Genomic DNA, 284,476 nt, shown 5'->3' on the forward strand with positions numbered 1-284,476 from the left:
CCAAAGCCAGACACTGGGAACTCCAAATCCCATCCCCACCAAAGGGAAGGTGGCTGGGACCTGAGGGTGGGGTTCAGCAGCCAGATTGATATAAAGCCAGACATGTGGACTTGGGGGGGCTTTGGCTCTCCGCCAGCTCGCAGCCTCCGGCCAGCTCTGAGAGTGACTTTGGGTTTCCAGGTCGGCGGATCAGGTAGGACGCATGAAAGACTTTATTTCCCTATTTTCTCCCTGAGTTGTACATTTCCCTTATTTCCTTTTCCCTTGTAAATAAACCTTTTATTCACCTTTTGTGTGTGTCGGTAGTGGAGTATTCATAAGTCCCTTTCAAGCGCGCGGGTGAGGACCCACAGCCAGGAACCCGTTCAATATCGGGGCTGTCCTATAACAAATCCTCTCCCCACACCTCTGGCCTGTACCCCAGTTCTTGTATGCATAAATAAATAAATAAATCTTTTTTAAAAAAAGAATTAGAAAATAAAACAAACTTAAGGAGTTTATTTTTCCTTTCCCTATTTCTTCTTTAGAAAATCTCCCCATTTACTGCCGTTAGAATTATTTATGAGCAACCACATCACTCCTCCCAGACACCCTTGCCTGCTTGCTGTAGCCTTTCATTGTCATTGGCTTCTTCCTCACTCGGCTCCTTACTTAGACACAACGTCTCCGGCTTCTCTCTTCCCTGGACGGCTTTTCCCGGCGGCTTCCGGACGGTCATTCTGCCAGAACTTTCTCTCAATGTGTGCTCAATATAGGGTCCTGTTTCTATGTGGATTTTTTTTACCACCTTAATTTTGTTAGGGCAAGTGCCACGTTCCCCACCCAGCTGACGATGGGCAGAGCTGAGCAGCCAGGTACAGCTGAGTAACCCCGCAGGCAGGTGGGAGAAGAAGCATGTGCTTGCTGCTCAGCTCTGGATTTACAACAGAACTTGGGGAGCTCGGAGGAGACATGTGGATGGGAGACCATTGGGGTGGCTGACAGTGGTGACGACTATCTTGGTTTGTACTTTGATTTTGCTCCTTTCACCCCAGACTCTCTTGGCCCCTGTCACCCCTGTCCTCTGATTGCCTGCCGGAAGGTGCCTTAGACTTGTGGCAAGTCTTCGGACCTCAGTGGCCCCATTTCGGGCCAACCCTGTTTGGCGGGGCATGGACCCACAAGGGATGAGTAATTTTGAGTGTTTTAGTCTCTTCGCTCTCTGTACATACTCTCCTACTGAAGTTCTTTTGCAAAGAGAATGCTTTGTCCTTGTGTGCATGCATGACCAGACAGTTTGGGGATCCCAGGGTACCCCTTAGTTGCATGCTAACAGTTTCAAGACAATCTCTTTTGCTGTGTTATTAAACATAAGATCTTGGTAAGAAATAAAGACATGTTAAAACATAAGAGACAATGAATTGGCTTTTTCCATGTCAGGAAAGAAGGGCGGCCTGTCACTTCTCCAGAGGCCCCTCTCCAGATGGGCGCTATTTGGCTTTTGTTTGTTTGTTTTATTTTATTTTATTTCTATTTTATTGCTGGTTTGGGGCTAGGCCTTGGTAGTTATGCCTTAAATATCTTTATATACAAATAGCACCCTAAAAATATTTAAGGCATTACTGCCAAAGCCTACCCCTAAACCCTAAATATCCCTAAAACTTAAATACCCTTAAACCTTAAATATCTTTAGGGCACTATTAGTATTAGTATGTAAAGATATTTAAGGTATTGCTACCAAAGCCTACTTCTATTGACTGCTTTGCCTGCTTGGGGCAATATGACTCAGTATGCTTTACATGTGAGAATATGCAGACCTTACCAAGCATGTGGGCAGCTATTAAAACTATATGTAATCTGGGCCTCCCCGGTGGCGCAGCGGTTGAGCGCTGGGTTGCGAAGCTGCCCGCAGCTTCTGCAGCACCAGTCGATCCCCAGTCGATCCCCGGCTGCCCCCGGCCACCGGAGGAGGGTCCCACATGGCGCGCAGACCTCTCCTGCCGCCCGCTGCTCCCCTCAGCAGTGTACTTCGGTCCTTCTGCCTGCTCTGCTCCCTGCTCTGGCTCTGGCTCTGGTGAATTCTCTCACCCTCCTGCGCTTCTGACTGTGCCCAGTGCTGGTATAAATAAATAAATAAATAAATAAATAAATAAATAAATAAATAAATAGATAGATGGATAGATAAATAAATAAATAAATAAAATTTAAAAAAAAAAGTGATGATGAACATTTAAAAAAAAAAACTATATGTAATCTACCAGATTTCTCACAAATTCCCACAAGAAATTCCCCTACCTTTGTCCAAACCGTGTCTTCCTTTGTACAGAATTAGATTAAAGGTCGCATATAGGTGGTTAGTGTACCAACACGCTCAATTATATTTTATACATTTTTTGTAGTTTTGCATTTATAAAACAAAATCATTAATTACACTGTGTATGATTTCATGAAAGTATTTAAACAAACATAGACATTTCAATTTTTTCTGAAGAACTTCACCCAAGGCCTCTTTTTAAGAACTTTTCTTTGAGCCAAAATGACTATTTTCCAAATGTGGACTAATACAGGCGTGTGTGGACAAGTGCTGGACACACACACACACACACACACACACACACACACACACAGGCTTAGTGTTAGAGGCAGCAAACTTTTTCACCAAAGATCTATTTTTATTTGAGCTCTGCACCAAACTATATGGTTTCATTTTTTTTTTTTTTTAGGTTAAGGCAATATTTCATTTTAAAAAAGTGTATTTTTAAAATAGGTCAAGGCTGCTTGGGAATAATCCAACTGTTTTTGCTGAGCCTCCTCAGTGGCCCCACCTCACCTCCAAATTTACAGAAGTACAAAGAGTAGATTCAATTTGTTACATAAAGGATGTCCTTTGAGAAGACTGAAGTTGCTTCTAGTTAGCAAGCTCATGCCACTCAGGTAACAATTTATCACAATTTGACAAGATACACTTTTCACACTTGGCTTAAGAAGGCCCTTAGAAATAGCTCTGGGCAGGAAGGAAAGGCTGGCATGGAAGCACATGTAATGTGTTGTGATGTGATACTTCATTCCACACCCGTGTTACAAATAAACCCAGCTGGAGTGCTTGTGTGAAATCCTGCAAACACGAAAGCGTGTTTAAACCGAAAGCGTGTGTGCTTTCTGAAGAGCAGCGAGCCGTGTGCGTGTCTGCATGTGTGGGGACTGGCCCGTTTTTTCACGATAAAATCTTTGTTTTCCTTTCTCCTCTCAAAAGAAGAAAGGGCATCACAAGCTGCTTCCTAGAGGTAGTCAAGTTCACGATTGAACTTCAGATCACGTGGTTATCGAAGTGCCTACAGCGTTAACGGATGACCACGGTCCTCTACCTGTCAATCGTTTACTTGTCAGTCCTCTACCTGTCGGTCCTCTACCTGTCGGTCCTCTACCTGTCGGTCCTCTACCTGTCGGTTGTCTTGCCCACTCTGATGGTCAGCCATAGCTCCGGCCGGCCTCGCCTTCCTATCCGAGCACCTCCTGAGGCTGCTCTCCTTCCAAAGACCCCTTGACTTTCCCACAGTATTTCCAAAACAGTAACTACTCTTGAAGACAGGCAGCCTTCGAGGAGGGCTTTGAAGGTCCACGCAAGTCACTTCGGGCTGTGCTTTCCCGGGGCTGACATCGGCAGGCGGTGTGTCTCTGCCCCCGCCCCACACCCGCAAGTGTGCACCTCAAACTGGTCTAGAAGCAAGTTGGACTGTGCCTCAGGATGGGAGCTATTCTGCCCGATGGCATTTAAATAAAGCCCCAGCGGACGCGACGCGCTGACTTTCCGTTGCCCGTGTGGCGAAACCGCAGAAGTCACTGCATTTTGAAAATACAGACAAGCGCAGGTAGCAGCATGATCCTCTGTCTAGCCAAAATTGGTAACTTTCAGGAAATTGCACTTGACTACTCCTTTTAGAAAGTCCACTTTGGGGAAACCCATACCCCGTTATTTTACTCCCACGTAGAATAGTATCACTTTCGATTGTTGGGCTGAGAATGACTTGCGGGAACTGTCTGCACGGCCTCTCGCTGAACAAATGCGCGCTGGCGTTCTGTCACACATCAGGGCGGTGGGGGGTGCTAGGCAAGCAGAGATGAGAGAGGCCATCCTTGTCCTCCCAGAAGTCAAAAGTTGAGGAGGGAAACAGGCACAGATGAGGGGCTGTAATGCAGTGTGCAGTGTGCGCCCTGGGTGCCAGGTGCACCCAAAGGAGACGTCCTAGCTCACTGGCCCTGGAGGCGCAGCCGGGAAGGGGTCCTTCCTGAGAGCAGATACGTGAATCCAGTCAGAAAGGATGAAGTCTTTGGAGCTCAGCCTGTGCTGAAGGAGTGGGAGGGGGTGTGGTGACAGTAGAGACAGGTCCACACGACCCCCAAGATGCAAGCGGGCTGGCCTGGTCGGCACAGAAAGGCAGCAGAGGGAGAGGCAATGGAGGAAGCTGAAAAGTAGGTAGAGTTGACTCGGGGAGACCTGGGGGCCGTGGCACCCGACTTGGACTTTATCCTCAGCCAGTGGAGAGCCAGGGAACGTTGTCAGCAGGGGGTCATCGCACCACAGTCGCGTTTTCCTAGCACAGAACTGAAGAGCCAGCCTGGGAGGGGAGGGTTGAGGATTTGCAGAAAGACAGAGGAGAGAGGGACTGGGCGCTGGTAAGAAAGGAGAAGGGAGGCGGCCTCTAAAATTATAAGTGCTGGGTCAACAGAATGTGATGATGGATTAGAATGAGGGGTGCAGGAGCAAGAGGAGTAGTGGGGGGCCCTGAGCCCAGCTCGGAATGGATGACCAGGAGAGAGAAGAACGCAGGGCAGGTGAGGGCGAGGCTTTCCCTACACCTGCAACCCCAACACACGTGCTCACACTTGCACACCCACGTGTGTACACATGTGCATGTTATTAAAATCTCCCTCTTGCTTCCATCACGCACCATGCTCCCCTCCAGGGCCATGACTGGGCTTCATTTTAATTACTTCTTTAATTGTCTTCCTCACTAGATGGTCCTTGGGGACAAAGATTGTGTTTGCTTCTCCTGCCTCCCTCCACAGTTGACAGGCAGCCTGGCGCTGCGCAGGTGCCAAGCAGTATGTACAGGAAGAATGTGTTCTGTGTCCAGGTCATCAAGCATCAGCCATTCAATGCAGTTCGTTTTCCGAGGTAGTTTTTTCTTAAAAACGACAGCCCCACGGACATTATTTAATAAAGGGTCAGGAGCTGAACCCCCTATCCGAGTGAGCTGGGTTCCATCCCCGTCCTGCCCCTTGTACACCTGTGATACTGGGTAAGCGACCTGGCCGCTCCCAGGCGTCCTGTCTGCAGGACTGTGGTTTGGACTATGGACAGGTATGATGCCCAGGGCCTGCCAACTGTCCTGTGACAAGGAAGGGGAGGCGTTTCATAGGACCGGCCCAGTAGGAGTAAAATGCTAAATACTTTTTAAAGCAGGAAAATCTCTGGAAAACAAAAATCCCAAACTCTGAGCATACTCGCCATGGGGCTCTCCCAAGAATTGTCATGTTTCTGATGCACATGCGCTGACGGCGGGAAGCGTCTGAGCGCGCTGTTCGCCCCGGCCATCGGTGTTGTCTGGGGAGTGATGGGTCGGGATCAAGATGGGTGAAAGGAGGCTCCAAGGCGAGCTCAGCGTGAGTCTGGCTTCCCCTAACACTGCTTGAGCGGGCTTTTGTTGCCTGTGTCCCACGGAAGCTTCACGATGCTGCTTCCAGTTGGTTTCCCTTTTTGCAAAGTGTCATTGTGCCCCACAGAAAGAATGTGAGCTCAGAAGCGTCTTTGTCTGAGGGCACTTTGAAGGCAAATTCCTAACTTTTGACACCCTCAGCAGACAGTGCTCCCTGCCCCTAGAAGCCTGTTTCACTCCACAGGAAACCTCTGACTTTTCTGTGGTCCTGTCTAGCGTGACTTCCTAGGTCACTTCACTGTTGAAAACTGAACTGGACAAGAAAGGAGGCATTATTCTCCCCAGCTTTAAGCAAGCTTCAGAAGCCCGTTTATTTACCCTGTTTAGCAATAACCTTCTAGGGACAGCTGTGGCATTCCCTGCCCACTGGCGTGGCGTGCACACCCTGAGACTTTGTGAACGGAAACATGCCAGGCAAGATGGTTCGAGAACAGGATTGGTCGTGCTCCTTTTTTAAGGCATAAAGTCTACTTTGTAGGGCAGTCTCCTACCTCGCTTGCATGCTGATCCCACACTCAGGACTCTCGGGGCCTGCCACTAGACCACCGGGTAGAGAGAGCATCGCCATAAAGTGAGTCACGTGGATTTCATTACCAGCAGATGTAAGGTTCTGTGCACACAATACTGAAGTCTCTGAGGCATGTGAGAGCATCATGTTAATAGATGTGACCCCTTTATGGAGCCTGACAAGGGGGTGCCGGCTGTTGAGGAAACAGCGCTGATGGACTTGCTGGTGCCGGACTGCCACAAGCCTCAATAAACACACACTCGGAGCCGCAGGCCTCCCCAGCTCCAGGAAAGGAGGCAGCCCTGCATGTCATAAGGTCAGAAGAGCTGCCCCTCCTGCCCCCAGCCCCAACAGCAGGCATTGATGTTTCTCCAAGTCAACTGTTGTTCTGCTCCCCTAGCCAGACCCTTGTTCCAAAACAGCAGCCCGCGGGAGCCTTTGAATGGCAACCTACTTGAAAACGTAACTTGCTGTTCCAAACAAACACCCCAGCAGCTCCCCATTTCTCCCAGAGCAGTGGCAACAGCCCCTGCAGTGGTGCCCACCACACGCACATGGGCTTGTCCCGCTCTGAGAGGCGGACAGGACCTCTCCATTTAAAACAGAACGCTTTGTTGCCAGCCTCACACCTCTTCCTCCTTCCCTGTTCTGTTTTGGGCAGACAGTGTATTTATTTGTTATGTTTATTGCCCTCATCCATGAACATCAACTAAATGGAGACAGAATTTTCTCCATTTTGTTATATGCTGTATCTATGCTGTATATTATATGCATTTGGATATATGCTGTATCTCCAGTCCCCAGCGAGGTGCCAGCACACTTAGGGGCTCGAAATGTTTGTTGAATGAATGAATAAAATATTTGTTGAGTGAGTACTCAGCAATCAAATGTTTTTCATGTGAAATCTAAATGCAATCTGATTTTTAGTTTCTATCTAGTTTAAGGGTGTAGTTTATCGATGCGTGTTTTTTTTTAATGTTTGTAAACAGCAACCAAAGACATTTGTTACGACAGGCAGAGCAGCGAGGCTCACGACCAGGCCCAGGGAGCCTGGAAGAAAGAGCAAGGGGTGGTGGAAAGGATTTAGCCAGTGCTGGGCCAATGTCGGGTTTTGCCCCAGGAAACTGCATAATAACAGCTGCCTCGGGTGGAAGGATTAGCAATTGTGCCCACAAAGCCCTGGGCCACTGATGGTGACTACAGAACTAGGATAATTATAAGCTTTATGTTGTTCTTGGAGAGGTCCTGGAGATTGTCTCAGCTGAGCCCAGGGCTGAAGAAGGAAACAAAAGAGGTGATTTGCCTTGTGGGCTATAGCCCCCAGGCCCCTCTGGGACGTCCTTGGGGGTGGGGCAGTGGCCAGCACCCTAGGGTTATGCAGCCGTGCTGTGCTTTTTTTTTTTTTTTAATTTTATTTATTTATGTATACAAGAACTGGGGTGTAGGCCAGAGGTGGGGGTTGAGAGAAATCACCGGAGACAGAGTGGGGAGCAGAACAGACAGATCTACTGAAATCCACTGCTGAGGGGAGCAGTGGGGAGACAGGAGAGGTCTGCTGCACCATGTGGGTCAGCCTGGGATTGAACTCATGCTCTAGTGGCAGGCAGTCGCTTGATAGTGCTGTATCTTTAACCCCTGCACTACCAGGGAGGCCCCTGTACTGCTCTTGAGGACAGAAAACAGATAATATGGACAGATTTGCGCCCCAGGACAGGGTGAACACCTCTCTCCCTCAACTTTGCACTATTGGCATTTTTGTGCTGCACAGCGCCTTCAGGGTTCTAGTCACTCACACATATCATTGGCTCCCAGCAGCCCCATGAGTTAGACGGGGCCCCTACAGCTCCCACTGACTCACCTGTGATTACAGGGTGTCCTAAACTAAGGTAAGATTCTTTTTGTCATGTGTAGCCTTTCTATGTCATGCAATGAATACTGGATCATTTATTGCAAGCATATTAGACTCCAGGCCCTGCTCGGGCACAGAATAGAGCAACGTCTCTGTCCTATGGGCATACACTGCAGGGAAAGGAAAGGAGACAATAATCAAATGGCAAATAAATATGTGACAGGCCAGACAGAGAATCCCGCTGTGCAGAAAGATGAAGCAGCCTGAAGGGCATGGGGGGCTGGAGGGGCTGCTCTTTGGCCTCAGGAAACCAGGTGAGGCCTCGTTGAGGAGGTGACATTTGGGTAGAGACTGATCAATTCTTACAGACACCTAGGAGTGTTGCAAGGAGGGAGTAGTGAGTGCGAAGGCCCTGGGGCAGGACCGTGTTTGGATACTGGAAGCATGACAAGGAGGCCAGGGTGGCTAGAGCTCAGTGAGCAGGTGAAGAGTGTGGGAGAGGTGGTTGGAGAGAGGGCAGAGGCTCAGGCCCTGGTGGTCTTTCTAGGCCATTGGGGACTATCCTTTTACCCCGACTGATACAGGAAATATTGAGGGTTTTGAGGAGACACTGGCCATTCTGCATGGAGAAGGCTGAAGGGGACAGGGCAGTGGGGAGAGTAGAGCCATCTGGGAGGTGTTGGCCGCTGAGACCGAGCTGTCACCATGGAGGTGTGGAGAAGGGGCTGGCTGCTGGACACATCCTGCAGGTAGAACTGGGAGATTTTGCTGAATGCTTGGACATGGGGTTTGATAAAATAGATATGTTCACAATCAACTCCAAGCACTTGGCTGGAGTCACTAGATACAGCAGGGGCTGCTGTATCTCCAAAAGGGAGAAATTGCAGGTCGAGCTGGTTTAGGTTGGTTTTATTGGAGGATGGTTTCTCTGGAGGATGCAGCACCTCAGTTCTAGGCACATGTCATGCACTGGCTGGGCCAAGGGAGGGGATGAGTGGACACGTTGGCAGACGTGCATCTGTACACACCCAGGGCCCTATCTTGGGGAAAAACACACATCTGGATGCTTTAGTGCACAGACCCTGTTTAAACCCATGAAACAGACAGAATCATCTGGAAAGTGGTGTCAACAGACAGCAGCCAAGTTCAGAGCCCTCTAGCAGTCCAGCCAGTTAGGGGACAGCAAGGAGCCAGCTAAGGGGGCTGAGAAAGCGTGATCTGTGGAGGAGGGTGGAGCCTGCAGGTGTTGAGAAGCCCCCCACAGAGAGTGGAGGCCGAGCCACCTCTGTCAGACGGTGCTCATGGACCACGTGTCCTGCCATCTGGGGTCAGTTTGTGCGCCGTGGAGGTACCTGGGTGGGCTGACTGTCTCTTCCTGCTCTTGCCAGGATAACAAGTAATGTTAAAAACAGTCATAACAGTGGGAGCTTGGAATTTTTATTTTTGCATTATCACTTTTTAAGAAAATAGTTTCCTTTACATAGAAATATATGTTCAATGTGGAAACTTTGGAGTTTGATAAACAAAGACAAAACAGAAAAAGAAAAGTCTATGAGGCCACCATCCATGGATAGTCTGTTTCTATGCATTTTCCCTTAAATGCTGGAGATGGCGTTGCGTGTATATATTTGTGGGTGCATGTAACCGTCTTGGATTAGTTTACTGTTATGTCATGCGTTCCCAGGTCATTGAAAGTGCCGGCTGGACATGAGTTTTAGTGACTGACTGTACAATGTCTTGTTCTGTAATCGATCACACTTTACTTAAACATCGCTTTACTATTGGCATTTCAGTTTCCAAATGTTTGTTAATGTAATTTGCATTGACGAGAACTTCTTAGCTCCCATGGGAGGTTCATTCTTAGTACAGTTACCCAGCAGTGGGAGAAGTCAGCGACACAAACTGTTCAGAACACCTGTAGCCAAGTTGCTTTTGAGTAAGTTTGGAGGAATATACACATCCTCCCAGAAGGAAGGAAAGGCGCTTTCCTGCCAGGCCTATTCCTTGTATGACAGTGTTGTTTCTGATTATTAAAGAAATATTTTATTGAAGAAAATATGAAAAACCCAAAGCAAATAATTTTAAAACAATCACCACCAACACTTTCAACACTTTTTTTTTTTAAAGATTTATTTATCTATTTATACAAGCACTGGGTACAGTCAAAAGTGTGTGAGGGTGAGAGAATTCACCAGAACGGGGAACAGAACAGGCAGACTGACAAAATACACTGCTGAGGGGAGCAGCAGGCACGGCAGGAGAGGTCTGCGCGCCATGTGGGACCCTCGCCGGTGGCCGGGGATCGAACTGGTGCTGCAGAGGCCATGGGCAGCTTCACAGCCCAGCACTCAACCGCTGCACTACCAGGGGAGGCCCCCACTTTCAATACTTTTGCTGATTTATTTTTCATAAATTGTAACTTTGCCAAAGGGATATATAAACATCCACATATATGAATGTTGTATGTATGTGTGCATACATGTACAGGTGTGTATGCATGTGCCTTCATACCTTGACAGATGAGGTATTATCCATGTCATTAAATGTAATTCTCAAATGTGGCTTTTTAAGTGGATGAGCCATAATTTACTTGCTACTCTCCAATGATTGGATGTTCATGTCAGCGTTTTAATATCATAAATACTGCTTATACATAAATCATCATGTGCATCTTTTGATTCTTCAGTATAAACTCCTAGAAGTAGAATTACAAGGTCAGAAGAGAATATGGGGCACAAACGTCCCCCCAGAAGGCCCCTTACCCAGTATAGCTCCCACCGACACTGTAAAGGAGGGATGCTGATTGACTGTGACGTCACCCACACTGTGTATCAGCCATTTTTCAATTTTTTTGACAACAGAGTAAAAATTATTTATTAGTGATGTTTGCACTTTCTTCCACTCATTTTCGTGGCTTTGTGCACCTTCTGCTCGCGTTTTGTCGTTTCAACTCGCCTGCTTGGCATTTTCCTCGGTTACTCGATCAAGCCACTCACGCAGCAAGGACACTGATGTTTTGTTTTGTTTGGGATAGGTAGTTCCCCCAGATGTGAGGATTTGGTTTTTTTTTTGTTGTTGTTTTTTATTGTTTTTTTAAAGATTTATTTATTTATGCATACAAGAGCTGGAGGGCAGGCGGGAGGTGTGGGGTGCTGAGAGGATTCACCAGAGATGGAGTAGGGAGCAGAACAGGAAGATCTGCTGAAATCCACTGCTGAGGGAAGCAGTGGGGAGACAGAAGAGGTCTGCTGCGCCATGCGGGTCACCTCCCTGGCTGGCAGGGAATTGAACTTGCGCTGCAGAGGCTGCAGATAGCTTCACAATGCTGAGACTTGGAAAAGCAGTGGACGATAATAGGGTCATGAAGGTGGATGACTGTTTCATGACATAATTTGCTCAAGTCATGCCATCACGCCCAGCTTCTGTGCCGCAGTGTCTCAGCGAGCTGCTGCCACGAGTCTCCCCCGGGGTCCAGACGTACCACTGAGTGTGAGACAGAAGCTGGCCCAGGAGCACCCACAGACCAGGGGTGGGGGCAGAAATCTGCTGACCCAGTACTGGGGAAGGGAGGGCTTCCATGGCCGTGCCCTTAACACCGCAGATAATTTTGCCTTCATTGGTCTGTATTCATTGAACAAAAGCATGTCCCTTCTTTGCCACCGCCCCCCCACGGGGTCCCCTTATTCGGGTGACAGTGAGCACAACGGGTCTGTCGGGGCAAGACTTCTTCACACCACTTCTGCCAAAAAATTAGCTGTGGTGCCATTGGAGAAGATTTATAGACCACGTAACCCTGGCTTCTGTGTCACCATTATCTGTGCCTTGCTTGCATTCAAAAGCTCTTTTAAAAGTGTCACATAAGCCTTACGTGCTGTGTTGAGAAGCTAGTGAAACACGTGACAGCTACTCTTGCGTGTGACAGGTAGTTAGTGCATATGAAAGCTAGTCACACCTGTGATCACTAGCCATGGCATGTGATGGGTGGTCATGCATGTGACAGGCGGTCATACATGTGGAGGGTGGTTGTGTGTGTGATCGCTAGTCATTTGCATGGTAGGCAGGCTGCATAGGTGCCATTGCATACAGCTTGTTAAGCACAGTAACATTGATGACATGTGCTAGCTTGTCACGCAAGGGATTGCTAATCACTCATGTTTATTCAACCCTTGTCTGGATCAGAGATGTGGTTTGTTCTAATATGCAGACTCCAACTTTTATTGTAACACACAGGTATAGTAAAGCTTATGCTTAGAGGCACCCTGTAACCTACTAGCAGTTTCCAAATACACATTCAGCTGCCACCGCCTCCTGACTGCCTTCATTATCTTGATTGAAAGCCAGGGGTCTGCTTCTCCAGAGTGAGAATACCATTAAGCCTCTCTGGGAACCAGGAAAATCAGGCTCCCGTCAAACCGCCACTCATCAAATGCAGGGAGCGCCCCAGCACCCGGCCGTTCTGTGTGCTCCCTGAAGGTATTTTCTGACATTATTTCCAAAACACATTTTTGTTCCAAGTAATGTGAGTCGACCTCACAATTAACTAATTCCCAGGCAAGTCTGAAATATCAAAGGTTGGTCGCAGGGAGGGCCGTGTGGGAGAGAATGGAAGCTCTTGTTTGAGGACCCGGCAGGGTTGACCTTGCAATTTCAGGGCTGGCAGATGGCCAAATGACTGCATTAACCTTCTTTTCAATCTTTCCGACAAATTCCCTCATTTCTACATTGCTAATTACACTCCCAGATTTCATGCTTCCTATGCTCTTGGCAGGGTGGGGGTAGGGTAAGCGCGTTGGGCAGGGCCGAGTGATTGAATCAATGAAAGTCCAGTTTTTTTGCCCTAGTATGGATCTCCGGTCACCTGGCATCACAGTCAAGTTGAGGATCACTGGGGCTCGAGTAAAACCCAGACAGGAGGATGAAGCTGCAGCACACCTCCTCTGCTTGGGGTACAGCCCCTGATGGAGCCCTCCTAGAACTTGGCTGTTAGCCAGTTTCTCTGGACTGAAATGTTAGTTCCCATCACTTGGCCCTGAGAGTTATGGATTAGACTCCAAGTGGCCCCAGCTTTGCTTCTCCAGGGCCTTCCGAGCTCCAGACCCTTCTTTCCTCAGGTCTCAGGACTCTGTCCCTCTTTGTTCCTCCCAACTCTGAGGATGAGCTCAGGTCCTGCTCCCCATGTTTAAAACATCCCTCCCATCAGAAACATCACTGAGAAAATTTGTGTTTACGGTGTGTTTTCACCCAATTTCGGCATATTTCAAGTAAAGGCCCATAGTTTCAAGTACAAAAACTGAAATGTATTAGAGATGGAGATCAGCACACTCCTGCAAGTGAACTCTCGGGCGATCTTTTCTTTTTTTCCTTTTTATTTTATTTATTTATTTGTTTATTTATTTATTTATTTTGTGGGACCCTCGCTGGCGGCCGGGGAACAAACCGGTGCGCAGCCTCACAGCCCAGCACTCAACCGCTGCGCCACCAGGGGAGGCCCTCTTTTTTTTCTTTTTAAAGATTTATTTATGCATACAAGAGCCGAGGTATAGGCCAGAGGTGTGGGGGGTGAGAGGATTCACCAGAGACAGAGCAGGGAACAGAACAGGCAGACTGACTGAAATCCACTGCTGAGGGGAGCAGCAGGTGAGTCAGGAGAGGTCTGCTGCGCCATGTGGGTAGCTCCCTGGCAGGGGATAGAACTTGTGCTGCAGTGGCTGCAGACAGCTTCATAGGTTGCATATTAACCCCTTGCACCACCAGGGAGGCCCTCAGGTGCTCCTAATAGCATGTATGTCCAAAGGCTGGCTCTGGGCACTGGGCTACCACCAAGATTATCTCCACTCTTTGTCTTTAAGGATTGGATCTGAGTCTTAACAATATTTTATTTCTTGCAGCATTTACCACCGTGTTTTACTGATACTATAGATTAAGCTGATGTTTGCGTTCTAAGGAAATAAAGATATAAACTTTGAGATAAGGTGCTATTGGGTCAATATCTTTATTTCCTGAAGCTCAGTTTGGACGCCATAGGGGAAAGGAATCACAACAGCAGATGGCCTAGCAAGTTACCAGATTGAATTTTGTGGATATTGACAAGAATTGTTTCTATGATAGGTTAAAAGGAAGTATTTTGAGGACTTGGTCCTTTGCCGAGTTATAGCTATCCACATGGCTCTAAGCCAGTGTTTTTTCATTGATTTTATAGTACTGTCAATCACCCGAGTTATTACTCATTCATATTCATGTGGGTAAGGTCCAGCCATAAGCAGAGGTCTGCAAGGAAATGACCATTGTTTATAATTTTTTAGCAGGTAGGCGACTGGTGTTAATAGTTAACTCTTTATCTGTGTGTTTTATAATAGAATTCTGGAGTCAAATAGATGTGTTCAATGGCTCCACCATTAGCTGACTGTGACCTTGAGTCACAAAGGGACCTAGGAAATGTCCCCAAGCCTCAGTTTCTGTGGATGAAAACAGGTTAATGGCCCTTATTTTCAGGATTAGAAGAAACACTGCATAGGAGATGCCTACACAGCAGCAAAGTATCTAATAATGTTCATTTCATTTACTGATCCAGCTGGATTTTATTTACTTATTTTCTTCCTCCATCTTCTCTCTCTCCAGTGATACCCAAATTCTAAATATTTCCCAGTGGATTAGCATAATAAGTGATTTGCTTATCTGTACTGGGCTAAGCAGCCCTTTGGATGCTGTGCACGACCACATTTCAAAGGGGAACTGCCCACTCAGGGTCCCGCTGGCCGACAGACACCCGTCCATGCCGTCCCCTCCCACCCAGGCCCTGAAGCCATGACCGATTAGACCAGCACTGGGCGTCACCCCGTGGTAAGCAGACCCACGGCCACAGCGCATGGGGTTGCAAGTCAGCTTGGGCCGCCACGATGGTAGCTACTGGAAGTGCGAACTGGCAAAGGCAGGACAGCAGCTTAAAAGATGTGGTGAGTGAACACCAGGGCTGAGCAATCTGAGACCACAGGAGAGAAAAGATCGTGCTTAGCAGGGGAAACAGGTCAGGCAGGGCAGTGAAGGCAGAGTGAGCGGGGCAAGCAAAGCCGGTGGGAAACCATGTGCGGGTCCCCGACCTGCCTTTTATGTCCCATTCCAGTTCACATTAGGATGAGCCCCACTTTTCCTGGGCTAATTAGAGCATCCTTCTATTCCTCGCAGCAAGACAACCTGCCATGGAGACCCCTTCTGCCCTGCACCACACACACGAAACCCCCAGTGAGATCACTCATGTCAAAATCTCAGAGACCATGGAAGAGACCAGACTTTGGAGGGACCACTAAGGGCACCATATCCTGAAAACTGAGAGGTCGTGCAAAGGACAGGCTCCCCCGTGACAAGTTATGGAACTGGGCAGAATCTCTGAACAGAGAGCAAGGAGTTGGAGCACTGACCACAGCTGACTCTGGTCTTCCAGACACAGGTTCTCTGGCTGCTTGCCTGTGGGGTCACAGGAGAGAGCAGAGAACCGGGGTGAGGCAGTGCTTCTGGGGTGAAGCATGGAGATCGTACATGGCAATGAGTCTCCCGGGTCAGCTTGCCACCCACACTTGTGTCCAGCCCAGATGATGGGAGAAAGCAAAGTGACAGCACCAACAAGGCGGGTGGACTCTTCACATGTGTGTCGCTAATGGCCATGTGCGTCCGACCTGGCGACAGCCCCTCCCTGGCCCTGCAGAGCAGTGCAGAGCAGTGCAGAGGTTTCACCTTGTGAGTTCACCTTGTGGGTCCATGGGCGACCAGGCACTGAGGTGACAGCGCAAGTCTCTGTTGTGCGAGGCTGACAGTGGGTGTCCCCTCTCATGCGTCTTCTGGACAGCTCACAGGGACACAGGAGACTACGGAGGACAGACAGGGCATCTCGGGAGAACAGGGCAGTGCCTGTCAGCGCTGACACAGCCTTAAGTGCTTTGAACAAATTTTTATGACTTGTCTTGTTTTGGAGTTGACTTGATGACTTTTTCTCCCTTAGTCTTAGCTGGCTCTACACATCTGCCAGTATTGGCTCAGCACCAGCAATGCAAAATTCAGAAATTTCCAGTTACAATTTGTGACATTTTTCCTTGCTGAGCTTTTCTTCCTTTAAAACCTCCAGGCAAAAACTTTGAATTTTCCACTCGTGAGTCCCCCCGCCTTGGGGTGCAGGTGGAGGAGGAGACAGTGCATCTCCATAGGTAGTTCTCAAACTAACAGCTTGGTGAGGTGTTGATCCCCAGCAGTGATGGGGCCCTTTATGGTTGGTTTCACCCCACTGATGCCCAGAGCACTTAGAAAGTGGGTAGAACTGGGTTCTGTGCCGGCGCAGCATTTTTTAGTCCTTCCTCCCCTTGGGAGCATGAACCCCACGCTCATCCCGCCCTGCAGCAGGGTCCGGGCACCTCCCGGTGGGTTTCTTCTGAGGCCTGAAAGTGGGTGGAGGGAGGCTCCCGGCACCCAGCGCTGTCCCGGCAAGCCCTAGGTCGTCTGCGTTCCACAGCCGTGAGTGGCCTGAGCGTCAGCCCCTGGCTGTCGTCTGGGGTCTCTCGTTGTCTTGCCAGGGGACGCCAGGGGACCAGATGACACTCGGCCTGACACCCAGTGAGGGACAGCGTTCACTGTTACTATTATTGACAACAACAGGCAGCAGGCACCGTGGCTGCTACCGACATTAATTCTGTAAAAGGATGTCAACAGCAAAGACAATTCCATGTAGAAGGAAGAGAAATACATTTTAGGCAACTCGAGATGAGAAAATGTCTATAACCGAACACCAGATACAGCCTGTGTTTCCTGGCAACCAGGGCTATAGAAAGAAACAGACAGTTTATATCATTATTATTATCAGTTACAGCTCGTCAGCCGGAGCTGTGCGTCCAGTGTGGTGGCCGGCAGCCACGTGTGGCTGTTGCTGCTTCTCTGAGTGCAGCTGCTCTGAGTTGAGATGATCGGAGCAGCAACCGGAGGGGAGGAGAGTGACGGGGGTGCTGAGGGGTGACGAGACATTTCGTGGTAGGTTTGGGTGATACACCCAGTTGCTGGGGTGAGAATCTGTTGCCTGAAAATCCCGACACCAGAGTTGTAAAGTTTAGTTGTAAAGTGAAATTATCTCAATTAAAAAAAAAAGTAATATACAGTGCATTTGAAAACTTAGTATGAGAAAGTAAAATAGCTCATGAAATAAAATTTTATGTTGCTTACATGTTGAAAGTATCGTATTTTTGTTATTTGGGTAAAGTAAAATATATTATTAAAATTATTTCTACCTGTTTCTTTTTATTGTAATGTAGCCAAGAGAAAATTTAAAGTTGTACATATGGCTCATGTTTGTGACACGTTATATCGCTATTGAAAACACTGAATTTATTTTTATTCCAACCATTCCAAATGGTTCTGTGTATCATTCTATAGTAATATAAAATATAATTATATAACATGTCATTATGTGAGCAAAATATGGTATATGAAAAAACATAATGTGATTTAATAAAGTATAATAAGCCATAAATATAAATTATATTCATAAATATATTTATATATGTATATTTATAAACATTTATAAATATATACATATTATATAAATATTATATGAATTATATAAATAAACATAAGTATTATATTAGTACAATATAAATATAATTATTAATATAAGTCCTAGAACATGAAATTATATGTTATATGCTAACATGTTATTATGTTCTTTTTATTATTCATAAAAGAGGCTTTTGATACCCAAATGGGTAATAGCTTCGCAAACCGTGCAAGTGTCTTGATGAGGGAGAGATGTGATGATAACTGTAATGGCTCCCACTTATTGAAAGTTTGCTTACGTGCTAGACACAGTCCTAATTTCTTTTTTTAAAGATTTCTTTATTTCTATACAAGAACTGGGGTACAGGCCAGAGGTGTGGAGGGTGAGAGGATTCACCAGAGACAGAGCAGGGAACAGAACAGGCAGACGACAGAAATACACTGCTGAGGGGAGCAGGAGAGGTGGGAAGAGGTCTGCCACGCCAGGTGGTGTCTCCCTGGCCAGCTGTGATCGAACCCACGCTGCAGAGGCTGCGGACAGCTTCACAGTGCGGCGCCACCAGGGAGGCCCATAATTTCTTTCCATATATTAATCATCTGCATCTCCCGCAGCGGCATGGTCACCCTTACATTAAACCAGAAGCCCTTGGACCTGATGCAACAGGTGCAGGGAGCTGCCTTCTGCCGTGTTGGGATCACTGGGTGTGCACCGGGAGCAGGCGATAAACGCGTTCCCACCTCCACCCTCTCCCCCAACACACACTCGGCTCACCCAGGAGAGGTGCTCATTTTGGGTCTCAGTGATGGTCAGTGACTCCGGGGAATAACACTCAGCCGCACCCGAGCCGCTGCTGGACCCCCTGCTCCTGCCCAGCCAGACTGTGTCAGGTAAACCGAGTTGGGATAACGTGAGCACCAGCTGTTTCCCAGGGGGACTGGCACCTCCACCTTTCTTGAAATGCTCGTATACCTTCAAGACACTTCTATCGCTAATTAGAATCTGAGCACATTAAAAAAAAAAGATATTTCAAACAAGAAACAGCTTTCCAAGCGATTACAGGGTAAATCAGAGGAAACGAATCTGATCTCTTGCCCCCAACCCTCCACTCCCTGCCGCGAGCGGGAGAAACAGTGGGAGAGGGAAGGCGGATATGGCTTTTGAATGTTCTTTTCTCCGTCTTTAAAAAATTGAGGCATAATTGACATACACCCCCCATACATGTTTAGTTACGAAGCGATAACTTCTGACATGAAACCACCACAATTAAGATCATCAACAACCTTCGCCTCAAGAGTCCCCTCCAGTGCCCAGCCCCTGTGCCACCGCCTCTCACTGTCACCTCAGCCGAAGGACAAGCAGCCAGAGCGGCTGCCACTCTAGGTAAGTTTTCTGTTTTCTAGAATTTCATATAAAAGGAATCTGTATTTAGGAAGATAAGTTAATATTTAACTACAAGCCAAAAGCCTAAAGACATGCCTGTCTTTATTTTTTATTTATTTATTTATTTTTAAAAAAGATTTATTTATTTATTCATACAAGCACTGGGAACAGTCAGAAGCGCCGGAGGATGAGAGAATTCACCAGAGCCAGAGCGGGGAGCAGAACAGGCAGACTGAAGAAGAAATACACTGCTGAGGGGAGCAGCAGGCGGCAGGAGAGGTCTGTCGCGCCGTGTGGGACCCTCGCCAGAGGCCAGGGATTGAACAGGTGCTGCAGAGGCTGCGGGCAGCTTTGCAGCCCAGCGCTCCCACCAGGGGAAGCCCATATGCCTGTCTTTAAATGTGAATCTTAAGGACCAAAAAAAACACACCTCTCTCTCAGGTCTTGCAACCTACTGAGAAAGGGAAAGCTCAGAAATCACTGGAAAGAGAGGTCCAGGGCTGAGACAGACTTGGAAGACAGAGGAGCAGAGAATAGAGGAGTCGGCATTATTTTTCCTGAGGAGAGAGAAGAGGTTAGCAGTGAAGGAGAATACCGGGGCTCTCCGGGGCACTGGCCCCGGTGGGGTGCCCTCTGGACTGGACAGGACAGAACGAATGGTTTGAGATGGTGCCCCGGGGGCTTCCAGGTAAAAGCTGCAAGAGTGTCTTCCCAGTCTGAGCTTTAAGCCAAGGGTCAGGCCAACAAGGGGAAGGTCAGAATCTTTCTGGAAATCTTTCTAGAGGTGCTGTCGTGACCGCTGATCATCATTTGGGGGCACGTGGGTTTGTGTTTGTGGAATAGTGTATTGAGCACAGCCGCCATGCCTGGAAGTCGTGATCCACACCAGACATCGAGACAACAGCTCTTGTACCAGAACCCTTCACCCATCTTCACGGGACCACGTGGGTGAGCTGCTGTGTTATTTTTATAGGATTTGAGCTTTGGAGGTCCAGAGATGGACCCAGGGTCACAAAGAAAGCCCCTCACATCAAATCCAGGTCTCCTCCTGAAGCCAGGAGGCAGTTGGCAGCTGTTCCTTTTGAATGCCAAGCTTTCTGAATTGCTGCATTGACATTTTAATTCAGAACTCCTTGTTCTTCGCTAGCACAAAAGTACCTGTGACGGAGGCTGTGCTTCAGATGTCCTTGAGGCCACTTCTCAGCCGTGGCTGGAGGCACCAGAATGCACTGTATTGGGTCGTCCTGAGTTCTCTGACCCAGCGGCTCACAGCCTCACACAAACCAGAGGGAATTCTTCCGATCACAGTGGTACATCCTGCGTCTTCTAAGCCATGGTCGATTCATCCCAGCAAGCTTCCATCTTTTATTCTTTGATTATATCTCAGTAAAACCACTGTGACTTGGAAATTTAAAACTACAAGGAATTGAAGCCTTTAGCAGTCAGACACTGGAGGTTTAACTTGGTGGAATTTTGAAATCCATCTCCAGAGGACACAGACTACTCCTCCTAACACCCTCATGGCGAAGTGGCTGTTAAGCACTTTAGATTGAGATAATTGTTGATTGAAAAAAAAAAAAAAAAACCACACGGGCCTCCATGGTGGCGCAAGGGGTTAAGCACAGCGCTGTGAAGCCATCTGTAGCCTCTGCAGCATGAGTTTGATCCCCGGCCGGCCAGGGAGCTGCCCACATGGTGCAGCAGACCTCTCCTGTCTCCCCGCTGCTCCCCTCAGCAGTGGATTTCAGTTAGTCTGCTTGTTCTGCTCCCCACTCTGTCTCTGGTGAATCCTCTCACCCCCCACATCTCTAGCCTGTACCCCAGCTCTCGTATGCATAAATAAATAAAATCTTAAAAAAAACAGTGGGCCTCCCTGGTGGCACAAGGGGTTAAGTCTCAGCACTGTGAAGCTATCAGCAGCCACTGCAGCACAAGTTTGATCCCCGGCCAGGGAGCTACCCACATGGCCCAGCAGACCTCTCCTGTCTCCCCGCTGCTCCCCTCAGCAGTGGATTTCAGCGGATCTGCCTGTTCTGCTCCCCACTATGTCTCTGGTGAGTCCCCTCACTGCCTTCCTGCCGCCACTCCGCACCTCTGGCCTACACCCCAGCTCTTGTATGCATCAATAAATAAAATAAATCTTTTTTAAAAATAACATGCTGAGTTAAGGAAGGAATATTATAAAAATCAGAGGAGAAAACCAACACAACTGAAGATGAATGCTAGAGACCTGAGGCTGCTGTGACAATAGCCATGGAGATATTTCGAGGAGGATGATAAAGCGTGTAATAAGACCCCTGCTCTCCCTGCATGTTTCCCTGGATAGTCTGGGGACCCTGGGATTAGGCATTGGGGTGCTTTTTGTTGATTTTGTCTGTTTGTCAGAAATTAGCTCAGACCACAGACTAGGCTGGTTAGGACTGGTCTTGAAATGACAACAGACAACTTGCCGACCCTTGCCTTCAGGACTCCAGCTCAGGGCTAACCACAGCCTCTCTTCTTGTCCATTCATGCCCTGAAGTGGCAGGGAGCAACCAACCGTGGCCTGGGGTCCTCAGGAAGCCGTTGGCTGGGCCCTGCACTTGCTTCTTCCACGACGGACGTGGTCTCTTCTGTGCGCTGGTTACTGAGGATCGTGCAAAGGAAAGTACATTCCCACCCCCCCCCCCCCCCCCGTCAGTGATCAGCATGGAGCTGGGGGACAAATGCAGCACCCAGGACACCCCATCGGCCCTGAGGGCCAGGCAGCAGGAGGGCGCAGGGAAAGGGCCTACCTGGACGAGCCCAGGACTTTGTCATGCTGGAGGTGGGACTTTGGCTACTTCCAGAAGGATGGGCAGAGGCAGAGCAGACACTTCCCCTGTCCCTGACGTAGCTACTGTGCGTTACCCACACTTGTCTTATTTCCCAACCAGAGCGCAGGCTCCCAGGCGAGCCTGACCTTTCCCTCGGTAACCTGCCCAGACGCAGGCACCGGGAGTGAATCACCATCTCCCCTGGAATGAGGGTGTCGAGAAAGTGCTCGAAAATAACAGGCGGCTCATCTGCATTTATTGCAATTGTCGATGATAATCAGACATCTTTCCAAACACTCTTTATAATCTCGGTTATTTTCCTCTAAATATTTTCATGACAAAGCCAAAGATCGCGAAGGTTGAATTCAATTGTTATTTCTCCTATACGCTGATGTAAATGATAGTCTTTCTTAAACTCAACCTGAATATTTTTTTAAAACCAATTTTCCTTTCTCTCTAAGGTGCAAAAGAGGCACTTTTCCGGGGGCGGGGTGGGGGGAGTGGCTATTTGCCAGGCACGTCCCGGAGGAGCTGGCTGGCGGGGCTTGTTAAACTTTTTAATAATGAGGAGATGAGATCACAAATCTGGAAGCCGGACAGCTGTGGGCAGCTGCCTCTGGACACCAGACGGAAGGAGTGTCCCTTGGGTGGGGCTGAGACGTGGGTAGGGTCCACGGAGGCGGGGATTTGGCGGGCGAGGGGGCTCCCTGGTCACTACTAGGGGGCCACCAGGAAGGGAGGAGGGACCCAGTAGGGCACAGTAGCCCCAGGGGCCTGGACCCAGAGGACCAGGCCACTGTCCTGCCCGTGCATTCGCTGTTCCCACCTTTCCACGGTCGCCAGCGGCTCCCATGCCATATTGATAACCACCTTTGTTTTTGCATTTTCCAAAGGGAAAATAGGGGCAAACCCAACACCCAGATAAAGTGTCCAGAACTCTCCCACACACCTGCCCTTACGTGGCCACTTCATAAACACGCTAGTGATGACCCAATAATAACAGCGCTTCATAACCTGGCAGGCCGCAGGGGACACGCAGAGTCTGGCCTGAATTACTCTGCCGTGTCCCAGCGGCCAGCTCAGGCTGGCCTTTCACGCGAGGTCCGGGCTCCTGGGAAGGCCTGGGAGGACTCTGCTGGGGGGTGGATGAATGAATCACACCAGAGGCTGCTGAGCTAGTAAGAGCTGTGCAGTCTGCCCCTGTCCCGAGATATTCATAGGGGGACACGGGCCACCCCTCTCCCCGGGGCTGGCCTTGGTGCCAGGGCCCTTACACACGGTGTCTGCGCTGCTGGGGAACGGCAGGCGCTCCTAAATGCACTCCATCCACCTCTCCTTGTGCCAGTGCAGGTCCTGAGAGTCCCCGATGAAGACTGCACTGAGAAGAAAGGCCTCAGCCTGCCAGTGGCCATGAAATAAGGGCATCGTGCTCCATCCCCAGACACCATCTGCCCTTGTCCTCAAATCTTCTGAGCTGTGTCTGTCCCCCTGGCCTTGGGGCACCTATGTTCTGCCCTGCCCTCTCCCTGGGCACCGGTGTCTCCAGGCCTGCTCCTGGGCCTCCGCAGTAATAGTGCTGACACTGAACCCCCAGGCCACCAGGGAGGCTCAGAACCTGCAATTTAAAAAGGTCCCAGGCGAGCCACAGGCACTTCACTGAGAAGCAGTGGTCCAACCAACCAGGATCTTGGTGGCTGTGAATATGTAATGTCCTTTGTTTAAATAGGAAAATTAACCAATCAACATTCTTTCCTCAAATGTCCTCCAATTATATTTTCAAAATGTATTTGAACTTAAAATATTGTGAAGTTAGCGTTTCAGCTCCTGGTTAGTTTGATCATAACCTAGTCAAATCCGAATTTGTAAACCAGTCTAAGGAAAATCTTCCGATGGAATTATCTCCAGCCTCTCCTACCCAAGTCTGCAGGGAGAGGGGAGGAGAGGACCATTAACCTGGGAAAAAAATTTAATAGATATTTTTGGTTGTCATTTTGGGGAGAATCACAAAACAGCCATTCTCAAATGTCAAACAGCTCTACATTAGCCTAGTCCTAGGTGGATCATGGATAGATGGTAAATAAGGCGGCAGGTCTGGAGTTACTACAATTTCCTAAGAATATGAATGGCCAAAATGTGGAACAGCCTGCCTTAGGAAACTAGAAAATTCAAGTTTTGGGGCCTTAGGGGTTGACAAAGAAAAGAATCTTTGGCTCTGAGAAGACAGGTTAGGTGGCTTCATGCACTCAGGGGACACGCTGCTCTGAAGACGCCTTTGAAGTTTTGGCCTTGGGTTATGAATCCGTTGGCACAAAATGTTTCCGATGTGCGCAAACCATATCTCAACAAACATCAACAAACATCGGAGCTTTGCTCTCCCTCTCAGCGTGTGTCCGTAACAACCTTATCTCCCTAGAACAGGAAGAGCTTCTGTGTGATGGTAAGTGCATGGACACCGGAGGCCGCTAGGCTGCTCCTCTGTCAGGTTAAGACTCCGGGTTATTTCTGTTCTTTCTATTGTTTTTTATGTGACAAAAAGCTTTGCATATTATGTAAACCCTGCTTTGTCCCTCATATCAAGTGTCTGTTTTTACATAGCTTTCCTTCCTCCCTGTGTCCACTTGGCTTCAGTTGTCTCTGAGTCTTGAGAACCTGTGTTGGACTCAACAGCAAACTCTCTGCCTTATGATGCTTCTTAGAGGTCACTTGTACCATAGTCATTTTTATCTTAGACTTAGTTCCCAAGGTCGATCCTTTCACCCACCCACCACCCTCCATATATTCTTACAAGTACGAAATTCATTTTTTCCTGCAAATATTCTATTGCGCATAGACAGAGATGTTATTGCAGGTGTGGAAGTTACAGTAATAGCAAGAAATATGGCCTGCTCTGAGACCACAGAGGAAAGAAATACACAGTAATCAAACCAATGCTTAGATGCAGATAGGAAGGGAGTGGTAAAGGAAGGACTTGCCCAAGACATGGTGGGAACACTAAGAGAAGCACCTGTCTGGCTGGGGGGGCAGGTGGTGGGGCACAGAGCAGTCTCCCAGCAAGGGCGTGGGTGGGGCCCTGGAGGCCAGCCCAGGGCACCTCGCTGGTGTCAGTGGGTCTCCAGCCAGGTTCCGGGCTGTGCAGAGGGGATCTGAAAATAAAGTAGGAACTGCAGCCGACTATTTCACAGTTCTTTAAACTCGCACCTGGTCATCTCAAAGAGAAACGAAAGGGTGAGTCAGGCAAGGGCTGAGGCCTCTCGGCCGGGGAGACGGTGGCATTTCCCAGCGGGTGTGAAGAGCAGCTCCTTGGGGACTTCATTTCTTCTCAGGCTCTCTGCCCCTCATACTGGCAGAGGACAGAGAGTCAGAAGAGCCAGAGACACAATAAAGAAATGTGGGCTCTGCTGCCCTTCCAGAGGACCTGCAACAGACGGGTGCTCTTCACTTTGTGGGTTTCCCCACCTCTACATTCTAGTGTTCAGATCTAGAGGCCCCTTCCCTCCCATAGTTTCATTCCTTTCATTCCCCTTTAGTAGTTTTGCTCAGATTGTTCTAGCCTTTAAAAGAAAGAATCAAAAAAAAAAAAAGAGAGAGAAAATTGTTTTCCTTTGCGTAATGATTGGGGATACATTTAGACCCTTTGTACAAGAAAGAATGTCTGAAATAAGGGGGTGTTTTGTGTTCTGGTGGAGAAATAGCAAAAAGAAGCACGTCACCTCTCTCTCAAAAAAAAAAAAAAAAAAGCAGAGATTTTTATGTGATTTTCCACTTTCACCAGAGGAGGGTGAAACAGCATTGTTACAAGGACTATTTTTTAAGTGCAGTAACTTATCTTTTGAATGTATCCTATAGGTACAGACAGATGTCACCGTGTCATTGTGTGTGGGGCACTCCATGTGTGTGAGGCTGAGTTTAGGGTCTTCATACTAGGACTGAGGTTCTCTTTTTTCTGTTTTAGATTTATTTACTTATGCATAGAAGAGCTGGGGTGTAGGCCAGAGGTGCAGGAGGGTGAGAGGCGTCACCAGAGACAGAGCGGGGAGTAGAACAGGTGGATCCACTGAAATAAACTGCTGAGGGTTTTCACAAGATGCGTCTCACAATCAGTTGAATGTAAATTTGTTTGGTTACTGCTAAAATAGAACCTCAAATGGAAGTTAAAACAATGAACTACACATTGCCTAAGTGCAAATCACACGGTTTTACCAGCTTGGAGACCCATGGGCAAGTCTTAGGTTTTAACTGTCCTTGTCCCCAGGAATATTTTTGTGAACGGTGACTTATCCATATCCAACACAGTGAAATACTTGAAGATGAGTTAGTGAGGATACAATTTAAGGATTTGATCATGCAACTGTTTTAAAAGAAAAAATGAAATTCTGTAAGTATTATCGTTATCTTTTGAAAGAGTCGTGAGACTGAATCTCATAACTTTATCCTGACTCATCTCTGTAAAATAACTTTCCTCTCTCCAACCCCTTTCCTTGCTGGCTTTTCTCCCTCGCAGTCACCACCAGCTGACATACTATATGTTTACTTGTTTTTGTTTTTCTCTCTCTTCCCCTTACTTGGCTAGGATGCTGGCTCTACAGGGAAAAGACTTGGCGTGTCTGGCTCACTGCTGTATCCGCAACACCTAGTACGGGTCCTAGCGCAGAGATGCATTTAATAGGTATTTATTGAAAGAATGTAGTTAAATAAAGTGAAGGACGCTAGCAGGATAAAGACACCATTCAGATTCGTGATGAACAGTTCTTAAACCACAGAGAAATTTCTAGAGGCGCACCTGGCGTGCAATGTAGCTGGTTTCCTGACTACAAAACACATGAACACGCTGCATGCAAAAATTTAATGTACTTTTGAGCACATCTGGCCCCTAAACATAATTGTACTTAAGTTTTTCCCATCTGGGCTAATTTTCTTACCAGCATTGATTCGAAACGTGTATTTTACTCAGGCTCAACCGGATGAGGCTTGAGAAGCCAGCACTTCCGACGAAGTAGAAAGAGACTCATTTGGAACGAGGCTATTTGGGAGCTCCCTCCAGGCTTCACCCGTGGGAAATTCTGTCAAGACCTGCAACCGAGACACGCTCCCCCTCCCGGCCGAGCCCTGGGGCCGGGGCCGCCCGCGAGACCGGGTTGTGCGCCTCAGCAGGAGCACCCCCGCCCCCGATCTCCAGGGCGGCGGCCCCCCGATCTCCAGGGAGGCGAACCCCCCCCCTCCCCGCCCCGCTTCGGAAGCGCTCAGGTCCTGCTCTGCTCGCCCCGCCCTGGGGGCGTGTCCCCGCGCCGCCCCGCCCCATGGGCGTGCCCTTCGCAGTCCGCCCCGCCCCGGAGGCGTGCCCTTCGCCGCCCGCCCCGCCCTCGAGGGCGTGTCCTTCGCCGCCCGCCCCGTCCCGGAGGCGTGCCCTTCGCCGCCCGCCCCGCCCTCGAGGGCGTGTCCTTCGCCGCACGCCCCGCCCCCGGAGGCGTGTCCCTCGCCGCCCGCCCGCCCGCGCGCGCCCGAGGAGGCGTGTCCCTCGCCGCCCGCCGTAGCCGGCGCGGGCCGGGCGCCGTCCCCAAGATGGCCGCGGCGCGAGCGGGCCCCGCGGCGGGCTAGAGGCGGAGCCGCGTCCCTCCCGCACCTCGGGGCTCCGGTCCCGCGCCAGGCAGCCGCCGAGGCCCGCCGCGGCCATGCGGGGCCCCGTGCCCGGATGAGAGAAGCCGCCGCCGCCGCCGCCGCGCTGGTCCCCGCGCCCGCCGCCGCCGCCATGGAGGAGCCGCCGCCGCCGCCGGAACCCGAGCCCGAGCCCGAGCGCGGCCGGGCGGCCAGGTGAGCGGGGCGCGGGCGGGACCGCGGGGCGGAGGGCGGGGTGCAGCCCCGGGGCCCGGCGCGGCGCCGCTCCCGCGCGGGACCCCTCGCCGCCGCCGCCCCCCGCGCCGGGCCGCCCGCTGCAGCCTCGCCGGGCGCGGGGGGACGCGGGGGGCAGCCCGGACCCCCCTCGCAGCAGCTAGAGGCGGACGCCGCCTCCCCCGACCCCCTGTAGGGGAGAAGGAGGCTCGGGGAGCAGATGCACGGGCGCCTGCCCTCGGGGCCCCTCCTGCCCGCCCGCTCCCCCGGGGCGCGCTCGCCGGCCCCCCGCTGCAGCCCGCGGCGCCCCCCACCCCCGAGCCCGCGGCCCCCCGACCCTCGCGGGCGCCGGAGCCCTGGCTGCCCGCACCTGGGCCTCCGCGGGGCTCCGGGGGGCGCTTCGGTGCCCGCGGCGAGGGTCGCGCTCTGCTCCGGGACGCGCGCGGGACCCGACGGCGCCTTCCCCGACGGGAGCGCGAACTCCCGTGAGCGGCTGAGAACCCCTCGCCCCTGCCTGCCCGCGTCTCCCCCGGCCTCTCCCCCGCTGCACCCCGGCCGCGGCTGGCAGACGGCCCCCCTCCCCGCGCGGCGCCCCCGGCCCGGCCGCGAGGGTCCCCTCTGCTGCCTGCGCCGAGAACTTTTAGGTAAATTCTGTAGCGGCGCTTGGACCCGAACCCGGGCACCGCCTCCTGGCCTGGAAGCGCCCGGTCAGCCCCAGAAGGCTGGTTCTTCCCTTTCCTTAACGCAGAGACTTCTGTGAACTCTCAGGGAACAGTGTGTCTGCTAGTGGCACACGGTGTGATGAGAATTGTTTTGCTCCGTCTGGGGACTCAACATTTTTTAGAAGTTTTGTCAGAAAGCTCATTAAATGAATTTCTCAGTAGATTGGATCTGTGAGCATTTTGACGCCTTTAAGTTTCTCTTTAGAGGTAGAAATGACAAGTTAGTACTGCTATTTTTTTTTTTTTTTGCTTCTGTTAACTCATGTAATTCTTACGTGAACCTTGTGAGGTTGTTCCTCTTATTTCTCCTTTATAGATGAGGAAAATGAGGCACAAAGGTTAAGCATCTTGTTCAGGGTTTCCCAGCTAATAGTGACCCCGGGTCTTGCTGTCCGCTCCTTGCCCTTAACCACCGGGAGGAAGAGCTGTCATTCCATTATCCAGATGGGCAGATGAGAAGTTAAGATTCTTTATGAGCCTGTCTTGGGGAAAAAATAGGTCTGCACATTGTTGGGTAAAAGTAAAAAGGTCTGTGAGCAGTGGAAATGTGTGGCAAAAAGGATTGTTTCTCCGGTGACAAAAAGAAACCTTGGTTTTTGAGCCAGGTTTCTGTGTGTCTTTGTTATGATAAAAATAGGTCAGGATAATGGGCTTCATCCAACTTGAAGTGAGCAGCAGTGTACAGAACAGGGAGATCTTAGAATACTTTTCTTAGCAACATTGCAGTTCATTTTACAGTGGCAAATCTGTGAAACAGATTACTCGACAAAGCTGTTATTTTCTTTTTTATGCCCTTCTCGTCAGCGCCGCCTCTTCAGTACACAGAGCTGACCTCTGACAAACGTACTGTAGATCGTTGGTAAGATCCTCCAGGGGTGCTGCAATTGTTTACTTGGATTTCTTTTATTTGTGTTTTTAAACATCTAGAAACTCAACATGCACATTCATGTTTTAACATCACGGGGACCCATATTGTGAACTGGTTTCAGGCCAGGCCAGGATAGAGCTGTCTGCCATGTTTGTTGGTGCGTTTTCTGTCAGTGGGTCACTGACTGGGAAGGCTGTGCGAATGCACAGGTCTCTGGGAGAACGCAGGCCTGCACATGTTGGCCAGTGCACCGCCGCGGCAGGTGCCAGCCCAGCACATCTGCTCCCTGCGTGCTGACGTGAGAGTTACGCAACAGCGGGGAACACAAAGCAGGTTGAGAGGTGATAGTGCTGTTGCAGTTTTACTGCTTATTGTTGGTCATGGAGTCTTCTTGTCCTGATTTTTGATAAAGAATTCCTGATAAGGATGGCAGGTGTTATTGTTAGGTGATTAAATTTCAAAGCAAACATTCCTACGGGTGCTTTTCTAGGCTTCCGGGTCAGTTGTCAGAGGATCCTGAGGTAACCGGAGACCTTTTCCGACGGATTTGGAACCATTTACTTTTGTGATTTCTTGAATCTGCGCTTAGACACAGAGCTTGGATATTAAGGATCTTGGATCTTAAGAAGACCGCGCCTATCTGTAACCTCTCTTTTGAACTATTTATGTTAAATACAGTCTCACTGTTCTCACTCGCTGACTCGTAAGGCATACATGTTACATGAACTTAAAAACTGCTTTTTTAACCAGTGACTATGTGTTATTTACTTTACATTATATGGTTCTTGTAAGGTCTCTTGAAAATGGGTTCTATACCAAGAGAGTTCTTGACTGCTCTGCCGCCTCTGGGTGATTTGACCTGGCTCTCTCCTTTGAACCTGGTCTTTAGGTCTTGACATCGGATGTCACCTATTCCCCCAGCGAGCTCCACGGTGTGGTGTAGCTGTGGATTCCCCAGCAGATTTAGCGATGGGTGTGGTTTGAGACATTACAACAGAGGATGCCATGGTGGGGGCTGGGGTGGTTCAGGAGAGAAGTGACTGCGCAGCAGTGACGGAGGCCTCCCCTGATCCTTCAGGTTCTGAAATGGGGACACCTCCTCTCTCAAGAAGGACTTTGTGGTTCCCCTTAATTTTGTCACATGTGAGAAGTTCTGCTTCCTTCACACTTGTTCTCTCGGTGTCTTGTAAATCTTGTTCTGAGCTCTGCTGAAAGATAGGGCTATAAGGTCTTGACTGCTTACTGGGCACATATGCCTTAATAACTTCCTGTTACTTAATAATTCCTCATTCCTCCAGGATGATCTTTTTATTCACAGTGTATTGTCTCAGCTTCTCATTTGACCAGGTGGTATGTAGACTTTTTAAAGGCACTTTCCTCTTGCCAGTCGGTAGCCACTGGAAATAGTTTATTTAAAGAGAAGCTGGAAGACATGTCAGAAAAGGACATGGCCAGTGGCCACCGTGGGTCTTTGCCCCTGCAGAAGGGAAGCAGGGCCAGGTGCGGTGCCCGAGCTGGTGCCCCGAGGCTGCAGCAGCGGGTCAGTGCGTTCTCTTGCCTGTGGGGAGTAGGAATATAATTTTGACTGGCAGGAGACCTCAGCAAGGGAGGCCAGTTGGGTGACTTCGGTGACGGATTTACAGGTTACCTTGTGCTTCTGTCAGCTGTGCCCCTGCTCCTACGTGACAGCTGGGGACAGCCCTACTCTTCCGTGTGCACTTCCCAGACGCCTTTCTCCTTGACATCAACTTCCCTCTCTTGGTTGAGTTGTAGTGTGATGTTTTTAATCTTTAGTCTTACTTTAATTAGCTTAATGACAAACCTTGCTTTTCCTGTTTTAATTTGAGGTACTTTGTGTCTTTGTCCCTTGAAGACATTTTTAAAAAAATCCTTAATGGTAGATTTTTATTAATTGTTAAGTCTGAGAGGCTCACCTAGCTGTGTCCACCCTGCCGGTAATCCACTCCCCTGCTACTGCGCACCCCCACCCCTCCCACCCCTCTGGCATCCTTTCTGAAAAAGGTGTGGTGAGCGTGCCAGTGGTTGCTTCTTTCTTAAAGTGCCTTTCACACTTGTATTTTGTTCAGAAAAGGTCATGATGGCGTGTGGTTTTCTGGATTTAAGGGATAAAATTAAATTAAAAAAATTTAGAACCACCTTAGAATTCTGTGCCGCTATTAAAAAATCATGTTTTTAACGAATATTTGGTGACATGGAAGTGCTTATGATGTGAGTCCTGGGTGGAACCTATCTATTTTTTAAAAGATTCTCGAGTGCCTCTGATGTCTACACACCCGCTCCTGTAGTCAGTGAGGAAAGCAGGTGATAGAGCAGTATTTGTGGTGGTCGTCGGCGTTCGAGGTGAGTGCCCAGCTCATCTGTACTCCCCTCCGCTGTGTCTGTCCCCCCTCCATCCTCCCTTGCTTCTGTCCTGGCCCCTTTCTTGACTCTGGGGCTCAGGCAGGAGCTGCCCTCTCGTGTGCATTCCTGGCTGCAGGGATGGGCCCTACAGGGTTCTTTCCTGGGATTTTTCAAAGCAGAGAGGGAGGAGAGAAATATGGGCCCTACAGGGTTCTTTCCTGGGATTTTTCAAAGCAGAGATGGAGGAGAGAAATATGTCCAGTGCGGCCCCGCCCCCAGAATTAGGAGACCTGTTCTTGGGGAGAGGCAGCCGTGGGTTCTAGGACAGTGACCCTAAAGCAGAGGTGCTGAGAGACACCTTTGGCCGCTTTTCTTTTACGCTGGATTCACCCGCATTTTACTCTTGGTTTGATAAATTCCATATTTTGCTAAAATGATAAATAATTTGAGTCGGGCCTCTTAAACCCTAACAGCATGATTCCATTTTTTAAAATAAGTATTTTGAGCGTAAGAAAAGTTGGAAAGAATGCATATTAATTTTTTCCTAAAACTTTTACAAGGTACATGTGTTAGATGTTTTTATTTTACAATAAAAAGCTGAGTCACAGCCCAGATTCTTAACTTATACATTTATAATTTTGTGTCCTCCTTTACAATTGTTAATAAAATTGAAATTGATGAGATTTCATGTTATGTGAAGCGAATACATTGCCAAATTTAAATTAGCTTCTTTTTATTTATAGTGTCTGAATTGTCCGTGATGACCAAGTCAAATTGATTTACTTTAGTTATTTAGGTCACCTTGGGTGATAGAACTTGTCCATTAAAAACGGCAGTAGCAGCAAAACAAAACAAAGTGTTTGCCTTATGATGGTCTCTGATACTCTAGAACTATTAGAATCTATAGCTGTATCCTCAGCTTCAATGTTAAGTTGAAAGGCTTTCCCCTGCTGGGAGAGGCACATCTGGAACTGCAGGATGCTAGCAGGACCTCTGTCCTTTGGAAAGTAGGTGTGGTAGGTACATTCTTCGGTTCCCCGCTGACCTCACATTCATGCAGTAGAGCGTGCGGGTTGCCTGCAGATGTTTTTTCACTAACATCATAGGCAGCATTTGTTTTTGCCCCAGAAGAACATTCTTTTGTTTCATTTTGCAAATGTTAGTCTCATGGATCCTGGAGATGCCAGTGTCTGTAAAGTAGCAGGGGATATACCAGGCATGCTCTCAGAAGTGTTTCGTAAGTGGATTTCACGTCACGTCACTATAAACCTGCCAAGAAATAAACCTGCCAAGAAAAGTTCATTTTGGGAATGCTAAGTTTTAAAACTGATCAGATTTGATGTTTTCAGTGGAAGCTTTGTTTTTTTTTTGCGTGTGAGCAGGCTATTTGAGGATACTGCTGAGCCGAAGAATGGCCTGAATAGGGCTTGTTAGAGGACAGCCAGCTTAGACATGGAGAATGAATTGAAATTGGCAACCTTAATAGTTTTTCATTGGAAATGTTCTGGAGGAAAATTTGATACATGCATTATCTTTATTGTATGATTAAAAATGCTAAAGTCTTTAGGAACATAAAAGTATAGGTGTAACGTGGTTTTCTCACAATTGTTAGTTTTTTTGAACGTGTATTTAGTTCTTATTCAAATTAGGAGTTAAACTCTTCTTATTAATGCAAGTCTTGTGGATGGTAGAACTCTTGATATTCATCTATTCCAACTTGCTTGTAGACCCGAGTTGGAAGCAAATTCCGTGCCCTTTATTTTGAGAACAAACCTGAGCTAGCAGGACTGCAGCTTCCTCAAGGTCACAGCCTATGAGCCTGCGTCCAGGCTCCTGCCTCCTGGCCCTTCCTGTGGCACTGTGCTCCTTGGTAAAGGTGCTCTGTAGCCCCCTGACTGCCTCGGCCAGCATCAGCTCAAGCCCCATGGACCAGGTGCTCGGTGCCTGTGGGAGGCTGTGTTTCCTAGATGAGTCAGCCTTTGCAGGATACAACAGGGATGGAAGATTCGTTTTCAAGGGGGGAGAAAAACCCAACCCATTCTGTATCTTCCCCAACTCATTACACCCAATTTTTTGTCCAGGAAGCTTCATTTCAAGCTCCTGAATAAGGAGCAGCCAATGCTCAAACCTTGTAGATGATGCCTTGTTACTTTGTTCTGTGCTCAGAGTTAGGTCAAGCAGGCAGTACGTTTATGACTTCTCATCTAGGGTAGAGATATTTAAAACTTTGGCTGTGATTGTGACCTGCAATAAGAAATATTATTTTACAACAGCATGTGTACGCTGTATAACTGAAATAAAAATTTATGAAATAATGTTTGACTTTGTAGTATGTGATACATTCCAATAAATTCTTGTTCTCTTCTGCTCTATTAAAAAGTGTTGTTCCTCATGGCCCGTTAAATTGATTTTATTATCCACAAATGGGTTGTGACCCTCACTTTGAAAAACATGACTATTAAAAATGAAAAAGGATGCCATTGTACTTTGTCCCTATCCCTTGAGATTGAGGCAGGAGAACAAGCACAGTGCTTATCCACTAAGTGATCACAAGGAATTGGGAAGAAGCCGGGCGAGGTTAGGATCCAGATATTTCACCCTTGGAAGCACCATTATTTCCAGGAGGCAAGAATGAAAATGTGTCTTATCCTTGTCTCAAGGTTATTCTCCTGGTTGCTTATCTTTAAAATATAAGAATTAGTTTTAATTAGGATTAGAACTAAAATAGCATTAGTTTTAGAGTAAAATTGGAGTTGCAATATGTGTGCTCCTTAGGTAAGTCATCTTTCTTAGGTAATTCATTTTTCTCTATAACATATCTGCTTCTGTTGTTTTTCAAATAAAATTGTCAAGGATAAATAATGGAACCTGTTTTCTGTGTGTGTGTGTGTGTGTGTGTGTGTGTGTGTGTGTGTGTGTAGAGCAGTTTTCATTGCAGTGATATATATTTTCAAGAGAAAATATATGACCTGGAAATGTCCTTTGCCTTTCTCTTCACCCTCTTTTTTTTTTTTTTAAAGATTTATTTATTTATACAAGAACTAGGGTACAGGCCAGATGTGCGGGAGGGTGAGAAGATTCACCAGAGACAGCGGGGAACAGAACAGGCAGACTGACTGAAATACCCTGCAGAGGGGAGCAGCGGGTGAGACAGGAGAGGTCTGCTGCGTGGGGCCCTCGCCGGCCAGCTGGGATCTAACCCGTGCTGCAGAGGCTGCGACAGCTTCACAGCTCTGCGCTCAACCGCTCAACCGCCTGCGCCACCAGGGGAGGCCTCTCTTCACCCTCTTAATTCTTTCTCCTGGTCCAGGTCTGCTTTTAAACTTTGCTTACTTCAGGGTCAGCCTTCCCTTGACCTCACTCCCCTCCCCTTAGTTAACTTAGATCCTTCTTTTAAAAGTCCGTAATAACCCCCTGTAGTTTGCCACCATAGAGGGTGTCCCTGCCTGTAATGATAATTTCTTTGTCTCTTGCGGTCTTCCATAGACACTAACTGCCATGAGACTTTTCTATCCTAGATCCTGGCACAGTGTCTTACAGTAAGTAGGTTTTTGTCCCATAGCTGTTGGATGAAGGAGGCGGTGAATATGTATCTCAGACTCAGTTTCCTCGTTTGAAAAACAGAAATAATAATAGTATCTATTTCCTGGGTATTAGCTACCATTATTACAGGTCCCTTCCATTTTGGTCTTAAATGAAAAAGAGAGAAGTTCATTTTTTTAAGAAGTTACCAAATATGCTTTGAGACAAAATAGTTTTTAAAATAACTGTAGTAATCTGCATTATTCAAGAAGCACTTGTTTGTCTCTGTCTGCAGAAGTCATAGAAGGAAGACAAGGGTTTTGGGACAAGGGTGTTCCATACTCCCTCTTCTTCTTCAGTTGTGACTTACTCTGTAGGGCCTTGGCCGTTGGCAGGTGATCCGTGGTGCTGTGGAAGTCAGGGTGAAACATTGCTTGCTGAGTGAGCTTGGTCAGGCCAATAGGCACACCTCAGCCTTTTGTTTAAAAGTTCTTTTAGTTGTTTTTGTTTAAAAGTTCTTTTAGTTGTTTAAACAGCACATGTGTTTATAACATAGATGAACAGTGTTTTCATTTTCTAAAGTGTCCTATGCTAGATTTAAGAGTTACATTTTATAGATTGCTCTAACTGCTGGCTCAAGTGAATGAAATTTGTTTGCTTTATAATAAAAGCAAACTTAATCAGTTAGGATCCCTTGGATTATAAAAGCAATACAACTGGTGTGGAATAATCTGAAAAGTGTAAAGAAGAAAACAGCTGGTTTGTCACCTAACATCTAGAAGTGACTGGCATTCTGGCATGTTTTCTCTCTCTATATATGTTTTCCCTCCTTCCAGCTCCCATAGAAGTTATCATATCAATAGCATTTTCCCATGTTGTAAATATTTAATGGCAGTGTTCCTTTTTATGTGCATACCATAATTTAATTATTCTTGAATTATATTATAATGTTTCTACTTATTAATGACTTGATAAAGATCTTTATATGACCTTTACAATATTTTAGATTATTTCTTTAAGATAGAGTCCTAGGAATTAAGATACAGCTGTCAGATTTTTGAAGCACGTTGCCACATTTCTTTTTAAAGAGGCATAAACTTGTTTTACTCACACCAGAGTAAAAGAAAATACACTGGGCAGTCATTCACAAAAGCATAGTCTACTAAGTCATAAAAGAGAAAGAGATTCCTTATATATCCAGAAAACAAAACGTTACTGCTGCAGCACTATTCCAAACAAAACCCTCACGCATCCTGGTCGGTTCATTCAGTCCTGCGTAATTCTTGTTCCCCTTGATCGCTCAGCAATCTCGTGAGCCCATCTCCTGGAACAGAGTTGTAGAAGTCCCTACTCAGTCCTCTGATGTCGCTTCAGAGTCGCTTCAACATGCCATCAGAAAGCTGTGCCCAGGTGCCTGGCATCGTCCTTTTCTGTGGGCTTGGAGACAGCCCTCTTTGCTCCGGCCCTTAGCTGCTGCAAAAGCTTTCAGGCAAGCGCAGAGCTAAGCAGAAACCTATGTGAGGATGATGGGACTCTTACAATGGCTCTGGTTAGTTTGTTACAGCACTTTTCAGAAGTGAAAGACCCAGTGAGGAATCATTACGAGATCAAGGCAATTGATAAGGAAATGTGATGGTTTCTGTGACATGCAAGACAGTATAAAAGTCAGTCCAAAAACATTTAGGTAAAATATTTATAAACAAGATTAACTTATTGCCAAGAATGTCTAATTTATGAAAATGGGAAACATAATCTTTATAGACAAATAACGGCCTCCAGATAGAACATGTAATAGTCCTGGTATAATATACCAAGAATATACCCAGCATGTACTTAGAGTAGATCTAGTGTAATTAAGACAAACACTCATGTGAGTCTGGAATAGGTTCTGAACATCTGTGTATATTAACAATACTCTGTAGCTAGGTGGTGTGAATCCCCAGTTGAGAACCACTGGCTTAGAGGGTCCTGGATCCAATTTAAAGAAGCTGCAGCCAAGTGTATATATTCAACCCTAGCAGAATTATACCTGAGAGTGCTGTGCTGTTGTCTGTATCAGGCCCTGATCACAGAAGTGTGTCATGGGCAGTGAGGGCCGTGACAGTTCTCTGGGAACTTGTCAGACTGCAGACCACACCGTTTGTAGCCTCTTACCCTGCAGGTGCAACCAGGGAGTCCCCAGGCATCTCCTCCAACTTGATAACTGAGCAGTAGTAGGACAGCAGTTATTTACAGCACTTCTGCATTTACCAGGGGGAGAAACAAACCCTTTGGGATTTTCCAGGGCCCCTCCTGGAAATCTCAGATAATTAGGTGTTAAAGAAATAGGTGTTAAAGATAGCATCTAAATTTTGATTTTGGGAAGGCATGCTGTCAAACGTTGTCAGGTGATTTGAATAATTAAGATAGGATCATATGTCATCAAGAATACTTGGGTGTGTATTTAACCAGAGTAACAATAAAGACTTTAAATAAAAGATTTCACCTGATTGCAGAGAACCCCTCATAAATGAGGCACTTTTGTTTTCTTAAATAATCAAGACATCATAAAGTCAACATGCACCATAGAAGATTATTCTGGTAGACACAGAATCTTTGCTATCTAGGCAGCTTACACAGAAAGTAAAGACAAAGTTTTACACTCTCCTGTTAAGAGCAAACCAGTAATCTGAGACGCCTTTGCCATTGTAACAGAGAAAACCAGATTCTAGTTGGGCATCTGTGTATTTGATACTGAAGTTCTTTTTGAAAACCGCATAAAAAAAAGTCCATGAAACTGTAGACAGCTTTGACAGTGATGGAGAGCTCCCTTTCCTTACGTTCTCTGTCAGGACTGTGCCCTCCCATGTTGTCAGTCTTTCTCACAACCATATCAAGTTTTGGGTCCAAAGAATTTTCTTAAAAAAAAAAAAATTTTTTTTTCTTCCCATGAGTCTTGTATAACTCCGTGTCCTTTACATTAACAACCCTCTCCTCCCTCCCACCACGCCATGTAAATACTTATGCATATGCAAACACATCTCTTCTCTCTGCCGTATATAAGAATAATAAAGTATGTCACCTGAAATTAATTTTAGTGATCAATGTTTCAGTTAGGGATTATCTAGGTCTCTAATGAATATGCTTTAATTTAGTATCAGTCAAAAGTTACCTTAAGATCTTGGAAATTATCTTAGAATTTGTCAGAATGACAACTCAATTTGGTTAAATGCACATTTACATTTCATTATCTTAAACACCAAATGGAAGCAGTAGTAGTTTATTTAGTCAGTAAAGCTGTAAAACTTTAGGAAGGATACACGCAAGTGGAATAAAAATCTGTGCATATTATGCTTAAATGTAAATCATATATAGTTGTTTTCTGTTAAAGCAACAATATTAGGGCCTCCCTGCTGGTGCAGGTGGTTGAGCGCAGCACTGTGAGGCTGTCCTCAGCCTCTCTAGCACGGGTTCAATTCCTGGCCAGACAGGGAGAGACCCACATGGCGCAGCAGACCTCTCCTGTCTCGCCCACTGCTCCAGTCAGCAGTGTATTTCAGTCAGTCTGCCTGTTCTGCTCCCCCATTCTGTCTCTGGTGAATCCTCTTACCCTCCTGCACCTCTGGCCTGTACCCCCGTTATTGTATAAATGGAAAATAAATCTTAAAAAAAAAATGCAACAATATTAAACTAGACTTAACTTTTGCCAGAGAGTTACCAATATTATGTGCGCTTGAATTCTTAAACTGAGTTTCTCTAAGATGCTTCTTTTTTCTGCTGAAAGTATTAGAGATTCAATTTCATTAATTTCTTAGCATTTTAGGAATATTCATTTTGTGAAAGTACTTATTTTCATGTCAGTAGCAATATAGTTTCTTTAAGAGATTTGATCATCTATTTTGGTAATACTGTCCAAAGGTAGGAAAATAAAACATCCACACAGTGAGAAGTGAAGTCTTTTCTAACTTGCAGACCTATAAAAATGCAGAAACAGAAGGAAAGCTTATAGTTGTTGTTTTTTTAATTTGGCCCTGCATCGAGCATAAACACAGAAATATTAAATTTGCCAGTCCAGAGATATGTTCCCGGTAAGCATGAAATTCTTGATTGAGTTAAGCTCGAAATAGACAATCAGAAAAGACTAACTCACAAAACAGACACTCTGTCCTCTCACCTGGCAGAGACAGGATTCCCTATAACCCATTCGTGTGATGATAATAGAAATCAACAGATGGTGAGACTGAAACCAGTGAAGCCAGAGCAGAAGTAAGGCAAGTCTTCAAAAAGGATCCCATCCGTTCCCTCCGGTGCATCCAGTGGTAAAAATGTGGAAGCCAGGACCAGGAGTTAGACTCATCCTTGGGGCCCCATATTGCAGGCCAGGAGCAGGGTGCCAGGGCTTCAAGAGGCCGCATTCCCTGAGTCGAGCCACGGGGACCTGAAGCTAGGTTTCAGTCTTGTCAGAATCCTGCTCCAGAGCTGTGAAAGACAGTGAAGGAGATAATTTTATTCCAGCTGTTGCGGTTGGGAGAAGACTTGGGGTGTTAGGAAACATAGGTATCTTGGAGAAGAGCAGAGGTGTGTCTTCCCGTCGCATACTGGTTAGGTTAGCCCTTTCTTGGGACGCTAAAGGGTGAGGGGATTTCTTGCCCATTGCTGCCTTCTAGGCACACAGGGCTCAGATCAGACTGAACAGTGGTCACAAGAAGTGTGCCCATGCCCAGCTCACTGTGTCCACTGTAGCATGGAGGATCTTCATTGATATCATGCAGTGTGAAACAGTGTACTTACTTAGATGAATCTGGAAATAACTATTACAGGCTCTGAAAATCTCTGATGAAAGTTTTCTTTTTAAAAAATTACATTAGCGCATGTTTATGTTGGTGGTTTTGCTGTCGAAGAGACTTCTATCTCCCTTCTGTTCATTTAACATTGTGAAATTGACCTTTAAAAGTTACTCTTTCCTCAAATACAAGATGCTGTTGATTGTATGATTGTAAGATGTGCTATAATTCTGTATATCACTAAGGAAAAAATGCTGCAGTTAAACTATGACCAGTGCTTTTCATGTCAGATGTAGGTGGCCTTCCAGTGTCAGATGTTAAAACATGGGGAAACAATGTATCTGTTACATTCAGTAAATTATGGAAAGCCTTGGTTCTTGCTGTTTTTAAACTTAATATAATGATATGTATGATAGTACAGTAATCTATTGTATATATGAACCTTCTGGCTTCTTCCCCATGTTCAGGTAAACTTACATAGTAAAAGGAAAGTGGGGTGGGAGGACAGGGTAGTGGGGTGCAGTAACTTATTCCATAATGCTTGGCGTAGTCTTGGTCCACCTGTAGGGACCTCTTGTATCGCAGCTCTGTGCTTTGAGTGGTTTTGGTGTTTCTGTTCCAGGATACAATCTTAGTTAATTTAATTAGACTTTTGTTGGACTTTTAGGTTGTTTCCATTTTTTCTGCTGCTATAAACAGCAAAATGTGAGCGTTTGTTTTAGCTAAATCTTTATATCCAAGATGTTTCATTAGAATAAAATACTGGAAAGGTAACTGCTATATTGGAGAGTATACACATACACAGTATAATCTTATTTTTAAGGACACAATTTTGCATGTTGAATTCATAATAGGTGACTCTATAGGCTCTTGCCAGAATTTGCTAGCAAGAGAAAGAAATGCAAGAAAAAGAGAGGCCAGTTGACCAATTAAGCAGGACCTAGTAGGGTCCCCGTGGATTTTTTTTTTACAGATTGATTTATTTATGCAAGAGCTAGTGTACAGGCCAGAGGCGCGGGAGGTTGAGAGGATTCCCCAGAGACAGAGTGGGGAGCAGAACAGGCAGATGGACCGAAGACACTGCTGAGGGGAGCAGCGGGCAGCAGGAGAGGACTGCAGCACCATGTGGGTAGCTCCCTGGCCAGCCGGGAATCGAACTGGTGCTGCAGAGGCTGTGAACAGCTTCACAGCGCGGTGCTCAACCCGCTGTGCCACTGGGGAGGCTCCCCGTGGATTTTTTAAATTTAAATTTTTGTGTAATATTTCTTTATATAAAATCTGTAACCTAATAAAACTTTCAAAAGTGAATGTATCCTTATAAAGGTTACCTGTGTGAAGGGATAGGACCTAAGCAGCATCCTAGAATATCCCTTTTTGGGCAAAAACAAGCACGTTAGGAAAGGTGACAAAAAAGAAACCAAAAAGAAAAGTGGTTGGTCAGTGATATAAGAAAGAGGGTGTGATGTGGAAGCACGGCAGTGTCCAGTGTCAGGAATGTTGGGGAACACTAGTCACGAGGACCCAAGTAACCAAGATCGCATCTGACAGCCTCAGGGTTGTGTTTTTGAAGTGAGCCTTGCCGACCTGCAGGATGGAGAAGTTGCATTTAGAAAATTCAAGCTAACTACTGAGAGCGTTCAGGGCGGTAACTGCCTGACTGACTAACTTTCATGGCCTGGCTCACCTGAGGCAAGTTGTGCCCATGGTCTAGACCACATGGCTCAGCACCAGCGGGCCCTCCACATCATGAAGAAGGGGATGGAAGTCACCAGGGAGGTGCAGACATAACTTGTGAGAGTGGTGACTGGATGATTCCAGGCAGCATTGAGGCGTGGGGAAGCTGGCCCATTAGTGTAGCTGCTCCGCGACGCCTGGTGGGAAAGCGAAAATGCTGCAGAAGCCTGAGTCTGAATTGACAAAACTCACGGAGCTTCCTGTTGAAGGCAGTGGTTCTCGAAGAGCTACTGGGGATGAGACGGTGCTGAAGTTAAATGAGCTGATCAGTCCAAGACTTTAAGATTCAGGCTTTTAATGGTGACAGAAAATCTTACTTGTTTAAAAAAAAAGAAAAAGGAAAAATCCCATCTTGTCCCCATCAGGTCACTCCCCTGCTCTCCTCAGGACCCCGACCCTTGGTGATTTTGTCCACCTTTCATGCAGGCATGTGGCCACAAGCTTCGTTCTGTGTTTTGAGTAGTGGTGTTTCCTTCATTCTTGTTGCTGTTGAATGTTCCTTTGAGCGCTAGTATCACAGTGTATTTACTCATTCAGTTTTTCGCCCTATTAACCATTTTTACGTATACAATTCAGTAGTTGAACACATTCGTTCTTAACAATACATTTGTACAAGTCTTCAGAACTCTTTTCATCCCGCAGAACTGAGGCCCTGCACCCACTATATAACAACTCATCACCCCCCAATTCCCCCCGCCCCCACAGCCCTGGTAACCCTGTTCTGTTTTCTGGTCTCAATGAATTTGTCTGTTCTAGTGCCTCTTGTAATGGAACCGCACAGCATTTGTCTCTACGTGCCTGGCTTGCCTCACGCGGCGTGTTGTCCTCAGGTTGCGTCCATGCTGTGGCCCGTGCCAGAACATCCTCTTAGGGGCTGAATAATTCTCTGTCGTGTGTGTGTGCCACGTTTTGTTTACCCCCTCTGTCCATGTGCACTTAGACTGCTTCCAGCTTTCCGAGTGTGTGTCATTTTTCACAATCTCTGATTTACGTTGCTGGGTATTTTTCAGAAAATTTGTGCCAGTTTCACCAGGAATATATGAATTTATTCTTGCTATTTCCATGACAATTTTTAAGTCTGTGGTAGTGTTTTGATGATCTGTGAGGTTGGGTGCTGTCTTAGTTACTTACATTTCTTCTTGCTGTATTTCACAGAGTTTTTATCCCTTTCTTTCAACTACTTGAAGTACTTGAGAATATCATCTTGGAAGTTCGCTTGCCCCGGAAGTGCTTACTACTCTGTCTCACCTGAGACATCTAGGATGTGTTTGGTAAATGAATGAACAAACTTGTGTGTGGATGTATTGGGCACCCCTAAGGCTGGCTATATCCGTATAGCATTTTTTGTTCTTAGAGTAAAATAGTATCAAGTAGTACTTGATAACTAGATTGGAACAGCATTTGTTTATCAATTATCTTTTATTTTACATTTCTTGCATTAAAATAGTATGTTTCCTCCTTCAATTCAGCAGCCTTAAGAATTTAAATAAGTATCACTTTGATCCATTAAATTCCTTTTCCTGCTTATCCTTCAGTGCATGAATGATAATTATGTACTTGCCTGCCCCCCCTGCACCCCTATATTTTTAAAAATTAATTAATTAATTAAATTTTTTTATTTATGCAAGCACTGGGTACAGTCAGAAGCGCGGGAGGGTGAGAGAATTCACCAGAGCCAGAGCGGGGAGCAGAGCAGGCAGAAGGACCGAAGTACACTGCTGAGGGGAGCAGCGGGTGGCAGGAGAGGTCTGCGCGCCATGTGGGACCCTCGCCAGCTGGCCGGGGATCGAACCGGTGCTGCAGAGGCTGTGGGCAGCTTCGCAGCCCAACGCTCAACCTCTGTGCCACCAGGGAGGCCCGACCCCTATATTTTTTTAAGTAGATAAGTTTGATAATACTGTAAGGCTGGGTTTAGGCTCATAGCACTTGTGACTTTGCTGATTTTATTATCATTAACCCTTGCAAATCTCAAGCGTGAACAGTTTTATTTGGAAAGTTTTAAGATCTTACCATACCCGTGTAGGTGCTGGATAGCATTTTCTGCAAATATGAGTTCACAACTCTGGAACTTTTGAGTTACAGATTCATTGAAGGCCGAGATTGTTCTTTTTTTCTCCTTAAATTTTATTGACTTGCCAGTTGTTTACGTAACTGAGATTGCTCTTGGCTGGTGTGTTTTGGTTGTGTTTCCTGTGCCCTTTATTCCCCAGGAAGTTGGGCGTGTGTGATCCTTCCAGTACCCAGAGGCGGCCATCCCGGGGAGACCTCTGACACTTGGGGTCTTTCGCTTTGATGCCTCTTTGGTGTGTGATTCTAGCAGTACTCTAAGGAGAGTGGGTGGAGGGGGCAGCAGTTAGAGACTGCAAAGAAAGAGAAGGCAGGTAGAAGACAGCCTCCCTAACCTCCATTGCCCTGATAAACTCATTAAAGGAAAGTGTTATGAAGAATTTTTAAAGTAAAACGCTTTTAAGGTAAGTTTCAAAATAAAAATTTCATCGTAAATCATACCGACTCCTTTCATGAGAAGGCGCCCCAGGATAGGTTCTGAAGTTACCAGTCAGCAGTAAGTCAACGAAAATGACACTGCAGTGACTTTGCTGTAAAGTTAAGCTTATTTTCCAGGGTTAAATTGTATATTTTTGCAGATGATGGCAGCAATAGATTTTACATATATTTAGTATTTTTATTTGGTAAAGTAAAATAGTCAAACATTTCATTTCGGGTAGCATGTCTTGAACTCATTGTGTCAGAAATAAATTGGAGAAAAATGCTTCTGGAAAAATCAGAAGCATTTGCCATGAAGCTTCAACTCCCAAATTGAACTTTTACTTTGTACCAAATGCCCTTGGAATTTTACCTGACTGAATATTTAGGTGTTACTTAATAGAAAACCAAGGATGTGTGTGCACTGAGGAGTGATGACTAGTGAGTCATTAGCCTCCCTGTGTGAATGAAATTTAAAAATTCAACCTTATCTGTACCAACAAGTAGTCAGGGAGGCCTCACTGCTTCACCCCATCTTCCTGTCAGACCTCCTCGAAGCTCACTTGTTCTCCCACCGGCGCACGCAGATGCTAAGTGCCCACCCTGTGTCAGGCAGTGCTGGGGCTCCCACGAGGGTCAAGGAGACAGGCTCAGCTTAGCACCAGGCTTTGACTGGGCCCGGGCAGCACCTGACTTGGTAGAGATGTCCCTACCCTCAGCTTTACTGGGGATTGTTAGGGAGGCCGTGGCTTTCATCAGAGTCACGTGTGTGAGGCCTTCCCCTGCACTCCCGCGCAGATTTGTCACTCATCGGTGGCCGAGTTCAAGGCTCCCTTCAGCTGGAGGCTCAGGCCATGTAGACGTGCTGCACCCCTTGCTCAGAGTTTGCAGTCTCCTTCCACACCAGCCCCTTCGCAGTTCCTGGACGTGCTGGGTTCTTTTCTCAACTTCTGACCTTTGTGGCGCTTGGCTCCTACACACCAGCTGTCCTTTCCACTCTTCTCCATTGGAGTCACTTCAGACGGCGCTTAGCTCAGGAACAGTCCCATGTGCCCCAAGCTCATAACGCCTTATTATGTGAAGGCGTGGTGTAAAGCAGGCTGCCTGCAAGGAATTTATAATCTCATTAAAGAGAAGAGATAAGGGAATAGAAACATAAATTCATGGTCCGGTGCAGAAATAGTAATGTATTTGCATTTATCGTGTACCGTGTACCTGCGTGCCATCATTCAAGTGGTATAACGTGTTGTTTTAGGTAAAGATCACAGCGAATTGTAAAATAGATGGGTATTTCGCAGACGAGGAAAATGAGGCTTTTAGAGATGTAATAGGTTGGGATACCTGGAGTCAGGATTCAGCCACATTTATTCTGCTGGAGAGTCTCTGGTTCTCTATTTTGTTATCTCCTTAGGCATAAATGAGATTGAACATGGTGAAGGATTAAATGCTAGTTTGTTACAGTAATAAGAAATATCACAAGGATGATTAATGGCCAAGTAATTACACAGGGCTAGAAAGAGGTCCCTTTAGGCTGCGGTGACATGATAAATCATCTGCGCATATTGTGAGCATGTTAGTAGAAACGTTACAAAACCATTTTAAAATGACTCCATCATTTCTAACCAGTTTCTTACTGTTCTGAACAGCGCTGCAGCCAACCTTTGGTACACAGCTGTGTCTGCTCTTCTGGCTGCTTTTGTAAAATCATTTCTTGAACATAAAATTTTAAAGGAAGAATTTTAATAGGTATTGTCTATTTGATATCTTTTGAAGACTTTTGATATCTATTGTTAAACATTTACTTCTGGCAAGATTTTATAAATGTATAGACCACATGTAGCTCTTACCTTGCTGTCTACACTCTAGCTAAGAGGATTATGAAGAGTTTTTACTGATTTAATAGGCCAGATTTAATTTAATACATTTACCTTGTTTGAATTTGAGTGTCTAGTTACTAGCATAGTGAAACCTTTTTCATGTTTTATTGCTTTTTAAATGTATTTTGTGAATTATCATTTTTGCATTCTTTGCTTTTTTTCCTCTTGGTATTTTAGGGCTTTTCTTATCAGTTTTAATGAGATTTTATAAATCGAGGGCACCATTTTTTACTCCAGTTTAATACAGCGTAGTTTTGAGATGTGTGTGATTTAAATGTTAACATAGTTGAGTCTTTTCCTACAAAGTTTCTTCTAGTTTAAAGGTAGAAATTCCAGCACAGGAAATTAAGGAAAATAATTTCAGACTCATTTTGGGGAGAAATACCATTTCCATTTTTTTATGGAAAAATGCTTTTGTCTGTGTTATGGATTTTACATATTCCCGCAGCACGTAGACCTTAGGTAGGGGCCTGCACACAGCGGGCACTGCTAGGTGTCTGCTGCTGGAATGACCGAGAGTGAACCCAGATCCGAGTGTGAGAGCAGAGGCGAGAGATTGAACGTCCAGGTTGCCCTGGGTGTTTGACCCCTTCTCTCCATTCTCCTTCGCGGGAGACCCTGGGAGATTATCTTACGTGCTTGAATTTCCTGCATTAATCCTTGCAAGGCAGATGTAGGTTATCTCAAGATGCAGTTCAGCTTTTGACTGTGTATGTGTGCCGTGAAGAGTGTTTGCAGCTCACTCATTTAAACATGCAAATTAGAAACGCGAATCACTTGAGTGAGGTTCGGAGCGCTCAGTTCAGCACTTTCCCACAGAAAGAGGCTCCAGTTACTTGATCTCTAAGGACACTGAGGTAATGCAGGACAAAAAAAAAAATGCTTTTCCACAGATAAATTCAAACTAGAATAAGGGGATTTGGAAATGCCCCCACTGCAGCGGGGGCAGAGGGAGGTGTCATTCTTTTTTGCTACCTTTAAAGCATTGAGCACTTTCCTGGTTTCTCTCTAAGAGCGTGTTGGGCGCTCTTGGCATCCTGTGGAGTGGTTTGTTTCTCCTCCCACTTCGCAGCGTTTCCTCTTTCAGATGCCCCTGGTTTCGGTGGGTTCTCTTTAGTTAAGCCTGAAACAGCCTTTTGAATGAATTATCACTTTTATGTTGCTTTTCTTTATTTCTTTTTTCATTGCCATTTCACTGTAAAATGCGCCCTCGGAGAGACCGAGGTGGCGCTTGCTTTCACTTCTCCTGCGGAAGGGACGTCCTGCCACCGCCCCCCTGCCTCACTTCCCCGCCAGCCCGGCCGGCCTCTCAGCAGGTTTTGCTTTCCATCTTGATCGTCTCCTGGCTAACGTGGACGCGTCCGGTCCAGCGCTGACCGGGAAAGTGTCAGTTACAGACGCAGGCCAGAGAGGTGCACTCGCCGTCCTCGGAGGTTCTGGACCTGGCAGGAGTGAGAAGGCACACCTGAGAGGTGTTTCATTCTTTGTCGCCTTGGTTTAAGTGCCCAGTTGTGTCCAGCAAAAGAGCCAAAATAATCGTTTTTGGCTTCTCATCCGTAACATGACTCATGCTATGGAAATGCTCAAAGTTTCTCTTTCCCGCCTTCCCTCCCCCATTCTGCCTCTTTTTTATTTTAGTTCTTTCTGGGCGCCCTCCCGTTAACTAGGGGTGACAGGTGGTAATATGACATCTTAAAGCATTTTGTTATATTTGTATGATTTCATGAGTTCACTTTCTGGAAGTTTGTATTTTAAAATATTTTTAAAACAATTTATACTTATTTTTATTTCTAATGATGAGTAAAGTTTATCCAAATGGGATACTTTTTCATTAGAGTATCTATATTAATGTTTGTCTTCTCTCCTTAGATGTTCCTCTTTCTACTTAGTTCAAGTCTGGCGAGAGTATATACTTGGTATAAATCTATGAGTGACATAAAAGACTTCTAGAAGACTGAAGTCAGGTCATGTCCTTTCATCCACCTATTCCTTTCTGAGAAAGAAATGGTCCTCACTCATCTGTTCTTTAACGCATGCCGACTGATGCTCATAGCATCCGTAATTCTTTGGGCTGACAGGCTACTTCCTAGAATGTCTGATTTTCTCTTAGCGCCACTAGAACTATAATCTTATCATGAGTTCTTCGTTCTTAAATCTGCTTAGGTAGGTTGTGTGTGTTAATTGTAACTGTATAATTTTACAAACTACTATGCAAAAATAATAAATGTGGATGCAAAAGAGCATTGTAGTGTGCATGTAAGCCAGTTTGGAATACTTCAGAAAGTCTCGAGATGGGTCACAAAACAAATTAGGTAGAAGAGAACTGTTAAGAGTTCAAGAAGAAAAATTATGAAAATCCAGAAAAAGTGCTTTACAGAAATCTTTGTTAACCCCACCCCACCCCCACCCCGGTCCCTTGCTCCCCTCCCTCTCACTGTGAGCCTCCAGGTGTGTTTTGGGAAGTATTTTCTGTTGTTGTATTTTCTGTTTGAATGGCCAATATTTGTTATTATGGTTCTGACTTGTCTGCATGTAATTCTCAACTTTTCTTCATTTTGTCAAAAACAGCTACTTTCTCTCCTTCCTTATGCCTTATGGCCGTGCACTCCCAGCTGTCTGCGGCACTCGTCCCGCACCTTCCGTGGAAGTCTCCAAATCCTTGTTTGGTTTCAAATAGAGAGGCGAGACGGACGGCACGCGCTGCATTTGGGCGGTGCTGTTGGTGACCATATACATGACCGTTGGGGGCCCACACCAAAAGGCAAGACTGTGGCCCTCATCAAGGCAGTGATGGATTTACACCCAGTGAAAAGTAAATGTTTTAAGTTTTTTGCTGTGCGTTATGCACACCGTTGTGTGCATTATGATGTATGCATTGTAACGCATTACAACTTAGCAAGCCATCTGAAAGCCTAATGGCTTAGAATAAAAACCATTTATTACCTGTTACAGTGTTGAGTGCTGCTTCTGCTTAAGGTGCTGACTTGGCCTCAAGGGCAGCTGGAAGGTCCAGAATAGCCTTACTCACCACTGGCAAGTTGGTACTAGCTGCCAGCTGGGAGCTCAGGGCGACTCTGAGCTTGCCAGGTTTTCTGTCAGGCAGCCTCTCCACCTGGCTGAGCTGGGCTTTGAAGACCAGGGCTGTCTCAGGGTGGCTGCACGTCTCACACGGTGGACGGAGGGGACTTTCTTAAGGCCCTGGCCTGAAATGGACACCGTTGTCGCTTTTGCTACCTTCCATTGGTTTGTGAAGACATTTCACACTGAATCAGTCTAAGTTAGCTGGTGAAAGTTGGATACACTTGAGGTTTGACAACAGTTCACCTGGAGGTTAGCTAATAAATGTTCTCCTCTAGGCTGAATAAAGATCAGCTCACTTAGTAATGGGCTCTTACAGTGGGAACTGGCCAGGCACCCTCAGTGGTGCTTAGTTGTCTTTGATTTATGCTGCAGACCAGGCAAACCGCACAAGTTCGCAAAAAAGAAACCAAAACGATCCACCCCTGCCATCTCTCTCTCCCCCGCTCCATCTCCCCCGGCAGCAGAATCTGCCTTTAACTATTACCAGAACAGATTAATGGGGTCTCGGGGAGAGTCTCACAGGTGAGCTCTCTCCTTATTAGATGAGTAAAACCTTTTCTTTCTAGGGGGTTTTCTTAAGAATTTTTAAATGAAATTAAAATTTCGTTAGGACTTTGTGAAACCACAAGATATTTCTGAACCCATCTTATCCAGGACAATTTCAGGCACCATGTGGGCTACCTACTATGTCACAGCAGAACTATTTAACCCCAAGATACTTGGATTTTTCTCTTGTCTTCTGCACTTTTTTTTTTTTTTAATTTAAAAACTATATCAAACCCCCTTAGTTAAGTTGAAGACATACTTTCTTTCAGGCCAGATTCTTGTGTCAAGTGAACGGTACATTAGCAAAGTTTTATGTTAAAAGAGTAAAACATTGTTTTATATGACTGTCAGGAGTTTAATACCAGAAAGACAGTTTACACTTGCATGTTTTTGAACACAAGTAAGGCAAATGTTTCAGGGCAGCTGGTGTTGACCTTGTACTACTTTCCTCATCCAAAATAATTGGTATCCATGGAAACATTCTGAATCAGTCAGCTGACTGCATTAGCTCATCTCACATGAGCTAATACAAAATGAGGTTTTGGATGCTTTTGGTTAGTTAATTGAAATGAAGCAACTTCTTTTGAACTTACCACTGGTATTTATTTTCTTAGATTTTGTGTATAAATGGTTTTTTAGCATAAAAAGAGAATAAATTTTTGCTTGATCTCCTTTCCCCCCTTCCATTATATATTTCTAAGATTCTAAGGAATCTTCTAAGGTTCCTACACACAGTTGTTTTACTCTGGCTGCTTTTAAGCTTATTCCTCTTCAACACTGGCTGTTCAGCAATTTGGTTATGATTATGATTGCATCATCAAAAACTGGTCATTTTCTTATAGCTCTTCGGTTTGAAATTTATGGAACTTTTTGGATATGTGAGCTTCTGAGGTCCCCCCCACCCTTCAAATTTGGGAGATTTTTTCAAAGCCTTTTCTTCCCCGTCCTTTTCTCATTTCGAACTAGCAACGCTCGAGTTACATTGCTTGACATAATAATCTGCCCCACAGATGCCCAGTGCTCTCTTCCTTTTCTGTTCTTTCCCTGCGCTCTTTCTGATTCATTTTGGGTAGTTTCAGTTTCTGTTGCTGAGTCTCGGTTTCAGTGATCTTTTCTTCTGTTATGTCTAATCTGCTTGGAATTCCATTCAGAGTATTTTTCGTCTCAGGTATGCACAAAGAAAGTAATGTTTCTATTGATTTTTCTCCTGGTTTGGGTCATATTTTCCCGTTTCTTAGCTGAATTTTGATGGGCTGGCAGACACCATGAGTTTTATGTATTGGGTGCTAGACCTTTTGGAAAACAAGTCCTGTAGATAACGTGGATTTTGTTCTAAGATGTAACTAGGTTATTAAGTTACTTGATTGAAGGTAAACCAGTATTTCCAAAAAAGTATGACAACCATCTTGACTGAGTTAAGTAAATCCTAAGAAAGTTTTAAATGCAGAGCCTCACCTTCGTTTAATACCTGTCCTAAAACTCATTTTAATGTCAAATTATAAGTATGCCACCATACTATGGCACTAGTGGCACCACAAGGAATTGTTTCTGCCTTATTTTCTATGAAGAAAATGAATAAGGAGGAATGAAATGCTCTATGTTTTATCTTATTTTAATTCTTTATTTTTTGTTAGAATAATTAAATAATTTAGAAGTACTTTGAAGTGAGTCACTGTTTATTGTGTCCATGGGAAGGTATAAAGACTAAAATGTATGACTTATTTTGTAATATGAATTTGAAAATGGGATCTTCAGCTATTGCGGAAATTTTGCACAGATTTATTCTTCCATTTTTATTTGAAAACTAGTACAGCCAACACAAATACCTTTTTCTGTCCTCCAGTTCTTCATAGATGTCAACCTAATTGTTACATATGCATTCCTTGACTCTATCTGCTAAGCACAGGACATATTTCATGAAATGTAGAGCGACGGGGGTACTTTTTTAAAACAATAATTCTTCTTGGTTTGAGGTCATGTCTGACCTTGGGCAGAGGGTTTGCCATTTGGAAACGTGGGTCACCAGAGTGTTGGTCATGTTCAGTTCTCTTTAAAAAAACCCTCTTTGTATTTCACTGATTCATTTATTCACACAATCATGCTGGATACTGGTACTACATGCATATCATGTTCCGGTGGCATATTTTAGCATTTTCCATGTAATACTTTTTACCATTATTTGTTTTGATTTTTTAAAATTTTCTAAAATATTTTAGTGTGTTCACGTTACAAATTCAAAATTCTTAGTCTTAGAGCACGCGAGTGTGTGCAGTTCCGTGCAGCAGGACTGGAGCTGAGCCTTGGGTCCTTGCCTCCTCACTCACAGCCTGTGTTCTCAGAGGCCTTGTTTGTTCTCGCGTGTCACACTCCGCTTTTCTATTTGACCTGGTAGTCCCTGATACCTGACCCCATGCATTTAACTGCCCTCTGTCCATGCTGTGGTTTTCTCGTGATTACCATTTTAGCAGTGAGATATGTCATTGTCGAAAAACACTGAATGGTTTTGAGCATTATTCTAGAAACTACTAGTGGTACAAAAATAATAACATACAGAGTCCTTCCTTATTGCTGACTGTATCTTAGTGGGAAATTAAGAAAAAAGTTTTAATGTTGAATATGAAAATACTTAGAAGATGTTGAGAAAGTTAACGTGGTTTCTGGTCCTACAGCCGTACTCAGAGGCCGACTTCTGCATTGAGTTCAAGGGTGAGTGAGGAACCCGGACTCTCGGTGGGTGCCGCCTGTGCGCAGCGAGCCCGGTGGGAGGCAGCAGTGACTCAGTGACCCCCACTCTGTTACTCTTGTTAATAAGCATGTTATTGGACTTAATTCTTGTAGGTCTGGAGTCTAAGTATTTATTATCCTTATTCTGAAAATGTACAGTATGGTGGTGTAAAAGAATTTGGCCAGGGCCCCCAAACAGCTAGTAACCAGCACCGCTGGGATTGGAACCCGAGTTCCTCGCACCACGAAGCTTTCGTCATTTTAGGCCCATGACCGTCCGCCATCAGGAGATGAAATTAGTGACCCTGGCATATAGAGCCTTGTTCTGTCATCAACTGAATCAAGCTACTTTGCACTGAGTGTAGAAGAAATGGATGTAGAGGATTTCAAGTTAATCTGATGTTATTTTTGTATGACTCGAGACTTAATAAATGTAGTCAAAGGGAATGTGTGCATTTGAAACTGCCTTTGCTCATGGGTTGATTTGATTTTGTTGGCTTTGAGGCACTGGTGGTCTTCCTGCATGTGCACGTATGTGGGGTGACCTAACTTTGATTTTATATCAGAATATAAATTCCTAGGAAGAAAACTGACTGTATCTTGGATATAGTTTGGGATTATGATTAGAAAATAGGAAGTAAACCTATAGAGAATATTCAGAATGAGGTAGACTGTGGTGATAAGGATTGAAAGAAACTTCAGGATGGATTCCTTCTGGTTTGCTCCTTCTGAATTGCATTCATTCTCAGTTTGCATCATTACATTTTATTTGGGTGCTTTGCAAAATCAGAACTCTAATCAGAATGGTGACATTATTTGTGAAATTGGCTGGGGAGAGAGAATTGGTGGGATGTGTTTCCAGGTCAATGAGGAATTGTGTTTTGAAGTCAAGGGGAACTAATTCCTTTTTCTTCTTGCAGGGCATGCCCCACCCCCGGTTCTGCAAGGCAGTGTGTCCATGGGGGTGACGGCCGGTGGACCTGCCGTGTGTCACCAGCGTACTCCGCCGGGTCCTGTGCTTTGAGTTGTGTCTGTGCATCCTCAGAGTCTGGAGGGCGCTGAGCTCCAGGGCAGGGCGCTGTGTGCCCTTGTGTCAACTACGCTTGCCAGTTGTTGGCACACAAGTTGTGCTTAATTCTGTCCAATTTGTATCTCCTAGTCCTCTGCCCTATCGCCCCATAAGGTTTTCATTTTGAACTTTATTTATGTTGCAAAGAACTCTCTGACCCCAGACACTGAGCCAGTTGTGCCCATGCACTTCACTTTGTCCCATGTCTACCTTCATGGCCTCCCGGTGGAAGCAAGCGCTCCTGTGAGTTTCCGTGCGTGCGGACAGAGGAGGAGGACACTGCAAGGGAGACAGCCCGGGACACAGGCTTAAGGGGCGTTCTTCAGAGAAATGTCGTAGCTCGAATGTGAACCTGCGTCGCACGTCCTTGACTGTTCTCTCTGCTTGTTGTCTTCCGTAGGCACGATTGCACTCCGGGAGATTCAGCTTGCAAGAATTCTGAATCTGACCCTGAGGACTTTTCAGATGAAACCAACACGGAGAACCTTTATAGCAGCTCTCCTCCCAGCACACCCCGACAGATAAAGCGCATGTCAACCAAGCACCAAAGGAACAGCTTAGGGAGGCCTGCCAGTCGGTCCAATTTGAAAGGTGAGTCTGGTGCTTAAAAAGACGCAGTGGGTTGAGCGCAGCGCTGTGAAGATGTCCGCAGCCTTTGCAGCGCGGGTTCGATTCCCGACCGGCCAGGGAGAGTCCCACATGGCATGGCAGACCTCTGCTGTCTCACCTGCTGCTCCCCTCAGCAGAGTACTTCATTCAGTCTGTCTGTTCTGCTCCCCGATCTGTCTCTGGTGAATCCTCTCACCCTCCCGCCTCTGGCCTGTACCCCAGCTCTTAGATAAAAAAAAAATTTGGGAAAAAAAAAAAGATACGCTGAGGGCCTCCCTGGTGGCGCAGGCGATTGAGCACAGCGCTGTGAAGCTGTCCGCAGCCTTTGCAGCACGGGGTCGATCCCTGATGGCCAGGGAGATACCCACATGTCGTGGCAGACCTCTCTTGTCTCGCCCGCTGCTCCCCTCAGCAGTGTATTTCAGTCAGTCTGCCTGTTCTGTTCCCCGCTCTGTCTCTGGTGAATCCTCTTGCCCTCCTGCGCATCTGGCCTGCACCCCAGCTCTTGTATAAATAAATAAATCTTCAAAAAAAAAAAATATGCTGAGCGACCTTCCTCCCTGGTGGTGTAGGTAGGGGTGAGTCTCAGCGCTATCACCTCTACGGCCTGAGTTTGATCCCCAGCCAGGAAGCTACTCACATGGCGCAGCAGACCTCTCCTGTCTCCCTGCTGCTTCCCTCAGCAGTGGATTTCAGTCAGTCTGCCTGTTCTGCTGCCCCCTCTGTCTCTGGTGAATCCTCTCAGCCCCCGCATCTCTGGTCTACACCCCAGTTCTTCTATGCATAAATAAATAAATAATCTTAAAAAAAAAGATATGCTGAGAGGACATAGCACTTTTGGTGCATGTAATTATTGATGGAAATTTTTGAATAATATTATTTAATTTTAAATTTGAATTTAATGTTGCTTTTAAATTTTTGGGTCATAACCTTTTAGAAGTATTGTTAGTAAAAGAGAAAGGATTATCCAAACTCTCCAGGTTTGTACTGAATAATTGTTAAAGTTAGAGCTGTGAGACACTTGTATTCCTGTTAGAATGTGGAACACGCCAGGTGTGGGCGGATCCGAGTGCTCGCTCTGGGCACTGCTGTGTGGGATAGGTGGCCCCAAGAAATGGAGATGGGTTTCAAATTAGCTTCCTTACGGCCAGAAAGCTTGTGATGGTGGCAGGTCTGTCTCTGGATCGCACTCTCCTGCTAGTCAGCTCGGGCTTCTTTTGGCTCAGTTGACAGTGCTGCCTCTAGCGACTCAATCAGAAACCCGGCCCCGGGTAAGCGCCGCCGACCCGGGCTGTGTGGGAGATAGGAGGCGGCGGGAGGGTCGCTTTTGTTCTCAGTTTCTTTCCATTGCTTGTTCATGAAAGGATAGAGGTTTACATCTGGAAGGGGTCTCAGGGACACTGACGCTGGTTTCTGCCGTTGTCTTAGGTAAAGTGTGTGCTGAGAGGCCTTCAGACTCGTAGCTGCCAGGACACCAACGTCCTTAATAACTTACTCTTTTCCTTATTGCAAAAGACTGTTCGTTGTAGGAAATTTGGAAAATAAAGGCAAAATGAAATAAACATACCCGTCCGCCCGTCACAGAGATCGCAGTTTTTGCCATCTTTGTTTGCGTATGCTCGTGGTGTTAGACGGTGTTTGTTATTTCATGGCCGCCTTCTTTCTTCGTCTCATGTTTTATGAGCCTTTTCTGTCACAGAGTGACCTGTGTTGTTGACTGCGATGACAGCTCTGTCCTTGGTAGCAGCTCTGTCCAGCTGTCACAACAGCACTGAGCGTTGGCCGGCGCCGAGCGCGGCTCAGCTTCTCCAGAGCTGTTTTTCTTTATTGCCTCTGCCCGTCATCTGCACGAATGTAGAACTGGGGGTTCCATCGCTGCCGTGTGCACGTGCCCGACTCATCCTCCAACCTCCTCCGGGCCCGCGCCCCGCCCCTTCCTTCCCCTATACCCTTCTCCCTCCCCCTGTGCCTCTGGTAATTAGTGCAGTTTTCAGTAAGTCAGAGTCAACATTTTTCATTTGTTTTTGCTATATTTTTGCCAATCCATGTTTCTTGGTTATTTATATTCCACAGAGAAGCAGAACCATGCAAGAGCTCTCACTTTCTGACTTGCTTCACTCAGCACCATCACCTTGCGGTCTGTCCATTTTGTTCTAGAAGGCCCAGGAGTTGCTTTGAAATCTCATGGCAGCCTGGGGAGGTGCAGGCCCTGGGGATGCTCACTTAACTGCTGAGTTGCTGGCGCAGAGTCAGGCTTGTCGTTTTGAACAGCCTGGTCACGTATCTGCTAGAAAGAGACTTGGAATGTCTGCCGCCTGCCGAGTTGCTGCTTGCTGGTGTCCTTGCTCTTGAACAGGATGGACGGGAGCACCGTGTCGGGCTAGTGGGCCCTTTCACTGTCTCGATGACGGGGTGTTAGGCGCGGGGGGGATCTGCTGCCTCTGACCTGTGCCTGGGTACCGTGGACCGCGTGGCACTCGTGGCCTCTCCGGGCCTGGATTCTGACTGGCCACCGCCTTCTGTGTACGTGCCCCTGGGTGTCGTTTTGGAGAAAACGACACGCCCTTGCTCTTTACAGTAGCCTGCCTGGCAGAGGGAGCCTTCCACGTGCAGAGAGGATTACTGTCCGGGGGATAAGCTTAGTCTCGTTTATTTTTTTTTTTCCCAATTTAACTTTGAAAGCAGAATGAAGGATTCTGCTGTCGGACATGTGTTTATTCATTGGTGGCCCCATTTTCAGCTCACGAGTCTGAGGTCACATAGCTGCCGAGCTGTGGGGTTGGCACTCCCGCCTGTGTGTCCTGCATTTCTTCCTCCCTCCTCTCCCTGTGTAGGTCATTACCCCTTGTCATTTATTCTTCCCGTCCCACCATCCAGCCTTTTCCCCTTCACTTCTCTGTCGCCTCCCTCCCTTCTCTCCTCCCTCCCTTCTCCCTGCTTCTTGCCATTGAATCACAATTGAGTGACCCCATGGCAGGTGGATTTAGGTGAAGGATGAACCTACCCTCTCCCCAGTAGAGAGCATGCCAGGAAGTGGGCCGTGCAGCCTTACGTGGTAGAGCTGGCATGGAGGGTAGTGAGGTGAGGTTCCTGGGGTGCCACGGAGGGGGTTGAGAAGACCTGGGGCTGGATGGACTTCTGGAACAAGTGACATTTGTGCTGTGACCTGCAGGCTGAATCAGGGAGACCAATATTTCAAACTAGTCGTGTGTGATTCATAGTAATCTGTTGGTCGCTCTGTATGTTCAGGAGCTTTCTGGAATTAGATTGGTCAGCTGTATTTTGAAAGTTTTCCAAGGCAACGTGAACTGGTACAATATTCAGTTTCTTTCTCACTGAAAGGTTCTCTGATTTATCCTGTCCACTTCAGAACTGTGGTCAAAGGTGGACTCGTCTTTTTAATTAATGCCACGGATAACACTGGCATTTTTCTGTTATCTCTTGCTAACAAACCACCCCAGACCTGATGGCATCAAAGAGCAACCACGCCCTTGCTCAGCCAGGACGCCCTTCATCTCTGTCCGACAGGGGGGAGCTTCAGCTGGGACAGCTGGTGGAGATGTTGGCAGAGCTCGCCTCTATCCCCAGTTCTTCCCCTGCAGCTGTCTGCGGGGTCGCTGGTGTCCTCTCCGCCATGGGGCCGCCGCCACGGTCTCCTTCCCGTTACCTTTTCCCAGTGGGCTTCTCCACGGCGCACTGGTACCCGGGGCGTGGATGTGTGACATGGCGACTCGCTTCCCTCAGAACCAGTGTCTTAAGAAATCCCGGTGAAAGTTGTCAGCCTTCTTATGCCTTGGCCCAGGATGTCACGCTGCACCACGTCTGCCGCCTTGTCTGTTCTGCGCAGGGTCAGCCACAGTCAGCGTGGGGGCTGCATGTGCAGGGCGTCCGTGTCAGAACAGGAAGCGTAGCTTCTGCACCCTCTTACCTAGGGAGGCTGGCTCAGGCCTGCGCTCAGGGCCAAGCTTTGGGTTGTTCCTGTCTGGTGCGTCGTGTGTTTCTTTTCCTCACAGGCCCTTTTCCTCATACTGGGAGATGGTATCGAGAGCATCCCTGAAGAAATGCCAGGACAGCTGGGGTGTTAGGAGGCTACAAGGAGGGCCATGCACACTGTGTTTAGCAGCAGGAACTATTGTCATGATTTTTGGGTATGGATAGTTCTTCAGATATTTTTGTTATCACGGTAACCCATAACTCACTATTTCATATTATAGATTTATTTTCTTATAGTGGGAAAAATCAGTTGTGGGCCACCTTCTGATCAACAGAAAGGTCCCATGAACCCCTTTCAGCATCCATGATTTGCCAGGAGTCAGGTTTGCTTAGATTTCTCCATTTATCAGAAACAGCCAAATGTAAGAGGGAAGACAGGGCAAGGTATTGAGGGGCTGATGTGGCCTTCCGTGCCCTCTAAGGGTGCCGTCCCCTTGCACCTCATTGTGTTCATCCCATCTCTTGTTCCAGAGTCTTCACAGAGCTTCATCTCTGGGCCCTCCCCCCACCTTTTCTGGAAGGGTGGATTGGGTGGGTGGGGCTCAGGCTATCATCTCCTTAGCATAAATTTTGAATTGATTGAAAGGAGTATCTTACGAATAACAGAGGACTAGCCTATCAGGAAATCCCAAGGGTTTTAAGAGCTCTATGCTTGGAGCCTGAACAAAAACCAAATATATTTCTTCTTATGCCCTACTGGGCAGTATCCAGTACTGGCACAGATAAGAAGAGATAGCAGCTTATCCTACAAGCTGGTGGGAGCTTGACTGTCTCAGCCCCTGTGGGAAAGTAACCTGTTAATATAGTCAAATTGAGATTAGCAGGGACTTGACCTGCTTGTGGGAGGAGACTCTAGAGATGGGGCTGCATGTGGGCCCAAGCAGTTCTGCGGAAAGGCTCATCGTCTTCCCTTGTTGCTGATTTCCCTCCAGAATATACAAGCGTGCCAGACAGAGTGTCCAGAACAGTATCTATCATCATGGTGTCTGAGATAAGAGCAGTCAGAGATAGGACAGGACTGGGGAGACAGGGCAAGGATGAGGTCATCCTGCCTGCAGGGTTGGAGCCCTCGTGTTGGTGGACTGTGGAATGATTGCTAGTGAGATGTGTAGAAAACTGTATTTTATCCAATTTCTGCATTTTTACTGATTTGGTTTCCCAGCAGCCTTAAAGCCATTCTTCTTCTTCTTCTTCTTTTTTAAGATTTATTTATTTATACATGCACTGGGTACAGTCAGAAGCGCGGGAGGGTGAGAGAATTCACCAGAGCCAGAGCGGGGAGCAGAGCAGGCAGAAGGACCAAGGTGCACTGCTGAGGGGAGCAGCGGGCGGCAGGAGAGGTCTGCGCGCCAAGAAGGACCCTCCTCCGGTAGCTGGGGAGCAGCTGGGGATCGAACCGGCACCGCAGATGCTGCGGACAGCTTCGCAACCCAGCGCTCAACCTCTGCGCCACCGGGGAGGCCCAAGCCATTCTTATTTCAGAATATTAACTTCAGCTTTTAAAAGTCATGATGAAGGTGATAGTGCCGTTCTGCTATCAAGGTAGGGCTGTTAGCTCCTTATTCCCGGGACACAGCAGCTGTGTGGCATCCCGAGATGGCAGGCTCCCATGAGTGGTGGCGGGTCACTGCCCAGGTGTGGTTCACACTTGGGCGAGTTAACAGAATTTAGCAGAGGTGTCATTATACTTTCAGATAATGGTAAATAGCTTCTGTTTAAAGTGACTAATGAAGGCAATTTAGTTGATACTAGCAAACAAACTTCAGCACTGCTTGAAGTGAACAATCTCCTTTCAGAGAGTGACAGAAGGGGGGAGGGGCAGGAAGCTTTTACAGGAGGAAGAGTAAAGAACAAGGGCGAGACAAATGGAAGTCATCGGCTTGGCTGGGCCCAGTGCTCTTTTCTTTGGGTGGTTACACTGGTGCACGTCAGATTCCGTCTGCACAGCTAGCGTGCTTGGCCCGGGGCTCAGCTCTCTAGGCCGGACTCAACCTGGCTCCCAAGGTCCTGATTTTTATCGCCCGCCTGCCCAGACGAAGACTCACTGTTCCAGCCAAACTGTTCTTCTCTGCCCGTCTGTCTTCTCATGCTCTTTTCCGGCCTCCCTTCCTGCTCTTATTTACGCTGATGCCCTTTTTCCAGGGTGCCTACCGGGACTTGGTCTGCCTTCAGTCCTTTACAGATTAGTTAGCCCCCTGTGGTCTGCCTCTCCAGGGCACTCGGTTTCTTAGCCTGTCGTCGGTCAGACACTGCTTCCCCGTGAGCACCTCTGATGGGTGGAGGGTCGTCCGGAGGCGCGAGCGTGTGAGACCGTCTGTCTAACCTGTGTTCTGTGGTGACGATGATGACAATCTGTGGAAAGCCCTTACTTTGAAGATGAGGGGATTGGATAAAGCAGTGTTTCCTAAAATCATGCTGTGTTGCCATTTTAGCCAGGTTGATCCAGGGACAGTGAGGCAGGCCCCCGGCCCTGCAGCTCAGCAGGAGCCCACGTGCTGCACCATGTTACCTGAAACTTGAGGATGTTCAGTGAGCAGATCTCCGGCCCTCTCTGGTGTTTGACAGTTTCAGGTCCCCACTCTCAGGGTCACCTCGAGTTGAAGGACAGAGCAGGCATCTGTCTGTACTGCTTCCGCATTTGAGAATTCTAGGAGGTCAGTGTTTGGAATTTGGACAATTTCTGGGTGGAAGAACACGGATGTCCTGTTAGTCTTATGTTATTATGAACTAGTATTTAATGCTGTATTTAGAGCTTGTCATATAAGACATTCTGCAGACTTTTGATTTATACTCTTCCCTCTTTTTCAATTTATTCTCCTTTTCTGAATTTCTGTGTGCATTTGACTTTTTGCTAAATTGAGGGAATTTAGTATTAACAGAAAGCCAAACAGACAAACCTATCCATTAATAATAGGCTTTCGTGTATATTTTAAAAGGTTTCTTAATGTCAGTGCGTAAAAACGGAGTATAAGGTGCTTGGGGATATTCCTGTGTCTTCAGCTTAGAGATTTTTGCCTTTCCAATACCTGAATTCTTTTCAGACTTCCTTTAAAGGACAGTTCCCTTATGAGGCCTGATCACCTATTGTGTTTCCTCTGTCTATCAAATATATATTATTTCAGAAATGTGGAATTGAGACTAGTAGGCAGGGTGGGGAAGAAGGAAGCAAAGCTCCCCAAGGGCCTCTGGGGGAGGTGCCTCGGTGTGGGATGGTGTGGGGACAGGCGTCGGAGGAGCTGCAATCCTGTTCCTGTAAATCACAGTGTGGAAACCAGTGTTACCTCAATACAAAGAAAATAAAGTCACCCATAATATCAACTGTATTTTGTAGGTTAGGTAGACTGAGTTTAAGTCTGTTTTAAGTTTAATTCCATTTAAAACTAAGATGCATCAGTTTCCATTTTGTGTCTATTTGTCAAAGCCAGCTGGATTTCTTATTTTGGAAAAAATAGATTCCTTGTCCCTGTTGTTCCTTTCTCAATTTGCTTTTCTTTACGTGCGCTGTACATCCAAAGAGTGGATCACTGCTTCACTGCTTTATGTAAACACAACATTTCAAAACATTGTGTAATACACTGTTTTGTGCGCTCTCTGGTAGGCTTATCAAGGTTTGTAATAATCTAAACAATTTCTTAGGCTTGCTGAAATTTGATGCTATCTATACAAAAAAATAGGATTATGGCACTTTCCCTTTAAGTTTTTTTAATTGTTGGAATAAAAATCAAGACTGAGACGAGTCATCTCTTAATATTTTCATGCTTTGAGATTTAGCTCCTTGGTTAATAATACAGCATCTGGACACCAGGCCACAGCGCGGCCTCCGGGCTGTTAGTCATCCCGGCTGCTCGCCCTTAACCATTTGTTTTCCCTCTGAACTCACGGTTAGAAGAACATTTATAAGTTACAGGAGCAAATTAATGATTTTTTTTTATTGTTCACTGTGACTTTCAAATTATAAATTATATGCAGATATTGTCTGGCCATAATCAATAATGCTGCATTCCTTTTATAAAGTCCTCTTAGCATCCTAAACTCCAGTCTAGCGAAACTTTGTTACATAATTTTTAAATTTCTTTGATTCAAAGCCATTTATTTAGATGCAGTACTAATTACTACAACACTCTGTCCGAGACCTGCTTTACCTCCCTCCTGCACACTTTTCTTGAATTTTTTTTACCTTTCCCCACTATTCAAAACCCCGGCATGCACTGATGTTTTCTAGAGCGGCACCTCCCGACTTCTGAGCTCAGCTCAGCGCCCGTGTGAGTCACCTGCAGACATTTCCCGGGGCTGTGCCATAGGCCCCTCACGTTCAGTGCCTTAAGAGTGAGACTCTTTCAAACAGCTGAGTGCCCGTCACTGAGTGTGTTTTCTGTGCCTCCTTGGCCTGCGGCCGCGAGCGACTTGCTTGTAGCCCGAGTCCGGGCGGCGGGGCCGTGCTGCAGTGAGCGCCGCGTGCAGCTTCGGGCCAGCGTTTCGTCGTCTTTGGATGGTTCTGGGCAGGGGTTGCTGGTCATATGGTTGTTCTAGTTTTCATTTTTTGAGGACCCGCCATCCTGGCTCCAGGAGGGCTGCCCGATTGGGCAGTGGGAGCGGCCCCTTTCCTCCACACCCCGCAGCACTTGTTGTTTCTGGGCTCTGGGGTTCGCCCGGCTGCCAGGTGGTGTTCGCTGTGGCTGCGAATGGCGTTTCCCTAGTAAGTGACGTCAGCATCTTCCCACTTGTGTGTTGATCATTCGTGTGTCCTCTTCAGAGAAGTGTCTGTTTGGACATTTTTTGACTGGGTTGTTTATATTGTCGTTGAGTTCATTATGTATTTTGCCTTTTGCGACAAGTGAATGGAAGTTGAGGTCTGAGTAAAATGAGGAGATGAGTGCCTGATGGTTTCACTCATGTGGAAGATAAACACGGCAAACAAACTCACAGGCACAAGGAAACAACTCTCAGTCTCTCACAAGTGAATGGCGGTTGCGGGCGCGGAAGAGGAAGAGGGTGGGTGGGAGCAGCTGGCAGAGGAGCGGGGTTTGGTGGTGGCTCATGGGCCTGGAGCTCGGCAGTGGGCGCGGTGTGGCATCTGCGTTTATGAAGTGTGACGCTGTTCTCCTGAAGAGGGGTATTCGCAGCAGTGGGACCTCAGTTTAAAAAAACAAAATGCTCAACTCCTTTTTACCTCCAGTCTTACAGAGTAATGCAGCATTTGTATCATTTTGTAAAGTATAGCATGAATTGATATCTTGAAAAATACAGTATAGTGTAAGCACTTGTTAGTTTTGCTTTCAAAATGCCCTTGCTTCACTAAATAAAAACTAATAGTAAGTGTGTGCTATGTTAATAAAGGTATAAAAAATGCAGAGTTAAAGCAGCCAAGGGCTGACCTGGACAGATTTTCTATGAATGAGGGTTGATAACTATTAAAAGTTTTAAGGGGACTCCCTGGTGGCACACGGGTTAAGTCACAGAGCTGTCAAGCTGTCGCCAGCCACTGCAGCACGGGCTCAAACCGGGCCAGGGAGCTGACCCACACAACGCAGCAGACCTCTCCTGTCTCCCCGCTGCTCCCCTCAGCAGTGTGTTTCAGTAGGTCCGACTTTCCTGCTCCCCCCTCTGTCTCTGGTGAATCCTCTCACCCCCCACCTCTGGCCTGAGCCCCAGTTCTTGTATGTATAATTAAATCTTTAAAAAAAAAGTTTTAAGAACTAGAAAAAGATTCCATCCTTAAAATGTTACTAATTTAAAAAATAAAAGTAATAGTTTTTGTATTTATAGCAGAAATCCCTGTAGACAGATAAAATCTTTCTTGATGAATCATAAAACAGATTACATACAATATAAACATGTACATAAATGTACATGTGCATATAAATCAAGTTGATAGTGTTCTTAGGAAAATTTGTATTAAAGTTGTTATTTTAAAATTTAATTTTAATTGATTTAGGAGATAGATTAGTTTTGAACACCTTTTTTTTGGTAAGTTGATTTTGGGTATGTTACTCTGTAAATATACTCTATTTCCTCAAATCTGCAGGCATACTATATAATATCATGTATTAAGGGAAAAAGTATGATGGAAGATGCAGCAAGACACACAAGTATTTATATACTTAGACTTTTTAGTGTATATTTCTTATGTTTATTGATACTTATTATTTTAAATCTTGATAGATTCAAAAATTGTTTAGTACTCATGCATAAAAACAAGGAAAATGTAAGTGAATCTATCAATAAATTTTTCTAAGACTTTTTCTTGTCACTTTTGATTATAAAACATGTTCTAATTTCAGAGATGTTAAAATATGAAGCATGTATTGTAGATTCAGTAGCACAGGCATTTCCCGAGTGGAGAATGAAGGCCTGGGCATTACCAGCACACGGAGGGAAGGACGTGTTGAAGCACATCACCTGGGAGGGTGGAAGGTGGGAGAGGAGACGAACGAGGAGCTTGGAGAAACAGTCACCTTTATTTATTTATTTTTATACAAGAGCTGAGGTACAGGCCACAGATGCGGGGGGTGAGAGGATCCACCAGAGACAGAGCAGGGAGCAGAACAGGCAGATTACAGAAATACACTGCGGAGGGGAGCAGCGGGCGCGACAGGAGAGGCCTGCCACGCCTTGTGGGATTCTTGCCAGCCGGCTGGGATCGAACCCACGCTGCAGAGGCTGCGGACAGCTTCACAGCGCGGCGCTCAACCCGCTGCCCCACCGGGGACGCCTGAAACAGTCACATTTTATGGAGTGAACCAAGTTCCAGAAGGGCTGATAGTGTCAGTCCTACCCCACCGGAAAGGAAGAGAGTGTATGTGCATACGTGTGCATGCGTGTGTGTGTGTGTGCACTTCAGACTTTGGGAATTAAATTAATAGAACTTTTTGGACTTGGAAGAAAAAGTGACGTTTACTTTTTTTGCATCAATTTTGAATGATTTTTTTTTTTTTTTGTGCCAGTATTATAAGCTAGGCAAATTAGGCTCCGTGTCAGATTAGTCTACATGCCTTTAGTTTTGTTAAATTTAAAACGCTGTTATTGTATGTGGCAAAGAAGTAGTCTTGAAATAGACTAAAATGAACATTTTTATTGCCAGTCTTTTATTTTTCTGTGGGAATCCTCTTAATGTGCCTTAAGGATCTTCCTTCAAAGACTCCATTTTATAAATGAGAAAAGCGGCGCAGAAAACTTCAGTGTTTTTCAAGACACACACATCAGTTCCTGGAAAAGGTTGGAATTGGGTGACTTGCCGCACCGGGTTCTGCCTGACGTGCTGGGCTGAGGCTGAGGGGGGGAGGCTTGTGGAGACCCGACAAGCTGGGCCACCGCGCTTCCTGCTACAGGGACACTCAGTGCAGGGTGGTCGTGGAGAGCAGTCGAGGACATGGCAAGTGTGGGAGCAGGGAAATGGATAAAATACTCTTAAATTTTGGAGAGACGTTATATGTGTGCTTCGTATCTTTAACATGCGGTCTGATTTTTTTTCTCTCTCCAATAACCTGAAAATGTATGAGCCTCTAAATATCAGTTTGATTTGATATATTGAGCATCGCTTCATACTTTAGAGTGACGTTCTGCTTATTTTTTTTTCCATAGAAAAAATGAACACCCCAAGCCAGCCTCCACACAGAGACACTGGGAAAGCCGTGGAGAGCGTGGAAGAGCACAGCTACAAGCAGGAGAAGAAGGTCCGCGCGGCTCTCAGGACAACAGAGCGTGACCATAAAAAAAACGTGCAGTGCTCCTTCATGTTGGACTCAGTCGGTGGGTCTTTGCCCAAAAAGTCAATTCCGGACGTGGATCTCAATAAGCCTTACCTCAGCCTCGGCGGCAGCAACACTAAGCTCCCGGTGTCGGTGCCCCTGCCCATGCCCATCCCCAGGGCCGCGCGCCAGACCTCGCGCACCGACTGCCCGGCGGACCGCCTCAAGTTCTTTGAGACCTTACGACTTCTGCTCAAGCTTACCTCAGTCTCGAAGAAGAAGGACAGGGAGCAGAGAGGACAGGAGAACACGTCTGCCTTCTGGTTGAACCGATCGAACGAGCTCATCTGGCTGGAGCTGCAGGCCTGGCATGCTGGACGCACCATCAACGACCAGGACCTCTTTCTGTACACAGCCCGCCAGGCCATCCCAGACATCATCAACGAGATCCTGACCTTCAAGGTTAACTACGGGAGCTTTGCCTTTGTTAGAAATGGAGCTAGTTTTAATGGTACTTCAGGAGAAGGGCCGGGCAAGGCGCCTCACGGAGCGAGGAGCATGGGTCACGCCACCTATCACGAGCATCTCCATCGCCAGAGGGTGTCGTTCGAGCAGGTGAAACGCATCATGGAGCTGCTGGAGTACATAGAAGCACTTTACCCATCGTTGCAGGCTCTTCAGAAGGACTATGAAAAATACGCTGCGAAAGACTTCCAGGACAGGGTGCAGGCACTCTGTTTGTGGTTGAACATCACAAAAGACTTAAATCAGAAACTAAGGATTATGGGCACTGTTTTGGGCATCAAGAATTTGTCAGACATTGGCTGGCCAGTGTTTGAGATCCCTTCTCCTCGACCATCCAAAGGCCACGATCCCGAAGATGAGTGTGATGACGCAGGAGGAGGGCTGAGAGAGCTGGGGAGCAGTACGGAGGAGAGCGAGGAGGAGCCGGCCTCTGAGCCGCGGGCGCCCGAGGCCAGGCAGCCGGGCGAGGGTAGTTTCAACTTCCAGCTCCAGGACTGCAGGTCTCAGAAGCTGGAGAGGCTTGAGTCTGAGGATGAGTCTGTCGGCTGGGGAGCGCCAGATGGCAGCTCAGAAGCAGGCTTTAGCAGACATTGTCTGACTTCTATTTATAGGCCATTTGTAGACAAAGCACTGAAGCAGATGGGGTTGAGAAAGTTAATTTTAAGACTTCACAAGCTGATGGACGGTTCCTTGCAAAGGGCACGTGTTGCCCTGGTAAAGAGTGACCGTCCCCTGGAGGTAGGTTTCCAGGCGGCGTCGGTTCGGTCTGGTCCTCGGTTCCATCATTTATTGTAAATTACAGTGTGTTGTGTTGGTTATTATGTACTTTCCTAGTCTTTATTTTTAAGGCATAAGTGGTAGTTATTATGAATTGCAGATTCAAACATTTCTATAAAGTGCTGTGATAAATGGGGAAATGAGCCTATGAAAACCGTATGAAACTTGGTGAAATAAGTCAAGGCGGTGTGGGGAGAAGAAAACTAACCATATAAATATAGGCCGGAGGAGCACAGACGAGGTATAAATAACGAGGGCAAGAGCCACAATCATGGGTGACCACAAACTGAGTATAAGTCAGTAAAAAGTCAACATGATGCTGAGATATTTTTAAATGAATATGGTGTCCACAGTCACAGCTATAGTTCACGGGCTGGTCTTTGCAGTAGCTGACTCTCCTTTTGAGTAGCATGTCCAGTTTTGGGTCCTGTAGTTAAAAGAGATGTGAATTGTAGAGAAATACAGGAGAACGGCCGAAGGAAAAAGTAGGTATGTTTGGCAAGATTGACATGTTTAGCTTAGATGAGGAACATTTAAGGGGAGTCTTAACTATTTCCACAGACGTGTCGTGGTGCGTGAATATTCTGTGAGGGGAATATGTCTGCTAAGGGAAGTGATTTGAAGATAGCACATATTTGGTTTTGATAGCTTGATATCTGAAAAGTCTTGATAGCCTGATATCTGGAAAGGCTGGTAAAACCCAAAAGGGATGGATTGTTGAGCCCTGCTTTTGAGACCCCTTACTCTGCCACTCTGCCGACCCTCTGCGGCAGTAAAACCACTGCCACCCTGGCGTGTCGCGCATCTGTTAACCGTTAGAACAAGAGCAAGCTTGAGAGCAGGTGCGTGGTGTTTCCCACTGGAGTCCGTGCCGAGAAGAGGTGAAGGCAGGTAGTCCTTGGATTTGAGTTCCCACCAGGGTTGTGTTCCTTTGGTTTGAGCAATTGATATTTAACTGAAGAGGTTACCCTTGTTGCACACAAAAAGAAACACATACAAATTCAAAATTTATAAAGTGTGTAAATCAAAGACTTAGAATTCTTTATGACTGTTTCTTCTGCAAAAAATGAAGTCTTGAAGCATCGTTTTGGTTTATAAAATGGCTTGTCGGATAGTGAAAAAGTAACAGAGTCAAAGTAGAGATACTTTTCAACTGAAAATCAATGCGGGGTAGCAAAAGGTGAGTCTCTGACATTGTAATTTGCTCAGTAGTAGGAAAGTAAGTATTTTTATTCCCATTTCAGGAGCTTCTGTAAGGTGTGGGGGGTGTGTGTGTGTGTGTGCCTATGTCTGTGAGTGAATACAGTCCACCCCCTTTCCGGGTTTGTTTTTCAGTTTTCTGCTAAGTATGTCTGGGAGAGAGTCACTAACTGGATTCCACTCCTTGCTGTGTGTGGCTCTTCCTCACCACATACCTATGTCAGTGACTTAATCTCTGACCCCAAGTCTTCACATTGGTAAAAGGGGTACAATGACACGTTTCTACCTACCTCACAGGGTTGTTGTGAGGCTTTAAAAAATACTTAATATAAATGGTAAGTTTATATAATTGACACTAGAAGTCATATGTAAACATTTTTTTGGCAGTCTTATTACATATTATTTTCTCCCTTGAGAAGTCAGAATGTAAGTCAGTATGGGCTATACCACCCTGTACTTTTATTTAAAAAATGTTTTACCAGTGCAAAGTAGAAGATATGTATTGTGTTCACTCTGGTTCAGGATGTTTCCTAGCAATTAAGAATCAAGTCTGAAAGGTTATATGCTGCTTAATGTGCTCATCCTTAAAATATGCCATTATTTGGCGCTCTTCACGTCAGCTGTCTCTCCACGGAGCCCACGTTCCCTGGAGAATGGTATTTAGAGATGAACATCTGGATGTTTTTTGCTGTTGGGATATCACTGCTTCTCGGCCAGCCGGCTCAGTGACTGAGTTTGAAATGTAGGTATGTCTTCTAACTGTGCCAAGGCACAGCTCGGGACTCCGACTCTGTCTGTCACCTGTTTAACGTTGGAAACAGACATGAGTCCCTAGTCCTCTCTGGCCCTACCTGGCACCACCGGTTCCACTGGAGCCTTCTGCCCTTGCTTATTTGCAACTTATTTCTCTTGTTAGGAGAAACCTGGCTCCATGAACTATGCTTCATTGTGTCTGTTTCAGAAGTGCTAACCTGTACCCGTGGGGAGTAGCTTTCCCAGCCAGTGTACCGTTCTTCAGGACAGTTCTTGGCTTTAGTCCTAGGATGCATAGTGAAATTGTAGTTTTCCAAGTTCCTTAGTTCAGCACCTTTCCCTTCCAAATGCATTTATCCTGAGATTCCCGTGTCCTAGTAGGTTCCTTAAATTTTGCATTCTGTAAAGTTTAGTCTTTGTGTTGTACAGTTTTGTGAATTTTACATTTAAGTTATTAAATACCCATAGAAATAGATGAACCATAGATTGTGATGTAGCTATTTTATGTTCCTTTCTTTTTGTTTTTCCTGTGAAATTTATATTTTAAGAAGAGAAAGAAAAATTATGTTTTAATCTAATAGACCAAAAAACTGTCTGGTTTTGCAGAAGATTTTTGCTACTTTATTACTTTCCTTTGAATTAGAAATGACCATGTTAATTGTATGTTTACAGGCCAATGATGTTTGTCTTTGGATCTAATAATAACTACAGTAATCATCCGCAGTAAGCACAAGTAACCTGAAGAGGTTGCCTGTTGCGTTCACAGCGGACAAGGCGAGCCGAAGCTAGGATGTGTATAATCGCAGTACCAGTCATTGGGTTCGCCCGGTGCCAGCTCCAAAGCGGTATTATTACAGATAAGGTGTTTTTCACAGATAAGCAGGGTAACTAACTTGCTGGAAGTTTGGAGCTACAGCTCATTAGAGGGACACAAACCCAGGAGTCTGGAATACCTGACTTTAATCTGAGCTAGTGGTTTCCAGGCCTGCCTGAACATCAGCATTTTACCCAAGGAGTTTTTATTTATTTTTTAAAGATTTATTTATTTATGCATACAAGGGCTGGGGTGCAGGCCAGAGGTGCAGGGAGTGAGAGGATTCACCAGAGACAGAGTGGGGAGCAGAACAGGCGGATTTCCTGAAATACACTGCTGAGGGGAGCAGCGGGTGAGCCAGGAGAGGTCTGCTGCGCCATGTGGGTAGCTCCCTGGCCGGCCGGGGATGGAACTCGTGCTGCAGAGGCTGCGGCTGGCTTCATAGTGCGATGCTTAACCTCTTGCGCCACCAGGGAGGCCCCCAAGGAGCTTTTAAAAATACCCTTGCCCTTCGACATTTTTTGACGCAACCTCCTGCTGCGTCATCCTCGCTCCGCGTGTAGCTGGCCAGTGCGTTCACCAGCCCAGCTACTGTAGCTGGTGCTTTGTTTGCTGCAGTCACCACCTGCTCATTTCATTACTTGAGTTACTCAAACTCATACATGCTCATTAGCCTGTAGATTTTCTGTATTTTAAAAGGACCATGCTTAGGTGGAGGAAAATAGGAAGCTGTGTTACATTATTTTTGACTGAAGTGAGCCATCTGAATCACAGTTGACTCACAACTGCTGTTGGTGAAAGAAGACCCAAGTAAGAATTAATATAATTCATCAGCTTGCAGCAGAGAAATGAATCAACAGCAAAAGACTAACAGCATTTGTTGAGTCCTCCCTCAGCGGTCGGGTTTGGTGAAATACCTTGTCACGGTCACACAGGCCCTGAAAGTGACAGCGGGGGCGTGAACCCGCAGCCATGGCTTGGCCTGTGCAGGCTGCTGAGGTTATATTTTGAATTTCAAGTTATATATATTTTTTTCTCACAGGCTGCTTTAAGGCTTTCTGAGAGGCTAGCTGTTAAAAGTCAGAAAATTTCACACGAACATCTGGATTTTTGGCTTTCCTCGAGATATTGGGAGGTCTGTGAGCAGGCGCCCTCGCTCCCGGGTGGTGCGTGGTCACGGTGAAGCTTACCACAGAGCCCTGCTTCTCCTCCTGCTGTGGCCTGCACCAGCTCACCCAGTTAATGGACCTCCCCCGTCAGCCTCTGCCATTTCAGTTTGTGATGTGGCCCCTAGAACAGGATTGCAGAAAGTAATTTTGGAAGAGTAACCTAAAGACTATCTGATTGAATCCTGTATTTTATAAAATAACACCCTTTCTTTTGCTCTACTTACTGAATGAAATCCATAAAGAAACAATGGGTAATCCTCTCCCCTTGCTCAGACGACTGACATTTGGTTTGTGTTGTCTAGAGTTTTGTGCTTATAGAAATGTATCGTTGTAAGTAATGCAGAAAATTTTTGTTCAAAAAAATGTGATCGTTGATTTACTTCTCTGACTGGCGGGTCCCTCCTCCCCTCATCTTGGGCCGTGGAGCTGTCCACGTTGGCGTGTGTGTCCACAGCCCACCTCACTGCAGGGGGTTCTGTTACGTGAATGCCCACGTGCGTGTCTTTTGAATTTTCTTTCATTTTTCTCCATTTTCTGCTGGATCATTACTATTTTTTATCATTGACTTGTTGAAGCTGTTTTCACTTCATGGATATACTTACTTTTCTAATATGACTGTAAATCTTTTCTTCCAAAGTCTTCACATGTTGTGGCGCTCTACACTAGACACAAAGTTAGAATTTTCTGTGTAGTCGTACCTGCTACTATTTCATGATCATCTTAGTTCATGTATGCCACGATTATAAAAAGTATTCTCCCATATTTTTTCCTTTTTTTTTTTTTTTTTACAGAGTTAAGATTTATTACGGCGAATATTAAACATGCAAAGCCACACACTGGAAATCCCTTGACTCTATCTCACACAGAAGTGATCGCTTTGTGGCTGGTATCTCCTGCCACATTCCACCTTCCTCTTTTTTATATTTTATATATTATCCTTAAATACTTTTATGTGTCTGAACAATGCAGGCTTGTTTTAAAAATGTACCACGATAACGTTATCACTCCAGGAATATAGCAGTAACGCCTCAGTGCCATGAAATGACACTTTGATTTTCATTTCTCTCATGTCATAATTTTCACGTTTTATTTTTAAGAAATGTCTTACAATTAAATCAATTTGCAAGTGTTATCATTGTTCGTTATACTTCTGAAGTCTTCCTTTGCCATACATTATTGAAGAGATTGGCTCCTTTATTCTAAAGTCTCTACGATCCTCCTGCGTGTTTCTTTTCCCGCTGTGTTCTCTGTGAATTGATTGCTGTCTAGTGACTTGATCAGATTTAGGGTTTCTTGATTGGTTGGTTGAGGTTTGATCGCGTTAACATTACTTCATCAGGACGTGTAGTGGTTGTCTGAGATACTAGGAGTTGGGCTGATCATTGCCTGCATCCCTTAATTCATTAAGGGTTGTAAAATGATATTTTAATCCTCTCACTTTTTCATTTGTTAGCTTCTGTATTGTTAACTTCATTAGTCAGATATTGCTCTAAACAGAAATTCTCCTCAGATTTACTTGGTACCTGATAAAATAGTTGAATAGAAATGTACTTGATTCTTTCCCTTTTATTTACCATTTTAAAAAAAAAGTTGATTTATTGGTGACCAGTTAGTATTTTTTCCCCAGTATGATATTCATGAATTTAAGTGTTTTGATATGTTTTTATTATAACTCATTGAAGTATTCTAGTAGTTGATGTTCACACTGTCCTGTCTTTGAACACTGGGACGTAGTCAAGTTGTTTTAAGTGCATTTGTCATACCACTGGTGAGTAGTCTTTGCCTAGTTTCCTTGTCATCCGATAGAATGTGATGTTAGGCTTACTTTATACATCTGCTCCATATTGGCAGTCTCCTTCCTATTACTGGGAAATGATATTCCAAGACCATAGTCTGGGCACCGGTGTTGCTACTTGCAACTAAGATGTCAGGCAGGCTCTGTTTTAGCTGTCATCAAGTAGACAGAATACAGACACATAAAAAACACATCACAAGTTGATACCGACACTAACAATTGAAATTTAGAATTTCAGGTTTCTACTGAATCTCATCTGACTGTTTTTTAGCACCGAAATTCTCTCAGTGATACTGGCAATGCTAGTACTGGAATGTCAGATGCTGACTGTATTCCAGAATGCACAGTAATCTCAGAATAACGCCCTTGACAGCATGGCTCCTGAAAATGGCTTAAGATTCCCCCATCCTACGGCACAACCCTCTAGGGATGAACCAGGAAATTACTGTGTTTTAAAGACACTTGAATAATTCTTCCCGTGGTTATGCCACTAACTACATATGTAATTAGATTCTCTTCTTTTTTGGGTTGTACATTTAAAATAACAGCTTTATTGAGGCAGCTTTCACATACCATGAAATACACCATTTTAGTGTTCAATTCAGTGGTTTTTACTATATTCAGAGTTGTGAGGCCATCACCACTATCTAATTTTAGAACATCTCCATCACCTCTGAAAGAAACCCTGTGTCCTGGAGCTGTCACTCCTCAGCGTTCACTCGCGCATTTGTGCCAGGATCTCCCAGGTCCACTACGTCCTCGGACAGAAGCGGCAAGCGTCCCGCTGCTTCCTCGTCAGCACTTTTGGAATTTGTGCCTTTAGGCCCATCAGACACCCCGATATTCCCCTCCATTTCCCCTGTGCAACATTGACACCATGCAGGTGTGGGGTACCACGTGGGGCTGGGAAATCCCCACCTCCAAACCCACCCCTTCTGTTTGGGGTCCCCCTAGGTTTTTTGTGAACGTGACTTGTGGGGTTTTTTTGTATCTTTTGACCTGCTTGGACCCTGGGGAGATAAGGGGAGTGGAATCCAGTCATCTCCATCTTTCTAGACATTGTTTATGATGTCTGTATTCTCTCTGTACTAAGTTGACGATACTGGGTCATTTGTGACTGCCTGAGGTGGCAGTGTTGTGTGGTTTAACTAATGTATAGCTAATGTATGATGTGTGTTTGACTATGTTTTGGTTTTAATGCATTTGGAATCTTTCTAAATATATATTTTTAACACACATTTTTGTAATTTCATAATACATACTTTAATTTCTTCTAACCAGACAAGAATTTCTAAAATAGCCACATAATTTAAAAAAATAACTAATTGTGATAGGTAAAATAGAGGATGAAGTAATAATCATTATTCATTACTTTCTACTTTTTGAACTGCTGCCTACCTTTTTAATATACTAAATTATGATACGATACCTGGATATATTTCTTTGTTCTGTTGATCTGTTTATTACTATGTCAGTACTTTTTTATTTTATTTTATTTAATTTTTTAAAGATTTATTTATACAAGCACTGGGGTACAGGCCAGAGGTGCGGGAGGGTGACAGAATCCACTAGAGACAGAGCGGGGAGCGGAGCAGGCAGAAGGACCGAAATCCACTGCTGAGGGGAGTAGTGGGGAGACAGGAGAGGTCTGCTGTGCCATGTGGGACCCTCGCCGGCCGGCCGGGATTGAACTGGCGCTGCAAAGACTGTGGACAGCTTCACAGTACGGCCCTACTTTTCTATTTTATTTTAAATAAAAAAGTTTATGAGTAAGGTTTATCACGTCGGGCAGTTATTCCCATTCATCCTTTTCAAAAATTTCTGGATTATTTATTTTTGCCCATTATTTTCTTCTTCGTGAACTTTATGTAATGAATTTATTAATCCATACAGATGCCGTTGGGACCAGGATTGTAATTACGTTGCATTTTTATTAATGTTCCTACATTATTGAGTGTTCCTACTTTGGCCACATTGATCAGAAATAGATAAATGACACCACATTTAATCCTACATTTCTCACCAAGTGAAATAACAGAAATGCTGTGGAGTCCTGTGTACCTGTATAGGTGCTACTAGATTCACGACTTCTCCCTTCCTTCGCTCTTTTTCTTTATCTTAAGATTTTTATTTTGACCCAGTTTTCTTTTGGTGGACCGGTACTAACTTTTTCAGGTAGTTTGTAGAAGTAGTGAGTGAATTGTACTTGGAGTTCTTTTCTGCTCAATGATTATTTGTCCTCCTCTTTCACTAGCGATAACTTGATTGTGCAGAAAGTTTTCCATCTTCTTCTTCTGTTTTTTTCTGGCGCTTAGGCTAATTCTTATGTTAGAGCCCTGTGTTTCTTTTTTAACTCGATCCATTCCTTTCCCTTTTGCTGTGCATTATAGTGACAGTTTCTGCAGTTAATTTCTAAATTATTAATTCATGTTTTGATAACATCCTTTCTGTTTTTCACTGTCTTTTTTGATTGGTTTTAAAAATCTTCTTGTTGGTATTTTTTTCCCCAGAGGATTTTAGTGAGGTCTTGCATTGGAGTGTTTTTATAGCTCTGCACTAGATCATTATCAGCTGTCTGATTCTTCTGCCTGGTCTCCTAGTTGAAACGACTGTTTCCTCTTAGGTGCCCAGTAGCTTTTTTAATGTCTGTTCTTTCTGTAGACCCAGGCTGACCCCTGGACACCTCCAACAGGAATTGCTCAGCAACTGTGTAGGTCTGACACAGTGTTGTCTTGTAGTTGTTGGGAAGTTGGGATTGTCTCTTCCTGGTGAGCCTGCAGCAAGTGGGTCATCAGGCTGAAGCTGCTGGAAATGCCTAAAGTCTGTAGAATTTTATCATAGAAAGTTCTGAAAGAACTTTAAATAAACTTTTAATCTTATGTTATTCTTTGTACCAGAAAAGGAAAGCATTTGTATTGCCTAAAGCTTTTAAACGAATATGTCTTAACCCTGACCACGGATATCACCCATGATCATTTTAAAAAAATGCCTGTTAATAGGGAAACTAAAGTATATATTAATTTAAATACAAAAAAAAATGTGTTGGCCATAAAAGAATATGAGTGGGGAAACCAATGAAAAGCTTCCTGAATGAATTCAGGTACAAATGCTATTTGGAGGCAGAACAGCTATGACTAGTGCTGGTTTAAGTTGGGAAAAAGTTGCAATTTTCAAATATTCTTGCCCCCAATTTCTCAATCAGGAAGAAGGCAAAACCTTTGAATATGACTGGTCGGAATGAGGTTATGTGAGGGCTACAAAAGGTGGAGGGGGGACAGTACAGGGGATGTGATGGGAATAGCTGTAAGAGGGGAACACATAGAATTTGAAAAATTATTTCAGGACGCTTTCTCCATTATACTTGATTAAAATGTTGCACTCCAGTTTTAGTTGTTACGGTTTTTTCTGATCCTTTCAGAACTTTTCAAGTCTGTGTTGAAGATGTTGAATTAGTCTAAAGATTATTTTTCCTGTAAAATTATGATTTTGCAGCTTTGTCAGCAAATCGTAGAGAAAGACAGTTATAACTACAATCTTGAAATTATCCCAAGCTTATGTGCACTTACCCCATTGAATTTTTGTTTCAGTTTTCCGAATTCCCGGATCCTATGTGGGGTTCTGATTATGTGCACTTGTCCAGGACACCTCCTTCCTCAGAACAGAAGTGCAGCACTGTGTCCTGGGGAGAGCTGAAGGCCATGGACTTACCCTCATTCGAACCCGCCTTCCTGGTCCTCTGCCGAGTCCTTCTCAACGTCATCCATGAGTGTCTCAAGCTGAGGTTGGAACAGAGGCCTGCGGGAGAACCATCTCTTCTGAGTATTAAGCAGGTTTGTTTCAAAGGTTGTTCAGGAACATTTAGTGATTGTTGTTCTACAGACTTAGAATTTTTATTTTGAAGATTTTTCCCGCATATTTTTGCAGTTAGTGAAAAATGGGTGTGCTAGGGCTTTTAAGATGCTCTTTTTCGGGTAAGGTAACATGCTCTTTACTTGAAGTCCTCAAAGATAAAGTTGTTCTTCCACCTTTCTGCCATCCATTTCCTTGTTCTAAATTCATCTTTGAAGAGTAGACCCTTAGAAGTCTAGAAGTCTTCTTAGAAGACTGTTAGACTAGAATCTTGCAGTTTATTTTTTGTTATTTTTTCAGCTGCATGTAGTTGGGTAAATGTCTTCAGTGCATACAGAAGGGAGATCTTTGGACTTGCTCGCTTTAGGCAGTCATCTGGTTCAGACAGTAGGACAGCTTCACCTTTCTTAGTAGTTAGTCATTTTGAATGGGATTTTCTAGGGAGTTTGGTACCCCAGGGGTAACAGGATGGCTGGAAGCAGTGGCACCAGGCAAAGTGAGTGCCGAATACTGTTTATATTGATGCTTTATGTTGCTGTTATAGGACAGCCCCGATGTTGAACGGGTTCCTGGCTGTGGGTCCTCACCTACGCGCTTAAAAGAGACTTATTAATACTCCACTACAGACACACACAAAAGGTTAATGAAAGGTTTATTTACAAGGGAAAAGGAAATAAGGAAAATGTACAACTCAGGGAGAAAATAGGGAAATAAAGTCTTTAATGCGTCCTACCCGATCCGCCGACCTGGAAACCCAAAGTCACTCTCAGAGCTGGCCGGACGCTGCGAGCTGGCGGAGACCCAGCTTTGGGGACCCCCCCCAAAGCCCACGTGTCTGCCTTTATACCAACCTGGCTGCTTAACCCCACCCTCAGGTCCCAGCCACCTTCCCTTTGGTGGTGATGGGATTTGGAGTTCCCAGTGTCTTTGGCTTTGGCCTGGGGTGGGGGTGGGGTCCACAAAGCCTGCATGGAATTAGCTTTAGGACATCCTTTTCCCCCTAACAATTCCCCCCTTTCACTTTTTACCACCATTTCCATGGTGATGAAGATCAAATATATGGATGTTGAGATGCAGTCTTAGATGAACATTTTTACCAGGTCCCCCTAACATTACCACATTGGCATTCAATAGATAACATAAACATTTTGAATTTTTGAAGGAAACAAGTGTGGTTTGGCAGCCGTGCGTGTCCGTCCTCGGGGATTGGCGGGCCAGCAGCCCCTTGACCCCTAGGGACAGGATGCAGCCCACGGGGCGAGTGCGGTCGAGGCAGGACAGACCGCGCACAGGTACAAGACGGGGCTCGAGTTTGTCTCGTCAGGTGTCCAGTAGGTGACCCGTGGAGCTGGGACTGGGCCTGCACTCCCGGCACTGACCAGGGCTGTGGCCGCGTCCTGGCGGTGTCCTGCTGGCCCCCTGGACCGTGCTTCTCACTCGTCCTCCTCCTGCAGCGGATATTAGGAAGTTGGGGTAAAATATTTCCCTGTCCCACAAAACAGACACTTCAGGAATATAACCTAGTGAAACAAGGTGGCGTTTACTTCTTTTTGCTAACGCAGCTATGGTGAGGATTAAAGTCACTTATGTGAAAATATTTTGGGAAAAAATTATTTAGATTAACTACAGTAAAAAGGAAAGAATTTTTCACTCTAAAGCATCGAAGATTCTGTTAGAAGCACCTAAGTGATAGTCTTTTCAGAAACATCTGTCTGTATAACCTCAACAGAACACTTTCCATTAGATTTGACTCTAGCCATTGCTCATGTTAAAGGGAAAGTTTTTTCTGCATCTCTGGTTGTTTCTTGAGTATAAAACATAAGAGGGAATTAACCATACAGTGTAGGTTCTAGAAAGTTTGTACCAGTTTACTTTCCCGGTAGTGGTACTGGGGTTCCTTTTGCGTCTTGAGACATTTTTTTTTTTAAACTGATGTCTCTGTAGTTGTGTACCCTCATCCTGTGGACTGGAATTGTGGAAGCACAGCAGTGAGGGAAAGGTTTTTGCAGGTCATTCCCTTTTTTGCAGCATAGCTACTGAATCCCCATAATGCAGTTTTGCTCAACTTTTTGTGTTTTTTACTTCATCTAACTTGATCAGACTAATTTTAAATGTGTTTGTTTTTGTGATTTTGAGTTTTTGATGGTAAGAGTCACAAATGACAGTAGGTAAACTATGCAAAATTATTACAAAGACTACTATGCTCTGTGGTATCTAAGTGTGTTTGAAGCTTTATTACTTTTTGGTCAAAAAATGACCTGGTTCATTGGCTTCTTCTCTGCATCCCTTGTCTAGTAATGTCAGCTAATAGGAAGTAGAGCTTTTTCTGCAGAATTTATTTTTCATAGAAAATATTTCTAGAATATACTTTAGCAAGTCAGTTTTTGTGTTCATGTTGGAATGTTCAGTACTTTTATTTTCACCGGTTTGTTCTTAGTCAGCAGGGACTGGTGAGATATTTATGTGAAATGAGCAGAAAAAGAATCTGGAAAGCATGTCAGGCTTTCCAGAGGCCAGGTTTCCTTTTTCAGAGTTTTGGAGGATTTCACTCAGTGTGCGTGAGTGGCCAGATCCTCTGGCCTGGACGCTTGAGGCTCAGCCTTCGCCTTTGTCTTGCAGCTGGTGCGGGAGTGTAAGGAGGTGCTGAAGGGCGGCCTGCTGATGAAGCAGTATTACCAGTTCATGCTGCACGAGGGCCCGCGGGACCTGGAGGAGGCCGACTGCAACATCGACGCCTTCCAGGAGGACCTGCACAAGATGTTGATGGTGAGGGGCTGCTCCGCTGTCTCTCCGTCTGAGAGTGTGGTCATTCCCATCTTGTAGTAGATTACATTTGTTGCTCCTAAGTCCACATTTAAAAAAGCTCTCCATGGTTAAGCTAGAATTTTTGATAAAATGGACCGTCGTTATTGTTTAATTGTAGGCGAGCTCACGCCCAGCAGCATGGCCCCGAAACAGCACCACAGCCTGGTCCTTCCCACCAAGCTGTCCACCGCCAGCCGTCTTTTGGGAATTGGCAGCCCGGGGACGTCTCAGGACTGGGCATTTAATACTGGTCATAGAAACCATAGTCCGGTGGGACCTGGGCGGAGGCAGTACCCGTGCCCATTTCTCTGGACAGCTTTTATCTGACAGCGTGAAGCTTTAGTGTGCGTCTGTACCTTCTCTGCATTCCTACTGCAGTTAATTAGAGTGGAACCGTTTAATTCTTAATGATATACCACTTCTCTGTCCTCAGGTTTCCCTAATCACATGGCAAGCCTCATCACCCAGGGGCTATGACCGTAGTTCCTTTGTCTGCCGATGCTGGTAGAGTGCTGCTGTATCGTGAATGCATGTGAGGCTCATGAGCGTGTGTGCAGAGATGCTTGTGTGATATGACAGGTTGGTGAAAGAATACAGACAAGGATGGTGCTTGTAGGCACATTGTTCTTGGAATGCTTTCATCCTTGCTGGCACTCACTGTAGCCTGCCTTAGGGTGCCTGCATATTATAAGAATTAATGTTGAGCGTGAAATTATTTGCTGATTGTTGGGGGAGAATTGGTAAGAGGCCCGGATATGTAAAACGTGGCTGCGTTGTGAGACACTTTCCACCAGCAGAGCGATTAACACTGAGAGGTTATGGCGAGAAGCAGTAAGCAGGTTTTTTTCTCTCTCTCCAATGATTAAGCTAGAAATTTAAAAAGACAAAAGGGGCTTTGCTTTTCAGACTGCCTTTGACAGCCTTGTAAAGGCACAGGCCGCACCTTTTGTCGTGTCATCGGTGAGGCTGGAACGGTGAGGCCGGGTGGGTGAGATGTGTCCCCGCTGCACCTGCGAGACCGCGGGGCCCCGGGGAGCTGCTGAGAGCCGAGATGCTGGGGTTTCCTTTCAGCGTTGCTGTCAGTGACCGTGAGAGTCCCGCTCTCCCCCCTACTCGACAGGTGAAGAGCTGGACTTCTGGAACCAGAATTAAAGTGCACCCCAGTGTGCTTCATGAGGGTAGGGGCGTGTTTTGAGACCTGCAAAACAGTGTTTTCTTAGGAAGGAAGGCGAGGGTGGTCTCTGGGTGGGCGGTCAGTGTGCTTGCCGCTAGTACACACCGGGCGGCTCACGGCAACAGCGGAAGGAATGAAAGGAGAAACACTCGGATGTTTAATAAAAGAGGAGATTGGCCACCATATCCTTCTCACCCTCTACCCCTAAAAATACTACTATAGGTATCTGCCTTAAAATGTAGATGGATGCAGGTGGAGATAAGCTGTGAGTACACGGAACCTTGGAGGTGCAGGGCCTCGCCGGTAGGGAACTGAGCTGTGACATCCAGAGGTGGAGAGCCAAGGGCCGGGGGTGAGTCCCTGGAGGTCCTGACCTGAGGCGCGGGAGGTGCAGACAGGAGGGTGGAGCAGAGACATGCTTGTGCTTTCTCCTGCTGGCCCAGGACTGTGGAGTGAGAGTGGGGGCTGGGGGGAGCGCAGTGACAGCGCCTACTGGTGCAGGTGCCCAGGACGCGGGCATCTTCACTCTGTGTGACATCGTTCTTCTGGCTTGAAAACGAGCAACTTACACATGCCCCAGGGTACATCTTGGTGAGATGGCTCATTTCCCTGGCCTTAGAAGTACCCGTGAGTGTGATGTAGATAGTGTGGGAACACACGGGAGGCAGATTTAAAGAAGCTCTGTGAAAGACTACGAAAGGAATGACGCTGTGAGAAGGACGAACACGCCGCGGAGGTTGAAGGAGACACACCAGCGGGTGCTCAGTTAGGGTTCCTGTCCGAGAATAAAGGGTACAGGAGCAGGCGAGCCCCCTTTCCATCCCACAGGTTTTACCGGTGTCTGCCGTGTGCCTCGCGGGTGTCATGCCAGGTACTGAAGACGCGGTGATCGGCATCAGCCCCGCTGGGAGTTCAGAGAGACGGGAGGGCTGCTGGTCATCCTAAGCTAGAACACGCGCTGCGCGGGCCCGCGGGTCTCTGTGTGGGCGGTGAGACCTGAGGTGGTCGGCAGTGAGGACGGGGCGCCCGCGGTGTTCCTGAACCTCGATATGTGTGTCACAGTCCGGTTTGTGTGAGACCTTCAGAACCATACAAGACAGTGCTGTATGTTGTAATTGAAAAAATAACAGATTGTCTTCAAATGCAGCTAAATGAAAAGACATTCCATCCGTAGTTGTTGCCTCTGAGGAAGGAGGAAAGAGAAGTGAAGAAACAGAGGGGAGATTGCCCTTGTGCTGAGTTATTTCTTATTGAAAAAATATTCAAAGCAAATACTAACATTTGTTCATTTTGGGTGACATTTGTTGGAATATTGTTAAGCCTCTTTTTAATTAAAACAAGAGAGAGATGGAAAGAAACACATTCTGACAGGGAAGGCAGCAGGTGCGGAGTCTGGGGGGAGCCGAGCTTCCAGACAGCATAAGGGGCCTCGGGTACAGCTGAGGGCGGGGTGGGTCTAGCAGGCCAGTAGGCGACAAGAGTGTGGTGCCTGTGGGTCAGCGTGGCCTAAACGTAGGAGGCAGGAGAGGGCTTCCAGGGAAGCCTTTGGGCGGATTTTGCTAAGGAAAAGAGGTGGGAACACTCTGTTGTGTGTCTGAGAAAAAGGAGTGAGGCTAAGGTGAGCCTCGGGCCTGCTAGCTCCCCCTGTTGAGGAGGGGCAGAGGGCGGCTGTGTAGGTTTGCACTCAGATCTCAGGAAGGTGAGGGGTTCTATACCACTGCTGCCTTCTGCTCTTGTCAAGGGGGGTGAGTGCACTTTGAGAGTGGGTTTGGAGAGACCTTGGCAGCTTGAGGAAAATGGAGAAATCTCAAGCTTTTGGTTTTATGGAGAAGGAAAGTGAGAGCAATATTGCCAGAAATGGCACACGCCAAATACTGGGGGGCTGTGATTGTGCAGAGGAAAGAGGAAGGTCCCTCCCATCCAGGGCCTGCCCAGGGGATTGATGCGCAGTGAGAGGAAGGCGAGAGTGCGGGGTGCAGGCAGGGCCCAGGGATGCAGCCTTCTGGGCGCAGGCTTTGTCTTGGTTTTAAGTATGACTGAGAGCTGTGGTTTCAAGGAGCAGTGGGGGCAGGAGCAGCCCCTGTGGTAGAGTGAGAGGGCTGCAGGAGAGACCGTCCTGCGGAGATGAAGGCGCCCACCCGCTCCTGGAAGTGGAAGGAGGTGCTGGCCTGCTGCTCCAGAGACTCAGGTGACAGCAGCGCCTACCCACCACACTGTGGGCCCCACAGCGGCCTTGTTTGTAGTGGTCCCAGGACTGCAGCTTCACCCCTCAACACAGCCTGGGAGCTGGAGCACCCAGAAGCATCCAGAAATACAGTGGAGCACAGTTTTCTTGAAATAGAGACCCCGCGTGTGCCCACTGAGAGTGGCTCCTGGAGCTCAGAGGCACCTGGTGGCTCAGCAGAAATTCACGACTGACCATCCTTGCAGTTAAGCCAGGGTGGGAGTGGGGGCATAGGGGATGTAGCTGGCATCAGGTGCCACCGTGGAGTGAGAAGGCAGAGCAAGGCTCGGTGGTTCCGAGGGAGGCAGCGGGGGCCGCGGGGAGGCTGTGCACGCGGGGAAGAGGAGGCCTGGGGACGGGGAAGCTGTGTAACAGGACCTGTTGTGGGCGTCACCCACTTCAGGAGAATTAGGTATTTTGGCTCAAGGTCATAATTTATTGGTATTAACCTTTAAAAACTTGTACCACAAACGTCTGGATGTCAGGGAGGGATGGTGGGGAAGCATGTGTGTGTTTCCTCCTCTCTGCGTGTGAGGTACAGTCTGAAGTGAAGCAGGCAACGAAGCAAGTAAAGATCCCAATCTACGAAAGGAATAATGTTCACAAAAATACTAGTGAGGAGAATTTCTAGGTGCTATTTTTATTTCCTAATTGTACTTTCCTGTGCATTGTGAACGTTTTGTTATTTCCTTGGCAATTCGAGGAGACCGTAGGGTGTGTGGATCGTATGTCACGTGGCCGAGGAGCTGATGAAGCCGTGTCAGGAAAGTCCTCGCAGGGGCCTCGCAGCCCCTCTTCCCCGCCCTTCTGATCTCTAGCTCTCGCCTTAATAGAGGCGAATGTTGTTAGGTGCTGAATTCTGTTCTCAAATATCTCCCTTTACATTTTGTATTTTAAGGTCTATTTTGATTACATGAGAAGCTGGATCCAAATGCTACAGCAATTACCTCAAGCATCCCATAGTTTAAAAAATCTGTTAGAAGAAGAATGGAATTTCACCAAAGAAATAACCCATTACATCCGGGGCGGAGAAGCTCAGGCTGGAAAGCTTTTCTGGTAGGAACCCTCGTGCTCCCGAGTCTGCCTGCTTCCTCTCCGTGCACGTCTGGATGTCTGCAGACGCGACAGTGACAGTCGTGCTCGTCTGTGGGGTCCCTCTTCAAGTTTTGTGACCTTAGGTGCTGCTTCTCCACCAGAGGTGACCCGCCCCTGGGATAAGTGGCAACATCTGGGAAGTTTTGATTGGGGGTACTAGCGGCTGGGGGTACAACTGGCATGCAGTGAGAAGAGACTGGGGATGCTGGGAACTAAACCTCCCGCAGTACACAGGATGCTCCAAAACAAAACATGATCCCTCAAAATGTCAGTTTTAATGTCTGCTTTGGAGTAAACCCTCTTGGTTATATGAAAAGGAGGCATGTGTAAGACTTCTGAGAATAGACGCAGGGCCTGTGCGTTGGTGTGGCCGTTCGCACTGTGAGGGACGTGCATCTCCACTGAGAGCATTTCGGGAAAGTTGCACCACAGCCCTGCTCTGGGTATGCATGGGGCGCCTAGGCATGCAAGGGGAGCAGGGCCGGGCGGCGGGGGCAGGGGACGGGGCTGCAGTCCTGGAGGACATGGACTTTGACTGAGGGTGCGCCTCACGGCCTTTGCTGGGGCCACACCTGCGGCTGACCCCAGCGTCCTCCTGGCCCCGACTCTGCTTCTCTCCCTTGGTGCGCCTGCCCTCGCCTGCCCAGCAGCCATTCCATTCTGTCCTCAGCTCCCCTCCCTGCATTCTGTGGGATTCAGCGCGTCCGTAGATTTCTCCAACTTAAACTCCCTCTTAGGCCCACCGCCTCTGTTCCGCACCCTGGACCTCAGAATCTAGTCGCTTTTCTGCTCTGACACCAGCTCTTCATGTCGTCTTTGTCTTTCTTCTGAGTGACAGGGCTTGCTCTTGGCTCCTGACTGCCAGTCCTCCAGGCCATCCTCCCCGTCCCCAGACGTCCCCCCTTGCCATCGCCGCGCTCCACCCGCCATCTCTCTCTTGGCATTTTCTGCTTCTAGACTGTGCAGCTTTGTTGAACAAATTGTTTTTAAAGCTGGCTGTTTAGTTTCATGTAAATTCATGTCACATAATTTACTGTAGCCTCATTTCCTCCTGCCAGGCCTTTGTCTTCGCTGTCCTTCAGCTCTGCGTGCGGTCGCCTTCGCCTTCTTCCAGGAGCTCTGCGAGCTTCCTCCCTGTGCGGGGCTGCCCGTCCTGTCAGGCCTTCTTCCCATGCTGTGCTTCCCATTACACTGGGCCTTTCTCTCTCACCTCCCCGATCCATTCGTCTGTCTCCTCAGGGTGCATCCAGAACCTCACTCCGCCTGCCACTGTACTTTGCTGCTCTTCCAGGCTGTTTCCTTCTTCTCCTGTAGCAGAGGAGAAAACTTCCAAGTCGTTTCTCTGCTCTGCCCTTTGTCCCTCTCATGTTCCCATAGAGCCAGAGAACCTCGTGAGGCTGTGCTTCAGGCCACTTTCTCCGCCGCTGCAGGTAGTCCTCTGGCTCACCTTCTTCCTCAGTGGAAGGGGCCTGTGAGGCCCACCGCAGTCTGCCTGTTCAGTAAATCTTTGTCCTCCCCTGCTGCTGGGCTCTCCCGTGTTCACTCTGTAGCCACAGTGGCTGCCTGACTTTTTTATCCAGGCTGGGCATTTACTTGCTGCTTTGCGCATGCTGCTTCCTTTGTACTTGCAGTTTCCTCTGCTGGGCCTGCTCGCCTTGCAGTCTCTGCCGGGCCTTACTCCTCACTTTGTCCACATCGCCTTCTTTGTATTTAAAATTGAAATTCCTATTTTCAGGTCTCCTTAGCTTTCTTCCCTATTTTATTTCTCTGAATAGCATGTGCCAATATCTGATACACTGTATATTTTCCCTTTTATAGTTTTTTCTCTCTTCACTGGAGGGGTTTTTGTGTTTTGTCCATGACTGCTCATCGTTTGTTGAATAAATCTGTCCTGGCTCTCCCTGTCCGCAGCTGTTCTTGAAAGCGTGTTTCTACGTCAGCCACTTTCCCCCTTGGCTAGACTTCGAGCCCATCCTCTTTCCCCACCACTTGAGGATCGGACAGTGTGACAGCCGAGACTGTGGCCCGTTTACTTTCCTGATCCTGCTCCACCGGCCTCCTGCTCCTTTCAGAGTGGACAGTTTCCTTTTCACACACCAGGCTCCATTAGCGCGGCTTCGTGGCTTCTGATCATCTTCCTCCTCCTTCCTCCCCCACTCCTTTCCCAACAGACCCCTCTTCTCACTGTGCTCTGCTTGCTGAGATCCTCCGTCGCCTGCAGGGCCCTTGCGGGGCTCTCCGCTTGGACACCGAGCCCGGAGCTGGGTTTGCTCCTTCTCCTCTGACCGCTCCCCTCCCTGTGCCTCTGCCACGCCTGCGTTTACTGGACCGCAGACTCCCTGAGCCACGCAGAGGCCAGGGTGCTGCTGCAGCATTTTTACTGTGCTCATTTAGACTCATTTACACACTTGGGTTTGCATTTTAAACCTGGTCTCTCGATTGTATACTTGACAAGAAGCATCAGCTCTACAAAGTATTTCAGGTTATGAACTAATAAAAAGCTCATTGTGAGCAAAAAAATTAAAGATAGTTCCATTTAAGGAATTCACTTTGTTTTTTTTTTGTTTTTTTTTTTGTGCTGTCATTTAGTTTATTAAGCCTTTAAAAAATATCTCACAGATGTATATTTGAGGTCATTTTATACCATTTTTGAATCTGTCATAATTCCGTAGCTACTATGGATGTAATGTAAGATGTTAAGGTTTATAACAAAAAACTGTAGTAATACAGCAAAGATAGATACATGCTGTGATCAAGAACTTCTCACATTAATCATGATTTATATTAAAAGAAAATATTCTCACTGTCATTGTTTCATTTTTAGTTTTAGTTCATAAATAATAGCTGAACCTTTCAATTTCTCATTCAAGAATTAGAATCAATGAGGACAGTTTTTCTTCTCTGATTTACCCATGTTAATTCTGTTCTGCCAGCGACATCGCAGGAATGCTGCTGAAGTCCACAGGAAGCTTCCTGGAGTCTGGCTTACAGGAGAGCTGTGCTGACTTCTGGACCAGCGCTGACGATAGTAGCGCTTCAGACGAAATCAGGTTGCAATACCTTTTCTGCCCTACCTGTTTCTCCCTTCCTGGAGCTCTCCCCCAACAGTGGCCCTGAAATGAGCCTTGTTACACCAAGTTGGGGTGGGCTTCAAGAAACTGGGCAGTAGACTCTCAGGGGTGTGTCAGTGTTGTATTTTCACCTGATCTCCTAGTTAAGCTTTCGTGTGAAATTTTTTTTTTTCTCCCCACCCGCCCACCCCCCCGCCCCCCATCGGCCGCAGAGCAGGGCGACTCCTGTGAAATTTTCTTTAAAGGTGCACGTAAAGCCTACTTAGCCTAATAAGACTGGTGTCTTTGAAAAGAGGGAAATAGGCTAAGTTGACTGAAAATGAGTAGGGAGGGCTTCGTGTGTGAGGTCTAGGGTGTCTGAGTGCTTGTCGCCATCCTTAGAGCCTCCGCAGCCGGCCCTTTCTGCATGCACTTGACATTTGCTGATTTTACGGCTTTTATGCTGAACTTACACGTCTGTTGAACTTTAAAACTGAAGTTCACGACAGCACTTGTTGCTCACCTACTGCGCTTCCTCCAGTCTGCAGACAGTGCTCAGCTGCAGCATGTTACATTGCAGTGTGCGGCACAGGCCTAGTCACCAGCCTCTGGGGGCTGTTAGCAGGGCTTAGAGAGGCAGTATCAGGGAGCGCCCTGATGGACCCGCCCTCTGAGCCAAAGCATTCTCTTTCACCATCCAGAATGTGGTGGAAAGTGAGTTTGGTGTATCAGAACACCTAAGTGTCTTTGCACCAGGATAAAGGAAGAACTTGCCACCAAGATTTTTCTCACCTGGAAAAATGCTCATCAGCATAACAGAATGAATCAGTTTGTAGATGATCTTGCTGTTGCAGAAACTGACAGTCCCAGAAGGTGAAACACTAAGATGGCCAGTGAGACGCCCCGCTTGCTCATTTGGGATGGATCTAGGAAGAGGGCGCGTGCCCCAAGTATGCGGGGCAGCCACGTGCATGTCTCCCCACATTGTTCTCCTGTGTCTGCTGGAAGTTTGCAGTCAGTCTGATGGCAGCATTTACCCCAGGAAAACTGGCAGGCACTACATAAGACAGTGTTTTGGAAGCATATTTATCCACCCACTACTGTCTGTTTTTCTTTTTAATTAGATTATCAGCTGCAATCAAGAATTTATCTAAAACTCAAGACATTATTATTATGAAATCTTTAGAAAATGAAGCTAGTTATTTGAAAGTTATTAAATGTGACCTACTTTGAAGACTACAACTACTTTCTAGGAAATTGGGGAGCAATATTTTAAATTTAATTTGAATAAGTTCTCAATGATAACTTCCATTATAAAATCTTCAAGCTTTATTAATGTGATTTTGAATTTGCTTCAAATTGTTACCTATTTCTTGATCTTCCCTAATGTATTCTAATTGGGTTTCAATCCACCCTGCAGGAGATCTGTTATTGAGATTAGTCGAGCACTGAAGGAGCTCTTCCACGAGGCCAGGGAAAGAGCCTCGAAAGCCCTTGGATTTGCTAAAATGTTGAGAAAGGTGAGTGGGTGAGTGGGTGAGTGAGTGAGTGAGCGAGAGAGCAGTCCTGATTACATTGTTGTTTCTCATCTTACTTTCTGAAAAGCAGACCTAAGGAAGTTTCTTTGTAACTGTCATCCTAGGACCTGGAAATAGCGGCCGAGTTCACCCTTTCAGCCCCACTGAGAGAGCTGCTGGATGTTCTGAAGTCAAAACAGTATGTTAAGGTAAAGACTGAAGGAAGAGGGTGTGGTGGAAAGATCATGCCTTTCCTCTAAAACAGGCAAACTTCTTAATAGCATAGAAAGTAAATACTTCAGACTTTGCAGGTCATACGAAGTCTTACCACACACTGACCACAGATGTAAGACTCTCATAATTTCCCAATGAAATAATAGGGAAAAACAAAATTTTTCATGCTTACTAACTTATTTTATTTTAAGACTACATAAAAAATAATCAAATATTTACTTATACTATTTAAGTTGTTAAATTGCATATATATTTAAAATCATTTATATAAAATACATTGATTTTAAATAGTGGCTTTGTCTTTTATATACATTTCCTGAAATGATTCAAACTTTTTACATGAACTTCTGACATCAGTGTCTTGCTCATCACTGGAGCCACTTTTTCAGTCACCATCTTTGTTCCCATCAAAGTTGTTCAGATTTGTTGCTTTTAGAGTCTGTGTATGAAGTGGTTACTGGAGATTTTATTCCAAGTCCACAGTTATGTCCCACCCACACTTTGTGTGTGATTTGCACAACATAATCAACTTGTATTCCATGTTGAATCTCCAGCAGGGCTTTATGATACCCCACCAAGATTAACTGATGAAGCGGTATTAACACTTTTGCCTGAATCAAGTCATACGGGCTTCACAAAATAGCAGTGAGAGAATGTTTCAGCCTGGCATTCCTCCCCTGGAGAGTATTTTCTATGGTGTTGAAGATGAAGCAGTTGGAAGGTGCCCTGGACGTGGAGAAACTTTGCAAGGCTTCTCCATGTCCACACTCTTCTCTGCTCCCACCTCACCAAGCTGAGCTCCACACTTTCCCATATCAGTCCCCCAATGCCATTCCCACACCTCCTTCCCCACACCTGCTTGTCTTTCCCAAGTTTTTGTAAGTGACATTTCTGCAATGTATGACATTCCTTAATTTAAGGTTTTGGATTGTTTCTTTTCCAGGTACAGATTCCTGGCTTGGAAAACTTGCACGTGTTTGTCCCAGACATTCTTGCTGAGGAGAAGAGTATTATTTTGCAGTTACTCAATGCAGCTGCCGGCAAGGACTGCTCAAAAGATTCAGATGACGTACTCATTGATGCCTACCTACTTCTGACCAAGCACAGTGACCGTGCACGGGACTCGGATGACAGCTGGGCCGCGTGGAACGCTCAGCTGGTGAAAATTGTGCCTCAGGTGGAGACGGTGGATACTCTGAGGAGCATGCAGGTGTGTCTCCCTCCTGGCTCCCACACCCTGCCTAGAAGTAACATCACTTAAAATACCTTCAGGCAAAATGAGTTACTGGTGACTTGCGAATGATTAGTTTAGCTGTCTAGGCGTCTCGAGTGTCTCCTTCCCAAAAACAGGCCTCCGTATTTTAATAGGTTACACTGCCACCTAACTTGCCCTCACTATCCCATTAATTCTATGTTTGTTAAGTTACCCTGGAGTACTTGAAATACTTCCTTTCTATCTTCTCCCAGTTGAGCTATGTTGTTAGGTCTCTATACCCATGATCTCAAGGGAATTCTCATACCCATTTGATTTGTAGTTCCAGAAATCCCGGTTATCCAAGCACCCTAGTTCACTGGCTTTAGAGTTCATCTTTGTAATAAAGACTACGCCTACTCCCCACACCCCTGGAGATTTGTGGCACTTTATGTAGCTCATGAACGAAGGCTATAAGGCCTCCCCCTGTTTTCTCAGTGTCCCCAGACCCCTCAAACTCAGCCTGATGGGCTGAGTGTCACCCAACTCTACAGATCTGTCCTTTGACTTGTATTCCCTGTCTCAGGAACGATGCCCTGTCCACTTAGCTATTCAGAATACGGCTGTGTACATTCAGCCTCTGCCCTTTCTGTTAACCACTAGGCCTAGCAAGCCCAAAGCGCTTCAAGCAAATGACCGTTTTCCTGCCTCCCAGAATCACTGCCACACTCAGAGCCCCTCATCCCCTTCCTGGACCACTGCGGTGTCCGTTGTGGCTTCCCTGCTTTAGGCCTCCCCTTCTCTCCTCCAGTTCAGGGCTGTGTTTGCTTGTTTTTTCTGGTTCTCCCACGATCATAATTTCTAGCCCAGATCGCATTCCAAATACTGCAGTGACTCTCACTTAAAAAATAATACAGTCTTGATTTCTTATTATTTCACTCAAGGTCCTTCATCTCGTCCCACCCTTACTCCTAGCTTCCCTCTCGCACACATGCATGCCCACACACTGCACAGGGGTGCTGAGTTACTGGAGGTTCTAGGATGTCTCAAAGACACCTTGCCCACCCCATCCTGTGAGATTCTGACCACGACACTGAGGACTGGACGTGCCCGCCATGGCGCGCTGCTCGGTGGGAGCCCCTGTGCTGGCCAACTGCTTTCCCGTCAGGTAGCCCTGAGACTGACTTTGATTTTAGGCTTGGGGTTGAATTAGAAGGGGAACAGTAACTGAGTCTGTTTTTTAAGCCCTGTGCTTGATTTTCTTCCCAGGTGGAAAACCTTTTACTAGTTGTCATGCAGTCGGCCCACCTCACCAGTCAGAGAAAGGCCTTCCAGCAGTCCATTGAGGGGCTCATGACTCTGCGCCAGGAGCAGACCTCCAGTCAGCCTGTCATTGCCAAGGCTTTGCAGCAGCTCAAGGTACCTCACTGCCAGCTCTCCCTGGGCTTGGTTCCTTAGGTGTGGATGCAGTGTGGGGAGAACCCCTGCAATTTATGTAATGTTGTGCACAGGAATTGAGCTTAATTTTGAATTTGAACTTAAATTCCCCTTCCCATTCTTCATCTTTCCAGTACACACTTTCCCAGGTCAGAATTAAAAATTTCCCGAATCTTTTCCTGAAACTATAGAGTGTTAATTGGAAGGATAGAAATTTGAGCAAATTGTGTGACTTCTTGATGGTTCCATGGTCAGTTAGTAGCAAAGTTGCTATTGGAGAAAGTCTCTTCATTTCTAACACAAGTTTCTTTCTCCCTTAGCAGTTGCCAGCAGTTTTTGGAGGCCCTCCAAGTCAATAATGTGTAATCTCAAAGATTTATTTATTCTTTCATTGAACAACTAATGCAGCCAAATCAAGTGTGATAGAAAAGGCCTGTTGTGGACAGGCTCGAGGGCCTTCCCCACGCATAAGCTAGGCTCGCTTTCCTTTCCTGTGCTGGCTGCTTTCAGTGGGGGGGCGTGTTCATCTGCCTTGGTCTTGTTCACACTTTTCCACAGGCCATCACTGATCTGTCATAAGGCTTGGCTTCTTGAAAAAGTGCTTCTTGAAATTACAAGTAGTTTGACAAACATTTATTTTTCTTTTGTTGATCTGCTTTATTTCTCTATAAACATTATCTCTTCTAGCTTGCCAAAAGCAGGGAGACCACCAAGGTCGCCACTGCACTGTGATCCACTCTAGTTTGAGGGTAGGGATTTTTATCTTTTGTTTGAGTCAGTGAACTCTGGAGAGTACGAGATTTGAGTATTCTTGCGCTTGAGAAATGTATGGTCTTAATGACCCAAACTGTCTCTCTGAAGTGCAGAGGGAGGATTAGATGCTCAGAGGAACATCCAGAAACTGCCGCCATGGAGCTTGTTGCCAAGCTCTTCCGCTTGGGAGGGTTTCAGAGGGTGCAACTGGGAAGGAACATTTGGGCATTCGTGTCCATGGCTGGGGTCTGGGAATGCTCACTGAGACCGGATTGCCTGGTGTGACCATCCCCATCTCCTCCGTAGGAAGGAGTGTGATACAGGCTGATAACATCAGGTGGGCAAATATCAGACCGTTAAGAGAGTTTGGATTTTGTTTTCTCTCCTTCAGGGACTCGTAAATTTAGGAAGAATATTGCCAAACATTATGTAGGGGGATGGCCTGATAGAGACTGTTTGTATGTACATGCACGTGTGTTCCAGCATGGGTGGAAATTGTATTAGTATTGCTTAGGGAGATGACAAATGCTCGAACCAGGGCATCTAGTTCTCAACTTCTGCGCTGTTAACATTTTGGGTCAGTAATTCTTTGTTTTGGGGCACGTGTCCTGTGCGTTACAGCTGTGTCTTTGACCTCAACTCAGTTTGACCACCCTCTCCCCAACCCCGCCCCCCCCCCACCACCAAGTTTTAGTTTTAACAACTAACACTATGCCCAGGCATTGTCAGTTTCCCTTTAGGGCTTAAAATGGGGCCCAGTTAAGAACCACGATCTGTGACATGGAGACCATATTTCCTCTTGTGCAACGGCCCTGGGGAAAGGACCAGCCTCTAGTCAGTGTATCCAGCTACTGAAACTTTAAGCATCCTTTCAGAGACCACATTGTAATCAGGCATTATTATTATACATGGATTTTTTTCCCTCTTATGTATCATAAGATGTTAAAGACTACCTAATACAAATAAAATGAAAACAGTACATCTATTTTTAGTCATTCCTCTTGGATAACTAAGGTAAATGGGTTGAAGTACATTCTTGTGGTTAATGTTTATGTGTTAAAAGAAATCTTCCTTTAAAATACGTGTAGTATTATGTCATTTGATTTGTTTTGGATTAATTATGGTTTGGGACTCTTTAGAATGATGCATTAGAGCTTTGCAACAGAATAAGTGATGCCATAGACCGTGTGGACCACATGTTTACTTCAGAATTTGATGCTGAAGTTGATGAATCTGAATCTGTCACCTTGCAACAATATTACCGAGAAGCAATGATTCAGGGGTACAATTTTGGGTTTGAGGTAGGTACCAAATAAAAGGGAAAACACAATATAACTTAGTGATTGCTTTGTAACTTACTTGTAAATGTATTTTGAATCATGTAGGGCAAATGTGATTATGAGTTGTAGTCCATGCTTAGTCAAGAATTTCATCTTACACCACTGCTGTCAGGACTGTTTACTTTGAACGATCAGATAGTTGCCCAGTTTTTATTGTGTTAACAGCTATCCACTTACATTTTAAATTCTCCTTTAACAGATGACTACTGTCATAAAAATATATCCTTATGTAACCTGATGAGTAAGACACTTGCGATTGCCTTTTAACACATTATATTCTTTGTAACTCTTCATGCATACTCTTTTCAAACTATGCATATTTTAATTGGATTTGCTTTTTGTTTTTTAAAAAAAACATTTTAAACAGATGTGGCATTATAGTGTTTAGGTATTTGTATAATCATTGTTTTCTTCCTCATTTTGATAAGCTTGAAATCTTTCTTCTAGTATCATAAGGAAGTTGTTCGCTTGATGTCTGGAGAGTTTAGGCAGAAGATAGGAGACAAATACATCAGCTTTGCCCGGAAATGGATGAATTACGTGCTGACCAAATGTGAGAGTGGCAGAGGCACCAGGCCCAGGTAATGGCCACGGGGGTGTTGTGTTCACGAGCCCACGAGGTTGGGCGTATCTCATTCTCAATCTCTGTGTGGCGTTTCTGAGCAGAAGGTACCAGAAGAACATCTGAGCTCTTTGGTGATTAGGGCTTTCTCTTTTGTTGTAATGTTTTAATTAATTTTTTAAAATGAAACTGTTTACATAGAAAACCCTTTACCTCTAGGAAAACATTTAAAAGCCTTTTTCCAGAATCTTTCAGGGAATGCACGTTCTCCCCCAACAAGTCTTCCTGACGGTTAGTTTTCCTCCCTTATGAAATTTAAACCTGGTATTCAGTGTAAGTAGAAATGACTTAGTAACCACTTCCTCTACTGAGAAGCCATCTGTCCCTCTCTCCTCCAACATGTTGTGAGCTTACTCAGCCCCAGGCATTTATAGGGTTACAGAAAAATGTGTTTTGTCCTAGATGATCATTTTCCAATCACATTCCTTTGTAGTCTTTACACTAAAACTGCCACAGCAGTCCTTGGCGGTCTTGTCATTGTTGACTTTTCCTGTTCAACAGGTGGGCGACTCAGGGCTTTGACTTCCTCCAGGCCATTGAACCAGCCTTTATTTCCGCTTTGCCAGAAGATGACTTCTTGGTATGGGATATTTTGAAGTGTTTTTCATTAAAAAAAAAAAAAAAAAAATAAGTTGGCTGTTAACCATTCCTGATAGTGCTTTTTATTTTAAATAGTGATTCCTAAATATTTTTTGCATGATTGTAATGATCACGCTGAGATGTTAAAGCACACTTACTGGCTTTGTTGCCACAATAAAATACTCAGTACTCTTTTCTTTGACAGACTGTTCCACTGGCTACGTCAGTGTATAGTTGCTCGTGAAGCCTGGCACCTCTGACATGTGTGTCAGTTCCATATAAAGTGCTGATATAGTCACTGCTTTTTAGAGAATTAATGGTGAACAAGGATTAACTACCATTGTGTGTCATTTGAGAGCTTCATGCAAAATGTTAAATATTATGACTGTTATTCCAGTAAATTCTCTCAGGTCAAAAAATGCTCAGAATGTGAATTCCTTCATTGTAGCTACCAAGTAACAGGGACCGTGACGGAAGAAGTCCCTTGCTGTGAATGTCATTGCATTTTGAGAAGTTGAAAGCTGACTTGCTTTCACTTATAAAAATGGAATCGTGTGTTCATTATGTACAGCTGGTGTTCAATTTGTGTTTATACCTATTTTAACTTAACTTTGGAAGTATTTACTAAGGGTAGCATGTTTCTTTTGAATATACTGAATACTTAATTTGTGCTACCTGTCACATTGAGAGAGCGCACATTATCTTCTCCTTTTGTCCTTTGGTTTCTAGAGTTTACAGGCCTTAATGAACGAGTGCATTGGCCACGTGATAGGGAAGCCACACAGCCCTGTTACAGGTTTGTACCTTGGTAAGACAGCAGTCAGCGTTTCTCTAGAACCCCTGGCATGGGTGAGCACATTGGCTTGTTAGTTAAGCTCATTCCAAACAGTATAGAGAATCTTTTAAGAATATTCAGGAGCATGATGGTGCAAGTCACAAAAACGAGGTGTGTGTGGCGAGAACTCACAATAATCTTTTTAAACTCACCAGGAATTAAAATGCCAACATAAGGTATTCAGTGCTTGCCAATGGTGTCACACTGTGGTTTTCCCCACACTGACAGTCCCATTCTGTCCTCCCCCTTAAATCTCATCTCCTGTGGAGGAAAGATGTGGGAAAGCTGGTTGTCTGGTAAGGAGCAGGGCCTTCCTGCTACAGGTGGGTGGGTGAGTGTTAGGGCCTTCCCCCCCTGCCAGCTTATGTGGGAGAAAGAGTTCCTTTACTTCTTCACGACTTCTCTAAGCACCCATTTCCCCACTAATGTCGTAAAACTCCTGTTTGGGTTTACTGGGAAAAAAAAAAGTTGCACAACAGTGTACTTGTGCTTTTTTTTTTTTTTTTTTTTTTTTAAGTTTTAAGTTTTTGTGGTCCCATTGGCTTCCAATATTGTATAAATTTCAGGTGTTTGGCTTTATGTTTCATCCTTCATTTGTAGACACTGCACTGTGCTGACCGAGTTAACAGAGGTCAATATGCTATAATTACAGGTTTCAAATAGTTAGATATAGTTTTACAGGGAAACATTAAAATATATCAAAAAGGCTATCTATGTCTTGTCGCATTCTTCAGATAATAAAACTATTTCCTTGTAATAAGCATCCCAGAAAGAAAATTCAGACATTTTAGGCAATTGAAGTACACCAAATAACCCAGTTCTTAAATGGTAAATTAATTGAGCAGCAACTATATTTTAAAGTACTTGCTAGTTACAGAAACATTAGTAGATCATTGTAATGTATGGTTTCTCTCAGTTTAGGACACATTTTCTCCCAACGCTGTTATCAAATTGAAGTTACCATTTGCAAAACTATTTGAGCATTTTTATAAATGTGCTATATATTCTTATCAAACTTTTGATTAAGCATAGTATTATAAATACCTTAATTTTTCAATCTTCTAAAATAGTTCTCTGAAAATATATGATCAATGATCCAGTAAAAATTCTTTAAAATATTTTATTATAGAGGGAATAATTTTCTTTGTAGAAAAAATTTGCAGTGTTGCAAATATATAGAAAGAAAAATTTTCCAAAAGATATAATCCCATTTGGACTTTCTTTTCAGTGAAGTATCAGTTCTTCAATATATAAAACTCTTCAGTGCCTTGAAGAATGTTAAACTGTGTGCATTATTTCACAGAATGTTTTTATTTTATTCCTTCATAGGAAAATTTTGTCATCTATTTTTTACTGAGGTACCATTAGTTTACAAATCTGTACAGGTTCCAAGTTACATTTTCTCACCACACCTACCACCCAGGGTCCAGTCACATCCACCAGCATTTATAGTGATTTTTGACTCAGTACTTTCCTGTGTATCTGTTACATTAAATACATCACCACCCGCAGCAACTCATTTAACTTGTGGTCATCTTACCTGTGCTGCTGTTGACTCCTCCCATTTAGTATTGCAGCGGTTAGAGAATGAGTCAGGACCATAGATTGCCTGCATATTTTTTTTAGTTCTTGGTTTTCGTTTTGAAAATTTCCCCTTAAGATTTTTCCATTTTTTGTACTTCTGTCTTTGCTATGTAGTTTATTAAAAGCAAGCAAACCAACAAAAACCATGAAGAAAGTGTTTTCATTTAGGATAAAACATTTATAGAATAAAACATACATAGACTAAATTATTAACACGTGAAGAGAAAATATGACATTTAAAATCAACTAAGAAGCGTTAACAAAGCTAGAAGAAAGGAAAACATGTTAGGGAGAAATCCCTCGCTAGTTACATCTCGCTGCTGGACAGGGAGACTCGTCAACATTATCTGTAAACATTAGGTAAAGTCTATTGTTAAAATTTATCCAATTTCAAAATTTTGTTTTAAATTTTATGCATATTTAGCTTCCATCAGAATATTTTTAAAAAGAAAAGGAAACATTCTGAAAAACAGAAATAACCAGATTAAACTGTGCCACATACTCCTGGTTAGTTTAAAAGAATCCCACACGCTCAGCGGATCTCCACGTGTTCAGGGGAATGCCAGAGACGTCCCCCCCATGCAGGACTGGTGAAGTGTTCCCACTGTCTTTGTGAAAATGCGCGTAGCGTAACTTCAGCTAGACCAACTCCACGTAGCCACGTTTTATTTCACAGCTGTAAAATGAGTTAAACCCTTTATTTCACATACATTGTGTACATTTCAAAAAAACGCTTTTAATGGAGACACATTTGAATGTATTATATCCCCTTTAAAAGATGGCATTTTCCGTGGCCTTTGTATATGTCGTACGGCTCCACGGTCACAGCACAGCTCCGTCGCAGCGCCTTTCCGTGGACGTGCCTCCCGGAGCAGTTTTCTGTTTGACCTTTTAACAAGTTGCCTCTGTCGCTATCTCCCCCCCTCCCGGCAGCGATTCACCGGAACAGCCCCCGTCCTGTGAAGGTGCCCCGGTGCCACAGTGACCCTCCTAACCCGCATCTGATTATCCCCACTCCAGAGGGATTCAGGTACCTGCCGCTTCCGCGCCGTTGCCGGGTGCTCTCCTCTGCCGCGTGCTAATACTCTGGCTGCTGCCGGGCGCTTGCTCTGATAACGCAGTAATGTTTTCTGTGTTCCTATTCCTGTATTTTCAGAAGCTCTCGTTTGCATTATCTGGAGGACATTCCAGCAGTGTGTTGGTTGCAAAAGAAAGGCATGCGAATTTAAAACAGACTGTAATTCCAATGTAACTTAGGTTCTTGGCTTATTTATAATCTCAAGCTACTCAACGCTTTCTAGCTTTGGAATAATTCTTTTTCTTCCTTAGAATGACCTAAGAAAAACGAATTGGAGAGTGCCTGGTATAACGAACATGGCGGGGCGGGGTGTGGGGAATTCTGTTTAAATTTAAAACTGGAGAAAAACTGAGGTGATCTTTCCAGTTTGGGTTTTTATGTGTGTGTGTAACTGGAGCAACTTAAGTACTAAAGGGAGCTCAGAAACTCTAGTTCTGAAATACTTCCCTTGAATGTGGTGGCATTTTTGCTTCTTAAAGGCCGTGAGCATCTTCCCTCCCCTGGGCAGTCACTTTCAGAAGTCCATTTTGACAGTATTTGCTGAGAAAGGACCACAAGTACCTTTTAGAATTAGTTGGAAGTTAGTTTTCTTTTCCATGCCTAGACCTGATTCTTGATCAAAGAAGGAGCTGCACTCTCTAACTTCAAGTATTTTTCACTTTCTCACCCTGTTTATCTCTAATTGAAAACCGCTTGGGAGCCCGTCCCCGTTTCTTGCCTGTTTCCTGAAGCTTCTCTTCTCGTCTCAGCACTCGGAGCGTGCCCTCGGACGTGCGGAGCCACGGCAGCCCCGCGCCCAGTCGCCCCGGCCCCTCAGGCGGCGACTCTGCGCCACCCAAACCCATCAGCAGTGCCCATGACACCAGGTAGCCTCATCCCCCCAGTGTCATGTCCCCGTGCCCGCCCCGCCCCTCATGTGCGTCTGCCGTGACCCCGGCTTTGGGTGGGGCGCCGGGCGCGAAGGGCCTCCAGGGCCTCTGCCTGATGGCTAGAGTCTGTGCCATCGTAACTTTACGGCAGAATCAAAGAACCTGCCCTGCCGCCCCTTAGGAGCCCCAGGAGCGTTTCGGCAGAGCGTGTCTCTCCCGAGGCCCCACGTGGTGAGTGGGGCGTCTGGCAGCACTGAGGTGGTGGCTGGTGGATTTAGGAAGATCGCCTTTAGCGGGATTCCTTACCTCATTTGGACTACTGTTGATTAGAGCGCGTGTGTAAGAGGAGAAGTGAGTGTACGGGTTGGTGTCTCATGGAGACTAGAGCCCCCTGGCCGCGCGGGCAGGCCGAGCCTCTCGCCGAAGCCCTCTGCGCTAGTCAGTGGCGTGTGTGGCCGGCCCCCTCCTCACGTCCGGTGGGGCTGACCCTACGGCCTCCATTCCTTACAGGGGAAGGATCTGGGCTCGTGTCCTGTTCCTCCCTGTGTCTGAGATTATGAGGGAGCGGGCTCTGTGCCACTCCGGAGCGGGAGAGCCTTGGATTGTGGGCAGAAGGTGACATGTGGCTTTCGTGTTGAGTTTCTTCCTGACAGTCTGGAACTTGTACAGACATTTCCATTCTCTCAGTGGAAATTTAAATTCTCCCATTTTCATTCATGAAAATAATATTTCTAATTTTTACTAGTAAATACCCTTAACCAGAAAAAAATCAAAGTATTTTATAGCTGAAGCAGTCAGCTGAAAAAATTAACCATTAACACTGAGCACATCGCACTTGCCCACTTCATTTTTGTGTTTAGAGCATCCCATGGTTAACATTCCACATCGGCTAAGAGTCCCCGTGGCCACTGACCTTGTCGCTTTTCTGCGTGCAATGCAGTCAGGCAAGTGACCTTCCATGCAGTCATTGGTGGGGACAGCATGGCCTGAACCACAGTGCCTGGCCCCATGCCTGCCGCCCCCCCTTCACAGAGCTTCCCCCAGAGCTGGAGGAGGGCACCGTGCCCGCGTGGCGAAGGCTCTGGCTCAAGCTGTGTTAAGGCCCCGGTGAGCTGGTGTGTGGCAACCCTAAGTGTGTTCAGGATCCAGGAAACACCACCATGGCCTTTTAAAAGCTGCAGGTGGTCTAGGCTGCTCCTCGCTAGGCCTCCGCGTGTAGGGAGTAGCGTTTCATGAGAATTCTTCATCTCAAACGTGAACATGCTGCAGGAGGGCCCTTGGTAATTAGAACTCACACTGGATGGCCCTGTGCCTTCTCAGAGCCATGGATGAAAGGGATAGAGTTGGCGGTGCAGGCAGAGCTGTGTGAAGACAGGGGGCTCCCTTACTCGCCCCTGCCCGTGCCTGCCATGCACTCCTTCCCGGAGGCCTGGGCAGTGGGCTTGGGCGCACCCGCCCTGAGAACCTGGGTCGCCTGTGGCCCTGAGCTTGTGAACGTGCTGAGGAAACCAAATGGCTGCCCTGCCGCTTCCCGCGTGGTGGGTGCCCAGCCTGGTGCTCCGCCCGCACCTGCCTTAGACGCCCTTCCCCCCACCTTGGCTCCACCAAGCAGTGTTTTGCTTGCTGCTGGCTCCTCCTGCCTTGCAGGAGCCGATTGTTCATTTTATAGGATTGTGCCAGCCACTTTTACGCCACAGAAATCGTCAAACTCCGCGAATTTCCCCGACCCTCCCTCACCCCCTCCTCGACAACAGCTGTTGGACCATTGCCAGTGTCACACTCGACTTAGGTGCATCTTCTTGCCTTTCACCCTGGCAAAAATTTCTGTGGGCCCGAGCTGGCGCATTTCTTCTCCCGGAAATCAGCGAGTGGAGGTGCCCTGGCGCTTGTGGCCAGTCCTTGGCACGGCTAAGGGGGTGGATGTGTTTCTAGTGAATGGTGCCAGGACTTTTTAATGAGCTCTGTGGCTAGGGAAGGTGTCCCCTTCTCTTCAGACATCACAAGGACTGTGCCTGACCTGGGCATCCAGACTGAAGCGCATCCCACGCACCAGCCCCCGTGGGCATCTGTTCAGTGGGCCACACCGCCTTAGCTGTCCAGCGTGTCGTAAAAAGAGCATAAATGCTACCATACTTCATTACTTCATTCATAAATTGCACACTAAACTTATTAATAAACTAATGCCGTACTTACTTTAGATTATTTGAATTACAATTTTAACACATCCCTTACTTCTGGGCTTTACTCCTTATGGGGTCATTCTGATTTCTGGACACTTCACTTTATTCTGGAAAAGCAGCATATTAGCTTGTTCCGTGCCTCTTGCGCTTCCTGCTCCTGTGCACTCTGGCTTGGCAACTGCTCGAGCAGTCTGTGGGTGTCCCTCCCACGTCCGTACTAGTTGATGTGAAATCTTTGGAACTGTAATGATTTTAACACTTTAAGTAGAATAAGTACGTAAATATAATTTGGTGGCAATTTTAAATATTAGTCAGATACGGTAATAATTTTCATCCTGGGCTTAAGTTGTGGCGCTTTCCACATGCCAGTAAATGCCAGATTGTTTTTTTATTTGTTGTTTTTAATATGAAAAGGTGTATTATGCCATCAGGTTTTCATGTTGACTGTGGAGAGATAAAAGTATAACTCTCAGGCTCCACATTGGTTTCTCAGCAGCAGTGCTATTCATTTTGAGTAATTCTTTGGGGCTGTCCTTTTCGATGTCTTCTACTGAACAGGTGATAGTTGTCCCAAGGGATGATCACCCCAGTTGAGAATCAGCTCTAAAAGAACCTCTCTGACCTTGTATTTTTACACTCTGTTGAACTGCTAGCTCAATTTGTGACAATGTTCAAACAGGGGCTCCAGTGTCCCTGAGAACGACCGCCTGGCTTCCATCGCGGCCGAGCTGCAGTTCCGGTCCCTGAGCCGTCACTCCAGCCCCACCGAGGAGCGAGACGGTCAGTGCCCAAGGCGCCAGCTACCCCCCCACCCTGTGACTGTCTCCTCCCCAGTCCCTACTGTCAGTGCCTCAGACGAGTGAAGAACAGGTGGTGGCGCTGAGGGGGTGATGTGGCCCACGGCGGCTTTAGCTCAGAGACCGTATCAGCCGTGTCTGTGTTTTCCAGGTCTGCTTTTGTTGTTCTTTAAAAAGTTATTCCTGGGCCTCCCCTGGTGGCGCAGCAGTTGAGTGCTGGGCTGCGAGGCTGCCTGCAGCCTCTGCAGCGCCAGTTCGTTCCCTGGCCAACGGCGAGGGCCCCACCAAAAAAAAAAAAAAAAAGTTATTTCTGATATTTCAATGTCCACACACTGTTATTTGCCTCAAAAATCCAAAAGGCCAACCACAGTGGCCTAGGAGTTAGTCTCACCACTGTCACCGCCACATCCCCAACCAGGGAGCTATCCACAGGGCTCAGCAGACCTCTCCTGTCTCCCCGCTGCTCCCCTCAGCAGTGGATTTCAGTAGACTGCCTGTTCTGTTCCCCACTCTGTCTCTGGTCAATCCTCTCACCCTGCAGCCCTGGCCTTCACCCCAGTTCCTCTACTAAATCAATAAGTAAATATTAAAAATAATACAAAGGTTGATGATACGCTGAAGTTCTGCTGTATTGCAGACCTAGGAGTTTTCACCTGGGGACTGTGCGTCACCAGTGCTTAACCTGCTGAGCGCCAGGGCAGGACTTCTAAGTGGGGTCCCCAAAGAATCCAGTTTCTGTTTAGGATCCATTGTCTGTTACTTGTGGAAACACTTATTTGGGTGCAGTTTCCTAGAACAGTTTGTGGAGGTAGCGTCTCTCTGATGCTACAGAATGAAACCTGCCTCTGGGAAGACGGCCCTGCTGACTCCTGGCCCCCGGCCTCGCTCCTGTGTCTGTCTCATAAGTCTTGGTTCTTCATCCCACAGAACCAGCGTATCCAAAAGGGGACTCCTGTGGGTCAGCCCGGAGAAGTTGGGAGCTTCGGACGCTCATCAGCCAGACCAAGGGTAAGGAGGTCAGATGTCAGACTCCTTGTTCAGGCATGAAGCGAGCAGGTTCAGCTGCTGAGGTGTCAGGCCTCTGAGGCGGCGTGTGCTGGGCCTGCAGTCCCCACCCTGCTCTCTGATGCGCTGTTTCTGCTCATCCCCTGCTGTGGCAACCGCAAGCCCATTTGAGTCAGACACATGTTTAGTCGCCTTTGTGTTTTTTAACTCGCTGTCATTAGTTTCCTGTCACCGTAGGCCCTAAGCATAATTCTTTGTGCGTGGCAGATAGCTGGTAGATGTCTGTGAAATAAATACTCATTCATTTCTTTGTTAAGAAATTAGGAGATTTTCTATTCAATTCCATTGGTCTGTATGTCTGTTCTTGTTCCAGTACCATGCAGTTCTGATGATTATGGCTTTATAGTATAGTTTGAAGTCTGGGAGTGTGATGCCTCCATTCCCTTCTTTTTTTTTTCAGAAGAGCTTTGGCTATCCGGGGTTTTTGGTGATTCCATACGAATTTCATCAATAATTGTTCTATTTCTTTGAAGAATGTCATTGAAATTTTTATTGGAATAGCATTGAATCTGTATATTGCTTTTGGTAGGATGGCCATTTTGATGATGTTTATTCTTCCAATCCATGAGCAGGGGATGTCTTTCCATTTCTTTGTGTCTTCTTCTATTTCTTTTAACAGTGTTTTATAGTTTTCTTTGTATAGGTCCTTTACCTCTTTTGTTAGATTTATTCCCAAGTATTTGATTTTTTTTGTTTCGATAATAAAAGGGATGGTTTTTTTGATTTCTTCTTCTTCACATTTTTTGTTTGTGTATAGGAAGGCTACTGATTTTTGAGTGTTGATTTTGTATCCTGCCACTTTACTAAACTGATTGATTAGTTGAATTAGTTTTTCTGTGGAGTTTTTGGGGTTCGCTATGTATATTATCATATCATCTGCAAATAGTGATAGTTTAACTTCTTTTCCTATTTGGATTCCTTGTATGTCTTTCTCTTGTCTTATTGCTCTGGCTAGGATTTCCAGTATTATATTAAAAAGGAGTGGTGAGAGTGGACATCCTATGAATATGCACTGGAGCAAAGAAAGTTTGTTCAATAAATGGTGCTGGGAAAACTGGGTCGCCACATACAAAAGAATGAAGCTTGACCACTACCTCACACCGTGCACAAAAACCAACTCAAAATGGATTAAAGAACTGACATAAGATCTGAAACCATAAAATACATAGAAGAAAATATAGGTGAAACACTACATGACATGCACCTCAAAGACATCTTTACAGACACATCACCCAAAGCAGTGATAGTGAAGGCAAAGGTAAACAGCTGGGACTACATCGAATTAAAGAGCTTCTGCACAGCAAAAGAGACAATAACCAAAACAAAGAGAAACCCCACCAACTGGGAGAAAATTTTTGCACACAACACTAATGATAAAAGACTGATCACAAAAATCTACAAACAGCTGATGAGACTCAACAAAGACAAAGAAAATAATCCAGGCAAAAAATGGGCAGAAGAGCTAAAAAGAAACTTCTCTGAAGAAGAAATGCACATGGCCAACAGGCATATGAAAAAATGTTCAACATCACTTCTAATCAGGAAAATGCAAATCGAAACTATAATGAGATACCATCTTACACCAGTGAGAATGGCACATATTAAAAAAACTAGCCACAACAAATGTTGGCAAGGTTGTGGGGAAAAAGGAACTCTCCTGCACTGCTGGTGGGAGTGCAAACTGGTCCAACCACTATGGAGAGCTGTGTGGAGATTTCTGGACCTACTAAACATAGAGCTTCCAAAGGATCCAGCAATTCCACTCCTAGGTATTTACCCAGAGGACACAGAAACATCAATTCCAAAGAACACCTGCACCCCTATGTTTATAGCAGCACTATTTACAATAGCTAAGCTTTGGAAACAGCCCCAAATGCCCAAAAATAGATGACTGGATCAAGAAGATGTGGTCCATATACACCATGGAATATTACTCAGCAATCAAAAAAGATAAACACATGCAGTTTTTGCAGCAACATGGATGGAACTAGAAGGGATCATGCTCAGTGAAATAAGCCAGAAAGAAAAAGAAAAATACTGGATGGTCTCACTCATAGCAGGAATTTAGAAAGCCTAAATAAGGGACCAGGAAAAAGACTAATCAATACAAAGTAAAAATCAAAATCAACAAGCAACTATAAACCAGAGACACACTACGGGGGGGGGGGATTAGGGGGGGGGGGGAAAGGAAGGACTAGAGTCAAAATAAGGGGGGGTGCAATTGTATGGGGAATATAACCAAAATGAAAATGCATACATTGTGCAAAGATGAAAAAGGATGTAAGAATTATATAAAATAAAATATTTAAATAAAATTAAAAAAAGAAATTAGGAGAAAGTTTATCTCACAAAATGGGTTAGTTTTAGCCATCACCAATGGGAAAGTTTTACCCAGAAGCAGAACAGCACAACAGTAGCAGGGCCATCTCTGGCCTGGCCCTGGGTGGTCACAAGTGCTGTCACATGTGCTCTGTCACTACAGTCTGGAGCAGCAGGCAGAAGAGCTCTCACTCTCTCTCCATAAATGATAAGGATTCCCGGACCTCCCTGTCTCTGGAGCAGCTGGTGTATCTGGGCAGTGGGAGGGTGAGGAAGAGGACGATGCTGAGGCAGGTCACCCACGGGCCTGGGTTGGGGCGATGGCTTGGAAGACGTTGCGGGAACGCAGCCTCACCTGGATATGGGGGGGGTGCGGTTCACAGGGAGTAACGGGGCCAAGCAGCGGTGGCCCAGGTGGACAAGGCATGCGCTGTGTGGCTTGAGCCTGGCGATGGGGACCACCTCTCTGTGGCTCCTACTTACCAGTAGTTCCCACGGGTAACAGTCCTCGCGAGGATTTTCAGAACAAATGCTCTGTGGTAAAGTGAACTTAGGTATGTGGGGAGAGTTACAGTTCACGCTGACCTATTACAGACCGACAAATCTTGAGCAATTTTTGTGTGAAGAAGTAAGCCTCTCCCAGGAGTACTTGACAGTGGCGCGCCTCTACTCACAGCTGCTGAAGTCTTGCTGGTTGCTGAGTGGGCTGCTGGGTCACATGCTGAGGTGAAGGAAGAGAGGATCCCTGTTCTGGAGAAGTGATGATGGCTAAGAAACTGTAATTAGAGCACCATGAATCTTTGGGAATTTCTCTTCTGAAACTTCTCACACTTGTCCCTGTCCTCCGTGGTCACTTGTCTGCCAGGAAACCCTGCCCTCAGCACATGCTGAGGCATGTGAGGAGCGCCGTGACAGTGACAGGTGCTGCACGTGCAGCCATGGCCATCGGTGAGCTGCGGGGTCAGCATTAAACAACGACCTAGGATCGATCCGACGTGTGTGGTTAGGGAGATGCCTCATGAAAGTGTTGGTGTGGACGCCTGTGTAAAAGATCTTTCTTGTTGTAAATCATGATAGAGTAAGCTGGGTGAAGATAGGGAGCCTGATGGAAAATAAGGACTTAGCAGATGGGGAGCTAAGGTATGTCACCTACTGCTGTGTCCCAGGCCCGGGCTAAATGCACCACAGCAGCACTTCATTAAATCCTCGCTGTGGTGTCGTGAGGCAGGTGTTGCTACCTCACAGGTTAGGATTTTGATACATAAAGTCAACTTACTTGTCCATTGTCGGGCACCTAGAAAATGGGGAACCAGGAGCTGACCTCAGGGCCCCCACTCCGTGCTCTTCCCAGAGAAGGACATCTGACCCCTTCCCATCAGAGGCGGCTTCCCGGGAGACAGAGGCCTTCTGGCGGAGGCTGCTCAAGCAGGCACTGGCTGGGATGGCCTGAGGCAGACAGAAGCATGTGAACAGGCATGGGGGGAGATGGGGCCGGCGTGTCCGTGAGAGTCTCTTACGCTCGGCCTGTCCAGAGCTGGTGGCAGGAGAAAGAACCTGCTGAAGAAGTAAACAGGCCAGGTCCAGGGCGTGTAGTCTGCGTGAAGGACTGGATTTTTTGGTAAATAGATTGTGGAGAACCATGAAATAGAGAGCTGTGGTCAAATTTTATGTGTTTGGGAGAAGTTCTTGCCGATAGGAGAGAGAACTGCAGGGAGGAGAAGCCAGGGACACGTGGTCTGACTGCCGCGCCTCGCGAGTCGGGGTGCAGTGCGCTCGCCAGCAGTCGCTCGATATCAGTGGACTTTCATTCACCTGCTTGTGTCTAATACGAAGTGACAAGCTTTGCCGTGGGCGCCTCTCGGTGCGTATTGCTCTGTTCTTACTACGTTTTGGAAATTGACTGGGGTGAGTGAGCTTATGATTCTCCCTGCAGATACGGCTTCCAAACAGGGACCCATAGAAGCTATCCAGAAGTCAGTCCGACTGTTTGAAGAAAAGAGGTATCGAGAAATGAGGAGGAAGAACATCATTGGCCAAGTCTGCGACACCCCCAAGTCCTATGATAACGTCATGCATGTTGGCTTGAGGAAGGTGACCTTCAAGTGGCAAAGAGGAAACAAAATTGGTAAGGACGGGAGGCGCGGGACAGGTGGTCTCTGCTAGAGACAGCAGCGGCCGCCCCTTCGGGTCGCGTCTGCATGCTTAGTTGTACTCAGTTGTTTTCTCTTATAAATGTGGGAAATATACGTTTTTTTCCCCCAGAGAGTTCTGTTTTTTACTTTATTTGTAAGATGCCTTCTAAGAGCAATACTTAGTGAGATTTTAGCAAGAGATTTTAAAACTAAATTGAATAGTTTTCCTCTATAACTCCAGAAGTTTTGCCCATTGTTGCTTCCTACAATGGATTCAATACAGAATAGTCTTGTCTTCTAAAACATCACCTGAATTGTTATTTCCTAGGTAAAATGACTTCTTGTAAAGTAACTCGGGTGAGGTATGAGAGAAACGGCCTGGCGATATTTCCCATCTTCCCGTATGCTTTTATTCATCCAGTGTTGGGGCTGGAGAGGCAGACACAGTTGGCATATGGGCTTCTGTGAGCCCGAGAAAAGCTGCGGTGTCCAGAGACCTGTCCATCAGAGCAGAAAACGCTAGAAATAGCCTTGCACGTTATGAGCTGTGTCGATCATTGTCCTCAGTCGTATTCAGCCACATAGCCCTACGCTGAACGTGCCACAGAGTGTTGGTAGACTGTCTGCTCCCTGTACACCTGGGGCTGCAGCTGTGAGGCCCAGTGAGTGTGGCCGCTCCCTCGGACCACCACCCCAGCGTCCCAGATTCCTCAGTACCAGGAGGGCTTGGAAATGCGTAGCTGCATGTGGTCAGTTCTGCTGTATAGACAAGTGCAGGTGAGACCCAGGAAGAGATTGCCTAAGACTCACTTCTGAGGGGACATTCAGAAACCCAGGCATCTTGCCTTGGTGTGCGTAATCAGCAACACAGCACAGACCAGGGTCAGGTGAGATGCTAATTTGAATGCCATGGAACGGCCTCACTGTGGTGACTGAGCATGGCCTGTGTGTCTCTGTTCCCAGGGGAAGGGCAGTATGGGAAGGTCTACACCTGTATAAGTGTCGACACCGGTGAGCTGATGGCTATGAAGGAGGTGAGTGGTCTGGCCCGGATGACGCCTCTTTGGTGAAGAAACTTCTGTTGACACGCTTCTGATTAGTGCACAGAGCTGACTTCTGTGCTCCTCTGGTACGAGGTCAAGCCCCAGACCCGCTGCTTGGCACTTAGATTAGTGGGGACCAACCAGCTGAGAACCGGGGAGAGTGAGAGTCTGCCATCCAGCGAGGGAAGACCAGGCGCTCAGACACCCCACCACGGCACGGGCTGTGCTGTATGGGGAGACAGAAGGGAAGCACGGAGGCCAGTGGTGGTGTCTGTAGGGGGAGCTGAGGGGAATGTTCACACTTGTGATAAGCTTCAGAAGTGAACAGCGGTTTAATGGCAGGAGGTGGGGGAGGAACAGGGAGAAGGTGAAGAAGGCCCTGGGGAGCAGGACCTGCTGCCCTGATGAGGAGACACTGGTGCAGCAGGGAGGAGGTGCAGAGGCTGGGGCTGCGGACATGGGGTCCTGCACTCCCTCTGCAGTCCTCTGCCACGGGGCACTCACCCACGCTCCCACACCTCCTCCGGCAGCTTGTTGGCTTCCTGTGGGCGGCATCATCTCTCATCCTTATGTCTCGCCCAGCACCTAGTGCCTGTGACTGCTTACTGGGTGTTGAGTGTTTGTCACCTCAGCTTGCAGTTAGGAAAATGACCCTGTTAGCTGTGTTCTCACTGGATATTCTAATGCAGCCACTTTTATGTCACCCGAAACAACAAAGAAAATGTTAGGGAGTGAAGTTCACACACACACACGCACACGCACACGCACACACACACACATGGATGCCTGTGGGGCTGAGAGTGGGGTCGGGCCTCCAGCCCCGGCTGGACCTGCGGAGTGTCCAGGCTGCGCCCGGCCGGTGGTGATGGTGGGTCGCTTTCCTCTTGCAGATTCGGTTTCAGCCCAATGACCATAAAACCATCAAGGAAACGGCAGATGAGCTGAAAATATTTGAAGGCATCAAGCACCCCAACCTGGTTCGGTACTTTGGTGTGGAGCTTCACAGAGTAAGCCGCCTTCCGCCGCGCGGTTCGGTGCGAGGAATCAGTCAGGGCACAGCTGGGGTCCTGTTCTACATCACAGGTCTTCTCATTTCAGAGCACAGTAACTTTGCCTAATTGTCAGGAATTCTCCATGACTTACATCATTTCTGCCTTCTCTCTGAGACTAGAGGAGTTCTTCCTGAAATGTAAGTTGTAGACGGTAGTCACAGACCCGACATTATAAAGCACTGAAACCCTCCTGCAGCCAGACGACGCTTCTGGAGCGCCCACGGCTGCCTGTTCCTTTCTCCTCCCGCTCCTGGCTGAGGGCCCTGCGTGCGCCCAGGTGTGCGCCCAGGGAGCCACTGTGCAGTGAGAGAAAGCGAAGACCTCAGTTCGGCCCCCTGGTGTCAGAAATAGGCTCTTTGAGGGAAACAGGACAGGACAACTTGGAGCCTCCTTGGAGTGTGAGCTTCCAGGATAGTAATGATGTTTCATGTTTCACACGTGAATTCTTGGTGGAGAAGGATGTTTCAGTCCTTAATAATATGTTTACAGGGCCAGCCTGTTGGTCCCTGGCAGGCTCCATTTTGGAGGACCCAGGCCATGCCACGTCATCCAGAGAGGCTCTTCTCCCAAGGGCTCTTTCATCCAGACAGAGGCAGCGGGCGGACCCGCTGTGGCGCGGGGAGCACAACACACAGCGCAGAGCTCAGGACAAGTGCAGCATGCGGCTAGAGATCCTGTGGGTGCGGCGGCGACGCCCCAGACCCTGTGGTGTGCGTGCCGACCGGCTGCGCTCTCTCCCCGCAGGAGGAGATGTACATCTTCATGGAGTACTGCGACGAGGGCACGCTGGAGGAGGTGTCGCGGCTGGGCCTCCAGGAGCACGTGATCAGGCTGTACTCCAAGCAGATCACCGTGGCCATCAACGTCCTGCACGAGCACGGCATCGTCCACCGCGACGTCAAAGGTGACCGCGTCCCTGGCCCCGCGAGGCCTCTCTAGGAGGGAGATCCTGTGCCTGGCAGCTGCCCCGGAGAACCCTGCACAGAGAAACCCGCAGAGCACATGCCTCCGAGCGCGGGGTGCTTTGCTTGCCTTTCTGTTGAGCGCAACTTCGGGCCAAGTCTGATTCTGGAAAGCGAAAGCCGCGGCTGCCCTGAGCAGCCAAGCCTGCTCTGGCATCACTAGGGAAAGAGGTGCCCTGTGACTGGGGCGGCCTCTCCTTCCCTGTGTCAGGACCCTCGCGTGTGCACATGTGGCGGCCGTCTGTGCAACGCAGTGTGACCGGGAGGCCCGGGCCCTACACGGCTATGCCAGCACTTGAGCCCTGTGCTGAGGGATTAGAAGTCCTGCATGTGCCCTGGGGCTGCCCCTCTGGTGTTTGTCAGTACAGACCACACCCCTGGCTTTTGTAATCGGGCCTTTGGGGGATAACTAAAACAGGGAATGAATTTGTCTCTGATATACCCCAGTCTGTAGGATTCCCTTCTGCCACAGCCTGAGCCAGAGCCCAGTCACTCCGGAATGGACCTGGCTTCTGACCTGGCACTAGGCTAAGTCTGGGAGCTAGCTGGATCCCACCAGAGCCTGCTTTGGCTTGGGTGGGACAGCTGTCCCTGCCCCCTCCAGCGGCTCTCCCTGAGTTCCCAGCACCCGTCTTGTTGCCTCCTCCAGTCCCCGCCTTCCACCCCACTGCTTTGCTGTCTGGGCTCATGCTGGGCCTTTGCTCTTGTCAGGCTGCAGCATTGCCCATTTCCAGTTCTCCTGCCACAAATAACTGTTCTCAGGTTCTGTCCAGTGTCGCGAAATGGTGCCCTCATGCCATCAGCCACGCAGTAGAGTCCCTGAGAGCCCCCGAATAAGGTCTGTCATGTGTCCACATGGTGGGCCTTATGACTCGGCCCAGCTGAGATTGTGCACACGGACCAGCTCCAGAACCCCGACATGAGCCCCTGTGCCATCCATTGTGGGGACACTCTACCCTGGGCTGTGAGATGAACCATCCTTCTTGTGCTCATGGTGTGGCTGCATGTCCACTGCACTGCACTGTTGGCTCAGAGGGAGGGCCCATAGCACCCCTGAGAGCAGAGGCTGGCTCTGGTGGAGAGCGAGGCAGGCCGCCCTGAGTGGTGCACGGTGGCCCATGCTCCCATGGGCGTGCCCGGCAGGCGTGTGTGTGGTTCGTAGGGTCATTGAAAAATCATGGAACATTCATTGGTCAGAGTCTGATACGAACCCAGTGTAGCCCTGGGCTCTACCTGCAGAGCGGCAGTGCGGCAGCCCGAGCCACTCCCGCCGTCATGGAGGCCATAGAGGCAGCGTCTTCAGGGACCCCGCGAGCCTTTGTGCCTTATATGTCGTTTCAAGAATCTCCGTTGTTAATGTGAGACTTTCTGCAGGTATTTCAGTTTAGAATGTGTTGGATAAAGCATCTCCATTGCTTTGTGTTCGATTGTGAATAGCGCTTAGCAATCTCTGATAATAGTTGGTAAAGTTTCATAAACTTTTACTTTATTTAGGTTGGGATTCAAGTTCTTGTGGTGTAGATTACCATGTAGACTTCAGACGCCTCCCCGTGCTCCAGAGGCTGACAGCTGCTTTTTTCCTGTAGGTGCCAATATCTTCCTTACCTCCTCTGGACTGATCAAGCTGGGAGATTTTGGATGCTCAGTGAAACTTAAAAACAACGCACAGACCATGCCTGGGGAGGTGAACAGCACCCTGGGGACGGCAGGTGGGCACCCTGATCCGTCCGTGCATGGCTCGTGATGTGCTCGGTGCTTGGGCTTTGTTGTGGCTGCCCCTCCAGGCAGAGACTTGGGGAGCTTGCAGGGGGTCCTCCCTGCAGAGAACCACACTCGAGACACATGGGCTTCCTGCAAGCCCTTGTTGAATGGCATGTTTGGTTCTCCATAGAATTAAAGGAGTGACATTTTCTTGCCAGAAAAACACTATTGTTTACACTGAGTTTGTTAGAGTGATTCTGGTTCAGCACCGTTGTTAAGTGGTGATTATTTGGATTAAGTGTCATAAAATTGTACACCCTCCTTTACAGGTTAAATGTCATGTTTTCATTATCAACACTTTACCTGAAGATTTACATATATAAAAGATAATTTGGCCCCTAAAATGCCCGTTCAGGATTATTATTTTCTGTCATGTAACTCAAGAAGGGATTCCCTACTCCACGAGTTAGTTGTCTGTGTAGGCTCGTTTGCATTTTAACGTGTAATGTGACATAATGGATGTTAATTAATTGCTTGGCTCTATTAACACATGGTGCTGTTTTCGCACGCCATGCTTACTTCTGTGTCTGTGACCCCAAAGCGTACATGGCTCCGGAGGTCATTACCCGGGCGAAAGGAGAGGGCCACGGGCGGGCGGCCGATATCTGGAGTCTGGGCTGTGTTGTCATCGAGATGGTGACTGGTAAGGTAAGCAGCGCGCACACTGGAGCGGAGACGTCAGCGGGTTATTAGCAGAAATTGCGTGGACGCATTTTATGCAAAATAGACAACATGAAAATAAAAAGATTAAAACTGTGACCTGTTAAAGACACAGTGAAGTGAAGACAAGTGACAGACTAGGACCTGCATCTTTATAAACTAGATGGCTTAGTGAGCGCTGATGAGTGAGTGAAAAAAGCATAGCGCTTCCATGAAATCAAGAAGCCAGTAGCTGCAAAAAGGAAGGTGAAGTTAACAGCCTGTGTCCACACGTAAACTGGCCTGTGAGTGCTTTTGCTGTACTTGGCTCATGATTATCCAGACTTAGAAGCAACCAGGGTGCCCTTCATAGGAGCGTGGGGCCCGCTGTGCAGACGCAGGGTTACTTGCGTGCAGCAGCTTGAAGAGACGTGCTTTCGAGCCATAAAATGACACAGGAGAACCTGAAAACATACTGTCCTGTGCAGGAAGCCAAGTTGAAAAGGCCTTGTGAGCTGTGCTTCAACCATGGGATCTTCTGGAAGAGGGAGAACTAGGGAGGGAATGACATCAGCAGTTGCGAGGGCCCAGGAGAGGGGAGAGAAGAGGACCAGATAGGACACAGACTTTACAGGACGATAAAACTCTCAAATGATCAGTATCTAAAAATTTATCTTTTTATGAAGATGCTACTAATGAACGAACCTATAAATATATGTGGATGTATAAAGGCCCCGTGTGTGGGGGGAAAGAAGAGGGTGTCATCATTTATAAAACCAAAGAGTTAGAAACTTCTTAAGTGTTATTGGTAGGAAATTACATTATTATAGAAGTCGATGCTAATTATTCAGTAAGGTAACATATTAAAATAAACATCCATATAAAATAACTCGAGCTTTATGTGTTCTCTTAACGTTTTTATATAATTCCATATATTACATTTTTTATTTGCATGTGGGTGGCTTGTAGATAATGCTGGACTAATAGGAGATCCAAATGCGGTAGGCAGACTTTGCAGACCCCCTCATTTTGTAAATAAAGTTTTATTGGCGCACAGCCACACCCATTCATTTCTGCGTTGCTACTCTCACAGTACAGTGGGAGAATTGAATATGGGTGACTGTCATGGGAACCTTTAAGTAGAAGTGTGCTGGCCCCTGATGTTAATATTGAGATACCTAGAAGACGGGGCACTTGTACTTCTTTATGGTCAAGTATTAAAACCGGATTTTATTTTCTTTTCAGAGACCGTGGCATGAATATGAACACAACTTTCAGATTATGTATAAAGTGGGGATGGGGCATAAGCCACCAATCCCTGAACGATTAAGCCCAGAAGGAAAGGACTTCCTGTCTCACTGCCTGGAGAGTGAGCCCAGGATGAGGTGGACAGCCAGCCAGCTCCTCGACCACGCCTTCGTCAAGGTTTGCAGGCTGCTCTGCAGTCTCCTTATGTTTAAATGTTTGCGTTCTCTTGGCATAATACACTTCAGGGAATTTGAAACTTAAACATAAGATAGCTACAGGTATGCGTGAAGTGGGAAAGCAGTAAATACCCTGTGCGAGGGAGCTGGGTGTGTGTTTCTGTTTGAAGGGACGTGTTCACTGAGTCTCCTGCTGGGTGCGCTGTGTGGCGTGCTGGAATGCGCTGAGGGCTGTTCAAGGGAGCCTGAGGTGGTGCTGGGCGAGAGACGTGGTTTCCCTTGACAGTGAGGTCAGCCCTTGACAGTGAGGTCTGCCCGAGGACAGGGTCCGGAGGACTGAGCCTTTGTTAAGCTGTGATAGTGGGCTGGGCCGAGTCACCGAGAGGAGGAATTTCTCCAGTCAGCTCAGTCTCAGCTGTCCTTTTCCCTCGAATGGCACGTCTGACTCTTTGGGAGGGATCAGCCAGGCCAGGAATCAGGGCGGGCATAGAGCCAGCAAAACGGAAGAGACATGACAGGGCTCCTGAATGAGCGCAAGTTCCTCAAGGGACTGGGTCGGAGGATGCAGCCGCGCAGGACGTGGGACCTGCAGACATCACAGGGGAATGAGCGGGAGCCTCAGGAAGGAGCTTCGGTTTTATAGGAACGCCTAATGGGTAGATGTGTTCTAGAGAGGTCGCCGTGAAAATGAGGCTAGTCAGGGCGGGGGAAGGGCCTCGGGTGCGTTAGCAGCCCAGTTGGACGTGAAGTGGCCATGACCAGCAGCTGACTGGACGTGGAGGGGTGTCTAGGACAGCTCACACCTGGCTGGCATCGTCAGGTTACAAACTCCGTTTTCTCTCTGGTGGGTTAGGTCGGAGAGGCGCGGGGACGTCTGCTCTGGCAGGCGCTCGGCTCTGGGGCTGACAATCGAGCGAGAGCTGGGCTGGGACGCAGATTTGGGAGACAGAGTGTGGCTGGGAGGGCACGCGAGCTCCTGACCCAGCACAAGGGGTAAGGGAAGGGCAGCGCACTCCCGGGGGCGAGTTCCGGGCCCTGTGGCCGGAGGTGCCGTGTAGGTGTTAGCGGCCTGCAACTGCGTAGACACTTACTCGTTATGGCCATTCTGTATTGCCTTGAGAGTGTCTGTGAACGTGTTTTCAAAGGCTTTCTGTTGTCAGTTCGCAGAGCAGTGACAGCGCCGACGTCATTCCCTCGGAGCCCGGCCCAGCGCGGTGGTTCTGCCACCTGACACAAATAGGGTGCAGCTCTTTGTCCTCCTCACAGGTCTGCACAGATGAAGAGTGAAGCTAAGCAGCCTGGCCTGGTGGTGCGTGCTCTGGTGGAAAGCCCTCTCGATCACTACTGTCTGTAACATTTACATGGACGCTGCTGAGAAGCAGCGCAAGCCTTTAACCTTCGGAGACTGAAGACTGCACAGGTGACAAGCGTCACTTCTCCTGCTGCTCCTGTCTGTCTGACGTGCACGGGGCCCTCCTGAGCGCGGTGTCCGCGAGGTCACAAAGCTGCATGTCAAGTGCCATTACTACTGTACACGGATGTCGCTCTGTCGCCGCCGGGCCCCGCCTGGCTGGGAGCCCTGACGCCAGCGTCGTGGTGTTGACCTGCCGAGGTCCCAGAGCGCGGTTGCGCTGCCGGGTGTCCGGGGCTGCTGCTGACCTCCTGCTGTCGCGTGCACTGACTGGACCCGTGCCCCGCGTGGTTGTTGGCAGGCCGTGAGCTTGTGATGCAGAGGCTGATGAATGAAATTTAAGATAAAGGTTCTTTTTTCAATAAATGGTCTATTTTAGGAAAGCTCAGTTATATTGTCTTTTAATGGTGACCAGCTTCAGAGCCAGCCGGCTACACTGCAGCGCTGTCTTCCCACGCGCCCCTGCCCATGGGCAGCCCCCGGGCTGGAGGCCCCTGGACCCGGCGTCCTGCCGCCCCCCGGCCGCCCCTGAAGAGCAAGACGAGGGAGACAACACTAAGGCTGTAGAGCCCTTTTAAGTTATTTTATATTAACCAGCAAGTTTACGAACAGCTAAAATTTGGGGGCTCGGTTTATTCTCAAACCCATGTACAGGTGCTAGGTCCGTGTAAATACTGCTGAGGAAATTATCTTTTTCAGAATGTAAACATTTCAGCAGTTCGTTTTCTAAAATAGTCCAAATTACATGTCATTGATGGTGTTCTTTTATTTCCTTTTGCTATTAAATTTTTTTTAAAGATTGACCTTCAAGCTTCCTGAAATCTTTTTAGAAGCTCCTGACTCACCCCTTGCACGCAGCACCTGGCTCTGGGCAGGTAACTTCTCGAGCGGGTTCTGTGTCTCCTTCCCCCGCAGACTATTGACCCCGGCCAGGAAGGGCGTCTGGAGAGCGCTGGCATCACAGAGTGTGTGCGCGGAGCGTCCTTCTGGTTTTGTTTCTCTAAGAGCTTTTTGAGGTGTACTGTACAGAGCGTTTAACACGTACCACTCCAGTGATTTCTAGTATAGTTGCGTGATGGTAACAGCCGTCAGCCAGACATCCAGGACTTTTCCATCACCCCAGAGACACACGCACATCCTTGCAGTCACTCCCCACTTGCACCCCAGCCTGAGGCAGCGCCGCCCCTTCCTGCCCATCGACGCTCATGCGTGGTCTTCTGGCCCAGCGCCTTGCTCCCATGCTGGCCTGAGGTCCGCCCGCTCTGTGTGTTGCACACGGTCAGCGCTTCCTTCTTCCCCTGCGGAGTGTGACCGTCATGTGGATCTGCCACACACGCGCTCTGTTCATTCACTGGTGTCACCCTTTGCTTACTGTGACGCTGCTCTGAGCGTCCACGGCGGGCTCCTGTGTGAACACGGCTTCATTCCTCTTGGGCGGGGGCTTCCGGGTCTGATGATAAATCCACGTTCGGGATGTTACGAAGCTGCCGGCCGTTGGCAGAGTGACACTGTCTTACACTCGCGCCAGCAACACACGGGGTCCCGGGGTCTCCGGACCCACAAGGACACGTGATATTTAGTTTTTCATGACAGTGTCTGGAGTGTCCTGCCACCGCCCTCTTGTTCCCTAACGGCAGTGAGTGTCCTTGCCTGTGCTTGTTAATCCTCGGGGGCATGTCCATCAGATCTTGTGCCCCTTTTTAATCGGGGTATTTGTCCTCATCTTAGCGCGGGAGGCTTTTATACATTCTGGATACACATCCTTTACTGGATTATGATTTGTTTGTCTCTTGGTCTGTGGCTTGTCTTGACCTCACCATCGGTGTCCTTGGAAGGACAGAGTTGTTAATCTCGCGGGCTGGTGTGTCATCTCCTTCTTTGGTGCATGTACTTTTGCTCTCATTTGTAAAAAGTCACTATCTGGTCCAGGCCGGGAGATTGACCCCCGTGTTGTCTCCTAAGAGTTTTACAGTTTTAGTTCTCACATTGAGATCTGTCTGCTAATTTTAGTTGATTTTTGTGTCTGATGTCAGTTAAGTGTCTGAATTTACCCCTTGGCCTGGGGATCACTACTTGACCGGCATCGCTTGCTGAACACAGGCCTCCAGGCGCTGTCTGGCCACCCTTGTTGAAATCAGGGGGTCATACAGCTGGGGGATTATTTCTGGTCTCTCAGCCCTGCGTCCCCTGGGCAGCACCGTGCTGTGTGGTAACTAGCTCTGGAGGGACTTTTGAAATTAAGAAGTTGAGACTTCCAACCTCGTCTCTTTTAAAGATTGTTTTGGCCATTCTTACTCATTTGTGTTGCTCTCTGAATTTTAGGACTAGCTTGTCAATTTCTGTGTACACACACATACACACACACGTGCGCACACACACATGCACACACCCTAGCTGGGATTGAGTCTGGAGGAGCATGTTAATTATTAAGTAATTTGCAGTACATGTTAATTATTAAGTACTTTACAGTGCACAGTTCTTGAACTTAAGTTTCTTTCAGAGTATTTTATTTTTCACACTATTGTGAATGGAAATGACTTTCATTTTTACACTGCTCATTGCTGAGATAGATAGACAGATAGATAGATAGATAGATAGATAGATAGATAGATAGATAGATAGATAGATAGATAGATTTATGTATCGGTACATTGAGGTTGTAAGTATAGTTTCATGTACAGCTGATTTTTGTGTGTTTTGTTTTAAGAATCCCATAGACTTCCACGTGTAAGATCAGTGGTCGTGAATCAGCGCCATGTCCCTGCTCTGTCAGCTGGATGCCTTTTATCCCTTCTTGCCAGTAGCTGACCGGGCCCTCCTTCCAGCTCGGGCTGAGGAGCAGTGGTGAGAGTGGACCCGTTGACGGCCACACTTGCCCTCGGGGGAGTCATTCACTCTTCCCCCACTGAGTGTGGTGCTGGGGGTTTGTCAGAAATGCCCATTATCTGACTTAGATGTTTCCTTTTTATTCTTGGTTTGTTGAGAGTTTTCATCCTGATAGGATGTTTGACATTATCAGATGTACTTTCTGTTTCTGAAGAGATGCTCCTAAGGATCTGCCCTTCAGCGTGCTAACATGGTACCTTGCGTTGACGTGGGGGTGTTGGATCAGCCTTACCCTCCTGGGATGGGCCCTGGCTGGCCACTGTCACGACCCTCTCTGCGTCGCCGTGTCCAGCGTGATGTTTTCTGAGGCGTGTGCTCGTGCCACCAGAGGGCACCCCACGGAGGGTCACCTTCCTGCCGTGTCTGTCGGTGTTGGCATGGGGTGGTGCTGGCCTCACACACAGCTGGGAGCTTTCCTTGGAAAGAATTGGTGCTGTTTTTCTAGCTTCTTTAAATGTTTGGTAGATTTCACTAGTGAAACCAATTTGATGCCGGGGTGTCTCTCTGCAGTAGGCTTTTTTTTTTTTTTTTTTTAATAATTTTTTTTTAAGATTTATTTATTTACACAAGCACTGGGCACAGTCAGAAGCGCAGGAGGGTGAGAGGATTCACCAGAGCCAGAGCGGGGAGCAGAGCAGGCAGAAGGACCGAAGTGCACTGCTGAGGGGAGCAGCGGGCGGCAGGAGAGGTCTGCGCGCCATGTGGGACCCTCCTCCGGTGGCCGGGGAGCAGCCGGGGATCGAACTGGCTTCGGCAGAGGCCGCGGGCAGCTTCGCAACCCAGCGCTCAACCGCTGCGCCACCGGGGAGGCCCTGCAGTAGGCTTTTAATTACTGATCCGTCTCTCGTCTCTTCATATTTTCTAGTCTTAGTTTTAGTAATTTATGTCTTTCTAGGAATTCGCCCATTTTAGCTAAATCGTCTAACTTATTGAGGCAGTTCCTCACAGTATTCCCTTTCAGTACTTCTCATTTCTATAACATCAATAAATATTGAGGTCCAGACTTTTATTTCTGATTTTGGAATGTGTGTTTTCTCTTTTTCTTGGCTGAAAGGTGATCCGTTTTGGTGATCTTTCAAAGAATCAATTTCTGGTTTCATAATTGTGTCTGTTGTTTTTCTAGTTTCCATTTCACTGTCTCCCCCGCCCCAAACCCCACCCCGTCTTTATTATTTTTTCCTTTTGCAAGCTTTGGGTTTAATTTGCTCACTGTATTTTTCAGTATAAGATTAAAAATGGTAAAGATAAAATTGGCATTAAAAATAATCTGCCAGCCCCTTCCCCTTTTTCTCTCTAGTTGACAGAGCAGAGATCTTGGACGCATGCTCGGGGAGTCTCAAGGGGTGGTTTTCCTTCTTAAACAGCGGCCTCAGCCTCGACCCTCCAGTGTGGGGCCCGGGACCTTCTCTCCAGCCGCGGAGATCGCCGGCCTTGGCCTCGGGGTCTTGGCCAGGCTTTCCACCCTCCTGGAGCTTGAGGGCAGGCGCGGGAGGCAGCGGAGGGGCGTGGCAGTGCCAGAGAAACTTTGCTTACACAACAAGCAACAGGGCCTTGGTTCGCCAACTTCCGCTCTCGCAAAAATAACAGTATTTTCTGAGGCTACCAGCGCTGGACAGAGGTAGCCATGGCCGAGGCCACTTCTTGCATGTGAGCTGGTGCCAGGGCGGGCCGTGGCCTCTGCGGGCAGCGGTTCCTCATGGCAGCGGTACCTGCCCGTGTGCTGCTCGGCGCCAGCTAGCGGAAGCCCGGACACACCGTCCGGCCCGTGGAGTGTTCACAGTCTCAGGGCCTGTGGGTGCAGGATGCCCATGTGGCCGGGAGCCTGCGGCCGCCTCCAGCACCTGCCCTTCCCTGTGGAAGTGGAGCGTCGCATGTTTGAGTGGGCGAATCTGTCACTGAGACCTGTTGAAGCAGGCAGTGCCTCCCTGCGAGTCAGAGGTCTCAGCACTGCCTGGCGGTCAGGCGTGCTGTGAGGGACACCTGGGTGGGGTGGCACGCAGCGTCACGTCCCCTTCCCTGGCCCCTGGCCCTCTTGGATCTCAGCCTCGCCCTGAAGTCATGTCAAAGGCTGAACTTCTCTTCGGGGCAGCTCTGCAAGTCATGTGCTCCAGCCGCCTGTTTCTGCCTCTTCTGAGCCACCTGCTGTAATTCCAGAAGCGCAGTCGCTGCTTTTCCTGCAGCGCTGGGCAGCTCTCGGCACCACCCCGCCTCAGGGTGACTCACTGCAGACACAGGAGCACCAGTGGCTCGCCAGCCTCCTCCCGCCAGATGACAGGGCGGCCTGCCGGTCTTTGAGGTCTCCCTCCAGGGGTCCTCTCCTTCAGAACATTGTCATTGCTCTGAGATACTTGAGCAAGAGTCACTGTCCTCACAGGGCTAATTCGTGCTCCATGGAACTCTGGAGACTGGAAGAGCGCGGGTCCCCTTCTCCACGCAAGCCCTCGGATGCAGGCGCCTCCAGGCACCTCCCGCAGCCGCTCGTTTTCCAAGTCCCTGACCTCACTGGGCCTCTCACCCTCTTGGATGTGGGACCTAGTGTTGTTTTTGATGTTCTGACAGCAGCAGGGACTCCATTCCACGTGGTGGGCCTACCCCGTGCCCGCGTGACAGGACCACAGTGGGCCTGCTCACCTGGTGCGTGAGGCCTACCCAGGCGCGCTGACCTGAACAGGGAGCTCCACGTGGGGTGCCCTCCCTGCTCCCCGCCCCTCCCTGTAGGTTGGGAGGGCAGCCAGCCTAGGAGGGAAGCTAAGGGGGAGTCTGCAGAGAGCATCGTTAGCCTGGGGCCCAGTGCTCATTAGGCAGGAGGGAGAGTGCCTGGCCACCCCGGATGAGCGCGCACGGAGCTGGGCTTGAGCTGGCAGCTGAGGGACGCAGCCCCTGTGAGCGAGGGCGGGGCCATCGCGGGGACCCAGAGATCCGCTTTTTCCCATGCAACACTTTCTGTTCACTGTCTCGTGGTGTCAGCCAACACTGCCGGTTTCGTCTTTGTTCAACCAGCCCGTGAAAGCTGGAGGTTATGCCACAGCCTGGCGGGAGCAGCAGCCAGTCATGCCATCTGCTTGCGGACGGAGTTTTCACTGTGTTGGAATCTGGAAACACTTAAAACCCCAGCGGCTGAGGGAGAGTGAGGTGGGCCTCAGACCCTGACCGTTCATTTGTGGTCAATGGGCTCGGGGGACAGCCCCCACTCCCCGCTTCCTGGCCGGGGGAGATGAAACCCCCGACTTCCCTGTGGGCCATTCCCCGCCCTGGGGACTGGCCCTCCCAGGCGTGCTTGCCTTTCCCTCAGCATGTTCTGAAGGAAAGCTTTAAAAAATGCTTTTCCTTTTCCTTTTCATTTTCAAAGACATTTCTAGGAAATCAGCCTAGTGCACCGCAGCCATGTCTGACCCCCTCAAGGCCACCGTCCACAGCGTGGGTGGGTCCAGAGGAGGGTGCCTTTGAGCAGCTGGCCTGGTGCCCCCAAGCTATTCCTTGGGCCTGTGGAGAGCAGTCCTGGTTCTGACGCCCCCAGGGCGCTTTGCTTCGTGCTGTGGTGCTGTGTCCAGCTGTTGCTGCGGAGCCTGGGCGCGGCCCGGATGTCCGAGCTGGACTGGCTCAGGCCTGCCTCTCCTCTGCTGCCCCGGCTGGCAGGGCTGACAAGGTAGCCTGGGGTGGACATGTTCCAAGTCCATGATCTGTTGGGGGCATGGCTGTGCCAAAGCACCATGGGACCCTGACTCCAGAATCATAGACGCTCTGGGGTCAGCAAGTTCTCTGCTGAAGCACCTGGGTGCCTGCCAGACTGGTGAGTCTCCCCAGGGGATGGGAAACCGGGTTCCTACAGCCAGAACCTGGGCTGCCAGGCTGACAGGTGTGCGGGCCTGTGCTGGCACCGGTTCCCTTGCTTCCTAAGGCTTTTTTCCCTTCAGAAGAAAATTATACCAAAGTCAAGCCATTTTAATACGTGCACAATAAGAACTCATGTTCAGACTGCTTGCTGAAGGGCCCTTAATCCTTATCTTGGGGTATTTTTCTCTTCTTAAAATTTTATTTACGCATGCATGCAAGAAATGGGGTGTAGACCAGAGGTGCGGGGGTGAGAGGATTCACCAGAGACAGAGTGGGGAGCAGAACAGGTGGATCTACTGAAATCCACTGCTGAGGGGAGCAGCGGGGAGACAGGAGAGGTCTGCTGCGCCCTGTGGGTCAACTCTGGCTGCCGATAGCTTCATGGTGCTGAAACTTAACCCCTTGCACCACCAGGGAGGCCCCTTGTCTTAGGTATTAAATTTGTCTTAGGTATTAAATTTGTCCTGAGGAGCCGGCACTCGGGAAACCTGAACGAAGGCATTTTCTTGTAGGTGGCTGGTACCAGGCATGTCCGTTGCCTTCTTGGATGCCCCGGTCCGGGGCTGTCTGCATGCCCATGGGAAGCTGTGAGGATACTCCGTGAGGCCATTTTTAGAAAGAACCCCGGGTGGTCCTTCCTCCTGCTAGACCTCAGGTGCGGGCCAGCCCGGTCCCAGAGCCAACTCAGAAAATGACAACAGGTTCCCAGCAGGTACGTTCCGCGTGGGGCAGGGCAGGGGGCGGGGGTGTGTGAATGTTATTGGACTTAAATTACCACATTGGCGAAGGCCAGGCCAGCTGTGAGGGAAGGACACATTTTGGGGCACTTCAGGGTCATTTCTGAGCCCTTTGAGAAGCAGCAACACGGAGGCCACTTTCTGGCCGTCTGTCCCTGGTTTGGCCTTTGGGGCCCTTAAAGTTTGTTCACATGTTCTGCCTCGCTGTACCCTTGAAACAGCCCAGGGTTGGGAGGTGGGTGTCAGCCCCATTTCACAGATGAGGAAAGTGGAAAGCAGCTCCGAGTTCGTCTCCAACATGGACTGACAGGCAGGCCTGCGGCACAGCCAGGCGCCCCAGCCCCCAGAAGCCCCTCAACTCCCCCTGGAACTTGCTTCATGCGGGGCGGGAGGGCTGTGTGTGAGGCCTCACCAGACCCCCTTCCCGCCAGGCCATCAGAACCCGCTCCCGGCCATGCCCAGCACTAGGGTCAGGGACCCTGACGCCCTCAGGGCTTGGCTCTCAGAGGGTCCAGCCCAGGCTGGTCTGGTTCAGCGGATCCCGTGTTAATGACTGCGGGTGCTGAGTGGAACGGGCTCTGCTGGCCTCCCTGGTGTGCCCGGGCCGTGAGCTGCCCGCGGGGGTGCTCTCTGAACTCCTGCTCCCAGACACCCACCCAGCTGAGCTCCCGGCACCCTTGGTTCTCCTACGGAGATACTGGGGCTCCTCTGTTCCTCTCTGCCCGTGGCCTCCGCTGGCAGGCGGCAGCTGGCAGAAGCCCTGCATGTGGGCTCCAAAGACCCCCGTGACCCCGGAGCAGGCCTCTTCCCTGGGGAGTCGCCAGGCCCGGGGTTTCCCACCCACAGCCTGGTGCTGCTCAGAGGAACCTTGGCTGTTTATGAAGTGAGCTCATGTTTGTGGGGGACCCAGCGTCTCGCTGGAGAGGAACAGTGGGCACACAGCCTCTCCTGGGGGCTCCGCAGTGCCCAGCCTTCATTTTCACATCCAGTTCCAGGATCAGTTGCTACAGGGAGCATCTTCCGGACTTAGGCTTCGAGGCTCCTGGCCGGGAGGCCGGGAACCAGACTGGGAGGGGGCCCTGCACGGTCGCTGCCCCAGCGCCGCCATCTTCTCATAAACCAGTGTGCCCCTGGTGATGTCTGCCGCCCAGGAGTGAAGGTGTGGGCCCCCCCAGCCGCTGGCCCCAGCCCCTGTGCCTGCGGCCCGAAGGCTGGGTCTGGAGTGCGAGGTAGGAGGGTGAGGGTGGGGCCGGTGCCGACGCCACAGAGGAGCCACACGCTTGAGGTTTTCAGAGGCATAATTTAGTCTTACCTACAGCCTTTTACTCTGTCTCTGGCATCAGTCCCAGAAAACTCAGCACCAAAGGAAGAAGGGGCACGCAGTCCCCATCCCTGCCCTCCCCCTGCAGCCTCAGATACCCTCTGACCACCAAAGCAGCTCACCCGGCCATCCTCATCACGTGATGTGTGTCCTCGCTCGCGCACGCGCACGCGCACACACTCACACGGAAGGAAAGAACAGAAATCCACTAGAGCGTATGGGGACAAAGAGGCCTCAGAGCGTCTTCCTCCCCCTGGGCTGAGGCCAGACTCCTTGCCCCCCAGCAGGGGCTCATACAGCCTTGGCCGCCGGGTCCCCCTCAGGGTGACCGCAGCGTGCACCGGCCTCAAGGTCCCCTTCGGGCGGAGCGGCGTCCCGAGTCAGTCGCTGTGCGTCTGCTTGCTGTCGATGTTGCCGTAGGCCGAGCCCTTGTCGATTTCCGTCACCCCGATCATCCATCGGACACCCATGGATGCTGCGGGAACAGGAGGCGGGGAGTCAGGAGGCGCCCCGGGACTCCCAGGACATGCCCGCAGGAATCACGGGCGGTGGCTGCCCGCAGGCCCAGCAGCAGCTTGAGCTTGGGCGCGGGGGTCTCGGCCAACCGAGTGACGTGGAGACCGGCGGGCAGTCCGGGTCCGCTGGCGGGCGCGACCCTTTGTCGCTGGAGGTGGAGGAGTTTGCTCAGGCGGGGACCACCCTGTTACAAGCTGCCCGCAGCTGTGCCCGGGGCACACACAGCCCCTCTGCCTCCTGTGCCCCTCCCCGGGCAGAGAGGGGTCTTCGTGAAGGGAGGGACTTGGGGGCACTGCAGGGACGCCTAAGAAAGAGCATGGCGGAAGCCTGCAGGGCGCCATAGCCCAGCGTCTCCTCCGTGCCCCGCAGGTCCCTCTTCCCCAGCAGACAGTGGTGGGGCCCGGAGGAGAGCCCAGGGCCTGCGGGAGAGCCAGTGGGAGGCTGGGCTAGAGCTCAGGTCGCTGCTTCTGCTCCTCCAGGCAGAGGGCGGCCCCGGGAGCTCGCAGCAGGGACCACGGCTCTCCCGTCGCTTCTCACGTCAAGACCACGTCAGTGGCACGGCAGCTGGCACGACCCAGATCGGCAGTGGTGAGTAAGCCCGTCCGGGAGAAGCACCCCTTCCCCAAAGGGCCTGGCCCTGCTCTGAGTAACCTAGAGCTAGTGCCAGTGGCTGGGGGTCCCTAGGAGATGTTCTCCCCCTGACTGGGGGCAGGAATGACGAGAGCAGAGCTGTCTGCAGGGGCAGGGATGCAGCAGCTCCAGCCCTGCCAGGCCCGGACCCCCTGGACACGAGGCCCCTCCCAATCTGGGACCCCAGGTGTCCTGGAGCCCCTCCCAGTGTCGCCCTCACTGCCGGCTCCGCCCCTTTATGCTCCTCGCCGGCCTGGGGCCTCTGCCTGAGCCTCCTGCTCTGGACGTACCCACAAATAAGACGAGGACGAAGCTGGCCAGCGTCAGGGAGGACCCGCTGCTGATCATGTTGACGACGAACCGGAAGAAGGGGTAGAGCAGCAGGGAGGCCCAGAACAGCCAGTTGACCAGGGTCCAGGGCCGCCGGGGGGGCACAATGGGCGTCTCGGGGAAGGTGCCAGTCCTGTAGTATTCCTCCTGGAAGGCATCCTGCCGACAGAGAGGGACCTGAGCCCCCAGCCCCGACTGCGGGCTCATGCGGTGCCCCTCCAAGGGCGGCTCCGCAGAGCTGGGTCTCCGCCCTTCCAGAGGGGGCCGTGCAGGCTCTTGGGGCTCCTCACAGCACTCTGGTCAGCCCGCGAAGGCCCAGGAGAGGCAGGGCCTGCAGCCCCATCACGCAGTGCGGGTGGGAGCTCGGCTTTGGTGCCAGGCCACCCCTTCCCCTCCCTGGGTCTGCTCCTCCGTGCTCCCCCGACTCGGCAGCTGACCAGCCTCACTAATTGGGCAGGAATGTCCTCCAAGTCAGGTAGTGGACGCATGCAAAGAGGCCAGGCCTGGGCATGCCCATGGCGGGGTGCCTGCCATGGCACAGTAGAAGCGGGAGCCTCCAGGGCAGCCGGGACAGCCAGCAGCTGGCCTTCCTGCACCCGACACCCCAGTGTGGTTGGTCTCAACAAAGGGCCCCAAGGGCCCCAGCCTGGCTCTGCGGCAGCCCCATGACAAAGGGGGGCGGCAGCCTGGGACTTGCTCTCTGGCCTCCTCAATTCCTCTGGCGCAAGTGGCCACCGAAAGTGGAGGAGAGCGAGCCGGGGAGGCCCAGCTGCTGACGACTTGCTGGAGCCGTGGCCCCTCTGATGCCCACCCGGAACCCAGTAACAGGACGTCAGCGGCTGGCCCCGTCTGCAGCTCCATGCATGTGTGCGTGTGTGTTACAGCAGGCGTGCTGTCAGGCCCGAAGCAGGCTGGGGCCGTGCACAGGGAAGAACTGTCCCCCCACTGCGCCCCCACCCAAGCTGGCTCAGTTCACAAGAGTGAGGGACACGGACCCAAGACCCAGCTGAGGGGCTGCTGGGCTGGGGGCAGGAGTGGGGGCAGGCCAAGGTTAAGCCAAGCCCCCTCAGTGAGAAGCTTGCCCACCAGCGCCAGGGCAGCCCAGGCCAAACCTCGGGGCAGGGTGTGGACGCAGTTCCTGGAAACCCCCTCTCTCCGAGATCCACAGACCCTCAGCCACGCCCCTTCCTTCTCACGCCCTACCCGCCCCCGCTCCCTGGAAGGCCCTGACTGGGGAGACAGCCTTTGACAGGAGGTCCCACGTCCACGGGCTTGCCGGCTCCTCATTAACCTGACTTCCTTCCACCACCTCATCTCGAGTCTTGGCTGATGAGCAGCGAGTAGCCAGACCCCAAACTCCTGTGAGCTTGGGACGGCTGAGAGCCAGCAGGTGAGAGCTCACGCATGTTAAAAGACAAGCCAGGCTCTTCAGGGGGGCAGCCCTGCTGTGTGCCGAGTGTCCCCCCGTCCCGCAGGCCCCACACTGACCTTCTGCTGGTACAGCTTGTGCAGCCAGGCTGAGCACTGCTCCTCGTCTTCTGGAACTTCTTCTAGAGGAATCCGCCTGCAAAGCAGAGCACGGTCAGCCGGGTCAGGCCCGCATCCTAGTGCCGCCACCTTCGGCATCTACACAGACGCTCGATGGTGTGGGAGAGAAGAGGGTCACCAGGTGGACAGAAAGCCGGGCCACAACCAACACGCAGGCCTGGCCCAGGAAGGTGACCTCCCACCTCCGGGAAGCCTCCAGTGCTGCCTCTCCCAGGGGGTCCCCTGGAGACAGCCCGCTCACAGATCCAGATGGAGGTGACCCCTGGTCCTCTGCTCAGCCAGATGACGATGCCACACAATGGCCAGGCACCTCCATATGGCCAGGCCTTAGGCCATAAGTGTGAGGCAGACTTTCAGCAATGCTTTGCCAAGTCACAGATATTTCCCAGGACAGGAGGAACCAGGGGACCCCAGGGCCCTGTGCTCAGACTTTGCCCCCCAGTGGCAGATCAGGGCCCAGGGCGGCCCGGGGGCCTCACCCTGTCCATTCCGCATTTGTCCCAGGGTGGCGCCAGCTCACTCAGACCTGCTTGCCTAAGTTTCTGCCTCCCCCGAAACTGCCTCCCAGCCTCTTGCTTCCCCACTCCAGCCCAGGTCTCAGTACCAGGGTGCATTTCAGAGCCTCCCCGTCACACTGCAGCCTGTTGGGAGAGTACCCGAGTGACCGGGGCTTGGGTCTGACAGGCAGGTTATTCCCCTAACTGAAAGTTAACCTGTAAGGGCCTCGTGATGTCACGAATACGCCTTTCCACGCGACTAGTTTCAAAGCCAGATCTACCAGTGAGTTTGCAGAAGAGGGTGGAAAAGCCCGCCTGTGCGTCCTGGGACAGCGGGCATGAGCGATGGGCTCATTTTAATAACTTCCTTGAGGGCCTCCCCGGTGGTGCAGCGGTTGAGTGCTGGGCTGTGAAGCTGCCCACAGCCTCTGCAGCACCGGCTCTATCCCCGGCCACTGGCGAGGGTCCAACATGGCGCACAAACCTCTCCTGCTGTGCCCGCTACTCCCCTCAGCAGTGTACTTCATCAGTCTGCCTGTTCTGTTCCCCGCTCTGGCTCTGGTGAATCCTCTCACCCTCCCGCGCTTCTGACTGTACCCAGTGCTTGTATAAATAAATAAATATTTTTAAAAAAAAAAGCAACTCTACAAAATAATGTTTAAAAAAATAAATAAATAACTTCCTTGACATTCTTGCCCCTGACGTTCTCCTCTGAGGCCACGAGCATCACTGTACTGGGAGCGACGTGGGCCCCCTGCCGCCGCTTACACCCCGTCCCCCCATGCACGGGGCTGGCGGGGAGTGGCCTGGGCTGCCCAGAAACCGCAGGCCCAGCTCCACCAAAGGAGCTGCTGGCCAGTGGAACTCGGGGCACAGACCTCCCTCCTGGAGGAGGCTCCTTCAGGGCGGTGGGCGGGTTCCCCATCAGCCTCACAACTAACAAGGCAGCCGTCCACCGCGGCGTGAGAAAAGGCAGCAGCAACAGTGACGCTTTGTCCCCATTTTTATGCGGGAGCCAGGGTCACTTCTAGGTGGGGACTCTGTTGCTCAGGCCACGCTCCCACCCCCCCACCCCCCAGGAGCCTGGGCTCTCCAGGGGACCGTCAGCCCGAGTTCTCTTGTGCTGTGTGGCTTAGTTAGCATCTGTACGCTCTCTACAAAAACAATGAGAGCATCACAGAACGCCTGGCTAGTGTCCCCTGGTCGGCCTCCCATTGGTTGGGTCCCAGATGGCGACCCGCCCATGGAAGCCGCCCCCTCCCGTCTCCCCTGTCCCGGGGTGCGGTGCCTGTGTCCACCCGCTGCACCTCCCAGCTGCTTCCCGCCAGTCTGGAGGGAAGATCCAGGGAGTTCCAGGCAGGCTGCTGTGTGTCTCGTGCCTTGTGAAGTGTTGCAGTAGAGCCCTAAGAGCCTGGAATCTTAACTCAGAGGTGAGGCTGCTAAAATGTTCTCTACTCGCCCTGCACCTGCTGCGAATTACGCAGGCCCGTCTCTGGTGCACGGCCGGGCGCAGACATCCTCAAGAAGGGATCAGTCAAATGATCTCTTCAAGTTCAGTCTCAAAATGGCTATAAAAGATGGCCCCACTGCGCACGCGGAGCTCCGGAGCGCCGAGGGAGCAGAGCTCGGGGGGCAGGCGGTGGCCCTGTCCCTGCGGCCGCGGCCTTTCTCGGGTGCGGATTATAAATGTGGGCTGTAAATGCAGTAAACAGGCCCCATTCAACGGAGACCGCGGGCAGGAGAACGTCAGGTTTCCCGGGAAGGGGTGACTCGTGGGGGCTGTGTGGGGCGGCACCCCCTTTTCTGGAAAGGCGCTGAGCCCACTCACCTGACGTACAGGTCTGCGTGGTATTTCTTTCCGTTGAGGACGCCCAGGAGAGTTGGGTTTTCATTGTTTCTGAAATTGAGTGTACAGTCATATACAGCTGAAACTATAAAAAATAAAACAAATACAAAGCAGTAGATGGCGTGTGAACCCAGCTGTGTTTTGTAGATACAAACATTGGAAAACAATCATCGCATCCTAACGGGCTGGCTGGGAGGCCGGGCTGCGGGTTGGCCTGCTCGCTCTCCCCGCGTCTGCACGTGCCCCCTCCGCACGCTGCCCCTCGCGGCCAGGCGGGGACGCTCTGCTTGGGTCACGGAAAAGCGTCCTGTCCGAGGTCAGCTCGGTGTAAAGCCACACCCAGGGCCGCGTCTGCGACCAACCCCGCTGGTCACACCAGTGCCAGCCGTGGGGTCAGGCGGCGCAGAGATGCGTCTCCCCGAGGGGGGCGTGAGGAAATGAGGAAATAATTTCCTCCCTAGGAGATAAGCCAGCGGAGCGGTGCTGCCCGGAAGCTTCCCAGGGGACAGCTGGAATTCTGTTACGCAGCCTCCTTCAGGACGGCACGCGGCTTGGGACACAGACGCGAGCTGGGACTTCGGTGGTTCGCCACTGAAAACTACGGCCGTGCTCACGGCTGCAGCCCGGGCGCGGCCCACACTGGGCCCACTGCCGGTCGGGATTTCATTTAATTAATAAAGCGGCGGGCGCCAGGCAGCAGGGTTTGAGAAAGTCCACGGGTCTGGCAGGACGAGGAGGAACCAAGATTCCAGCATCAGCAAGAACATCAGGTCCATTTTCTTGTACCTGCTGCCTGACTGCCAGGTGAGGCCTGCAGGGGGCGCTCCTGCCCTCTGGCATGTCCCAGCCAGGGGAGCCGGCCCCACGCCCAGCCTGGCAGGGGGCAGCCCCCTCTTCTGTCACCCAGACCTCGCTCCTGTCCTGGGACTGTCCTCCAGACGTCGCCCCCTCACCCCTAGGACAAGCGGCCTGATAAGGCAGGTAGAAAAGAACCCGGGCTTTCTGCGTAAGAGTAGTTCGCGCTGACAGTGTGAGGCTGACAGCCGAGTCGTCCTGTAAAGTTTGCTTGACATTTACTTGTAAATAAAATTATTCTTATTCTTAAGAGAAATAGCTTCTGTGCATTTGTAACGCATAAAGTTCTATCTAGACGTCCCCCAGGCCACGTGGGACACAGCTGTCGCCAGAGTCCAGGAGGGACCCTGAACTCTGACACCGGCTCCTCCCGGCAGCTGGGGCAGGTGAGGTGAGGCGCCTTCATTCACCTGGTCAGGACAGGGGTTCCCCAAGCAGCGCTCCCACACTGGGGACTCGCACACTTCCTCCCTTCCCAGGGAGAAGCCCAGGGGGGTCCTGGAGTGACAGAACAGGCCTGAATCCACCTGCCGTGCGTGGACCGAGGTGAGGCACCAGGAGGAGGGGCCCCTCACCGCCTGCCGGCCCCGACCCACTGTCACTTGGATGTTCCTGCGCTGACCCCCACCCCGACTTCCTCATCTGCGCAGTGACATGAAAGGGGAAGTCCTCGCCTCCGCTGGGCGGCTGGGGTCGGGCCGCCTCGCCCGCTGCGGCCTGTGGGCAGAGCCGTCTCGGGGTCAGACCCAGGCGGGAGAAACCAGAACCAGGAACCGGGCCCCCGGGGGGGTGGGGGCGAGCAGGGTCAGCGGGTGGCTTCCGACAAGAGCGGGAGCCAGGGCTGAGCTGCGTCCCCCACTTTCTCCTTTACTCTCCTTGCAAGCCGGCGAGGTTTCGTAGAACACACCGAGGGTCAGACGGGGCAGGGAACAGGCCCCGGGCCACACAGCCACGGGCAGGGGGTGCGGGACTCCTGGTGGCTGCTCCTGCTCTGCCAGGCCGGCCAGAATGGAAACGGCTGTGTCTGGGAAGCCAGGGGAGGGACGAGCAGCAGGTGGGCATCTGGGCCCTGGTGCTGGGGGCAGCGAGGGCCTCGGCCACAGGCAGGTTCCAGTGCTATGGCTGAGTCCACAGCAAAACAAGCTGTGGACACCCTCTGCCCCTCCGTGGCCGGCTTCCTTGGAGGCGGCGCGGCGTGGACATGGACAGGGGGCCAGGACCTGCCCTGCAAGTCACTGGGCCTCCCGAACCTCCCGGGGAGTGAGGCTGGCGCTGCACCCCGAGCACTAGAGGACAAGTCTGCCGGCCCAAGGAGCAGCCCCACAGGGGGCCGGGAGGAGCAGGAAGAGGCAGGCGGGAGGAGCCAGCGTCCACCAGGCAGTGGGAACAAGCAGGGTCAGGACCTGGGGGGCGGGCCGGGGGGTGGGCAGGAGTGGGCAGCTCTAGGCCACGATGCCTCATGCGCCCGCATCCCTGAAGTGGCCACGGAGGAGTCTGGGGGCCCTTTGCCCCACTAGGTGGAGGGGAGAACTGAGGAAAAGGCCAAAGAAAGACGGATGGTGGCGCTCACACATCTCCAGGAGGCCCGGCCACTCCCGGCTCTCAGCCTGACCCGGAGGCCGGGGGGGCCTTCAGGCTCAGTGACGTCAAGGTCACGCTGCTGGCGCCCACAGATGGGCAAGAGATACTAAAGCAAAGCACCCCAGCGGAGATCAGGGCCCAGCAGGCGGGCGGGCGGGCGTGGGCCCAACTGCAGGTGAGGACCCCCAAGTCCCAGCCCCTTCCCCAGCACCATGCAGTGCTGCTGCTGGGCAGTAGAGGGCGCTGATCCCTTAGTGCGCGTGTCATGTATGTGGTATGCATGTATGGGGTGTGTGCATGTGCGAGGTTGTGTGTGTGCATTTGTGTGTGGCGTGTGTGGTGTGCAAGGTGTGTGTGATGTGTATGTGTGAGTTGTGTGTTTGTGTGTGTCTGAGGGATGTACCTGCGAGGGATGGACGTGTGTGAGGTTTGTATATGTGTATGCGTGTGTGTGTGGTGTGCGTATGTGAGGGGGTGTGTGCGCGTGTGTGTGATGTGTGCACGGTCGCTGACGCCCTTCATTGGATAACAGTCTCGCCTAGAGAAGCAGAACTAAGCAGAATCAAATTCTAGACATTCCTTGTCGTCCTGCTCACCCCGCCCTGTGTGAGCTGCTCTCCTCGAGAGCCGCCTGCTCCATGTCTACACCCGCTGAGCCCCTTCGGGTCGGTAACACCAGGGCGAGCACCTGCCGGGCGGTGAGCCCCAAAGCAGCACTCTCGGCCGGAGAGCATAAGCCCTGTGACCCGTGACCCGCACTGCCCGGCCCCCCGCGGACCTGAGAACACGGAGCTCCCCACTGCCTTCACCCCGCCCCCCTCACACGCCCGCCATCACAGCCCCCACCTCGGGGGACCCAGCTTCTCGGCGGCGCCTCGCACAGTCCCAGGACTCACACCCGTGGGCTTCACATGCACACACCTCCCACACCCACACCTCAAACCACAGGCACACGCGCACACAGCACACGTGCATATTCACTCATCTGCCAAATACCTCACACGCACCCCACACGCAATATGCTTACACATGCACACACGGCGCACACATGTGCGCACATGGCGCACACACACACACCTGGAAACATACACAAGCCTCCCGCTGTCCACGACCAAGCAGGTCTCCTGCTCGCTGCCTTGCGTGTGCCGCGTGCACACGGGCCGCGGGCCTGGGCCTGGGGGCTGGGCCTGGCTCCCTCCTGCCACTGGCCGGGCGTGCGCGACGCCCTGCACGCGGGTGGAGTCGGGGACGGGCCGGCGGTGGCGGCCGGCGGGGGAGGGTCCTCACCTACGTCTCTCAGGCTCCTCACGGTGACGGCGAAGCCCTTGGTGCGCGGCAGCAGGTGGTGCTTGAGGCTGGGCAGCCCCTTGGCCTGGGCCACCTGCATGCTGATCTGGTGCTTCTTCTCCGTGAAGCGCGTGCCCTCGCAGTGGATCAGGAACTGGAAGGGACGGGGGGTCAACACGCCGGGCACCACGCCACGCAGGCCGCCCGGTCGCACGCGCAGACGGGGCTCTGGGCCGCCGAGCCCTGCCCTCGGGCCCCGGGTGGCCGCCCCAGGCCCCAGGCCGCCCTCTGTGCTCGTCTCGCGCTCGGGGAGAGACGGCCGCCCGAGACTGGCGAGTCGAGCCGTGAGTGTGAGGGACACGCGCATCCTGTGTGTGTGAGGGAAAGAGCGTGGGGGGTGACGAGAGTGTCTGCAGGGTCTCTGTGCACCCTAACTTCAGAGGAAAGGACGGCAGGGCACAGTGGGGAGGCCGGTGGTAGGGGTGCGGCTGTCAGGCTGTTCCTTTGGAGCCACTGAGCTGGGGGGGTTAGGGGGCTGGTGGGGAGCATTGTGGGCTGGTGGGGTCTGGGATGGCTGGTGGGGGCAGTGGGGACTGGTGGGGGGCAGTGGGGGCTGGTGGGGGGCAGTGGGGACTGGTGGGGGCCACGGGGGCTGGCCTGAGCAGGAGGGCCTGGCATGGTGTGGGAAGGGCTGGAGGGGGGCCCAGGGTGCTGGTGTGGGGTGTGTCCAGTGGGGGGACCCTGGCTGGTGGAGGGGGCTGGCAGGGGGCGGGGCCTGCGCAGGCCAGGGGCTCACGCACAAAGTACTTCTCGGGGTAGTCGCGCAGGTGCAGCAGGCTCCGGGAGACGGTGGTGCGGTCCTGCTCCCACTTGCGCGTGCAGAAGACCATCTCGGTGAAGTACCACATCCAGCCGATGATGGGCACGTAGGCCAGCTCCTTCTTGGCCAGGACTTTGGAGCCCTGAAAGAGAGGGGCCCGGCGTCCGTGAGAGGGTTACGGGGCCCTGTCCTCTGGGTCCAGAAGCCCCAGGGAAAGTTCCAGAACTCAGTGTCCTGGACCCTAGAGGCTCTTAGCACTGAGCAGCTATCAGCGAGAGGCCAGGGCTGCTGATGGGGGGGTGGGGTGGGTGTGTGTGTGTGTGTGTGTGTGTGTGTGTGTTAGGGTTGTGGGCTAGTGCTCAGCCAGAAGGGCGGCTCCACCAGTCGGGACACCAGGGTCCTGGGGACAGGCCAGGAGCGAGGGGTCTCCTAGGACCATGGGGGTTCGTGTGGGGCAGCTGAGGGCCCCAGGGCTGAGGCCGGAGAGGGGCTGCCTGACTGCCCGAGACCCCAGCCAGGCAAGACAGCTGGGGAGCAGCGTGCACCCTGCTTTTTCCCTTTAAAAACAACAAGCTCCTTCCCTGCAGGGCAGTCTCCACGTTTTCTGGGTTTGCTTTGTTTTCCCCACAAATCCAACATGCAAACTGTGTGGAAGAGGATGAAGCCGCACAGTGGGGCCTGGTCCCCTGGTCCCCTGCTGGCACAGGAGCCAGCCCACTGCTGGGCTCCAACTCTGGGGGCCGAGCACCCCCACTTCACAGCTGGCAAACTGGGGCTCAGACAGGTCCTGGCACGGTGACGCAGCTCTCGGGGGGCACATGTTCTGGGGCTGCTGGGAAGACTTTGATCCCCCAAATGAGACGTGGCCAGAGGTCTGGCTGTTTTGCCGGCCACAGGCTGAGGCCAGAGAGGCCAGTCTAGAAAGGCCGAGCCGTGGCCGCTGCAGCAACTGGGCCACCCCTGGCTGCCCAACGCTGCAAGGCCGAAGCCCTGGAATCGGGGTGTCTGTGCCTTGAGCAGATGGGGCCTGAGTCCTGTGACTGGCAACAATCCTTCCTCGCTCTGCTCAACACGAGGTGAGGTGTTGTCCTGGCCGGGCTTTCTCTGTTACGAACGAGGTGGCGATGCCTGTGACCCCAGAGCATGAGAACAACTGGGGTCCCCGCTCTCCCACTGGAGCCACTGAATGCCGCCCGCAGTCACAGGGGGTGTCAGGCTGGGCCCCTCCCGCCTCGGGTCTCCGGTCTGCCGGATGTTCTGCTCCTGCATCCTGAGGGCCGGGCCCTCCCCGGAGACCCAAGTCTGCCCTGTGGGCAGTTACGATGCCCGAAACATCGCACACACCTGAGCTCGGCCAGGCACTCTGTGGCACCGGGAAGGGGGAGAGGAGGTGACCCCTCTCTAGCCGGGAGGGGGCTGTGCTGGCTCGGAAGCGGGTCCACCCCATGAACCCCGGGGTTCAACATCGTGGCCTGGGATGACCTGCTGCTGGAAGGGGGCAGGTGACACGGTGCGGCCAGCGCAGAGCCTGGGGTGGGCCCAGGGCCGGGCGGCCAGCACCGGCCGACCTCAGAGCACCGAAGGCCGGTCTCATCCCCACGGGAGACGGGCGGGGGACGCCGGTAGCACCACACCCCAGACACCACATTACACTCGGGAGCGGCTCCGCAAGCAGCAGCCTGGGGGGCGGGGCTGCTGCCACGTGCTCACGTAAATAAAGTTTTGTTGGCCACACGTGTGCTCGCTGCCTGCGGCCGCTCCTGTCCAGCCTGCCCACCGCGGGCACCACCTGCCAGTTACTCAGTTTGCTAACCCTGCGTTAGAGCCAGTACCGTGGGCTCTCTGCACACATCTAACCGCTGGGGAGATGCTAACCCTAGAAAACAAGATTTTTTAAAGGCCTGGAATCCAAGCCTAGTCTATAGTCAAAGATGATAATATAAAAAAGCACAACAGGGCCTCCCCGGGGGTGCAGCGGTTGAGCGCTGGGTTGCGAAGCTGCCCGCAGCCTCTGCGGCGCCGGTTCGATCCCCGGCTGCTCCCCGGCCACCAGAGGAGGGTCCCACATGGCGCCCAGACCTCTCCTGCCGCCTGCTGCTCCCCTCAGCAGTGTGCTTCGGGCCTTCTGCCTGCTCTGCTCCCCGCTCTGGCTCTGGTGAATTCTCTCACCCTCCCGCGCTTCTGACTGTGCCCAGTGCATGTATAAACAAAACAAACAAACAAATAAATAAATAAATAAACATGCCTCTATTTAAAAAAAAAAAAAAACACAACAGGGACCTGAAGACCCCAACACCTGTCTGCTGCAGGTGCAGCCACGCCTCACCTCACAATTAAATATGCAAAACCAGAGGAGGGCCCCGCCCCAAGGCCTGCAGGAGGACAAACTAGGAGCCCGGAGTTTCCTGTTTATTCTAAATTCTGCAGTTCAGACTCTCACCTGGAGATTCAACAGTCACAGACCCACAAAGACGACAGCTCTGAGGGGCGGCTGGCTGGCCCGTAGCAGCCGCAAAAGCCTGGAGACAAGGCAGAGGCCGCAGCCACGAGGGGAGCTCAAATCCAAGCACCGCCAGCTGCGTGGCCCAGGCAGACTAATTAAGCTCTTTCACTTCACTTTTTAAAGGGGTCCCCGGTGCACTACCCCGCGTAAGAGTCTGAGGATGAAACAGCCTCTCGTAGCCACGGTGCCGGGCACCAGCTCACAAGACGCTCCCCCTGAGCCCAGACCAGGGCGCAACGCAGCGGGCTGCGGCCCTTTTTTCGCGCAGAAAGCCTGGGGGCGCTTCTGCAAGTCCTGCACCGTCAACAGCAAAAAGGCAGCCGCGGGGTGGAACAGGAAAGGGTGTGGCGAGGGCGCGCGGTCAGACTCACCCCTAGAACCCCAAAGCGTTCAGCCAGGCTCCAGCCGCAGAGAAAGTCGATCTCGAACTTGTGGTTGAGAACCACGATGGCGTTTTCCTTCCCGAACTTGGGGTAGGCCTGGGGGTCCGTGTGGATGACGCAGTCGGTGCCTGACCACCACTCCAGCAGCATCACCAGCTCTGGGAGGAAGCGCAACAGACAGAGGTTTAGGGCGCACTTCCCTGGCCCCTGCGGTCCGGCTGGGGCCACGCCACCCTCGGGCCAGCCCGTGTGGAAACCGCTTCCAGGAAAGCTCTGGACCCGCTCAGCCCAGACCCAGTCTTTGAACGGGTTTAGAAGCAGAAGGAAAAAACGAAAAGGCCGCTGGAGGGTGGTGGGGGTGGAGAGGAGGCCTTGATGCAAATGAGCCGCATGCCTCCATTCAGGACCTGGAGAAACCAGCCGGGAAAGCAGGAAACAACTCAGAAGACGGTGTGGGGTGATGCACAGTCCTGAACATCCGGGAAATGACTCACTGGGACACTTGACTCCAGCAAAGAAGACTCCATGCCCATTTCTTCTCTCCCGTTTATTTACCACCCTCGGGCGAGCGGAAGTCCCAGCCCCGAGGACACGGACCAACGAGGGCGTGGGGGCCGGGAAGCAGCTCGGGCATGCGTTGCAGGCGCAGGTGACAAGAGAGAAGTCGAGTTTTACACAAGCACCACAAAATTCACCCTGTTCTTCAGGGAGACGGTCAGTCCCCACCAGGTGTGGCCAAGTGTGCGGTGGAAACTGCCCAGGAGGACAGTGGACGTGGAAGGACTGGTGAGCGGGAGGGCCCGGCAGCAGCACGGGTGGGGCGAGTCCTCCGTGAAGGTCATCCTTGTCAGTCTCCAACTAGTGCAGGACGCGTGCGTGTTTGGTGTCTGTACATGTGTGTTCATAGTGCATGCATGTGTGTCCAGGTGTGCACATTTAGCAAAGGACTCACTCTATCACCTGCACCCCTACACACACACACACACACACACCCCATGTGTGTGTGCAGGCACTTGTGCACATGCATGCACACACAGCAGACTTGTGCATGCCTTTATGCACACCTGTACACATATGTAGGAACCACGAATGTATGCAGGCTGACACTCAATATGCACATTCATGTGTGTGTGCACAGATGTGTGTTTTACATGTGTGGATACATGCATGCATACTACACACACACACACACACACAGAGCTCTGGTCTTGACGCCAGCCAAGCTCATGTTTTAAAGGGTTGGGTGGCGGCTCTTGCAAACCCTCCGCCTTGAGGCTGCAGATTGAAGTTTTGAACTAGAGAACCAGAACTCTCCAGAAGACATTTCTGTCTCGTGTCTAAGCAATGAGCACTAGTGCCTGGCTCCTACTGGGATCATCACTAACACACACTTCTTGACAATGAGGAGCGTCCGCCTGTATTCCTAGCGGAGAAGATCCTTGTCCCCTGTCCCTGTTTCAGGCAGTGACACAGGCGGGACCTAGAGCTGGAAGCCAGGACGAAGGGCAATGCCTGGGGGTGCAGCAGGGACCAGAGCTCAGTGTAAGTCCCAGCAGGGTGGCCCCGCGGCCAGGACAAAGGGGCAGCTTCTCCGCCAGGGCAGGGAGACACTTGTGTTGAAGCACCGGCCCTTCTAGGAGACAGGACCCGGCCAAGCCTGAGGGTCACAGAGCCAAGGCCCCAAGCAGGGAGCACAAGGAGGCCAGCACGGGGAAGGGGCTGGTTCCAGGGGCCTCAGATGCTGCAGTGATTCCAGAAAAACTTCCCAAATGCCCCTGTGAGCTCACACCCTCTCCCCAGGGGTCACCAAGCGTGTGCTCCAGCCGGACATTCTCCCCCGAGGAGAACACACACCCAGCCCGCGAGGCCAGGGCGGCCTGTTGGCTTCCCCGGAGCCTGGTCTTCCCACCAGAACCCAGCACGCTTGTGCTTCCAACAAGCACAGCTTGGGCCCCCTGCGAGGGCCCGGGCCAGAGACACAGCCCGGCCCACACCGACAGGTGTGACGCCTCCCTCTGGGAGCCACGGCCTCCAGGCAGGCACCGGGCAGGGAAGTGTGTCCCGGGAGTGGCCGAGTCGGAGCCACGGACACAGCCAAGGTCCAACCCTGGTGGTGCTGCTCTTGGGGTGAAAAGGGGCTTCTCTCCCAAGGTCCCCTAAGCCTCAGCATCCTTGTCTGGGAAGTGGGGATCAGACGGCTGAGCCCCAAGCACGCTGCTGCACACAGCAGGCCACGGCCCATGGCTCTCTGTGCACAAGTCTCTGTGACCACGGGGGCGAGAGGAAGAGGCGTGGGGGCCGGGGGGAGCGCGCGCGTGTTACATCCTCGCGGGACCGGCGTCAGGAGGGCTGATGTACGGTTTCACAGTGACGGCGAGGAGCCGCCGCCGCCGGAGCATTCTGAAAGGGGCGCACAGGCATCCAGTTCGCATTTTGAGGAGGCGGCTCTGGCCGAAGAGCCCGGCGGTGGCGCGGGGCGAGGCGGGGGCCGGGAGCCCCCCGGGCCGGAGCAAGGCCTCGTCTCTCCCGCGCGTCGAGAGGCTGCGGGCAGGCAGGTGCACGCTGCCCTCACGGGTGGAGGGATCACGTTCCTCCTGCCCCTTTCATTCTCCAAAGGGTTTTCTTTTCTTTTTTGCGTTCACAAGAAACGCACCTACGTAGTGACACTGCAAAGGAGCCAGGCTGCACTACCTTTCCCAGAAGCCCCTTTCTTTTGTTTCCGGGTAAGGGAGGGTCACGAGGGGAGCCTTGGGCGAGCCAGCAGGTGGAGGGGAAGCTGCAGCACCCGGCTGCACGGCCTCTGCTGATGCCCCTCCTCACCCTGCAGCCGTAGCTGGGCTGGCGCCTGCTCCTCCGCCCACCCCTGCTGCTTCTCTGGCCCTGGCGGGGAGGGGGCGCCTGCTCTGGATGAGCTTCAGCAGAGGCTCCCCCACTAATTCAGGCCCCCAATAAGTCAGGGACCCACCATCAGCTCTGCTCCCCTCCCTCCACCACCAGCTCAGATGCGACGGGGACAGGCCGCCTCCTCGTCTCCCCTCCCAGGCTGCAGAGCCCGCAGGTGCCCCCACTTCCCAGGCAGCACCCCTGCTGCCTGCCTGCCCCGAGGGGTGCCGCCAGCTGTCCAGAGGCAGCCTGAGCAGCCCCCACAGCGGGACCAGGGCCGTCCTGGGACCCGGCGGAACCCTGCTGAGGTGCTGCCGCCCCCACCCAAGCCCCACGGCCCTGCCCAGGGCGAACGGTCAGGAACAGCGCGTCCAGGGCCGGCCATTCCCCAGACACAGGCAGACTCGCACACGCGTCCCCCGCAGACGCGTTCACTCTTTCCCAATCGTCCGAAACACGAACAGACCGCTGTTTTCCGCAAGGGGAAGGTTCGGCTCTCCTCACGCTACTATCTGCCGAGCTCCGGCCACACGCGGGGCACTGTTCAGGCCCAGAGGGGCCCGGGCTGCCTGCCGCGGTCGTCCCGAGGGGCTCTCGCGGGAGGATGTGGATCGGAGGAGCTGGACGAGCCAGGGCGCGGGATCTGGAGGTTCCGGCCCCGGACAGACCAACGTGGCAGCAGCACCGGGCCTTGGTGCTGAGCAGGTGCCCAGACGGTCTGCCTGTGGGCACGTCCGCCTGGGACACCGCCCGACACATCGCTGGGCACGGGGCGGGCGTTCTGCCCAGGCCCGGTGCAGACAGACGGCCCCGGTGAGTGGAGGGCGCTCTGGCTGGCCCTGGGCAGCACAGAGGTGGGGGCGCAGGAGACACACCGGGAGATTCAGGCGGTCACTGGGGAAGTGGGTGGGGCGTGACAACTCCTCGGTCAGTTGTGCCAGGTGAAGAAACTTCCAGATTCAGGGCTTTCCCTCATCTCCACGCCCTGGCGCCCACAAGTGCTGGGCTGTGAGTGGGCTGAGGAGGTGGCCCCGAGGTTGAGTCAGGGGCTAGAGGGCATGAACAGCAAAGGCAAAGGGGCAGGAGCAGGGAGGAGCCGCCCTCGTCCCCAGGCTGCTTCCCTCGCGTGGCCTCCAGGGACCCGCATTGTCTCCCGAGGGTGTGGCGTGCTGACCTCTGGGTGGGCGGCAGCCCCAGCGCCCTCACTGACGCATCTGAGCCCCCGGGCTGACCCATCCGGGAACCTGGGCTGCCCCGAGCCGGGGCCCAAGGCTGTGGTCTGGAGCCAGCCCACTGGCCTCTCTAGGCAGATGAGTGGCCAGCGGGTCCACATGTGATGGGAGGCCGCTGGGGTCACGCAGGCAGAGCCACACCCCTCCCTTCTCTGGCTGCGGGGGGTCGAGTCAGATTCTGTCGGCGGCAGTGAGAGAACTTGGTCTCTGGCCCAGGAAGGAGGCCGGGCCGGGGCCACCCTCCCCTCTGCTCCGGGTCAGCTCCGTCCAGGCTGCCTTCAGCAGCGCTGCTGTCTGTCCCCGGCCTCAGGAGCGCCCCACGCTGCCGTCAACACAGACCTGGCCAGAACCCACAACACCCCCAAGCCGTTTCATTCAACCTCGACGGGACGGTTGTATTTGTTCACGCAGAAGATGCATCAGGCGCCTGGCACACAGGCGGGAGGGGGCGGTGGGCTGAGGACCCGCCACCGACCTGGGGGTCCCCTTGTACCATGTGACCTGGCAGGTTTTTCTGGGTCCCCTGGACTCGTTACCTCATCACCAAGCCAGGCGCTGCCCTCTCGGAGGCCCCGGTGTGAGCCGACCTGAATCGTAGCTTTGCCTCCCCCGGCCTGGGGGTGCATCTCCAGCTCCCTCGGGAGCGAAAGGACACCCAGTTCAGGTTTCTCCCCAGAGGGGTGGGTGGGGGGAGCGGGCAGGGCCTTGGGTGAGCACCAGGGACTCCTAACACACCAGGGCTGGGCCAAGTTTTCAATACACTACACCAGTTGTGCTGCCGTTGGCCGCTGTAAAATGGTCCGTTTGCAGAACTGTGCGCTTTTACTTTTCTGTGCTGGGGGTGGCGGCAGCGTCAGCAGCTCCCGAAGGCTTCGTCCCAGCTGTCGGCCACCCCTGGTATCTGCTCTCGGGGCCACCCCGGGCTCCCCACAGTTGCCCATTTTGCCAACCCCACTGGGAGACCTGAAGGGGCTGATTCCACGAGGGGCCTGCGTGCCGGGGGCGCCTCTCTGGAAAATCCCAACCTCGATTTCGGGGGCCATGGAGGGACCCTGCCCAGGGCCGAGGGTCAGGGCCTGGGCACAGCCCTGCTCGCCTCTCCCTGCAATCGAGCGCGCCGTCCGCCGAAAAGCACCGCAAGCAGGAAAGGAAGCAGAGGAGCAAAGGCACGGGGGCTGGGGCGGGAGCCTCTTTCCCCTCGTGAGCGGGACTGAGCTGGCAGCCCCGGAGCCACCCGTGCTCAGCCCTGCGGGGAGCGGGGGCAGCGGCGCGGGCGTGCAGAGCGCGGAGCCCGAAGGACCGAGGCCCGGGAGGCCTGAGGCTGCAGCTCCTCCGAGCTGTCAGTGTACCGGGGTGGGCGGTGCTGAGGAGCAGGAAGGAAAAGAGCATTGGGAGGGAGAGAAGAGGGCGGCCACCTCTGACCTGGGGGGAGGCCCGGCCCTGGCCTGTCCGGTGAGGGCACCCCGGTAGCGGCCTGGGGACTCCGCCCTGCCCAGCGCCTGCTCTTGGAGCCCACGGCAGCCCGAGAAGACGACACGGGAGCCAAAGGACCAGTCACGGGGCGGAGAGGAGCAGCCAGGCAAGAACGAGGCCCTGCACTGTCACCCCAAACCTGCCTGCCCTCAGCCCTGCGCTCTCCAGACACCACCAGTCACCCCAAACCTGCCTGCCCTCAGCCCTGCACTCTCCAGACACCACCAGTCACCCCAAACCTGCCTGCCCTCAGCCCTGCGGCCCTCCGGACACCACCAGTCACCCCAAACCTGCCTGCCCTCAGCCCTGCGGCCCTCCGGACACCACCAGTCACCCCAAACCTGCCTGCCCTCAGCCCTGCGGCCCTCCGGACACCACCAGTAACCCCAAACCTGCCTGCCCTCAGCCCTGCGGCCCTCCGGACACCACCAGTAACCCCAAACCTGCCTGCCCTCAGGCACGGCTGTGGGAAGCAGTGGCAAGACCAGGCTGCCCTCTGGTCTGGCTCCCAGGGCACATGTTTCCTCGAAACCCCAACCTGGGTCTCCCCGCGGCCAGGCGGGTCACGACTCCCTCACCCCCTTCACCTCCTTTCTGCTCACGGCATGAGGACCCCCGTCTCCCTCCTGTCTGCGCCCACTCTGGAGAAGTCTACAGAACAGGGGGACAGAGTCCTGCAGAGACGACGCTGAACCGGCTGCCGCCCCGAGCTCCTGGGCCGGCAGCTCGGGCAGCGCCTGGGGCTCGGGCGCCCGCGGGAGCGGGAGGAAGCGGCCCGTCATAAGGAACGTTCTCCAGCTTCAACAGTGATCTAGTGACGGCGGCGATCACGTGTAATCCATAAGCCACGGCTGCGTGTCCACAATTGCTCTTTGTAGTTTAACTTCCAGCTGATAATCAGTCAGGTTGAAAGCGAAAACTCCTCCTCAGAATCTTCCAAAAGGCAAAGGTGAGGTTCTGAGGTTGCCCCGTGCCCCCTGCACTGAACGCGGAGCCACGCGGGGTGTCCCGAGGTCCGGGCAGAGACGGGGCTCAGCTGCTCTCCACGCGCCCGCTGGGGGCCACTCGCGTGCCCACACAGGCCACGGGGCACACAGGGCCGCGCCGCTGGGACAGAACCACGGGAGGAGACGCCCCGGAGCGTCGGAACAACACCTGAGCCGCTCCCCAGACCTGAATCCTCCCCTGGACAGCTGGTGAACTCTGCGTCCACCCCTCAGCGAGAATGTCCTTGCAGGTAAAGCTTCCTGGGGGAGAGGTATTGGGTCCCACTCTGAGGTGTTGACCTGTCCACGTGCACAGAAAGAACCTCGCTAGGACTCAGGTCCAACATCCCACCTGGAGACAGGCCCCTCCCTACGCCCTGAATTTAATGGGCACGACGCCAGGGAAGCTGCTGTGCTGCTCCCCGAGCCGGCTGCACACGCACATTCAACAGCTGGTTTCCAACCCAAACCCAGGGAACAAGCTGAGCCTCTCAAAGCAAAACTGCAACGACAGCCACCAGGAAGCCGTGCAGAGATGGGCAGATGCACCGGAAGGAGAACTAGCGGCTCCCAGAACAACTCAGACGCCCTCTGAACCTACACAAATGGACACATTAGGAGGGGGGGAAATGCATCTCTGGAGGGCTTGCTGGTCGTCCCGGAGGAAGGCCGTGCGCACCACCAGGGCCAGGCCTGAGGTCACCTGAGCACCCTGGGGTGCGGTGGGCACACCTGCACCAGGCATCTGCCCGCCCCTCTGTCCGCAGGGTGCCGGCCAGTCTCCTCCGTGTGACCCCAATTCACCTGCAGGTCAGGTTTCAGCGCCAAGCTGCAGATGAGCAAGGCCGAGCTCCCTCTGCGCCGCTGGCCTCCGCCAGGAATCAGCTGCTCACTGCTTCTCATCCTTATGCACAAGTGCTTCGTAAACCATGAGCTCATCAGTCTGATTAAGATCATAATAAATCAAATGGCTTAGCCTAAAGGGCTGAGGATCAGGTTCTGGAACGTGGTGATTCTTCTAAGGAACAATGAGCCTTGGAGGGCTTTGCCCACGCCCCAGCTACCTCCTGCAGCTTCTCTACAAACAGTCTTGTCATGATTGGCCAACAGCTTCACCTCAGAGCAAGCTCAAGGGCCCTGCCAGCTGCAGACCGTCTCCCCGCCATCTGTTGCCCACTGTCCTGCTCAGCCCCTCAGACCTACCTCTTCTGCCCTCTGTTCCACATGCCCTCGCCCCTGAGGATGCTCTGCTGCCTCTGGGCCCCCGCGTCACCTGCCCGTCACCCACCTGCGCCCCACCACCTGCAGATGAAATGAGAGCCGTCCTCCAGCCCTATTGTTTGACCCACCTTCTTTCTTTTTTAAGGATTTATTTATTTATGCATACAAGAATTGGGGTATAGGCCAGAGGTGCAGGGAGTGAGAGGATTCACCAGAGACAGAATGGGGAGCAGATCAGGTGGAGCCACTGAAACACACTGCTGAGGGGAGCAGCGAGCGAGCCAGGAGAGGTCTGCTGCGCCATGTGGGTATCTCCCTGGCTGGCCAGGGATCAAACTCGTGCTGCAGAGGCTGCTGACAGCTTCATAGTGTGGTGCTTAACCCCTTGTGCCACCAGGGAGGCCCTCACCTTCTCTCTTCCACTTTTTCTGCCACTCACCTTGAGCCAATGTCAAGTTCTGGAACTACCTGGAATCCTCCGTGCCTATCGCAAGTTTTGACCTGTTCCCGTCCTCCGCAGGACCTTCCTTTCCTTCCACAGAATGGCAGAACCTTATCTGTCTCCCAACTTTCAGCTCAAATGAGATCAGGACCCTGAAGTCTGTCTTGACCCCCCTCTTTCACCCCCTGCCCTCAGAGGGCCTTCTCCCCAGTTCTGGGTACCCGTTACTGGATTCACGGCACTTCCATGCTAGACCACCCTGCTGAGCCCCCGCATCACTTAGGGATTTATGACAGGGCCACGGGGTGCGACCTCGCCGCCCTCGGCCTCACCCGCACAGAAGGATGACGTCACGCCACCCCCAGGCCGCACGGCAGGCTAGCTGGTGCTCAACGTCCCGCGGGAGGCGTCTCGTCTGGGCTGTGCTGGTCCCCACAGCACAAGCCCCCCCAAATCACCAGGCTGTCACTCGGCAACCTGGGGATGGCGTGAGGGTCAGGAAACCAGAGATGCAGGTGGCACCGGACCAGGAGGCGCCGTGCTCAGGCCAACCAAGGGGGCTGTGTTTTCTTCTAAAAACCACATTAAGAAACTTAAATTTAAGAGCACTTGAGGCGAAAATGTAAATGTACTAACGCGAAGCTCCTGCTCTAACGCGTCATCTCTTCCCTGTCCTCCCGCGCTGCCCCCGTCAAGCCGCGGCTGGCCGGGCTCCAGCGCGCCCCTCGCAGGGCAGCGCTTCCGCGGCCGTTTGGAAAATAATTAAAAAAGCAAGATGTGAAAATATGCACAAGTCCCGAAATAATGTTTAGGGTCAGAAGCGCCAGGGAGGAGCTATTCTGGAATTGCTCTTTAAATACGTGTTTTCTTCACACAGACGCTCGCTCCTGCCCTCGGCCCCGGCAGCCCGGGGTCACCTCGCCTTTCCCAACACGGGGCCAGCGCTGCAGCCTGTGAGGATGGAGGGTGAGGTCTGCGCCTCCACCCCGTCCCCAGACAGCCCTGAGCCTGTCCTGAGGCAGCTCCCCCGAGGGCGAGGCGCCCTCCTGGTGGGGCGCCAGAGAGAGCATCGCATGAAATCTGCTTTCAGATAAACTCCGTCTTCTAGCCTACGGCTGCCTCATGCAGGCCTCATGGAGGAGACGTGGACATACTTACACTGAAATGCTGGCTGTTCGTCAGAACCCCTAATTTCACTGGGAGCCCTGACTTTTTATTTGCAAGACCTGGCGGGCATCCCCAGGCGCCTCCCCGTAGCCATGGCAACGGCACTGCCCGTCAGGAAGGCCGCCCACGGGAACCTGGCAGCCAGGTTGAATGGCCAAGGGGTCCCTCCACCACCACCCCGGGATCCCGGCAGCCCCAGGCGCCCCAGGCTCGGATCCCCACTGTCAGGGCAGGACTGGACCCTGAGCAGGTGTTCTGTGATCCCAGCAGACAGGGTAAAGGAGGCGCCAGCGTCCGGAGCCCTCGGTGGCTTTTGCAGGCTTTTTATTTAGACGTATGGACCAGGCACACAGCAGGCAGGGGCAGCAAGTCTTCCCTCTGGGCTCTCGGGCCTTCTCGCACGTTCTCTCTGCTCTTCTCATGGCTCTGCTTCTCTCTCGGCTTCTCTGACCCTCTGCTGCTTTCTCGGCTTCTGCTGGCGCCCCCGTGACGCCGCCCTTATAAGCCGAGTCTCAGCCCAGGTGTGCCCACCTACATACGCCCACACCCCACTCCAGGTGCCGCCCCCAGGCGTGCATTCGGGACCGCAGGGTTCCCTCGTCTATCCTAATGGCGGGAGGGCAGACAAGCCTGCACCTTACCTTACCCTACACCCACTTACAGATGACAGAACGGAAGCCCCCCGCTTTCCAAGGCCACACAGACTCGGGGCGCAGGCCCCTGGGCTCCCAGCCCCCCAAGGCGCTCAGAGCGCACGGGGCTCCGATTCCCAGTGATTTCTGAAATGCAGACGTCTGCTGCCGCCAGGGCCCAGTCTTCAGAGGTCCCGAGAACTCTTGGGCCGGGGTTTGTCTGAGCTGTCATCTTTGTGTTGACAAACAGACCTGGAGGAAAGAGGTTTTCAATCCAGACTCCCTGCGTGGAGACCGGTCAGGCTCCAGGCGCCGCACGGCCCGGCGTCCCACCTCGGCTTCGAGCCCTTGGGGCGCAGGACAGGAAGAAGCCGGCCACCCGCTCGGCTGCGGGCACCCCGGATGGCGCGCTCGCCGCAGGCTCTTCCAAGACACCATCTGCACACCCCGCGCACGGAGAGGCTCAGCGGAAACTGGGATTCGGGTGAAGATTTTGCATTCCCAGGGGTCCCGGGGGCTGGTGAAAGCGGCGCAGACAGGATGAAAGGGGAGGGGGGGGGCTGTGTTCCTACTTGTCATCATCCTGGAGACGTTGATGGAGCATTAGGTTAAGAGCCCCATCGAGGTTCAACGGCAATGGCCTGACTTTTATAGATCGACCTTTAAAATACCAATGACCAGGTCTGGTCGGCGGCAGATCTCGGGCGTGGGGGGCTCCGTCTGCTTCATCCGCCTGAGCACAGCTGCATTGGCAGAGAGAGGGTAACGCTTCGTGGGGGATAATGAGACTGCAGGCCTGATGGTCTCCTCCATTTGGGAAGTCCTGGGGTCGCTGACCTCTCGTTTAACCTCCACCCCTGCCATCCTGGCGCGAGTCCTCCAGGGTCACCCCTGGTGGCTCCTCTCGGGAGGCTTCCTGCCGTCCCAGCCGGCAGCAGGCTCCCGCTGCCCCTGCCTCGGAGGGCGCCACAGAGGGAGGTGCCAGCCAGCTCAGGGGTTATTTCCTGCGCTTTTACCTCCCGCACCAGACCTGAAGGTTCCTGACACTCAACGAGGCCCAGTCCTCTTGAGGAAGCTTCTGGAAGGGCAGGAGTGGATGGGAGCTGGCAGCCCAGCCTGCACCCCCCCAGCTTCTCAGCAAGGTCATCTCCAAGGGCACCGGCCGGGAGGTAAATCCTGCAGCTGTCTGCCTCCTGGGAGTGAAGCTGCTTACCTGGCTGAAGGGGAAATGCCCCGGTCGACAGACACCCCGTGATGGATGAGGAAGGCCCCGGCTTTGCTGCGACAGAAACGAAGAGCTTTGCTCGGAGCTCGGCCAAGCTCTTGATGACTAAAAACCCGTTACTGCTATTTTGGTGTTTCTTCTTTTTGGTGTGCGTGGATTTCCCACTTCTGTTTTTCAGTCCACTGCTCCTCACTTCCCGAACTTCTTTCACTCTTCTTGTATATTTTTAAATCTTTCCCTCAGTCTTCTTCAAGAAAGAGCTGCCACATGTTCCACTGCACCCATGATGTGCAGTACGCACAATAGGCTTTTGTTTCTTATTCTTTGTCTTTTTATATTTTCTTTATTTTTGTGTAGAAGAACTGGGGTACAGGCCAGAGGTCGGGCGGGTGGGCGGGGGGGCAGGGAGAGGACTCACCAGAGTCCTGGGGACGCCAGTGCCCAGCACAGGGCCGGGGGGAAGGTGCACTCAGCAGCACCTGCTAAATACATGCGGGTCAGCGGGCTCCGGGCAGGACAGTCCTCCCGGTGGGATCCCAGGCCCGCGGGTGGAGGTCCTCCCAGGACCTGGCCCCTCCGCCTGCCCGCCTGCACCCAGATAAGGGCAGAGGCGAGGAAGGCATCACCGCCCGCCCAGCGACAAAGGAGCTCCTGCCCCAGTGATCAGCTCCACCCCCTCGGCTCTACTGATGTCCAGGCCCAGCCCTGACGGCTGCGTGGCAGGGAGGTGGGACGGGGTGCTCTGCAAGGGAGACTTAATTCTGCAGCTAATCAGATAAGGCGAAGGTTAAGAAGTCATTAGTGAGAAATGACAGTTTTCGTGGGAGCTGATCAGCGAGCAGGGCCTTCCCAGGGGACGGCAGAGCACCAGAGGACGGAAATCACAGGAACTAATTTACCTTTTCTCACATTTTATTTTAATTCAAAGAGCTCTTTGGGCTAAAAATAGAACCTAGAAGTAAGAAAGTCACTTGTAGCAACCAGGAAAGGTGGTTTTCTGCTTCTTTTATCAGACCCTCTGCTCCCCGACGCGGCGGTGTCTACCCGGGAGGCCTGGATATGTGGGCAGCATCTGGAGATGGAGCTGCAATGCAGATTCCTAGGTTTGAGGTTCCAATGCAGACTTGTAGGGAGGGACTTGGACCTATGTTTTTAAGGGGGGGAGGTGGGTGCTGAGGCTGACTTGGGGGAGAGGGGTAGATGAACTGTAGCACCCTAACCTGGGCCCCAGCTCTCTAAATACACCAGCACATTCGGTCTGGTGGTCCAGAAGGACTCTGCCATCAGCTGGCTCACCACAGGCCGCCGCCCTCGCCCTGTTCCCAGTGTTCTGATGTGGCGTCTCCAAGCTCACTTGGTGTGGGCTGAATGGGCGGTGGGGGGCATCAGCGACAGAGCCCCTGCACCCCCAAGCTGGGTGCTCGCCCATGGAGCCCTGACTACCAGCCGGAGGCTGCATAAGGAGGTCCGGGCCATGAGTGTGGGGCACTGCAGGGGACGCCCCAGCCGAGCCCAGTCCGTGGGCACCGTAGACCACTCACTGGACCCCCCCAGCTCTGGAGGTCTCCACCAAGCGCCCAGCCTCCCAGGCTGGGGGGGCCACCCCCGCCAGGCTCTGTTTGATTCCTGCCGCTCGGGGCCCACAGGCATGAAATGGTTGTTTTAAGCTGCTAGGCTTTGGGGCACTGTAGGGTATGTAGAGTGTCAGGCTTCTCTGTCCTCCCACCATCAGGATGGATGATGGATCTGCGGCCCTGAATGCAGGCCGAAGGCGGGCCCCTGGAGTGGGGTGTGGGCATATGGAGATGGGATACGCCTGGCCTGAGACTGGGCTTTTAGGGGCAGCATCACGGGGACGCCAGCAGAACAACAGAGCAAGAGAGAAGCAGAGCCCACGAGAGAACGCCGGGGAGTCCAGAGAGAGAGAAGACTTGCTGCGCCCCTGCCTGCCGCGTCCCTGGTAAATCCCAATAAAAGCCTGAAAAAAAGCTGCCGAGGCCGGAATCCTCCTTTACCGTCTGCTCGGGTCATAGAGACCCTGCCTGACCCATCCTGCCCTTCAGGCACTTTGCGCATCTGCATTATAATGTCCAGGTGCCGCCCACCCCCATGTCTCTCCCATTAGGAGACTGTCCGTTGGCCCAGGGCGCGGCCTGTGTTCTCCTAACGCCAGTGCCCAGCACAGGGCCTGGGGGGAAGGTGCACTCAGCAGCACCTGCTAAATACATGCGGGTCAGCGGGCTCCGGGCAGGACAGTCCTCCCGGTGGGATCCCAGGCCCGCGGGTGGAGGTCCTCCGAGTACCTGGCCCCTCCGCCTGCCGGGCCCAATGCCACCTCCCCGGCCGCCGCGGGAGCGGCTCTTCTGTATTTTCAGCCCCCCCTTCTTCTGACCTTTGAAATGCATCCTGAAATATTTAATCAGGGCCTCTTGCGGCTGCTCTGCAGAGCCGTGCAACCATTAACATAAATAAGCAGTAATAATTATAAGACGGGCTGTGATCTCAGAGCCAACAGATACTCGTGGCAATTAATAGTGTTTATTAACATTTTGAGTATCTTTCTATATACATGTAGAATGTATTTTAAATACATAAGAAAATTGATATATTTAAAAATGTAGAAATGTGAGAAAATGACCTGTAAGTTGGTCTGGAATAAAGAAGGACTCTGTACTTTCAAGTACTTTCAAATGTCCTTCAAATGGCCCAAGGTCTTTATTATCTGATTGGATTTAAAAACAAAAAATGCCGGGGCCTCCCTGGTGGTGCAGCAGGTTCAGTGCTGCGTTGTGCAGCTGTCCGCAGTCTCTGCAGCACGGCTTCCATCCCAGCCGGCCAGGGAGATACCCACACGGCGCAGCAGACCTCTCCTGTCTCCCCGCTGCTCCCCTCAACAGTGTCTTCAGTCCGTCTGCCTGTTCTGCTCCCCACTCTGTCTCTGGTGAATCCTCTCACTCTCCCGCGCCTCTGGCCTGTACCCCGGCTCTTATATAAATAAATAAAATCTTTTAAATAAATAAATTAAATAAAAACGAAGAATGCCTCCAATTTATGTTTCATATTTTATACCTGACTCTAGGAAATACTTCAGTTACTAGTCAATCCCACCAAAGGGGACTTTGTTGTCTCCCCAGCGGTGCAGTGGTTGAGCGCTGGGCTGCGAAGCTGCCCGCAGCGTCTGCAGCACCGGTTCGATCCCTGGCCACTGGCAAGGGTCCCACATGGTGCGCAGACCTCTCCTGCCGCCCACTGCTCCCCACAGCAGTGTATTTCATCAGTCTACCTGTACTGTTCCCTGCTCTGGTGAATCCTCTCACCCTCCCGTGCTTCTGACTGTAGCCAGTGCTTGTATAAATAAATAAATCTTTAAAAAAAAAAAAAAGATGATTCTCTAGAGGCAGCACTCAGTTCTCATTATTTCATTATTTCATGATTATACTTTACTCTCCCAAATTTTACAAATGCTAATTAAATGTAGAAAAGCAAACACGATGTCAATCAAACTCATCTGCCGTTGTTTGTGATCAGCAGCTGTTGAAAATTGTCCTCTCCAGGGCCTCCCTGGTGGTGCAGGAGTTAAGAACAGCACTATCAAGCTATCAACAGCCACTGCAGCACACAAGTTCAATCCCCGGCCAGGGAGCTACCCACACGGCACAGCAGACCTCTCCTGTCTCCCCGCTGCTCCCCTCAGCAGTGGATTTCAGTAGATCCGCCTGTTCTGCTCCCCACTCTGTCTCTGGTGAATCCTCTCACTGTACCCGCTACATACCTCTGGCCTGTACCCCAGCTCTTGTATGCATAAATAAATAAATCTTTAAAAAAAAGAAAAATATTCTCTTTCTAATGCGAAGCCTCCCTGCGTGGCGGCGATGAGCGGGGCAGACACAGATTCTGCTGTGGGGGTGAAAGCAGCAGCAATTTCCCCTCTGGGATTAAACATGTACTGGGAGTGACATGAAGCTTTAGAAGATTTTCATCAACCCCCCCCACCCCCGCCATACTGCCTTGGACTATTTCAGGTCAGCGATAGAAATGATTTCAGCTGTGGTTAACAACAACAACAACAGCAAAGCCAAATCACCTGCCTACACATTGTTGGTTAAACAGCACTGGGGTGAAGTCCGAGATGGCGGGGCCTCTCGACCCAGGCCACCACAGAGCAGGGGATCTGTGCTCTATTTGTGGGTGCTGGCTTGGAAAGCGACTTGCTAGGGTCGCGCTGGCACGGATTCTGGGTGACGAACCTACAGTGTGCACCTCCCGCCTGGGCCGCCCTGCCCTCCAGGCCGCCCGTACACGCAGTGGTGTTCCCGTTGACCTCGGGGGCCCAGGTCAAGCTGCTCTCCAGGCTCGGCCAGAGAAACTGAGGTCATGGAGCCAAAAGGCCAGAACCAATGCAGTCTCCTTTCTTGATGCTGAGATTTGTGCATCCTTGGCCTGCATCCCTCCCACTGTGGGCTGTATCAAAGGCACCGAGAATAACCAAGAGGGCCACTTTCAGGTCAGAAGCCTGAAGGAGGACTGCCCCCCAGCTAGAGAGAGCAGAGACTCTGAAATACATCTCATCGAGAAATTTAAAATGCATCCAAGAGCAAAAAAAAAAAAAGCCTGAAGATGTACGTGAACTCCAGAGTGAAGCGAAGACAACATTGCACGTCCCAACCCCCTCCCCCAGGCCTACACCCCCACGGGGTTCCCATGTGCCAAGACCAGGAGAGATACCCACCAGGTGGCCTGTGAGTCCTGGGTCCTTTACCGTCATCACTGGGTCCTGAGGACCTCAAAATGACTGGGGTTCACAGAGGAGAAGATCTGAAGGAGTTTGTGTTACCACAGTCTGCGCGCTTTCTCTGCTCTCCCAGGCAGTACTTCCCCACACATCTCCCTCCATGCCCAACGCCGCGTCATACGTGTTCATGAAGCTACTGTTTTTCTTCATCTTTCATACTTTAGGTTGTGAGGCTGTGGTGGGAGAGGGAATCTTTAAATCACTGGTCAACTTTTCCATCTGGCTTATGTTTCGCTTCCGCTCATTAATGGCCAGGACAGTTCCCACACCCTAATGTCCAAGGTTTCCCCCAGAGTCCTCGGCCTATGGCGTGGCCATTACTTCCCGCGGTCACACACGGAAAGCAGGTGTGAAACTTCCTTTAGCAGTGCACAAAAGTTAAAACATGAAGGCGAAGGCGAATCAATGTTGAGGAATAGCTTAGAGAAAAAAAGCTACTCTAGGAGCTGACATTACAATAGTAAGAACAAACATGGTAACTTCAAATCTATTCCATTTTGCTCCTATTCAAAGTTACTTCTTCTAACGCAGAACATGAAAGCCGTCCTCCTGGAGTCCAGTCCTGAGCAGGATGGAGGAGACACGTTCTTCCTCTCCAGCGCCAGGGCATTACATGCAGGGCAATGAAAGGAGACTCGGAGAGGCAGGGGCCATCTCGGGATCTGAGGGGAAACACGGGGGTGAGTTCCCTGGTGGGCACATATTTTTTCACATATTCCAGCCTGGGTGCTGCAGAGCCCGGTGACTGGGCAGTGCCAATGCAGAGGGGAAAAAAATAAAACAGGAAAAATCCGCCATCTCTAGGTACAGAACCAGGGAAAGCACATCCTAGCAAGACAGAGGACTTGCAGGCGCTCACTGCCCTCTCAAACAGCAGCCCCCGCTGAGTCCCAGCCGCACAGGCCCAGCGGGGACCGACGTCAGGCTATAGTGAAGCGTCCCCTGGACCACTCCACCGTGGGTGATGTGGAGACAGCAGGGGAAAGAGCTGGGGCTCTCACCATCCCCAGTGGATGCTCAGGCCCCGACGTGACGAGGCAACCCCGGCTCCCAGCCAGTGTGCCGGGGGGCCTGGTGGGAGTCTGGATGCCCACCTTTACCAGAAGTAATGAGGCTCCTTCCCCCCGCTGGGAGCGGTGGAGGTGCAGCAAGGAAGCTGGGCTCCCGCCCCCGCCAGCGTCCCAGGCGTGCGCCTCTCTCCACTGACACCGCGTGGGAGGAGACCTGCTGCCACAGGCTTCAACAGCATCCAGAGCCTCGCGACGCGGTGCCCCGATGCCCAGGTGTAGGACAGGGAAAATGTCAGGCTTTTCTGCCCTCCCGCCATCAGGATAGATGATGGATCCCTGCGGTCCTGAATGCATGCCTGATGGCGGCACCTGGAGTAGGGTGTGGGCCAAGGTGGATGGGATTCACTTGGGCTGAGACTGGGCTTTTGGGAGCGGCATCACGGGGACGCCAGGGGAAGCTGAGCAGAAGCCGAGCGAGAAGCAAGAGAAGCAGAAGCCGAGAGAAGGCCGGAGAGCCCGCAGAGTGAAGACCTGCTGGAGGCTGGGAGGCCTGCCAGCCTCCCGGCCCCCCAGCACCCCTGCCTGCCATGTGCCTGCTGAACCCCAATAAAGATCTGCAAAACCCTTGAGGGCTCCAGAACTCCTCCTTTACCCAGTCTGCATGGGATCCTAGAAAACCTGCTCAGTGGCCATTCCTGCTCCCTACACCAGGACACAGCTGAAACCCCTGTGCCTGCCAGGAGCCCGTGACTCAACACAGATGAAGACGCCAGCGACACAGACGTGATACAGCTGTTGGCATCATCCAGTAAGAGCCTGAAGGTGGCCACTGTGACGACGCTCTCACCAGCAGCTATGCGCACACCTGAAGTCAATGAACAGTGGGACAGTCCTGCCAGGTGAATGGGAACTACCAAGAAGGAGCAAACGGAAACTTTGAAACTGAAAAGCAATAACCAAGATGAGAGTCAGTGACTGGACTCACCAGGATGGAAGAGAGAGAAGAACAAGTGATCTCAACAACAGAGCCACAGAAGCTAAATCTGAGCAGCAGAGAAAATGGGTTGAAAGACAGTCCTTCTATGGAATATTCCAAGGACTTCTTGGGTTCCTAGAGGGTATAAAGCTATTTTCTAGGCACTATTTCTAGTGCTGATGTGAACTTAAGCATCTTTTGTTTCCACCAAATCTTTGAAGGCTGCGTTGATTGAGCTCTCTTGTGCAAAGAGGGCGATCCACCAGGGCTTCTAGAAATCCTCTGGAGGTATGATGGCTCAAACATCTTTTGCTGCTTTAAAAGCAGCAGTGGAGCCAGTCCCTGAAGTCCCAAGCGCTGCCCCTGTCCTGGTGGGTGAATTCTCTTCACCCGTCAGCACCAGGACCTCCTAATACTCAGGTCCAGCCTGAATGACACCCCACCTCTGGATCTGTCCATGCCTAGGCTTTTGGGGGACCAGGTGTCATCAGGGCACCGGGCTGTGCTGCGAAGATGTTATAGAGCTAGACAAACACCCTCAGTAGGGAGATGAGGCCAGTGTAACACAGGGAGTTCATTCTTTCAACAAATATTTATGCAAATATTTGCAGATGCAAAGTGCTGCTTTACACAGTTGGGTTCATTTATGCCTCCGGAGAGGTCCCTGAAACAACCTCCAGTTCCAGTGAAGTGGGGCAGGTGGGGAGCCACGGGGAGAGAGGGCAGCCGGCAGCCGACTTAACGGATAAATTGGTTAGTCTATTACAAAGCGATACTGCTCTGGGAGAGAGAAAAGGTAGTACAGTGTAAGGGGGTGGGGATGGGGTGAGGGCTAGAGATGGAAAGGAGAGAAACAGTCCCCCAGAGGAAAACACTGACCCACTGGCAGAGAAGGAAGGCCTTCCAGAAGCATCTGACACGCGACAGCAGTGCCCAGCCTGCAGTGGGGAGCAGTGCAGGGCTTGGGTGGGGCCCAGGACTTAGCATAAGCATTTGGATCACCCACGGGTGCCTGGAGGTTTCCTTCCTGATTACAGGGGCTGAGCGGGAGGATGGAAGGGGGGAGCAGACACCGTGCCCCAGGCGTGCCTTTCATCCCCACTGACCGTCCCGTCAGTCTCGTTCGAGACAAGGCTGGGCTGCGTTCCAGCTGCAAGGAGAAAGAAGCTGGCAGAGTTCGCGCTGAAACACATCTTTGGAGACCGCGTATGTCTCAGTGCTTCTGGTACATGGTACATGAGCGCTAGCTGGTGAGCCTTGTGCCCGGAGGAGCAGCAGGGCGCGAGAAGCGGAGCTGCCTGACCCTCAGGAGACCTCTCCTAGCTGGCAGCGTCCCAGGACGTGATCTTGTCTGCAGATCTGCGGTTTGGGCGACGCTCCCTCTGTTCCCGCCTGGAAGGACTTTGGTCATAACAACTCAGAGCAACACACACACACACCACACACCTGAGCATACACACGCCTGTACATACACTCCTATACACACATTCCTGCACACACACCTGTACAAATATCCCTGTACACACATGCTGTGCACACACACACCTGTACACACACACTTCTGCACACACCCTCCTGTATACATAACACACCACACAAACATATACTCCTGTGCACACACATTCCTGTGCACCCACACAGCCGTACACACACACCCCAGACAAGACTATTATCTGTAGGTCTGAGCTGCTTTTTGCTTCACAACACACAACCCACCACAGCACACAATAACTCCCACCTCCCTGAGTCACACTTGAATGCTCTTAAAACAACATTAACACAATGAGCGACTGAGCTGAAAACGCAGCTCTCGGTCCTCACTTAGGCTTTCATGATTCACAGCTACAGAATGAAAAGTATTTGCCGTCGGCTTCCCCTGGCTTTTGAGCTTGGTTCCACAAGATCTACCCCGCTGCCCTCCGCTGCCTTCCACTGCCCTTCACTGCCCCCCCAGTGCCCCAGCTTGAAATTGTCCTATTTAGAGACCGGCAGCTTGCTGAGGCCAGCACGGGGGCCGGGTCTTCCAATAGCTCCACTATTCAAACAAAAGCGAATTAAATGTGCCCCATGAGCACATGTAAATATTATGACATAAAGACGTATACTTTCTATAATTTATAAGAGATAAACATTTATTTGACCTTATCCTGCATACATGATAAAAGAAACCTAAACTGGAAGCTCCAGGAGTTTCTTGGTAGACCCCGTGGGTTGGCCTGCTCACCTGGGGAAGGCCCAGCCACCCCAAGACCTACCTAAGAGTCCCGGGAAGCCACAAGACACCAAAGTCAAACATCACCTCCTTTGAAAGCTGTAACTCGATCCGCCGGCGACACTCAATGCTTGCAAAAACAAGTGGGCACCTTGGCTGAGAATTAATTTATTTATAAACCATATCGCCAGCTGGGACAACAAGCTGCAGACAACTCATATCACGTTTGTGTCCCCAGATTTGCACCTACTTGAAATTTGAATTAGTTAAACTTTCCATTTAAAATATAAGGCCATCTTTTCATACCAGGATCCTCTTATATCTGTCCTTCTACTATGACTAGAGGCTAAATATTTGTAATACACTTGTCTGCATATTAGACAATTATAGAAATACATATAGGTGTGGATACACGAGTATTTACGATACAGAAGTGGACTGTTACTCAAAATAATCAAAGCATGCTATAACCCACCTATATTACTCCTTTAAAAAACTTAACAGAGAAGGGCCTCCCTGGTGGCACAGGGGTTAAGTCTCAGCACTATCAAGCTATCACCAGCTACTGCGGCCTGAGTTTAATCCCCGGCCAGGGAGCAACCCACAGGGCGCAGCAGACCTCTCCTGTCTCCCGCTGCTCCCCTCAGCAGTGGATTTCAGTAGATCCGCCTGTTCTGCTCCCCACTCTGTCTCTGGTGAAACCTCTCACTGCCCACATCTCTGGCCTGTACCCCAGTTCTTGTGTGAGTAAATAAATCTTTTAAAAAAAAAAAAGCCTTAGCTGAGAAATCCAGGTCTCACTTAGGATTCCCCTTGCCCTGGGTCCACAGCTTCAGAGGAGCCGGGAGCCAGGCCCGGTCCCCCGGCCGCAGCAGCACACAACCAGCTGCAGGGGTGTATGTGAGCTGAGGCAACGCCACACCAATGCGTCATGGGAGCTCAATTCCTGACGCTTCTTTGATTCTCCAGACAGAAAGGTATTAGTAAAAAGGGCGAAACCTTGGTGGAGAAGGTTGGAAAGTAAAAGCCCAATTCTAGATGAAAGTGCCTGCGAGAAGCGGGCGCAGACATCCTCCTGCGGCTTCTGAGCCAGCATCCCAGAGAGCGGGACCCACAGAGTCTCGAGGTCACTGCATCCCCCTCGTTACTTTAGGCCAAGCCAGCACAGGAAGGCCGAGGCGGACCCAGGCCCGCACCATGCAGAGCAGCAGTCACCCCGACCCACCCGGGGCCTCTGACTCTCCACCCCTAGGGCCTCCTCTAGGCTGCAAGGACAGGTCCGTTTTATTTTCCCTGCGCAGCCTGCGCCGTGGTTGCCAAGGCAGTCGAAGCCTCGGGTAGCAAACGACAGAGAAACACACACGGCTGGAAATAGAGGGGACAGGATGAGACCTGCCCCCCACATCCATTCACCCAGGGCTGCTCCCGGGCAGAACTGCAGCCCCCGCGAGGTCCTCCCGGGGGGTCACTGTCCTCCACGCACTCTTACAGCGTGCACACGGTCGGCAGAGAGCGTCAGGGCTCGCCGTGGTCTCGGGAGCGGCTGGCGGTGTGCACGGGGGTTGTTTTCCATGACTGTGCTTTGACCTTCACCCCAAAGCAGGAGAAAGAGCCGGAGCAGCGGGTTTGCCGGGGAGCTGTCTCCAAGGACCCCAGGGCCCACCTCAGCGCCCCCTTCCTGCTCCCTGCCCTGCCGCCCCCTGCCTCGCTCTTTGTGGTGTTGGGCAATTTGGTTTTAATTTTTCAGCTTTTCAGCCTCATCCTACGGCGAGGCCAGGCCTGAGCTCATTCTATGAAATAGAAACATCCGGAAAACAGAAAAGCCATCCTCAGCTGTAAGCCCTGGACACAGCGCTCTGCTAGACTCACTCCCAGCCTGTACTTGGAAAATCGGTGTCAGAGAGCACGGTCCGGCCTCTAATTAGTCTTACTCAATATTATTACCTGAAGTAATATCGCGTCAGGTGTATGTGGGTCAAGAAAACGATGATCCAGCTGGGTTTCTTTCTAGGAGAGACTCAGGATGAACAGATTTCTCAAAACAAAACCTGATTTCTCGAGGCCCGCTTCCAACAGCGCTGCTCGGGGCGACCCTACAAGTGACCCGGTGTTCTGGGACGAATCTGTGGTCTCCCCAGCGAGCACCAGCCCCGCCACCGTCCTCCCGCGCCAAGTTGATGGGGGGCCGCAGGCCCCCCAGACCCTGCTCCAGCCCTGACGCCTCCCAGGCCTGCCCCGCGATGCCAGCCGCCTGGCGAGCCGAGCCCTTGCCGCGCTGCCCACGTGCCCTCCCCAGCCGACGCCACCGTTTCCCCCCCTGCCCATGTCTCAGTTCCTCCTCCCACCGCGTCACCGGGCAAGTTGCTTCGCCCCCTTCGCCCCAAATACTCAAAACAGCACCTGGCCAGGTGTGAGCTCGCGCAGGGCTGCCGAAGAGCCGGCAGCAGGACAGCTGAGCGAGGAAGCCGTGCCCCTTGGCGGGCACACGCTACGGCCCTTTCATTCCCCTCCGGCTTTCATTCTGGTCTGGTTTAAATTCAGACACTCAGCGTCCATGAGTCCGCAAGGAATACAAAGTCTAACTGACCTAAAGCCACCTCTGTGCGCCTCTGCTGGGGCCCTGGGGTGCCGTGTTGCTGAGCAGGTGGCTTGGCTGGGCTGCTTTTTTGTGCAAACCGGAAGCTCTGATGAGAGGAGGGAGCGTGGACAAGCAGGGTGGCTGGGCCTGCCAGTGACGGCCGGCGCGGCCCAGCAGGTCGGGCGCTGAAGATGGCCTGGGAGGAGGTGGTCAGGAGACCTTCAGAAACCCAGCACTGGCCAGCTCCCTGGGCAGGAAGCCCTGCTTCCCCCAGAAGCTCCGGGGAACAGGCCCCGACTAGCAGGTGACGGAGCCCTACGACCTGCCGAGGGCTAGCTGGCTGTGGCCACGCCTCACGTGCAGTGACAGATCCGCCGTCACCAGGCCGCTCGGGGGCAGCAAGGAAGCAGGGGCAGCTGCTCTCCCAGTCCCTAGAAGCACCACCTGCCAGCTCGGGAGTCGGAGGTGGCCAGGCCACAGTTGGGGGTGTGACTCCAGTTGAGGCTGCACAGCTTGCCCCAGCGTGGGGGTGTCAGGGCCACCCCACCTGCGAGACAGCCATGGCACCAGCAGACACAGCAGGGAGCTGGGGAGGAGGCAGTGCCCGCGGTCCAGGCACAGGGCTCCTTGCTGGGTCTGCACTGGGGCAGCTGCACCGGCCCTCAGGCTCCTGAGCCGTGTATCACAGGCCCAAGTCCATTTCGACCTGACTGTCCCCACAGCTGCTTCTGCTTGGGGCCCACATGAGGCTGCTGTGCCCATGGGCACCCCGTGAGCTCCACGGGGGAGGACAGGGTGGACCTGCAGACTGCCCGGAGACTGTGCCCCCATGGGGGCCGCGGGGCCTCAGTAGAGGTGCCTGGCAGGGCTTCTCCAGTTCCACATGGACAGCAAGGGGGAAAGGCATGAATGTCCAGGGTCAGGACTGGGGGCTTTGGGGACAATCCTGGAAGTGGCAGCTTTTGTGACAAGGGGAGGAGTCGGCCTGTCTGGGACTCAGGAGAGTAAAGGACCAGCCGGGCTTGGCATGAGCAAGAGCAGCCCCGCCCTTCATCAGCCAGACAGGGAGGACCCCAGACGGACTCCCGCAGGCCTCCAGCCAGCCCCGGCGGCCTGTGCCACCTACATGCCCAGCGCCCGCAGATGCAGGAGGTGCCCCCACAGCTGCTTCTGGGTGGGCGTGAGCCGAGCTGCAAGCAGCAACAGAGGCGTTTCTCTCCTCCTGCGCCACCACCTTCTCCAGATCAAGGGCCAGGAGGCTTCAGGTCAGGGGGAGGCTGGTGGGGGGCAGTGGAAAGGAAAGGAAACTCCTGCCCAGTGCAGGACCGAAACCGTCCAACCCTCTGTTAGGAAAATACGGGAATGTTGGTCAAGCCCACCCGACCTGTTACAAGGGGGTGGTTCCCTCCAGGTCATCCATCCCCACAGGCAACACAAGGAGGTGCCCCGCGCCCGGCCCCGCGCCAGCCTTCCATGGCGCAAGGTCTGGGCCAGCCTAACGCCGACGCTCGGTTTAGGAAGCGCTTCCCCCCTCGGCGCCGCATTCTGGCTGCTCCCCCGCCACGGCGGGCCCTTTGCTCCACACTGGACGCAGCATCTCTGTGGCTCGCCCAAAGCTGGCAGAGCCGTGGGCAGAGGGGCGGGAAGCTGTTGCATTGGCAGCCAGCCCCCCGGACCCCGACGCCCTCCTCACCGCCGCGTGCCCAGGACGGCGCCCGCGCGGCAGCAGCCCCGGAGCACACGGCGCCTCGGCACAGACCACTCGGCAGCAGGGTCAGACCCACAGGAGGCGGGATGTGGACACGCACAGGGTGGGGGCCGGGAAGGGTGGGGTCCCGCTTAGTTTTGTGTCCCCGGTGCCTTCTGGAATATTAAGACCTGCAGCCTTTGAAAAGTTCTGCCACAGCAGTTTCGCCTCTTCTGTTTCTTTGTACCCACAGCGTCAGGGGAAGAAAGCCCACCGGCCCGTCTTGGCCCCATTGCCGAGAATTAGCCACGGAAAGCAAAAGCGTCCGGCCCTCGCCGCGGCCACGCCTCGCTGCGGCCACCCCTCGCTGCCCCGGGTCCGCGGCTTCCTTCGCTTCAGCGGGCAGCAGCTCCCCCCAGCCCCACCTCATCCAGCCCCGCCGGCCGGGCCCAGCCGGCCCTGCCTGCAAGTCCGGGAGAGACAGTCCAGCTGGCCCCCGACCAGCCGCTGCCGCGTCATTCACCACGGCTGGAAAGTTCTGCAGAAACAGAGCGACCTCCCGCGGGGGACAGCCGCTCTCTACTCCGAGGGCCTGGCCGGCCTTGCGGCCCTGCTGCCCGTGCTCCCACCGGCCACCTGTGCCCCGTGCAGGGAGCGCCCCCACACAGGCCGGGCCGCTCTGGCCTTGCCGGGGACACACCAGGCTCCCAGCACACATCCTTTCGAGGGGAGGCGCCATCCCATCAGCAGACAGGGGCGGGTGAGGGCGGGAGCTGCCTCCAGGAAACCTATGCCGCCCCTTTCCTTCAAAACATCAGCTGCGAATGGGGAATGCTGCTGGCTCCCTGCGCTCCAGAGGGACTCGGCGCCAGGAGACACAGCTGGGCCCCAGGACCGTTTTCATCTTCACTTAGAGGAAAGGGGAGCAGGAAGCCGGCCCCGGGGACGGGCGCGCCGCTGCTCAGCGGCTGAGGCCGGGACGGCAGCCTCTGGCCATGACCCTGGCGAAGCTGTCCACAGGCTGGTCTCTTCCGTGCCTGTGACTACTGTGAGCCACACGGGCAGAAGGAAGTCAGTCAACTCTAGAGAAGAAGCAAAAAGAGAGAGAGACGGGCATGTCTGCTGCCCACTGGCATGGAGAAGTGGACACTCCAGCGAAGGGCTGGGTGAGATCCGCCCACAAACCAAACCCAGGACGATCAGCCTCCCCTTGGGCCCGACTGTCCTTGTCCAGGGACCAGACGGCCCCGCGGCGAGAGAGGCCTTTCCGTCTCTCCCCAGAGGGTCACGGCACTGCCGGGCGGCTGCTCGGCCCACCGTCTGCGGGAGCTCCCACTAGGGCGAGGGCACAGGGCGCCGTGGGGGGACCTGGGTACCTGGGCGCCGGGCACCAGGATGCTGTGCTCGCCAGCCTCTCCATGACACTCCCCTGCTGCCCTCCCTCCCCTGCGCCGTGAAATGCAGGGATCGCCGAAGGCTCATTCTTGAGTTTCACTTGGAATTTGTTCTCAACAATGCAATTTGTGCTGGAGAAAGATCCACCCTGCTTTGCAAAGTTGTTACCCATCTTAATGTCCACTAGACGGCAGCAGGGCACAGTGGCCTGAGAAGGACGTCGAGGTGACCCCCCCATACCTGTGTGTATCTTCACTCCTACCAAAGGCAAAATACAGCGCTCTCAGGACCTCCCACCTCAAATCCTGCCTCTTAATGCCAGCTGAGGAGCCCACTTCTTAGCCATCTGTTTGAAGTTCTGACTGGGGTTGACAGTGCAAATCAGCACATCAAACTGCAGATGGACAGAGGCTGGGATCTTGGCCGCTGCATGTGCACCATAGAAAGGCAGCAGGTGAAGTTCAACTCCCATTGTTCAGCTAAGTTTAAATTGTTCAGCTAAGTTTAAATTGTTCAAAAGACACGTATTGTTAAATAGGTGAAAAGACACTTAAAATTGTAAGGTACGTCTCAGACAAAGCACCGATTTGGCAACTGCCTCAGATTGTGCAAACTTCTCTCTCCAGGCGGCGCCAGTCCTGCCCCAGGCCACCCACCCTGCCTCTGCCCAGCCCTGCCCCGCGGTCCCTGGTCTGCAGAGCTGAGACTAGCACCAGGGCGCAGGGACAAGACACCTGCTGCATCGCTGCTGGATCTGGGTGGGAGGCTGCACCCAAGGGCCCCGACACACGGCACAGCCTGCCCTTCTCCACCATGCCCTGGCATCATGAGCTACGGGCACTTTTAAGACATCGTTTTGTAAAGCAGCCAGCAGACTACCTCGGAGGAGCACAGACATTGGCCAGGCAAAGTCAGTGAATCACAAATAATACGTTTTATCTTTTTCTTACAAGCGAGCATTTAAGGTGTGAACAACTGGCTGGACAGTGCTGATCCCCGCGGGTAACTGTTTGCAACTGGGATTGTTTTGATTCAACTTCGTATTTGATTGCTCATTTAAAGGGTTTCTGAAGATACCAGCATCCCATAAGGTAGTGGAGATCTTGAAATTGCTTACTCTGAAAGAACGCCTGATTTAAAACACCCCACTCGCCCATGTCCCCCTGGCAGCGACGTAGTACGTTCTCTCTCGGGGAGAAGAGTAGAGACTTAAAGTCAGTCAGCACCAAAGCGCATCTCCACACATCCCGATACACCGTTTCCTCTTTTTTTAATCTTCACGTTAGAAATTCAGGCCAGTCAAATTAATCATGTTTCAGATAGTCTAGAGTCATCAAACACACACACACAGGGACACACACACAGGGACACAGACAGTGTAGATAACACTGGAGAACTGAATGTGGTGAGTGGATTGTGTCAGCACTGGGGGGCCCGACGGGTGGGCCGGGGTCTCCGTCTTGCTTCCTACAGCTCCCCAGACTAACTTACCACAATTACCTCAAAATAAAAAGTTAAAGAAGCAAGAAAGAGAACACGTTACACTGCTATTTAGTGTGTTAAGTACCCAGACACGTCCGGACTCCAGGCACACACGTGTGTGTCTGTGCAGAAAGAGCAGGTGTATTCCCTGCACACGTGATCCTGCCCTGGATCCCTGGCAGGAGCCCCGAGAACGGACCCCGCGGACGGTTTCCGAAGAGGAAAACCAGCCAAGCGGGCAGACACGTGTGTGCTTCCCACAGCACGCCGTTCTGTGCTCTGGAATGTTCCGCTGCTGGCATTACTCCTTCGAAAAAGAATTTGCTCCGAGTGAGGACAAAGTGGACACTTGAAACACAAACCAAGAGAAACAAGGCAAACACGAACGCAGCTCGGCCCCGCGAAGCTGTGCGGCCAGCGCGAGCACCCCAGGCGCAGGCGGCAGGAGCCCCGGGGAGGACTCACGGCTGGAGATGCAGTAGGACAGGCGGCAGTTGATCCTCCGGAAGAGCTGCTTGTTGATGGGCCACAGCACGAGCGTGAGGAACTGGATGGTGTTGACGATGAGCCCCGAGGCGATGAACACGTAGCAGAAGACGAGATGGCACAGGAACTGCGACTTGAGCAGCCCGACCAGGTCCATGGCGCTGCTGCTTTTATGCGAAAAACAAACACCCGCGTGGAGTATCTGCAGGGGAGCAGGCCCAGCACTCGGGGAAGAGTCTGAAACACAAACCAGCGTCCAAAGTGAGTGAGCCTCCGCCTGATAGTCAGCCAAACACTGCCCTCAGAGAAACTCCTACACCCCGAGAGCAAACGCTCCACTCACTTTTGTTTAGCAAACATTCTGATTGCGTTTCCTCGGGTTGGGCCCAGCTTTGTATGCATAGCCCTTTAGAAAGTGGAGGCCCTAAAGTCTCCTCCCACCCCGGGAAGGGGGCCCCTTGCTGCAGGGGAAGGAACGGGAGCACAGAGGCTGGCGGGGAGGCCACCGCCTGGGTGTGGGTGCCCTGCACGGCTCCCTCCAGGCCGCTGCTCTGACCGCCCCCTCCCAGCTCTCGGGGTTCTGCCTCCCTCCTGCGGGCTCCTAGCCCCTCCATGCCTCACGCGCTCCAGATCCCAGCTCAAGCCTCCTGCTTCTGGCAAGACCTCCCGAACCGGCGCCCACTCTGGGGACTCTGGGGGTGGCCCCTGGGGCGCTGCTCCCCACCCAGCACCTGCCCGGTGGCCTTTTGCACCCGCTGTGGGTTCCCATTCACCGTCCCCCCCGGGGGGCACTTCTCTAGGGTGCAGACTCGGTCACGTGGAAGCTCATCCCCTCCTTTTTTTCCAATAATTGTGTAATAATTTACTGACGGCAGATGTGGGCTGAGCTTTGAGATCTCAGTAAACACAGGAGAACAGCGAGGAAGGCAAGAGACCCCCCAACGCACACACAAGTGCTAACATCGGAAACCGGAAACACACACAGCCCGGACTCCCCTGGGCCCTTCTCCCCTGAAATGAGATGAGGAAACGACTTTCCAATCTGGCAGGAGGAGCCTTGGAGGACCCGAGGGGCAGCAGGAGGCGGGTCTCCGGGAGGCAGAGGATCAAGAACCCAAACCGCAGTGGCCCCCACGCGCTCACGGTGGGGAAATGTGCTCTTTACAGTTTTTTTCAGGGACGCTCTTTTAAAAAAAAACTACTTTTTGAAAAGGCCACATAAGCACTTCAGCATGATTATGCATTATTTCAGATAGCGCAGCGTTCTAAGCCTCACATACCCCAGCAGGTGAGGCGCAGGTTCATTATCACCCCCTTTGCTGACTATGCACATGAGCCGCTCCCGGCCTGGCCGTGGCCTCAAGCTGCCAGAATCAGTGCGTGGCCAGAGGCCGCGGCCCCACCCTGAGCTCCTCTACCACGTGTCTGGGCTGCGTTGCTCACGGGCTGCAAGAAGCAAAGGTGCAGTGGGGGTTTCTCATGGGCTCCAGACTCCCCTCTCCCGAGCACCCCTGAAATCTCCCAACGATGAAATCCAGGGCCACTTCCGTGAGGTTTGTAGTCACAGCCCTGCTCAGCCAGGGTTGGGGGGCCCAGGGGCCCCTGGCTGTGCTGGGGATGGCCTGGGCGGGATGCAGGACGTGGACAGGTCTGTGACCGCCCGGACCCCGGGGAGGAAGGCAGGCCGGGTCCTGGGGGGTTGCCGGGACATTCCTCACAGGAGGCTGGAGGCCTCTTCGGGCTGCTTTCTCCACCGTGGCTCAGCTTAGGGAGACACTCGGGCTGGGCCTACCCAGGCGGCGGTTACACACGTGTCCAGCTGTCAAAGCCCTTGCTCTTCGGCGCACCCCGCCTCTCCCAGGAATCGGCACGCAGCTGGCCGCTTGCCCGACGGCTTGGCTTGCCGGAGCCCGGGAAGTGGGGTGATCTCCAGGCTTACACTCTGGCAGGAATCGCAGCTGATGCTGGAGTATCGTGCACTTGACTCCGTGTCCCTGAATTAACCACCAACAGCCTCCAGACGGTCAGGCCGAGGAACGGACTCTTCCTTGGTGCCTGGGACCTGGTGTTGGAACGTGCCCGACAAGTCCCCGATTACTCAGCACTGAGAAATGGAAGTCAGCTGACCCCAGGATGAGCTCGATCGAATTAAGCCTGCCTCACGCCGGCACCAGCCCAGAGCCGGGCACAGGGAAGGAAACGCTGGGATTTTTTTTCCTTGTAAATGTCAAGGACCACCCTGTCCTCTAGTAACAGACTCGCTGGGCTCACACAAGCCAGGGTCAACACAGCGTCAGTGATGTCTAAGGAGGAGCCACAGCCCGGTGAAGTGGGGGCCATGGTGCAAGGGAGGGTCTCAGACTATGGGGCTTGGGGCAGCCACACCCCCTTCCTAGGCTGTGGGTGGGCGAGTGTGACTTGGGTTCGGCTGCGGGGTTTGAAGCTCTGTTTCCTCTTGGTCACAGATCCTAGGGTGAATGAATGTTTCTGAATCTCAGTTTCTCTGTCTCCAAGAAGGGATAACAGGTCGCGGCCACAATAGCCAGGCTGCGAGGGTGTTACGCCCTCTGCAGTGGACCTTGGAAGAATACTAGGATGTCCTGGGTGAGAAATGTTCACAAAGCAGCACGATCCTGATCTGGGAAATGATGCTCGCACCTGTCCCTGCGTCCACACGAACAGTAGCTAATCTGTGGTGGAAGGATGAGGCCCTTTCCTGTTTCTTCCCCACGATCTAGTGTTCTTTTTTGGCAATGGAGATGCACTCTCCCCCGTTCCTGGGGACAGAGCTGGGGGTGGACCCCCTTCCCAGCCTCCGTCACGGTGAGGAGAGGCCAGAGGTGCCGCACCTGGTGAGGGTGAGGTACCAGCAGGTGCCGTGCTGCTTGCCGCCCTGTGGAGAACGGGCACAGGGCCAGCCAGGGAAAGTGAGCAGGCGGTGGTGACCCCACAGACAAGACAAGCTGAGGTGTGTGATGGCCACCTGGGGGTCAAGCAGTTTGGTCTGTGGGGAGTGGGTGGCCAGGGGGAGAGGCGGGGCAGTGGGCAGAGGCGGGGCTGACCACCGTCTGAAGTGGACACGTGGGTTTGGCCACTCAGAGCCACCAGGAGACCACGCCGGACACAGGCCTCAGCATCCCCATCGTGACACAGCACGTGGCTCCTCCAGGCGGAGCTGGTGAAGCTCAAGTAAAAAGCCTTTGAAACGCCTCATGAGACGCTTGCACCAGGGGCAGCGCAGAAGCAGCGGGACACACAGCCCTGAGGACCCAGCTGTGGACGGGGCAGCGGAGGCAGCCGCTTGGGGTACCTGGGGGGCCAACCTGCACCTCTGGGCTCAGCTTCCCGTCTCACTATCTATCAAGCTCCCGACACGCTCTTTACCTTCCCACAGGTGAAAACATTTCCTCCCCCGTTTGTTTTCATGCACCCTATTCTTTTCTGCTAGTGACTCAGAAACAGGGAGGCACGTGTTCGCGGAACCCACATAGACTCTACCTTCCTGACTCTGCAGTTGTCTCTGCAAAGCGTGCCGGTGAAGGAGCGGGCTTGTGAGTAAGCGAGGGCTCCAGCCGGCAGGAAGATCCTGGTGGCCTCACATTTCTCGCCAGCGACACGAGGTTGCGCGGGCGCAGAGGAGCAGACACGAGCACACGGCAACTGTGCCCGCAGGCCTCCGAGGAAGCCCGGCCTCTGTCACTGCAAAACCAGCAGGTAAAGAAAGACCAGACCCGCCCGGCAAGAGAATTCAGACGGCGTCCTTCCGCCACAGACGCAGGGCGTCAGCGTGAAGCAGGAAAGCAGGTAAGAAACAGGAGCGCCTCAGCAGGCTGGCGGTCTGCCTGTCACTACGCAAACCTCGGAAGAGCTCCAGAAAGCGGGGCCTGGCCACACTCAGCAGGAGACCAACCTGACATCCGCTTGCTCCCGAGCCGTTGTTTGTTTTCACACTCCGGGACGGCACTAGGCTGGGCCAGGTTTCAGAGGAAGCAGAAGGCTTTCTTCGAAAGAGATCAACCGGCAGAACGGTTCACGTGACACCCAGGACCAGGGCGGGATCTTCAGTGCAATCTACACCCTGATGACGCTCTCTTAACCGAAAATGCCAGAACAGCTCACCAAGAGAAGAGGGGAAAGAACTGCCGCTTGAAGTGATGCCGCGTGTCACATTCCAGTCAGAAAGTGATGAGTGGCCCCTTTCAAAAGAGGGCGGGAGACAGGGCTGGGAGCCCCCGTGTGAGAACCACGGCTCACCCAGGGCGTCGGCGCGAAAGCGAAAGCCAAACACCCCTCCAGGAGCGGGTGGCCGGCCTCCGGGCACCCACCACTGGCCGCGGCTCCGAAGGACAGAATTAGCTCTCAGAGGACCCCATGAGCACAAGCTACCCCCTGCATGTTCTGGATGGAGATGGAGAAACAGCCTCCACCTGACACGAGGAGACCGTGAGGGGTCTGGTAGGCACCCGGGCAACGCGGGCAAGCTCCCGAGTTGTGCTCGGTCTGCAGCAAAACGGGCTCCCTTTCATGACGATACTAAGAGATCAAGATCAAGAATGCAGCGTTATATATAACAGTCACAACTCCAGGAAAACACTGGCAGAAGACAGAACCTTCTGGAAGCACAGCACACTCCGGCTGGCCCACCGGCCAGTTCGGGTCTGGGCTGCTCTGCCCCCGCCTCCCATCCTCGGGAAGCAGCTGAGCAGGGGCCCCAGGGCCCCTCGTGAACAGACCATCCGGGTGTATTCCTCACCCAGAAACACCCTCGCCACAAGCCCCCCGGCACTTCTGTGGGGTCTCCCTCGCCTGAGCTCAGGGGGCCCGGCCCAGGTCTCCCCCGGCCCACTCTGCAGAGACGCCCCTCCAGCGGGCGAGGCTGGCCAAGGAGGAGTGGGGAGGACAGCAGCACTGGGCCACATGCCCCCAGGAGAGGACGCAGCCGGTGTGGGGCCCGAGGGAGGGGACTCTGCCCTCTACCCGAGGCCAGGATTCGACTTCAGGCTCGGCGCGAGCAGCCAAACGTGGTCCAAGAGACATTTTAGCATTTGGATTCCTGGCAGTGAGCTGTGCCCCGGGCCCCAGACAAAACAGAAAGTGTTTGGGGCCGACTTGAGCTGTCTCCGGGACCATCGCTAACTGAAATATTCCTCAATTAAAAAAACATCATTGGCTAATGGGTTGGCAGAGCCTTGTAAAATTAGCTTATTTTAAAATTTGATGGAGCAGCCTTTGTCCGGTCCCCCTGTACAGTACATGATGTCCATTAAGGCCAACCGCGCTCCCAAGAAGGCATAAATCACGCTCAGCGGCTTCATTATGCCCCGCGCGGCTCTCCAAAGTCCAATTTTAGGATGATAAAAACCCAAGTCTATGGAAAACGGAGGCCTCTCGGTTCATGGTTCACAGTTGGTTCTTGGGCAGTTTATAAGAGAAAAACAAATTCTAAAGCGCTTTCATATGCAATCCAAGGAAAACAAGACCCAGAGCAAACACCCACGGATAACCCAGGCGCTTCTGCTGCTGTGAGAAAACAGCGCCGCGAGCTGTTCTCGAGGCCTGTGGCAGTTTTAGCATCTACAGGGTTGAAGCATCAGGGTTAAACGCCGGCCTTCTGGAGCAGTAGCGGGTGAGCGGGGTCAGAGGCTGAGTGTTTTACACACATTATCTCGCTCACCGGCACAGAAGCCCACGATGGGAGGCTGCGAGGCCCCCGTGTGACCAGGTGACACAAATGCCAATGGTGAGGGAAGGTCTGAACCCGGGCCCAGGCTCTGCAGCCTGGGCTGCCTGCGGCGGGGCGCACGGCAGGGAGAGCTCCGAGAGAGGAAGACGGCAGCGCAGGCCCGTGTTCCACTCGGCCCATCTCTGAGACTGGGGAGAGTGCACCTTTGAGCTGTTGCCTTCAGCCAGTCAGTCTTGCGTCCAGATAAAACACAGCCACCTCCAAACCCCACACCAGCTCTCCCCACACCACCGGACAGGCGGCTCTGACCTCCCAGGGTCTGCACAGCCGGGAGGAGTCGCTTGGCTCCTTCTGCTTCCAACACCCAAGAGCATGTGAACTATTTTACCATTTATCTGAAAATGATGTCCAGTCGCTGGAATTTTCCCCCCAAATTCTATTAAGTCCTGATGAAAAATGCAGTTTCATGAAACCAAGCACTGACATGTAAGGCAGAACATTACCTTCCTGGTGGGGCCGCAGCCGCACCTCTGCTGTCAGTGAGTCCATTCCAATAGCTGGGCAGCCTCTGGGCCAGAGCAGGGCCTGCCCCTCCCTTCAGTCCCTGCAAGGCCTTCCGCGGGAGGCGGCCTCTGTGGCAAGACACTGGGTTTAAATCCCACTTTACTGGCTGAGTGACCTTGGGCGAGGAACTCACCATCTGTGAGCTGCAGTTCCCGCGTGTGGTCAGTGGAGGTAATGACCTCTGCTCCCCAGAATGCTGTGACCCTCAGAGGCACAGATGTGGAGAGAAGGCCTGGCACGGCCCTCTGCCCACGCTCGGGCTGCGGGGTGCCTCCTCCTCCCTCAGCTGCTCCCTTGCTGCCCCCACACCACCTACCATGTTTGCTCATTACCCTCCGTGGGGGCTCTAATAATCAGTCTCTTCTGTTGTTTTAGTAATCGGTTCAATAAAGTTCCTCGTCTACATACCAGGTGGCCCAGGGATCTCACTTTGGAGCGTCTATGCCCAGAAAGGGAAGCATCAGCTCAAAGAGCTACAGGCTCTGCTGTGTTGATGTGGCATCATTTACAACAAGGGCATTTACATGTCGACCAGCAGAGGACTCAGCGCAAGGTGTGTTCTGTCCACACCGTGGTGTACGTCTTGGCCACCCAGGAAGTTGAAATGCTGCTTCTACAGCACACTGGAAGGACCGCTGGGATCGAGCGTAGTAAAGCAAGTCAGAAACACAGACAAGAATTGGAAGTTTGGGGCTTCCTTGGTGGCACAAGGGGTTAAGCACAGCACTATGAAGCTATTCACAGCCTCTGCAGCATGAGCTCGATCCCCGGCCAGGGAGCTGACCCATATATAGCTCAGCAGACCTCTCCTGTCTTCCCGCTGCTCCCCTCAGCAGTGTGTTTCAGTAGATCTGCCTGTTCTGCTCCCCACACTGTCTCTGGTGAATCCTCTCCCCCCCATACCTCTGGCCTGCACCCCAGTTCTTGTATGCATAAATAAATCTTTAAAAAAAAAAGAACTGGAAGTTTGCATGTGAGCAACGCAAGGAATCACAGCAGGCAGGACAAAGCCCTCATAGACCTGCAGACACAGCAAAGTGGAGTTTCTGAGCTTGGGGCGGGGGACAAAGGGCGTAGCAGAGGACGGTGAAAAGTGTAATCCCTGTAATCAGCCCAACTTTCTGTAAATAAGAAAAGGCCTCATCTGGACACTTTTATCTGACCTCTAGGATGACCCTGAAGCTAAAGTCCTTCCAAAGTCCACCCACTGGTTTAAGTTGAGTGATGGCAAGACTTTGGCTCCAGGTGCTCTCATGACAAGCAACAGCTGTCGTCTCTGTGGACAGGGGTCACATGGAGGGTGACCATCCTACAAAGTCAAAACCCCAAGATCACCCCCACTTTGGGGAGCTGAGGATGCAGTGCTGTCACTATGGATGTGTCAGGGAGAAATGTACCTGCACAGCACAGGTATGCGCCTGCACAGCTCAGGAGTGTGACTGAATAGCTCAGGTGTGTCCCTGCACAGCACAGGTGTGTTCCTGTGTAGCACAGGTGTGTGCCTACATCCAAGGAAGGGCTTGAGGGGCTGCCTGGGGGGTGGGGAACAGGGCTTGGGGGACTGCCTGTGGGGGGAGACCAGGCTGGGAAGGAGGTTGTGGGGGGCCTCCTGTTACTGACGGACATGTGCTCAGGTCACCAGCAAATCATCATCTCACCTAAAACTTTCTTCATAAAATCTGCTCTTTCATATTTCGGTGTGAAATGAAAACAATTAAATGCCTTGAAAATGAAGACATGGCAGAATTCAAAACTTCATTAGGAAAATCCCCTAAGCCCATTTGTCATTTTCATTTTCAACACCCGTGGAGAAAATGGTCACAGCTTGATCTTCCCTGTCCTTGGAGCTTTTTCGCCAGCTGCCCCTCGAGCGTCAGGCCCGGGGCCCCCAGGGAGCAGCCTGGGAACCCACAAGCAGGCCTGGCATGGTTCTCCCAGTGAGGTTCCCACAAGCCTCTGGGCTCAGCTGGCCCCACAGTCCTAGTCCATCTGCATCAGCTCCCTCGGGTGCCAGGGGGCAGCAGGCTGTGGCCAAACCAGCAGCCTAGGGAAGAAGTGACCAGCCCAGAAGGCCCCAGAAGGCTTGTCAGGCAGGCAACCTCACAGATCTGGGGAGAGGTGATGTGAGGTCACCAAAGCCAGAACCACCTCCCAGACCACGACTCCCCCACAGCAGGCAGTGCCTGGGGGGGCTGCGCCCTCGGCAGGGAACTTGCTGGGGCTTGGACCTCCTGGAGAACCTCTGTCAGCGACAGAGAAGGAAACTCAGTGACGGGCAAGCGGCAGCATCAAGGCGAGCCTGACTCCTGGCCACTGTGTCCCTGTCGGCTCGGTCACTTGACCTCTAGAAATGTCAGCTTCCTCACCTACCCACAGGGAACACGACCCCCACCCTGAGCCGAGGAGGTGCCGGGCGTGCGAGGGCTCCCGGCAGGTGCTTGGGCACCTGTGACCACGCCCAATTTTATGGCTCAGCAAACAGGAAACAGGCCACAGGCCTCCTGCCCTGACATGTACAGTGAATATCCTGGGGACGACCCTCCTGGCTCCAGCAGACGGGACAACAAAGTCAGCCCCAAAGCCACCTGCTGCCTAGGCAGGGGGCCGGCGGGTAAAGCCAGACTTTTCACCCCCCACGAGTGACTAGGGAGCCAATGAAGAAGATTCAGCAAGGGGCAGAGCCTTGCAGCTCCCGGTGCCTGGTCAGAACAGAAGGGGTTGGATCCCAGAGCTGCCTCCTCCGCGCACGGAGCCCCGCACAGCTTTAGGTCCAAGTAACTTAGACCCAGAAGCTCCCCCGTCAAGAACAGCTTCAGCCTTAACACCAGCGACTCACCGTCCCCATCGATAGAAACTCAACTCAAACATACTTGTTGGAACGGCTCTGTTCAAACCCCACTTTGATGCTCTCATAACTCTTTGACTGTCGAGGGTTTTATTCCAGTAAACACCTTCAACCACTGTGTTTCCAAGTCAGGGGAGCTAATGTGGCACGAAATATCCGGTGCTACGGGGAGGAGAGCTGGGGGGAGCCCGGTGCTGGCTCCTGTGATCACAGCTCATTTTAAGTGGGGTCTCTCCAGAGGACCCAGTCTGGGGGAAACCAACAGGTGGCCTCTCTTTTTCTTTCCCTCTCAGACACCTCTGTGATCGCCTCTCTCTGGCGGTTCCTCTCCCTCCTCCTCGCTGCTCCTGAGTTGACCCTGGCGTTCCTGGAGACCCTGTCCTTGCCAATCCTTATTTTCTGGAAAGGAGTGTGGGGCAGGTGGGAGATCAATAAGGCTAGATTTAAAATCTTTCATCTCTTTGACTGTCATGAAGAGAGGCCAATTTGCCTGGCCTGATGCGTGTACCATGGGCCTGAGCGGGACTGACTACCAGACAAACGCACTCAGCTGCTTTCCCGACATGAGTCCCTGAGGGCAGACAGGCTCTCTGGCTGCACGTGCCCAAAATAAGTTGACTTACAGCATCCTTGCTTCTAGATGGGCCTGAAATATGGCCACAGCATGAAGCGCTCCTACACCAACGATGCTTCTGGGGTCGCTAAGGACTGGCTGTTCCTGAAAAGTTTCATTAATGGCAGCAGTGAGAAAACACAGAAGGCCGTTTTCTCTACCCCTTGCCTTTTCTGCTTTGGTTGCAAAGCTCAGGAACAGAGAATCTTGAAAGAAGCAGCAACATTCTTTGCAATTTCTGTCAAGTAGAATCCAGGACCAGGTCCATGCAAATGCTCGTGAACTCACTCACGGAGACGTGATGCTTTCATTCGGCTGTCGTCCTCGAAGGTGTCCAACTGCTACGTGAAAGATTCATTGATTCTTAGTTTTTGTTCCACTTTTCTGCTACTGCATTGGGCTGAAAAGGTCGGCACAGGGGTCTTACAGAGCCCATGCTGTGTTTTCTGCAGGTAAGAACCACGCCCAGTAGAAACAAGAGTTTATTGAGTCCTATTTCCTGGCCTGGGCTCACCCCCTCTTCTCTCCACCTCTTATCGAGTAGAGAGATGCACAATAAAAGTTGATTCAATCTGAATCTCTCAATGACTCAGTATAATTTAATCTCCATACCAATAACCCTGGTTGTCAAAGACAAGGTACAAAAGTGATAGCAAGAGCTGATAACGGGGGGTGGGGGGCGGGAGGGGAAGGATTGTGGTCAGAATGGGGCGTTTGCAATTGTATGGGGGAATATAAAAATAAAATTTAATATTAAAAAAAAAAAAAAAAAAAGAGCTGATAACGCCCAGATTTCCCTTCCTTGATAATCAGCACACGGCCGATGACCCCACAATCTCTTCTCCCTGCGAAAGCCACACAGATAAACCTACACGCTTTCCAAACCGCGGAACCAAGCACGGGATCCTTTTCTAGCAACACTGAAACTGTACAATTTCAAACTGTATCATACAGCAAACTGATACGAAAACAACTGAAATCAAAGCAAATGACTTAAACCCCAGGAGGGAAGCTCAGAGGTTAGCTGGAGAAAAGAGTTGACTTTTTTAAACAAAAAAACAGCTATTAAACTACGTATCTGGAAAAGGTACAGGAAATTATGCTCCTGGTAGAAGTCACTCAGCCAAAGTCCTGGTGATTTCCTCCCACGTTGCCAGTAATTCATGTTCATTATAAAAATTTTGTGGAGTTCTAAGATGCAGACATTTTAGCATCTAGAACAGCAACTCCACTCTGGTTTACTTTCTCCTAGTCTTGGGTGAAGACATCGGCTTGTTTTCCTTTGCTCGCTAAATCACTGCAGAGACTTTTTTTGTTTTTAAATATGGTTGTGATCTTATGTTCAATCACTCTTTTTTTTTAATATTTATTTTTATTTATTTATACATGCACTGGGGACAGTCAGAAGCGTGGGAGGGTGAGAGAATTCACCAGAGCCAGAGCGGGGAGCAGAGCAGGCAGAAGGACCGAAGTACACTGCTGAGGGGAGCAGCGGGCGGCAGGAGGGGTCTGCGCCCCATGTGGGACCCTCCTCTGGTGGCCGGGGAGCAGCCGGGGATGGAACCGGCGCTGCAGAGGCTGCGGGCAGCTTCACAACCCAGCGCTCAACTGCTGTGCCACCATGGGGAGGCCCATGTTCAATCACTCTTATATGCACTTTTCCTAACCAGTAATGAGATCATTTCCAATGACCTTAATTAACATGGTATGAATATTCCAGTAGCTTGATTGGACATGGCATAATTATTATCTTATTGCCTCATTGTTGCATATTTAGGTTCTTTTTGTCTTTTAAATAATAAATAATAGAATGAAGGACAATTCAGGACCTAATCCTATTTTCCACAAGTTTTGGGTAATTTCTATAAAAAATTTCTGGATACAAGATATCTGTGTTCAAGGAACAAACATTTGAGGACATCTGGGTGAATATTGTTAAATTGCTACCCAAAAGGTTTGTAGCTATTTATGTCCTTACCAGCAACATGCAAAAATCAGCCCCTCCATCTCATTTTGGTGGCAGTAAGAATCCTCATTTTAAAACAACAAAAACCAGACTAGCCACACCTTGAAAGTTGACTTTCACTCTTTCAATTTGCTTTTTTAGGCAATTTATCAAGCTGGGTATTTTTAAACATTTATTAAGCTATTACTTTTCTTTCTTGCAAGCTTATTTGCACGAACTCTTCTCAGAGTAAATTCAATTGCATCTTGCCTATTCCATTTGGAATGACCAAATTTTCCAGTTGGCTTGCCATTCTTTTTGGCTTATTGGGGTTTTAAACTGGCATGAAATAAGGACTGTCGTTTCTTTCCCAAAGTTTAAGCTCAGAAAGCCCTGCTTCACCTGAGCTAGACAGGACATTCCCTTATGTCATCTAGTTTTTCTGTAATAATTTTATTTTTAACTCTTTGGTCCAGCTGACACGGTGAGGAGGCACTGTGAGTTCTAAACGGATTTACTTCTAAATGTTTAGGCAGCTGTTTCCAAGGCCTTCGGCGGAGCCTGTCCGTATCCATTCATTCTTGCTACAAGTTCATACAGTAAATGTCAATGAAGAGACAAAATGAGCTGTGGGGATCAGGACTCCAACCGCTCGCGTTATAGATGGCAGACATGGATGGACGGGACTCCTGGAGGGGGTGACTAGCCCTCCCTGGGCTGGCTGGGGACAGAGGAAAGGCCCCTCGTCTCGGCAACCCTCTTTCCTGTCGCCTCCCCCACTCTCCCCCCAGCTGTTTCCTCCTTTAGAGGGGGTGCTGGCCACACAGGTCAGCTGTTCCCAATCACCAGCCAGAGCCCCAGGAAAGCTGGGCCTGGACCCGACAAGACCCTCTAAGCAACTGGCTCCCAGAGGAAACGAGGCAGCCAGGGCGGGGACAGAGCTACGTCTGGGCCTGGCTTCCCTCTGCAGTCCGCTCGATGCTCACCAGGCCATTACTGGCACGGAAGAGCTTACAAATCTACCTGGAGGGTGGTTTCTGCAGAAGAGAACAGAGAGGAGGTTGTTGAGATTTTCTAAAGGGGCACATTACCCACTCGCCAGGGAATGGACACCCTGGAGGGGCACATGGGGCTGAGGAGGGCAGCACCCCTCCACCTTGCACGGAAGGACTGATGCCTTAGAGATGGGGGGGTGGAAGTAGGGATAATGAGGGGGGTATAGGACATAGGGACACTGAGGGGCCTGGACAGCAGCCAAGACTGAGTTCTGGCCCAGGGGTGGAAGAATCCGCTTCCAAACTGACATGTCTTATTTTCAGTAATGGTATCATGTCTTATTTTCCAGGTTGGGAAATCCCAAACTGAGGAATTTCTGAACCACCTGAACAGACTGTGTCTAAAGCAGACTTTAGTTTTGTCACTGCTTCTTAGTTATCAGCTCCTTCAGCGTCATAGACTAAACATATTGTAAATGAAGCAGGAGTGATTCATTTATTACAAATGAATAAATGGCAAATAATTCTAAAATGTTAGAGGGAAGTCCCAGCAATGTGGCTTCTTCTGAATTTCTCCAAGTAAATATTTAAATGGAAACAAAATGTCTCAGGAGAGCTGGAAAGACCAACAACGAGGACAGACACAGTGACAAGAAGTTTGGGACACACGCGGTTGACCAGGACGTGCGGGGGCAGAGCCGACCTTCCTGGGGCTAGACATGGACCTGCCTGCTTGACGGCGCCTGCAAAAGGAGGCGTTGAGCCTCTTGTTGACTCCCCCCCAAATTTAAATACATAAAACCTAGGAGATGTTTCCCTACCTTGACAGCTGGTCATGCTCGCTGCATTTTTAAGAAACGAAATGTTACAGATACTGAAGCCACCCTCCCAATTTGGGGGGAGATGGCTCCCCGTTTCCTGCCAAGTTTTCTCCTTTAGCCGTGTGGAGGTGTCTCGCAAACAACATACAATCGTGTGCCTGAGCGATAGCTGACGCCTGTGATTTTTCTTCCTACACTCCACATTATTTTGGCGTTTTATGCATCTAGTTTAGTTCTGACTGCACACCTAACATCACGCTCGGTCATTTCCAATTTCTTCCCAATTTCTTTGCTGGCTGGACAGGAATTGTGGTGTCACTGTCACACTGGCCTCCAGATGTCCTGCGTGTCCCAAATTGCTTCCCAAAGTGTTCAGAGAGTTAATGCCCCAGGAGAGCGTTTGGGGTGGTGAGATAATGGGGAACATGCACTGTCTCCTCTCAGCGGCTGCACGTTTTCTGATCATTCAACCCGCGCTGTTTACCAGCTGCGGAATGTATTTAAGTAAAAAAAAAAAAAAAAAGAGCTCACCCTTTTATATCGCATTTCTTTCAGATTATAGAAGTGTGTAAACATCTGTCACCTGACACTGAAGAGGATCTGAGGTTCGTTCATGTCCCCATTGCACAGATGAGCACATGGGGGCTCAGGAAAGTTCCACGGCTTGTTGGGTCTGGCACTAACCTGCTCTGTCCTGTATCTTCCCTGAGCCTCAGTTTCCCCTTTTGTCATTCCCATCAACCTACCTGACAAAACTATCAAGGGCACAAAATAAGATAACTCATTTGAAATACTTAAAAACACTCAGGTCACACTCACACAAATCCATTGCTTATCTCTCTTGTCTCTCTTCCCGGTCGTGTTCTTTGCATCTGTCATGCCTCTGTATACAGTAAGAAAAAACTACGGGGGTTATAGGAAAAAACAGCCTTACGCATCTCAAGGTACCATTTCACCTGGTTCTTCCCACGGAACGAAGTCGCTTCAGCAAACGGCTTCCTCCCGGGAGACTTGCTCCTTTAATCCTCAGAGCCCAGCGTCAGTCAGCCAGACTGTAATTTAATTCCTAAAGCTCAGACTCGGTGAGCACCAGCTCGGTGAGAGGACAAAAGCGGATCCAACAGAGAAAGTAAGTGCTTTTTGGCTCCAGTCTTCCCAGGACTTCTGAGCTTCTAAGAAAGCAAAGCCTGGCAGAGGGCAACCGCAGGGACTGCAGCGCCGGGGCTCAAAGAACCCTCAGGCTGCTACAGAGAAGTGCGTGCTGGGCACACCAGCGCCACTGTCACCGCGGCATCACCCCGGGCAGTGCGGGGCCAGCTGCTGCCAGAGCACTGCTGATGCAAAGGTGCACCAGGCGCGGGGGGCCCCTGCCCGGCTCCCTGGGAGCCCAGAGTCACCACGACGAGCCAGCAGGCAGAACCAACCTCCTTCGGACACTGGCTTCGAACTTCCCTCGGTGTCTCACTCAGAAAATTCTCCTGCATTAACTCTGCAACATTTTCACACAGGGTTAAAGCACAGAGGGTCTTGAACCTGAAAGTCTGAGGAATCTATGCAAAGTATCTTCATTTCCTTAAGCTCAGAGAAGACTGTGACACAGGAATGAAAAACTTCGCTCTGGTCCCTTGGAAGGTCAACAGAGTTTCCACATGAACCAGAAGTCCCCCTCCTTGGCATCTACCCAGAAGGCATGAAACATAAGTCCAAGCCAAACCCCGCACATGAAGTTTGCAGCATTATCATAATAGACAAAGTGCGGGGCCAGCCCAAATGCCCAGCTGATGCAGGAATATGCAAAATAAGAACAAACATAGACCTATGTGAATGGCAAAATGTGGTTCGTGGACACGATGGAATACTACTCAGCCCCAAAAAGAACAAATTACCAATACAAGGATCTTGCCACAGCATGAATGAATCTTGAAAACGTTAAGCCAAATGAAATAAACCAAACACAACGACTGTAGATTCTGTGGTGCTGCTTATATGTTATGTCTGGGACAGGCAATCATTAGAGACAGGAAGTGGGCCTGAGGTTGTCCAGGGCAGGAGGGGAGAGGGTATGTGAGTGACTGGTCATGGGTAGGGGTTTCTGCTGGGGGTGATGGAAATGCCCTAACAGTGGACAGAGCGGATGGTGCACAGCCAAACAGCCAGCACGCCCCTGCACTGCATACTCCAAAGGTGAGCTTCGTGGGTGTGTGAATTATAGCTCAAGAAGGCTGTTAAAGAAACCACCACTCTTGGCCCTATAAAAGACAAAACATTAGTCAGCTTCCAGCCCACCACTGACGTGCCCACACAGCCCTGGCAGCTCATCTAACGCACAGAATTAATGAGCCCTTAGAGCTGAAGACGGACCCAGGGGAGATTTCCACCTGCCGGAGAAGGGGTGCTGCTCCCCTCCCAGGAATAGGGCAAGTGTCCCTGCCAAAGTATCCTGGGGTGACCGTGGTCCATGCCAGGACATGGGAGAATGGACCCTCACGGTGGGTCTCTGGGAGAAGGGCCTCAGTAAAGGGAGAAAGCCTGACCTCTGAGGCCAAGCACAGCCGATGGCAAAGGCTGTGAAGGGATTCATCACCCTTGCGTCACCTGGCCGGCAGGAGCAAGGGGAGCGCCCCCCTAGGCCTGCGCGCGGCAGGGCCAGCGCTGCCCCTGGGGCACAGGGACTTTGTGCTGATGCTCGAGAGGAAATCTTCAGTGGATCATGTTTTCCTTCCTGTAATTCCTGAGAATCCGTGACACTGAATTCCTGCCTACGCGCCTGACTACGACGACACTCCCTGAAGGAAGACACGCCCTTCGACACAGCGCACCCCCATCACAGAGCCAGATGACACCGCGGACGATACGCAGGACACGAGAGCCAGAAACTCGGCCGCTTTATGACCAAGCAGAGCCCCGAGCACAGCGGCCCTCGGCAGGGCCTGCTGGCCGGGCTGCTCGCGGGGATGAACCTGGGGGAGTTGCCAGAAGCCTCATTTAGTTCATGAAATCAGGGGGGAGCTATGCAATTGAAGGAGAGGAAAAGGGCTCCTCAGATGGGCAAGATCACACTTCACATTTTCGGGAAGGAGGCGAAGACCCGGCAAGACAGGACAGGGGTTGATGTCCCCTGTTCTCCAGCGACAGGCCTGGGACTTTCTCTTTTCCCAAAAGTTGGAGTCGTTCATCTGATCCACCCACAGCATCAAATTCAAAACATCGGTGGCACTTTTCTCAGAGGCTCACTGTGGCCCGAGATGGGGGTGGGAGACCCCGCTGCCCTGGTCTTGCCTCGAGGTCCTTCTTTTATTATTACTGTTGTTGTTATTATTAATCGTTAATCTACTTACTCAGGTAACATTGGTCTATGACACTGTGTGATTCAGAGGCACAGGGCCACACCTCTGCAGGTGCTTGTCACCACCACACCACACCCCACTGAGGCGCCCATAGTCCTCGCCCACAGTCTGCCACCACAGTCCATGCAGCCTCCTCCCCTTCTTGTGCTCCACTTTCCCCTCCCACCTGGTGGCCTTGATTCTGCAGTCAGATTTCTAAGGATTGTTATTGGTTTGGTTTTGTCTGAACTTTTGTTTTGTTCCCTAGATTCCACCATGAGTAAAATCATCTAATAGTTCTTCCTTTCTGACTTATTTCATTAGCAGAACTCCCTCCGGCTCCATCCACATTGTCTGAAATGACTGGAGTTCACCTTTTTCACAGCTGAGTAGTATTCCATCTGCGTATAGACCATGTCTTTGTCCACTTAGGTTGTTTCCATAACTTGGCTATTGTAAACAGTGCTGCAATGAACTCAGGAGGACATATGTCTCTTCAAACTAGTGTTTTTGGATTCTTCAGAATGCTGGATGGTATGTTAGATCTGTTTCTAGTATTTCTCCATACCGGTTTCCATAAGAACGGAACCAATCTACATACCCACCAGAGTATAGCAGGGCTCCTTTTTCTCCACATCCTCTCCTGCACTTGGCTGTCTCTGTCTTTCTGACATGGGCCATCCTCACAGGTGTGAGGAGGTATCTCATGGTGGTTTTATTTGCATTTCCCTGATGAGAAGTGATGATAAGCGTTTTTTCATAAGCCAGTTGGCCCTGTGTGTCTATTCTTGTCCCTTGAATGAGAACTTGGGATGGAGATAAAGTAGCAGAGAAAATGAAACTTAGTTCCAATCTGTCTTCTGCATGGGGATAAAAACAAGCTTAAAACCAGATGAATGCTGAAAACCATCCAAATACCCACCGCCAGGCCAGTGAATAAACAGGGGTGGTCTCTACACACAAGAGAACACGTCTCAGCAAAACAAAGGAACAAAACTACTGACCCAGGGAACACATGGGTGACCTCAAGGAAACTGTGCTGGATGAAAGAAGTCAAACACTAAGTGCTGAATTATCCCATTGACCTAAAGTCCCATAAAAGGCAAAACTCCAATGATGGAAAATGGAACCGATTGCCTGGGGCTGGGGGTGGAAGTGAAGATTCGGTGATAGGAATGAGGGAACGTTTTGGGGTGACAGATCCTAAACTGGATTTTGCGGGTGGTTGCGCACCTATATAAATTTACCAGAACTCATTGATGGGCACACTCATTGATGGGCACACATCGGTGGCTCCGATGATGTGCAAGTATATCTCAAAAAAGCCAACAACATACTAGGTGAAGGAATGCAAGACAGAAATTAAAAACTGTTGAAATCCCAGTAGTCAGAAAGAAGGACGGAAGGAATCTTCGCATATCAGGAGTCAATTTAAATCATGTCCTTCATGGAAATTAGAAAGGAACGTGGGCAAAAATGGGAAGGAGATGTGGGTTAGAAAAAGGGAAAGCTGGCCTTTCACTCTTTTATAGTGGAAGTAAAAACAAGCTCATTTTGTTTTCTCATTAGCTATGACTCTAGTTGTTCTCCCAGGCACGAGTTTCACCAACATATATATGAGGATGTTATCATACATTCTGTCAAATTTTTACATAAATAAAAAGAAATGCCTTGCTCTAGCGTTTTCTCCAATGACTCACCAATAGTGGCACCGGCGAAATGTTAGCCAACTCGGGCCCGTGTAGCTTGGGGCGTGCACACTGGCTCCAGGTGAGTATTTAATTAATTCCCAAACGGAAATATTTGGGACAAAGCCCCGCATACCAGAACAGAGGTTCTAGCATTTATTCTTACCAACCTTTGGGAACAGGGAATTTTACTTGTCTCCAGCTTTAGACTTTTCCAATTCCCCCATGAGATCTCAAAGGCTGAGAGCGGCAGGCCAGAGACGGAAGCTGTAACCCTGTGCCATCCTTTTTTTTTTTTAAGATTTATTTATGTATGCATACAGGAGCTGGGGTGCAGGCCAGAGGTGTGGGGGTGAGAGGATTCACCAGAGACAGAGTGGGGAGCAAAACAGGCAGATCTATTGAAACACACTGCTGAAGGGAGCAGTGGGCGAGTCAGGAGAGGTCTGCTGCGCAGTGTGGGTAGCTCCCTGGCCAGCCGGGGATCGAACTCATGCTGTGGAGGCTGTGGACAGCTTCCTAGGTTGCGTCTTAACCCCTTGTGCCACCAGGGAGGCCCTGATCCATTCTTTTAAAAGTGATCTCTCCTGGCTGGAATCACTGGGCTCAATCAAAATGGCGGCAATCCCATCTTTATGTTTTTCCACACTGTTTTAAAATAAATTTCCAACAGGGCCTCTCTGGTGGCGCAAGGGGTTAAGTACCACACTAGGATGCAATCCGAAGCCTCTGCAGCAAGAGTTAGATCCCTGGCTGACCAGGGAGAAATCCACATGGCGCAGCAGACCTCTCCTGTCTCCCCGCTGCTCCCCTCAGCAGTGTGTTTCAGTCAGTCTGCCTGTTCTACTCCCTGCTCTGTCTCTGGTGAATCCTCTCACCCCCCACACCTCTGGCCTATACCCCAGCTCTTGTATGCATAAATAAATCTTTAAAAATAAATAAATAAATAAATTTCCTACAGTGTTGGCAGATTTTCCAAATACCTGAAAATGTCTGACTATTTATAGAATTTTGTTTTTTGTTATTTATATATTTTTAAGCTTTATTTACAGGGCGGTCCCCAGGAAGAGGGGAGGTTCCCTGTTCCTTGCCCCACCCAAGAGAGGGAGTAGCTGAGCAGGGAGGAGGGGAAGCTGCAGAGGAGACTGGAGGAGGAAGGAAGCAGGATGGGGAGCCAGGAGGAGGAGACCTGGAGGAGACCCATGGAGCAGAGAGACATGTGAAGAAACTGCACTTGCTTCTTGGTCCTGGACTGGTTGGAGCAGATGTGGGTGAGGCCCGCAGGGAGGAGACAATGGCAACTTTTATCTTGATTTTCATTTTGCTCTTTTCCTCCCAGACTTGTCTGACTGTTTCTGACCCTGTTCTATGGGTCCCCACCAGGAGGTGCTTTAGACTGTGGCAGCTTTCAGGCCTTGCTCTGGGCCAATCCTGTTTGGCTGGTCGTTTACCCACGAGGGGACGGGGAACTGTGGGCGCTAGATTTGGAAACTATATTCTCTGTCTTTTCTGTAGTGTACACTAAATGTAAAGCTTCCTTTCCATTAAAGGTCTATATGTTTTGTCTTGATGCGGCAGATGGCAAAACTTATTCAGAACAGGTAGGTATTGGGGTTCTGGGGTGCCCTCACCCTGCCCTGTAACACCTTGAGTGGAAAAGTTGGTTCTAGTTCTTCCAGCCTATCAAAAGCACTTAGGGGAAAAAAAAAAAAACAAAAAAAACCAAGGATCCGGGCACTTGCCCAGCTGGTCCAAGGTGGCGATTCTCATGTAAACAGACAAGGTTGTGCACACACGGAGGGTCTCCCATGGAGACCCGGGGAAAGCGAGTCAGAGGTGGCTCCTGGCAGCAACCATGTCTCCCGTCACACGGCCCGAGGCTGAGCCCTGTGACCCTGCACGGAGACCCAAGTGTGCACCAAGTCCCTTCCAGCTTAGTCACTTCCTCCGGCTGACCCCATTCCTCTCACTTTAGCCTCAGTCAGGAATGGGTCGGGACCAGACACTCTAAGGGACTCCACAGCGCAGGGACTCCGCTCCTGGGAAGCAGGCTCTGCTGGGAGCAGGGAGCAGGCCACCTGAGCCGTCACCTCCAGCAGCCTGAGGTCAAGGTGTTCTGAATGAAAGAATGTTCCGGAAAGCTGAAGTTTATCATTCAAGTTGCCCAAAGACGAAGCAGACAACACTTTTGTTGGGGAGGGCAAACCTTCCCAGCGTCTTTCAGACCCTCCTGACTTAGGAAATGGAGCAGTGGGGAGAGACTCTGGAAGCTGGGCTTAGGGTATCTTAGAAAAAGACCTTGACAAGCAAACTTCCTGCTGTTTTGGGAAGTCTCAGCAATCCTTATCTCTCTTCCAAGTTGCAGGCAGAATTTAAATGTGCACAACAATTAGAACTTTGCGTGCTGTGCCTTCTCTGTAACCTCCCCAACTGACCTTCCCTCCCGGCCCCAGCCCCCTCACCTTAGCTGAGGGATTTCAGAGATGTCCGAAGCCTTGTTACTCAATCTTCCTGGGGCTTTCCCGGGCCCGTAGGAGGCAAACGGGGTACAGTTAACCCCCCTAGCTTTTCTTGCTTGTCAGTCTTCCTTGCGCTCCTTGCCTGGAAGGATCCAGACTGCGGCTGGGACCCTGGGACTGTGATTCTGCTCTTCACCATCGAGTCTCAGCACTGAAAACCCTGCTGGCAGCCTGGCTGGGCCTTCCTGCCCTACTTTGCCACCCTTCACTGCTTTTCCACAAGTTCCCCAGGAAAACAGGTGACCACGCGTGTGGAGCCGGTCAATTTAGCATTATGCATGCTGCATAGAGCGGTTCGGGGTGAGATCGGATTAAGTCTAATAAAAGACATAGGCTTTTGACGGTCATTTTTCTCACTTTGTACTTCAGATTTGGGGTTGTTTTGTTGCAAATATTATACTGCGAGTCCTGCAGAACTAGTGCGCTTACAGTGACCAACGCAAGGAATGTTACTTTGGGCTGGTCCACCGCGGGTGTAACTTGGAAACCACGCCGGGCGCCAAACTGTTATAGGGCAACCCCGATACAAAACGGGGTGCCTGACTGGGGGTCCTCACCCGCGCGCTTGAAAGGACTTATCAATGCTCTACTGCAGGCACACGCGAAAGGTTCATAAAGGTTTATTTACAAGGGAAGGGAAATGAGGAAATGTACAGCTCAGGGAGAAAAGTGGGAGACAAAGTTTTAAATGCGTCCTACCTGATCCGCCGATCTGGAATCCCAAAATGGCACCCTGAGAGCTGGCCGCGAGCCAGGAGCCGTGACGCCAGGAGGCGAGCGACAGCGAGCCAGCCCAAGGCCCACGTGTTTGGTTTTTATACCCAACCTGGCTGCTTAACCCCACCCTCGGTCCCAGCCACCTTCCCTTTGGTGGTGACGGGATGTGTCTTTCCCCATGTCCTGATGGCTTTGGTCTGGAGTGGGGGTGGGGTCCACAAGCCTGCATGGGATTGGCGCAGGACATCATTTCCCCCTGACAGTTTCACTTGGCTGAGTCTGTCTCCAACTAGGTTTTTATCATCTCGTAAACACAGATGATGCTTTAGCAGACTCGTTGGTTTCATCTGGGTTAAGTAATAAACTCCCAGCCTGGGTCTGAGGACATTTTCTCCACTCAATGGGCCCCACCTCGTAATTAAGTATGATCTGACTGCCCTGCGTCGCTCAAATATTCTAGTATGAATTCACTGGGGTAGATGGTGGGGCCTCTTAGCACAGACCCCAGAGCGCCCAAACATCTGACAAAACTATTTCCATTTCAAACGATCTCTATGAAGCATGGGCCAAGTGAGACTTCAAACACGAGCTCAATGACACGATTTTAAAACAAGCATAGACACACATGCACGCACTCAAGGCCTCACCCCCAGCCCCCGCCTCTTCTTCTTGACTGTTCTCTAACAGCAAATAAAACGTGGTTTGTGGCTGGACAAAGTTCACAGCTTAGATTTTTGTCCTCCGACGCCTTAATGCAAAGGGGGAAAAAGCGGCTTATTGGGGAAGCTAGGTGCGGGGTTCGCCTCTCTCCTGTCGACCCCAACAAGCTCTGTCCAAGCCTCTCATGACCCCGGGTAGTTGTGCTAAGGTTGTTCTCGACTCCACTGGAGCGTGAGACCCCGAACATCAGGGACTCCTCTAGGAAAGCTCAGGCTTCCCAGGATTTGAATTGGTGACTATTTGGTTCAGATTGCCAAGGAAATGCCAGTCAGCCTTTAGGGTATCAGGAGGCTAAAATCATAAAACAGTGGTAAGACGAAAGGTATCAGCCACTCCCTGGTGACACAAGGGATTAAGCACCGCACTATGAAGCAATCCGGTCGCTGCAGCACGAGTCCGATTCCCAGGGCCAGGGAGCTGACCCACATGGCGCAGGAGACCTCTCCTGTCTCCCCGCTGCCCCCCTCAGCAGTGTATTTCATCAGTCTGCCTGTTCTGCTCCCCGCTCTGTCTCTGGTAAGTCCTCTCACCCTCCGCATCTCTGGCCTGTACCCCAGCTCTTGTATGCATAAATAAATACATCTTTAAAAAAAAAAAATCAGCTAACAGCCAGGTCTGAAGCAATCCCATCCCAAGAGACAAAGGTAATGGGTGAGGAAGAAAGACCAGGAAGGGGGGGGCTAATCCAGAGCGGGGTGGGAGGCCCCAAACAGTGGGTGACCCACCAGAGACAGAAAGAGACCCAGAACCCCTATTGGATAAGAGGGACAGGAGAAAGCAGCCACGCTCTTGGGGTGACTGCCGTGCCCCTCAACGGCCTCCACAGGCTCCCCCAGGTGGACAAGGAAAGGGGGAAGGCAACAGGAGAGGCAGAGCCTTAACAGTGACCTTCCCTCCCAGAAAGAGTCACTGAGAGCACAGCCGGCTCAGTTTTCTCCTCAAAAACGTCCACAGAAGTGACCCTCCAGCAGAGGAGCCGTGGCCGGCCTGGAGCTGCAGCCCGGAGGCCTGCCAACACCCAGCCTGAGAAGTTCATGGTGCCTGTCCCCAGTGCGGGCACACCCGGCTGGCAGGCTGCCATGTGGTCCCGCACCCGGGCCTCGGGAAGTGAGCAACCCCCTGCGCCCCCCTGCACACCCGGCCAGCTCAGGAAACGGACAGAATGTGCCGCTCACTTCCCAGTGCCCAGGACAGCGAGGCTGGCGGATGGGCCAGGCCCATGGAGTGTGCAGGCGCGGGGGGGGGGGGGGGGGGCGGCCTCACACCCGACCTGCAGGAGCTGATGCTCGCAGGCCCGCAGGTGGCCAGCAGAGAGCTCCGAGGAAAGGAGGCGGCAGGCCCAGAACCTCAGACTCTCCCTGATGACCAGCTCTGGGCCTCGGGTGGGCCGGCCACCTGGCCAGGGAGCTGCTGAATGTCTGCACGAGCAGTGTCTGCTGGTGCAATCCTTGTGAAGAAATTGCAGCTCAAAGCCTGCCAGGCACCCCAGGGAGACCCCAGCCTTGCAAAACAGGGGCTTAAGGAAGGCACATTCTCCTGGGGAGCAAAACCAGGAGGAAACTGCTGGAGAGCAGCTGCCCTGCAGGCGCACAGCCCGGCCCTCTGAGAAGACGCAGGCCTGGGAGAAGCTGGACGGGGGAGGCCCAATTTGACTAAAATGGCTCCAATTTAAACGATTAAAATAAGCAGGCACATTAAAAATATGTCTGTGGCCCTGTCCCCAGGACTCCTCCGCTTCACCTTGAACCCCAATCCTCCCGGAAGACGGAGCCACATTGAGATTCTAGCAACACAGTGAGACATTCCTATCACTTGCCTTGAGTAACTTGTTAAGTTTCTACAGGACTCAAGGGTTAAGATGAATGTGCGTCAAATGCTGCCTATTTTGAAGTGACAGAAAGTGGCTTTGCCCCAAAAGATGATCCAGGGGCAGTGTGGGAAAGGAAAGAGCAGTTCTTACAAGGCCACGTGACCCCCGTGTAAATCTGTTCAGGTCCAGAGCCAAGTCTCTGCGTCATGGACAGGTGCTCGCAGCTCTGTGACTTCGGGGAAACTGCTGACCGATCGGGTGCAAATCAAACCGGAGAGAGCACCCCTAACCCCCCCGAGCCGGGGGAAGGGGGCGCGGAGACCACTCCAGGAGGAGAGCCCAGGTGCCTGCTGGGGAAGGCGAGTGTAGAAGAGGTTTCTGCACTCGCTCTCCCAGGGAGAGGCAGCCATGACACCCTGCCGCTCCCCATCCTGCAGATCTCAGACTTTGACCTCTTCTTGGACCCTGGCTCCAGGGCCCTCACCTCTCTCCAGCCCCTGCCTCCAGGGGCCACGCAGGCCAAAGCAGCGCAGAAGTCATCTCAGGAATGCTCGGGCCCACCCTGCTGTCCCGCCCGCATGGCCCGGGGTCACCTGGTCACCAGGCCGCATTCCTCCCACCTCTGGTGACTGCTGGATCCCTCCCTCCCCCCAGGAAAACAGCTGTGGGACCTGCCCGGGCTCCTCCTCTTCCATAGGAAGATCTCGGACACCCCTCGCTGGGCGGGGTGTTTGGGGGACCCTTGGTGCTCCACAGCGCTCTGCACCCCTCCTTCCAGTGAGTCACCGTCACTAGTTTCCTTCTCTGGCTGCAGTGCCCTGGTGGCGCCTCTGCCCCCGGGGCGGGCCCGGCCATGCTGGGAGCCAGGACTGGCTGAGGCTGTGAGGGGACTCCGGGCTGGAGGGAGGAACACACACCCCTGCGGGTCCTGCGAGGCAGAGGGAGAAGGGCAGCAAGGGGCCGGGGGGCGGCTCCACAGGTGGGGTCACGGGCACCAAACCAGGGAGCTGGGTCTCCCGAGCAAGCGTGATGGGGCTCTCTGGTCTAAGCCAGCAGCCTGAAGACACAGGGCAGGGGCACTAGGAGGCAGAGGCCTCCCTGGCGCCCAGGAGGGTCTAGGAACTGGGAGGGAACCTGCACACCCAGCCGAGGTGCCAGAAGCACCTCTCAAAGCTAGGTTGTGAGCCCTCCCCCTCCTGGGGTGTGTTCACCAGACTTGGGCCCTCAGGGGCAGGAGGGAGGTCCGATTTGAGGGAGGACCTCTCTGCAGTTCCGGGGGAGGGGAGGAGGCTGCCCCGCACCCACACCCAGGGCAACAAGGTGACTCTCAGGCAGGTTTGTCAGAAGGGGCTGCAAGAATGGGCTTCATCCTCATCATCCTCTGCTTTCATCTGGTGTTAGTTTCCAGGGCCTGTCCAAGGCATTGATCCAGATTGAATTTCCCCTTGGTCTGGACCCCCGTCTTCGTAAGCCTGGTGAGCTGGTCCTGGAGGGGCACGATGTGGCTCAGGGCACCCACCGCCAGGACTTCTGCGTGTCATCCGAGTTCTGGAAAGCAGCGATCCTCAAGGGTGGGGGACAGTCTGGAAGGGCAGGTGGGCCCAGTTCAGATCGCGGCTGATTATGCTAGAGCTGAGTCGCTTCTCTCGCTAATCAGTGTTTCCTTCATCCGCAAGATGGAAAGGGACCATTGCTTTAACTGCCTGCTTGTCGTGAGGATAAAGTGAATACGTGCAACCTGCGTGCAATGGACGGGCGCATGAGATGCTCTTAATAAAAATGACCTGTTAGGGCCTCCCCGGTGGGGCAGGCGTTAAAGTCAGCGCTGTCAAGCTATTGCCAACCCTCCCCACCTCTGGCTTACACCCAGTTCTTGTATGCATAAATAAATAAATAAATCTTAAAAAAAAAAAAAAAAGATCTGTTATCTCACGCAGCCCACCGGATGATTTCTGCAGGTCCCGGGTCGCCAGGACAGAGGAAGGGCTCCTGCTGGAACTGAGCATCCGGCTCCAGACTCCCATGCAGTCCAAAATGTGGCTCTTGGGGCTCCTGGGTGGCGCAGGGGTTAAGTCCCAGCAGCACTACGAAGCTGTCCGCAGCCGCTGCAGCACAAGTTAGATCCCCGGCCAGGGAGTTGCCCACTTGGCCAGCAGACCTCTCCTGTCTCCCCGCTGCTCCCCTCAGCAGTGGATTTCAGTGGATCTGCCTGTTCTGCTCCCCACTCTGCCTCTGGGGAATCCTCTTACCCTCTCCCCCCGCACCTCTGTCCTGTACCCCAGCTCTTGTATGCATAAATCAAAAAAGAAAGAAATCTCAACAAAACATGGCTCTTGTCTTGCAGCTGCCTACAGAGAAGTGGCTGTGAAGTAGCTACACTCAGGAGCCCGTGTTCGCAGGGAGATCCGTGCCAGCCTACGTGGTCTAGGGCAGCTTCCTGCTCAGGGAGAGGCTGACTTCACCCCAGATCCCAACAACAAAGACGGGAAACTCGCTAAACATTTTCTCTGAGAGTCAGACAAGCAGAGGAGGTATTCCAGATAAACTTAGTTACGCCGCCCATATAATTTCCACACTAAAGGTAGAAATTATCGGGGCAAAGCAATCCAACGAGGAGGGGCTTCGTGACACAGGGAAATAGAAGCAGAAAATGCTGCAGCCAGGCACTAGCTTTATTTACGCTAGAGAGTAAGATTTAAAAAGGGTGAGATTTGGGGCCTCCCTCGTGGCACAAGGGGTTAAGCACTGCACTATGAAGCAGTCTGCAGCCTCTGCAGCACGAGTTCGATCCCTGGCTGGCCAGGGAGCAACCCACATGGTGCAGGAGACCCCTCCTGTCTCCCTGCTGCTCCCCTCAGCAGTGTATTTCAGTAGATCTGCCTGTTCTGCTCCCCACTCTGTCTCTGGTGAGTCCTCTCACCCCCCACATCTCTGGCTTGTACCCCAGCTCTTGTGTGAATAAATAAATAAATCTTTTTAAAAAATAAAAATTGTGAGATTTAAAGGGCTGAAGCCACTTGGTTTTGTCGAAAGGGACACTGGCTTGCGGCGTGTGGTGGGGAATCTGGCTCTAATGGACAGGAGTGTATCTGGAAAACCAGTGGGCATGTGCTCGGGGTGCAGGGGGAGTTTCTCTTTTAAACACGCTATACTTGGAGTCCACCTGGCGGGAGCCATGGCCCACGGACCCACAGGGGCCCACCGTGAGGAGCCCTGGGATTTGGTCTCACTCGGCTAGTACCTTTCAAAAGAGAACGAACACCCAAGCTAGACTTTGGACTCTATTCCTCTATCTCCCTGGACAGACTCCACTTCTTCCCTTTCACGTCATCAGCAGAAGGTTACCGAAACCAGCATAAGCTCAGCCGATATGGAAGGAATTTGTAAGAGGGACGACAGTCAAATACTGACCATCCTCTGCTCTCTGACCAGCGCGGTCGGGGTAAAACTCCTCATTGAGGGAAGCGTCCAGTGCTGTCAGCCAACAAATGTCTATCAGAGACCATCCCCCTGGTTTAAGGGCTGACTTCCTGCCAGTTCTTGGGCTTCTTAAGGAAAGAAATAGTTTCCCATATGCTGTTATAGCCACAGTTACAGTCCCTGCATGCGACCCTTACTGTCACTCGTTGAGCGAAGGAGTGAATGAATGGGTGAGTGGGTGAGGACCTTGACAGGAGTGAAGGCATCGTGACAGCTGACAGGCAGGAGTTTGGGCCAGAGGAAGCCGCAGAGCCGGCCAGGTTGGCATGACCAAGTGAAGACAAAAATGAAGACAGGTGGAAAGTCTAGGGCATCTCGGAGAACAGAGGAAGACATTTTAGAGAGACTATTCCACGATAATGTTCATCAAAAATTGCTCTTATTTAAGAGATTTGCTCTTTTTCAGTGAGAAGAAAATGAACACCAGCCAGTTATAGGATCTCCCTTCAAAGGCATCAGACCTTTGCAAACTGTAGCTACACTGTATCCAGTTCATCTCCACTTGGGCTGGAGCACCTGGCACATAATAGCTGCACAATAAACACTGCCTCAAGAAGGGAGCAGCTTCCTCTTCCCCAGGGGTCCCTTGGCAGCGACCCTGGCTGGGCCACCCATGGAGGCCAGTTTCAGAATTCCAAAATGTACCTTCCTCATGGATTCTGTCTTGGCAAAGATGACTGAGTCAGGGTCGCCCAGCGACCTGGGTGTGAAGTTAGGTGGAGTTAGGTGATCACCACATTAGGTGAAATCACACAGGTTTCCCTGCACCTGTGGGTGCCAAAGCCTGCAGAGCTGCGCACGCATCTCCCCTTCCATCAGCTCCTTTTCAGAAAGGACCAGAATTGCACAGAACGTGCTGAGTTGGCCAAACACTTTCTGCTCCCACGATTTAAAGCAAAGGCAATGGTAGGGATTTCAAATGACATGGGTGCCAGTGGGATTCCCTCTCCCCGACTTTCTGACTCCCCAACTATTTGAGCTTCAGTTAATAAAGTAATTGGTTTGGGAAGGATCCTGCTTCCTATTCACGCCATTTTTCTTGTTCTGCTTTAAACAAAACTCCACCCCTGAATGTCTTACTTATTAGTTCTTTCACCCGCTCGGGGTACACCGGACCCATCTCCGCATTTAAGCATGGACTTCGTCAGGCGTGGGACAAGAACGCGGGACCATGACCCATAATTAATGCCCTGTCCTGCTGCCCGGGACACTTCACCTCCCTGCCCTTGAACACTGCCTCCTCTCCTTCAACCTTCAGCACATCACCCTCAATTCTTCTTAGACTAAGTAAACCCCTCCTCCCTGCCAGCTGCGTGTGCTCATCTGTACATGCTGGCACTCCGAATGGTGGGGTTCAGACTTGAACCCCAAGTCTGAACACACTGCAACATCCACTTTCTCCCCAAATTTCCCAGCACTGGGTTCGAGACTTGTGGACAGTGAAACCCCCACACCCAGGGGCCCCACTCACTCCCACTCTGGCATCACCTCCGTTCAGTCTTCCAAGGGCCCTGAGTTTTCTCTGCGTCATAGTTCATGGGCCTTTCCAGGTCAAGGCTGCTACCTGCATTTTTACTTCTACTTGGGGTATGAACACAGGATAGTATTTGGGGGGTGAGAGGGTGGGGGCTATGTTTCTAAATAGTTCTTGGTGCTTTGCTCTTGAACCCCATCCCAAGGTCTGTTGTTGTGAAATTCCTATCACAGACCTTGGCCTGCACGCTGACCGTGTGCCGGGCAAGATCACGTGGTACGTGAGCCTCTGGAAGAGCATCTCCAGGCTAGGAGAGGACTAACTTGGGGGACCGCTGTCCATCCACCTGCCTCCATCCAGCTGTCCCCGTGTGTGACGAGGTTTGCAGGAGTCAGAGCCTGCGAAGGCACTGCCCACGGGCCCTACCTATCAATCCTGCTCTCAGCTCCGCGAGTTTCCGGTCAGTCTGGCCATGCGGCCTGGCCCCACTTGCAGGTGAGCTCTGCCGTGCATCGAGTAAGTTTTGTAAGTCACAGACAACAGCGTGTCGAGATAAGGATCTGCACAAACAGCACCTCATTAAAACCACCCCTTCCTGCTCCCAGGGCGGGTGCGTTGCTCTGGCTCCTCAGTGATGCTTTCGGCGCCTTCACAGATCTGTATCCAGAATGGCAGAGAATTTCGAGAACCGGGGACGGGATGACCTATTTCCTACAGTGGCTGGGTGACCTGCCCGTCAGGAGAATGGAGGCCTAGATGGGACGTGCTGAATAGCAGCCTCTGTTCACGCAGGCCCGTCCCCAGGCCCGTGTGGACCGGCGTGCAAACAGCTGTGCGACCTGCTCCTGACCGTCTTCGCTCGGCTTATGACGAGGCAGGCGACCTCTTCTCTCATCTCTTGGTTATTTTTCTCCCGAAAACCAGTTCTTTTGCCTCCCCATATAAAATAACAAGAGTCCATAGTTTCCACTCAGGACTCTCGGATTGCTTGTTCTCCCTTTGCCTCCCAAACACACGCCCATTTCCTCTCTTCCACACTCACTCACACACACACGTTCTCGCAAAGCTTTATGTCCAGCCGAGGACGCCTGACCAGCAATCTCACAGGGCCTCGCCCTCCCCCGGTTTCAGGAGCGAGCAGGTCTGTGGACTCTGCAGCCAGCGAGGCCGTGGCCAGGGTGGTGCGGGCCTGAGCGCGCATCCCGCAGACGCAGCCTCGCGCCCGCCCGGCCTCTCCGCACTCAGACTTGTTGAGCGCAGCCTCTGGGCTCAGTGAGCTCAGGCGAGAGCAGAGACCCAGCGTTTAAATACTAGACTTTCTGGCACCCCTAGGCAGACCCAGCCCGGGGCGCGCAGCGCAGGCCCGCTCCACGCCAGCCCCGGCCGCCCATGCCGCACAGCGAGGCCCGGCCCGCGCACGGGGTGCTCCATCGGGGCTTAACATCGAGTCCCGAGAAGGGTTCAGGTTTCCCAAAAAGACCAGAAGGGCGGACTTCCACGGGCACCAGGGCGTTCATTCCCTTCCAACTCCAAGATGTGATGGAGGAATCCATCTGGCCGACAGTCAGTAAATACAGAGGTGATCCCCTCCCCAGTTTCCCTGACAACCCCCCTCCCCCAGGCCTGGCGATCGGGAAAAACCAACGCGCCCAGGAGGGGTAGCCGCGCAGCCACGCGCCGGGAGGAGATACAAAGACATCCCTGCACGGCAGCGCGCGCGCTGTAGTATTTTTGTGGTTGCCATAGAAACGCCGGAGCCTGCCGAGCCTGCCGCCTGACACAAAAGAGACCCCGCGGCAACAGGAACCTGCGCCCCGGCTTCGTCGGGGCAGAGAAACACGCCGGCAGCGGGGCGGGGAGCCCGGCCCGAGGCCCCGCACGGGGACGCGCCCCCGAGCGCAGAGGGGCCCGGGGCTCCCCCAGCTGCCCCTCGAAGGCGGCCGGCGCCCTCCTCCGCCTGCGCGCCCCTGCTTCTCACCTGCCCTTCCAGAGGCTTCCAGCCCCGAGAAAGTAGGGCGTCCGGGGGGACCCCACACCCGCCACGCCCAGAGGCCGGGCGGCCTGGAAGCGGGGGGCCGCCACCTACCTGCTTTCCGGCCGCCGGGGCGCGGGCATGTGCGCCCAGAAACTGAAAGGGAGCGGGCGGGCGCGCGATCGCCACTAGTTTCTGGGAGCCGCGAGTCAGCCAACACTGGAGAGAAAAAGCCAGACTCCACCCATGGGGTGGACCCTTCGGGAAAAAAAAAAGTGGTCCTCAGCTGACGTCTCTCCCCACCCCATGTCACTTCCTTTTAAAGCTGCAATTTAGCAGCCGCGGGAGGGGAGATGCGCGCGCGCCCGGGTGAAACCCGAGTCACCCCTCGGCGGCCAGTTAGTGGGAGGCGCAGCTCGGGGCTCCCCGCTCGAGAGCCCCGGCCCAGAACCTGCCAGAAGCAGGAACAAAAGCCCGCCCGGCCTGCTCGCTCCGGCCGCCCCTCCCGCGTCCTGTTGCATCCCTGGCCACGTGGCCTCTCCGGCCTCTCCGCGCGCCAAGGCCGCGCCCGCCCGGGGACCCGCCGCGCCGCGCTGCCCGGCCGCCTGCGCCCCGAGCCCCCGGCTTGCCTGGGGAGGAGCCACGATCGCCTCCTTCCCCGCCGGCCCCCACGGCGCCCGGGGGTCGCGGGGCTGGGAGGAGATGGCCTCTCGCTGGCTGGCAGGAGCCCTCAAGCGCCTTTGACACAATATTTTCGAAAACTCCAAGATCTGAGATGTTCAGCTTCGGGATGAAGGAAGCCCGGAGAGTGAGGCACCTTCTCCCTGCCCACCAGGAGCCGGGGCTCAGCACCGCGTGTGCGCACACGCGAGTGCACAGAGGCACAGGCACACACGCGGGATGCGCGCTCGCCCTTGCTCGTGCACCACGCGCAGTGCGCGCTGAGGGTCTGGGCAGAACTTCCTAATAAAAGGGCATCACCTTCCAGGGCGGCAGCTGCAGAGACGCCAGAAGCGCCAGGGCCTGACATTCCTAAAGTGTTGTGCTCCCCAAAGAGTTAAGGTGGGAGCCCTTCAAAGGGCCCCTGCAGAGCCACTGTCACAAATCACACTTGAGTGTTTACAGGTGACTGGGGCGTTCACCCCTGTTCTGCAGATTTTATAGTCTGCAGGCAAAAAATAAGATGTTCACAAATAGCTTGAACACATCGCAGAATTAGTAAGAGCAACAGAAGTGCTAAAAACAGTGTGCCCTGAGAACCGGAGGGCGGAAAGCAGTCTTTTTTGGTTATGCTGAATGAAAAAAAGCTTTTTCATAACCAGGATGCAGGGTTTGCACTGGGTCCTGCCAGCTGTGTGGCTTTTCACAGTCCCTACTCAGAGGACAGAGGGGAGCCCCACGGGGTGCTGAGGAAGGACATCTGGCACATAGCAAAGGGATCTGGGCAGAAGACCTGTTTGTGGCAATGACTTATTTCACTATCCATGACTAAACAAACCTGGCCACATAGGAATGTTCAGGAAAGATATTTATAAGGGGTGTCTTGCAGCCGATACAATTTTTTAGGGTTCATCCTCAAACCTTTTCAAATTGTTTTAAACTCTATTTGTTTCTAGTTTTTGAAACTTGCCCAAGTTTTCCAAGTACTTGAGTGGAGTTAACTTGCACTTGGTATTTGATTTTTGAATGGGAATTTTTTCCAAATATATAAGTTGCATCAATTTGTGGTGTATTTATTGCAATACAGTCAGTGATTTCAATGGAAACAATACGTAATTAATAATATTTTTGACAATTGCAACTCCTATTCGAATCTCAGTGCTTTTAATGTCTTTATTCCCTTATGATTATGATAGTCACTATGCTTATTAATGCTACAGTGACACTCTGTCTATTTAGGTGATGTTTACAATCTCAATGATAGTCCTAGCTAAAAAATATGGGAGAAAAAGTGACTACTTCTGAAAATGGAAAGTGGAAATAATAGCATATTCATGGATTAAATCCTGTGCTCTTATCAGAATCCGATTTAGAATCTCTCCTTATTTTAGATATCCTTATTTTAGATATCCTTATCTAGCTATTTCTAGCTGCACAAAGAATTGTGAAAAGTTCCAGGTCATAGCCTAATAATTCGGTTCAATAAATACTTGTGGAGCAGCCACGGCAGTTGCTAAGGATACAAAATTGTGAATAAGACAGACGTCACCAACGTGCTCCCGGTCTTCAGAGAGAAAAAGGGACATAATTCAGATGTAACAAGGCAGTAACTGAAGTCTGGGCAGCAAGGAAAAGGGAGGACTCAGAGTGTCTGGGGAGTTTCTCAACTGTCAGCAGACTGTAGGAGGGCAGCAGGGAAGACACTGCTCAGCCATGACGCTGCAGGAAGTAGATGCTGGTGGCTGGGAGACTTAAAAGGAGGTTAGAGGCATAAACTGGTAACTCAAAAAAAAAAAAAGGATGCACAAATAGTCCATAGTAACTGCAGAGACGCCACCTCGAATAAACACCGACATGGAACGGAAGGGCTTCCTTTCCCTGCTGCTGCTTGTCAGACGTTCACCATACTGTGGAGGGTGTGCAGGGTCTGCTGTGCAATGGCAGACTCCTCTCCTGCACAGGAAATTGCCACAGTCTTTGTGGAATGTATTTGAATAAGACATATCTTGAGTTTTTTAAATAGTTACTCTTTGTCCAACAATTTAACTCACAAGAATTCACTCCAAGGTCTTCGGCAGAGAGAACCGCCAACTTGTATATTTATCACAGTCATTTATAATAGTGAAGCCTGGAACCATCTAAATGCCCCAAGTAGCAGGTGGGTGATGTGAGCGATGTGATATTTATATGGTGGAATGTTCTACAAAAATGTAAAATGCCTTTTGAAAGACATAGGGAAACTTTCAGTATATATTAAGTGAAAAGGTAATTAAGCTATAGAAAATATGGGCCCTTTGCAATAATTATACAGATGTTATATTGGGAACTCCCTGGTAGTGCAGGGGTTAAAGACCCAGCGCTAACAAGCTATTGGCAGCTACTACAATATGAGCTGGATCCCTGGCCAGGGAGCTGACCCACAGGGCACAGCAGACCTCTCCTGTCTCCCCCCTGCAACTCTCAGCAGTGGATTTTAGTGGATCTTCCTGTTCTGCTCCCCACTCTATCTCTGGTGAATCCTCTCACCCTCCTGCACCTCTGGCCTGTACCCCAGTTCTTGTATGCATAAATAAATCTTAAAAACAAACAGAGGTTATACTGTACATGTAGAGGATTGAAGAGTATCCCCCAAAATTCAGGTCCCCCAGAGCCTCAGAATGTAACCTTATTTGCTAACAGGGTCTTTGCAGACATGTTTAGTTCAGATGAGGTCAGGATTAGGATGGGTTAGGGTGGGGCCTAACTCCAACCCCTGCTGTTCTTATAAGAACAGGAGCAGAGGCCTCCCTGGTGGCGCAAGGGTTAAGACGCAACCTATGAAGCAATCCACAGGAGTTCGATTCTCGACCAGCCAGGGAGCAACCCACGTGGCGCAGCAGACCTCTCCTGATTCGCCCCGGCTCCCCTCAGCAGTGTACTCTGGTCAGTCTGCCTGTTCTGCTCCCCACTCTGTCTCTGGTGAATCCTCTCATCCCCCACACCTCTGACCTGTACCCCAGTTCTTGTATGCATAAATAAATAAATCTTTAAATAAAATAAACAGCAACAAGTGAATTAAAAAAAATAAAAAAGAACAGGAGCAGACACAGAGAAGCCCACACTAAGAACAAGGCCTGGGAATGACAGAGGTGGCGCTTGGATGGAGGATGCATCCACCAGGCAAGGAGCTGGCACCCCCCACCCCAGAAGCTGGGAGCAGGCTCCCTCCAAGCCTGCAGCAGGAACCCCCCTCACTGACACCTTAATTCTGGCCTTCTGTGAAAGAATGCATTTCCATATTCTTTAAGCCACTCAGTTTGCAGTCATTTGTTAGCAGAAACTCTTATTTCTTGCAAAAAGTTTGCTAAACTTAAAAAAAAAATTATTTAGAACTGTTAACTATGATTATTCGTGGACTATGAGCTTGAGCACGATTTGTATTTGTTTATCTTTTGTTGCTTTTTGAAAAATTTCCCATAAAAGCATTCATGGCTTTTATCAAAGAAGACAATTATGATGAAGAGAACAAAGGATTCAAGGTCTCTGAGACGTCGCCCGGCGGGCGGTGAGGACAGAAGAGCAGCAGCCGGCGGTGACATCGCCCGCCCCGGGACCCAGGACCTTCTGATACAGCCGGGACGCCATGTAGCTCAGAAAGCCTTTCTTAGCCTCCATTTTGGCACCTGAAATAATGCATATTATTTATCTAAAATGTGACCATAGATTCCATATTTTCAACCCCAAGGCTAGATCATTGTTATGAACCGTGTCCTGACCAGCTTTCTCCCAACTCACTCTTAGCTACGCTTTGGCAGAATTTGCCTTCATTTCCATTTGCCTGATGCTGTGAACATGGCTCTAGATGTTCGTGTAAATAAATAGACGCAGTTTGAAAACCAAGTTAATTGTGGCTGCTTTGAGGAGAAGTATAAGTAATAAAGTCCACTTGGCATTTGGAGTGTATGATCATGTATTTGACAGTTAAATATTTTTTAAAGATTTATTTATTTATGCATACAAGAACTGGGGTACAGGCCAGAGGTGGGGGGTGGTGAGAGGATTCACAAGAGACAGATTGGGGAGCAAAATAGGTGGACTGACTGAAACACACTGCTGAGGGGAGCAGCGGGGGGACAGGAGAGGTCTGCTGCGCCCTGTGGGTCAGCTCCCTGGCTGTGGATTGAAGTCGTGCTGCAGTGGCTGTGGATAGCTTCACAGTGCTGAGATTTAACCCCTTGCACCACCAGGGAGACCCAACAGTTAAATATTTTAATCAACTCTCATTGGGCCTTAAAATGTGTCATCAATATGTTTTTAATGATCAACAAGCTCTTAAGACTATACTGCTCTGGGGGTCTCGCCTTCTGCTCCCCTCAGCAGTGTATTTCGTCAGTCTGCCTGTTCTGCTCCCCGCTCTGTCTCTGGTGAATCCTCTCACCCTCCCGTGCCTCTGGCCTGTACCCCAGTTCTTGTATAAAAATAAATCTTTTTTAAAAAAAGAGACCATACTGCCCTGATCATAGTCCCTGTATGTCCAGGAGGGTGGCTTGAAGCTCCAGCATCCACCTCAGTCAACAGTCTGTGCCCCCGGTCACCCCGGATGTTAGTACCTAGGCAGCCCGTGGGGCTGGCCAGCTCTCAAGGTATCTGACCTAAGAATTGTGTTTTAAACTTCCTAAAAATTGCTCTCAGGGTCCACATAGCCCCGTTCTCTTGCAGGAGTCGTTGAGTCAAAGCAGCCTGGCGGGTGGCCTGGAAACCCCGCCAGCCCTTCTGCCCCCAGACGACAAGCAGCTGGAAATCATGTAACACTGAGCGGATCTACTGCAGCAGGAGGAACATTCCAGCCAATTAACAGATGCCCCACGATGGGCAGTGAAGGGAAAAGTGCCCAGATCCTAATCTGATTTTAAGAGACAAGGTGATATGGAGCCCAGACGCTGTGTTCTTCATAGCTGAGTGAGGAGAACAGGCAGCACTTGGCGTGATTTTCATCCATGGTCTTTTGGGTATTGTGGGATTTTTTAATATTTTGAGAAGCACTGATTCCTCTCATCAACAGAAAAGTAGAGCCCTTTCCTTTCGTAAAATAAATATTTGTTGTCAATTGTTGACACAGAGCCGTTCTTTACTGGACAGCCATGTAAGCCGAGAGCAGAACGCCACCGCAGAGGGCGGCTGACCGTAGCGAGGTTATAACCACAGGCGTGGACATCACCTCGCTAAGCTGCAGGTTCTCGGGCCCTGCCCGGAAGTAGTGAATCACAAGCTGCATTTTAACAACCCCCAGACTGCCACATGCACATCAAAATTTGAGAAGAACTTGTTTTAGTCCAAATCTCGCATTTTCCAGAGGACATGCAGGAAGACCAGGTCTCTGTTCTGAGTTACACACACACACACAAACAGGAAACAGAGCTAAAGCAAAGACTCAGTTTTTAATGATTCAGACTTCTTTCCACTGTATTTCCTAGACTTTTGGAAGAAAAACAACTCAGAAAGGAAATCTATTGGCATAACAGTTAAAAAGAAACTTTCTACTTCAGGTTGTGTCCATTATTCTGAGGGCAGCCTGCAGAAGTCTGTCTGCACTCTGTCCACTTGAGTTTACACACATACTCTCAGCTTCTTGCAAAGAAAATCACCCTTGGATGCGGCAACTCTAAGACCAAAGGTGGCAAAAAGCATCTGACATCTCTTCCCCATGATCACTCATTTCATCTTGGTTTCCAGCCAAAGCCAAGTTTAGGTCAACATGACTTAGCAGAAGGAAGAGAGGCTCAAGGGCTCCTGGCTCTCCCTCCCCTTTCTGAGCTTCTTGCTTCCCCAAAGCCTTTGCAAAGTGAGCTTTGTGACTTAGAGAGGGCTCATCCCTGTCCTGGGGGGCCATGAGGCCCCTGTCTCCTTATTAGCATTTATTTAGCTTTGCAGCAGAGTCCTAATTCTTTACATAGGTTTTTGGAGTCTCAGCTTCCTCATATATAATATCTATGGAGTATTGTGACATTTAAATATATGTGAAGCATATGAAACGTGTGGGACCTCAAAAAATGATCATTCTGGGAGTTTTGTTTCTTTATTACGCTACAAACATTTCAGTGATTACTGTTGAGCATACATTTGGAAATTTTTTATGTCCAACTGCAACAAGTTAAGTAAACCTTAATTTATATACAAAGAAAATAGAATCAAAGGAAAACCTGCTCACTGTGCCTTTTTAACGCTGAACCAGTGTTGAAAAATGATCATTCTTTTCTCCTCCCTCATTAAAATGGAGATGATTTTCTGATCTGTATTTCCAGATGCATCTCTCCCCAGGCCTCAGGCCCATTAACCCAATGACACAGTGAATGGCTTCGCGGAGAAATCCTAAAAGCATCTCAAATCGAACAAGTCCCAAACTGACCTTTCAGCCCCAACTTTACCAGCGCCCTGGAGTCTTGTCTCCCAACCTTCTGGCGACTTTCAAGTTATCCTCAATTTCTTGTTGTTCCTCTTGCATTTCTTCCCACCCACACCCCCACACCCCAAACAATCCTCTTCTCAAAGGTGCTTCCGAGCTGCCACCTCCTCTCATTGCCTTGCTGGCTCAGTCCAGGCCCAGCTCTCCCCGCAGGCTGACTGCAACTTGTTTCGGCGTGAAACCCAAGTTCCTGTGGTGACAGGTGTAACGGGCCTCTCTGCTCTGGCCCTGCCCTCCCCAGTCTCATCTCTTACCTCTTCACATGGTGAACCAACTCCCCGTTCTCTTAAAAATAAAGGGAGAGGGCCTCCCCGGTGGCGCAGCAGTTGAGCGCTGGGTTAAGAAGCTGCCCGTGGCCTCTGCGGCGCCGGTTCGATCCCCAGCCACCAGGAGAGGGTCCCACATGGCGCGCAGACCTCTCCTGCCGCCCGCTGCTCCCCTCAGCAGTGTAATTCGGTCCTTCTGCCTGCTCTGCTCCCCGCTCTGGCTCTGGTGAATTCTCTCACCCTCCCGCGCTTCTGACTGTACCCAGTGCTTGTATAAACAAACAAACAAACAAATAAAATAAATAAAACATGCCTCTATTAAAAAAAATAATAAAAAAAAAAAAAGGGTGAACTTGGGCTCATCTGTATTTATCCCAGTGCCTCTAATTAATTAAATAATTAATTAGTTTTCTTACCTCATTGTTCATTTTTGTCTAGTACTTGATTTCTCCCCTCAGGCGCAGTCCCATAATTCTCCCACCAGCACAGCACCCGTGACCATCCCCAAGGCCCTTGTGCTCCTCGCTCCCCTGTTTTGACCCCCTCCCTCCCCCTCTCTTGGCAATATTCCATTGTGCAGATGAGCCACATCTTCCTGATCCAGTCATCTATTTTTGGGCAGTTGGGCTGTTTCCAGGTTGTACCTATTGTAAATAGCGCTGCAATAACTGTAGGGGTGCAGGTGGTCTTTTGAATCAATGTTTTTGTGTCCTTTGGGTAGCTCCCTAGGAGTGGAATTGCCAGGTCCTATGGTAGCTCCATTTTTAGTAGACCGAGGAAACCCTGGAGAGCTCTCCACAGTGGTTGGACCCGTTTGCACTCCCACCAGCAGTGCAGGAAATGTCCTTTTTCACCGCGTCCTCGCCAACATTTACTGTTGCTTGTTTTTGTTTTTTTTTTTTTGATATGTGCCATTCTCACTGGTGTAAGGTGTTATCTCAGTGTGGTTTTGATTTGCATTTCCCTCATTATAAGGGATGTTGAACATTTTTTCATATGCCTGTTGACCATTTGCATTTCCTCTTTGGAGAAATGTCTTTTAAGTTTTTCTGCCCATTTCTTTTTTTTTTTAATTTTATTTTTATATTCCCCATACAATTGCGACCCCCTTATTTGACCCCAAGCCCTCCCCTCCCTGCCCCCACCCCCCAAAAAGTGTCTCTGGTTCATAGTTGTTTGTTGATTTTGATTTTCACTTTCTTATAGTTATTCATTTTCCTGGTCCCTTATTTAAGTTTTCTAGATTCCTGCTATGAGTGAGACCATCCGGTATTTTTCTTTTTCTTTCTGGCTTATTTCGCTGAGCATGATCCCTTCCAGCGCCATCCATGTTGCTGCAAATTGCATGTGTTTATCTTTTTTGAATGCTGAGTAATATTCCATGGTATATATGTACCACATCTTCTTGATCCAGTCATCTATTTTTGGGCATTTGGGCTGTTTCCAAAGCTTAGCTATTGTAAACAGTGCTGCTATAAACATAGGGGTGCAGGTGCTCTTTGGAATGGATGTTTCTGTGTCCTTTGGGTAAATACCTAGGAGTGGAATTGCTGGATCCTATGGAAGCTCTATGTTTAGTAGGTCCAGAAATCCCCACACAGCTCTCCATAGTCTTTGGACCAGTTTGCACTCCCACCAACAGTGCAGGAGAGTTCCTTTTTCTCTACATCTTTGCCAACATTTGTTGTTGCTAGTTTTTTAATATGTGCCATTCTCACTGGGGTGAGATTAAACCTCATTGTAGTTTTGATTTGCATTTCCCTGATGGCAAGTGATGTTGAACATTTTTTCATATGCCTGTTGGCCATTTGCATTTCCTCTTCAGAGAAGTTTCTTTTTAGCTCTTCTGCCCATTTTTTGACTGGATTATTTTCTTTGTTTTTGTTGAGTTTCATCAGCTCTTTGTAGACTTTTGTGATCAGTCCTTTATCATTAGTGTTGGGTGCAAAAATGTTCTCCCAGTGGGTGGGGTTTCTCTTTGTTTTGGTTATTGTCTCTTTTGCTGTGTCTTCTGCCCATTTCTTGACTGGATTGTTTATTTTGTTTTTGTGGAGTCCTGTGAGTTCTTTGTATATCTTTGTGATTAGTCCCTTATCAGTTGACTGGAGTGCAAAGATTTTTTTCCCAATCAGTGTTCTCCCCACTTTTCATAAGCCAGGAACCCGAGGCTGAGCTGGGTGAAGTCGCTTCCTCCAGGTTACGTTGCTGGTAAGAGCAAAGGTGGGACTTGCATTAACTCAGAAAACCATCCTCCTTACCTCCCTCACGGAAACCCCGCACAGCACATGGGGTTCCCCTGGCGTGACTCCTGAGGGCCAGGCCCCGGGAGAGGACCGCCACGGCTCTCCATGAGCGACGGGCTCTGCGCCTCCGCCCCTTATCGCCACTGCGCCTCCTTTGTGAATTGTTTACTGTGCTCCGCAAGTTTCACAACTTTAAATGCCAGTGTTAAGCTGCGTGCACTATGTCAGCGGTTCAAGCTCTGGAAAGTGCTGCTTCATGTGTTCTTATCAGCGTGCGAGCATGCGTGTGCTTGTTTACGTCTTGGCGGCTTCCATTTCCAGGTCGATTTTAATGTGTCAACCTGTTTCTTCTATGATCTCAGCTGTTGCAACACTCAGGTCTGTCTCCCCGTCATTAAGCCATCCTTCCCCATTTATTAGCGCTTATCTCGCGTGTGGAACAAGGTGTGTGAGATGTTTACCAAATGGCTGCCCTGCCCTGCCATTTCCTAAGCAGGCCTTCCATTCTCCTGCCCGGGCGGGGGGTGGGGGGTGGAGAAAAGGAATGTGGGCTTTGGAGAAAACAGCCCTGTCCTAGAGATCGGGCCCCTTGTAGTTGGAGGGTGACCTTTTCGCAAGAGGGAGCAAGCACCCTCCTCTGCTCCACCCGCAGGGCCCGGAGGGGGACAGAGGAAGATACAGAAGGAAACAGAAAGTTCCACCACCATGTCCCACATGTCAAGCCCCCATCTGGAGGCCTTGAGCCTTTGTCCAGCCTGGAGCTGCAGGACCGGGGGCGCCAGGCAGACATCTCTGGCAGGCCTGGGTGGCCCCAGGCAGTGGCACCATGCCAGCAGCCCAAGGCCGAGCGGTCGGCGGAGCAGGTTTGCAGAGGAGAAAGGCAGATGGCGGTCACGGACAGTCTCTGCAGCAGAGAGAGAAGCCACATGCCCGGGGGGCGGTGGGCGGGTGGGCTGACCCTTGATGTCCGTCCCTGACATGGTGGTGCTTCGAGGGGCCCACGCTGGGGAAAGCGCTTCCTCCCCATGACACTGTCGCCACCAGGCCTGGCCTGAAGCACGTCCCTGCTGTGCCTCTTCTCTGTAGACTCCACGACGCTCCCTCCGAATGTGGGATTCCTGGCCTTGCCTGGAAAAGGGGCCTCGGGAACTTCTCTCCAGCTGCTGTTTTCTCTTTGCTTCACTTTTCTCCGGACGCTCCTCGCAGGCCCTGCATGGGGAGCGCCGATGCAGGAGAGAGCGGGCTTGCCTTGCGCCGCTGTGTCCTGGGAGCTGACATGGGGAGGCTGCGGCTGTCTGGCCGTACTTGGCACATCCGCCCGGTGCGACTCCAAGTGCAGGGCTGCAGGACTGGGCTTCGCTCTGTCCTGCCCAAGTCGGGCTTTGCCTGGGGGGAAGCCCAGGGTCAGTCACACTGGGCTCTCCTAGGGCTGGCAGCTCAGCACTGCTGCACCTGTGTCCTGAGGCTTGGGGCTCACCTGCTCCCTACCCCACCTCCCTGCTGAACTGGCCCGGTAAGGAGGTGCAGGGGGTCTTATGGGGTTTTAAACCAGTCCTTCGCTGAAGTGAAAAGGAGTATCTATTGTTTGTTTCAAAGAGAAACCACTGAGTGGACATCTTAATAATAAAGTTCTGGCTAAATTGTGAAATAAACTTTTTTCAAGTCAATTCTTAGTAGGGCCTTGAGAAGAAAAGAAATGGAAGGTTTTGAACATTTGATTGAGCCAGAAATGTTTCCTTCTGTCCCCATCCCCTTCACTAGCTGCCACTCTCTCCTGCTCTTTCTTTGCAATCTTGGCTCTGTCTGTCCCCTTTTATCAAACAGTTTTCCAAACAATGGCATTCTGAGACTGGAGGGAAAGCAAACTCCACAGTATAACAGAATCACCTCTGGGAACATGAAGACCCTTTTACTGAAAAAAGAAGCAAAAAGTGTAAAGATTAGAAAAGAAGAGACAGGATTCCCATTATTTGCAAAGACATGTTTGTATCAGTAAAACTCCCAAAGAATTTACAGATAACTTAGTACAACAAAGGAGTGAGTTTTGCAAGGCCAAGTGCTGCAGCGGGCACCTGCATGGCCCCTACAGGTCGCTTTTTCTGCAGATGACGTCCTTGGCAGTCGCTGCTGCCTCGGCTTTTCCTAACGACTTCCACCCCCTCACAGAGACAGGCCTGCCTCCCCACCCCCTGACCCACAGCTGTGTGGAATGGACGGGGCATGGTCTAATGCCCAAGGTCCAGGCAGAAAAGGCTGAGCAGCTTCCTCCTGGTCTGGGAAAACCCTTGGGCTCCCCAAGGTGGCCTCCACTCAGACCCCTATAGAAGCCCCAGCACTGGAGGGGCAGGGAGAGGGCTGCCCCAGGTGAACAGTCCGGGGAGTCCAGTCTGGGGGTCATGCAGCCCCACATCCACCCTGTGAGCAGCAAAGCCTCAAGATGAGGCCCCTGTCGGAGTCACCCTTAGATGCTCAAGCCTTCTCAGCTGCGGTGCCAGCACCTTGCAGCAGAGAGGAGCCCTGAAATTGCTGCTACGTCACAACACCAAGTTGAGGGGGTTGTTGTCCGGCTTTGATTAGTTACACACGCCATAGTGAATGATCAGAAAAATGAGATTCAAGAAATGAAAATATTTATAACATTAAAAAACTCAAATAGGGCCTCCCTGGTGGCACAGGGGTTAAGCCTATAAAGCTTTTGGCAGCCTCTTTGGCATGAGTTGGATCCCCGGCCAGGGAGCTACCCACACGGTGCAGCAGACCTCTCCTGTCTCCCCGCTGCTCCCCTCAGCAGTGTGGATCCACCTGTTCTGCTCCCCGCTCTGTCTCTGGGGAGTCTTCTCACCCTCACCCCCACATTCCTCCCATACCCCGGCCTACATGCCAGCTCTTGCATGCATAAATAAATACAATAAGTCTTAAAAAAAACCCCTCAAATACCTGCGGATATAGCTAATGAAAGACATGTATACAGGAAACCCTAAAACTCTATAAGCCTAGCTAAAGAAGGTTTAAATAAATGGAAGTCCACACCAAGGAAAGACACAATCATGTAGAGTCATAAACTTTCCCTAAACTGACCAGTTTGGATGGCATCCAGATGTCCAGCTTGATTCGAAATGTGAAATATGTGAAATACAAAGAGCCCAGAAGAATGAGGTACGGTCGGGGGTGGGGGTTCTCCTCTGATAGCAAGGGCGATGGTCAAGGATCACAAAGCTCCAACGATTACTACAGTCCAAGAACAGAAAGTAGACCGACGAGACAACAGAACCCCCAGTGTCAGCCTTGCTGGAGGCACGTGGCTTGTGAGGACACACAGGGCAGGAGAGGGCAGCCGGGAAGGAAGCGTGTGTAGAAGGTGAAGCAGCGCTGAGTGCTTTGGAGAGCCGCACAGAGAAACAAAGCTCGGCTGTTCCCTCCTCATGCAGGAAGTCATTCCCAGGGGCGTGGTAGATTGAAATGTGGAAGACAGAACGACAAGGCCTATCAAGACCAAGCAGGAACCCCACCTGCGATCTTTGGGGTCTGGCAAGTTTCATGAAACAGGATTCCAAGAGCATTAACCGCAAAGGCTGAGAACCTGCGTTACCCTAAAATGAAGAGTTTTGTTCATCCAAAGTGAGCCACAGGGCTTGCTACGAGAGCGGGAAGATACTTGCTACAGGAACAATGACTAAGAGCCCTTACCCAGAATATATTGAAACATTCCTCAACTTGGTTAGAAAAAGTCAACCCCTTTGAAAATGCAAAAAACTGCATCAACCTTATGAGTGCAGCACCCACCAGAACTTGTTTTTTAGTTTTATTTACTTATGCATCAAGAGCTGGGGTGTAGGCCAGAGGTGGGGGGGCGAGGTGAAAGGATTCCCCAGAGACACAGTGGGGAGCAGAACAGGCGGATGCACTGAAATCCCCCGGGAGACAGGAGAGGCCTGTTGTGCCATGTGGGTCAGCTCCCTGGCAGGGGATGGAACCCAGGCCATCACCGTGATAGTGCTGAGTCCTAACCCCTGGGCCACCAGGGAGGCCCCCACCAGAACTTCCAACATGCACAAGAGGGAAGACACCAGGTGCTGGCCCCAGTATGGAGCCTGGGAGCCACCCCTCTGGGGGCAGCTGCAGAGAGGCGGCCGCTCTGTGTTCTGATGAAGCTGCATGCACCAGCCACACGTCTACGGTGCTCTGGTCATGTTGAAGAGACATGGGCTTCTGACCCAGCAGTCCCCCTTCGAGAGTCACCCTCAGATGCATGTGCACTGCTAGCCTTCACAGCGGCGCCAGCGGAGAGGCGGCAGCTGCCAGGAGGCCGTGGCGTGTTTGCGCCATGAGATACTAACCGGCAATAAAAATGCTTGGAATGCAACCCAACGCAGCAAAATGCAAAGTATCACACATGGAATTGGGGCCCAAAGACACTGGCACAAAGGTCACCTACTGTCTGGCTCTGCTGATAAGTTGGAAACCAGGGGCCACTGGCCTGGGCTCTCCATAACGGGCCTTATCTAAGCCGGCGTGGCTGCCCTGGTGAGGCGGGAGGGTCGCCATGGGGGATAAGACACGTGTGGGCGCCGGCAATACCCCGCCTCTGCCGGGCGGCTGTAACCCCAGCTGCACCGTGGGAACTCACTGCTGACTGTCCGTGAGGACTTGGCCTCTCTCCACCACGCACGGTTGTTTCAATAAAAAAGCCAACATGGAAACTGTTCACCCCACTTCCTCCATCTGTTATCCAAGAGAAAACTCTCGATTGACTCTCAAAAGCAGCAGGTTTCAGGCAGCCCACGGTGACGTTTAACGTGAAGTTCTCCTGGCTCGGGGCCCCCAGGAGTGGGGCTGACTAGGCTTTGGTTTAAGAGGAGGGGTTCAGGGACAGCACCACAGGGGCACGGTCGAATCTGCCAGTGAAAACTACACTAGTTTGCATTTGCTGAGAGACTCTTTGTCATGAGACTGCGTTTTCCCACATGGGTCTGACTCCTGCCTTCGTGGAAGGGTGGAGCTTATGGTTTAGTTTTCTCTTTAACAGCAATCAGTGTGTTTTATCCCGTCTCTGCACTTTAGTGCTCAGCCTCTGATGATTTCAAAAGCCAACCATATGATCCAGTTTGCCTCTGGGAAGAGGTTGTGTCCTGCATGCACTGACTTGGGGCCATGAGGTCCACTGGCCAGTGTGGCTTCAGCCTTTCAGCCTGTCCCCACGGCGTCACCGCGGAACAGTCTGACAGGACGGGGGCCTCACATCACGGAAGACCAGCAGTCATGGAAGAAACCACGCCCTGGGAGGCAAAGGGCTTCGCCTTTGCCGGGAAACCTCCTCCCCGGTGAGCTGCCTTTCTCGGGACCCAGCAGCAGCCAGGTCACTGACCCCCAGAACGAAACAGCTACAGTCTGTCCTCACCCCATTCTGGCAGCGAGCCGAGTGCGTCACCTTCCTGTCTCAGACGCCCCTTTGACTGGCTTTCCCGTTTTACAGAAGGGGAAACTGAGGCTCAGGGAGCTGGCGGCATCCCACAAGGGAAAGCAGAACTGACCTTCGTCCACGTTCATCAGGCCTGCGCCGATTCTCATCGAGTGGATCCGAGGCTGGCCAGGGGCCAGGGGCCAGTCCCAGCCCGGCTCCGGGGTGTCGTTGCTGTGAGGATGGACAAGTCACTTCAGCAAGCCACCCCAATCAGCTCTTCCCTGCTCCCATCCCCCAACAGAGTCTCGGAACTAAAGCAGACAGCTTCAGGGGGTGGGGGGGGCAGGGATGGGGGACAGGGCGGGCAGCGATTACTAACCCCCCGGGGCTGTGCTTGGCTGCAGCTAGATTCATTTCAAGTCTCTCAAGGCATCTGGTGGCTCCTGGGGGCTCACCAGCCCCTTGGACTTGAGCATGGCGCCCTGCAGCCAGGCTCAGGCAGCCATTTGTGGGCCCGGAAGCTGGTGATTGGCCCCAGGAGGAGCCTGCTTAAGTGGTGTGGGCTGAGGTGCCACACCTGGGGGCTGCGTCCAGCTGGGGCTCAGGGCGATCTCCCCCCCTGCATTAACTAAAAGGGGGGGACAGGAGCAGGCAAAGCACAGCTTAAGTTCTACAAATGATTTCTCCTCTGTTCCCCAGTGACCTATACCCCAGAAGGAGCAGAAAATCCTCTATTTCCTGCAACCATCTCAGTTTGCCCAAGTCCTACTCATTCATTCATTCATTCTTTCTTTCATGCCTAACCTGCCCCAGGGAACCCACCGAGATTCCTGGGGTGTGGAGCCTCCAGCAGGAAAAGGCTGAAGACAGCTGATAATGACAATAGTACATTTATAGTAGAGTAAGGAAGTGGATCTTTGGGGGACAATGAAGCACAGGGAAGGATTATCTGGAGTAGCGGGTGGCCGGGAGTTTGGAAAGTAAATCAGGAGCTCAGAGCAGCCTTCCAGAAGGTGAAATTTGCACAAGGGTTTGGAAGGTTGGAGGGTTTTCCCTGCAGATACACATCTTGGTGCAGAGCACCCCAGGGGAGGGAGCTGACCGGGGCAGGGGGTCTGGGCAGGCAAGTGCTGGCTTGTGGGAGGAGCAAGAGGCTGCAGGGGCCAGTGTTAGGAAGGACAGCAGAGGACACAGCGTCTAGAGGGCGTGTCTCTGGTGCAGGGGCTTCACGAATTACCTGTGAGGAGAGCAAGGTAACCCCAAGCCCCAGTCCCCCAAATATAAGGATGAGTGCTGCTCTTGACTGGCTGAGGTGGAGACAGTCATTACCCAAGCTTTGATGGGGTGTAGCCTGTGGGATTTACAAGAGCAGGAGGAGATCTAGGCTGGAGATAAAAGTCCTGGGAGGAGGCAGCAAGGAGGTGGAACTGAAAGCCTGGAGAGTGGATGAGATCATGTCAGGACTGGCAGATGAGTCACTAGGCACAGATTAAATCAGAATTCAGACAGATAATGAAAGTTATTAGCATAGGTATGCCGCCTGCCACATTGGCTTGGCCTCCAAAGTCAAGTAGATATTTGGTGACAGGTGAGAGTTGGGACACACAGCCACAGCACACTTGTTGCTTCTCAGAAATTTGAATTTAACTCAGAGTTCTGGATTCTTCTTTGCTCAATCTAGCAAGACCACCTTGGGAGTGAGAGCAGAGGGAGAGGAGGGGTCTGAAGGTGGACACTTGAGGCTGCGGCACTAGGGGGTTGCTGAGGATATGGAACAAGGGGTCAGAGCTGAACGAGGCGGGAAGACACTCCGGGGGCCCCGGGTCCTGCACCCAAGGAAAGCTGCGAAGAGGAAGAAGAGACCAGCTGCTCCCCGGTCGGGCTGAGGTTGATCGCTGGATTGGGGGGCAGCTCGTGACCCCCTGACATGGCAGGGGTCTGCTGTGGCGAGGGCATCTGGCAGGACCTGCGATTCTCCTGTGGCTGGGAGGACACCGTGCCTGCGAGGAGAGCGGAGGGCTGGCTGCTGGTTGGCTGGATGGACAGAGAAATCTACACTTCACCGTGGTGCCCGTGTAGACTCTACCTGGGAGAGACCCTGGAGACCCACAGTCGCTGGCCACGGATAAGGTCAGAGGACACAGAACCCCTTACAGTGGTCAAGTCTAGACTGGGCTCGGCGGAACTCGACGCAGAGAACACACATGTTGATTCTCAGCGATGAGCGTGAAACACACCCATGTTCTAACGCAGTGTCACTTCGGTTAAAAAGCCATTTCATCTAGAAAAATAAAATAAAACCCTTGTGCTTGGTTGGGGGGGTCTTGTACTTGGCGGGGGTGGTGAGGCGCTGGGCTGTGGGCGGTGCAGAAAAGAGCATGCCAGCTCGGATGCAGAATTGAAGCAGAGGATGGTTCGGCGGCCAGAGGACCCAGGGCATCCGGCTGACGGGGACGGGCCTGGAGGATTCTGGGACTGGCACCTCCTCTTTCAGAACCTGGGGACGCAGGAGTTCAGCCCAGCGGGGACCATGAATACTCAGGAGCAGGATGTAGCCACAGGCCCAGGCTGCCAGCTGAGCTACCTTCCAAGGCTCACATTTAAATACCTTCCCTGGAAACAGAAAACAGCTGCGGAAATGCTGAATTCTTTCATTCTTTTCAACTGTGGCTGCTGCCTCTGAGCCCTTTGAGAAAGCCTGACAGTTCCTGCTCACCTGAAAACAATGAGGTGTGGACCCCCGCCCTGTGCTGGCTCCCTGAGCAGGACTTATTTTTAGAGCTAACAAAACAAAACAAACAAAAACAAGTGTTCAACCCCCAGCTTCCATCCAGACCTCCAGGTAGCAGCCGGGGAGAGGGAGCGGGGGCTGTTCGGACTGGGGTACATGATGATCTACTTCAATCTAAACTCACTTTGCTTTTGCAAGTCACCACCCTTGCAAAACTCAGTGATGCTGCTTTGAAAAACAGTCTGCATGGATCTCTATAACTTATCATATGACTGCATTGCCCTCTGAACGTTTTTCGTGTGTCTTGAATCAGATAGGGGCCTTGGTGAACCACACCGCTGTTCTTGGGGAAACAAATATTTCACTGCATTAAAATCAGTGGAAGACCCTTCATCTTTAAGGGTTGTTCGCCAACAGCCCGCACCGAATCTAACCCCCAGGATCTGTTCTAACTGCAGGGTCGCTTGGCCCCGGGTTACTCAGTGCTGGCTCTCTCAGTTGCTCCGTCTTTCACTTGTGCTAGAGCAGAGAGAGTTTCTCAAACCCTGGTCCCTCCCCAGTCACCTGTAGGGCTGGTTAAGCCTGGGTTCATGCCCCGCCCCCAGAGTCCCAATTCAGTAAGCCTGGGTGGGGCCTGAGCATGTACGTTTCTCACAAGTTCCAGGAGAGGAGCTGCTGCTGGACCACCCGCTCCCCACCCCCCAGGATAAGGGGAGCAGAACTGCCCCCCAGAACCCCAGAGCAACTCATTGTCCCTTCCATCACGACACTTCCTGCCTACCTGAGCTGGACAGAGAGGGACTAATTCAACGGGAGACCTGTTTTTAGAACATGTTTAAGTTGATGCAATTTTTCTTCCTTTTGGAATTCGCAGAAGGAACAATGAATTGGAGCTAGAAGAGTGAAATCGCTGTGAAAACATCAAGGGCCTTCACAATTCTGCCTTTTTGAACTTGAACCTTAAGAGTTTCTCTGTGTGCTTTAGAGAAGCCACATCTCACGATGCCCAAGGCTCTATGGGGAGTTCCTTTCCATGCGCCCCTGTTGGCAATTTCCCAGAGAAATCAGACGGCACTCGAGAGGCGGAGAGAGATTTACAGGTCACACCGGGGCCCAGTGGGATCGCTCCCCAAAGGCTGAGCACCCAAGAGTAAAAATGGAGGTTTTACACAGTTTGTGTGAGGAAACGTGCTGTCCCATCCATCACAGCGTAAGCATTCTTTCTTGTTCGGGAAGGAGTCAAGGTAGCCATGGCTACCGCTGTGAACAAGCAGAGCCGCACACCCAGCAACTTCTCCGCTCCAGCAAGCAGCAGACTCGAAGGAGCAGACTCCCCCAAGCAGCAGACTTGGGAAACTTCCTGCTTCACCCTCACTGAGCCCTGATGAAACCCTCCCTGCCACATGCACAGCTGCTCCTGACAGTGGCCCTGTGGCCAGAGCAAGGGACTAGCCCTCAGTCACCAAGGAAGGCTGTCAGCTGCCCCCCCGTCCTGGCCGGGTAGCAGGCCAGCTTAAGCCCTGCTGCCTGCATGCCCCCCCCCACTGCCCCCAGGCATCTCTATACTGAGGGGCCCCATCCTGGGGGTTAGGGAGACCCTGGCCCTGCAGACCTCAGGCTGCTGAGCTGAGGCTCCCCCTGTCCCCAGCGTGGGGCAGATATATCAGGCACACAGCAGCCTTGGCCACGGTCCCCACCCCAGGCCCTATGTCTGGGATGGGAACCAAGCTTTCACATTCTAGAGAATTCTCTAAATTCTTTTTTTTTTTTTTTTTTTTTAATAGCACAAACTCTGAGTCTTGGAAATTCTAAACCCTTCTTTCTCAAGCTGTTATCTTGGCTTATTTTGAATATCAAAATCTCAGCCAAAGTTATTCCCAATAGCCAGAAGGTAACAACAACCCAAATGTCCATCATAGAGGAACAGATAAAGGCGGGGGTGGGGGGTCTGTCTTACAATGGAATAGTATTCAGCCTTAAAAAGGAAGGACGTTCAGACACAGGCTACAAAGGGATAAACCTTGAAAGAGTTATTCTGATGAAACAGGCCAGAGACCAGAGGACAGACATGGTCTGACTCCATTTGCTGGGGGGCCCTAGAATAGGAAAGTTCACAACAGAAAGTAAAAAGGGTGTTTCCAGGTGCTGCTGGAGGGGAGGCTGGGTTGTTTGACGGGTCTTAGAGTTCTGGAGATGGACGGTGGGGACAGTTGCACAACAGTGTAAATATCACCACTCAAGGGGACACTAAAAATGGTTAAAATGGGCCTCCCCGGTGGCACAGCGGTTGAGCGCTGGGTTGCGAAGCTGCCCGCAGCCTCTGCGGCGCTGGTTCAATCCCCGGCTGCTCCCCGGCCACCGGAGGAGGGTCCCCCATGGCGCGCAGACCTCTCCTGCCGCCCGCTGCTCCCCTCAGCAGTGTCCTTCGGTCCTTCTGCCTGCTCTGCTCCCTGCTCTGGCTCTGGTGAATTCCCTCACCCTCCCGCGCTTCTGACTGTACCCAGTGCATGTGTAAACAAACAACAAACAAACAAATAAAAAAAAAAATAAAAATGGTTAAAATGGCAAATTTTTAGTCATGTATATTTTGAGACAATGAAAAAAAAATTAAAACACATTATTTAGGAGGGAGAAAGCAATGACATTCTGAGAAATGCTATACCATGGGTGAACTTGAAAATGCCACCGATGGCCAAGTGCGTTCATGGACTCAGTCTTTCTGCGCAGGGGAGGGTTCGTGACAGGTGAGCGCCCCGGGGCTTGGGCACCTTGCTCAAGCCCCCACCCCAAATGCAGAGGTTTCAAGGGTTTTAGAGGAGGAGTCTGTGCCTGGTGGGGAAAGGAATTTAGCTATTTTGGGAAAATACTTCATCAGGCAGGGGCTCGTGCCGGCTCAGGTGGTTAATCCTGGCGGCTCCAGGTCAGTCCAGCCCCGGGACTAGCAGGATCCTGCATTATTGCATCATGATTGGACATCCCCCTGCTGCAAATGGGTTGGTTCATGCAAGCAAAAATTTTACTTTTAGGGAGTCGGCTAGAGGGAGGTCAGCTAGAGGGGGTCCACTGGAGGGAGGTCAGCTAGGGGATGGTCAGCTAGAGGGGGTCAGCTAGAGGGAGGTCAGCAAGAGGGGGTCAGCTGGAGGGAGGTCACTACAGGGAGTCAGCTGAAGAAATGAGCTGGAGAGAGGTCAACTAGAGGGGGTCAGCTAGAGGGAGGTCAGCTAGAGGGGGTCAACTGGAGGGAGGTCAGCTACAGGGAGTCAGCTGGAGAGAGGTCAGTAGAGGAGGTCAGCTAGAGGGGGTTAGATGGAGGGAGGTCAGCTGGAGGGGGTCGGCTAGAGGGAGGTCAGCTGGAGGGGGTCAGCACTGCTCCTTCACTGGTGTTGGCTTCTGTATCAAAAACACTCTGCTCCATGCAGTAAGCCAGACACCAGAGGGCCAATGAGTGACCCACTTATATGGAGGAACTAAATATGGAACTTATGTGGAGGCCAGTTCAGAGGCAGTTTAAGAGGTCACGGGGTGGGCGAGGGTGGTCGTGGGTGGGGAGGAGGAAGTTGGGGGCTGCTTAATGGGATGAAGTGACCTTTCTGGGGCCTGGGGTGAAGCTTGTACCACACTCTGAGTGGACTTAGGCCGATAGTGTACGCTTGAAAATGGTAAAAATGGTATCTTTCACCACAATGAAAAATGGGGTGAAAAAGATCAAAAACTAAGCAATGACTCTTTGGAGCGCTTGTTTGGGGGGGAACCCGAGCTTCTGGGGCTGAGGACAGAGCCCAGCCACAGGAGTGACCCGGAGCAGCTGCGCCTGGGGGCGCCCTGGGGTGTGAGGTAGGACCAGGAGCCTCAGGGTGTGGGCGTCTCTTCCCCTTAGGAACAGAGTGTGCACAGAGGTGGGGGCCACACCCCTCCACCCAGCCTCCAGCCACAACTGGCAGAAACAGAAGACACCCCCTAATGCTGCTGTGACATCAGGGCCAGGACCAGGGATTCCAGCCCCACCTGGGCCCACCGCCTGCGCCCCCTGCAGGATGCGCGGCTCCCCTGCACCCGGCCCCCTCCGTCGAGGAAGGCCTGGCCTACTAATGCAAAAATTCCCAGGACTCTTGCTACCCCAGTCTACCTGCACGGCCCGGGCCGCCCACAGACGCTGGTTGAATGAGTCCACTGAAGCCCCTAAGCATCTCTTAAGAAGCCGAGTGCATCCTCCTGAGGACGGGGAGCTGGAGCCTGGCGTCTCCTGTGCCCAGGGTATTGGGGTCTCCTCACCCCCGAAACCCCAGGGCAGACTCACTGCCCCCAGGGCTCCCAGCGGAGAGGCCACGCTTTCCCTTAAACAGGAATGATCGTCTTAGAATGAAAAGGAACCAATAAAACGTGAGGTGGAAGCACCTGAGAGGCCAGAAGGGCCGGGCCAGAGAGGGGCCAGGGCGGTGGCCAGAGTGTCCCTCTGCAGTCAGGACAAGCTCTCCCTCGCACAGACAGGGCTTCGGGGCTGCGTTCTGAGAAACCTCCCTCCAGGCGTCTTTGTCACCATCCCAGCATCACACAGTGTGACCACACAACCAGATGGTGTGGGTCCCGACACAGCCAGGCCCCGTAGAGCCTGTGGGGGCCTCTCTCCTGTGCGGGGTCACTCCTGACCATGACTTGGGGTGCATTTACTGTGGGTGTTCCTACCAAATTGGGGTGTTTAGAGCCTCTTTTCGGAAGGCCAGCATTTCCTGAATCAGCAGTATTTAAATCTCTTAAGCAAGAAGGAAACACGTTAATAAGAGGACATAGGTCTAATCTTCAAATTCCTGTTTTAATATGGAAATAATGACAACGTGGTCTCCCTGGTGGCACAGGGGTTAAGGTCTCAGTGCTATCAAGCTCTCAGTAGCCACTGTGGTTCGATCCCCAGCCAGGGAGCTACCCACATGGCACAGCAGACCTCTCCTGTCTCCCCACTGCTCCCCTCAGCAGTGTGTTTCAGTGGATCCATCTGTTCTGCTCCCCACTCTGTTTCTGGTGAATCTTCTCACCCCCACACCCTGGTCTGCACCCCAGTTCTTGTATGCATGAATAAAAATAAATCTTTAAAAAGAAATCATGACAATTTTAAAACAATTTTAAGGTGGATATATAAGGTTATTGATAGTTTCTTGGTATTTGAAGACCATTGAGTTCTCTGGAAGGAAGATACTAGGCATTGTAAATTCCCAATTTTTGGGCCTCTCTGGTGGCTCAAGGGCTTAAGCACAGCACTGTGAAGCTGTCCGCAGCCCCTGCAGCACGAGTTTGATCCCCAGCCAGCCAGGGAGCTACCCACATGGCACAGCAGACCTCTCCTGACTCGCCCGCTGCTCCCCTCAGCAGTGTATTTCAGTCAGTCTGCCTGTTCTGTTTCCCGCTCTGTCTCTGGTGAGTCCTCTCACCCCCACATCTCTGGCCTGTACCCCAGCTCTTGCATGCATGAATAAATCTTTAAAAAAATAAAAAATAAAATATCTCTGCTTACCAAAATACAGATTTTCTTTAAAAAAAATTCCCAATTTTTGTTTCCTTGGAAAATTCTACTTCTGAAAGAAAACTGAATTAGACTAAACTGTTACCATGTGCGCTGATGTTCTGTGTCAGACGTGGAGCTTTCTGACCTTGAGGAAGACTATACATGGTCCCCTTGGGTGAGAAGTTTCTGAAGGGTCAGCGATGGGCACAGTCAGCCCCCACCTGGCCCCTGGGGGCGAAAAGCCCCACTAAGTTCACCCCACGCATCTGTACCTTGTGTATTTAAACAGAATGGTCTCAAATTCTGCTAATTCCAGTGGAAACATTTACACAGTAGAGCACACCCTTGCCAGTTTTCTTAGCTGGAATATTCAGAACATAATTTAACCTTTTCTTGTTGACTCACTATGAGTCATCATTATGAATCAAAACCATATAATTTTAGTAAAAATAAATGGGGGTTGGGCCTTATCAAACTGCTAGCCCCATTTCTTCACTTTGGGATTCGCCCATGGAGATGCAGCAGGGACACGCTTTTGCTTGCAGGAATCTGGTCCAGAAACCGCGGGTTCGGTTCTGGTGGGTCCAGGCCCCCCTGCCTGGCCAGGCCGGTGCTCGGTCGTGGTGGAGGGGGAAGTGCCTGGCGCCGGCGAGCTCGGAGCTCCGCAGAGGCCCGGACCTTTGCAAAATGGGATCTGACTTCGGGGCATTTTGTGCTTTTCCACCTGCTGTTTATGCTTTTCCTAACTTCTGCAATGCAACCATCCCACACCGGGTAGGTTCATCACCGGGTCAAGCAGACCTGCTGGTGTTTTCATGTTCTCCGCTGTTCCCGCTGCACTGGTCCGTACTCCACACCACGCTGCTCCACACCACCCCATCCTCTGCCGCCCCAGCCTTATATGCCCAGTCTCTTGGCCCAGGTGAATCCCATCTACGCATGCCCACACCCTACTCCAGGTGACTGCCATCAGGCATGCATTCAGGACCGCAGATCCATCATCAATCCTGATGGCGGGAGGGCAGAAAACCTGACACTTTTAAAAAAAAAAAGATTTATTTATTTATGCATACAAGAACTGGGGTACAGGCCAGAGGTGTGGGGGATGAGAGGAGTCACCAGAGACAGAGTGGGGAAGAGAACAGGCAGATTGACTGAAATCCACTGCTGAGGGGAGCAGCAGGGAGACAGGAGAGGTCTGCTGGCTGCTGATAGGTTTATAGGTTGTGTCTTAACCCCTTGTGCCACAGGGAGGCCCAAAGCCTGATACTTTTACTTACCATACATGCGCTCACCTTTGTTTATAGCTCTGTGTGTGTGTGTGTGTGTGTGTGTGTGACTGTTATCTGCTTCTGAATGGAACTCTCCTCCCCTTAGTGGGAGCTTCTGATCTGCTGTGAATTATTGGGGGTAGGTCTTGCAGGTCTCTTTGGCTATGATCCCCTGGTTCTTCCCACTTTGCTCACTCAGGCCCCCTAGGCTGGCCACCTTCTTCCTCTTAGTGCTGCCACCTGCACCCCCTCTTTCTTCACTGCCATAGCCTGGTGCCAGGGAAAATGCTGATGTTTCTCTTCCATTGTTTTCCCTACAAATGGGTGCGTAGGTGCAGGATTAGCCTGCTGGGGCTGTCAAATGACGTACCCCAGTCTGGGGGGGGGGGCTCAACCCCAGGCACTGACCTCCCCTCCTGTGGGAGAGATGGGGGTGTGGCCGGCGGGTCTCTCCTTGGCCGGCAAATGGCCATGTTCCCTGTCTTGACGCGGCTGCCCCCATGGTCCGTGTCTTCATCTTCTAACAACACACTGTGCGAGAGTCCCTCTAGTGTCCTCACTTGAACTTAATTTCCTCTGTAAAGACCCATCTCCAGTCACCTTTTGGGGTTGGACATCAGCCATTAATTTTGGGGGATACGATTCAGCTCATCACACGGCGTTCACTTTTAATGTCATTGTGAATCTTTCTGGGGAAACAGACAGTTGTGATGGAGCCAGAATTTTAGAAAATTCCTGCAGTCAAGGTTCCTGGAAAATATGTTAGACGTACATCTAAGAGGGTAACAGGAACGGGACTGATAGATTCATTTATTCCAGAAGGATCTAGTCCAGTGTCATTCCAACAAAGGCAGCTGTGATATTGTGATTTACATGAAAAATATAAAGTGGTCATTAGATGATTATATTTGTCATCCATTTTTGGTCTCCATCCACGATTCTGATTCACAGCTCCCCAAAGCCTTGGGATTTCCTAAGGACTGAGAATGGTTCAGGTGTCTTTGGGAAGTTAATAAAATGACACCTGGAAGCACTTGGGAGCTAGTTGCTAGGAGAACCAATCTATGGATTAGAGCGTTGGCACTCCCAGCCCACTGCGTGACCTCTGGGGGGGACAGAGGGACCCCAGACTGAGCTCAAACCCCGTGGCCACTGACGAAACATGTATGCCTATGCAGTGAAGCCCCCATAAATACCCACCAGGAGGGGTTTGGAGACCTTCCCTATTGGGGAACACAGAGCCATAGCAACTCCCCCATCCCCCAGGGACAGAGCTCTGTCGTGACCTCCTCCTAGTACTTCTTCCTCTGGCTGTTTGTTCATAGACTTTAGAATCCTTTGGAATAAATTGGTGATCTGAGTTTTCTGTGTCACTCTAGCAAGTTAATGGAACCTGAAGAGGGGGTGGTGGGCACCTCTGATTTGCAGCTGGCTGGTCAGATGCATGGATGATAGCCCGAGCTTGCAACTGGCTCTAAAGAGGAGGGTGGCTTTTGGAGACTGAGTCCTTAACCTGTGGAGTCTGACACTATCTCCAAGCGCAGGCTGTCAGAATTGACTGTCAGGATTCTCAGACACCCTGTTGGCATCTGAGAATTATTTGCTGACGGGGGAAGCCTCCTGGAATTGGGCCCAGGCCCCTAAACAACAGTGGTTGACACACAAACTCAAGGGCTAGAGACTGTCACGTCCTGCAGGGAGGCGTGGAGAGAGTGACTGGCTGCAGAGCAGGGAGTTCACAGAGGAGGCTGGGAGGAGAGAGTCTGGGGCACTCTGAACAGTAGCTCTAGAAGCCAGGATGCAGGGTGGGGGGGGGCTCCCTTGGGTTGGCAGTGAGCACAATGGGCTAAGAAAAGTCCACAGAAAGCACATTAGTTACCTGGGTGCTGGGAGCAGTTTCAAAGCTCTGGGCGAGAGATGCTTTCTGTGTCTGCTGAAAACAAAAGTTCTTTGTAGATACAGAGGACTGAGAACTTGGAATCTGGCCACCATGAGAGTCTACTGAATGTTCAGTCCCCACAGCTGCTCCTCAAGTCTGTTCCCAAAACCATGGGTGCTGCCCTCCTGTTCTTCCTTCACATAGACGTCAGCACTCAGCCTGCCTGCCTGTCTGTCCTCATGATGACCGGGGGACTTGATGTCCATAGGGAGGGCCCAGCTCCCTCTCGGGCCCCGCCGCAGGTCTGGCCGTGCAGGGAAACACCCACGTATTCCTCCACCCAACACCCACCCAATATCTCTCACCTCCTTTTAACCCTGAACACAAGTAGGGAATCAGGGCCACTGCTTTTCCCTTAGTCTCTGTACTTTTTGAAGACGAGAGTCCCGGTGGGGGCCTGTCAGGGCCCTGAGGTCTGGAAAGAGCCTGTGTCATGGTGTCTGTGTGACTAGCCGGCCCCCATTCCAGAGACTGGTCAGGTGACGGTGATGACTGCTCTGTGACTTCCTCCTCTCGGTCCTGTTTAAGCAAAGTGTTTCTTGCTTGTGAAAACCATGATTTGAAAAGAAAAAGCTGGGGAGGGAGGTGGGCAGTGAGGAGAATCAATTAAAAGCTCTTTAAAAACCATGCTGGGGGCCTCCCTGGTGGCGCAGCGGTTGAGCACTGGGTTGCGAAGCTGCCCGCGGTCTCTGTGGCGCCGGTTCGATCCCCGGCTGCTCCCCGGCCACCAGAGGAGGGTCCCACATGGCGCGCAGACCTCTCCTCCCCTCAGCAGTGTACTTCAGTCCTTCTGCCTGCTCTGCTCCCCGCTCTGGCTCTGGTGAATTCTCTCACCCTCCTGCGCTTCTGACTGTACCCAGTGCTTGTATAAACAAACAAAACAAATAAATAAACATGCCTCTATAAAAAAAAAAAAAAAAAAAAACCATGCTGGGAAGGGCCAGTCAGGAAACATGAATTGAGAAATCTGAACAACCTCTTAGACATGCCCTGGTCATGTATGGGCTAGGAGGAGGCTTTGCAATTCTAGAAAGGTCTTTGAGTCCACGTAAAAATACCTTTTATGCGCATTGGGGAATTGGGATTTTTGCATGACCGTTTTCTTGTCAATTGACTCTTTGTGTCCATCCCCATGAAGAAGTTCCCTCTGCGAGTCAGACATTGTAAGTTTCCTGAAGGTTTCCCTAAAACTTATTTTATTCATATCTTATAGATTTAACCTGCACAAAATCATCAGTTGTTGATGTCAAGGCCCTGTCTCTGGCCAGATCTAATCCAGAAGAAACAGCAATTGACAGTAAGTAAGCCCTGACTGTCTTCTCTCTACACGGCACATTCATAACACAGTTTTCTGCAACCCTCTTGCCGTACTGCCTCCCTCTCAAAATCCCACACAGCTCTTGTGGGAATCGCTCCCCCCACCGCCACCCCCACTCTAAGACCCCAGTTTGCACAGGGGCTTCTCCCCTCCTCACTTTCTAGGTCTGTGTTTTTCTCCCTTGAAAAGACGTTCTGCCTTTACGATCAGCCTAGTTCGTTTGCCTTTTGAAGTTTTTTTTTCCACTTGTCCCCGACCTTTGGACCCGTCCCTGCAACCACCACCAGCCAGACTCGGCCATGCGGAGCTGCCACTCCGAGGGAGGGAGACGGGCTCACGCATCCGGTTTACAACGTGGGTTGTCAGCGCAGCATCCACGGTCTGGGAGGGGAAGGAGCGAAGAAAAGAATTTGAAGTTCTTTTTGTCTCTGCACTTACCATTCTGGGAAAACCATCGTGGCTTCTGAATGTCACTGTGTCTAACTCAGAGAGAGGCACTTAACTGCCCTAAGGAGACTAGCACCTTTGTTTGAAAAATAGAGAAGGAAAAACTATTCAGTTTTCGTCATTTAATATGATTTAAGAGATATCAGAATTCTGTTTTAGTTAATACACGATGCTCTGTGTGTCCTTTCACAGGCATACCTGAAGGCACGAGATACCAAAGCGATAACCTCAAGCCAAAGGTCAAAGGATGTGGGGTGGGGGAGGGGGGCCTCCCTGGTGGCTCAGGGATTAAAGACACAGCTGTCAGGCTGTCGCCAGCCTCTGCAGCACAAGTTCGATCCCTGGCCGTCCAGGGAGCTACCCACAGGGCACAGCAGACCTCTCCTGTCTCCCCACTGCTCCCCTCAGCAGTGGGTTTCAGTGGATCCGCCTGTTCTGCTCCCCACTCTGTCTCTGGGGAATCCTTTTACTCCCCCCCACCCCGCACCTCTGGTCTGCACCCCAGTTCTTGCATGCATGCATAAATAAATCTAAATAAGAAAACAAAAAACAAAGCACAAAGGTCGAGGGATGAAAATGTGGCCAGAACAGGCTGGTGACCAGGTCCACTGTGTCCTCTCACGTGTACCTCAGATTCCTTTATTCTCCTGGAATCAAGACCCCCTCTGCCATCGGACAGTCCTTCCATCTTCCTTCCAGGAACTCAGGGTGTTTGCCGAGAGCATGGGGTGTCCTGTCCAGGACACGGGACACAGCAGGCAGGTCTCCAGGTCTGGGGAGGAGAGAGGCTGTGTCCTGAGGTCTGGCAGGAAGACTGCGGGGTGAGGCGGGGTGCATCCCCCACCTACTCCAACCTGCGGGGCCACCTGCTCGACGGAGAGTCGAGCCCAACGTCCTCCGGATGTTCTAAAATCACAAACCAGTGCTTCCAGGGGCCCGGGGGTCATTGTGAGGACCCCAAACAGCACCTGCCTATTAAGAATCCTACAGAGCAGAAAGGAGGGCAGAGCATCAGACAGAAGGAGGTTAGAAGCCCACGGCCGTGACCGTGAGGACAGGAAGGTGGGACAAGTTGGGGAGACACCATAGAAGCAGAAGTGGGGTGTAAATATGCAGAGAAAGGAGGTCATCACAGGAATTCTAGGACATGGAGGGAGGCGCTGCTACAAGGAACTCAAAAGCGAGAGATGGCTGTGGTCAGACAGATGGGGGTGCTAAGCCCGGGGGCCACGTGGTGCTGAGACCCCAGGTGGGGTCTGGATGCAGACGCAGGCTCCTGTCTGCCACGGCATGGCGTTCCCCAGAGGTGGGGCCCGCCTTCCCCGTGGTGGGCCAGGATGGGTGGGTGCAGGCGCGAGGAGGGGGTGCATCTCCTCTGCGGATATTGCAGAAGCTGCTCTGGACTCTGGGTTGTGAGGGGGCAGCTTGTGTGGGCTTCCCAGGGTCCCACCACGAGGAGTTCGCGTTTGGCTGGAACATCAGCCAGGGCTGGGTCCAGCAAGCGGCAGCAGCCCTGGGGTCTTCAGGCCCCTAATGTCCTGTGTGTGTGACGGGGAAGCTGCTCTAAGTCACGGTCTGTGAGACTGTGGGGAGTGTCTAAGTACAAGGAGCCCCAGAGAGAGACCAGCACCCCAGACCAGGATACGTGGAAGAAGGTTCTGGAGGGCGCGGGAAGGATCGAGTGCGGGTGTTTGGAGAAGTGAGACTTCTCTGGGAGGAGAGACGGTCATCTGAGAAGCAGGGCCAAACGGGATGGCCTCCGTCACCTCGAGGATGCCAGGACCCGCTGCCTGGGGGCGAGCCGGCCTGTCACCCCACGAGGGACCAGAGCTGGTCAGGAGACCGGCTGGGTGGAGTTGCGAGCAGAGGAGTCTCTCGTTTTCACCCCCCAGCACTGACCCCCAATGTCGTCCACGCCCAGGGTCATCGCTGAGCGGGCAACGCCAGCTTTAGACACCTGCTCCCCCGGGGTGACTTCCTGCCTGGACCCGTGGACGCACCTCAGGGGGCGCGGCTGGGCCTGGCGAAGGCGACGCTTCAGGGAGACAGACGCGGTGCTCTCGGGGGAGGCTGGGACGGGGATCCTTAGGACCCGCGGAGTCCCTGACCGGTCATGTAAGATGGCCACTGGCCACTGGAGTGGGCCGTGGCCCACTGGCCCCACCGACCCCAGGACCAGCAGCCGCCCCCATGGCCCCGGCATGTCCACAGTGTCCTCCTGCCAGTGCCACCCGCAGGGGCAGCGCCTCAAGCAGACGGCTCCTGCCCCAGGCCCCCGGCCCCGCCCCGGTAACCCCTCTCATGAGGGACCTCACAGCCCAAGAGGCAAACCCGAGGCTCCTGCTGGGGGGACTGCAAAGGCAGAGGCGGCCCAGTGGAATGGGGGCGCCGCAGACTGTGGGCCCGTGACTTACCAGTCCTGGCTCCAGGGGCTACTTGACGCTGGGAGAATCTGGGAGCGATGGGCCCCGCTCCAAGGCCTCACAGGGGCGCTGCTGTCACGGCTCGCACCTCCAGGTGCAACCCTGTTGTTGGGTCCCGGCCGCAGGCCCCCGAAACCAAACAGTGGTTCTGAGTTGGGTTTCTCCTTATTGTTGACCTCATACGGCGCTGGACGTCCTTGCTCGACGCTTCCGGAAGAGAGCTCGGCGGAGGACGCAATGTCGGGAGACCCGCTTGAGTTAAAATTGTGTGGGCTACCAAGACAGGCTGAAGGGGAAAAATCTGGGACTGAAAAGCTTCACCTGGAGTGTGACTGACGCAGGCCAGGCGCGGGCGCGGAGCGGGGGCCTCTCCCCTTCACAAGAGGAGGGGCCGGGGCGGGTTTTCTAAATAACGGTTTTCAAATGACACCTGCATTTGCCTGCTCCCAGGTGTGGCGGACCCCAGGTGTGCCTGCTCCCCAGGTGTGCCTGCTCCCAGGTGTGGCGGACCCCAGGTGTGCCTGCTCCCCAGGTGTGGCTGACCCGGGCAGTGAATTCCACAGGTCGGGTGACTTTGTGCAGGCTTGGGGGGGGGTGGCAGTGAGGGGTGCGGGTGGGAACCGCTCCTCAGCCGCTACTGTTGATGGCCGTTCCCTCATGAGTCACTGAGCAGAAAAGACAGCACTGACCCCTCAGGGAGCGGGCCCTCTAGTGGGGAGACAGGCAGGAACCCCACAAGTAGTCACGTGCGTGCTATGTTCAGGAGCGGTGGGCACAGGGGAGGTGTTGCGGGGGGAGGGGTGGAGAGGAGCTGGGCTGCCCAGGGAGGCTCCATGGAAGAGGGGCCTTGAGGGAAGTGTACGAAGAACAGCGGGGCGGGCAGAGCCACCAGCTGGGAGGTCCTTGCAGGTCGCTGGGCTGGACTGCGAGCTGCCTTAGCTGTGGCGCAGCCACAGAACTCCTGAGCAATGTGAAATCCAAACATCTTCCCGGCAATGGGAGGCCTGCAGCGGGTCGGTGTGTTGCTGCTGGGGCCTGGCCACTCTGAGCCCGGCCTCTTTGTCAAGAGGCCTCTGTTTGAAAAGGGAGTGGGAGGCCTCTAGGTTCTGGGCTAGGCAGGAAGGCTGCTCATAGAACCAGGAGGGGTGTGAGCCAAGCTGGGGGTGCAAGCAGAGACTCATCTTCCTGAGATTCTGCCCAGCCCATTTTCTCCACCCCAGCTCTTCCAAATCCACTTGGTCAAATTCCTTGGAAAGAAGCAGTCAAGTTTGGGGCCTCCCTGGTGATGCAAGGGGTTAAGTCTCAGCACCATGAAGCTATTTGCAGCCACTGCAGCACGAGTTCCATCCCCGGACAGGGAGCTACCCACAGGGCGCAGCAGACCCCTCCTGTCTCCCCGCTGCTCCCCTCAGCAGTGGATTTCAGTAGACCCACCTGTTCTGCTCCCCACTCTGTCTCTGGTGACCCCTCTCAGTCCCTGCACCTCTGGCCTTCACCCCAGCTCTTGTATGCATAAATAAATAAAACTTTAAAAATTAAAAAAAAAAAAGAAGCAGTCACGTGTCTTCACAAGTCTCCGTGACCATCTGAGTGACGTTCAGGTAATTCAAGAGCAGAGTTACTGGTTGGAAAACCTTCATTTCTTGGCTCATGTGATAGGGACAGCTTAAACTGTTTTGGGAAATTGTTTTTATGATAAAGTGGTATTTTCACATCGCCCAAAACATGAGAAGTAGAGACAAATAAAAATTCGCATATAATTTTTTCATACAACAAGCGACACGGGATGGATGGTCTTCAATCGCTTTTTCTTAGAATTTGTTTCTCTTTTAAATAATCTGATTACAATATTGATGCAATTTTGGTAAAATCCTTTTCACTTACTGTTATATTGTAAAGATATTTTCAAGTTGCACAATCATTTTCATATCCAAACTGATTAATGACTCCATGAAAACTACAGTTTGGAATGAGATCTGGAAAATTACTTTGTTAATTAGCATTCGGGACACCATGATGAAACCCTGAAAACTGTCATTTTAGAAATCTGTTGGCACAGAAAGCAGCTTATCATATGTTTCTACGAGGAAATTAGTGAGACAGGTGAAGCAATTAGTTTTCGGCTATGGGTTTGGTTCTTGGCCTTTCTGTAATGAGCATGAATAATGGGATAATTCTAATCTCATAGAAAGAAAAACGCAAGAAACACTTTACAGGGAATAGTATGGAGTGAGATTCAATGCTGCAATACGTTCCTCAAAAATGCCACCGAGGGCACTGTTTGGCTTTGGAACTAAGAACCCCAGAATCACGGATGAAACAAACCACCCGTGGAGAGAAGCAGTGGGGTTTGCCTTTGTGCCCGCTGGGCTTTCAGGAGGGTGTGCCCGTGGCAGGCGGGTGATGCACACAGGGCAGGGAGTGCAAGCAGCGACTGCAGCAAGGCCCCGGCGCTGGGACCAGGTTTGCATCTGTGCAGACGGCCTCAGACGGTCATGGAAAGCAGTGATGAGCCAGGGACACTGGCCAACGGCACGAGGCTGAATCCCTCAGCTGTGAGTCAGGCTTGCAGACAAGCTTTTCACTGGTGTGTGTTTCCAAGTAGATTTGCTCAGAATTCAAGAATGAGTCCCCTAGGTGTGGAACCAGGGGTGAGCCGACCTGGCAGTAGGGGTGGCGGATGCAAGGAGAGTATAATAGTATACTGGCAGGAGTTCTCGGGCCTCCCTGGTGGTGCAAGGGGTAAAGTCTCAGCACTATGAAGCTATCGCCAGCCACTGCAGCACGAGCTCCATCCCCGGCCAGGTTGCTGCCCACAGGGTGCAGCAGACCTCTCCTGTCTCCCCGGCTGCTCCCCTCAGCAGTGGATTTCAGTAGATCTGCCTGTTCTGCTCCCCACTCTGTCTCTGGTTAGGCCTCTCACCCTCTGCCCCTCTGGCCTGTACCCCAGTTCTCGTATGCATAAATAAATAAATAAATGTTTAAAAAAAATTAAAAGGAGAGCAAGCAGGGCTTCCCTGGAGCTGGGAAGGCAGAGAAAGGGCATTTCCTCCCAGGCGACTCGCTCAAGCTGGGAGGGGGCACAGGGACACCCCCTCTTCCCTTCACACCTGCGTCTGTTGAAAACATCTTCCAAGACGATGGAGAGCTGGTTGGGTGTGTTTATTGATCACTTGAGTACAGCCTTACACACAGTTGCCAAGTATTTCTTCACACATTTCAGAGAAAAAGAAACGTCTGCAGAGAGGGTTCCTGTGCTCATGGAGGGTCATGTGCACTGACCCTGATCACAGGCAACAGCCTCATTATAGTGGTTTGTGATTCGTGTTCACTGATAGTGGCTGTTTTCCCTGGAACTTATCTTGAGAATCAATATTCTATTCTGAACACCAAAGCAAAGCAAAGCAAAGCAAAGCAAAGCAAAGCAAAGCAAAGCAAAGCAAAGCAAACCAAAGCAAAGCAAAGCAAAGCAAAGCAAAGACCTAAGCCCACCAGAGGGAAGGAGAAGAGACTGAGGGGTTTCTGTGGCATCTGAACCCCAGAGCCAATCCCTGTTCAGGGCCCACGAGCCTCACAGCCTGTGGGGATGAGGCAGCAGGATGGAGGGGCCCGTGCTGGACATCATGGGAGCTGACCGGACCTTGCCTGTCGGGTGACAGCGAAGAACTGCCATTGCTGGATGTCGGTGGTGGTGGTCAGGCCTGAACCTTCCTCTTCACTCAGGGCCTCAGGCTCTCCGTGCTCCCCGCGTGGTGCCGGGGCTCCCTGGCTAAGTCCGGCAGCAGCGGGCCAGGTGGGGTAGTTGGACTCTCTGAGAGTGAAGCTAGAAGGGGGGTCCATGTTGATGCCCAGAAACAGGGGCAGGAGGGGCAGGCTGCACTGTCCCTGGTGGGGTGGAGACAGCGGACCCACGAGGCAGTTAGGGGCCAAGGACAGGCGCCCTTGGGGAATTGTCTGAGGTCATCCCCCCGGTGCTGCTTTGGCAAAGAGGAGCCTTGCTACTGAGTCATCCTTTCCAGAGTCTCTAAATCCCAAAGGGACCCCTGGTGGTAGTGAAAACTCATTATGCCCTCAGTGAAGGTCACAATCTCTCCCTGACAACGCAGACGATAGGAACAGACGGTGGATGTGGCTTTTCCTGCACGTGCAAATGGGGTTGGCTGCAGCTCGTGCAGACAGCTCGTGTGACGTGTTGTATGTATAAGAAAAAAGATGGAAGCTTTGGAAACATTCAAATTCACCTGTGTTACCATGAGGGACTATCTGTGTGCAGGGAAGAGAAATCTTGGAGTAATCCATGGGGTGGGCAAACCCTGGGGGGTGTGCAAATCGGGGAAGCAGAGTGGGGTTCAGCAAGAACGTCGTCTCTTCTGATAGACGAGGTTTCATTCTGAGGCCCCAGAAGTGCTCCTTCCTTAAAGACTCAGCTCAATAACCTGCACTTTTGTTAATACTGGACACCGTGAAATCATTTCTAAGAAATGTCTCCTTATCCATTAAATGCCCAGTGAAGCCAAATTTATATTAGCTTACTCTTTAAGCTGTGAAATGAATATTTAAACTCAAATGGTAGATCCTGTAATATTTTCAGGAAAACAATTTTTTTCTGAAGTTGCTCATCGTTAAAAGGAAGGAAGTCGGGGTTTGTTCTCTTCCCTGTTATTTAAACATTCAACATTCAAGCTGACGTTCACAACTCCTCACTTAGCTGACAGGCTGATTCCTGGGTAGCTGATGTTCATCATTGCAAATAAAGAGAGAATTCTAGGGGATAAACACATATTTTTGACTATGGTGGCTCTTTGGGAATAGATGCTTCTTGAAAATTTAAGTACAAGCACTGCTCCTGAAGGCCCAAACGCAGCCTGAGGCACCCACCACGGTTCAGCATGCAGAGAACCACTGGACCAGGCCAGGAAGTGGCTGTGCACCTCACCAGAGGCTTCTGCCCAGGGTTCACCAAAGAGAAAATGCAGAAAATCAAACCTGAGAAGACCCCCTGCACCCCCCGACCCCCGTGGGCTTGCCCACCTGGCTTGGATGCACAGAAGCTGACCAGCTGCACAGAAGCATGTCCCCTCGGCCCAGATTCCAGTCTGCCCCCAAGGCCTGAATATTCCAGCTGCTGCTCTCGGCCTGGCCATGGCCAGGGCCCGGGGCTCTCCTGTACCGCTGTCCGGTGAGTCTGCAAAGAGCTTCGGGTGGGCGTGCACCCGTGTGCCTGACTGCAAGTGGCGTGTGTGTGGATGTGTGCACGATGTGTGAGCACCTGCGCAGTTGCATGTCATGTGTGCATGATTGCACAAGACATGCTCACACTTGTGCACACATGATTGAGTGCAATGGCGCATGATTACATGTATGCGCAAGCTCACAATGCGCAGGCGATTGCACTGATGTTCACATGTGATGTGTGTGAGAACGTGTATGATTTATGAATGAGACGTGTATGTGCTCTGCACGCTGGGAGCAAGGAAAGGACACGAGGCAGGCGTGGTGCTTCCGAGGCGGGCGCTGGGCGCGGCTACACGTCGAACCAGTGGTCCCCCATGCAGACGCGGTTCCACTCGCAGCCGCAGTTCCAGCACCACTCGAGCTGGCACTGGGGCTGCGGGCACTTCATGTGCATGCATCCTCCTGCGGGCAGACAAGGGCACGGCTGAGCACACTCACCACGGCAACAAGCCTCCGGAATTCACTAAGGGAGTTGGCATGAGCCACCCAAGGCTGAGTCCTCCCTGGGAGACAGACCAGGAAGCGCCCGGGGGGAGCTGGGGCCACCTCCATGAGGACGTGGGGAAGCGGCCTCTGTTACCTTCACCCCCACCAGCTTCACTGTAAATCTGCGTTTATTGACGTCTCTCGAATGGAGTTTAGGGACAAAGCCGGTGTTCCACAGACAGGGCTCACCCCCTAGCCCATGTTTACAATGGAAATAATCCACAATTTCCTTGCAGCTGTGTTGAAGGAAGTACTATGTTCTGGGACGCCACTGAATCTGAAAGGGGCCATGAATGAGTCTCAAAACAAGACAACGAAACTTCCGGCCAACAAAGACAACCTGTTTCGGCTGCAGGGATGAACTAGTCGGCTGCGGTGAGGAGCTTAGAGCATCAGCTTCTCGGCTCACAGGTGAAAGTCTTGAAGGGAAAAACTAGAGCTTCCCATTTTTAGAACATTCCAACAGACCCAGATTAGGAACCCTCGGTCCTCACGGATTTCTTGACTGAGATCCACGGTCGTGTCTGCCAGTGTGGATGGATGTGAGGGCAGATCTGACGTGCTGGTTCCCTGCTTCCCCCGGGACGGAGGAGCCCAGATCCCAGAATCACGCCTGGGCCTGCTTGTCTGTCGGGGCCCCCGCTCTCTCCTCCCCGTGATGTCAGCCTGTGCTCCGGCCCTGCCTGGTCGAGCAGCTCCAGGCCACTGGCTTCCCGCAGGCCAGGGCTCTCGGCTTATGCCTGGCCCCGGACCGGCAGGGACCAAGGTCAAGTCGACTTGACGGAGTGATTCCCTCACTTCCCCACTAGCATCTCCAGACCCCAGATGACCACGGAGGATGCTGGGAAGTACTGGAACAGGGAGGTTCCCGAACCTTCTGCTATTCGTTCGTGAACAACCCCAGAGACAAAGGATGGAGGTGGACGCTAATAGTGCAGGCAGCGGGCGTTTTCCCCGTGCGGCTCCCTGCCAGGCGCCCTCCTGTGACTGCCGCGGGGGCAGCTTCTGTCCTCATCTCAGAAGGTTAAGAGACAAGGACAAGGGCCAAAGTGCAGAATCCAGCCAGGGGGCCTCCACGTCTGGGGCTCACCTGCCCAGGTAACCCTCTAGGCTCCTGATGGCTACGTGGCCCTCGGCCCGGACTCACCGTTCTTCTCCACGGGCACACGGCAGCGGGGGCATGGCTTGGTGATGTTCCTGATGGTCTCCTTGGAGGCTTCCTCCCACCGGGCTTGCTCTGCTGCCTTCTCATCCACCCTGTAGGCCTGGGAGGCAAGGACAGAGAAGCTGAGCTGCAGGCCTTTTCGTTGGGGTTCAGTGCAGCTCCCCTAAGGGCTGTGAAAGCCCCTGCGGGTTAGCTGCTCAAACATGACTTGACCAGTGGGCTCTGGGCAGCCTGGACTCGGCCTCTGGGCACAAGGCCGGGCTCTCCCGCCTGCAAGCTGAGAGACCCGGCAGGCGCTGCGGGGGGAGTGGTGGAGGATAAGAACAGAAAAGTCGGAACAGAGGCGCCACGAGACCAGAAACCTGGCTCGCACGATGCTGGGAGCTGGAGTTGGGGGAAGGGACTAACTTAACCCGTAACCCGGCTATGGAAGCAAACACCCTCAGGCGCCGATGTCCAGGTCACGGGCACGAGATCCGAGCAGGCATCAGACCTCTGAGCGCAGGCCGGAGGGGAAGCTATGGAGACTGAGGGCCGGTGCAGAACTCAGGTCCCTTTCAAATGCTACCTGGCTACTCAAGGTCAACAAAAGTGAACCACAAAGGAACACTCTCTGCCCTGGCATGGGGTGGTGGCCCTTCTGCCCGCCTGGGCCTAGGCAGGACTCCACGCCGCCAACTCTCCCACTGCAGGGCAGCGGCCTCCTGCCCGCCTGTGACCTGTGGGCTTGCCGGGGCTTCTCCTCACTGACCTCCCTCGGCCGGGGCAGCTTCCTCCCAAGGCCGCCGGCCCCGGGACGTGCAAGAATCGCTGTTAGGAAGCTGTCCCTTTCGGGCAGCCCGCGCTGCCCACTGGTGCCCATGCAAGTGTCTCTATTCTCTCCCTTTTCATAATAAACCTGCCCTTGTGGATGCAACTAACGTGTCTGTGTCGTGGAGAAACTCGCCTGGGAGACTCGCCGGTGCCGCTGCAGGGGAGCACTGGGGAAACCTTCCCCCGAGTGAACCCAAGGACCCCTCTCTCCGAGTCCAACAACTCCAGACCCACATCAGTCCCAGCACATTCCGTGTCTCACGGTGCGGAGCCCTGAGGACGCCCCAGCTTTCCCGGCTCCTGGCAGTTTTGCCAGAGGGTGGAGTGAGGGTGGGGGTGCAGGGGGTGCTGGGGAACTTCCACCCTGGTGGCCCCCAAGACTTGGCTGTCATGTTTACCCCTGTTAGTGTGAAAAGGGAGGAGGCCAGGCCCTAGAGCGGGGTCCATGGCAGTTTCTAGCTCCTCAGTGCCTCCCGAGGGGTTGTTTCTGGCTTGGGCCAAACACATGTGGAAAGGCTTCCTGCATGTTGCCCAGTGGAAGGCACTTCCAGCCGGGCGGGTACAATCCTTATTTTCACACAGGACACATGCTTTGAAAGACTCAGAGAGCGACTGCAAGAAACTTTGTAGCTGATAAGTAATAGCCTGTTACTGGAGGATAATGAAGAACTGGAAATCACAAATTTATATGAATATGCTTTGTCCTTTCAGAGAAGAAAGATAAAAATATCAATCAATGGGAGAGGAAGACAAATAATTTCTTCTCAAAATGCCCACATCCTCTGTCTCACTTTCTGCTCCCCAGAGATAAGGGGGTGTGATGGCCACCTGGGAATCCAGCAGAATCCCCCCAAAGAGCTGCGTCTGCACCCCCAGCAGGGAGGCCCTGGCAGGGTGGTGCTGCGCTGCTGCAGGCTGGGGTTGGGGAGAGGCAAAGCCCTCTAGGCGGCTGCGTGTGATCCCGGGATTGGCTGGTGATCCCCAGCCCCCCTGCAACAGTGCAGGGAGCAAGGAGGGGGGCAGCGGTGTGCCTCACTCCAGGGTAAAGGGAAAAAGCAACAACAGCCACTTCTAACATTTTCCTCTTCAAGAATATGCTCTGTCATCGTGCCCGACACAGACTCCACGTTCTGGAGAACGTTGCTGAGGAAGGAACGTGCATGCTTCCCCTCAGGTCAACGGTTTCTCAGGGCCAGAAAGATGGAAACCTCTGTTACTTGTTCTCAGGGCCAGCCAGGATCCGGGGGCCTAGGCTGGGACTCCCGGAGCAGGGATTGCTGCACAGTGAGCGAGGAGGGCTGAGCCGGCTGGAGGGGAGGCGGGGTGGGTGCAGGAGGGACAGAGGGCTTGTGATAAGGTCCTGGTTTGCCTGGTGTGTTAAACTTGGCGTTTTACCCTGAGGTTTTGTTGACAGGAGGGTGGCAGCCCCTCGGGGACTAGCTATTTCCAGAGACAGAAGCTGCCCGGGGTTGGCCTTTCAGCTGCAAACCTGCCAGCTGTGAGCTGCTTCCTCAGGCCCTGAGGCCCTTCCTCAGTCCAGCCCTCAGGCTGGACTGCCCCTGGCCCTCCCCACACCAGGCCCAGGCCCAGACCACCAGGGACCCCCCCAGAGCCCATCCGAAACCTGCCATCCCCCTCACCCTCTGCCCCTCCCCCAAACCCTAAAGGCTCTGGCCTGTGTTCTCCCCGCCCCAGGCCTCCCACCAACCACCAACCCCCAGCCCCCGAGGCCTGAGGCCCGGGAGCATCACCTGCTCCTCCTGAGGACCAGCCCTGCAGGCAGTCACTTGCCACCTCTCACTGTTGCTCCCCTGATAATGGTCTAACAGTGGCCTTCATCAGCACAGGAGAAAACCGGCCTTGAGCTATTGTGCTAAAATGCCCCTTTGCTGGGGCGGAGCCTCCTTTGGACCGTTAGTCACTGAGTGACCAGCGGGGGCCCGAGGGCCGGGCCCTGAACCTTGGCTGGGGCATATGGGCACTGGGTCACGCTCTCCGCCGCTGACGGGGAGGACATGACACTGCTGCCGTCTGTCACGGGCCCTGCTCTCTGTGCCCGGGACCAGCAACAAGGGAGCCAATGGCAAGAGCGGAGCTGAGAGAGCCTGAGGCCCGGCTCCGGTTCTGGACTCTGGCAAACGCTTTTGTTCTAAACTCCGGACGCGATTCTGATGAACAAGCAGTGTAAGCACCGAGGGACCACGGAGACGCACAGCCCAGCATGGGGCGTCCCCAGGGGCGCTGAGCAGGAGGCCGCTGACTGAAAGAGAGCGTGCAGGCCCCGCAGGAGGCGAGGGCGGGAAGGAGCCAAGGCCGGGGACTTGAGCCCAGTGTTCGGGCAGACGCGGCCCAGGCCACTGAAGTGCTGGGCCGGCCGCCTCTGCGGGGGGTGCGAGGTTCTGTGCCAGCGTGTGGGGAGCACTGCCAGGGCCTGCTGCCTGTCCCCCCACCGCAGGCTGCCCCCTGAGCTGCAGCAACCCCCTCACAGTCGGCCGTCGTGGCTCCGAGCCCGCAAGCAGCCGTGACCTCGTGTGCGTGCTCAACCGCGAGCAGGGGCTCAGGGCGTGTCCACCCGGCACAGTGAAGGTGTCCACAGCGCAGCCACCGGTGCCCCAGGGCCCATGCGCCGGCTCTCAGCGGGCACCCCGACCCGATAACAGCAGGTCCTTGGTGACAAGGCTCCTCTCTCCGGATCCCAAGCCCAGTTGGGTGATAAGAGGCACACATGGGCCCCCAGAAGGCGGCCTGGGGGCAGGCCCGGAATGTCAGGAGGGACTCGTGGGTGCTCAAGAGGACAGATGAAGGAGGTGCCTGAGCAGGTGCTTTGTCAAAGGACGGGAGAGTGCTGGGACCACCTTGGGCGGCGGGCGGGGCAGGCCCACAGACCCGCAGATGGGCCTTTCCGGAGAGGACGGGGCAGAAAAGGCAGCAGGCTCCATGATGCCCAGTGGTCAGTGGGAACGTGGGCAGAGGCACAGGGAGCTGGGTGCCCGGGCAAGAAGGTAAGAAGGTAAACAACAGTTTACCTAGTTGGACCCAGAAAGGGTAATGCTCTCCAGGGCCATAAACCCTTAACCTTTGGGCGCATGTTCTGCACAACCACAACCAAAACGCGGACCCTGTCAGCCTCCCTAGAGTGAACTTCTAACTTTCAAGGCCAAGGCCGGGCAGCAGCTGGGCCCTCTCAGCTGTGGGGGTGGGGGATGTGCGTGTCAGGCACCTCTGGGAGCCCCAGCAGGCAGGCCCCAGAACCGCCGCTCAGCCTGGAATGAGAAGCTTCTCGTGCGGTCGCTCTTTGGCCTTGTTGCTTAGGCTGGGACCACCTTCTCCTCCAGAACTTTCTCCTCTGGACTCTGATACTTAAACATGAGTGGCCCCATGAGTGACTGCCCTTACTTCTTGTGTCCCTGTGCTGCAGGCACCTCCAAGGCTTCGGGCACCCGTCCCTCTTACCCAGCCCCCCGGCTCCATCCCCACCTTCTGATGGCCTCCTGGGTGCCTCCAGGGGCTGACGGGACACCTGCAGGCCATGCTCAGACTTTCCCACACACATCTTGTACCCACTTGTCTCCTCCCAGTCATGCAGGGTCCCGCTGCCCAGCCCCCCAGGTGCTCTACCTGCTCCCTGCCCCATGCCCCTCCCCCTTGGACCTAGCGCTGCTCCCCAAAATCCCCCCTGCTCAGAATTGCCCTGTGGCCCTGCCCCAGATTTGGGGATGAGCCACTTTAGAAATGTGGCCCTCGCAGCAGGGATTTGGAGTCACAATGACTGAAACCCACTGCTGAGGGGAGCAGCGGGCGAGACAGGAGAGGTCTGCTTTGCCATGTTGGTTGATCCCTGGCCGGGGATCAAACTCATGCTGCAGAGGCTGTGGATAGCTTCATAGTGTGGTGCTTAACCCCTGCACCACCAGGGAGGCCCCTTTATTGGGAACTTTAAAAAGAGCTTTGTATTCTACTATTATCACAAATTGACGAATGGGTGGGGGGATCTACACTTGAGCAAGGATGATAAGCTACACTGTGCGCTCGTTCATTAATGTAAACAGGATTATTAGTGTAAACAGGATTTTGAACATGGAAGTGTTACTAATCCAAAGAGGAAGCCAGAGAGAGAACAAAGCTCGTCCTTTGTGTAAAGTGTCATACAAAGCAGACTATTGTTTTGGGTAGAGCCGCACAGAAACCTATTCATTCAGAAAACGTGTCGGCTGCCTACGAGGTGCCAGGCACTGCCTCAGGTACTAGGGATCCGTTAGAGAACAGAGGCCCAGACCAAGGAACAAGCAAGCACAGCACGCCTGCCCCGCAGTGCTTCCTGCCAGCAGGACGCGGTTTTCTCGCGGGTTCTTAGGGAGGCCTTGTTCAGACTCAGGCTGCAGGCCACACCGGTCCGCCAGTTCCTGCATGTGGAGGTCTGGGGTGGCCCAAGAACTTGAGGTTAAGCCCTTCCCAGCAATGCCCAGCAATGCCCATGCCACTGGTCTGCAGCCGGCCTTCACGAAGCATTGCTAGCAGAGGGCTCGTGTCAACACAGAGAAAGGGGTTTGGCAGTGGGGCGGGGGCGCGATGAGCACAAGCTGGCTCAGGTGTATGTCTAGTCTCTGTGTGATGTAATCCTGGGGTGAGGGGGTGTGTATTGGGAGGGGGTGGCTGTGCAAAGAGCTACCTCCACGCTGATTTGTTCGCTGGGCTCTGAGCTAGGCATTATTTCATTAAATTCCCCTGATTTTACAACTTCAGATTACAGATCAGGGAAGCATGGCTTGAGAGGTTACAGTTTGCTTCATAATTTCTACATCTGGGTCCTCAGAGAAACAACCAATAGAACATCTTTCCATATAAAATATTTGGACTTAAGGGGCTGGCCTGTGGGATGTGGCAAGGTCAAAATCTGTAAGACATGCTGGCAGGTGGAACTCAGGCAGTCTTGGGGCAGAATTTCTTTTTCTCTGGGAAACCTCAGTCTTTGGTCATAAGACCTCCGGCTGATGGGCCGGGGCTCACCACATGATGGGTGAAATCCTTTCCTTAGCTGCTTGGGGACCTTGATCACATCTACAAAGTAACCCCTAGTAAACACAAAGTAACAGTATTTAACCAAACATCTGGGCCACGAGGCCACAAATGAACCACAAACGAGCCATTACAGATAGTTGTGGCTGAAGTTGGTTTTCAAGACCAGATCGCACCTCCAAGACACTGAGCCTTGTCTTGGATTTCTCAGTGAGTCTGTTCAGACGACAGCGGCCCACGGACTTCTAGGTGAAGGACACAAACACACCTGGAAAGCAACAGTGGCCAGTGGGATGTGCTAGGCCTCTGCACCTGCATGTGGCAGCTGCTAACTCTGCAGGCGGTCACTGCACAGGGCAGGGGGCCCGGTGCCGAGGAGCTCAACAGGCCGCCTCGGGGTGACCGCAAGCATCTTCCACCCCATCTTTCGTCTATCAGTGAATGAAGGGTTTGGTGTTGCCGGGCCCCAGTTCTTAGTCTCCCATGTCTGCACTCTGCTCAGAAATGCTGGTCCTGCGGACCGTCCTCTGGCTGCCCGGGTCCCGTGTTCAGCTGGAAGTGTAGACACTTCCCCCATGTCATCGCATGAGGAGCACGAGCCCGAGAGCGGTTCCTCGAGGAACCAGCGCCACCTGGTGCCGCAGAGCAGCGCCGCGCGGCTCCCTCTCCTGGCCCAGGAGCCGGCAGCCACTCATGGGCCTTTTCCTGGGTGAGGGTTAAACGGCCTCCGGCGATGCGCAGATGTGGTGCATGTGCACATGGTGTGTGGTGTTGGCGTGACATGTGCACGTGTATGTGTGCGCTGTGTGGCAGGGATGTGTGTGAGTGTGCGTGTGAGCTGTGTGTGTCTTCGTTTTCCAACATTCTTTCATCTGCTCCTGCCGTGTTTGATATTTGCAGCATTCAGCCTTGAAAATACCCAAAGGCGAAGTTTTGTAGTGACGTGTAAAAATCTATACATTCTCCTTTCATTATTTATGGCTCAGCACATCGCACCTGCCCCCTGTGGCAGGTGAAGAAAATGCTGTGAGAATCTGAGAGGCTTGATGGATGCAAAAGACATCAGATACAGCCCTGGGCCCTTTCTGCTCCCTCAGAGCTTTGGAAATGCAGACAGAGGGGCTGGGGTCCTCGCCTCAATACCCGCTCCCCACCCCACACACTTTGGGGATTTTCTTAACGGGTTACTTAAGGGCATGGAAGGAGAAAATCTGGAACACAGAGGATAAAGAAGATGAAGACAAGGTGATCTCTACGAAAGGCATGTGGAGAGACAGACGGGGCCTCTCTGGTGGCCTAGGGGTCACTCTCAGCGCTATCACCACTGCAGCCTGAGTTCAATCCTCAGCCAGGATTGAAGCTCACCCACAGGGCACAGCAGACCTCTCCTGTCTCCCCTCAGCATTGTATTTCAGTGGATCCCCCTGTTCTGCTCCCCACTTACCCCCGCACTATTGGCCTACACCCCAGTTCTTCTATACAAAAATAAATAAATAAATCTTTCTCTTTTTTTTTTTTTAAAGAAAAGATATTCAACATATACACAGAGGCTTTTAGTACCAGAATGATTAAAAAGAATCAACTTGGAAGAGCTGGTAACACTGGCCCCTCACTTCTGCTGGTCAGGGTGGCTGGTGCAGAGCAGGTGCAGACTATCTCTGGGCTTTAGAAGCTCTGCAGCCCTGGTTTGTCCAGGCCCCACCATAGGCTATGCACACTTGAGCTTGTTGTCTACCATGGTTTGGAGTGTTTTCCTACTATGGTTCTGTTTTTTTTTTTTTTTTTAAGATTTATTTATACAAGAACTGGGGTATAGGTCAGAGGCGCAGGAGGGCAAGAGAATCCACCAGAGACAGAGCAGGGAGCAGAACAGGCAGATTGACCAGAGACACTGCTGAGGGGAACAGCGGGTGAGGCACGAGGGGTCTGCCCACCAAGTGGGTTTCTCCCTGGCTGGCCGGGAATTGAACCTGCCCTGCAGAGGCTGTGGACAGCTTCACAGCATGGTGCTAAACATTCTGCACCACTGGGGAGGCCCCTATGGTTCTGTTTTAATAGGAGAGTTAAAAAAAAAGTGGAACACTGTTACCACAACACTGCGAGGTCATGAGTTTAATCTTTTGCTCATTTGTGTGATGAGAGCCACAAATGATGAGAGCCACTCCTGGAAAGGTATTTCGCAAGCCAACAGTAACTTGCATAGCCCACTTTTCAAAATGTAGAGTGAGACCAGAAAGAATGGGTGGTCTAATAATTTCAACTCCATGACCCCAGGAGGGGCACCCTCCCTCCCTGTACCTTTCTAATAGTTTTTGAAGTTCATTGCAGAAGTTGTAATGAGCCTCCCTGTGAGATGGTGTATTTGAAGTGCTTTGCAAACATTTAGACAAGTGTAAATGATTATTTTTATCACAGGCAAAATTTGGGAGCCAGAGGGAGGAAAGGGTGGTTGATTGTGGGAATCTCTCTTTTTCTCATAATCCAATAGACAACTGTGACAAAAACTAACCCTCAGCTACAGCCCACAAAAAACATAAATCAACCTATTATTTTCTTATATGAAACAAACTTGACTGGATATTTTAGCGTTACCATTTTTTCCTTCTGTCACCAAATCGTGAAACTAGGTAGATATGTTTAGTGCCTTTGAGGGATACAACTTTCAGATTTGGCTAAGACATTTTCCATCTGAACATTTGTGTAGTGTTCACCTAGAGTTGTTTCTGTTTTAGTGAGACATAACTGACAAAATATTTAAAGTATACAATGTGTTTTATATATACACTATGAAGATTCCCTTCATTGAGTAAATTAACACATCCATCAAGCCATCATTGCACAGATGTATTTACTTTTTTGGGGATGATAAAATTTAAGTTCTATTTTCTTAGCAAATTTCAATTATACCATCCAATGTTATTCACTATGTCACAATGTTATACATTAGGTCATCAGACCTTATTTGTCACATAACTGAAAGTCTGTACCCTTTACCAAGCTTCCTCTCTTTCTCCAATCCACGCCCCGCCTCCAAACTCCCAGAAAACACTTTTCTACTGTCTGTGTCTATGAGTTCAATTAAAAAAAAATTTGGGGGGCCTCCCCCGTGGCACAGTGGGTTGAGCGCAGCGCTGTGGAGTTTTCCGCAGCCTCTACAGTGCGGGTTTGATTCCTGGCTGGCCAGGGAGATGCCCATATGGCGTGGCAGACCTCTCCTGTCTTACCCGCCACTCCCCTCAGCAGTGTTTTTTGTCCATCTGCCTGTTCTGCTCCCGCTCTGTCTCTGGTGAATTCTCTCACCCTCCCGCGCCTCTGATCTGTACCCCAGCTCTTGTATGTGCAGATAAATCTTTTAAAAAAAGTTTTTTCACTTATAAGTGATACCACCCAGTATTTGTCTTTCCCTCTCTAATTTCATTTATCATTAATGTCCTTGAGTTCCACTCATATTGTCGCAAATGAGAGGGTTTCCTTCATTTTAAAGACTGAATAATATTCCAGTGTGTGTGTGTGTGTGTGTGTGTGTGTGTGTACACACATTGTATATTGTCTGGAAAAAGCTTCACCTGTCTTTCAATTCTAAAGACAGCTTTACTGAGTAGAGCATTCTTGATTTGAAGATGTTTTTCCTTCAGCACTTTGAATATATCATTTTGTGCCCTTCTGGCTTGCAAAGTTTCTACTGAAAAATCTGCTTATAGTCTTATGAATGTTCCCTGTACATAACAAGTTATTTCTTGCATGGTGCTTTTAAGTGTTCTTCTCATTGTTAACTTTTGACAATTTAATTACAATGTGTCTCTGTGGGCCTCTTATTTGTTACAATTAGAACTTTCTGGATCTGGATATCTGTTTCTTTTCATGGGTTAGGAAACTTTCAGCCATAATTTTTTTGAATAGGCTTTCAGCTCCTTTATTTTTCTCTTTTCCTTCTAGAATCCCTAAAATAGGAAGACTAGTGCACTACCTGGGGCTCCACACGTCCTTTATATAAGTTATCGTCACCCTTCTTATTCTTTTTTCTATTTGCTGCTCTGACTGGGTGAGGTCCACTGCTCTGTCTTCAGGTTCACTGGTCTTTTCTTCTTCTTCAACTGGTCTGCTGTTGAACCTCTCTATTGTATATTTAGTTCAGTTATTTTTCAACTCTATGATTTCTGTCTGGTACTCTTAAATATTTTTTATATTTTTGTTGAAATTCTCATTTTTTTCACACATTACTCTCCTGGCATTGGTGTGCATCTTTATGACTGTTCTTTTGAGCTGCCTATTAGGTTAAGCATTATCTATGCTTCTTTAAGATATATTTCTAGAAATTAATTTTGTTCTTTTGTTTGGAACATATCCCCCATTTCTTAACTTTCCTTGACTCTTTGTGTTGTTTTTGCACCTTAGATAAAACATCCATCTCTACCAATTTTGACAGAATTATCTCATGTAAGAGATGAACCTCATTCATTAGACCAGCCCAAGGTCCTAGTTGTCTCTCATACTTTCTGACTGTCCAACCTTCTTTCTTTGTTGTTAGTGGCTTCCTGTGGTTGAAGATATGTTAAGACAAGCAGAGGATTGCATTCAGATGCAGGCTGGCTAACAATCTGGCCCTCAGGCAGCTGCTGGGAAACCATGTAGTCAAGGTCCTCCCAGGGAGAAACTGGTAAATGCAAGTTATTGCTTGTTCTCTCTGTGTTGTTTACAGGTGTCTAGCTGCAGGGGGTGGGATGGAGTTTCTTTGTTTACTACAATCCTGTGGGCATTGTGAATACAAACCCCTTTAACTATTATGGCCATCCCTCAGGTGGCAGTTACAAAATTGGACCACCAGATGTGTGTGAAAACTCCTTCCAGGGAGATACGTGTGACAAGGAGAGGTGGGAGAGTATGTTCTGGCTTTCCTGGTCAGTGAAGAAGACCAACATCAGACCTTAGAAATCTGTGAAATTAGAAGCCAGGCTCTAAAAGGTGGCAGCTTTTTTTTTTTTTTTTTTAAAGATTTATTTATGGGCCTCCCTGGTGGCGCAGAGGTTGAGCGCTGGGTTGCGAAGCTGCCTGCAGCGCTCTGCAGTGCTGGTTTGATCTCTAGCTGTTCCCCTGCCACTGGCGAGGGTCCCACATGGCATGCAGACCTCTCCTGCCACTCGCTGCTCCCCTCAGCAGTGTGCTTCGGTCCTTCTGCCTGCTCTGCTCCCCGCTCTGGCTCTGGTGAATTCAATCACCCTCCTGCACTTCTGACTGTACCCAGTGCTTGTATAAATGAATGAATGAATGAATGAATGAATAAAATCTTAAAAAAAAAGATTTATTTATACAAGCACTGGGTACAGTCATAAGCACGGGAGGGTGAGAGAATTCACCAGAGCCAGAGCAGGGAGCAGAACAGGCAGAAGGACTGAAGTACACTGCTGAGGGTGTGGCAGGAGAGGTCTGCACGCCATGTGGGACCCTCGCCCAACAGCCGGGGATCGAACCAGCACTGCAGAGGCTACGGGCAGCTTCACAACCCAGTGCTCAACTGCTGTGCCACCGGGGAGGCCTGGCAGCTTTTTTTTTTTTAAAGATTTATTTATTTTTATTATTTATGGAAAGAATAACTGGGGTGCAGGCCAGAGGTGTGGGGCATGAAAGGATTCACCAGAGACAGAGTGGGGAACAGAGCAGGCAGATCCACTGAAATCCACTGCTGAGGGGAGCAGCGGGGAGACAGGAGAGGTCTGCTGCGCCATCTGTGGGTCAGCAACCTGGCCGGGGATCAAACTCAGGCTGTAGGTGTGATAGCACTGAAAATTAACCCCTACATAAAAGGTAGTAGCTTTTAAAGTGTTTAGATAAATCTCTTTCAGTATAGATGGGAGATAGGCGATTTTTGTCTGTTCCCTCTGTACCGAGTCCTTGAGTAATAATAGCCTGTTAAGAATTGATTCTTTATTTGTTACAGTCCTACAGGGATGGAAGTGTCTCTGGTTAGCAGTGCCAGGTGATCAGAGACCCATCCTTGGGCAGAAGTTCTAAGAGCTGGTGATAATGGTGAGTAGGGAGGCATGGGGATAAGGAGGGAGTTGTCATTCACTGAAAAAACATATTGTGAATACCTGCTATGTGCTAGGCACTAGAGGTTAGAAAGACAAGATGGGCACCAGCCTTGTATTGACAAAGCTCAGAATCTTAGTGAAGGGACAGGCCAACAATATTTCAGTGTGATAAATGTTTAACAGGAGTGTGTGCAGTTGTCTGAGAGTTTAGAGGAGGTGGACAGATGCCTTCATTTAGGAGTGATATATGATCCGGGTCTTGAGGGTCGTGTAGGGGCTGGCAGGCAGGGTGGACACGCTTGCCTTAGACATGGTAGATTTCTTAGAGACAACAGTCACTGCCCCAAACTGCTTTAATCATGTACAACCACAAAAAGAAGTTTGTGGCTTTAGACAGCACCATTAAAAATCTGGAAGTCTCAGTTTGCTTTCCTGTTGAATAGGGAGAGTAACATCAACCGCTCAGAATCACAGGGAGAATGAATCAATTTATGTGGTTTGCAAGAGCAAGTGTTTACTTATTAGAAAGCCTCCAGGGGGAATACGTGGAAGGAAACAGTAACAGGGAAGAGAACAACCAGGCATGAACAATGGAAAGCAAATGGAACTGGACTCTCATTAGCCCTTGATGGATTGATCTTCTGTCTCTGAGTTCCCAAACTCCCAGCAGTTTCAACCTAAAGCTTGTTCAATATTTTAAAACCAATTTAAAACCAATTTTTGAGTTTGCCTTTTTTTAAAAAAAATATCGCATTAATCAAAAAATACATTAAGTTTAGGGTGAGCAGCCTAACTGATGAGAAAAGTCTGATTGGGCCCCAGGAGACATGGACTCTCCTGGCTGGATAATGTGAGAGTCTAGTAAGAAAGACTAGAAACCACTCGGCTTTCAAGAGGAGACGGGTGGAGAGGTGCCACAGGCAGTGGAAGGGAAAATCTCACCGGTGAGTTAGATTGAAAGGGACTGTGAGGAGGGCTAATGAGGGTATTTGTATTTGCAACATTCAGACACCAGGCGGCATCTGCATCTTCCGTTCAGGGTGCGGTGGAGTTTTTAACATGGGGCGTGTAGAAGGGCTGTCCTTTGTCCACCCCAATTTAATGTCTGTCAGTGGCAGTCTCTGCAGACAGCCTCCGTCATGCTGGTAATGATGCTTAAGGCCAGGTCTCACTTTTTCCAGCTTTTCTGAGTTGAACATTAAGGTTTTAATGACTTAAAACAATTGGGGGGCTACCTCAAATTTTAACACCAAGGTTGGCTGGATGCTCTTGAATGAAGAATGGGGGGATCATGGGCGGGTCAAATACCTGGATGGCTTTAGGTTAAATGAAGCTTTTCTTCCCTTTACTGCGACTGTTTTTAAGTGAAGAGATGTTAGGGACTCACTTCTGGGCGCTGTGGGTGTGCTTGTGATCACAGGAGCATTGTGGGTGTAAATTACTACACTGACCCCGCTTCTGAGGCCCAGGCTTCGCCCTTTGGGTTACAGTGAAATGAGGCAGGGAGCGGAGTGTCTCAGGGCCATCATTATTTCTGACATTGTACCCAGCAAGCCTGCATTTGAATTCCCCTGAGCTAAAATAAAATAAACAGAAAGAGCATTTGCTGCTTCTGCTATCATGTTTACTTAGTCATGCTAATATTGAATAAATACATCCACAAACTCCCTTGTAGGGATGCACTTCTTTATGCTCTGAATTTAGAGCATTTAGATTGTTAAAATTCTCCACTGTAAAATTAAAATGTTCTGGAATTTCTCTGTCTATTTACAAGGTTTCTGTCAATAAAATGACTAAAGAATTTATCTGGGCAGCTGTGGTGTTTAAACCCTTGTTAACATCTCTATCAGGAGAAAAATAATGAACAAATTCATCAAGTGTGCTGCAGATTTTACTCCTTTCCCCTAAGGTTTGGTTGATCATAATTAATAAATAAAAGAAAATATATTTGCATTTCCCTAAGCCTGATATTGCACATTGGGGAGAGCAGGGCTCAGCATACACAGACTTTAACTAACCAGGACTGAAACACAATGTAGTATAGTTCCTGGTGTTACTTATAAAAAACCAATAAAAAACACCAACAAAACACAGACAACATCTTTGCATTATCATCTCCTTCTATTTATGTCATTCACAGAGATAGTTTTTGCAAAGATTTTAAGCAAAGGACTCTCTGGTGGCCTAGGGGTTAGTCTCAGCCTGTCACTGCGACAGCCTGAGATCGATCCCCGGCCAGGGAGCGACCCACAGGGCACAGCAGACCTCTCCTGTCTCCCTGCTTCTCCCCTCAGCAGTGTGTTTCAGTGGATCTGCCTGTTCTGCTCCCCACTCTGTCTCTGGTGGATCCTCTCACCCCCCCACCTCTGGCCTGCACCTCAGTTCTTGTATGCATAAATAAATAAAAATAAATCATTAATAAAAGATTTAAGCAAAGGCCCTTTTGGAAAACAAAGACGTGGAGTTAGTGTGGACCTCTCTAGGTGGAGGTAACTTGCTTCATCTCCCCTCTACTGCCTCTTCTGCTCTGCTCCTTAGCCCCTGCCCTTACACCTGTGGGGAAAACCAGCACGGATGTCCGGCGACCCGCAGGCCCCTGGGAGCGCCGCAGCTTTCCCAGAGGAGGGCGCGGTGGCTGGAGGGAAGCCACTGTCCCATCGCGTGGCCGTGGACGTCCAGTTCCTGTTCTGTTCAGAGAGAAACCACCACTCCAGATGACCCCAGGAACAGCCCTGTCTCCCCCAGACAGGCCCAGCCCCGCTCAGGCGGCGCCTACCTGGCTCTCGGCACCCGAGGCTGAGGACACGGCGCTGCACTCCCCGGCGTGGAAGGCGTCCTTGCAGTCCCGGCAGAAGACGAACTGCGGAGAGACACACGCGTGAGGGCCGGGCTTGCCACAGCTCGCTCTCCCTCTCCAAGCTCACCACCACCGTCCTTCGACTTGTTTTTTGCACCAAATTACTTTTTGCAAAGAGAAATAAAGTTATATTTGGCTGGGGTTGTTCACGCTTTACTACAGGGTGTCCCAGGCGCCCTGGCGGGGTCTCAAAGACCAGAGAGTCCGGTTTCCCTCCTCGCAGAGCCTGGTGTCCCGCAAGTGCACAGCTGTGGCTGCTGGTGTGAGAGCGCGAGAGTCACGCCCGACACTCGTGTGCATGCACAGAGGCCTTACACGTGCCTGTAGTTCTTGTGTTGAAAACCTGCAATGGGGAGAAGCAGGGACTCGTGCCTCTCTACATTGAAACTTCACGCCTAGAACCACGGAATGGGGCTGCGTCTGGAGGTTAGGCCCTTAAAGTGAGTTCTCTGGGGTGGCCCTACCCCAACATGACTGCTGTCCTTTAAGTGGTCAGCACGTGGGTGACAGCACCCACACTGACAGCGGCCAGGTGGGGACGTTCAAGAGGACGGCCGTCTGCAGCCAGAGAGGCCTTGGTCTGCCCACACCTGGGCCTCGCGCCGCAGTGCTGCTCTGCCCCAGCTGTGGGGCGTGGCCTGGTGGCCTCGGTGAGCGTGTCTTCCCACGTGGGCCCAGCATCACGCGCCATGGCAGGGAGGAGACTTGGAACCTGCTTCTCTCTGCCCATCACCTAACGGGGGAGATGCTAGACAAGTGGGTGCTGACCGGAGCAGCTGCCCCCACTGTCTGCATTGCCCCCACCCCCAGGCGCATGTGTCCCTCCCCGGGCCTGTCCTGGAGTGCCTGTGGCAGCTCAGAGGACAGGAGTGACCACCGGCCTGCCCGCTGAGACAGCGTGGGAGGGCCGCCTTGGCTCCGTGCCTCAGTTTTCCTGCTGAAAGCCAGAGTAATGGGGTATCTCCCGCCATCACCGTGGGAGGCAGGGGGGAGAGTCCACGCTGGGTGGCCACTCCCACACCTGGCATGCTCTGACTTTCAGGAGGTGGCAGCCTGGGATCCTGCTAACTGATTTCACAGCCGGAGGAGGAGTTGCTTTTCTAGAAAACAGGTTCCTGCAGGGACATCCCCCTCGCATGGGAGCAAGAGCTCAGAGCGGGCGTGTCCCGGGCAGCTGTGGTCGTGGCGAGGACAGCGCCACAAGTGCGGGTGTGGGCCTGGTGTCAGGCACAGACCCGGGGGCTCCTCCCCTGGTGGCTGGGCCCCACCCTCCCCTCCAGGCTGGAGGTGCAGACCACCTGGCCAAAAGCTAGGGTGGGGCAGGGGTGCTGGGCCCAGCCAGAAGACACCCCAGCTCTCTTCCTCTCTTGGGACCTGGCTCTGGAAACCCAGCCGCCACGGGGACACACACCAGAGGAGGAAGCGAGGCCCGCAGCCCACAGGCCAGGCCAAGTGTGCAGCCGCCGACAGCACTACCTGTCAGGTGAGCTGTGTTTCAGGCGGGTCTTTCCGTGCCTGTGGGCGCTGCCCAGGTGAGTCCAGGTGGGTAGGACAGCCGTCCTCACAGGGCCTGCCCAAGTGCAGGCTTGGGGGCCAAAGCATTGCAGGTGTTTCTTTTTTTTATGACTGTTTGGGGGTGTTCTCTACACAGTAAGGGGTCACTGATGGTGCCATCCTCCACTGCCCGGGTCTCAAAGACAGTGCCAGGGGCTTCAGTGTTCTCAGATTAACACTGTTCTGCAGAAGCCAGGAGTTAGCACTGTTCTGTTTGAGGTAAGGTTGACCTGATTAAACAAAACCAGAACCAAACAGGATATAGAAACCCCCACCAGCTCTGTTCCCCCTTCGCCACCATTCCTCTGCCACAGGAAGACAGCACGCCAGAGTCTTCCCTCCATGCTGTCCTCGCCATGCAGACACGCTTCCCTCCGCCCCAGTCCAGTTTTATTTATTTATTTATTTATTTATTTTTGTGTATAAGAACTGGGGTGCAGGCCAGAGGTGGGGGTGGGATGAGAGGACTCACCAGAGACAGAGTGGGGAACAGAGCAGGTGGATCTACTGAAATCCACTGCTGAGAGGAGCAGCGGGGAGACAGGAGAGGTCTGCTGCGCCATGTGGGTAGCTCCCTAGCCGGGTATCGAACTCAGGCCTCCTCGGTAACAGCACTGAGACTAACCCCATGGTTACCCAGGAGGCCCAGTATATTTTTTAAATTAATGTATCTGCTCATCTTTCCATTTGTCCCAGGCCTGTCACTCTTATGTGCAAAGTCGAGGAAATGTGGGTTGTGTGGCTGGGCCACGGAGAGGTGCCCACAGTGTGCGGGGGTGGGGGGCTCTGACCCCCACTGCTGCACAGGAGCACGTCCAAGCTCCTGGCGTGACAGCAACACGCGTCACGTCTTATTAGCCAGTGGATGAGATATAAAATCAGTTCCATGGCAGAAGAACACCCTGGAGGTTGATCAGTTTGTCAGAATAAATAGGCCTTTCCTGACACAAAGACATTAAATTCCTTTTCACACGGTCCTGTAAGACACGGCCTATAAAAATAACAGACGAGAGAGAGCGCATGAAGCCGCAGCCCTCGCTCAGCATGCGGGGGACACACGGGCAGCAAAGCGCCTGGACACTGGGGGACCAGCCAGACGGACACCTGGGTGGTGCCATCTTCTGGGCAGGAGTTCACGTGGCCAGGAATAAGCCACACGCTGCACAGCAGCGATGGTCGGGGGCCTGCTTTTGTTCTAGGAGGTTCTGCTTGGAGCTTTGTCTCCAGGAATCCATTGGTGTGAAGTGAGGACGGGCCGGGGACTCTGTTGAGACCCCTGGACGCCACCCCACACACGATGGGGACGTATCTAGCAGGTCTGGTTTGACCTCAGAAAGGGCCAGGTTTTTAATTACGTTTCCTGAGATCCACCCTGTCAGCCTGGTGCCTGCTCAAATGTTTAGGCCTCTAGTTCCAAAACTGGGCACCAAGGCACCCTGGGGTGCCACCACCACACATGGGGGTGCAGCAGGGACATTTTACATTTTTGAGGAAAATGCGGTGATACCCAACATCTGCCGGGCACCACGTGACTCACTCGAGAGCTGACCGCGTCCGTGTGCACGGAGCTCTTCTGCAGCACACTCTGCAAAGCTGGGTTTGGGGAAGTGACTGTGATGTGGGAACAGCTGCCATGAGCTGAGAAATGATCTTAAGGTAAAAAAATATTTTTTCATTCAGTTTCTGTGAACAATGTCTTCAAGTGACCATTAAGTTGGTAAGACACTAATTCTTATGATTGGACCCAAATATTAAATAAAGAGAACTGTTTGTACTTTCTTTTGGCCCAAAACTACCACAAAACACTGCATCTCGAAGGGCCTGTGAACAGAGGAAGTTCGGGCTTGGGACTTAGGACACAGGCCCCGCGAAGGGACAGTTCTGGGCCAGCGCTGCTGGGGTCTGGGCATGTCAGGGAATGAGCTTGAGGAGGCAGACACAGCTCTGAAGTCACCACGTTTGTTCTGCCAACTCACCTGTCTCTCTCTCTCTCTCTTTTTTTTAAGATTTACTTAATTTATTTTTGCATACAAGAACTGGGGTGTAGGCCTGAAGGGTGAGAGGATTCACCAGAGACAGTGGGGAACAGAACAGGCAGACTGAGTGAAACACACTGCTGAGGGGAGCAGCGGGGAGACAGGAGGGGTCTGCTGCGCCCTGTGGGTAGCTCCCTGGATGGAGATCGAACTCAGGCTGCAGTGGCTGCGGACAGCTTCATAGTGCTGAGACTTCACCCTGTGCCACCAGGGAGGCCTCGCCCATCTCCTCTCGGGTGCGTGGAGCTGGCGTCACGGAGCAGGTGGGCACTGCAGGTTACCAGGGATGGGCTCGCCCACGTGGTGTCCGGGGTCACCCACAGCGATGCTGACCTGGGGAGCCCTGTCCTGCACCACACGGGTCTTTCCCTGGGATGGTCTTCGCCTGGCATTGACCTGACAAGTGCCCCCGCTCCCAAAGATTATTTTAAAAAAAGTCATTAAAAAAAATCTTGGCGATGTCATGAAAGCAACATCCTGGCTGTATCGCTTCTCTTGCGCTGCCAGGCTGGCTGGGAGTGGCGCGTGGGCCACGCCGTCTTCCTCCCGGGATGTGAGTTTAAGGGTTGGCTGAGCTCGGCTCCAGCCTGGACTCCGTCAAACACGCATGCAGGTTTCTGCGGAGGCGTCTTGTCGGTGCAGGGCCTGCGGGCAGTTTGCTTCCAGAGTCTGAGATGATCTGGGTGGGCCTGAGTGAGTCAGGTGAGAGGTTTTAAGGGCTGAGGCTGCTCTGAGAAGACAGAGACTCTCTGGGGCCGTGCGTAGACAGTGGCTTCAAGCCGTGCCTGCAAGCTCCCGCCAGCCCTTCCTCGGGGCCCCTCTGGATTCAGGACCTGCCTCAGACACACAGCCCGGTTGCTTGCAGTCTGCCTCTTGAGCCGTCTGTCTGTCTGTCCATGTGTCTGTCTGATCCACCCGACCTCCCACTGGCCCAGCCCTGGAGGGCCTCTGGCTGATACAGCTCAGGTCCTATAGAAAAAAATTGTATCAGGCCAGTTTATTCCCTGGCATTTTGCACAGGGACTGATATAACAACAGTGATTTGAGTTTTCCATGTTTAAAAAAAATCGTAACTAAGCCTCTTTCTGGCGTGTTCATCCTGCGCACGGTCGCTCTGGGTATCCAACGCGGGGCGAGTTCCTTGGCCGCAGCCTGACCCGGTCCCTTGACTAAACTGTGAACACAGTTAAGTGTCAGCCCGAGACACTTTGCTCTTTGATCAGCTGCCTGTGAGGTTCACACTTAACTTAAATTCTCACTTAACTGTAGTATTATTTCATCCTAGGCGCCTGAGATGAGACACACAATTAAAAAAAGCTATTTAATAAAGCATAAGCGTAACAAGACAATTTTTTTTCTAATAAAGAGTAGCCAAACTTATTTATCATTCAAATCATGTTTTTACCTTGTTGAGTATTAACTTTCAGGATGAATAAGGTCTTGGGTCGGGACAGCACATACATGGACAGCATGTTGTAACACATGACAGCACACGGTAGATATTTATATGTTTAGAAATCAGATGGAAGTCAGTGTTTCCAAGCAAAGCCTTTGAAGTCAGGACATCTGTGTCCGAAGCCCTTCTCTGTCCCTTATTATCTCTGGGGGCCTCCATCTCTTGGCTTGAGATTTTTGCATCTGTATGGAAGAAATAACGAGCTCACACCTAGTTTCCGGCAGAGAGTAAGTGCAATGTGCGTGCTCGTGTAGAGTTAGGATGCTTTAGAGGCAATGAAATTCTTTTAGAAAGGAGGTGGGGGGGTCCTCCCTGGTGGTCTAGAGGTTAGTCTCAGGCTATCTCTGCAAAGGCCTGAGTTTGATCCTGGCCAGGGAGCTACCCACGTGGTGCAGCAGACCTCTCCTGTCTCACCCGCTGCTCCCCTCAGCAGTGTATTTCAGTCAGTCTGCCTGTTCTGCTCCCCACTCTGTCTCTGGTGAATCCTCTCACCCTTGCACCTCTGGCCTGCACCCCAGATCTTCTTCACAAAAATAAAGATGAGGTTGATGAAGCACCTTGGCATTGTACGCTGTTCATGGTAACCCACCGTCACGTGACAGTCCTGCGTGGAGCTGCCAGCCCCCCCCACCCCGGCTGCCTCGGGCACCCCACGAGCACACAGTCCAGTGTCAAGTCAGCGGGGAGTCATTTGATTGATAAACGTGAGTCTGACTCCCCCAAAGAGCCGGCCGTGTATGTTCTCTCTGGAGGCATGACAAGGACACGCACGAGCGGCGTCCGAGGCAGCGGGAACATTCCTGCGGCTGCTGCGCCCCAAGCTGAGCGCGGGGGTGACAGGCCTGTCCCTCAGGGAGGCGCCACCCTGCAGGGCGGGCGCGCTCTGAACGCCCCGACTCGGCGCCTGCTTTCCGGCATGACCCGCTGGCACCTCTCGGAAGAGCACTTCAACCAGGGCGCCATGTGTCCCCCCAGCTCCGGGCTCTGTCGGGGGACAGCGACAGTCCGCGGGGGACAGCCCGGGCAGGGCTGCGCGAGGCCGGCAGGGGGCAGCAGCGGCGCGTGGCAGGCCGGGCGAGGCAAAACTCCTCTGACGCCCGCCGGGTGTCGCTCACAGAGCAGCGACAGACAACAGGCTCCAGAGCTCAGCATGGAGAGAAGGAGCAGGGCAGCCCTTCAAGCGCGCATCCTAGTCAAGCACCGCAGGGCGGGCGCCTCCGTCGCGGGACTCAAGACCTCCTCACCTGGCCCCTGCGGGGGCGTCGGGCCCTTTGCAAAGACCCTGTCATCACAGGGCCTCCCGGGGGCGCAGGGGTGAAGACGCAGCCTATGAAGCTGTCTGCAGCTGCTGCAGCACGAGTTCAATCCCCAGCCAGGGAGGTGACCCACAGGGCGCAGCAGACCTCTCCTGTCTCCCCACTGCTCCCCTCAGCAGTGGGATTTCAGAAGATCTGCCTGTTCTGCTCCCCACTCTGTCTCTGGTGAATCCTCTCACCCCCACACCTCTGGCCTGCACCCCAGCTCTTGCATGCATAAATAAATAAATCTTAAAAAAAAATCCTGTCATTACAAACAAGCTTCAGGGGCACCTCCCTCAGTTTGCACACGTGGGTGGAAGGAACTCTGAGGCACACATTCTAGAAGTGAGGTAGCCGGGCCGGAGGGCACGGGTGCTTAAATTTTGGTTGCTTTGGGGACCTGCTTCGTGGAGGATGTGCTGTCTCATGGGCAGCGGGACGTGAGGAGGCCGACCTGGCACCCAGTGTCCCCGGGGCGGCCTCTGTGCAGTGGCAGGAAAGGCACATCCCTTAAGACAGCCCTATTGCCGCGACCTTCTCCACACGTCCACCCACCAGAGCTCCTGGCCGCAGGAAAACTCTAAGGGCTCTTGAGTCCACGCGACTGAACCGGGGTTGGGGTGGGCTGTGATGGCCCCCACATATCCGCTCCTCTCGCCCTGTTCCGGGACAAGGCACAGGGAGTGGCCTCCCGAGTTTGAATCCGCCTAATGGCTGGGAAAGGACTTTACGAGAGTTTCGGCTCGGTGGCTTTAATAGGACAGCCCCCACCCTGGAGGTGCAGGTTAGAGAGAAGGCAAGAGGAGACAAGGATCGGCCTTCCCCCGGGTCCCGGGCCTGGATCTGAGCAGAATGGACGCCCAGCGCCCCTGGCAGGTCCACCACCCTCTCCCTGAGCCCCACTTCTGGCCTCACTGCCTCTGCTGAAACCATTGGAACGGAGGCTTCCTGGGAGGACGTGCCTGCCTGTCCTCTGCACTCTCCAGCTCTTCCCGTCATGACTTCCCTTGTTTCCAAAGGCTAAAGTAGGATTTGGCCGCAAGCTGGGACTCTTGTAAGTATTTGCGCCTAATGCCCGCGCCAGCCCCGCTCGTCCAAACAACCTTCCTGGCGGGTACATTTCTGTCTTTGACTGAAAACTGCCTTTAACATCTTGCAAGGCCGGCTCAATTTTGCTTTAACATCAGCATTTCCCAGACCTTATGGAGCATTTGGCTCCTTCCAGAAAAGGAGCACTGGTCACAGAGCATCAAATTCAACTCCTTTCAAATATTGCCATTCATTAGTGGGCCCGCTCAAATATTGCCATTAATTAGTGAACATGTTTGAATAAGGCCATTCATTAGCAAAATGCACAGCATATGCCTTCTATAATTTTTAACTGGTCTCTAATCCTTGTGACCTTATCATTTACAATCTGTAGCAAGGCACTAGACTCTGCGGAAATGATTACACTGTGCCAGTCAAGATGTGAAATCCAAGCCATATGGCAGTTGGAGTTCAATTTGTCCCATGTGCCCGTGGGCATCCGTCTGCTCTCGAGCATAGCAGCGGGGACCAAATGCTTCCCTGAACACCTGGGCCCGACCCCCAGGCAATGCTGGGCAGGGCAGCTTTGGAAAGCGGCCATCCACAGAGTTGACACTCCCTGCTAGCACGTCTTAGAGATGATTTCCTTCAGGCGATTCGTAGCTCGTCAATGATCAATCAATCAATCAATCACAATTATATAGCATCGAGCCGTTTCATTGAGGCCCTGGGAGCGTATTGATTCTGCCCCCCACCCCCTGCCCCGATTCTGCCCATCACTTAAAAAAATCAGCATTCTATCTCTTAAACATTATCTCTTTCTAAGATATACTTCTGTTAAATGTTTGTCCCTCTGTGTGAAACTATTCGTGCTTATCTCTTCTTTTAAATGGCGAGGACACATGTGTTATTTGTTTTCCTAAAACCCAGGGCTCAGGACATAATAAGTGTCTTTCTGTCTTCTTGGTCTGTTTGCCACATTTGGGGTGGCTGCTCCCAGGAGCTCACAAGTCAGTAGGAGAGGCGACAGTTATGGAAAACAGAAGCACTAGAGATCACTACCGTGTAATAGACACATGTCCTGGATTGTCTGCAAGATGTGAATCTCAGAAGTCAGAGAGGTGAGGGGGTTGGGGGGAAGCGGCTTTTCTGCCTTCCCCATTCCAGCCTCTCCTCCTCCAGCCTCATCTACCAGCTCTCTGCTAATAACTTCTCAAAATATCTCCCCTTTCCTGATCTCTCTCCCAAGTTGCTTCTGCCTTTGCATATTTCTGTTTGGATAGGCTGTAGTCACTTCACATTCAAGTCAACTTAGGTTCTCCCTGGTGGTGCAAAGGGTTAAGATGAAGCACTATGAAGCTATCTGCAGCCAGTGAGGCCTGAATTTGATCCCTGGCTAGGAAGGTGACCCACATGGCGCAGCAGACCTCTCTTATCTCCCTGCTGCTTCCCTCAGCAGTGAATTTCATGGATCTGCTTGTTCTGCTCCCCGCTCTGTCTCTGGTGAACCCTCTCACCACGCACCTCTGGCCTACACCCCAGTTCTTGTATGCATAAATAAATAAAAATAAATCTTAAAAAAAGAATAGGCAGGTGTGCTGAAATACACTGCGGGCGAGATAGGAGAGGTCTGCTGCACCATGTGGGTCACCTCCCTGGCCGGCTGGGGATGGAATTCATATTGCAGGGGCTGGCGATGGCTTGATAGCACTGTCTTTAACCCCTGCGCCATGAGGGAGGTCCCCAAATAAGGGTAATTTCTGACGTGCTAGTAGCCACATTAAAAAAGTAAAAGAGACAGGTGAAATATATTTGAATATTTTACTTAATCCAATCGTATTTTCAATATGTAGACAATATAAAAAGGATACACCATGGAATACTACCCAGAGATCAAGGATAAACTCATGTTATTGGCAGCAGCAGGGACGGAGCTGGAGGCGATGATGCCGTAAGGACAAAGATAAACACTGGGTGCTGCCTCTTATTTGTGGACTATAGAGAAGCCGAACAAAAGGTCAGACAGGGCCTCTCCTGGTGGTGCAGCGATTGAGCGCTGGACTGTGAAGCTGCCTGCAGCCTCTGCAGCACCGGTTCGATTCCCGGCCACCGGCGAGGGTCCCACATGGCGCGCAGACCTCTCCTGCCGCCCACTGCTCCCCTCAGCAGTGTACTTCGGTCCTTCTGCCTGTTCTGCTCCCCGCTCTGGCTCTGGTGAATCCTCTCACTCTCCCGCACTTCTGACTGTACCCAGTGCTTGTATAAATAAATAAAGAAATCTTTAAAAAAAGAAATAAAACAAAAGGTCGGACAAACTCTACCAGCAGCCTTTGCAAGCTGGGAGGGGAGGGGAGCGCGATGGATGCTGAGGCGGAAGGAGCGCTACGGCGACCGCACCTGCGGGGAGACATCCTCTGCTGTCAAAACATCAAGGATGTAAAACAACGGTACTTAATTAGTAAAAAAAAAAAATTGCAATATAGATAAACTGACCAAAGCAAAGTGAGCCGTGCCTATTAGTTCATCTTCTTATTTTTGAAGCCATTCATGTAAATCCACAGCTTTTCCATGCACAGAGCAAGTCTTTCCGGAGGGCTCAGAACTTACAGAAATCGTTAACTTATTTTCCTTGGGAGAGAGGTTGGTTGTCAATCATGACATTGAATTTTTTGAGAATTTTTTTTTTCTTCTTAAGTCTTTTGCATGTTGGTGAGGCTCGCACTTGCCTCAGAGCAGCCGGACGGCCCCAGCCCCAGGCTCAGCGCTTACCTGGCTGGAGGCGCCACGTTGGACAGGCAGCGTGGAAGAAAGAGAACAAGAACACCTTGCGCAGGTGCAGGAAGTGGGGCGAGGTAGGGGGGCGGAGAGAAGATAAGAACAAGAAGAGTGTTAAGGAAAGAAATTCAGATATTTTTCCTAATAAAGGAAATGCTTTGCTTCCAGCCTTTGGAACATTCCCTTTGTGCTGTGATGAGGGAAGAGCTTCAGGACGCAGAAAACCAGTCAAATTACAGAAAATGAGGTGTGACTGCTACAGGGGGTGTGGGTGGGTTTTCCTGCCACACACCGTGAGTTGCTTGTTTCAAGAGAGCAGAACATCAGCCCTGACCCGGGTTATCCGGAGTTCCCCGGTGTCGCCGGCGCCTGGCTTACCTGCTTGTTCGCTCTGTCAAGTCCTGTCCCGAGGACAGATAGTGTCCAGGCCATTAATCACGGGCTTGGCTGTTGATTGCAGCTGCTGCCGACAGAAACCCCTTTCTGATGTCTGCGCCGCCACCCTCCCTTAAGTGACATTATAGGATGAACTTGATGAACATGCAGCGCTAGAAATACGCAGTCGAGCTGTATTCTCGTGCTGTCATGGTTTGGCCGCAGCGAGGGGCTGGAGGTGAGGACATTTGCCTTTCACTGCGAAGCTTCACGCTGGGAGCCTCAACTTAGGAGCCTTAGTTCCGCATGGTTTTAGCATCAGGACTGTTAGTTAGGGCCATTTCCTTCATCCTTGAGAATCAGGTAACCAGACACAGTTCCAGTCTCTGTCTCCAATCCCCAGAAAGGTGGCGCGGTGCCAGGCGCACTCCTGCCACGCTCGTCACACCTCTGCGTGCTCCCGTCACCGACGCACCAGGACCTCTTGACTGCTGTTTTGATCTGGGACCCAAGTTGTCTTCTATAAAAGAGGGGGCAGTGGGACTTCGTCCAAGGCTTTGTGGACTCCACAAAGGCTCCCCCATTTAGGGTAATGGCAGCACACTGGCCGCCGAGAAGTAACTCATAAGTCCGTCTCCTCCCAAGTAACTTCTGCTCTACTCAAGCAAGATGGATCCTGCCCTCCCCAAGGTCAGTGCTCAGCCACATTCAAGCTCAAGGTCACGGTGCTTCTGTCCAGTGCTTGACACTGTGCCCTCTGGAGGCTGCAAATCTGTAGTAACTTCTCAGGCAGTGACTTAGGATTTCAGCGCAGCCGTGCCAGCCCTGCAGCACGTGGGGTGGGCTGGCACTGAGGCCTGCGTGGGCACTGGCCTTTGGGCGGGGATGGCGCTTCCTGCTGACCTGGAGATCTCTGCACACGGCCAGGCAAGCCTTGGGTTTGTTTGGTATTTTTAGTAACATGGAACTTTGGAGGAATCTAAGATTTAATTTTAAGGCTAGTTTGACTTAATGTAAATTCTATTTACATAAAGTTTTCTATGTCAAATCCATCATTAAAATTTCTTTGTATTTCTGGGGGCCTCCCTGGTGGCGCAGGAATTAAAGTCTTGGCGCTATCAAGCTGTCGGCAGTCACTGTGGCCTGACTTTGATCCCCGGCCAGGGAGCTACCCACATGGCGCAGCAGACCTCTCCTGTCTCCCCACCGCTCCCCTCAGCAGTGGATTTCAATCCATCTGCCTGTTCTGTTCCCCACTCTGTCCCTGCTGAGTACTCTCACCTCCCGTACCTCTGGCCTATATCCCAGCTCTTGTATGCATAAATAAATCTTAAAAAATTTCTTTTTATTTGTATAAATATGTTTGAAGAAGATATAATAAACATTCTTTGTGGTCCAGCTATCTAAAATGTCTTGACCCATCTCCCTTGAAACCATCAAAGTGCTCTTTTCACATTATTTAAATGAATTCTATCCACATACATGTTTCACATACCCAGGAGCCCTGAGATTTGACTTGAGAAATTGTGACTAATATGTTTTAATACTTGGAAAAATACAGTAAAATCTTCTTTCTTTATACCCAGAAATTTGTCTTAACACTATGCAATACTGAGAGTTAGAATATCCAAGACCACACTAAATTACATGGAAAATAAAAAAGCCATACCCAAATTATTATCATTTTTAAGAAATATGATAGTAGCAAATAGCATTTAACACACAGTGTAATAATGGTAATTAATTATTAGAGAATCATAAATTTAAAAAGTCATTGACTGGATAAACAAAACATAATTGTGGCAATGGTGAAGAGAGGGGTATGGAGGGCACCCCCACTCTTCAGGGGGGCCTGCACCCCACAACAACTCTCTGGAGGCAACTGAACAGCACTGCATGGTTTAACTCCAAGATAACATTAATTGTAGGAGGCACCTCCAATTTAATCACAACCTGACAGCTGAGGGAAAAAGTGCCACCGTGGACATTCACATTATTGAGAACACGGTCGCGGGCTCGGACATGCAGCAGTGCATTCCTCGGCACCGGGGGAATGCCAGGGGGCAAAGACCTAAAGCCTCTGACCCCCAAACTTCACTTCTAGGGATGTTTTCTAGGGGAAATCAGGAACGAAGCAGAAACGGGCCCACAGGACAACTGTCACCAGTCAGCAAGACAGACGTGTGTGCAGACCCCGGCTCGGTCCCGCGTGGGGGTCAGACCTTGTCAGGCCCAGTGCAGGGACGTGCCAAGAAGGCAGCCCGGGGCTGCTGAAGGGGAAAATGCTGACAAACACATCGGCATACACCCTTGCTGTGAGAAAACCTCTGTGTGCATGCATGCGTGTGTGTGTGTGTGTGTGTGTGTGTGCATGGATGGAAAAGGGTCACAGAAGCTCTGCAGGGGTGAGTCACAGTCCCCTCCAGCGACTCGAGGTTCTGGTTGTTTTCTCTTTTCCTTCTAGTTTCTGACATTTTAACGAGGACCTGTGTGGCCTCTGTCATGATGAACAATCTTGGTCGCCCTGCCGGAGGTGTTTTGGGTGGGTGTGCAGGCTGGGCTCAGGGGCTGGCATGGCCGAGGGCCGATGAACAGGGATCCGGTCCAGCACCAGCAGGCCCGGGAGGCCAAGGTCAGCTGTCTGAACATGGGAAGAACCCAGAGGAAGGAGTCAGAGCTGGGCGAAGGCTGTTGGCAACAACAATTGTGGGATTGCTTCGGTGTCCACAGCCCTTGAGTGCCCCCGGGTGTTAAAAACCAACCCCGAGGTCTAATTGACAATGGTGTCTCTTCCCCTTCCTTTATTAAGATAGAACGCTAGTGATGGCTAAAAAGTCACGTCCGAGATGCACCTGGGCCCTTGACAAGCTCTCCCAGCCACACCCCGAGTCTACAGGTGCTGTTCTGGGTGGTCAGTCTCTCCCACACGGTGCTTATGTGGTTGAGAAGACTTAATGTCACAAGCAATTTGGACAGAAAATCTCTCAGACTATTAGACCATCATGTGTCCCCTAAGGTGCCAGGTTATAAAGGCCATGTGGCCCCCGGAGGAGGCTCTTCAAGCAGAAATAACAGAAAGTCGAGTGTGGGACTGGCAGACACACCGAGGTGGGGAAAGACCCACCTTCTTGGGGAGCTGCTTTCTGGGGCACAGATATGGGCTCCCACCCCAAAAGCACATCTCAGTTCAGAGGCAAGTTATCGGAAGCTGCGTGCTGCATTATTTTCAGGTTGCCAGAAGTTTCTGCGGAATCCCATCAGGCCGTCACTGTGAGAGTGGAAGCAAGCCCAACCTTGCTTGCTGGCTGCAATGAACAGCGACGTGGGCGGGAGGGACCTAAGGCCCTGTTGGAAATCACGTGCCCCCAACCTAGCTTGTCTCCACAGCCGAGCTGTTTCCCGACAACCTCCGGGACCGTCCACAGAACACACGCTGTGGACGCAACTCCATCCCCAGGTTCCCGCGGCTCCTCCCGATCAATAGGACTGCGGCGCCTCAGTGTAAATCTGAGCAGCAGATCCATCCTCGTAACACTTACCCTGCCTTGCTTTTCAGCTGAGAAGCAGAATTGAAAAATATTTCAGGGAGTATTTGAAACAGGAAGATTAAATCCTGTCTTATGTGGCTTGTGGCTGAAAGCGCAGAGCTGGCTCCTGCCTTCCCTTCCCTCCTGCGCTGAGAGAAGAAGACGGGGTGTGGGTCCCCGGCCTGTGGGTGCCCACGTGTGCCCTTGGGCCCTGGGGGAGGAGGCAGGGGCTGGAGCATCTGGTGCAGGGGCCGCCAGGGACCAGGGGTCTGACGGTGAGTGTGAGGTGAGAGTGTGACTCTCCTGTGGGTGAGTGTGTGAGTATGGGAGTATGTGTGGGTGAGTGTGAATGACTGAGTGTGAGCGATTGTGTGAGTGCCTGAGTTCATGTGTGAATGCATGTGAGAGTGCATGGGTGTGTGAAAGAGTGTACGTTAGTGTGGCTGAGTGTGAAAATGCGAGAGTATGTGAGTGTGAGTGTGTGAGATGAGAGCAGTGTGTGAGTGCGGGCAGTGGAGAGGGCACGAGCAGGGGTGAGTGAGCGGTGGGGGTGTAAGCAGGGGTGAGTGGGCAGTGGGGGTGTGAGCAGGTGTGAGTGTGGTCGTGGGGGTGTGAGCAGGGGTGAGTGTGGGCGGTGGGGGTGTTAGCTGGTGTGATTGTGGGTCGTGGGGGTGTGAGCAAGGGTGTTGGCAGTGGGGGTGTGAGCAGGGGTGAGTGTGGGTGGTGGGGGTGTTAGCTGGTGTGATTGTGGGTCGTGGGGGTGTGAGCAAGGGTGTTGGCAGTGGGGGTGTGAGCAAGGGTGAGTGTGGGTGGTGGAGGTGTTAGTAGGTGTGGGTGTGGGCTGTGGGGGTACGAGCAGGGGTGAATGTGGGCGGTGGGGGTACGAGCAGGGGTGAGTGTGGGCAGTGGGGGTGTGAGCAGGAGTGAGTGTGGGCGGTGGGGGTACTAGCAGGGGTGAATGTGGGTGGTGGGGGTGTGAGACGTCACTGCCTGGGGCAGCCAGTGGCCTCGATCCAGAGCAGGAGGCGGGAGCATCCCTCGCCGTGTCTGGACGTGGGTGCTGCCCCCTGAAGCGGCCCGGGGCCCGGTGCCCCAGCACCCGTGCAGACCATGGTGGAGGAGCCGACGCGCTCAGTCCCCAGGGGCCTGGAGGTCCTTGACAACCAGGCCAAGCACAGCCGCTTGTCGGCCTCGTCAGAGAAACGCGTCGTCCTGGGGTCCACCCGGGCCTTGTCCCCCCGCCGCCTCCCGCGGCAGCAGGGCGGCCGGCTCCCGCCCCGCGCGGCGTCGCTGTGCAGGTCAGGGAGGGAATGCTGTGACAATCATCCCAAGCCCTGAGCTTTCCCGGGACACTTGTGAGCTCCAGTTTCTCTGTGAGGCGAGATTTATTACCTCTGCTCGGCTGGTGAGGCCCCGGAGACCGCCTTTCGGAGGTGGGTACCATGGCGACGGGCATGGCTGAGGGGAGCGCCAGCGGCTGCCGGGGAACGCTCCCCGCTCCAGGCTGAGCTCGAGGCCTGGACACCCACCACCGCTCGCTCCTTCTCTCACTCGTGCAGCCGACCCGGGCCCGCGTGGTTCCGGGCGAGGCTGCAGATAGACTGGCGGCCAAGACACGGCCTGTCCGCCCTCCCTCAGCTCCTGTCCCAGCGCTGCCGTCCCAGCGCTGCCGTCCCGGGCCAGAACACGCTATACCACCGCCCACTGGACCAGAACACGCCTTACCGCTGTCCCCTGGCCTGGAGCACTTCCCCCTGCCTACTTCTGTGCCTGGACAAGAGCAGTCGCGCCAGAATGCCCGCGGGTTATGCTCTGTAGAGACGACGGCTGTTTCCAGAGCTCGCGGTAGCGCAGGCCGCGTGTGTGGCGCAGGCCTGAAGGAGGAGGGCTGTGAGTCAGGGTACCGCTGGCCTTTGTTTTGGGGAACCTGCCCCGTATCCTGGGCAGTGGCCTCCAGGCAGGCTCTGGAAGGTCTGGGCTAGACTGGCCAGCCCCTGCCCTCCCTGCCGTCCTGCTCTGCCCAGTCTCCTCGCACTAGACGACCATGTAAAATGGATGCAAAGATCAAAAAAGATAAACTCATGCCATTGCGGCAACACGGATGTTGCTGGGAGGGGTGACCTGGGCTGAAATTAGTCAGAGGAAAAGATAAATTCCGGACGGTGTCACTTGCATGTGGAATATAGAGAAACCGAACAAAAGGCCGAGAAAAAGTCAAAACCAGCAGCTGGCCACAGTCTGAGCAAAGCAGGGGAGGGTGAACACAAGCGACTGCGGTGCTGGGTCACGGGTAACATGGCGGCGGGAGACCATGGGGTACAGCGATGTAAGAAAAAGGTAAAAAAACACTGATGCATATGCTATAGAAAAGGGACCAAGGATTGGGAAACTCATCAACGGGTCGAGGCAGGTTGGGGCAGTGAATTACAGAGGCTCAGGGGGGCAGCGGGCTGGGCCGGGCGCAGGTGGGAACGCACAGTGCGGTGGCAGGGGGGTGTCCACGGGCACACAGGCTGGGCGTGGGCTGTGCTGGGCTGGCGGGGGCCTAAACCCTTGGGTGAGGGCCGGGGGCTGCTGGGGCCAGCAGAGGGGCGTGCTGGGCCTGTGCGGGTTACCAGGAAGGGCAGAGAAGGGGGCCAGTGGCCATTCCTGGATGGTGCCAGATGAGTGAGCGTCCATTGACCCCAGCTGGAGGAGTGAATTAAAAAATGTAGTGTTTAATTCACGGGCGAGCCTTCCTGAGAGAGGGCAGGTGTTTGCAGCACCAAGTCGGGGGGCGCTCCCCATGATGGCTTCTCCTCTCTCCTGCCCTTTTGTCTCAGGCCATCCTGTCCGTGGCCCCTTCTCCACGGCGCTGAGCAGTGCAGTGAGACCATGACGCCGGCGCCTGCAGAGTCCACTGCTTGACCTTCCGCCTTGGGCGCCCCCACTTGCACTGACCCCCAATGAGGTCGTGTGGAGGGGAGCTTTGCTTTTTTGATCAAATACCTGGACTGTAGGGCCTGAGCTGTGCCTGCTGCGTCACTGGACGCTTGCCTGGTCACTCTAGTGACCGGCCACCAGTATCTGGGTCCAAATCCACGCTGGAAAGACAGATGTGGAGACCTGCTGTCCATCGGGCCTGCTCCTGCCTGCTGCCTTTCCCGGTCATTTTGCACCAGCCACGCGGGAAGGAAGCCACGCCACGGCCCACATCATTCATGCAGGCACAAACGGAAGAGCCGTATTTCTGTCCAGAAGACAGACAGACGGGGCGAGACTCCCAGCTGCTCTTACCCTGGCTGGGAAAGGCCCAGGGGGGTGAGCCCTCGGCCAGTGTGTTCTATATGCAAGGCGGCCCCTGACAGGTGGATGCCTGGCCTCCCCGCACCTGTCCCTCCTCTTGGGAGGCCTCTTTCTCCACCTGGATGCCAGCAGGCCCTGAAAGTCAGGCCCAAGGCCTGGACACGGGCAGGAAACGTGGTCAGTGTCGGAAGCCGGGTCCACAAGGGAAACAGCTAAAGCTTTGGGGTGAGGTCACCAGGGAAGAGGAGAATTTGGGGGTCCCGGAAGGGGTGTAAGGGGTGGATCTGGTCACTCACTCTGAGCCGGGGGGACAGTCAGCCACTGACCCTCTCCAGGCCCCGGGCCAGAGCCATTGGGGCTCGCGTGTGCCCAGTGTCTGTCTACGGTCCTGGACGCCTGGCAAAGCACCTGCTGACTTCACGGCCCTAGTCCCCGACTTACTCTCTGCTGAGAGTGTGCCGTGGCCTCACACAGCTCTGAGAACGACAGCTCTCATTTTATTTTTGCTGATGAAGGGGGAAGACCAGAGGAAGCCACCTTGTTACTCCCCGGGCCCTAACGCAGGCTCCTCATAACATGGTATGGGGGAACACGCAGGCCCCCAACCGTCACAAAGCATTGGGGAGCGGGGCTGTGATGGTCACCTTCCCACCCCCGAGGCTCTAACCCCCTGACACCGTGAGCCAAACTGGATGAAAATATGGCTTTTGTTACATCGACATTGTCCAATAATTCCCCAAGGACAGGCCCTGGCAAGGCTGAAGGCTGGGTGGCGGGGGACAAAGACCCACTGTTCACCCCAACAGAGGCCTGGGCTGCTGTGGACAGACTCGGTCTCTCCTGCGGGGGCCAGGGGCCTGGGGACCCCGCCCGCCTCACACACTCCCTCCCGGGGCCAGCCGGCCCTCGCCCCAGCCCACACGCTCTGTGGCACCGAGCGCGGGAGGCCGAGCTGCCCTACCCCAGCCCAGGGTTGACGGCGCCATCTTGAAGCGGCGCCGCTGCTGCAGAGCGATACAAGTATTTAAGTAACAAGATTTCCGGGAAGGGGAATTGACTTCGGGAATATTAATATGCAATGAGTGAGACAAAGGGTGTTTGGAGCAGTCTCTGCCAAGCTGTTCAGTCCACGTGGAGTGGAAAACAGGTGACTCAAGCCAAACATTTTCACTTGGCTCCTGAACTGAATCTCTGGGAGTAGCTTTGACAAGACGATTTTTATGGGGAAAAACCCAACCATTTTAAAGGAGAAAAGAGCAATCTTCGTATCAGACACGGGGTTTGTCTGTATTCATGTAGCTGCCTCTACATGTCTTGATTTTTGCTTTTAAATTCCAGTGCTGGCTCCTTGCTCCCCGAATCCACCACACGCGTTCTTTCGGGGATGACGCGCCCCAAGGGGACGGCAAGGGTTGGCCACGCGCACTATCCCCCGTGGCCAGTAGGTGCCGCCGTGCCGTTACCATAAGCACAGCAGAGAGGGGGCTGAGCAGGAGCGTGTTTTCTGGAAATAAAATCACCAGCAAGCACTGGGAAAGGATTATTTTCTTTCACAGGTGTCTCCAAATCAAAGCTGAAGTGTGAACAACAATTCACTCTTGCTATGGCCTCCCACGTAGTATTTGCTTCTAGAACTTTAGCGCCATTGTAGGAATTCCTCCCAGCCGAGCCAGCCTGCCTTCGGTTCTAGAGCCTGATCTTTAACACTGAGGGCCCGGTTCTGCTGAGGGAACTCTCGGCTTTTCCAGGCCGGGGCTGGGGTTTTCCAGCCTGTCAGCGTCAACGGGACAGTGACACCTATTGCTGCTGTCACAGAAACCCACAAAGAAATCTCTGGGACTCGAGGCGAGTCTCTAAAACCGAAATGCAGACACATCACCTCACGGGGCCAGGACCCAGCAGCCTCGCAGCTCCTCCTGTGGAAGTGAGAGCAGGAGTTAAGAGCCTTGCGGGACAGAGCACCCTAGACGTGGAGTGACAAGCCTGCACACACCATCCTGCATGCCCCTTACACGCCTGCTTTACACACGCGGGCCCAGACACGGGGGTGGCCTGGCTCCCCTGGTAGAGAATGAACGGTGAGGGCTGAGTTGGTGACCGACGCAGAAGCCCAGTGTGTCCCCACTGCACAGGGCCTTAGCGCTGACCTTCCTCAGGGCCCTGGCTTCGGGTCTGGCCCCTCCCGAGGCGGGGCTGCTGGGGGGCATGGGCCGGGTTCACCAGGGTCAGGCAGGTCCCAGGGTGTCTGGCAGGTCAAGGACACTTGGTGCATTTTAGGACCTGAGTCTAAAGCTAAATAACCACGAGTGTGCAGGCACATCGCGAGTGTGCAGAAACATCGTTTCTCGTCTGTGCCGAGAGGGAGCAGGGGCTAGTCTTCAGCTGTCTCCAAAGGTGTCTGCACTGAGGTGGCCTCAGCATCTGCCACTGATGAGTTTTTGGAAACTTCTGGCATTTGTTGGGAGCTGAGCTTGCTGACCAGATGCAGGGAGGGTCTTCAGCTTTTGAAGCTTAAAATTCCCTGTTGGTCGGGTCTCTCCTGCGTTTGACCAGACCCTGGGTGCTGGCTCTGGCCTCAGTGTCCCTGTCTTGCAGTCTAGATGTAACAAAGAGATGGCTAAGTGGACTTCCTTGGAAAGTGTGGGCGGATCAGCAATCTTAGTCTACATGCAAGGAGCAGAGGGCGCTGTGGAGGGACCACCCGGGAAGAGCTCAGGAAGGAAAGGGCCTACCCCCACCCCCACTGACCCAGAGCACAGCTCCCTCTGCTGCCCATTGCGTGGGGTCTGCTCATGTCCCTTCAAGCCTCTGGCCTCTCTACAAGACGATGCTGAGGCAGCACTTCTGCTTGGGGAAGAATTAAATTCTGGATTGTTCCACCCCCCCCCCATGCCACATGGTTTAAGGACAATATACCAATCAGTGCAGACGCCAGATGTTGATGCCAGGCAGAGCAGATGGACCTTGGACAGGACAGGCATTTACTCATGTCGATTAATGTCCTGACTTTGTAAACCAGGACACCAGGGCTCAGAGAGACGGAGGGGTCGCTGCAGAGGGCATCTCATCCCAGGCCTGTCAGGCTCTGGGCCTGATGTCTTCTTTTTCCACAGTGAGTAATATGCTATAGAATTAGTGATCTCTCCACAACGGACACAGCAGAAATCAAAAGAATAATCAGTAACTACTATGAACAGTTATATGAAAACAAGTTCAACAATCTAGAGGAGATGGACAAATTCCTACAACTCTACAATCACCCAAAGCTAGATAAAGAAGAAATAGAACACCTAAACAGACCAATTACAAGCAGTGAAATTGAAATGGTAATCAAAAACCTCCCCAAAGACAAAAGCCCAGGACCTGATGGATTTACAAATGAATTCTACCCAACATTCAGAGACGAATTAGTGCCTATCCTTCACAAACTCTTCCAAAAAATTGAGAAGGAAGGGTCAATACCAAACATGTTCTATGAAGCCAACATTACACTAATACCAAAACTGAACAAGGACAACACAAAAAAGGAAAACTACAGGCCAATCTCCCTAATGAACACTGATGCAAAAATCCTCAATAAAATTTTAGCTATCAGAATCCAACAATGTATCCATAAGGTAATTCACCACGACCAAGTAGGATTCATTCCAGGGACACAAGGATGGTTCAACATCCGAAAACCAATCAACGTTATCCAACATATCAACAAAAAGAAATATAAAAACCATATGATAATATCAATAGATGCTGAGAAAGCTTTCGACAAAGTGCAACACCCATTCATGATAAAAGCCCTTGAAATTCTTGGGATACAAGGAACATACCTCAACATCATAAAGGCCATCTATGACAAGCCAACAGCCAGTATCATTCTCAATGGTGAAAAGCTGAAAGCAATTCCATTAAGATCTGGAACAAGACAAGGATGTCCACTCTCACCACTGCTTTTCAATATAATACTGGAAGTCCTAGCCAGAGCAATAAGACAAGAGAAAGACATCCAAGGAATCCAAATAGGAAAAGAAGAAGTCAAACTATCACTATTTGCAGATGATATGATAATATACATAGAGAACCCCAAAAACTCCACAGAAAAACTAATTCAACTCATCAATCAGTTCATTAAAGTGGCAGGATACAAACTCAACACGCAAAAGTCAGTAGCCTTCCTATACACAAACAATAAATCTGAAGAAGAAGAAATTAAAAAAAAAATCCCTTTTATTATCAAAACAAAAAAAATCAAATATTTGGGAATAAATCTAACAAAAGAGGTAAAGGACCTATACAAAGAAAACTATAAAACACTGTTAAAAGAAATAGAAGAAGACACAAAGAAATGGAAAGACATCCCCTGCTCATGGATTGGAAGAATAAACATTATTAAAATGGCCATCCTACCAAAAGCAATATACAGATTCAATGCTATTCCAATCAAAATCTCAATGGCATTCTTCAAAGAAATAGAACAATTATTGATGAAATTCATATGGAATCACAAAAAAACCCCGAATAGCCAAAGCTCTCCTGAAAAAAAAAAAGAAGGGAATGGAGGCATCACACTCCCAGACTTCAAACTCTACTACAAAGCCATAATCATCAAAACTGCATGGTATTGGAACAAGAACAGACATACAGACCAATGGAATCAAATAGAAAATCCAGAAATAAATCCACAGATTTATGGTCAACTAATCTTTGACAAAGGAGCAAAGACTATGCGTTGGAGCAAAGAAAGTTTGTTCAATAAATGGTGCTGGGAAAACTGGGTTGCTACATGCAAAAGAATGAAGCTTGACCACTACCTCACACCATACACAAAAATCAACTCAAAATGGATTAAAGAACTAGACATAAGACCTGAAACCATAAAATACATAGAAGGAAATATAGGCGAAACGCTAGGTGATTTGCACATCAAAGACATCTTTACAGACACATCACCCAAAGCAGTGATAGTGAAGGCAAAGATCAACAGCTGGGACTACATCAAATTAAAGAGCTTCTGCACAGCAAAAGAGACAATAACAAAAGCAAAGAGAAACCCCACCAACTGGGAGAACATTTTTGCACCCAACACTAATGATAAAGGACTGATCACAAAAATCTGCAAAGAGCTGATGAGACTCAACAACAACAAAGAAAATAATCCAGTGAAAATATGGGCAGAAGAGCTAAAAAGAAACTTCTCTGAAGAGGAAATGCAAATGGCCAACAGGCATATGAAAAAATGTTCAACATCACTTGTCATCAGGGAAATGCAAATCAAAACTACCACGAGATACCATCTCACACCAGTGAGAATGGCACATATTAAAAAAAAATAGCAACAACAAATGTTGGTGAGGGTGTGGAGAAAAAGGAACTCTCCTGCACTGCTGGTGGGAGTGCAAACTGGTCCAACCACTGTGGAGAGCTGTGTGGAGATTTCTGGACCTACTAAACATAGAGCTTCCATAGGATCCAGCAATTCCACTCCTAGGTATTTACCCAAAGGACACAGAAACATCCATTCCAAAGAGCACCTGCACCCCTATGTTTACAGCAGCACTGTTTACAATAGCTAAGCTTTGGAAACAGCCCAAATGCCCAAAAATAGATGACTGGATCAAGAAGATGTGGTCCATATACACCATGGAATATTACTCAGCCTTCAAAAAAGATAAACACATGCCATTTGCAGCAACATGGATGGCGCTGGAGGGGATCATGCTCAGCGAAATAAGCCAGAAAGAAAAAGAAAAATACCGGATGGTCTCACTCATAGCAGGAATCTAGAAAACTTAAACAAGGGACCAGGAAAATGAATAACTATAAGAAAGTGAAAAACAAAATCAACAAAAAACTATGAACCAGAGACACTCTGTGGGGGGTAGAGGGCGGGAGGGGAGGGATTGGGGTCAAAATAAGGGGGTTGCAATTGTATGGGGAATATAAAAATAAAATTTATTATTAAAAAAAAAGAATTAGTGATCTCTCTCCATGCTATAGAGCTTGCTTCTCTGAAAGTCCCTTTCTCTGATATCCTGGTCCTTGCTGACGCTAACGTGGTGGCCGTGCAGTGAGGACGGGAGGGCCAGAGGGCAGTGGCAGGGACACACTGTAGGAAGAGGAAGCAGCTCTCCTTTCCCTGCGCCTTTGATGATGATGTAAGAAGATAACAGTTGCTCAGGAGGCCTTAGGCCCCAGGCGGCTGCTGGCGCCCCGACCCCGCTGCTGGCGCCCCAACCCCCACAGCAGGTGCTCCTCAGTGCGATTTTAAATCTAATGTCCACTGGGCACCTCACTAAGATTCAAAGCATCAGCCGTCTCAACATACATGGAAACAGCCAGGACATCTCTGATGCAATTTGAATAGTAAGAACTAGTCCTTTCTAAACAGTGAACTTCTGGGTGCAGCATTTCCATCTGGAAGTGGCCAGAAAGTGAGAAGGGCACCGGCTGCTGATAGGGAGCCTGGGCTGAACCGCTTTCTGGGTGATAACAAGGCCTGGCAGATGTTACACTCAGCCTTCCTGGAAACTGAGGCGAGTCAGCACGAGAGATGCTGTCACCTCCATAGGTGGCACTCTGCTGTGCCCTAGAACCACTGACACGGTGGCGTGGGGACCCCGAGGCCTGGCGGGAGCGAGACCAGAGGCCTGCCTCTGTCCCCTTCCAGCCCTGGCAGCTGTGTGCTGTGCCGAGACGGTGTTCTGAGTACCAGCTGTCGGGGGGACATGAAAATATGTGCGACGTCAACATCGGAGGAATTTATGAACAGAGAGCAAATCACACAGAGAGCGGAGCAGTGACAAGTCTGCAGTAATGTTCTTGAACCGATGGGTTATCTGGTTTAGCTTTGCTTCAGCATAGCCAGGGATTTCAAGGCAGTGGCGTTGAAAACACTCTTGTTCTATTTTAAGTCAAAACAGTGGATGTGATCATGGACAAAGAGTCGAGAGTTGAGGTGAAGAATTTTTATGAAAAAGAGCAACTTTGGGCTTTCCATAGAGCGCCTCTGGGAATAGGTAGGTCATCGCTATATGTAGAAGCATCTACAGTAGAGGGGAAAATGTTCAGATCTCACGCCCACGCATCATCTGATAAAGGTCGGCAGACCCACATCAAAGGTATTAACCAGTGACTCCAACTCAGCTCACCAGTTGAAGGCCAAACCGTCACAACCAAAAGCAAAACAAGAAAAAAGTGCCCGAGAAAACTAGCTTTAGGCCTATTTCTCTCTCTCTTTGATGGATGCTCCTATTCTTCTTCATACTCTTTCTGTTTACACTCCATTTTTTCCCTTATTATTCTCCCTTCCTCCAGACTGAAAGAATTAAGGAACAGACAGAAATTGAGAACGTCAGAAAGGAAGGAAGGCAAGACGGGAAGGAGGGAGAGAAAAAAAAGTGAGAAGAAAAACGTGCTCCTGGGGGAGCGCCATCTCTCCAAAGCTACGTCTTCCCCCTGGCTCTCCCCCGGGAGGGCGCGCTGGCCTTGCGTGCTAGACATCAAAAAAGGCACGGCCACGCCATGACTCCAGGCCGCAGCGTCGCCTTCGGCGCCACATCACTCAAACGCGGCCCCGGCTGAGACACCCGGGCAGGCGTTCAGACATTTTATTTGTGGCTTTTAGAAAGCATTTGTGCTCCCCATAAATCCATTCGCATCTCAGCCCCCGACTAAGTGAGGGCGCCCTGACAGCGGAGGGCCTTGACCCATCCAGAGCAGCGAGCTCTGAGAACAGGCCGGGCAGCTGCAAGGGCTGGGCGAGCGCATCTGTAAGGTGCGGTGGGTTGGGCCTGCCGTCCCCATCTGAGAAAATGTGGCCCCCACATGAGGAGCAGACCGTAGAGTCTGGTTTGCTCGTCGGGGCAGGAGGGCTGTCTGAAGCTCCTGGGGCAGGGGCTTGGCTGCGAGCGGACAAGAAGGGTGGACGTGGCTAACTGCTCAGCTCAGGTGCTAGGAGGGGGCGTCTGGGAAAGCTGTGTGCCCACCCCTGCCTGCAGAGCGTGGACTCTGACTGGGGAGAGCTGTGCTCGTCCAGCTCTGAAAGGTGAATGACAAGGTGCATCCGGGCATTCCTTGATTGGAGACCAGTGACAAGCAAACCATTTACAGATTTAGCCGCCTTGTCAGTCCCAGGCCGGAATTCACAAAGTTTGCTGGTCTCAGAGTGAAGTTGTCTTGTTAGAGAAGCTTCTCTACAACTCACACTCGAGTTAGATGTTGACCCTAGTCCGAACCCTAACCCGCCCCCACACCCTAGCTTAAGCACCTAACCCTAACTGTGACCCTCCCCCAGCCCTACCTCCTGCCCCCTGCCCTTGACACCCCCCCCAGGTCTGCACCTGTGCGCACCTGCGCTCTGTAGGATCAGGGACCCTGCATTTCATTAGCATAGATCACTGGCTAGGAAAGTAGCCAGCTCATAGGCAGTGCTAAATTAATGTCAGTTGGATGAATGAACACAATTTTTACCAATAAATTTCTGTTTTTTAAAGTCTACAGACTAGATCTGCACAGGCCAGAGGAGTTTGTGGAGAGAGCGTGAAGCGGCAGGGAGCCTGGAGGACAAGGCCAGAGTCCCGGGAGGGGGCATCCTGTGCCGCACCCTGTGTCCCGCGGGCGTGGAGTGTCCAGAGGCTCTGACAAGGCCCCAAGAATGAGCCATGCGGGAAGAAACTGAGTGCCAGGAGCCGCTATCACTCGCCCCGGAGCCTCTGGAAGGGTGGTGGTGACGCGAAGCTGCCATGCACCCTGATTCTGACGAGACAGCTGGGTGGAGGTTGGGGGAATTTCCTGGTTGAAAATGCCCTGAAATTCTGGACTGCCTCGTGGAGGGAGCCATGGCCGCTGGCCTGCAGGCGTGTCAGAAAGCGGCGGTGGGTTCCCAGCGTGACCAGGGGCACGGTCAGGCCAGGGATGCCTGGGGGTTCTTCTGCTTGTCTGACTCTGGAGAAAGAAAGATTTCCTGTGCATCTACCTGTTGGGGTCGGCTCCTCTATCACCCCCTCTCTTCTCCTGCTCCTCCTTCTTTCCCAGCCCCCCCACTCTCTTTCACCCCCTCTCAGGTGGCAGAGTTGGGACCCAAGCGTGGTCTGGCTTGATTAGAGCCGGAGTCTTTCCGCAGATGCTTGTTTGGAGCGGAGCGCGAGAGGCGCATCTGAGCACACTTGGTCTTCAGCCCACGGCTTGACTCACCCCACGTGAAGACATGGCCTGGGGGCCCGGCCGGGCACATTAAAACCCCAGGTGCGTCACAAGCCTGGTGGGGCTGTCCAGCTTGGCCCCCGGAGAGGCGCCAGGATGAGCCGCGCGAGACGTGGCCGGGCCTGTGGTTCCCAAGGCTCCCGTCTAAGCTTCTCGGTGTTTGAGGTCAGAATCCACGGGGCTGCTTTTTGCTCTTTTCTGATATGCCAGATCCAGCCCTGGTCCCAGGGCCACGCCCCGTCAGACAGGACAGGGGCCCAGCAAAGATCTGCTGCCTGCGGCCAACATGCCCAGAGAGAATCGCGAGGAGACGGGCTTGTGCGGGGCCGGAGCTCACGCTTTGTGACACGCCACGGCGTGAGGGCCAGGTTAGCGCCCGGCTGCACGGGAGCCCTCGGGGTCCCGGCCTGTGGTCCTGGGAGGTGAGGCTTTCACCTCCTCGGGCTGCTGCGGCCTCCTGAGCGCTTGGGGCCCAGCATCCTTCTGAAGGCGAGGCCGCCGTGTCAGGTCCGGGGCGGCTGGGAATGACGCCGTGTGTCCCCAGGCTGCATGTTAAGGGGAATTAATGAGGAGTGATAGTCACTCAGGCAGTTAGGGGAGAGTCGGAACATGAAGCTGTAGGAGAATAAAAATAACGTTGAGGCAAGAGGGAAAGCTTAAAAGCAAAACCAAAAGTGGAGCGGGGAAGGAGAGAAGAAAGAAGCTGAGGGGAAAAGGCGCGCTCGCTGCCTCTGAGCGGCCCAGGTGAGTGTCCCAGGTGGGCGACAGGTGGTCGGACCCTGCCACGCCCTCTGTGCATCGTCCTGCTCGGTCCTGGCTCTGGCCCTGCCTGGTGGTTCTACCACCACCTGCGTTTTCAGATAAGGAATCCGCGGTGCGAGAAAGTTGAGTGACTTCCTCAAGGCCCCCAGTTTATCAGGGTGCAGCTGGGATTAGAACTCAGATAGGACTGACTCAAGAATTTTTTTTGTCCCTTCTTATTGCTGAAAAAGTCGGTACATTTATAAGGCAAGTTCACGATTCTATCTGCTGTCTGGCTTAGCAATGAATCAATTATAGGAAATCTGACATGTCAAAATGAAACACAATCGCGAGACGCTTTTTGCAATTGACACATCTATGTATTTACCTGCCCCTCGATGTGTGTGTGTGTTTATACACGTATCTATCTTTCGTCTCTATCTGCCCGCCCACCCATCCACCGATCTAATCTGTTGCCTGTCGCCTACCCATCTCAAGGGGAAAGTTGCTTCTCTTCCACCATTTTCGGCATCGAGGTCTTGGGTGAGTCTATTCAGCTCAATGAATAGTCTTCCGTGATGAGCGCATATAACAAGCGCCCCGGCAGACTACGCTCTCAGGCTCTCGGCGAACCCACGCTTCACCCAGCCTCTGCAGCCTGGGACACGCTGTGGTGGTTGTGTTGGCCGTTCTGATCATCAAGCCAACCAGCTGTGTTTAGACCTGACTTCAGACTAAAGTAACTCCTGGCAATACGCCTGCAAGCTGAGGTTTCCCCCACTGGGGACAGGTTTTGGATTGGGGTGGGGTTGGGGCCCCCAGCAGAGGCTGTCCCCGCAGGCTGAGTGCATCTCCGAGGAGCTTGCTAGTGGACTGGGGTACTCTGCACTGGACTGGGGTGCTCTGCACTGGATTGGGGTGCTGTGCAGTCAGTGGGCTGTAGCCCCTGCACGGTGGGGAGCATCTTGCAGCCACGCGCCTCGATCCCACCCACGCAAAACAGGCGACGTTCTTTTTTCTGCTCACCTCCTGAATGAAATGCATTAATAATTGGCCAGAAAGAACCTCACTCTTTCTGAAAGGACCCCACCTTCCCCCAAGAGGGCGCTGCCTCGTGGCTTCTGACCCGGGAAGGAGCAGGTGTCGCCTTCCTGTCGTGGTTGCCAGAGGTGGACACAAAGATCGTGCAGGCTGCTGGGTCAAGGTTGTGGATGGGCCTGTGGCTCCCTCCCTGGGCTCTGCCATGTGAGGATGCGGGACACATGGGCAGGGCGCAGAGTGGCACTGTGGCTGCGTGTGGCCGTTGCAGAGCTGGCCTGTTCTGTGTTTCTCCACTCGTCTGGGGGTGATGCTTTGTCAAAAGTTCCTGCCTTGCTCAAGAGCCAGCAATTCCCATGTACGACAAGGCTCACCATAAAGGTACACTCAAGGTTTTGTCTTTTATTTTCCTGCCTGAGTACTTCTACCTTTGAAAATCTCTATGTGTGCGTGTGTGTGTGCGCGCGCACACGCATGCACACTCATATTACAACTGCGTTTTTGCAGACGGATGGATAAGGAAACCCTGCGAGGCCATCCTGCCCGCACACTCCCCCGGCCCAGTGTGGGCTGACCGTGGCCACGATGCTGGCCTCCCCCCTTCCTACTGACGGCCTGACACACACTCCTGCCTGTTGACTCCCTGTATTCCATGTTATAAAGTGTTGAATATTTCTACCTCCTCCTAACAAAAACTTGAAATGACATGCTGGCTGCTGAACCGGAAATACACATGCTTTTCACTTTTTTGAAATACACAGTAAAAGTTTGCATGGGGAGCACAACAGGTGGAGCTACTGAAACACGTTCATGGAGTAATTTCTGAATGACCGCGCAGGACACCTACCTGACCACTCACAAAGCCCAGCACCACACGCGTTCAGTACACGCACACACAGCTCCTCCTCCCTCACACAGAGATAGTCCATTATTACAAAGTTAGTACCGGAACAGGCAGATTCATGGTGAGTTTGTAGACATTTTGAAATGGGTAGGCTAACAGAGTCTAGATACTTTTGATCCTGACTGGTTTTCCTAACACATCTTGCAAGGCGGGTATTTTTTTTTTATACTCATACTACTTTTTGGAGTTCATATTAACATGTTTATTTATATTAAAAAGGAAACCTGCTTGATCTGATCTTGCTGACTGAGTTGATGATATAGACTGAATTTGTAAACATTTTACCTTTTCCACAAATCGATGACTTAGTAACTCCATTTTTGTGAGACTGTCTTTAAAGCACATAATAAAAGTATTTTATCGAAAGATATTTTATTGGAAAAAGGTGTATTGATAATAAGAATATCTACACTTCTCTTGACCTTTTTATATTAAGCAAATGATATCTAAATTTATAAAATAAAGGGATAACTAAAAGTTATTTGTTAAATATTCATAAATCTTTTTAATCTACCTCCCCTAGACTGAAAAGGTTACCAGGCTGGCTGGACAACAAATTCCTCTGTTTCTAATTCTTTTGCTTCCCCCAAGCAAAGAATTTTGACAATTATAATTATTTTTTTGGCCTATCCCTATAAATGAGTTTTAAAATATGGAATGATATTACTAGAAAAAAATTTCTTCCATGATTATCTACTTATTTGACCAAAATCTTTAGAACTTACATTGATAACAATTAAGACAGAAAAATAATTCATCAACCAACCCTCCCTCATCCCAGCAGCCAGTGTCATTCACTTATAATATTCCAAGTAAGTTGGAATGTACACTATGGTGGATGTATTACTTCTTGTTTCATAAGTTGCCATCAAAATTTTTTAAAGACATCAAATATTTTTGTTGCTTTGATGAACTGTATGTTACTACTTATATTAGTGATACTCAGTTAGGAAAAATATTAGCACTTGGAACCTAATCTCTCATACAAAGTTAACACATATTTTTCTAAGAGATAGATACTAGGTAATAATAGAAGAGACAAAATATCACATATCATATCGGTGTTTGAAGAATAGGACAGAAATATCAGGAGCAAAAGGGATGACACAAATTTTCGCTGAAAAGAAGTGCTCGTGCCTGTATCTAGAAGATGCGCATGTGAGCAACAAATCCCTGTTCCTGCAGGCTCTACTTTGGTCTTAAGAAAAGTGCTAGCTCCTATTTACAATAGCTAAGCTATGGAAACAACCCAAATGCCCCAAAATAGATGACTGGATCAAGAAGATGTGGTAGATATACACCATGGAATATTACTCAGCATTCAAAAAAGATAAACACATGCAGTTTGCAGCAATGTGGATGGAGCTGGAAGGGATCATGCTCAGTGAAATAAGTGAGAAAGAAAAAGAAAAATATCGGATGGTCTCACTCATAGCAGGAATTTAGAAAACCTAAATAAGGGACCACAAAAAAGGCTAATTAATACAAAGCAAAAATCAAAATCAACAAGCAACTATAAACCAGAGACACACTATGGGGGGGGGGCGGGGAGAGGAAGGACTAGGGTCAAATGAAAAATGATGGAAGAATTATATAAAATAAAATATTAAAAAAAAGTGCTAATTCACTTCTTGGGGGGAAAAAGTCATTATTTATATTATTCCAGAAATTTAATTTCTTTGCAAATAGTTAAATGTGGGGGAAAAATTATTGATCAACTCAAAAACTCACAAGGAGGTCCATAGTTCCCAAAACTTTGTATGGGGGAGTGGGGGAGTCTCCTAGCTCCTCTTAAATCGCTCCACATGCTGAAATAAATCCACTAGTGTTTCCTTTCTGTTGGAGATGCAGCTTTAAAAACAAACAAAATCAAATAAAAAATGAATCCTGCAAAAGAACAAACAAAATAAAACAAAACCAGCAAACAAACCACTAAAATTCCCCAGCGCCCCCAGCGGGGTGACCTGACTGTCGCTGCTGTCGCTGGGAGGCCCGGGGAGGAGCCAGGGCAGCGGTCACTTGTGGGAAGCCCCCAAGCCACAGGCCTCTTGCTCCTCGAGCTGTGACTGAGGAAGAGAACCTCGGCTACCTGCGCGTTTGTCCCTCTGGTGACCAGGTTAAGACCACCTGACGGGTCTGGATGAGACGGCGGGGAGAGAATGAAACCCCCGCTCTGCCCAGCCACACGCTGGCAGCAAGGTGGGGAGAACAAGGTGCACGTCCACCAGAAAAAAGAAAGATCGTTTCGCTACAAAGGACGTCGCAGGGCCCTGCTTGACAAGGCCTTTCTGCCTGGCAGTGTAAGTGGGGACGTTCCCGCCGCCCCAGGCCTCCAGGACAGCGGTGCCTTCCGCCCTCCACCGCTGCTTTTATGCCTGTTTATAGCAATTCCCAAGGGCAGGGTGAGCGTGAGGTCAGGCCAGACGGTACAGCACCGCGCAGCTTCTACTTTGTGCAAAGAGCTTTGCAGTTATTACTAATTATACATGTTTGTTTTTTTTAAATAAAAGGTGTGGCTCTTAATTAGAACTGGCTCGGCCTCATGCTCATCCCCACTCTCCTGTGGGGATATGGGGCTTCCCGGGCGGGGGGACGAGGCATGGCCAGTGGCTGACCACGGGGCCGGTCACCGGTCTGGGTTCCTCTGGCCTCAGTGCCGTTTTGTTTTCATCTGCAAACGCACTCCCTTTACCAGGCCTGAAATGCAGATTAACCTGGAATGTAGAACACAGTTCCTCTCCCTGCAGATCCATTTATTTCTGGCTTAAAAAATTTTTTTTTAAAGAAAACCTGTCTCTACAGGAACACTCCTGGCATTTCCTTTTGGCACAGAAATGGGTGGAGGTCCCGGGTTTATGCTGGTCGCTCCCCCAGCGACTGTGGCAGGGGGAGGGGGAGGCTGAAGAGCAGGATGGGAGGGGCTGGGCTTCCTTCTCTGGGTGGGGGGACATCCACCTTGTAGAGAGAGAAAGTTCCAGAAGCTTCCTTGCCACTCTACAAATGGGAGATTCTTTTGGGAAGAAGAGAAGGCCTTTTGGGGGCTGTAAATTACATGCAGTGACTGGTGATTTCCTGGTAGGAGGTTGGTGGGAGGGGTCAGACCCACCGATGCTGGGTCTGGGCTGGCATGGGCACCTGTGTCCAGGGCACCTGGGTGAGGGGTGACTCCTCGGGGCCTCCTGGGCATTGAAACATCTGCTTGGAAAACCGTTCCATTGTCTGACCCTGACCTTTCCTCGCGGCAGGGGGTGGGGAGCTCTCCAAGGCAGGGCTGGGGGGAGGGGGGACACACACAGAGAAAAAAGGAGCAGAAGCCATCGGCAGGGCTGCCTCTGAAGGTGAGTGGACCGTGAGGGGCATCCGGGCGCTGACTCCCTCACAGAGGGCAGCACCCACGCAGCACCTTGTTTGCGGCCAGATACACGCACACAGCGGCTGAGGAGCCTGGAGGTGGTGTGTTCTCAGCTCGGGAGCCAAATTCTCAAACAGAAACTGCCCTTGGCCGTGATTTCGGACTCGGCGGCGGCACTAGGCTGCTATAGACCATCTCCAGTGGGGTTTCTCTCGGGGACAGGGGAAGGACAATCTCTCTGTGTAAGAGAGACGGAAAGGTGACTCTCGTCGCGGAGACAGGTCCCGGCCAGGTCGCAGCTGAAAGGCGCTGCCGCCAGGAGCTTCTCGGAGAACAATGACTCATCGCCCCGCTGCGCGGCAGATGCGGGCCGCCACTGGCTTCCCTCCAAAAGCGGGAAGAAATAAAGAGGGCAGAGAGGGGGAGGCTGCCAGAGACGCCTGCTGGGGCCTTCCTGGCGCGCCGAGCAATCTCAGAAGTGCTCTGGAATCACAGCATTAAAGAACAAGTGTCAGCTGTGGGAGAGGCAGAGCTGCAGATAAGTGGGGTGCAAACAGGGCGGCACAGGGAAGGGCACAGTCACAAGGGCTGTTTCCAGCGGAGGCAGCTCCGCTTGTAATTATCTGGGTGCCACTAACTGCGAGGAGGCAGCTATGGGGGGCACGTAAAAGAGCCCCCACCAAAGGGGCCACGTCCCTTCCTGACGCTGAGGCCAGGTCTCCAAGAGTGTTCCCTCCACCCCGAGCCAGTACGGTTTGCACCCAAGGGCCAGAAGGACATGTTTGCTGGAATAAAGAAGCTGGGCGTTCGTGACCTGACATCCTCACCACTACCCGAGAGATGGCCGGCCGGTGTGAGGAACACGGAGTCCGCAGTGCCCTTGCTGGCTTCTCCCCGCCCTGCCCTGAGGTCCCTGCCGTGGGGTCTGAGAGACTCGGTCACGGTTGCCGGACCCCAAGGAGGTGGAGCTGGGGTTTGAACATCAGGACTGGGTGTTCACTGTTTCCATTGGACCACAAGTTCCAGCTCAGCGTCACGTGGCTGCCCCCAGGGAACACCCCACAACGCTCGAGGTGTTTGGTTCCCAACCGGGGGGCCACCCTCATCTGATGGGTAGCACCAGGAAGCTGTGGACAGTCTATGACGCATGGATGCCCCCACGAGGAGGAATTATCCAGCCCCCAGGGTCAAAAACAGCCTGACACCAAGGTGCAGTACTGCGAGGTACAGAACCGGGCCTGCGCCTTTGCGCCCACCCTGCTGGCCTCGACCCAAGAGGACGGGAGCTTGGGGGGGCAGCTCAGTGTTGGGCCCTCACGTGGGGACACACGCAGCCAGAGAGCCCCAGCCCTCCCACACGGGAGGGGACAGCAGAGGCCCTGAAAACCCTCGAGAGACCGTCATGTGCTCTGAGCTCGCTGGGTCTGAACCGACTTCAAAGCGCCAGGAACACCTTGGTGCCCCCCCCCAGAGCTCCTGAGCAAGGTCAGCTGCGGAGCTTGAGGGAGCACGGCCGGGTGGCCGGCGCTGCCGTGTGTGTCCTCCAGAATATTAAAGATCCACATCTCACAGAATATAAATCAGAGGCGAATGTGAGGAGAGGCTGAAGGGCGGTGTCTCGAGAAAATAGAAGACTGAAGTGTCAGTGGAGAGACACAAAGAGAGACGGATCACTACTGAAAGGAGGCTCTCCCTGGCAGAGACGTAGAGGATCTTCCTAACAGAAATGTTCTGAGCAAAAGCCTCTCAGAGGGAAGTGGAATTTAAACTGCTGAAGAGCATCAGGGGGCCTGGCAGGAGTGAGTCACGCTGCTGCATCAGAAAGGGTCTGTCTGGGGGGGGGGGTTTGAGGGAGCTGGACCCTAGGCCAGTCGGGGGGGGGACAGACTGGCCAGCCTGACAGGAAGCCACATTTACCTCCGTCCCAGGCCTTGGTGGGAAGCCCTGCGCGGCCCTTGAAAGTCTTACTAATTTATTGATCTGTGAGTTCAGGAAGAGTCTTGGATGTGGCAGCTCCAGCCCCTTCCCCAGTCCCGGGTCTCCTGCGGTGCCCATTCCCTTGCAGAGAACCCGGGTGCAGCGACCCTGCATGCTGAGGCCTGGGGGCTCCCTGGTCAGCACCTGGGACGCTTCTCCCTTCCAGCCGGCTGTTTCCAGCTCTCTGGAACGAAGAGAGTTCAGGAATGGAGAGGTGGGAGCGGAGAGGGAGGGGCCCAGGGCATCTCTCCGGGGGGCAGCTGGCTGAGCAGACAGCCTGGAGAATCCCCGCGGGGGAACTCATGCCAAAGTGTGTCTGATTTTTGCTGCAGAATTGAAGGAGGCTCGGAGGACAGAGGTCATGGGAGAAGGCAGGGACGCTAATCGGTTTTGCTTTCATCCCCACTTTAATAAACATACATGTGCCAAGCTGGCTCTGAATTATTTAAAATTATAGCAATCAGAAGAAAGACCTTCTCAAAGTCTGTCAGAAGGATTTTTAATCATCGTTGAGTAAACTTCAATTTCTCTGCAATTGAAGGGGAATTATTTCCCCACTTCAAAATTCAGGAGATGCATTGCAGGGGCTTCCCATCTACCACCATAAGTAAAAACATGAAGTGATTAGTAAGAAAAATACACCAGGAAATGAGTTTCAAGTCCATACCCTTGAAGGTTAAACGTAAGAGGCTATTACTTGCTGTCCAGAAGAAGGTTTAACTTGAGCGGTGATAATGGAAAGTCTTTATTTAAAACATTCCTGGCTGTAATTTTTATAGTCAAGGCCTAATCTTTTTTTCCTCAAAGATTTATTTTTATTTATTTATGCATACAAGAACTGGGACGCAGGCCAGAGGTGTGTGTGGAGGGGTGAGAGGACCCACCAGAGACAGAGTGGGGAGCAGAGCAGGAGGATCCACTGAAATCCACTGCTGAGGGGAGCAGCAGGGAGGCAGGAGAGGTCTGCTGCTTCCCGTGGGTCAGCTCCCTGGCCGGGGATTGAACGCAGGCTGCAATGTCTGGCCATAACTTGATAGTGCTGAGACTTTAACCCCTGTGCCACCCGGGAGGCCCTAGGCCTAATCTTTTTGAACATCCATTTGCTTCATTCATCCTGGCAATGAGGCTACAAGTCTGGGAGCAGGGCGCTCACAGAGGTGCCCTGGGGATCCAGGGCTGGCCCCCGCGGGGAGCCGTTCCGCAGCCAGGGCCTGGAGCAGGGTGCACTTCTGGAAGCTTGAACCTGGTGGACAGGACACAGCTGAGCCTGGTCTGAGCTTGAGGGGTTCACTGAGGGGCCCCACTGACATACAAGCCTCAGTTTCAGTGATGATGAAACTGTTGAAATGGGATGGCAGGGTTCAGGGCTTAAGGGGGGCCCAAGAGGTGGC

General features: G+C 51.4%; 3 protein-coding genes across 6 annotated transcripts in view; 1 reads left to right on the forward strand and 2 right to left on the reverse strand.

Annotated features, from left to right (window-relative positions):
* The first annotated feature begins 3,326 nt into the window (after positions 1-3,326).
* Positions 3,327-116,525, forward strand: MAP3K4 (mitogen-activated protein kinase kinase kinase 4). The gene is made up of 28 exons (XM_054698164.1): positions 3,327-3,446; positions 27,522-27,565; positions 53,735-53,925; positions 65,518-66,887; positions 76,245-76,487; positions 79,126-79,272; positions 83,608-83,765; positions 86,738-86,854; positions 88,275-88,374; positions 88,497-88,580; positions 89,549-89,815; positions 91,067-91,216; positions 93,127-93,288; positions 93,775-93,908; positions 94,451-94,529; positions 95,258-95,324; positions 97,881-97,977; positions 98,775-98,891; positions 101,754-101,854; positions 102,799-102,879; positions 107,189-107,380; positions 108,351-108,421; positions 109,321-109,437; positions 110,227-110,386; positions 112,031-112,153; positions 112,747-112,853; positions 114,090-114,269; positions 115,535-116,525. The coding sequence occupies exons 1-28, from the start codon at positions 3,327-3,329 to the stop codon at positions 115,553-115,555; spliced, it is 4,800 nt and encodes a 1,599-aa protein (XP_054554139.1). The 3' UTR covers positions 115,556-116,525.
* Positions 116,526-124,398: 7,873 nt separating this feature from the next.
* Positions 124,399-196,692, reverse strand: AGPAT4 (1-acylglycerol-3-phosphate O-acyltransferase 4). Its single transcript, XM_037520692.2, has 9 exons — positions 196,419-196,692; positions 165,112-165,369; positions 137,242-137,411; positions 134,348-134,509; positions 133,548-133,701; positions 129,807-129,909; positions 127,422-127,497; positions 125,894-126,092; positions 124,399-124,932 (listed from the first exon to the last, which is right to left on the reverse strand). The coding sequence occupies exons 2-9, from the start codon at positions 165,287-165,289 to the stop codon at positions 124,838-124,840; spliced, it is 1,137 nt and encodes a 378-aa protein (XP_037376589.1). The 5' UTR covers positions 165,290-165,369; positions 196,419-196,692; the 3' UTR covers positions 124,399-124,837.
* A 31,952-nt stretch (positions 196,693-228,644) lies between these two features.
* PRKN (parkin RBR E3 ubiquitin protein ligase) overlaps positions 228,645-284,476 on the reverse strand; it is a 1,086,879-nt gene continuing 1,031,047 nt past the window's right edge. For 2 of the 4 annotated variants that reach the window (XM_054697960.1, XM_054697959.1), the window contains exons 10-12: positions 248,463-248,546; positions 233,811-233,928; positions 228,647-232,579 (exon numbers count right to left, since the gene is read on the reverse strand). In XM_054697960.1, the coding sequence (XP_054553935.1) occupies positions 232,467-232,579; positions 233,811-233,928; positions 248,463-248,546 (315 nt within the window). In that variant the 3' untranslated portion in view covers positions 228,647-232,466. Of the gene's footprint in view, positions 232,580-233,810; positions 233,929-248,462; positions 248,547-284,476 lie in introns of all 4 variants that reach the window. The other 2 variants (XM_037520693.2, XM_054697961.1) reach the window with 2 other exon arrangements.

Source organism: Talpa occidentalis, unplaced genomic scaffold, assembly GCF_014898055.3.
Source record: "Talpa occidentalis isolate TD23 unplaced genomic scaffold, MPIMG_talOcc4v2.1 talOcc4.2, whole genome shotgun sequence".
NCBI classification, from domain to species: domain Eukaryota; kingdom Metazoa; phylum Chordata; class Mammalia; order Eulipotyphla; family Talpidae; genus Talpa; species Talpa occidentalis.

Coding starts and splice junctions, on each gene's coding strand:
- MAP3K4 (XM_054698164.1), top strand. CDS start 3,327: ATGACCACGGTCCTCTACCTGTCAATCGTTTACTTGTCAGTCCTCTAC. Junction 83,766..86,737: donor CAGGCTGGAAAGCTTTTCTG/GTAGGAACCCTC, acceptor CTGTTCTGCCAG/CGACATCGCAGGAATGCTGC. Junction 109,438..110,226: donor TTGGTGTGGAGCTTCACAGA/GTAAGCCGCCTT, acceptor CTCTCCCCGCAG/GAGGAGATGTACATCTTCAT.
- AGPAT4 (XM_037520692.2), bottom strand. CDS start 165,289: ATGGACCTGGTCGGGCTGCTCAAGTCGCAGTTCCTGTGCCATCTCGTC. Junction 134,510..137,241: donor AACGCTTTGGGGTTCTAGGG/GTGAGTCTGACC, acceptor CCTCTCTTTCAG/GGCTCCAAAGTCCTGGCCAA. Junction 133,702..134,347: donor ACTACCCCGAGAAGTACTTT/GTGCGTGAGCCC, acceptor CGTCCCTTCCAG/TTCCTGATCCACTGCGAGGG.